Here is a 288,358-nt window from a genome sequence, read left to right as displayed (position 1 = left end):
CAGCCGCGCGCGCTGGCTTAGGAGACCCTGTTTCCAAATTTTAAAAAAATGTAAAAATAGGTCTGGGAGTGTAGCCCAGAGGTAGAAGGGCTTCTAGGAACCCCAGTACCACCAAAAAAAAAAAAAAAAAAAAAAAAAAAAAAAAAGATAAAGAGAAATGAGCTGGACATGGTGACACATGCTTGTAATCCCAGCATTCGGGAGGCTGAGACCGGAGGATTGCAGTTCAAGGACAGCTCAGCTACTTAATGAGGCCCTCTGCAACTCAGTGAGACCCTGTTTCAAAATTAAGAATAAAAAATAGGGCAGGGGGTATAGTTCGGAGGTCAAATGTCCCTGGGTTCCATCCCCAGACCTGCAAAAAAATAAAAAATTAAAAATTAAAAAATAAAGACAAACGAAGCAACTCATATTATTTAGTGAGAAATTTCTTAAATTCCCAGGATATTTAATCATATGTTTTCATTTCTACTCAAAGAGTATTATACCTAACAGGAATTTAATACTTTTTTCCCCCTAGCCAATATGTCAAAGATGGCTGCTCAGCCAGGCATGATGGTATATGCCTGTGATCTCAGTACTTGGGAGGCTGAGACAGGAGAATCGTAAGTTTGAATCCACCAACAACAACAACCTAGTGAGGACTTCAGAAGTTTAGCAACACCCTGTTTTGAAGCAAAAAACTATAAGGGCTGGTGGTGGAGGTCAGAGATAGAATGTCTCTGAGTTCAATCTCCAGTACTAAAAAAAAAGAAAAAAAAGGGCTGCTGCTCTTGACATTCCTTTTAAACACTCTGAATTGTATATGCCATCCACATTCAAGCAAAAAGGCCCCAGTGACTTCCTAAACTTTTTTTTTTTTTTTTTTTTTTTTTTTGGTGGTACTGGGGGTGGAACCCAGAGGCTTTCCACTTCCGGGCTATACTCCCAGACCTATTTTATATTTTATTTGGAAACAGGGTCTCACTAAGTTGCCGAGAGCCTCACTCAGTAGCTGAGGCTGGCTTCGAACCTGTGCGATCCTCCTGTCTCAGCCTCCCAAGCACGGTGATTACAAGTGTGCACCACCACGCCCAACTCTTCCTATACTATTTTATGAAGGGTTTTTGTTTTATAACCATAGTGTTAATAGTCATCCTGCAGTCTGACTTTATAAGCTTATTTTTTTCCAACCTACTCTTACCTCCAACTTGAATTACCATAAAAGACAAGTGAAGTCACTTTCTCAGCAGCATCAGAAGGTTAGAGAGATGACTGCATAGCTGTCAAAGTTATTAAGCATCCACAACCGCACCGAGACAGGACAAATGTACCTGAATCTATTTTGGGCTGGCGAGACCTACCATTTTTGGTGGTATGAACAGTTCACACACGTGCAATCTCCACTCGGTGCAAACATAGGCGGTAGCTTGGATCTGTTTCTATGGTTTCAAAGCACAGGCAAATGACTGCAGTGTTGTGGCTTACTGTAACACCTCCTGCTAGAGCCCGTTACAACACCCTCCTCTAGTTTCCTTTAAGAAACACTATCGCAAAAATCATTCTGCTCTCTGAATTTGTTTTTTAATCACTGCTTAAGGAGATAACTCCCTTCACTGTTAGATATACACTTGATTATGGTAGAGGGAGTTAAATGTTTGAGTTGGGTTGCCAAAATCTGTAAGTGGTATAGAGCAGAAATGAGAGTTCTAAGATTTAGGTCTGCTCTTATATGGCTGATTCTTGCCTCCGCCCTACAGGTATTATATCTCCCCCAAAGAGTAACTCCATCTTGACCCAAGTCTTCCTCAGTCCACCACCCCCCACTTCCTCCAAAATGTCCTTATTACCTTACCTAAGACTTGCCTAACAAACCCCTTGCTTATCAGACCCCTCTGCTTACTAGAAAGTACAATTATCCTCCTTAATCATGATGTACCAACCTCCCTCTTGGCAACAGGTAACCATCACTCCTCTCACCCTGCAGAATCTCCACTTAACAACCCTCCTTGGTAATAGTTAACTACCACTCCCCCTCCCTGTAGAATCTCTCTTTATACAACCTATATAAACTTCTAGTCTACATGGTACTGGCACAAAAAAGATACATAGACCAGTGGGACAGAATAGAAGACACAGAAACAAATCCACACTTATAGCCAATTGATTTTTTACAAAGGTACCAGACACATATGTTCAAGAAAAAACAGCCTCTTCAACAAGTGGAGTTGGGAAAACTTGTTACCCGATTGTAGAAAAAATGGAACTAAATTCTTAACCTCTCGTCGTGCACAGAAGTCAATTTGAGATGAATCAAAGACCTAGAAGTTAGACCAGAGACTGTGAAGCTTCTAGAGGAGGGCATGGGTCCAACACTCCAACATACAGGCACAGGTGGAAACTTCCTTAACAAGACTCTCAAAGCTCTGAAAATTAAAATGGCACACACTTGTAATCCCAGCATTTGGGAGGCTGAAACAGGAAGATCGAGGTTCGCGGACAGTCTCAGCTACTTAGTGAGGCCCTTTGTAACTCAGCAAGACCCTGTTTCAAAATAAAGAATAAAAGAAAAAATAGGACTGAGGGAGAATGTCCCTGGATTTCATCCCCAGTAACACACACACACACACACACACACACACACACACACACACAAAAAAAAAATCAAGAAAGAAGAGAAAAGAAAAGAAATGGGCCACTGAACTGAATAGACACTTCACAAAAGATGAGATAGATATAAATGCCCAATAGATTAATGAAAAATGTTCAACATCATTAGCCATCAGGGAGATGCAAATCAAAACTATACTGAGATTCCATCCAACCCCAATCAGAATGGCAAGCTTAAAGAAGTAAAATAACAATAAATGTTGGCAAGGATGTAGGGACATAGAAACTCTTCTACACTGTTGGTGGGATTGCAAACTAGCTCAGCCACTATGGAGATCAGGGTAATCAGTGTGGAGATTCCTCAGAAAACTTGGAATGGATCCACCATATGATCAGGCTATACCACTCCTGGGTATCTTTCCAAAGGGCCTGAGAAATCAGAGAACTGCAGGAATACATGCATACCCATGTTCATAACAGCACAATTCACAATAGCCAAATTATGGAACCACCTTAGGTGTCTATCAACAGATGAATAAATTACAAAACTATGGGAAATACACACAGTGGAATTCTACTCAGCAATAAAGAACAAAATTATGTCATTTGCAAGAAAATAGAAGGACCTGGAGAGCATTCTGTTAAGTGAGGTGAGCCAGTCTCAGAAAGCAAAGGGTCATATGTTTTTTCTAATAAGTGCAAGCTAGGAGTGTTTGGGATACCAGAGAGACTCCAGATATTGGAGGAGAAACCTTAGTGGAGCCAGGGAGGTGTTCTAAGAGAAGGGGAGGAAGAAGACTACTACCATCAACTATGTGTGCCTAGTGAATGTGACATCAATCTCAGTACTGTGTATTGGGAAGGGGAAAATGAGGAGGTGAAGAAGAGGGCACACATGTGTGCATGTATGTCACTGTCAACATAATTTACATTATGATGTGAGACTAGAGTGCACCGATACAAGCACATTACATATACGTATATTTATATGTGCATATTTTTAAAGGTTATATATTTTTAAACCGGGCGTGGTGGTGCACGCTTGTTATCCCAGCATTTGGGAGGCTGAGACTGGAGGATTGCGCTTTGAGGATAGCCTCAACTACTACTTAGGCCCTCCATAACTTAGTGAGACCCTGTTTCAAAATAAAGAATAAAATATAGGGCATGGGGTGTAGCTCAGAGGTCAAATGATCCTGAGCTCCATCCCCAGATCCGCCAAAAAAAAAAAAAAAAAAAAAAAAAAGGTGTATACATTTTTAACTTGCGATCCTCTTGATTCAGCCTCCCAAGAACTGGGGTTGTAGGCATGTCCCAACACACCTGCCTCTAGTGAGCTCTTAGTGAATCCCCTCCATGTTTCATCAGGTTGGTATTCTAAAGCTAATCATCTCTTTGTTTATCTTGACATTTAAAGAGCCACAATCAAGGTTAGCTGTGTAGATTATGATGCGAGTAGCCAGGAAAAAAGGACTTCTGTCTTCTAGACCCACCACTTCTTGCCACAATGAACTTAGGAGAAACATTTGTACGTGTGATGCTCTGCAAAAGTAGACATTTTGTCCTACAAGGGTTTGGTTAGAACTCTCTTTGCCACACTATAGGTTGTGTAATGTCTCCTTGCAGTTCACAGCTATGCAGAATCTCACTCAGGATGTGAATATATATGGAAATAAGGTATTTGCAGATGTAATTAGTCACCCAGTGCAACGAATTACATCTGCAAAGACCTTATTTTCATATAAATAAGACTTTATTTCCCAATAAATTGGGGGGAAGATCTCATTTTCAAATAAATACAGGAAAGTGTTAAGACCTTAAATCCTATGATGGAGTTCATATAAGGAAGAGTCCGAGACAAGCCCACCAACCCAAATAACGAAGGACACTTTAGAGACGCAAGAGACAAGCGAGGTTTATTGTGCTGCAGCCGTTTCCCCGCAAGCCAGGGCTCAAAACCCAGACGTCACTCACCAGTCACCTCACAGGGGTTTATAGGCTACCAGAGAGTGGCCCTGGCCAAGCCGCAGCCCCTTTAGTAGGTGAGGAGTTGGGTCGAGGGTTGACCTGAGCTCCCTGAGGGCTCTGAATTTATAGCCAGCCCAGCGTAGGAGGTGGTTGCATCAGAATGGGGGGTGGCTACATAAGTCAGAGCCCGCCAAGAATAGGCTACATCCAATTAGAAAACTTTGTAAACAGGTACAGCCAATCATTTTAAAAACAAGCACACACACACTAGAATCACAGCAAATGGTTTTACAGGACAGCCTTTCTACATCACTGCCCACCAAGGCATGTCTGTCTGTCTGTCTGTCTGTCTGTCTCTCTCTCTCTCTCTCTCTCTCTCTCTCACACACACACACACACACACAGGCTCGGTTACTATGGTAACCTTTAGCTTGACTCCGGAACGCCAGGTGTTTTCTTATAGATAAGACTCTAGCGGGTTTAGAACTCACTTCCAAGAAGAGTAGCTTTACTCTCTAAACCACTTTATAATATTTTAAAAGTATTTCAAACTTTAAAGAAATGTCAAAACAAGAATCTCAAAAGACAAATCTAACCTCACGATAATTTCTAACAGCAAACCAGGTTTTTAGATTAAAACAACTTTTAGCATTAAAGCAAATGGGGCATAAGCAGGATTACAGAAGCCAAAAGCAAGCAGATCACCAGTAAAACAGGAACTTGTCAGTCAACTAAAATTCTACCGGTCTCTGCCTTTTATATGTAATTACCATCACTCTTAGCCTTATTCTATCTTAAGTATAACTCTATATGCTATCACCTTATTTTATGTCCTTAGTTCTATATCCTAATCTCTAAGTCTTGATTCTATGTCCTATTAGATCCTATGTTCTATTTTCTTATTCCTAATAGGGGAAAGGGCTTCCTTAGCTAAAACCTCATGCTGAGGGGGAAACTCTATTCATCGCCCCCCAACAATAAGAGGACCAATGTACAGAGAGACAAAAGGGAACTAGGCTCTGTAACAAGGGGCAGATATTGGAGTGGTGCAGATACGAGCCAAGGCACACCAATAACGGCCAGCAGCCACCAGAAGCAAGAAGAGGGGCATAGAACAGATTCGCCTTCAGAGCCTCCAGAAGGAAGCAACCCCGCTAACATCTGAACTTCAGCCTTCTGGCCCCCAGGCCTGGGGGAGAACAACTTCCTATTGTTTTAAACCACTGAGTTATGGTGCTTTGTTATAGTAGCCCAGAAAGTTACCGTACCTTGTAGGGGACAAGCCATGGACCTGCTGAAAGGACTCCCGTGCCCATTTTCCTACAGCCTAGGCTAATAGTTGACCCTGTTCTCTCCCCACTCCTTTAAGAATATGCTCAAATTCCTCTGTTAGGCACAGCTGTTAAGCTTGGCTTTTGTCTTTAAGAAAATACTTGTTTCTTTGGGTTGGTCTTTTCCTTATGAGAGAGGAGGTCCTGATGACTAATGATAGCATGTAGACGTTGGAGCCCCTGGTTCTCAGGTCTTTGGACTCTAGGACATACTCCAGTGGCCCCTCAAGTTCTCAGATCTCCAACGTCAGACTGGGAGTTGCACCATTGACTCTCCTGGTTCTCATGTCTTTGAACCTGGCCTGAATAATACCACCAGATTTCCTTCAGTTTGCAGAAGGCATATCCTGGGTCTTCTTGGATTCCATCATTGTGTGATCCAATTTGCACGACACATCTCTTCTATCTCTATGTCTATGTATCCAATGGATTCTAATTCTCTGGATAATCCAGACAAATGCAAAAGAGTTGAAAAATAACCTTTAAAAATCTTCCGGCACTATGGAAAAAGCAGAAATAAACATCGAACAGGTCAGCCTGCAGTATATGACGCGCTTTGACACTGGAGGGTTTCTGCAACATCCGTTTTGAGATGGCTAGCAAGCAGCTGTTTATACAGCCCCAGACTCTATGAGATACTCCTGAGACCAAGATGAGGAAGCGAGGAACCTCTAGATGACAATCAACCTCTCGGGCGAGGATGAGCTGGATCAGCCATGAAGTCTGAGCATGGTGTACTCCAGGAGAGAAGACCCCTAGGGACATAGACACACGCGGACAAAAGAAAAGATTGACTGTGAAAGACACCAAGAAAACAAGAGGGAGAGGTAAGAGAAATGAGGAAAGAACAACACCAAAAAAGGAAGTAAACAAGCACGGATCTGCGCAGAATTACATGTAGAAAGAGAAGTGGTTCAGTATTGCTGGACAGTAATAGCACAAGTTGACAGGTGGCTCTGTGCTGCTGCTGAGGGAGACAGGGCAATCCAGGCTTTTAAAAGACTTCTTGGTATGAGGATCCACTGAAGGTTTGAAAGCGTGTGTGGGGGGTGTGTGACATGAATAACGTGGACTTTGCTGTGTATGGTTTTAAGGATGTTTCTCAATGTCTTTGATAAAAAGATTGAGATAGGATAGAAGAAATAAAATATTAGGTAGTGTTGCCGACTAATCTCAGTTGGGTCGTTATTGTCAGCTCCCGGTCAAATCCTCAGAAAGATGGGGCAAAAGGCAGGTGGAGTTCTGCAGAAGGCTATCTGCAGCAATTCTTTCCCCTCTATGAATTCCCTAAGTTTTTAGGTACGGCGCTTGGGAAAGAATTTGAGGTGGACAAAGGCTTCTTGAGCCAATGACAATTTATTACAGGAACCCAGAGAAATTTATACCCTTCACCAGTGAGATTAATAATAGGAGAAAAAGGAAAGGGAAGGGGGGCAATCACAGCAAAACAATAGTAAATTACATATAAACAAAGTAAATGACTAGTCCAGCATTTAGGAGATTAACTCCTCCGATATCGCAGCAGGGCAGGTCCAAAGGTAAATTCCAAAGGCAATACAGGCACGCCCAAGGCCCAGGGCTTGGAGAATACGCCTTCTCATGGAATCTTCTTTTGCTTTCTTTTTTGAAGTTTCCATCTATATCCAAATGACAAGCATGGGGAGATGTGGCGTCCAGGGAGATGCGATGGGCGTCTCTCAGATCTCATCCGCCTTGCCTTCTGAAGTCTGAAAGCTTACAAAAACTCACAACACAGCTTGGCAAATAAGACACCACAAATAACACTGTGAAGTTCTTGGATTTAGTTGTCAGATGTATTTCCTTGACTGCTGAACACTCTTTTTTAGACAAAAAGCCTATTAAAGGCCTATTGGTCTCTAATAATCCATTTCCTTATCACAAACCCTCTGCAACCTGCTTCTAACTTTCTAATTCCTTTCTTTCCCAGTCGGGACGTTCTTATGATAAGCTCTTCTTCATGAAAAAGTGCTTTCTTACTCTTACGGTATTTCCTTTCCTTCATACATATATATTTAGAATATCTGTCCTTTATTTTGTCATTTTCATTTCTAGCCATGCGGCATTCTCCCTGTTTTGGGGAACGCTCACACTGGGCGTGAAGGTCAACAATCTTTCTCCTTGGCTCTATTGTATTTTGGCAATTAAGCTGTCCTTCAGTCAAATTGCTTTGAAGTCACACCCAAAGTTTCTAGGCAGGGTCTCAAGGGTAAACAGGGTTACCTTGAACTGAGCTAGTTAATGGCTTAATCCTGAGTTAGTGATAAAGTGAGGGTCTGAGCTGGAATGCTTATTACAGCATCTGAGTTCTGGCCAGTTTTTTCATTACTATTGAGCAAAGCCAAGGACGTTTATTTCCACGGACTCAATTTCTGATCTCACATCATCAGAGCAATTCGTGTAGAGAGTTAAAAGAATACCAAGAGAATAATAGTTATGAAGGATATCTAAAGTGGGGGATATTTTTTTGCCAGAGACGATACCTCTTTCTCGGGGCATTCTGCCGATAACTATGTGGAGTGGGGTCTTCAACACATAGATGCCGAGGCAGCAGGATGTCTTGGCAGGTAGAAAGGAGACAAATTAGAAAGGAAATGAAAATATAGTATCAAAATCTGGAAGGGTAAGTGGGCGTGGTGGCTCACACTTGTAATCCCAGCATTTAGGAGGCTGAGACCAGAGGATCGCAGTTCGCAGACAGCCTCAGCTACTTTGAGGCCCTTGCAACCCTGTTTCAAAACAAAGAATAAAAAAAAAATTAGGGTCGGGCATGGAGAATATTATGTTCAGTGAGATTAGCCAAGCACTGAAAGAAAAGGGACATATGTTTTCTCTAATATCCTCAAGCGAAGGAGTATTAGGGATACCAGAGGGACTCCAGATAATGGAGGGGAAACCTCAGCAAACCCAAGAAGAAGGGGTAGGGGAGAAAGAAGGCTGAGGTTTGTTCATGGAAAAGCTACATTCGAATATGTGTATACATGTGAATACAATATAGTTAACATGGACACTCGGTATTGGGAGGAAGGGGAAAGGGAAAAGGGGAAAGAAAAAAGGGGAAAGGGGAAGGGGGAAAGGGCACCAAGTACTGTGTGAATATATACCATTGTTAACATGATCCACATTATGATCTACATTAGGAGACTCTAGTGCATCAATAAAAAGTAAAAATAAATAAAAGAAATTAAAAATAAAACTCTGCCTTTATTTCTGACTGGTACTTGTTGAACTTCTTTTCAGCACAAAAGCCAAAAACTTAACAGAAGTTATAGTGTCGCCCATGACAAGACTGGGCTACATGATTTCTGGAGTTTCTTTTGGGGTCTATAACTCTGTTACCCCAAAATTAAATTCTGGTATATTCTAAACCAAGCTTTATTTTTGTTACTAGGACTATGAGTTCGAAATTTTAGAAGAAATAATTTTTTTGTGTGTGGTCCTGGGAATGGAACCCAGGGGTCTCTACCTCCAGGCTACACCCCCGACCTATTTTATATTTTATTTGAAAACAGGGTCTCACTAAGTTGCTGAGGCTGGCTTAGAACCTGTGCGACCCTCCAATCTCAGCCTCCCAAGTACTGGGATTATAAGCATGCACCATCACGCCTGGCAGAAATAAAATTTTTAATTAAAAGAAGAAGAAAAAGAAAAAGATCCAGGCTGTATGGCATATGCCTGTAATGCAAGTTCTTGAGAAATGGAGACAGGAGGTTTACAGGTTCAAAGCCAGCCTCGGCAATTCAGCAAGACCCTTAGCAAGTTAGCAAAATCCTGTTTTGAAATTTAAAAAAGGGCTGGGGGTATATATAGCTCAGAGGTAGAACCCCCTGGGTCAAGCCCCCAGTGTCAAAAAAGAAAAAGAAGAGGAATATGAAAAAGAAGAGAAGAATACAGAGAATATTGCAACATATAAAGAAAATGTCAACATACTATGTTCAAGATTTTCCAAATATAAATGCCATAATCAATTCTCCTCTTTGAAGTATTTCAAGTCACCTCATAGTAGAGGAGACACCGCATCATTAAGTGGGTGGCTGAAAAGCTCTCCTGAGATTTGTAAAAATGATTTAAAGTGCTTTCTAATTACTTATAGTTAATTGGATTCATTCCCTTTAACTCAGTTTAACAAAAGTTCTTGGTACATCTCAAAGCCAAAACGCTGTGCCCAACCTGAGCAGCCACAAAGATGGATAAGATAATGACTGTATCCTCATGTTTTTATCAGGCAGAAAAATGTGATTTTAAATGAAATGGCCTTTTTTTTTTTTTTTTTTTTTTTTTTTACATATTTGACAGAGAAAGAAAATGAAGACCAGAAAGATAAAATGACCAGCCAAGGGTATGGGGTAGTGGTAGGGTTGAGATCTGAAACCAGTTTTTTTTTTTTTTCTAAATTCAGTCACCACTGCACCACAGTAAGAAAAAACAGAGAAACTGAGTCAGACCAAAAAGAAGTAAAAGTATAGATTAGGCCTGGAGAGTAAACTGTTAATTGGTATTTCCATTTGGCAAAGTTTCTGTGGAAAAGGAACAGAAGGAGCAGAGCTTTAAAAAATAGCTCAAGAGCGGGGCATGGTGGCGCATACCTGTAATCCCAGTACTTGGAAGGCTGAGACAGGAGGATCGCAGGTTTGAGGCCAGCCTCAGCAAGAAGACTCTCATCAACCTAGCAAGTCCCAGTTTCAAAATAAAAATAAAACAGGAGTTGGGTGCATTGGTGCACACTTGCAATCCCAGCATTTGGGAGTCTGAGACAAGAGGATCACGGTTGCAAAGGGCCTGGGGGTGTAGCTCAGAGGTAGAATGCCACTGGGTTCCATCCCTATTACTGCAAAAGTAAAATAAAATAAAATAAAATAAAATAAAATAAAATAAAATAAACAAAATAGGGCCAGGGGTATAACTCAGAGGTAGAATTCACCTGGGTTCAATCTCCAGTACCATAAAAATAAAACAAAAAGATAAACAGCTCAGTCTGGCCATGGTGGCATACCCTATAACCCCAGTATTTGGGAGGCTGAAATGGAAAACTGGAAGGTTCGAGGACAACATCAGCAATTTAGCAAGGCTAACCTCAGCCACTTAGCGAGACCCAGTTTCAAAATAAAAAATACAAAACAGGCTGGGCATGTAGATCGGAAGTAAAATGTTCACCTTGGTTCAATTCTTCATATCAAAAAACAAACAAACAAACAAACCCTCCAGCCAGGGTTCCAGGTAGGGAAGGTGGGAACTGGAATACACACCAATCTCAAGAATTCAATCCGGGACCTTAAGACTGAGAACTGGGGGGGGGGGGGGCAGAGAGAAGGCATTCCAGGTGAAACAGTACTTACAGAAATCCTAAAGAGCAGGATAATTTTAGAAGGTAAAAGGAAAGAAAAGGCTGGGTGTGGAGGCACGCGCTTGTAATCCCACTATTTGGGAGGCTGAGACAGGAGGATTGAGGTTCAAGAACAGCCTCAGCCACTTAGTGAAGCCCTCTACAACTTAGTGAGACCCTGTTTCAAATATAAAGAATAAAAAATTAGGGGGCATGGCTCAGAGGTATTCCCAGTACTGAAAAAAAAAAAAAAAAAAAAGTAAGGAAAAAGAACTGGTGAGCCGGGCATGGTGGCGCACACTTGTAATCCCAGCATTCGGGAGGCTGAGACCGGAGGATCGCGGTTCGCGGACAGCCTCAGCTACTTGGTGAGGCCCTCTGCAACTTAGTGAGACCCTGTTTCAAAATAAAGAATAAAAAATAGGGCAGGGGGTGTAGCTCAGAGGTCGAATGCCCCTGGGTTCCATCCGCAGACCCACAAAAACAAAACAAACAAAAAAAACTGGTTGGAGGTTCCAGTCCCAGGAATCAGTATTTTAAACACTTTGCCCAGTACTTCTAGTGTCCGCTAAACTATGAGAACCATTCAACACTATAATAAATTACTAACTCTAATTTGAAGGGAAAAATCATCAAAAGGGAAAGAACTCATTTTTGCCCTAGAGGCAAATATTAAATAATTCCTGTTTTCTTCCTCTCTACAAATAATGGCACGTTTGGGGCTGGCCTGGGATTTTCAGATAAGTACTCTCAGCTGGGGGTGATTTCTCCAGATGGCAGAATAGGAGTCTCCAGTTTTTCTGCCCGCACAGGAATATCAGTTTGAGCAACGTTCTGTGCACAAAAATCCCTTCACAAAGCGGAGGAATTGAGGTGAGCGGTTGCAGCGCTTGGGTTGAAGGTGGGAAGTGAGGATGTTTCTCGCCATCCTTGTGTCTCCTCCCTGGAGCAAGGGAAGAGAGGCCGCACCTGGCCGGGCCCCTCTCTAAATACACAACCTCACATTACTCTTGAAGGAACTCGGAGTTCCTTGAGGCCTTTGGGTGGTAGCAGAAAAAAATAAAGAACAGAGCAAAAATAAATAAGATAGAGGCTAAAGAAGCAATAGAAAAAATAATGAAACTAGGAAGCTCGGAGAACACAACTATTTAAAGAATAGAATCAGCCGGGCGTGGTGGCGCACCGTCGTAATCCCAGCACTCGGGAGACTGAGACAGAAGGATCGCACGGGTTCGAAGCCAGCCTCAGCTACTTAGTGAGGCTCTCGGCAACTTAGTGAGACCCTGTTTTCACATAAAAAATAAAATAAATTATTGGTCTGGGAGTATAGCCTGGAGATTAAAAAAAAAAAAAAGCCCCTGAGTTATACCCCAGCACCACAAAAATAAAAAGACTAAAATATAGGGCTGGGGATGTAGCCCCAAGGTGCCCCTGGATTCCATCCCCAGCGAAGAAGGAGAAGGAGAAGGACAGAGACAGTTGCTAAGACGGGGTAGTCTCAGAGACTGGAGAAGAGCAAAGAGAAAGTTGATGTTTCAGAACAGAATGTTTCCAGGGAAGGAATTAATCGACAAATCCACTGGCAGAATGAAGTGAGAAAAGAAGTGACAAATAATTAAGGAGATGGCAATTATAAAGTCAATCAAGGTAATAAGAATAGTTTTTGTTTCTCCCAAAGCCCTAATAGAGAAGTCAGCTTATTTCTCAGGAATTATTGACAGAATTTCTAGGTCATAAAAACTTTATTGCACGAGTCATTTTACATTGACTATAAATAGCTGTTAATAGCAATTCTCAATTTGGAAAACCCAGCCCTTAATTATTTGAGCAGAAAACAAAGAAAGTGCTAGCAGCATAGCAGTTTAATCACACGTGATAGAGACCGCCGATTTCCTTTCACTGCCACGTTCCACTTCTTTCTTTATAAAAGCACTTCAGTTCTTTAGGGTTTAAGAAATAAATTATTTTGTAAGTTAATAAGATAGAACAGAATTGTATCGTTACTGAAAGAATTTGCACTTTTGTGTGTGTGTGTGTGTGTGTGTGTGTGTGTGTGTGTGGTGCTGGGAATTGAAACCAGGGGCACTCTACCTCTGAGCTATACCCCCAGGCCTATTTTTTATTCTTTATTTTGAAACAGGGTCTCACTAAGTTGCAGAGGGCCTCACTAAGTAGCTGAGACTGTCCGTGAACCTGCAGTCCTCCTTTCTCAGCCTCCTAAGTACTGGGATTACAAACATGCTCCACCACGCCCGGCTCTGGAAGAATTTTTTTAAATAGTTGGTTTTCCCTGAGTCATGGTTAAAACCTGGAACAAATGTGCTTTTTCAAGTGCTGAGGTCAGGAATGCAGAATAACCACCACCTGGCCACCTACACAGACCAGGTATAAATCTCTGCATTCATAATTGTTTATTATTTTCAGATCCCACTTGGAGGTTCTCATTTTTAAGTATTCTTGAAGGGCTTTGAATGCTTTTGTTACTTAAACAAAGGAAAAGGCCAGCCAGGTATGGTGGTGCACGCCTGTAATCCCAAGTACTTGGGAGGCAGAGACAAGAGGATCGAAGGTTCACGACCAGCCTCAGCAATTTAGCAAGGCCCTCCACAGCTTAGCAAGACCCTGTTCCAAAGTGAGGCCCTCTAAAACTCAGTGAGACCCGGTTTCAAAATAAAGAATAAAAAATAGGGCAGGGGGTGTAGCTCAGAGGTCATTTGCCCCTGGGTTCCATCCCCAGACCCGCCAAAAAAAAAAAAATTAAAAATAAAAAGAGGACTGGAGGTGTAGCTCACAGGTAGAATGCCCTTGAATTCAATTCACAAATTCCAAATAGCAAACAAGCAAGAAAGGAAAAGCCAACCAAGCGTGGTGGGGCATATTTGTAATTCCAGTACTTGGGAGGCTGAGACAGGAGGATCACAGGTTTGCAGCCAGCCTCAGCAACTTAGTGAAGCCCTCTGCAACTTGGTGAGACCGTGTCTCAAAATTAAAAAATAAAATAGGCTGGGCATGGTGGCACACACTTGTAATCCCAGCACTTGGGAGGCTGAGACAGGAGGATCGCACAGGTTAGAAGCCAGCCTCAGCTACTGAATGAGGCTCTCAGCAACTTAGTGAGACCCTATTTCCAAATAAAGTATAAAAAAGGTCTGGGATGCTGGCGTGGTGGTGCACCTTGTAATCCCCGCGCTTGGGAGGTGGAGACAGGAGGATCGAGCAGGTTCAAAGCCAGACTCACTGGTTTAAGAGACTTCTGTTTCCAAGTAAAAAAAATATATAAAATAGGTCTGGGAGTGTAGCCCGGAGGTAGAAGGGTTTCCAGGAACCCCAGTACCACACACACACACACACACAAAAAAAGCTGGGCGTGGTGGCGCACACTTGTAATCCCCGTGCTTGGGAGGCTGAGACAGGAGGATCGCATGGGTTCAAACCCAGCCTCAGCTACTTAGTGAGGCTTTCAAGCAACTTAGTGAAACCCTTTTTCCAAATAAAATATAAAAAAAAAAAGGTCTGGGAGTATAGCCTGGAGGTAGAAAGCCTCTGGGTTCCACCCCCAGTACCACCAAAAAAAAAAAAAAAAGAGCCCCTGGGTTCCACCTCCTGTACCACAACAAAAGGCTCACACTTGTAATCCCAGCATTTGGGAGGCTGAGATGGGAAGATTGAGGTTCGCAGAAAGCCTCAGGTACTTAGGCCCTCCACAACTTAGTAAGATCCTGTCTCAAAATAAAGAATAAAGTCGGGCATTGTGGCATATGCTTATAATCCCAGTACTTGGGAGGCTGAGACAAGAGAATCAGGCAAGTTTGAAGCCAGCCTCAAGCTACTTAGTGAGGCTCTCAGCAACTTAGTGAGGATCTGTTTCCAAATAAAACATAAAATAGGTCTGGGAGCATAGCCCGGAGGTAGAAAGCCTCTGGGTTCCATCACCAGTACCACAAAATAATAATAATAAATAAATAAATAATAGGGCTGAGGGTATAGCTTAGAAGTAGAATGTCCCTGAGTTCCATCCCCAGTACTTCAAATAAATAAATAAATAAATAAATAAATAAATAAATAGATAGATAGATAGATAGATAGATAGATAGATAAATAGTAGGGCTGCGGGTGTAGCTGAGAGATAGAATGCTCCTTGTCAATCTCCAGTAGTGCAAAAAAAAAAAAAAGGCCTTGGGATTATCTTCTGTGTGTTCTCTACCTGGCTTGAATAATTAAGGCAAAGCAATGAAATTATTAATGGTAACACAGTGCATACTAATCTTTGCAGTGAAATCATAAATTACCACATAATTATTAACTTTTGAAACAAAAAGTCATGGCCATGAGTGAGGGCATGAACTTCACAGCCACCCACTAAACTGTGTTCTTGAGTCTACTTTCATTTGAATTATTCTTTCCTTATTCTTTCATTCATTCAACAAATGTTTGTGGAAGGCATACAATAAAAAGTGACGTGGGATGTGGGCAAGAGCACAGTTCATAGTTCATAGTTCAAATCCTGGGCCTTTCTCCAATTGGCTGTTTAATCTTTGGTGACTTATCCTTTAAAACCCTCTGTTTTCTTATTTGTAAATTAGTATAAGAATAGTAGTATACCTTCAAGGACTACTATGAGCACCAAAAGAGTTAATATGAGGACTAAAAGTGTACATAATAAGTATATGTTACATGTTTATGCAAAAGCATCTTGTGTACATTTATTCATACAATATGCTAGATGTTCTTTAGAGAGTTGAAGATACAGCAATGACCTAAACTGACATATTTTGTACCCATGTAACTTATATTCTTGTTAGAGAGATAGGCAGACAAATAATAGTTTCATATATATTTGTCATATTCTCTATTGATTTTAAATATATTTTTTTAAACATGAACCTGTCTTTTCTTCCCTAGTACTAGGGATTGAACCCAGGGGCATTGTACCACTGAGCTACACTCCCAGGCCTTTTTTTTTTTTATTTTGAAATAGAGGATTGCTAAATTACTGAGGCTGGCTTTGAAACCTGTGATCCTCATGTCTTAGCATTCCAAGTACTAGGATTATAGACATGTACCACCATGCCTGGCTTAAAACATAATCAGTTCTCTATAAGCTCTCTTGACTTAAAAAAAAAAAAAAAAGAAATGAAGCCAGGCGTGGTGGCGCATTCTTGTTATCCCAGCATTTGGGAGGCTGAGACTGGAGGATCGCGGTTCGCGGACAGCCTCAGCTACTTAAGTGAGGCCCTCCACAACTCAGTGAGACCCTGTTTCAAAATTAAGAATAAAAAACTGGGCAGGGGGTGTAGCTCGGAGGTCAAATGCCTCTGGGTTCCATCCCTAGACCCACAAAAAAAGAAAAAAAAAAATGAAATGAAGCTGGGTGTAGTGGCACACACTTGTAATTCCAGCATTCCGGAGGCTGAGACAGGAGGATACAGATTCGCGACCATCCTCAGCTGCTTATTGAGGGTCTTTGCAACTCAGTGAGACCCTGTTTCAAAATAAAGAATAAAAAATAGGTCTGGGGTGTAGTTCAGTGGTAGACTGCCCCTGAGTTCCATCCCCAGTACCTCAAAAAATAAATGAAATGAAAAGATAGCAAATACTGGGCTCCTTCACAATCACCCAAGGTCCTGGTTCTCAGCCTCCACACCTGACCCACTGAATCGGAATGTACGACACAGCGATTATCATAATAGCTACCTTCCATTGAGCGCTTACTATTTTGAGTACTGTGCTGATTACTTCACATGGTGTAGACTTCATTTCATCCCTATAACAACCACCTGGTGAGTCAGGTGCTGCTGCTGTGCCCATTTCAGATAAGAACACTGACTCCTCTTGACTCAAGGTTAAGTCATTGACCCAAGGTTGCACAGTGTGTTAAAAAAAAAAAACTATTTTAACTCTTTTGCCTCTTCTTTCCTCACATAATTAATAAAAAATCCTTAGAATGATAGAAGACGGTAGGTAGGGCTAGGAAATGACTTCCAAATATTTGAGAAGAGAAACCCAACGATTGCAAGCAAAGAACACCAACTATGAAATAGAATGGAAAACAAACTATAATATCCCCTCTCAATCTTTTTTTTCCAAAATAAGCTAAAAAAAAAAAAATGAGACCAGAAAGATATAACTGACTTTGGGTTCATGGGCCAAAGTGGACACGGCTGTGTCCCACGGGTGAGATCAGCCATAAACAGGTTTCCCCTTGCTATTTCTATCCTCAGGGCAGACAGTACCAGGACCCTCTGTCCTCACTGATAGAGATTCCAAAGAAGGATGCTTGAAAAAAAGGAAGGGAGGTAAAGATGAAGATGGAGATGAAGAAAAATGAAGATGCTTCAGGCACCATCTGCTCAAACCTGCTCTGCTGTCCAGAGACTCTTGGGCACTGATAAAGCGCCTACTGCAGCCTCCAGCACTAGGGAAGCCATGTTGCCCATGGTACCAAAACATCCCCTTTCCGTTCCCTGAGGAGCTGACCTTTAACCCCAAACTCAATCTTGCTCGTCAAACCCACTTACTCTGATCATGTGAGAAAGAAAAAATATTTATTGCAGGAGGAGAGAAGAACCACAACAGACTTTGCTTAGCATGGTTCCATATTTATAGGTCATGTCACTAAGATTTATCTGAAAACTTAAAAAAATCATATAAATTTATGTAGTGTAACCAAGACATCCCAGCTGTTATTCATAAAAATAACAATTTGCACCCGAAGACTACAAACGCGACAAATGACTTGAGTTGTTCAGATGAAAGTAATTAAAACAAAAGGGCCTCATCTTAATCACAGTGAATGCCTAGCTTTAGTCACAGGATCCCTCGTAAGCTTCTGTTAAACCCCAGTTTTCTAATTTTAGAAATTAGTCCAGTTAATCTCTTAAAAGTTCTTTAATCCTTAAATTTATGGAAAAAACTAAAATATTAATAGTGGCCTTTAAGATCTGTGCAAAAATAACATTAGCCTAATGGGAAAATGTTATTTCTTTTTACACAGGGGAAGCCACAGAAGTGATTACATGGCCAGAAAAATTCTCCCCCATTCCAAGGAAGCACCTTGACCTCAATGATTATTTTCTATCAGAAAACAGATACAAAAGCTATGTTGGCCTGAACCTAGATGCCACAGGCAAAAACTAACAAATTCATGAAATCATTTGAAATTTGGAACATTTGTGTTACACAAAAGTATTAAAGTATTCTATCCTTGAGCCTACTTAAAATGAATATAGAGTTGGGCATGATGGCGCACACTTGTAATCCCAGTACTTGGGAGGCTGAGACAGGAGGATTGTGCAGATTCGAAGCCAGCCTCGGCTACTTAGTGAGGCTCTCAGCAACTTAGTGAGACCCTGTTTCCATATAAAAATATAGGATAGTTCTGGGAGTGTTGCCCAGAGGTAGAGGGCCCCTGGGTTCCATCCCCAGTACCACAAAAAATAATTAAATTAAATAAAATGAATATAGAAAAAAATGCTAATTCACAGCCTAAGAGGACTAAAATGCATAGCTTCATAGACTCCTTCATGGAACAATGGTTCTTAACTAATGTCTATTCATATCCTACTATACATTTTTTTGTGGTACTGAGGATTGAACCCAGGGCATTCTACCACTGAGCTACACCCCCAGATCTATTTTTATTTATTTTGAAACAGGGCTCTGCTTGGTTGATGAGAGTATCACTAAGCTGTCCTCAGACCTGTGATCCTCCTGTCTTAGCCTCACAAGTGCTGGGATTACAGACATGTGTCACCACACCTGGCCTACTATACGTTTTGATAGAAAATTTTGATGATTTTTTTTTTAAGAATCATTGGTGGCAATAGCAGTAACAGGGATCCTGAATATAACTTACATTTTCTGGTAGTTGCCAAAAATCATTCAGGTCTTTGAAGCATAAAGAATGAGAACTACTTGAGTCTACAATTCTGGGTAACATCTGGTCAACTGGCAAATTTGTACTGATAAAACAGGGATGAGCTAGAAGTAGAAAGCACAAGCATGTGACTAATTGAGTCTTATGAAATCTTTTTTTGATTGGATCTCTTCAGAATAAAGATTTTAATGGATGGAAAAAAATTCTGCTAAGTTGGGAGAGCCAGTGCTTACTGTTTTATTATGTGTAGGAGAAGGATGAGTTATTTGCTCCACTGAGAACTTCTAAAGTCCCCAAAAATCAGAAATTATAGAATGGACTGTACTTAACACTTACCTCCACAATCGTGGGAAATTGATATAAATTAACCTTTTTTCTGTTATCTCTACTCTTAAAGTATATTTAATATCAACTATTATTCTATTGTATAAATTAAACAGATATATATATATTTTGGGGGGGGGTGGTACTGGGGTTCCTGGAAGCCCTTCTATCTCCGGGCTACACTCCCAGACCTATTTTTACATTTTATATTTGGAAACAGGGTCTCCTAAGCCAGCGCGCGCGGCTGGCTTCGAACCTGCGCGATCCTCCTGTCTCTGCCTCCCAAGTGCGGGGATTACAAGCGTGCGCCACCACGCCCAGCGACTTAAAATATTTTAAATGTGAAAACGATATAATTTTGGAAAACGACTGAATTCCTCAAAGACGGGCATAAGACACGTATAGGTGGAGATGTTACAGTGTACATAATTACCAAGAGTCCTGGGCTTATAGCCGCTGGCGGGCTGCAGAAACATTGCCACTCTCCAGAAGATCCATGTTTTCCTTTCCAGCAGGAAAGGAAATAAACTTTAGGAAGATTGATTATATAGAGAGAGGCTAAGGTCTGTTCTTTATGAAAATAGGATTGCATCTAATAAAGTACTGTATACATCTCTTAGCACAGAAAAGTAAAATGAGTTAGAAATCTGACCTATGCCTCTGAAATGAAGCCATATATAAACGCTAATGCAAGCCGGGCGTGGTGGCGCACGCTTGTAATCCCCACGCTTGGGAGGCAGAGACAGGAGGATCGCGCAGGTTCGAAGCCAGCCGTGCGCTGGCTTAGGAGACCCTGTTTCCAAATAAAATATAAAAAATAGGTCTGGGAGTGTAGCCCGGAGGTAGAAGGGCTTCCAGGAACCCCAGTACCACCAAAAAAGAAAAAAACAAAAACAAAAAACAAAACAAAACAAAAACTCTAATGCAATGTAAAAATGGACCAACAAGAGAGATCTAAAGTACGACATGAGGTGTCAGAGAGCTTAAGCTCCTTCGGTTCAACTTGTTTGCTTCTTTTTGAGATGAAAGATGGGATTAATAAAGAAGATGATATTTGAAATGGATCCTGAAAATTAACTAGAATTTTATAAGAAATATTGATGAAAAGTAGAAAAGGGATTTTACTCAGAGGGAATTCAACAGAAGCAAAGCTTACAGAAAGAATAACAAGGGGTTCCTTTGGGAACTCATAAGCCCAACTTGATTGGAATGTGAAGCACAAGGGACAGCAGGAGCAAAGGCTCAAAAAATGGGCTGTGTCCAAACTGCTCAGATGCTGTTGGTATGCAAATAGTCCAAAGGCTGATAGGTTAGAGAGCATTTCAAATGTCTGGGAAGAAAAGAGTTATGATGGAGTCGATTAATTTACAGACAAGAATAAGGCAAATCAAAAGAAAGAGACATGGTAATAGAATCAAAATTTTAAAAAATTTATACTTTTATTGGTGCATTAGTCTCACATCCTAATGGAGCTCCTAGTGATAGTGACATCCGTGCACCCGGCACTTGATGGGCTCCCTCCCCATTCTCCCTTCCCCACACAGGGCATTGGTATTCTCACATATGTGCAAAATGTCGGGGGAAGTGATTCCTTCATTGAACCTCCCTCTCCCAACCCTCACCCTTCCTTAGACCACCTCCCTCACTCCCCTGGAGCTCCTCCTCCATCACCTAAAGTCTCATTTGTATCCCAATTCCTCCCTAGCTTCCACATAGGAAAGAAAGCATAAGATCCTTCACTGCTTTCTTTCTCCTCCTCCTCCTCCTCCTCCTCCTCCCCTCCTCCTCCCCTCCTCTCCTCCTCCTCCTCCCCTCCTCCTCCTCTCCTCCTCCTCCTCCTCCTTCACCCCTCCTCCTCTCCTCCTCCTCCTCCTCCTCCCCTCCTCCTCCTCTCCTCCTCCTCCTCCTCCTCCTCCCCTCCTCCTCCTCCTCTCCTCCTCCTCCTCCTCCTCCTCTCCTCCTCCTCCTCCTCCTCCACCCCTCCTCCTCTCCTCCTCCTCCTCCCCTCCTCCTCCTCCACCCCTCCTCCTCCTCCTCCTCCTCCCCTCCTCCTCCTCCTCCTCTCCTCCTCCTCCTCTCCTCCTCCTCCTCTCCTCCTCCTCCTCCCCTCCTCCTCTCCTCCTCCTCCTCCTCCTCCTCCTCTTCTTCTCCTCCTCCTTCTTCTTCTTCCTTTGTGGTTCTGATGATTGAACCCAAGTGCATTCTGCCTCCAAGTTACACCCCCAGCCTTCTTTCTTTTTATAATTTTTATTTTGAAACAGGGCTCCTAGGTTGCTGAGAGTCTTATTACTTGCTGCGGCTGTCCTTGAGCCTGTGATCCTCCTGTCTCAGTTTCCCAAGAACTGGGATTAGAGGCACCACCATACTCAGTAAACCTACACTTTCTGTGATTGGAAAACCTCACTTAACCTAATGTTCCCTAGGTCCATTCATTTTTCTGCAAATGACATGATTTTGTTCTTCTATACTGAGGAAAATTCTATTCTGTGTATATCCCATAATTTTGTAATCCATTCATCTGATGATGGACACCTAGGTGGGTTCCATCGTTTGGCTATTGCTAATTGTGCCGCTATAAACATGAATATGTATGTATTACTATAATATTCTGATTTCAGTCCCTTTGGAAATACACCCAGGAGTGGTATAGCTCTCATCTGGTGGATCCATTTCAAGTTTTCTGAAAATTTTCTATATTGATCTCTGTAGTGGCTACACGAATTTTCAATCCCACCAACAGAATAGAAGAGTCCCTATTTTTTCCATATTTTTGCCAGCATCAAACTATTTTTAACTACAGTTTGGATAAGGCAAGAGCACACTATCTGGGGGCTGGGCATGGTGGCACATGCTTGTAATCCCAGCATTTGGGAGGCTGAAACAGAAAGAAGTTGTTCTGTTCGCAGACAACTTCAGCTACTTAGTGAGGCCGTTTGCAACTCAGTGAGACCCTGTTTCAAAATAAAGACTATAAATAAAATAGGGCTCGGGTGTAGCTCAGAGGTAGAATGCCCCTGGGTTCCATCCCTAGTTCCCCAAGAAAAGAAAAAGAAGAGTACACTATTTTTATTAACAACTAATTTAGACAGTGAAGCTGATGTAAAATGCGAACAAAAGAGGTCACTTGCAGTAAATCAATACAGTATAGTTTCCAACCTTAACAGTGTACAGGGGAGGAGGGCACCTTAAGGTTTGAATATGGCCCTGTCAGTATCAGGGTGGTGGCCATGAAAATGCAAAGGAGGCGAGAAGATGAGTCAGGACAAGGGTGAGCTAGTCCCACTGACGGCCTGAGTGTAGGAGGAGGAGGCAAAGCACAACTCCAAGATGACTCCATTTAATTTTTGATCATTAGCTACCAGTACGGGAATGGTAGGCACGTCCGGAGGAAAGATGTGAGTGCATTTTGGGTCGTGAGAGATTTGAGATTACAGACTATCTAGATGAAGACATTTAATAAGTGGTTGGACAGGAACTTAGGAAAGAAACCAGGCCTTGGGAGTCATCTCAATAAATGTGTGAGAAGGGAGCAGTCTAAGAAGAAAACAAAACATCCTTAGAAAAGAAGCAATGTTATTTTCCTTAAAAGAATTTTTTACCCCATCTCATCCTAACAGAATTAAAGCCTTGCTACCTGGTTATTATGTGCAGAGGAGAGAATGAATTGTACCTGATTACTCAGTGGGGATGTGTGAATGGGAAGACAGTACAAGTGGAACGGAACATCTCAACCTCCATTTTCCTGATGGCTTGCCTAGGCTCCTGGGTTCTTCCTGGAGACAAGATGGGCAGCCTGCCACTGATAGGATGCTTGCTTCCAGGCTTCATGGGAAATAGGCTAACCTGATTCTGACGATGCGTTGCACTGTGTGTAGGCAGAATGTAAGAGGGTGACAAAGTGGTCCTGAGGACATCGTGGGAAGAACAGGTGAGCTCAAAGCCATGAGTCAGACGACAGCCCAGTCATCCCTCATCTGTGGTAGACAGACGTCACCAAAAGACACAGGTGGAGACATAGTGGACAGAGTCACCTCCAGGTGGGGAAGAACCAGGAGGGGAGGGAGAAAATGGGGGAAAGCATATGGAAATATACAAATAGCCATGCTACCTGTTTCACCTGTTGTGTGATTTGATATGAAAATATTTAAAAAAATAGTTTGGAGAGGCCATACTAGGGGCTTTTGGTCTGTTGACCAATGACTGACTCTCTGTTTCTCTTTAAATATTTAGGAGATACAGAATAAACGAAGTGTGCTCTGCAAAACTAAGATGCAAGCTCATCTCGGAATCTCAAAGGGCTTAATTCAGAACTCAAGTCTGATGGATCAGGCTAAAACTATTCCAGCCTTAACTCCGGGTATACTTCATTACCTCCTGAAACAGATATAATCTACAAGAGGGACATTTATATTCTTCCACTCTTTGTCTATGCTTTTTATTTTGAAACAGAATCTCACTAGGTTAATGAGAGTCTTACTACTTGCTGAGGCTATCCTTGAACCTGAGATCCAGTCCTCCTGGCTCAGCCTCCCAAGTACTGGGATTACAGGCATGCACCACCATGCCCTGATCTTTGTCTGTGATTCTGATACCCAGGTTCAGCATCAGCAGAAATGGCTGAAGCCCTTCAGTATCATTCCAGGATAGGTCAAGATCCCATGAAGTCAACCACTGATCTCCTCACCACCCATCTCCCTCTACTTCTTCACTCACTCACAGATCAGCTGTGTTTTATCTTCCCATCTTTTTACAACCAGGCAATACAGAAAATTAATCCAGAAATTAACTTAGTGGGAAGTCATGGGAAACAATATTTTGGACAGAGTACCTTCTAAAAGGTGGAGCCCCACAAGACTGATGTCACTGTGAACGTAGAAGATGTATCCTAGTAGCAGCACATCTTAAAAATTACACCCTTTCTATCGCATGATATCTCAAAACTTCAGGCACAAGAGTAGAAGAATACTAAAAAATGGTTGAAAAGGAATTTGTACCTGGTAAAATCCTGCTAGAACCTAATTTTCAGACTTCAGCCTCATCACCCCAGATTGAAGATGCAATTACTATACCAGTGGACAGAAATTAGAAATGTGAGAAACTCACTCCCATTTTTAAGAATAAAAGAAAGAAACAACACAGAATGGGCATCCCAGACAATGATTTCTTGGTTGTAAATTATTTCTTAATTCTACTCAAATTATTTTAATTGTAAAGGTCTTGCTACAGATTGGATGTTAAATATCCTCCAGAGTCCTGTGTGTTAAAGTCTTGGTCCCAGCTGAGCACAATGTTGCAGGCCTGTAGTCCCAGTACTTGGGAGGCTGAGACCGTGATCATAGCAAACCAGTCTCAGCAGTTTAACAAGGCACTCAGCAACTGAGTGAGAATCTGTTTCAAAATAAAAAAAAAATTAAAAAGGTTTGTGGTGTATCTTGGAGGTAAAATGTCCCTTGGTTCAATCCCCAGTATCCAAAACAAACAAACAAACAAACAACAACAACAACAACAAAAAACATGGTCCTCAGAGTCATGCTCTTGGTAGGTGGTAGAACTCTTGGAAATGGGGCTTACAGGGGAGGTCTTTAGAGCATTGGGGTCATATTTTTTTTCTCTTTTATATTCTTTATTTTGAAAGAGTCTCACTTGGTTGCTGAGGGTTTCACTAAGTAGCTGAGGCTGGCCATGAACCTGTGATCCTGCTGTCTCAGCCTCCCAAGTACTGGGATTACAAGTATGCGCCATCACACCCAGCTTGGGGTCCTACTCCTAAAGGGAACAATGAGACCCTAGCACCTTCCTCTTCTTCTTCCTCTTGTCTCCCTCACTCATAGATGAGTAGTTTCACTCCATCATACATTCCTGCCGTGATGTGCTACATTGCTACAGGTTCAAAAGCAACAGACCCAACCAATCATTCACCGAAACCTCAAGTTTTTCTTTTTATAAGTTTATTATTTAAATTATTGGTTATATAGTGATAATACCAGAGGGACTCCAGATGATGAAGGGGAAGTCTCAGCAAAGCTTGAATGGAAGGATAGGAGAGGAAGAAAGCTGAGGTTGTTCAATGGAGGAGCTACATACGAATATGTGTAATAGCATAGATACAACATGATTAACCTGGACACTCTCTATTGGGGGGGAGGGAAAGGGAGGGGGAAGGGCATCAAGTACAATGTACACCACAAAGTACACCACTCTCAATATGTTCCACTTATATAAAATAAAAATTAAAAAATAATAAATAAATTATTGGTTAAAGTAATAGGAAGCTGAATAATGTGAGGTTAATAATTAGCCATATATTGGACTATTTTATGAATATATAGTTACAGAACTCATTCAGCAACTTTGTGGTGCTGGGAATTGAACACAGGGGCATTTTACCTCTGAGCTATACCCCCAGCCCGATTTTTTAAATTTTCAATTTGGAACCAAGGTCTCACTAAGTTGCAGGAGGCCTCACTAAGTAGCTGAGGCTGGCTTCAAACCGTGATCTTCCTGTCTCAGCCTCTCAAATACAGGGATTACAAATGTGCACCACCACGGCCAGCTTCAGCAAATTTAATTAAAAAAAAAACTAAAACATAATAAGGATTCTATTTTCTCATGCCGTAAGGAGTCCAGAGGCAGGCCAACCAGCCCCCTCTAACTTTCTGCTCAGGCATTCTTAGCACGCGACCACCACCTTGTGACCACACAATCAGCCTCCAGCATTACACATCAACATTCCAGGTATATTGCAAAGAAAATTTCAATACATTCAAAAAATTAAATTGCATAAGAATCACGTTTCCTGATGACAGTGATTTAAACCTGTAAATTAAGAAAATTATAAGCCAGGCGTAGTGGCACACACTTGTAATTCCAGAATTGGGAGGCCGAGACAGGAGAATCACAGTTTGCAGACAGCCTTAGCTACTTAGGCCCTTTGCAACTCAGTGAGACCCTGTTTCAGTATAAAGAATAAAAAGTAGAGCTGGGGGTGTAGCTCAGAGATAGAATGCCCCTGGATTCCATCCCCAGTAACACAAAAAAAGAAAAAAAGAAAAAAATTATAGTTAACAAATATCTTGCCAGTTAAGAATTTTAAAAACAAATGTTTAGAGCCAGCTGTGGTGTCACACACTTCTAATCCCAGTACTTGGGAGACTGAGACAGGAGGATGGCACAGGTTCGAAGTCAGACTCAGCTACTTAGTGAGGCTCTCAGCAACTTAGTGAGACACTGTTTTTAAATAAAATATAAAACAGTTCTTGAAGTGTAGCCAGGAGGTAGAAAGCCCCTGGGTTTTCTCCCCAGTACCACAAAAAAGAAAAAAAAAGTTTAAATAATTTTTGGTCAGAAAAGGGATCAAAACTCATAAAGCTAAAAGTGATGATCAGCCGGGCATGGTGGCGCACGCTTGTAATCCCTGCGCTTGGGAGGAGGAGACAGGAGGATCACGCAGGTTCGAAGCCAGCCACTGCGCTCGCTGGCTTATGAGACCCTGTTTCCAAATAAAAATATAAAATAGGTCTGGGAGTGTAGCCCGGAGGTAGAAGGGCTTCCAGGAACCCCAGTGCCACCAAAAAAAAAGTGATGATCATACTACATATAAAATATCTAAGCCTCGTGTGGTGGCGCACACTTTTAATCCCAGCACTCGGGAGGCTGAGACAGGAGGATTGCACAGGTTTGAAACTAGCCTCAGCTATTAGTGGGGCTCTCAACAACTTAGTGAGACCCTATTTCCAAATAAAGTATAAAATAGGTCTGGAAGTATAGCCCGGAGGTAGAAAAGCCCCTGGGTTCCACCTGCAGTACCACCAAAAAATAAAAAAATAAAAATAAAATATCTATAAGACACAGTCAAAGCCATAATACTCAAGAGAAAATCTAAAATCTATCCGGGAGTAGTGGTGCATGCTTGTAATCCCCACTCTTGAGAGGATGAGACAGGAGGATCGCATAGGTTCAATGTCAGCCTCAGCTACTTAGTGATTGATGCTCTCAGCAACTTAGTGAGACCCTGTTTCCAAATAAAATAGAAAATAGGTCTGGGAGTATAGCCCCGAGGTAGAATGTCCCTGGGTTCCACCGCCCCCCCCAAAAAAAAAGAGAGAAAAAAAGAAAATCTAAAATCTAAAAAATATACATTAGTAAATAAAAATAAAAATGAAAGAAGCAATCAGATGAAGAGATTTAGAAGGAAAACCTATAAGAAAAACTTTAGGAAAGAAAGAAAATAAAAATTGAAAACAGCTGGGCAATCCTAGTATTTGGGAGGCTGAGATGGGAGGATCTCAGTTGGAGGACAGCCTCAGCTATTTAGTGAGGCCCTTCACAACTCAGTGAGACCCTGTTTCAAAATAAAGAATAAAAAATAGAGCTGGGGGTGTAGCTCGAAGGTAGAATACGCCTGGTTTCCATGTCCAATACTGCAAAATAAAAAATGAAAACAAAAACAAAGATCAATAAATTAGAAGGTACAGAAACAAAAATTGATAAAATTAATATTAGGTTATTGAGGTGAAGTAAATAAAATAGCTAAATAACTAAAAATGAAGTAAAAGATTAAAAGGGGAAAGAAAAGGAAACAGTGCAAATAATACTATGTATGTATATAATATTAACAATTTCAATCTCAATTACATGTGCAAGGAGGGAAAGAAAACAGACTGGGATCTGATGTTGTCTGAGAAAAGAGGGATGGCGACCAAAATAAAGCAGAGAAAGTGGCAATAGGAAGAGGGTCAGTCCATCCATAGTAATGAAGTCAGAGGGAGGTACTAATGCTGTGTGTGTGTGTGTGTGTGAGAGAGAGAGAGAGAGAGAGAGAGAGAGAGAGAGAGAGAGAGAGAGAGAGAAGAGAGAAGAGAGAGAGGAGCAGACATACCGGGGATGGAACCCAGTGGCATCCTACCTCTAAGCTACACCCCCAACCCTTTTCACTTTTGAGACAGGCTCTCCCTTAACTGCTGAGGGTCTTGACTTGAAAAACTGCTGAGACTGGCCTTGAACCTGAGCTCCTCCTGTCTCCGCCTCCCACGTACTGCCATTACAGACCTTCACCACCACACTTCGCATACTGATGCTTTAATTACTACATGTACTGGTGGGAATCTGAAACATTTTCTTCTGATGGTTTCCATTCTCTCAGAAAAGGTGGAAACATGGTCATCCCCCGGAGCAAAGGAGAGATGTTGCAGCACGAGTAAAATGGAGAGAATCTGAAATAATTATCTGAAAGAACAAGAGAGAGAGAATGGTCTTGCGTTGGAAAAGAATGCTTGCCAGACAAGCAGTCAGGGCCCAGGTGAGCATGAATTTCAAGTGAGGCCGGGCAACTTGGTTGTTTTTCTCCAGCCTCCAATTCAGCTAACCCATTTCATGATCTCACAGAATTCTTCAATTTCTTAAGTGTGTAACAGCTTCAACCTCATCTAGTTTACCAGATGGTCAAGCCCATGAAGACAAAAATCATCTCTATTGTTTTCACCACGCTATGCCCAGAAATTCACCAAGCACCCAACACTTAATATAATACAGGGACAAAAATCTTAAAATATAAGCAGAGTCTGCAGAGTCTGCCGGGCGTGGTGGCACACACTTGTAATCCCAGCGCTTGGGAGGCTGAGACAGGAGGATCGCACAGGTTCGAAGCCAGCCTCAGCTACTTAGTGAGGCTCTCAGCAACTTAATGAGAAAAATGAGTTTGTTATCAGCACATGGCAGCGAGAGAGAACTGTAAGCTATAGCTGCCCGGACCGGAGGCACCGCCCCAGGCCACACTTCTGGGGACCCCTTCTCAGCAAAGGCCTGCCCTCAACATGGCTGCATCTAGAGCATGAGGCCTGCGGGACATGCAAAATCCTAACACTATGGCAGGACCAACCTTGGTGTGTCTAAGCGACCCAAAGGTAGAATTAACGTTGGAACTAAATGTTGAGATCAGAAGGAGCCGAGAATTAACAGGTGAGACCTTCCTCTGGTTGTACCTCACCAGAGCTGAGCTTCTGGGTTGCCCGTTCCTTTCTTAAGAACTCTTGCTTGCTCTACGTTCATTCATAAAATATTAATATATTCAATTATGCTATAGCAGGAATTACAAAGTAGAGACCTTGGGGACAAATTCCATCCACTAATTGTTTAGTTTGGACTTAGGCGTTCTAAGGAAATTAAGCAAACATTTAAAAATTTGAGAAATTTCAATAAATCTAGATTTTTGGCATTTGACAATGCCTGCCTGTCTTCCTTCCTTCCTTGCTTCCTTCCTTCCTTCCTCTCTCTCTTTCTTTCTTTTGTGGTATTTGGTGGTACTGGGGGTGGAACCCAGAGGCTTTCTACCTCCGGGCTATACTCTGTTTTTTTTGGAAACAGAGTCTCGCTAAGTTGCTGAAAGCCTCACTAAGTAGCTGAGGCTGGCTTCGAACCTGTGCGATCCTCCTGCCTCAGCCTCCCAAGCGCGGGGATTACAAGCATGCGCCACCACGCCCGGCCTTTCTTTTGTGGTATTTGAACCCAGGGGCATTCTATCTCCACGCTACACCTCCAAGCCCTATTTTATATTTTTACTTTGAAACAGGATCTCACTAAGTTGCTGACAGCCTTACTAAATTGCTGACACTGGCTTCAGAACTGCGATCCTCCTGTCTCAGGATACCAAGTACTGGAATTACAGTTGTGAGCTACCATGCTTGTCTCTCTTTTTACATGAGAATCATCTGCAACAGCTGAGTGACTGCCGCTTCAGATAGAGTGTGTTCTGTTTGCCATAGTCTCTGCCACTTTATCCAAGTGTGTGTCTGCATCTGTGTGTCTGTGTCTGTGTTATTTGTTTGGGCCCCCAATAGTAAACTTGAGAAAAAAAAAATATTTTCTTGTTTTATCTCTTAGACAAAGAAAACAAAAAAATTAGACAAAGAAGTACCCAGCTTTCAAGAAAAATGGAGGGAAATGCATACATTTGTGAAAGAGAAGACTATCACTTGATGCTCAGCTTGCCACGACCTGGGCAACTGTACTCCTTTACTGAATCTGTCTAGCCCTGTGGCATTAATTTTTTGACCTCTGGGTTGTAGTCACATCCAAATTCCCTGGGAGTTGTTTCTTTCCAGTGACTTTCTATATTTATGTGCTATATTTATGTAGTGACCTTAACAATTTATCTTTCAGGATGTGGTCTTATTTTCTTAATTGCCAAGTTTCTGGGAAGCACTTGACTAGCCCCAAATGCAATGCAACTTAAAAGTTGCAATTGTTATTCAATGTCTATCTTAAACCTAAACAGAAATTCTGAATCCTGATCTCTTTTCTCTCTTTGTCCTCCTCCCCCTTCCCCAAGTGAGCTGTTACTGAACCTGGCAAATGATAAAAGCTGAAAAAAATGTTTGTGCTTTGATCACGAAATATAGTAACAAACTGGTGTCTCTAGTGGAAGTTGATTCTCATAAACATTTGTTTAAACTACATAAACATCATTACTGCACTTAGGGATAAATTAGTCCTACTTTATTCTATTTTGACTAAGGCACTGGTAAGTTACTTATCATAATTTTGTCCTTCTATTCAGGGAAGTTATCCACCAGTGAGCATTATAACCCCACAAGGTCAAAACCCAGTCCAAGCCTGCAGGAAGCATGATACAGACCAGTACATGTCTCCTCGTTCATGTATTCCTAACATAAAACTGACCGGACTCAAAGTAGATAATAACTTCTGATTGAATGAATTAGCTAATGAACAACAAGATATCTTCAATCCTGTTTCATCTAACAATGGGATTCATGATAGGACTTCTGTCCTGACACTTAATGACCCTAAAATATCTAATTCAAAAATTTTAAAGTGGTAATTCTATTACTATGCCCCAGAATTGTCTGTGTTTAATTAAAGATATATCCAGGAAGGAGTAGATTTTCCTTTTCGTGAATACTTTTGGAAAGCTTTAAAGATTGAGCACACAAGCCAGGCATGCTAATACATACCTTTAATTGTAGTACTTGGGAGGCTTAGGGGTAGAGCTCAGAGGCAGAATGCTCCTGAGTTCAACCCCCAGAACCAAAAAAAAAAAAAAGTTTGTACACACAGATGACTGGATGCCAACTGGAGACGTTCTGTCAGAGTGCAGATTGCTTACAGAGTATATACTCTTTAGATCACTTTACATGTTAAAATCAGCAAAAAGAACTGCTTCAAGTCAATAATTATAAGTTCATGAAGTCGTTAATGGAGAGAAAATAGATTCTCAAGGTACAGGAATAATAGCTTAGAAAATGTGACCAAATTTTATAAACTTCAAATGTATGTGTGTATGTTTAAAGTTTTACAAATCTCATTTCTTATATTTAGGCCCAACCATGAGAGAATACGACAGGCCCAGAAGCACAAGCAGGTGTGTGTGTGTGTGTGTGTGTGTGTGTGTGTGTGTAATGCAACGAAGCTTTACTACAACAATGTTTGCTTTAAAGTTTAGTAATAAAATAGATGTGAAAACCATGTTTGCGCTATAGGTATTACTTGAAATTTATGACGGAGGACAAAGTACATTTTAGCAGATAACAAGACATATGCCATGATCAAACAATAGTCAATGGCATAACCTGGGACTAAAACCCCAGGTGTCCTAAGTCCAAGTCCAGTGGTCTGTTCTCCACCATACGGCAATACAGGATTATGATTTGGGAACAAAGCCGTAGCCACAGAGTGTAGTGTCTTCTGGGCACAGTGGCACAGGCCTGTACATGGGAGGCTGAGACAGGAGGATCACCGTTTCAAGTAAAGTAGCGAGACAATAGAGTGAATGGAAAATAAAATAGGGCTGGGGGTATGGATCAGTGGTAGACTGTCCCTGGCTTCTCTCTCCAGTACCATCAATAAGAAAAAGAAAATAGCCGGTGTGGTGGCACACCCTTGTAATACCAGTTTGGGAGGCTGAGACAGGATCACAGGTTCGCGAATAGCCTCAGCTGCTTAGCGAGGCCTTTTGCAACTTAGTTAGACCCTGTTTCAAAATAAAGAATAAAAAGTAGAGCTGGGGACGTAGTTCGGAGGTAGAAGGCCCCTGAGTTCAATCCCCAGTACAGAAAAAAAAAAAAGTTCAGTGTTTTAACTCTGAAGTTGTGTTTATCAACTTCAATAAAGTTCACCAGAAAGTATAGTTCACAGAACAATGGTACAATGACTGAGTTACTTCCAAAAGATGAAAGGAGAATACTTAAGCCTTATTTAAGATATATATATATATATATATATATATATATATATATATATAAAATCTCCTAACATATCCTAATATATATCCTAACATATCTATGTCCTAACATATCCTAACATATCCATAACAATATATCCTAACATATATGTCTTAACATATCCTATCACTATTTTTTTAGAATTCAGATGTTAATTCAAGTACATTTCTGCCTGGAATCTGCATCACTCAAGACGTTCACTATATTAGCAGTGCTACTCAACAGCAACCCTAGGGGCTCCAGGACAAAAATTTCCATTGTAATAATAACTTTTAAATTAGCTATCAACCATTTCATATCCAAGATATTAAGAAAGGGCACATTGACATTAGAATAGAAATTCTACTTTCTTATAACATAGATGTTACACAAGTTGCAGGAAATAGTACTCTGATCTGGAGACAGTTTTAAAATTAGATTATGTAGCCCCTCCAGATATCACTAAATTAAAATTTTTGTTATTAAAATAACAAAAATAAATTTAAATTACGACACATCTGAAAACATGACTCTTTTTTTTGCAGTACTAGAGATTGAACTCAGGGGCATTCTACCTCCGAGCTACAACCCTAACCCTATTTTTTATTCTTTATTTTGAAACAGGGTCTCAATAACTTGCAGAGGGCCTCACTATGTAGCTGAGGTTGGCCGTGAACCTGCAATCCTCCTGTCTCAGCCTCCCAAGTACTGGGATTACATGGTGCGGCCACCACGCCCAGCTGAAAAACGTGTCTTGATATGAAGAAAGGAAGCAAGAAAATGTCGGCCAAAAAAGTAACAATTTTGAAGTTTCAATTTTTGTCATTCTGTCTCTGGAAATGTGTAGAAGCATGCAGTAACATTTTGAAAAGGAAGTGTGTAACAGAACAGGCAGATTTGGTTGGTGTCTAGCATGGCAAAACATGTCACAGGCTATCACAGCCAGTAGCTCTGAAAACCCAATAATTTCTTTTGCATAAGTTCTAGTTAACAAACCTCATGATCTTTGGTTTCCGTGGTATGTTTATCTACCAGGGAGAGAATGTATTGATCGGCTGATAGGAATGTCTGGTCTACTGGCAGTTATAATCAAAAAGTAAATTAATAAGTTGTAGTTCCAGGTCTCTTATTAGTCTCTTACAAGCTTTATTAAGTTAAGCTTTATTAACTATCCAAAGTCCTTGGCCCCTTTAATGAATATACTCAAATAATAAGCTGAAAGGGCAGTTCTTGGACATTGGTAACCTCACTAGGAGACACTATCTGGGAGGTCCAACTTGGATCTAATGAATAGCCTCTAATTAAGATCATAATTACCAGCCCTGAGGGAGCCACTGGCCCCCAGAGCTCATGGTTACCACTTAACTCTCTCTTAATAACTCAGTAAAGGTTATCAGTGTCTTCTACAGAGCTTCTAATAAATCCAAGAACGCTGGGTGTGGTGGTGCACACTTATGATCCCAGCATTTGGGAGGCTGAAACCGGAGAATTGCGGTTCATGGACAGCTTTAGCTACTTAGTGAGGCTCTCCGCAACTTAGTGAGACCCTGTTTCAAAAATAAAAAATAAAAAATAGGGCTAGGGGTGTAGCCCCAGTACCACAAATAAATAAATGGATGAAAAAATAAATCCAAGAGACAGTTTTTTTCCCATGAGCACCTCCACTGTACAATTTTGTGTGTAATGTAATTTTTACATCTAAAAACCTTTCTAGTGGGAAGAATGGTTGAAGTATGTAAAGGGGATATACAGATGAGTATCACAGGATATTATCTAAAAGGAGAAAGGAAGGAGGAAGGAAAGATGGGAAGAGAGAAGGCAAGAAAGAGGGAGGAGGCAAGGAAGAAGGAAAGAAGAAAAGGCATCCATTTATTTCAGTTTGCGTTTTCTTGATCACTAGTGGGATTTACCTTTTGATTTACTAGTCATTTTAACTTCTCCTGTGAATTGCCTGTTCATACCACTTGCCAATTTTTCTCAGATACTCTCTCCTCCCTGCCCCTTTACTATGGAACTAGGGATTGAACTCAGGGAGGGATTGACAACTAAGCTAGAGTTCTAGCCCTTTGTTTTTATTTTGAAAGAGTCTCATTCAGTTGCTGAGGCTGGTCTCAAACCTGCCATCCTCTTGTATCAGTCTTCCAAGTACTGAGATTACAGGTAAGTGCCACCACACTCAGCTTTGCCCTTTTATTTATTTATTTATTATTTTTGCAGGTCTGGGGATGGAACCCAGAGGCACCTGACCTCTGAGCTATACTCCCTGCACAATTTTTTATTTTTCTTTTTCTTTATTTTGGTGGTACTGGGGTTTCTGGAAACTCCGGGCTACACTCCCAGACCTATTTTATACTTTTTTTTCTTTGGAAACAGGGTCTCTTAAGCCAGAGAGGCTGGCTTCAAACCTGCGTGATCCTCCTGCCTCTGCCTCCCAAGCGCAGGGATTACAAGCATGCGCCACCACGCCTAGCCGGCTTTATTTTTTGAAACGGTCTCAGTGAGTTGCAGAGGGCCTCACTAAGTAGCTGAGGCTGTCTGCGAACCTCGATCCTCCGGTCTCGGCCTCTTGAATGCTGGGATTACAAGTGTGTGCCGCCATGCCCGGCTAGCTTCCCCCCACCCCCTTTTTAAATTGTTCTCCATATGTTATACTTTATATAAATGATGTTTCATTATCTTTGACAGTAACAGCATCTATTGCTGTACAGAATTTTTTATAGTCAAGTATTTCTCTTCTGGTTTGTTAACTGTTTTTATTGCTTAGGGAGCTTTTATTTCTACTACCAAATGACAACATACTCAGACATACTGTTTCTAGTAATTTCTTTTTCTTTTTTTCAGTACTGGGATGAAGCCCAGAGGCATTCTCCCTCAGAGCTACACCCTCAGCCCTATTTTTTATTCTTTATTTTGAAACAGTATCTAAATTACAGAGGGCCTAATTAAGTAGCTGACACTGGCCATGAACCTGGATCCTCCTGTCCCAGCTTCCCAAGTACTGAGGATTACAAGTGTGCATTCAACATACTTTTCATGTTGACAGCCGCCACAGATCTACTTTCATAAACCGTTTACTATGAAGATTTATTGCATATTAGTATCCTGAATTGCCATAGGTTGGTTTTGCCCGTATGCAATCCATTTTCATAGTACTGATTCAATATGTGAGAATTCTCTTCCTTTAGGTCTCTATTAAAAAATCATTTCCTTAAAGGGACTAGCCATGACCATCCTATCAAAGCTCAGTCTCCTGATCATCTGCCCTGCTCTATTTTTTTTGTTTTTATTGCTGCTTGAAAATTTTCACACACTTACCTGTTTTATCATGAGAACAGGGACTTTATCCTGTTCATCACTGTATCTCACTAGATTGAACTATGTTGAAGAAATTAACGAATAGTTAAAAATATAATTGCCAGGTGTGGTGGCACATGCCTTTATAATCCCAGTACTTGGGAGGCTGAGGTGTGCAAAACATACTAACATACTAACATGAGTGAAAATGGGAAAATGGTTCGCTACATCCTCTAAAATGTTCATGTGGTCATCCCATCCCCTCAAATTTTGGGGTAATACCTTAAAAGCTGCGCGCGCGCGCGCGCGCACACACACACACACACACACACACACACACACACACACAGAGAAACAAATTCTACAGAAAAAAAATTCTAAAGGCATCATGAAATCTTACAGGCAACAGGGGGACTACAGGTAGCGATATACGTGTACATGACACACAGAGGTCTATACCGTGGTCTTAAATAGAGGAGCAACTCCCCTCAGTCACTACTCCAGAACAAGTATTTGTCTTCTAGTAGCACAGTCAAGCTGACCGCTCTCTAATAGAGAAAGGGCAGTTATCTTGGGAACTAAACATAAGAGGTGAGACTATCCAGTGCTGCCAGCTTTGGCAAGTTTCTTTGTTTATAAACCAGAAATACATTGCTGGGAACGGGGTATGTTCAAAATTGGAAGGCAGGATGGACATGCCTTTACCAACCCAATCATCAAATGAGATTTGAGAAAAGACAAAAGTAAAGTGAACAAGATATTTTCGTTAAAATATTCCCTGTAAGCACCAAGACAAGTCATACTTCTTTATTCACAAGGAGAAATAACCATGGATATTCCCTTTAAAATACTTAATATGTATCTGTATCCTGGATTGCTCTTTATTCCTTTATTTTCTCTATCCATTAGCGTCATGACCTAGCTTCAAAACAGCACCAAGACAAGGGCAAGTCATACTTCTTTATTCACAAGCAGAAATAACCATGAAGTGTCACAATGCATTTGCAATCATCAAAGCAGATAAACCATTCCTATGGAAATTCCTATCAAGGAACTTTATCAGAATTAGATTAATAAAAAAATCTTACACCTAATTAACCTAGTTTTATAATGCTATTTTAAAAATGTCATTTGACACAAGTTATTCCTGTTAACGTGTCTAATTTCAATGAGTTTTTTATTTTGATGAACTCTAATTCTGGATCTTCTATAATTATTGCTTTCTGTGACCTAAGACACTTTAGGTACTCCCAAGTCACAAAGATACACGCCTACATTTTCTGCAGAGAAGCGTTATATTGTTAGCTATGGTACTGAGGCCTGTGATCAACTCAATTCATTCCTGTGAGGTAGGGGTCCTGATTCCTTTTCTTTCTACATGGATATTCTGCGCCTCTTCCCTGGCTCCGTCTGGGGAAGACTCTCCCCTGTTGGGCTGCTTTTCCACCTCTGTCAATAACCAACTGACCGGATAAATACAAATCTGTTTTCAGGTCCTCTCTCTTAATCAATTAGCTTGATTACTAGATACTACTTTCTATAATAATCCTGGTATTGCTTGGTAAAATTTAAGCCTCAATAAAAGTATACAAATTAAGTTGAAATAATAAATGAATGAGGTCAAGATGAACCTAAAATAATCCTTAGGAAACCATTATTTTAAATTTTATCACAGCTTTGAAACACTCCATAATCACTACTGTGTCAAGAGCAAAATATATTTACCCACAAATAACTGAAAAACTACATATTCTTCTTTAGTACTTTCAACTTAAATTATGTATGAAAAATATTTCATTAAATTTTCTACTCAACTTCACCCAGGTTTCCCCCCCCCAAAAAAAATCTCAGTTTAATGCCACAATTATGAAGTTTTAAAATAATCCTAAAAAATTTAAATTCATGTGTTGAAGCTCAATGAAGTACACATTCTACATAACAAAATAAATTATGTTAAATTTATTTCACAATAAATAATGAAATGTTAAAAATCATGTATCAACTTCAAAAATGTGCTTGGTAAAGAAAAAAGTGAATTATTTCATTTATAAAAAGTTTTATAAAATTTCCTTAAGAATTGAACTTCAAAAAAGAAAAGATTACAAGCAAGAATACAGTTCAGTAGTATTTTATAATAAAAAAAAAAAAGCAAATCCCAAAAGCAATGAATTTTTTTTTAATCATGAGCAAATTGTATATAGCTCCTGGAAATTATGAGCCATATTAATTTTGTTCAGAGTGACAGAGGGAACATCTACCACCACTCCCATATTTTTTAAAGTAGATACCTAGATACATGAATATCAAACCTCAAATTTTCCATAAAGACACAGCTTAGCATTTTAAAAAAAGGTTGCTAAATTAACAGTAACACCAAAACTATCTTTAAGATTCATAATTTGCTCTTAATTCAGACCTTCTAGTACAATTCTACAATACATTAAAAAAAGACTTGAAGAAAGTTTGCTAAAATAAAATTGGGAGGTTTATCATTTCTACTGAAAGCAGTAAAAATCACTAGAAACTGCACTTTTGTTCTTTTCAAATGACCTGCATTAAAATCAAATGGTATGAGAAAAAATTCAGTTTTAAGGTCTTTAAAACATATCAGACAGAAATATTGATTTTTCCATTAATAATAAGGAAAAAAAGAATATTCAGTTTATGACATTTATAAATTGAAAGTATCTATGGTTAAAAAAAAAACAAAAGATGAGAGAATATCATCTGTGCATTTTTAGGCTCATTATTATAGTTATATATCCAGAACCAACAAGAGTTCTCAGATCCAATGTCAAAAAATGGGATTTGGGCAAGCACTCTTAGTATCACTTTATTGAATATGCACTACATGCATGATGCAGGGAGAAAGTTTATGATTCCATGCATTAGATACAAGACAGACGTGTACTACTGCCAAACGTGCACTGAGTCAGGATGTTGCTCAAAGTTCCTTATACTTAATGGTTTCCATGAAAATTAGTGTAGAAGCAGAAATGTGTACACATCTCAAAGCATCCTCTTCATTTGGTTTCCTGAGCTTTCTTTGCATTCTGTTTTTCTTTTGCCTGGAAAATTAAAGATAGTATATTACGAAATCTCCAAAGGTCTGTTTTAGACCACACAAAACATGTCTAAGAGGGCATTCTCAAGCTGTAAAGATTAAAATGTATCGTTTACAGGATTTCTAGAGCCAGGTGTGGTGGGGTAAGCCTACAGTCTCAGCTACTTAGAAGGCAGAAAGAGGAAGATGGACTGAGGTCAGGAGTTAAAGACCAACGCAGACAACATGAGACTTCTCAAGAAGAAAATAAGCATTATTGTTTATAACCTGAGATCTGCAAAAAGCTACTTCTGGACAATTACAAAGTTACTTCTTTTTGCCCTAAATAAGAAAGGATCATGTATGGCTTACAGTTCTCTCTTATTTTTATTTTTTATGTGTGGTACTGGGATGGAACCCAGGGGCTTTCTACCTCTGGGCTATATTCCCAGACCTATTTTATATTTTATTTGGAAACAGGGTCTCACTAAGCTGCTGAGAGCCTCACCAAGTAGCTGAGGCTGGCTTCGAACCTGTGTGATCCTCCTGTCTCAGCCTCCCAAGCACCGGGATTACAAGTGTGTGCCACCACGCCCAGCTAGTTCTCTCTTATTTGAAGTTTATTATAATTGTAATAATTAAACATGTAATTACCTAGTCCATAAGGTCAAACTCATTCCTGAGTATTCCAAACCACATTTTTTTTTAAAACTTAGTAAAGTTGAACAGTTTAATAAAATGTCACTTCAGGATTATATATCTGTGGTATCAGTAAACCATAACAAAGGAATACTAGGTATGTATATATATATATATATGGGTTAATAAGCCTTACTTATATAACATAAAAATGTATTCACATGTTATTTCATTTGGTCCTCCTAGCAATTATGCAGCTTTGTTTCCTTGTGGTACTGGGGACCAAACCCCAGGGCATTCTATCTGAGCTAACTCCCCCATCCCTTTATAATTATTATTTGAAAGAAGATTTCACTAAGTTGCCAAAGGTGTCACTACATTGCAGAGGCTAGTCTCAAACTTTTGATCTTCCTGTTTCAGTCTCCCAAGTACTGGGATTACAGGAGTGTGTCACCATTCCCGGCTCTTTTAATGCTCAAAAATATGCAGTAAATATGATTCCTAATTTACAGATGAGAAATAAGGCTCAAGAAAACAACTAACCTCCCTAAAAGCACCAGCTAAAAAGTATGATATCCAAGAATAAACTCGAAGTCTTTTATTTTGCCCTTTCTAATAAATAAAAAAATACCCTATTCCTAAATAACACAGAAAAACTTACACAAAGTTAAAAATATTTTCCTTCTATAGTGTGTCAATGAGATTAAATATTACTGACCTGACTCAGATAATTCTACAATCATAGATATTAATGAGATGTTGGTGATTATTCTTCTACCTTATTTCTATTAAGGGATAGAAAAAGGAAGTTTTGAAGGTCAGTTACTTATTACCTATTATATTATCTTGTATTTTGTGGGCAAAATTCAATATTGTGCAGTTGCTTTGGATCTCCATAGTAACTCTACCATGATTTTAAGTTATGGTAGGTTATTAGCAATTGCTAAAAATTTGGGATAGACAAAAATTCAGAATTTATAAACAAAGGTTAAGACTATACAAACAAGCAAAAGTTTCACAAATAGAATCTCAACATAGCTAATTTTATATTGCTTTTGTGTGTGTAGTGCTAGGGATTGAACTGAGGGGCATTCTACTTTCAAGCTACACTCACAGCCCTACCTTATGTTCTATTTGGAAACAGGGTCTCGCTGAGTTGATGTGAGCCTCACTGAGTTCCTGAGGCAGCCTTCGAACCTGTCATCCTTTTATAAGTACTTTGAGGTTCCCTCCTGAACAGCTTCTGTGTAATGTATATAACCCTCATTTGACAAAAACAGTAGAGATCTTCACTTAGGTCATGAGATCCATATGACAAAAGGAGAATCAGTCTTTATGTTTTGTGTGCCACTCTGTAAAATAAAAGCTTTTAGCAAAAACACTTCGACACCATCACAGGCTGAAGGCATCCGCCTCAGCTCCTCCACCTCTCGCCTGAGGCAGTCGTGGCACTCAGCACCCTGATTAAAGCAGCCACAGCGCTCCTGTGTGGTCTCCTACTCTTGCCACACTCTGTTTCATTATCCTACTTTCCCTTAAAACAAGCACTCCAATAATAATCTGTTTCTAAAATCTACAGGTAATTTTTCTTTAAGGCATAACTAATAAGTAATTACTAGCACCATAAGAGATTTTATTGTGTGAAGTTTTTAAATATTACCTTAACCTATTTTATTTTTTAACCTGCTTTGTTTTAACATTTGCATTATCAGCTGAAAGGCATACTTCAATGTTGTTGTTTTTTTCAAAATAAGATGAGCAGAAACACTTGTGCTAAGGAATTGGTACAAATTAGACAGTTAATTCCAATTACAGATTTAAAATTTTGTTCATGAGAAATTTCAAGTGGCAATAAAGTTATTTAGAAGCTACACCGTGCTCACCCTTCAGCATGACTTTATTCTGACACTAACCATATTAATACTATTTAGTACAATACTATAAAATGTTATTTATCCCTTTCCCTAACCATATCATAAGTTGTTTGAGAAAAAATGTTTATTAATTTGTGTATATCCCTATATCTTAACAAACTGCCTGGAATATGTTGCAGCTTGATAAATGTTTGATATATAATTAAAAATATTTTAAGAATTACAACCAAGCCGGGCGTGGTGGCACACTTTTGTAATCCCAGCATTCGGGAGGCTGAGACCGGAGAATCACGGTTCATGGACAGTCTCAGCTACTTATTGAGGTCCTCCGTAACTTAGTGAGACCCTGTCTCAAAGAATAAAAATACAGCCGGGCGTGGTGGCGCACGCTCGTAATCCCCGCGCTTGGGAGGCGGAGACAGGAGGATCACACAGATTCAAATCCAACCTTGCTGGCTTAAGAGACCCTGTTTCCAAATAAAAAAATATAAAATAGGTCTGGGAGTGTAGCCCGGAGGTAGAAGGGTTTCCAGGAACCCCAGTATGACCAAAAAATAAAAAAAAATTTAAAAAAAATTAAAAATAGGGCAGGGGGTATAGCTTGGAGGTCAAATGCCCCTGGGTTCCATCCCCAGAGCCGAGGGAACAAAAAAAATTACAACCAAATCTTAAGTCTGAATTTCCCTCAAAACTAGAATAATAGTCACTGCAAGTACATAAGGAATAACTGTTTCTCAATATTGCTTATACAGTATTATTAAAAAAACACTTTCCAGAAATAGGCAAACTAAGAAGTAAATAACTACCTTACTGAAAAAAAAAAACCCACAAATGCAAACACGTGAATAAAATGAGATGCTGTTTTACACTAACATTAGGTATTCATATACTGCCACCTTGTGTCCAACATAATATGGATGAAGGAAATAATGGTACTAATGCAAAGCTAAAAATCTGTTTTTGTGCTCTGAAGACAAATAACTTGTCTAATTTGCACAAAAACATTACACTAAAAGGTCAAGTTTAAGGTAAAATCTATACATTTAAAATTTGTCGATAGTTTCCAAATACAATTTCTATAAAATTAATTCTGATATATAGTCACATGATTTAGCATATTATGTGTTATTACTTCATTTTGTTTTGTTCTGTGGTACTGGCGATTGAACCCAGGAGTGTTCTACCTCTGAGCTTATACCCCAGCCTTATTTTATTTTTAATCTTGAAACAGGGTCTCACTAAGTTGCTGAAGGCTTGGCTAAATTGCTAAGCTGACCTTAAACCTGCAATCCTCCAGTCTCAGCCTCCCAAGTACTGGGATTACAAGGCATGTGTCACTGTGCCCAGCTTTAATATTCTTAGCAGAAAAGTATTTCATAGTGTTTCATAAAAAGAACACTATGTCTAGGTAATCAAGCAATTTTGAGAACCATAGGACCTTAATCATAAACTTTAAAAAAAATCAGTTTCCCATTTTGAAATACCCTGAGATACATGAATAGAGCTTGAAGTACCCTGAAATGCATACACAGAAACAACTTAAGTGAAAAAAAATTTAGCCTCTTCTGCAATAATTTTTACATTTAATTCTAAAAGTTGGGTTACATGTTTCAGGTAATAAACACTAAAATCTTACTAACAAAATCCTTGTATTATTTTAGGCTTATAATATGAAACAGTGACAAAATGTATTTTGCTCTGTAAATGTTAAATAGGAAAAATATACCTACTATGTTTTCTGGTCTTTAAAATAATGGGCCAGGGCTGGGCGTGGTGGAGCGTACTTATAATCCCAGTACTTGGGAGGCTGAAACCGGAGGATCGCAGTTCGCGGACAGCCTCAGCTACTTAGTGAAGCCCTCCGCAACTTAGTGAGACCCGGTTTCAAAATAAAGAATAAAAATAGGGCAGGGGGTGTGGCTCGGAGGTCAAATGTCCCTGGGTTCCATCCCCAGACCCGCAAAAAAATAAAAATAAAAATAAAAATAAAAAATAAAATAGGGCTGGAATGGCCCTGGGTTCAGTTCCTGGTGGCAAAAAAAAAAAAAAAAAAAAAAAAAAAGGGAATAAAAAATTGGGCTGGGGTGTAGCTCAGAGGTAGGATGCCCCTGGGTTCAATCCCCAGTACCACACACACACAAAGGTACAAATTTTTATTGCCTAGTAACTTAAAGTGTTTCTCAAAATATTGTAGACAGATCCATTGCATTAGAATCACCTGGGAAAGTTAACGACTCTTATCCTTATATCAGATTATCTGGGGAGGGGCTAAGTAATACCCCCCCCCGCCCCGTACTGGTACTGGGGATGAAATCCAGGGGCATTCTACCTTCGAGCTACACTCCTAGCCCTATATTTTTTATTCTTTATTTTGAAACAGGGTCTCACTGAGTTGCAAAGGGCCTCACTAAGTAGCTGAGGCTATTCACAATTCACAAACCGCAATTCTCCTTCTTCAGCCTTCCAAATGCTGGGATTACAAGTGTAATCCAGCTTGAAGTAATAAGTATTTTAATGAGTATCCAGCTATGGTCTCCCTCTCCCTCTCTCTCTCTCTTTTTTTTTTGCAGGTTAGGGATGGAACCCAGGGGCATTCTACCTCTGAGCTACACCCCCCCTGCCCTATTTTTTATTCTTTATTTTGAAACAGGGCCTCACTAAGTTGCGGAGGACCTCACTGAGTAGCTAAGGCTGTCCATGAACTGAGATCCTCCTGTCTCAGCCTCCTGAATGCTGGGATTACAAGCGTGCGCCACCACACTCAGCTCACGGTCTCTTTCAGAAACACTGATTTATAGTATAAACTCAAAAACAATGCAAGTATATTTCATTTATCCCACAAATATTTTATATGTGCCTTATATTAAAAGAAAAAGATTTTAGAAATCAGAATTTTTCATTAATTTACATTAATTACCCCTCAGTGGAAAAGAAGGTGGATTAGGAGTAAGAAAGCCTATTTCTCAATTCAGACTATTCATTTTCCCATCAATCCTTACTCTACTCCTCAAATTCCAAAATACCAATTCAAGATTTTCCTAAATTAAAAAAAATCTATTTTGATTATTAAAACTAAGAATGTGTTTTTGCTCAAAGAAAGGTCAATGTTTTAAATTTAAGTATAGTACAGCACAACCTGAGTTTGAGACACTAGGAATTCGGGAAGGCAGCAGTTCTTTATTAGATCGAACTAATTCTCAAAGAATATAAAATACTAGGCAAAAATAAATAAAAAAGGATAAAAATTTTTCGTTCCATTCATGCAAAAAAATTTGTTTTTGAAGAATTTAAACCTAATTTAAGTACTCACCAATAAATCACTTACCTTTTCTACAAGTGGTATCAACTGCTGATGTTCTGCTAAAGTCTTTAACAATTCCATAATGAAAGGTAGATAATTATGCTTCCTTCTGATATTCTCAATCTGAAAATAAAAAATCAAATCACATTAACCACATTTCCACTAATTTTGATATTTTATTTTCAACATCCAATTTAAAACAAAATGGAATAAAATCCTCCATTAAAAAAGTATTAGAAATAATAATGAGCCGGGCATGGTGGCGCACGCTTGTAATCCCCGTGCCTGGGAAGCAGAAACAGGAGGATTGCGCAGGTTCGAAGCCAAATGCGTTGGCTTAGGAGACCTGTTTCCAAATAAAGAAATATAAAATAGGTCTGGGAGTGTAGTCCAGAGGCAGAAGGGCTTCCAGGAACCCCAGTACCACCAAAAACAAAACAAAACAAAAACAACAAAAAAAGGTTTTTCAAAGTTTATTTTGTGACCAAATACAATCTTTCTTTGAGATTTTTTTAAAAATCAAACTAGGGGAAAACTTATGCTTCAGGAGAAAACTATGCATTGTCAAGAGAATTCCTTGTAAGTCTTGTGATTCTAACCTTTCACTGACATTGAACTCCATTACAGATTCTGCCTAGTAGAGATAATGACTGTTTTTCCATAAAAAACTTCTTTTACAAATTTATTTCAACTTTACTTCATATAAATTTGAGCTTCTTTGACAACTCTTTTTATTATTTTGGGGTAGTGGTGGTACTGGGAATGAACCTGGGGGGAGATATCAGCCCTATTTTATATTTTATTTTGTGGCAGGATCTCACTAATTTGCTGAGGTGAACCTGTAATCCTCCTCTCTCAGTTTCCCAAGTATTGGGATTACAGAAATGCACCACTGCACTCAAACATTTTACCTTTTTTAAAACAAATCATTCTACCAGGTGTTGGAGGCACACACTTGTAATCCCAGCATTTGGGAGACTGACACATGAGGATCGTGGTTCGTGACAGCCTTAGCTACTTAAAGAGGCCCTTTGCAAATCAGTGAGACCCTGTTTCAAAATAAAGAATAAAAAATAGGGCTGGGAGTATAGCTCAGAGATAGAATGCCCCTGGATTTCATCCCTAGTACCACACACACACAGAGAAAAAGCATTCTAAACAAAGCAGCAAGCAAAGATTCTGAAAACTTGGTTTTATTTTTGGTAGAAACAAGTATAAAAATAAAAGTGTAGTTTGTTTCTTTTTTAATACTATATGAAATGAAAAATAAGGGCTAAAACTATCACCCTTCTTACTTCCTGTTCTCATGAAAGTTGGCCTTTCCTTTTTTTCTGCCTAGACTACACTATAGCTTGCGAGCCCCTACCACTTCTACAAAGAAATCCTATTGGTTCAAGGGCCATTTATTTAATAGTTATTTGCTGGCTGTTAAGTAGGATATAAAGCACTATGCTAACACTAGTAAAAAGCAAAAAAAAAAAAAAAAAAAAAGCAATCCTTGCCGTCAAGTGAGTTTCAAATGAAAAACGATGCTTTTATGACTACAACACAAATGACAAGCAACATAAGTTGCATATCCAAGGTCCTGCACATTCAAAGTCCTTCCTCTTTTTACTCTGACAACAGCTTATTGAACATACGAGGATCTGGCTTTTATAGACTGATATAGCTAAACAAAATTAAATCAGAACTTTAAATAAAACAAAAAATAAAGCAGCAAAATCAAGATAAAAAATTAATTAAATTTAAAACACTGTAGCCACGCACCGTGGTGCATGCCGGTCATCCTAATACTTGGGAGGCTGAAACAAGAAGATCCCAATTTCTAGGCCTGTCTTGGCAACCTAGGGGTGCTCTGTTTAAAAAATAAAAAGGGTGGGGGATGTGGCTCAGTGGTAGACCATCCATGGGTAAACTTCCCACTGCCATAAAATAAAGTACCAAAAACATAAATAAATAAGTGAATAAACAAAGAACATAATGATTTGATTGTATATCTAAAATAGGATATAGCCTAAAGAATAAAACATGTATAAAAATTTCAATTGTTATTAATACTATTGCTACTGTTATTCTGAATCTTTTTAAACACACACATACATTAAACATATATATTATACATAAATATCGTAAAGCAAATATTTTTAAGAACAATTTTCAGCTTAAGTGCAAATTCTTAATTTCTTCAAGTAGAAAGCCCTTTAATCCTAAATTTGGATATGAATGTGAACTCACATAATATTTTCTTTTCAAAAATAAAACAAGACACAAAAATGTATTTCCTAGCTCTGGAAAGACCTAAAGATCAATCAGTAGCACTGAGCACTTCAGCAACCAGATAGCTGTTTTTATTTTAAATTTTTTGGTACTGGAGATTGAGCCAAGGGGCGTTCAACCTCCAAGATACAACCGCAGCCCTTTTTTATTTTTCTGTTTAGAAGCAGGGTCTCACTAGGCTGCGGAAAGTACCGCTATGTTGCTAGGGCTGTTCTTGAAACTGATCCTCCTGTCTTAGCCTCTCAAAGTACAGGGATTACAAAATGTGCCACCACGCCCAGCAAGGTAATTGTTTTCTTGTTGTTGTTTCATAGTTTGTTTTATGTCACTGGGGACTGAACCTAGAAACTTTCTATTTCCAAGCTATACTTCTGGCTCCATTTTTTTTCCATGAGGGACTTGCTAGGTTAATGCAAGTCTCACTTCTTGCTGTGGCTGTCCTCCATCCTGTACTCCTCCTGTCTCAGATTACAGGTATGTGCCACACCTGGCAGACAGCTGTTTTTTTGTTTTTGTTTTAATTACAGTACTAGGAATGGAACCCAGGGGCATTCTACCTTCAAGCTACACCTCCAGCCCTATTTTTTATTCTTTATTTGAAACAGGGTCTCACTGAGTTGCAACGGGCCTCACTAAGTAGCTGAGGCTGTCCAAGAACTGTGATCCTCCTGTCTCAGCCTCCCAAATGCAGGGATTACAAGCGTGCGCCACCACGCCGGGCTTCTGACAGTTTTTTTTTTTTTTTTTTGTGGTCTGGGGATGGAAACCAGGGGCATTCGACCTCCAAGCTACACCCCCTGCCCTATTTTTTATTCTTTTTAGTTTGAAACAGGTTGCTGAGACTGTCCACGATCCATGATCCTCCGGTCTCAACCTCCCGAATGCTGGGATTACAAACTTGCACCATCATGCCCGGCAGTTGTTTTTAAATACTATTTCCTATGAAGAGAACTTGGGACTTTTTTTTTTTTTTTTTTTTTTTTGTGGCACTGGGGATGGAACCCAGGGGCCTTCTATCTTGGGCTATACTCTCAGACCTATTTTAGTTTGTTTGGAAACAGGGTCTCACTAAGTTGCTGAGAGCCTCACTAAGTAGCTGAGGCTGGCTGCAAACCTGCATGATCCTCCTCTCTCAGCCTCCAAGTACTGGGATTACAAGCGTGCGCCACCCTACCTGGCTAGGACTTCCTGGAAAAGAAAAAAAAAAAGGCTGATTCCAAGTCTGAATCAAGAAATGTATAAGATTCATATGAAACATCTCAATAAAAGAAAATAAAGAAGCTATCAGAGTAACAGTGTTGTATCAAAAAGCCTGAGGAATAGGCCCAATGCTACATACCTATAATCCCTGTAATTGGGAAGCTGAGACAGGAGAATTACAGGTTACAGGCCAGCCTTGGCAACTTATCAAGATTAGTGAGACCCTGCTTAAAAATAAAAAGAATTAAATGAGCCAGGTGTGGTGTACATGCTTGTAATCCCAGTAACTTGGGAGGCTAAAATAGGAGGATCACGGTCTGAGGCCATTCTCAGCTATTTAGGCCTTCTGCAACTTAGTGAGACCCTGTTTCAAAATACAGAATGAAAAAGAGGGCTGGGGGTATAGCTTGGAGGTAGAATGCCCCTGGGTTCCATCCCCAGTAAAACCATAATAAATAAATAAATAAATAAATAAAAATTTTAAAAGATTAAATGGGTCTGGCTGTATAGCTCAGATGTAGAATGCCCTTGGATTCAATCTCTAGTAGCAGAAAAAAAAAAGAACTGAGGAGACTGCCCAAACACAGGATAATTTAGTATGAATAACTACATTTAACTAAGGCATCAAATAGGTTAAATATCTATTCATAAACTGGGTACAGTGGTGGCACATGCCTGTAACCTGAGTACTTGGGAGGCTGAGAAAAGAGTAAAGCCCTTAACAAGTGAGACACTATTTCAAAATGAAAAATAAAATAGGACTGGGGGTTTAGCTTGGAGGTAGGATGTCACAGGTTCAACCCCAGTTCCCCCCACCCCAATAATCTTGTTTAAAAAAGAAATCATACTATTTATCTTTGTAGGTTGCCAAAAAACCAACACATTATTCTGAAAACTAGGAAATAATGGGAGGGAAAGCGGTCCAATCTTCAACATACCTTCATCCAAATTATACTGCTTTTTATTAAACACTAAAGAAATATATTTTAAACATACCTTATATCTTTTTAATTTCTGTACTTCTTCTTCAATAAGCATCTGATTTTTGGCAACTTCCGACTGAATAGCACTTAGCATTGTACTACCCTGATCTGTATCCATTGGTTCCTCCTTAGTGGAAAGAAAAAGAAACAGCACACCCTAATGATTGAGGCTTAAGTCTAGAATATTTTTAAATGATTAACAGATTACAACTATTTTCAAATTTCAACCCTAAATATTGGTGACAAGAATACCCACCTAAATCAGCAAAATTGAAAGAGCCCTAAGTAGTATTTTCATATTCCTATCTTCTATAATACATATGAATTTCCACCTAATGACTACCTATTTTGCTATAAACTTTTATTAAGATAAAAAATAAACTTGCTTAAATATACTTTTTTTTCTCTTTTTGTGGTACTAGGAGTTGAACCCAAGGGCATTTTACTTCTGAACTACTCCCCCAGCCCTAATTTTTACTCTTTATTTTGAAACAGGGTCTAAGCTTCAGAGGGCCTCACTAAATAGCTGAGGGTGGTTGGGAACCTGCGATCCTCCTGTCTCAGCCTCCCAAGTACTAGGAGTACAAACGTGAGCCACCATGCCCAGCTTATATATACTTTTAAGAAAACACGATCAAAGGATTATAAGTCTTTTCCCACTCATATTTTACTACAGAAAAATAATCACAAAAACTAAAAATTACATGTGAATCTAAATGTACCCTCTTAACTCTTTGAGAAATATATTCTAACTTGCTTATTATATAATAATATAATAGTAAGTGGCTAATAGTTCATGATCAACATTCATCTAACATTTGCCATTTGTCAGTCATTGTTTTAGTTGGTAAATATTTTGTTAATATATTGTCTCATTAAATACATATGAATATATCTCATTAAATATATATGTAAATATATTGTCTCATTTAATCCTCATGACAACTCTGTAAGGTAAATACTATTAACTTTATGCTACGAGTGGCAAAGCCAAGAACTAAATCTAGGCAGTCTGAATCCAGAATGTATTCTCTTAACTTCCACTCAGGGCACTTGGTTAAATGTATATTTTTAAAAAGAAAAGAAAAGCTGGGCATGGGGACACACTTGTAATTCCAGCATTCAGAAGGCTGAGACCCAAGGATCCCAGTTCGCGGACAGCCTCGGCTACTTAGCCAGACCTCTGCCAGTACTTTGGGAGGCTGAGGTAGGAGGATCGCAGGTTCAAAGCCAGCCTGGGCAATTTAGCAAGGTTCTCAGCAGCCTTGTGAGACCCTCTTTCCAAACAGGATATAAAATCAGACTGGGGTATACCTTGGAGACAGAATGCCCCTGGGTTCAATCCCCAGTATCAAAAAAGAAAGTACTTTCACTGAGAGAATAACAAGGCTAGAAATTTGTACTTAAAAATATGACCATGCAAGTGAACTAAATTGACACTTCACAAAAGAAATATGAATAGCCAATAATTATATGAAAAATGTTCAACATCATTAGCAATCAGAGAGATGCAAATCAAAACTATACCGAGATTTCACCTAACCTCAATTAGAATGGCAATCATCAAAAAATACAAATAATAATAAATGCTGTAGAGGATGTGGGGAAATAGGAACTCTAATTCTGGTAGGACTACAAATTAGTGTAGCCACAGTGTGGAAGGTCTTCGGAAGAATGGGAATGGAACTACCATATGATCCAGCTATACTGCTCCTGGGTATCTTCCAAAACAAACTGAAAGCAGACTATTATGGTAATATACGCATATGTAGCAGCACAATTCATAATAGCCAAATTATAGAACCAGCTGAAGTGTTCATTAACAGAAGAATGGATTACAAAATTATGGGATATGCATACAATGGAATTCTACTCAGCTATAAAGAATTATGCCATGTGCATGAAAATGAGTAATGAAAGCCGGGTGTGGTGGCTCACAATTGTAATCCCCGTGCTTGGGAGGCTGAGATGGGAGGATCGCACTGGTTCAAAGCCAGCCTCAGCTACTTAGTGAGGCTCTCAGCAACTTAGTGAGACCCTGTTTCCAAATAAAGAAGTAAAAATAAAAAATAAAGGTTTGCGAGTATAGCCTGGAGATAGAAAGCCTCTGGGTTCTACCCCCAGTACCAAGAAAGAAAGAAAGAAAGAAAGAAAGAAAGAAAGAAAGAAAGAAAGAAAGAAAGAAAGAAAGAAAGAAAGAAAGAAAGAAGAAAAGAAGGAAGGAAAAGAAAATGAGTAATGGAATAAGAGAATATTATGCTAAGTGAGATTAGGCAGTCACAAAAAATGAAGTATCAGATGTTTCCCCTAATATGGGAAACTAAAGAAACTGGGATATAAAAGGGACTCCAGACAAAAGAGGTTCAAGAACCCCTAGCAGAGTGATGAGGACTAAAGAAGGGAGATGGCGGGAGGAGGGAAATCTGATGAAGGAAACTACACTGGAAACAACGCATACGCAAAATGATCAAGCACAGGAGGGGGTGCAGGACGAAGCTCACCAAGAGCCGAGTGCATGAGTCTCCATCACTCAGAACCTCACCGTGATGTACAGTTACAATGCACCCACAGTAAAATAAAGTACACGGCCACAAACCTCTGCGAGTTGTCTTTGTAATTCTGCTATCTTCTGTTCATATATCATTTTTCTATCAGATACAATGGCCATTAAGTTAAATCGAATTTCACCTTCACTGTACCTAGAAAAAAGTTTTAACATTTCTAGGTTAATAATTATAAAAAACATCATTATTAAGATAATCCATAGTGATTAACCCATGATTTTGGGGGGTATCAAATCTATCAACTGTCTAACAATAAAAACTGACATTTTAAAAAGTTTGGAAGATAGAATAAAACTATAGAAAAGAAAATGAGCTAAATTTCATCAGTCACATACTCACATGTTTTTAAATGATATGTTAGTGCCACTTAAAACAGTTGAAACAATAAATTTGAAAAAAAATATTCTAATAATTTTCTCTGTATTTATAAGAAATATAGAAGTTCATTTACTTAAGATTTCAAAACAGACTACACTCAGACCCCAATTTGTTGGCTTAAATGTATTGGCATGTTGATGGTAACTAGCTACTTTTTATACGGTTTTCTGAAGTCATGATATAGTTTTCTTTTTTTCTTTTTTTTTTTTTTTTGGTACCAGGGATGGAACCCAGGGCCATTTTACCTCCAAGATATACCTCCATCCCTATATTTTAGTCTTTTTACTTTTGAAACAGGTTCTGGGTTGCAAAAGGCCTTGCTAAGTAGCTGAGGCTGTCCGTGAACTGTGATCCTCCAGTTTCCACCTCCTGAAAGCTGGGATTACAAGCATGCACCACCACGCCCTGCACTTAGTTTTCATTTTTAATTAACATATTTTGTTTCACGTCTATCTCATATGTAATACATTTATATAATGCTTTATTAATATAATGTATAATTATATCCTATTGTGTGTTTCTGATACTGTCTGACTTCACCACTGATACCAACAAAACCCTTCACAGAGCCAGGCATGGTGGCACACACTTGTAATCCCAGCACTTGAGAGGCTAAGACAAGAGGATTGCAAAGTTTCGAAGCCAACTTCAGCTACTTAGTGAGGCTCTCAGCAACTTAGTGAGACCCTGTTAAAAAATATAAAAAAAATATTGGTCTGGGAGTATACCCCGGAGGTAGAAAAGCCCCTGGGTTCCACCCCCAGTGCCAACAACAATGACAACAAAAACCCTTCACAGAACAAATGGGTTTACAGCAGAAAATGACATTTAACAAATTATCCATATAGCTGGGCATAGTGGCGCATGTTTGTAGTCCCAGCATTTGGGAGGCTAAGACAGGAGGATTGTGGTTCACAGATAGCTCCAGCCACTTAGTGAGGTACTCTACAACTTAGTGAGATCGTTTCAAAAATAAAGAATAAATGCCAGGCGTGGTGGCGCACGCTTGTAATCCCAGTATTCGGGAGGCTGAGACCGGAGGATCGCAGTTCGCAGACAGCCTCAGCTATTTAGTGAGGCCCTCTGCAACTCAGTGAGACCTGGTTTCAAAATAAAGAATAAAATATAGGGCAGGGGGTGTAGCTCGGAGGTCGAATGCCCCTGAGTTCCATCTCCAGACCCCCCCCAAAAAAAAAGATAAAGCCAGGCGTGGGGGCACGCGCTTGTAATCCCTGCATTTGGGAGACTGAGACAGGATTTGCAGACAGCCTCAGCTACTTAGTGAGGCCCTTTGCAACTCAGTGAGACCCAGTTTCAAAATAAAGAATAAAAAATAGGGCTGGGGTATAGCTCAGAGGTAGAGTGCCCCTGAGTTCCATCCCCAGTACTGAAAAAAAATAAAAAAGAAAGAAACAGAAATGAAAAAATTACATCCTTAATTCATTTTTGTAATTTTATGTATGATGCGTTGTCAAGGTAAAATATAAGCCTATTTTTTCATTAGCTGACTTCCAAGAGTTCCCCATAGTTCTGTTCACCAGAAAGAACATGGCCCATTATAACTACAGTGCTTTGAACTATATAAATGTTTTTTAAAATTCTACTTTTGGAGCTGGGCATGGTGGCGCACACTTTTAATCCCAGCATTTGGGAGGCTGAAACAGGAGGATCACAGGTTCAAGGATAGACTCGGCTACTTAATAAGGCCCTTTGCAACTCAGTGAGACCCTGTTTCAAATTAAAAAATAAAAAATAGGGCTGAGGGTGTTATTTAGAGGTAGAATGCCCCTGGGTTCCATCCCTGGCACCTTAAAAACAAACAAACAAACAAACAAACACAATTCTACTTTTGGGATTTCCATGTCCTATTCCTATTAAGTATACCCAAAAGCCCTAGACATAATATATTAAGGCGAGAAAAAAATTTCAAAGGTAGAGAAAAGGCAAAAAAGCCAAGGAACTCAAGACCCATGAGTGACACAATAATGAATGAATTCCCTGAGTTCTCTTTCTGTCTCTTCTATTACAGTCAAGCTGAATAAATCAGCAACGGACAAAAAAATCCTCCAAAAGTCTGCTCTTTCTAACTAAACAGGAAAGGGCAGCTTGGCAAGACAGAAATTTTTCAAATAATCCAGAAAAACCAGTGACCCAACTCTAACCCAAAATAAAGAATAAAAAATAGGGCTGAGGTGTAGCTTGGAGTTAGAATGCCCCTGGGTTCCATCCCTAGTACCCCCCACCGCGCGCGCGCGCGTGTGCGCGCGCACACACACACACACACACACACACACACACACACACAAAAAGAAGTAAAAGAAAATAAAAAATAAAATAGGGCTGGGGGTATAACTCAGAATGCCCCTGGTTTGATCCCCAGAACCACAAAAAAAGAAGAAAAAAAAACTAAACGTGCATTTACCATACAATCTAATAATGATATTCCTGGACATTTATCACAGAAAATGAAGACTTATATTTTCACAAAATTCTGTACAAAAAACATACTGCAGCTTTATTCATAATAGCCAGAAGTGGATATAGTCCAGATGTCTTTCAAAGGAAAAAATAGGCAAAACTGGTATGTATATCTGTACCACAGTATACAATATCCATTAATAAAATATGAACTACCCAAATACTTAAATAGCCTGGATGACTCTCCAGAGAGTTAAACTGATTGAAATAGTTAATGTAAAAAAAGACACATGTACGATCCCATTTATTTAATGTTATTTAAATGAGAAAAGCTATAGACCTAGAGATTAAGAGAGTGAGGGTGGGCAGGGAAATGTCAGGAGGAAAGTGACGGTGGATATAGAAAGGCAACATGAGGGGTCCTCTGATGACGACAATCTGCTGTATTCTGTATAACAACATCAATATCCTAAGACATTACTACTACAAAATAGGGAAAATTATCTTTATTATTATTTCATACAACTGAATGTTAATATATAATTATCTCAAAGTAAAAGCTTAACATTTTAAAAAATCCCTCAAACAAAAATTCAAAATACTAAAAAATGGGCCAGGCATGGTGATTCATGCTTGTAATCCCAGTACTTGTGAGGCTGAGCGGGAAAGATCGCGGGTTTGAGGACAGTCTTAGCAAGTAGTGAGACCCTCATCAATCTAGCGAGAACCTGTTTCTAAATAAAAATAAATAGGGCTGGGTGTTTAGCTCAGAGTTAGAATGCTCCTGGGTTCAATCCCCAGTGCCACACAAAAAAGAAATGGAATACTTAAAAATAAGTTTTTAAAATATATGTACAAATATCTGACAGTAGGAAACATCTCACTTATTGGAGATATTTAACTTTTTTAAAGATGTCAGATTACTATATAAAATTTAGATTTCTCCAGACTTCCTGAATGTGTTAATTTAATCAAATATAGATATTCAACATGCACTGCTAAAAAGCAAATGAAAAGAAAAATCCAGACTGTTCCCCCAGTGAGATTAACTGACCACTTACTTTTGTATCCTTTTTTCTATGACTGGCCGTACTGCACTGATCCAGTCATCTTGATTGCATGCACCTAGAGAGAAGTTTAGGAAGTTAAAAAAAAATAAGAACAACCAACTTAACAGTACCTCAGAGTTTGATTTAAAATGTTTCTTCTTACAAATACTTTAGCCAATTTAAGATGGTACAAATTTAAGATCCAATAATTACTTTCTTGCTTAAAGGTTAGAAGAGAGCTGGGCATGGTGGCCCATGCTTGTAATACCAGCCCTTGGGAGGCTGAGACAGGAGGATACAGGAGGATAGCGCCGGTTCAAAGCCAGCCTTGGCTACTTAGTGAGGCTCTCAGCAACTTAGTGAGACCGTGTTTCCAAATAAAGTATAAAATAAGTCTGGGAGTATAGCCCAGAGGCAGAAAGCCCTGGGTTCCATCCCCAGCACCACAAAAAAAAGTTAGAAGAGTATTTTCATAATTTGCATAGCACCATCATATTTTGGCATCAGCAGATACTAAAAACTAATCCACGAACTAGTGGCAAAATAAGGATTTAGTCCTTATTTGTCTCACTTCTCAGTCATGACAATAAAAATAAAAAAACTGAAGTCCACCAATTTTCCCAAAGTTTTAACTGGAAGTTACAGCATATCCTGAATAAGAATGTTAATCAAGTAAGTGCCAAACTAGAGAAAACCAGCTTTTATATGACTGAAAGAACAATCGACTATCTATAAAAAAAAAGCATAAATATTTTAATATAAAAGTAGCATGTAAATCTGTATTACAGAGACTATTGGTTTTATATGTGGGATATGATTTTTTAAAAGTGCAAACAAAATGAACCTACATTAACTTGTTTTCTTTTAATTAATTACTTTTATTTATTTTTTTTTTTGGCAGTACTGGAGATTGAACCAAGGAACATTCTACCTCCAAGCTACACCTGCAGACCTATTTTTTATTCTTTATTTTGAAACAGGATTTCACTAAGCTTTGGAGGGGCTCACTAAGTAGCTGAGGATGGCAGCAGTGAATCTGTGATCCTCCTGTCTCAGCTTCCCAAGTACTGGGAATATAAGCGTGCACTACCATATTGCTATTTGTTTGTTTGTTTGTTTTTAATGGTGCAGGGATCTGGGTATGGTGAGGCCTTAGATTTGATTCTTAACACCATAAAAAAACCCTCTTGTGTGTCTAGTTACTAATATTTCAGCCACAGACGGTATCCTCCATCTTGATAACCATTTATCATTTTTCCTCAAGGTTAAATTCTATTTACCAATAGAATTGGTAAATCTACCCTTGGTACAAAGGATAGCACAAAAATGTAATATCTAAGTAGAAGCTTTGAAGAAAAATATTTAGGAGACTGCTAAACAATGATTTAAAATGATCCTGCACAATGCAATTAGAAATGTGCACGTTGTGCCTGGCGTGGTGGCGCACGCTCATAATCCCAGCATTCGGGAGGCTGAGACTGGAGGATCGCGGTTCGCGGCCAGCCTCAGCTACTTAGTGAGGCCCTCTGCAACTCAGTGAGACCCTGTTTCAAAATAAAGAATAAAAAATAGGGCAGGGGGTATAGCTCGGAGGTCAAATGCCCCTGGGTTCCATCCTCAGACCTGCAAAAAAAAAAAAAAAAAAAAAAAAGTGCACATTGTGTGTGTGTGTGTGTGTGTGTGTGTGTGTGTGTGTATGGGGGGTCTGAGGGTTGAATTCTAAGACATTTTTACCCACTGAGCTACATCCCCAGCGCGCGCGCGCGCGCGCGCTCTCTCTCTCTCTCTCTCTCTCTCTCTCTCTCTCTCTCTCTCTCTCTCTCTTTTGGTGGTACTGGGGTTCCTGGAAACCCTTCTACTTCTGGGCTACACTCCCAGACCTATTTTTTATAATTTTATTTGGAAACAGGGTCTCTTAAGCCAGTGTGGCTGGCTTCGAACCCGCACGATCCTCCTGTCTCCACCTCCCAGGCGCGGGGATTACAAGCGTGCGCCACCACACCCAGCTCTATTTTATTTTTACTGAGGATTGAATCTAGGAGCAGTCTACCTCTGAGATACTCTCCCAGCCCTATTTTTTTTTTTAATTCTTTATTTTGAAAAAGGGTCTTGCTAAATTGCGGAAGGCCTCACCAAATAGGTAAGGCTGTCCAAGAACCTTTAATCCTCCTGTCTCAGCCTCCCAAGTACTCCACCACACCCAGCTTTCTCGGCTCTTTTCAAGACAGTTTTTCACTAAATTAAATCAGGCTGGACTCCAGTTTGCAGTCCTCCTGTTTCTTTCTCCAAAAAAGCTGGGGTTAAAGGCATAAATCAACATGTCCAGTCCATATAAAAACGTCTTAATATAAAATGATAAGAAATGTTTGCTATTCTTTATGAATATGTTAAAAATGGCAATTTTGAGAGGCGCCATATTGCCACCGGCGGCGGCAGCAGCAGTGAATTCACCGAGTCCAGTACAGCTACATCTACGTACTCAAGAACAGTGAGTCAAATTGCGGGCCACAGAGGAGAAATCCCAGTATTGTGCCTCCTGGGACTTGACCCAGTGAGGGAGTGGTGGTGGCAGAGATATCACACCATAGGAGAGCGTGCAACCTGGCACCCCCCGTAGTTTAAAGCAGCCTCTATCGACTCCCTGGGTCGGAGACTCTGTGATACAACCCAGTAAAGGAGTAGTAGGGTCTGAGATAATACAGACTCGAGATCCAGAGCACCTTAAGTGAAGCCATAGTGACCCAAGGGAAGAACCCAGAGAAGGCACAAACCTCCGAAATCATGGGAAAGAGGAATAACACTGGAGTAATGAATGTGCACAACCCCACAACATCAGAACCTGATAAAACAGAAAATCAGAGATTTCTAGAAGATCAAATCAGGAAAATAACTGTAGAAATAATAGAGGTGCTTCGAAAAGAACTCAGAGAGAGCCAAAAAGAGATAAAGGATGCAATTAATGAAGTAAAGGCCTCAATTCAAAGCACAAACAACCGATTAGACCACATGGAGAACAGAATCTCGCTCTTAGAAGATGAGCAATCCAAAAATGAATGCATAGTTTCTAATCTAGAAAAAGATATCCAACAGCAGGAATCTGACATTGAAGAAATATGGGCCCATCTTAAGAGAGCTAACCTAAGAATAATTGGAATAGAGGAGGGAAAAGAAAGTGATACCAAAGGGATCAACAATCTCTTCAAGGAAGTAATAGCAGAAAATTTTCCAAATATAGAGCAAGAGGTTGATACACAGATCCAGGAAACTTATAGAACTCCCTTTAGACAGGATCCGAGAAGAGGATCCCCACGCCACATAATTGTCAAAATGACCAATGTGGAAGCCAAGCAGAGAATCTTAAAGGCAACAAAAACAAAGGGCCAACTGACATTCAGAGGCAAACCAATTAGAATCACCCCAGACTTCCCAAACCAAGTCATGAGAGCCAGAAGGGCTTGGAGTAACATATTCCAAACTCTGAAAGAAAACAACTTCCAGCCAAAAATTTCCTATCCAGCAAAACTTTCTATCAAATTAGATGGAGAAATAAGAAGCTTCCATGACAAACAGAAACTGAAGGAATTTATGTCTTCAAAACCAGCGCTAGAGAAAATACTCAAAGAGATTAACTACAAAGAAGAAATAGGTAACACTCACCAGAACCAGAGAAACAAGAGTTTCCATCCAACAGACAACTAAGATTGGTTATCTGTGGAGATTCATTATTTATGTTAGTCTTTTACCTATCTCTAAATTGTATTGTTTGCCTTTATTGTTGTTAATTTTTAGGATTTCTAGTTGGAATATTAATATACCTTCAGATATAGCATTTGGAAATATTTTATCCAATTCTATTAGTAACTTTTAACTCTGTTTACATTGTCTTTGGATATACAATATTTTCTTTTATTTTTTAGGGAGTTTGTATATTCTTCTGTTGCCTGTGCCATTGAAATCATAACCAAGAAATCACTGCCAATTTCAATGTTGTGAGGTTTTATGACCCAGATTTTCTCCTAAAAGTTTATAGTCTTAAGATTTATATTTAGGTCTTTTATCTATTTTGAATTAATACTTGTATATGGGATTAGGTAAGGGTCCAATTTTATTCTTTTCCATGTAATTATTATTTTTCAACAATATTTAGTTAAAAGAGTATTATTTCCACCACCAAATGTTCGTGGAAACCTTGTCAAAAATAACTTGACAATATAGGGAAGAATTTAGCTCTAGGCTTGTATTTAACTCCAATGGTCTATATATCTGCCTTTAGAACAGTACTACACTGTTTCAATTATTGTAGCTTTATATGGTTTGAAATCAGAAAATATACATCTTCTAGCTTTGTTTTTGCTTCGAGATTGTTTTGGGTATCTAGAGTCCATATTCCATATCAGGATAGATTTTTTTCTGAAAAATAAATATATGATAGTTTCACCTAAAAAAAAGAAAAAAATATTCTCTGGTAAGAAAGAAAGCAAAAAGAAATATTGAAATGTTATCTTTAAGTCATCAAAAGCTTGGTATCAGACAAATGAAACTGTTATGTGAGATTATCATTTTTAATTTTGGATAAATTGCTATAATACTAGATGTCAACCACTAAGCCAAGCATGGGAGGGAGGGATGGGGAGAGAATGGGGTGGGGATCGGGTGGGGGCTGACTGGGCGATGTGTGCATGTATGTCTACAAAAGTTTGTATCCCACTATGATGTATGAATACAGTGCACCAATAAAATAAAATTAAAAAAAAAAAAAAAAAAAAAAAAATGGCAATTTTTCTAAGTTAAATAACAGGGTTTAAAAGTTAATTAGAAAATGAAATATAATTTATGTACTTTATGTGTTTAAAAAAAAATCACAGTTGGGTATGATGGCACATGCTTGTAATCCTAGTACTTGAGAGCCTAAGACAGAAAGATTACAGGTTCAAGGCCATCTCCAGTAACTTGTGAGACCCTGTTTCAAAATAAATAAATAAATAAATAAATAAAATACTAATAATAAGCTGGGTGTGATGGAGTAAACTTGTAATTCCAGTATTTGAGAGGTGGAAACAGGAGGACAGCAGGTTTGAGAACAGCCTTGACAATGTAGGGACTGTCAGCAACCTAGTGAGACTCTGTTTCAAACTAAAAAAATAAAATAAGGCTGAGGGTGTGGCAGAGAGGTAGAATTCCCCTGGGTTCAATCCTCAGTACCTAATAATAATAATAGCAATAGTAATAATAATAATATGGGTTGGGGGTATAGCTCGGAGGCAGAACCATGGGCTCAATCCCCAGTACCAAATTTAATGTTTTACTCTTAAAAAAGAATTAAAAGCTTTAACTAAACTGTAGTAGTCAACATTTTCCTGTTATTAAATTCATAAAGAACATAAGATTATATTATAGTACCACACAGTAACCTCTGCTTTTAAATTTTAAGCAACACTATGCTTAAAATGAAGGTAACTAGTACCTTTTTCTCTTGCCAAAAGTGAAATACTAGGAATAGGAAACAGATTACCTAAATCGATTGGTCCTTCTCTTAATCCATCTAATTCATACAGTCTTCCGTTAACAGGAACATAACTGACAAAATGAAAAGCATCTTCTTCTTTGGCTGCCGACTTTGCATCAAATTCAAACATCTGCTGTCTATAGTGGAGAAAAATAGTGAGAGATAAGCAAAAAAAAAAAAAAAAAAAAAAAGGAAAAGAAATTATATATACTTATTTGACATAGCTCCTTACCTGGCAAAACTGTTGTGTACTTGTCGAATCACATCTGAATTGCTCAGTGCCAAACCCTTCATCTGAAATAAATTTTATGAGGGAGAAAACAGATCAAATAATTTTATGTACACGTATAGACAGATCACTATGAATCTCAAAGTCATAAACAATTATAATGCACCAATAAAATGTTAAAAATAAATATCAAGTAACAAATACATGATAAAATAAATATAAAAACACTATAAAAATAATTTTATAGTAGACTACTAAAATGAGAACTATCAAGCCGGGCGTGGTGGCGCACACTTGTAATCCCCGCGCTTGGGAGGCAGAGACAGGAGGATCGCGCAGGTTCGAAGCCAGCCGCGCACTGGCTTAGGAGACCCTGTTTCCAAATAAAAATGTAAAAATAGGTCTGGGAGTGTAGCCCGGAGGTAGAAGGGCTTCCAGGAACCCCAGTACCACCAAAAAAAATAAAAAATAAAAAATAAAAAATAAAAAATAAAAAATAAAAATAAAATGAGAACTATCACAAATCAAACAGGTCATAGTAGGATTAGGAAAAGTATTATACTCACAGCTGCATCAAAACTTTGTGAAAATTCTTTAAACTCTGATAACGTCTCCCCTAAATGAACATCTTGATGAGTACAGTTCAGTAAGACGCTCACAATGGCTTGAGTAGCACAGGCATTATTAATTACCTAGAAAATATATAAGCAAAGATATTAACAATTTGTTAAAAGGCATTTTTAACTGGAGCAAAGACCCCTCAAATTTAAATTTAATAGTTTCAAATTTCATACAGTCTTAGCATAAAAATAATAAACATGTTTAATTTCTATTCTAGTCTGTTTTAAGAATTTTGGAGCTCAATATTCTAGAAAACCTAAAAACTAACTAAACTTATAACATTAGCGATATCCAAGTCAGTTAGACCAATTGTCCTAACCAAACCATAAATGATTAAGCCAACAGACTTTGTCTTCTCTTTCTTCCTTATTCTTAAACTTAATCCTACCCATCCAGATTCAACTGATTTTTAGCATCTAGCACAAGCTCTAACTCACACGTGGCTTTTAGAGAAATTTTGCAAAAGCTCCTATTAGTTTTTATTCTCATTTAAATCATAAATAGGTGAAATTTGTCCACGTTTTTTTTTTACTCAATTACATAGTCTTTACAGTGTTGTCATTTAGCCATTAAATGTTCATTTAAAAGATCATGTGGACATTACATTCCAGCTACAGGTTAGATAGCAGGTACTTTTACTTTTAACTTTTTCATATACTTTTATTGGTGCATTATAGTCTCATATCATAATGCAGTGCGCAGTGATAGTGGCATACACGCAACAGCACTTGGGGAGCTTCCCCCGCCCTCCACTCCCTCCCTGCTCCCTGTTCCCCGTACATGCTATTGAGATCGGCACTGGTATTCTCACTTATGTACAGAAGGTCATTACTTCTCGCTCTCCCCCACCCCACTCCTAGACCACCTTCCTGCTTTTACTTTTTGTGCCAGATACTTTCCTAGGCACTTCACATATATTAGATCTTGTAATCCTCTCAACAGCCAATACAAAAGGTCTAATATCTCTTCTAATATTAGATATCTAATATCCTAACATTAGAAGAGATATTAGACCAAGGTGCTGAGGATCCAACCCAGGACTTGACTCAGGTTAGGCATGTACTGTACCAATGAGCTACAAACCCCACCGCCTCAAGCCTTTTTTTTTTTTTTTCCCGCAGTGCTGGGAATAGAATCTAGGACCTCGTGTATTCTAAAGGAGCACTCGAATACTGAGCTACCTCCACAGTGCAAAGAAGTAACATCCTTTGCTCATGTTACACTCCAGGAAGCTGAGGCATAAGGAAGTTGAATAATCTGCACATGGCACACAGCATAAGACAAACAGGTTCCAGGATGTGTGTACTCTGCCATCATGCTAGCTCTGTACATGCATGTGGACTCTCTAGAAAGATTATAAACTACTTACGGACATTGTTTTGTTCCACACTTACGTGGCACCTACATTGCTAACATTACAGAGTTGGAACGCACCTTAGATAATCAATGTAAACCAGAGAGGTCAAATGCTGAGTTGATTGACTATGTTTTCTGGTAATGGGGATTGAACTCAGGGGCAGCCTACCTCTGAGCTAAACCCACAACCCTTTTTATTGCTTATTTAATTATTTAATTATTTATTTAATTATTTATTTATTTATTTATTTATTTTGGTGGTACTGAGGGTGGAACCCAGAAGCTTTCTACCTCTGAGCTATACTCCCAACCTATTTTATATTTTACTTGGAAACAGAGTCTCACTAAATTGCCGAGAGCCTCACTAAGTAGCTGAGGCTGGCCTTGAACCTGTGCAATCCTCCTGTCTCAGCCTCCCAAGGTGGGGATTACAAGCATGCACCACCACGCCTTTTAAAACAGAGTATCTAAGTTGCTGAGGTTGACCTTGAACCTGTGATTCCCGTATCTCAGCCTCCCATATATAAGGATTATAGGTGTGTACCACCATACCTGGCTGCTAACATTATCTTTTGTTACTATATTGTAATTAAATGCCATTTTCTAGCTAGTTTTTCCAACCATTTAATTACCATATTTCTGTCCTGCCTAATTTCAGAAGAAAAAAACTGTCATTTCCCCTCTTTAATTTTTATAGTCCTCTCTGCTTTTTGGGTTGCCAAGGGCTTCTGAATTTTTATGAATATTCACTAATATATCTTAGAAATTCCTTGATAAGGCCTGTTCTCCATTAAGAGGATACTTTTCCTCTCAATTCTTAACAAGTAAATTAATGCAACCACCCTTCTGCAATTCCTCTAAGCACTATATACTCAAAAGAATCTCACAATCAGGGAAAGTAGCAAGAGATCTAGAATTCAATTAACATTTCTGCTGAATTCTGTTACTATTAAATTTCATCTGAATCACAGTTCTTTAGTAAATTTGGATGAAAAGTTTTAATGACTAAAGGAGATCACAAACTTTATAATATTTAGTGTTCCCTTACCTTGGGCCAAAATGACCTTGGATGAAACTGTCTAAGGATAAGGGTGGCAGAAGTGAAGTTAAAATTTACACTTATTCACACATTCTCTCAAAATCATGTTATCTTAAAGACATATCCTATATCTAATACTTGACTAAGTGGTGAAGTTATATAGGGTTATCCTTTCAAAGACTTTTATGATCTAAGATAAGAGCTTCAAATCTGTAACACGTAATTTTAACAATTTTTTACAGAAGTAGGAGGGAAATCTTCTTTAGTTTCTTATATTTCTCTTTTGATATAAAAATAATTTATATTATCTACAAAATAGTTCATTTAGGTAATTATAATGTACATGAGTTACATTACAGCATAACCCACTCCAATTTACTTTTCATTTTTTATTTTTATTTTTTTGTGGTACTAGAGCCCAGGGGCATTCTACCTCCGAGCTACACCCCAGCCCTATATTTTATTCTTTATTTTGATATAGGGTCTCACTGAGTTGCAAAGGGCCTCATTAAGTAGCTGAGGCTGTCCTTGAACTGCAATCCTCCTGTCTCAGCCTCCCAAATGCTGGGATTACAAGCATGTGCCACCACGCCCTGCTCCAATATACTTTTTAAAAGTATCTCAAGTTTTAAAAAGTTCATTGCTACCAAATGGTTATATGCTTCCTAACAGCTACTATGTGCTAGACTTTGTGATAAATGAACAGAAGTGAATAAGAAATGTGGTCCTTGCACTCACAAAACCCATATATCACTTTATATAAATAGAACTTTCTCCCTGAGAGAACCTTAGCTCGTGTCACAAAAAATGCACTGCGATATAAATTACTTCTAGAGTCTCCAACTTTAAAATCTTTATTGTAAGTACTCTACTATATGCTCTGGCTTTTAACAAGTGGAGTTTAACAATAGAAAACAGGCTGGATCGGGGTAACAAGTAGGGTTTGCCCAGAACCTTAAAATTTGGTCAGAATACTTTTGACAGGGTATATTTTTAGTACATCAGGGCTCTTCCATTCCTTATGTCTAATATACAAACCCAATTCCCACACCAATCTGATATTGTAGGCTTTGACTATGTAATTTCTGGACTAAAGAATAACTTCTGCCAGGCATGGTGGCACACACTTGCAATCCCAGTGCTTGGGAGGCTGAGACAGGAGGATCTCAGTCCGTGGTCAGCCTCACTGAGCTACTTAGTGAGGCCCTCCACAACTTAGTGAAACCCTGTTTCAAAATAAAGAATAAAAAATTGTACAGAGGGTGTAGCTCAGAGGTAGAATGCCCCTGGTTTCAATCCTCAGTACCACAAAAGACAAAATAATGTCTTAGCTGGTTGTAGTGGCACACGTCTGCAATCCTAGTACTTGGGAGACTGAGACAGGAGGACGCAGGTTTGAGACCAGCCGCAGCAACCTAGAGAGACCCTGTTTCAAAGCAAAACTCAAGAAAGGGCGGGCGTATAGCTCAGAAGGCAGAATAACCGGGAATAACCGGGATTTAAAGGTAGAATGACCTGGGTTTAATCCTGAGAACCACAAACAAAACAAAACAAAACACCCTTCTTTTTATAATGTATACCAAAAACATGGAAGATGCTCTGGGAAATAATATTATAATAAAGTGCTACACATATCAATTATAATCAATCTTTACTGAGTCATAGCTATAACAATACATTATCTGAAAAGTTTTAACATTTATTAACAGTCAAGGAAAAACAGTGGAGAATATAAACTATAGTTTTATAAATGGAACATCACACACACACACACACACACACACACACACACACACACAATTAAATCATTTGAGCACAATTTGAGCAACACAGCAAGGTCATCTTAAAATAACAAAATCCTGGTATTACAAGCATGTAATGTACCACCACACTCAGCTTGAATGTGAAATTTTATTTTATCATTATTATTATTATTATTTGTGTGTGTGTGTGTGTGTGTGTGTGTGTGTGTGTGTGTGTGGTACTGGGGATGGAACCCAGGGGCTTTCTACATCCAGGCTACACTCCCAGACCTATTTTTTATTTTATTTGGAAACAGGGTCTCACTAAGTTGCAGAGAGCCTCACTAAGTAGCTGAGGCTGGCTTCAAATCTGTGTGATCCTCCTGCCTCTGCCCCCCAAGTACTGGGATTACAAGCATGTGCTACCATGCCTGGCTTTGAATGTGTATTTTAATAGGGCTTGGAAAACTTTGTATCATCTAAGAACAGAGGAATAATCTCCTTTCATTCATTAAGAAAATTCATTCAATAAATACAATGTACCAATAAAAAATTAATTAAAAAAATTCATTCTAAAAAGTAAGGAAAGACTAGGCACAGTGGTGCATGCCTCTAATCCTAGTAATGGGAGCCCGAGAAAGAGGATCATATGTTTGAGGTCAGTCTCAGCAACTTATCAAGACCCTAAGCAACTCAGAGAGACCCTGTTTGGAAAAAAAAATCATATAAAAATCTAGGTGTGTAGCTAGGAAACAGAATGCTCCTAATTCAATGCCCAGTAGCAAAAAAAGAAAGTAAAGTGAGGTTTTTTTTTTTTTTTGTGGTTTTTTTTTTTTTTTTGGTGCTACTGGGGGTGGAACCCAGAGGCTTTATACCTCTGGGCTATACTCCCAGACCTATTTTATATTTTATTTGGAAACAGGGTCTCACTAAGTTGCTGAGAGCCTCACTAAGTAGCTGAGGCTGGCTTTGAACCTACGCGATCCTCCTGTCTCAGCCTCCCAAGCGCGGGGATTACAAGCGTGCGCCACCACGCCCGGCAGTAAAGAGAGTTTGAACAAAGGAACAAGATGAGATGATATATTTCAGAGATAAAAAGCATACTGGTAGCTGGGTGGAAGCCAAGACAGGAGGATCGCAGGTTCACAGCTAGCCTCAGTTACTTAGTGAGGCCCTCTGAAACTTAGTGAGACACTATTTCAAAATAAAGAATAAAAAAAAAAAAGGTTGGGGTATAGCCTAAAGATAGAATGCTCCTGGGTTCAACACCCAGTGTCAGTATTGGTATGGTTGTAGTCATAACATGAGGTCATTTGTTATCTTGTAAATCATTAACCTTAAGGAACCATAAGAGTAAAAATTTTTAATAGAGAAATAACATACTAATAAGTGTTGCAGAAATGTTCAGCTTAAGTTATTTACAAGAAGGATTGAAGGAGGTTAAAAATATATCATCTGAATAGATAATGAAAGCATTTGATTAATAAACTACTATCATACATAAGAAATATGTTAAGAATATAATTAATGCGATGGTGCACACCTATAATCCCGGTACGGGAAGGCTGAGACAGGTGGATCACAAGTTCAAGGCCAGCCTCAACAATTTACCAAGGCCCTCACCAACTTAATGAAATAGTGATCACTTCTAAATAAAAATCTGATGATACCCTCCTTCTGAAAGGACTTCAATAATCTCAACTACTCACTGAATCCACAAAGAAGTCTCAATCATGCCGGGCGTGGTGGTGCACGCTTGAAATCCCTGTGCTTGGAAGGCGAAGACAGGAGGATCGCGCAGGTTAGAAGCCAGCCGTGCTGGCTTAAGAGAACCTGTTTCCAAATACAAATATAAAAAATAGGTCTGGGAGTGTAGCCTGGAAGTAGAAGGGCTTCCAGGAACCCCAGTACCACAAAAAAAAAAAAAAAAAAAAAAGAAGTCTGAATCATCCTAAAATACTCGGCATGATCTGGCCTGTCTGTATGTACAGGCTGTTCATGCGTGTTCTCTGCTATCTTCTTCTTACATAAGATAGGGCAACCACATTTTACCTGGCCCATGGCCACCTCAAATAAAAACAAATTTACTTGTCTTCTTTGCAGCTAACTCAAGTTATTGAATTTGGTCAAAAAGGTAAAAAAAAGAGTGTGCTATTCCCTTCCTACAACCTAAAATGTGGAAATGATGCCAAAGGACTGAAGCTTTAACAATCATTTAGACCATGAAGTGACCTTTAGAATAGAAAACATGCACAAAAGAACAAAATAAACAAGCTGGAAGCTTGACAGTTTGGGGACATGAAAGGAAAAAAAAAACCAAACTTTTCTGGATAAACTACTGTTTCTCTAAATCGAACTCTACCTGTCTTGACAAATATATCGCCTATGCAGCCTCATTTCTCATGCCATCCCCCACCGCATCTCAACTCCAGCTACACTGGCCACCATCTACTATTTTTTTATGGTCTTAATTCCTTTCCTATAAAGCTGTTATTAATCAGGAATGATCCTCAACCTCTCTCCTCTAGTTAATACCTACTTAACCTTAAGATTTCGGCACATCTGGTACTTAGAGAAGCATTCTCAGCCTTTCCTGACAAGGTCAAATCCCATGTGCAACAAAGAACTCATCTCACTGAAGAAAAGTCTGGTTCTTCAGTCCTTGAAAAGTCATGCCTGAGAAAAGTGTGTCTCTTTACCTAGGGGCCTTGTGCCATAGTAGTAATCTAACAATGTGACTCTGACAGAGGGCTCTGGGTCAGCATTATAAGCTCAGTATTCTGCAGGGCTGAAGACTGAACTTAGCCATGTGGGTAAGCAACCAGCCTGTGTAACTCAGACCTAATAAAGAATTTGTTGCTGGGTGCAGTGGTGCACACACTTGTAACCCCAGTACTTGGGAGGCTGAGACAGGAGGATTGCAGGCCAGTCTCAGCTATTCAGTGAGACCCTGTTCCCAAATAGAGAATAAAACAGGGCTGGAGGTGTAACTCAAAAGTAGTATGCCCCTAGGTTCAATCCTCAGTATATATATATATATATATATATATATAAATAAAATAATTTGGCAATGAAGAATCATTTGTGGTTCCTTGGACAGCACTATTCTGCATATCATTACACAACACTGCTGAGACACAGCGCCAGCAGCATCTGCAACCCCACTAAAAGACAATGGAGCCTCACAAAGGGAACGTTCCTAGACTCTGCCCCATGTGTCTCTTCCCTTCACTGACTTTAATCTATATTCTTTTTCTATAATAAACCATAACCACCGAGTGTGCCAGTTTTTGGTGAGGTCTGTAAGCCTTTCTAGTGAATTATGCAACCTAAGGGCAGTTTTTTGAACCTTACAAACATTTGTAAGGTTCATAAGGAGTGAGGTTGGTCTTGGGGACCCCAAACTCAGTAGCTGGTGATCAAAGTGAGGGTGCTTTTATAAACTGTTCCCAAATCTTGGAATATAGCTTTCATTTCACTCCATGCAGCAATTATAATCACAGTAATTTTGCATTTAATTAATACCAATCTCCTCCACTAAACCCTAAGCACCTTGAAGGGCAAAGATGGTCACAATTTTTCATTCTCCAAGGACCTAGCACAGTACCTGGCATTTCCCAATATTGAAGAAGTCTTTCCCCAAAACTGAACAGATACAGTTAGACTAGGTACCAATGCAGCAGCATCCTAAGCAAGTAAAGCATACCTTAGCTTCTCATCAGTGAAATGGTATTAAGGCAGCACTGTTTTACAGAGGATTACTACCAAAATATTCCTGGCTTTATATATACATATATATACACACACACATATATATACACATCTACAGACATATGTAAGTGTATGTGTGTAAATTCTTTTTTTTTTTTTTTGGCAACACTGTAGTTTGAACCCAGTGCCTCACACATGCTAAGTATGCACTCTATCGCTGAGCTACAGCCCCAGCCACTGCGGTTTCATTCATCATTCCAATTATAGTATATGATTAGCATAAGGTGGCCAGTGCTACGTTTCTAAAGTGCTACGTTTCTAAATTAATGCAACTCCACATATAAATACCAAAACTATATATTGAATCTGCATAACTTTATCACAAGTATAATTTTCATTCTTTATTTCAACTTTATTTGGAAACAGGGTCTCACTAAATAGCTGAAGCTGGCTTTGAACCTGTGAGATCCTCCTGTCTCAGCCTCCCTAGCACTGGAATTACAAATGAGCGCCACCACACCGGGCTCATTCTTTATTTCTAAAACCACTAAGAGTACAGACATTCTAAGTTACTCTAAGAACTTGAAGTCTAAAATAAAAAATTATATATTATGAAATTATGAGTTATATATTAAGAACTGATAGATATTGAGAAATCAGTGACCTGTCAGTTTAATAGGAACTGGTATCATAATACAGTATGAAAATATTAGGGAATCCCTAGTTTGACATTTTAAAAAAGACTGCTAGAATAATATAGTGCAAATGAAATATTACAGTAATATAGAAATATAACACAGAACTTTCCTAAATCTTAAAAGTAGCTAAGCCTCTATAAATCAGACATCTTTAGTGCCTCAGTGTTTTTGACTTCCAGAGTTCTTTATAATAGTCTCAGAGACGAATATTCAGTCTGTGTTTATCAGATTCCTACTCTGCAACAGTGACTGTATTTTAAAACAAAATCCCTAAGCCCTATGCTTACAGTCTAATATGGAAGAAATACTATTAAAGATACAGATACAAACTACACACGCAGAAAAAACTATGTAAACATTTAACAGTAATCTCTAAAGTGGAGATTTTAAACACTTCTATTTTATACATCATACATTCTAAAAATGTTTAAATTCTGTATGGATATATATTCTATTTGTTCATTAAATTAATGAGTTAAACTATTAAAGTGGCTCTCAGAGCTGGATAGGGAATTAAAAGAATATATACTTTCATCACTTTATATTTCTCTAATGTAAGTACTGCTATCAGGCAAAACCAAATAATACATTTTCTTTTTTTTTTTTTTTGCGGGTCTGGGAGTGGAACCAGGGGCATTTGACCTCCGAGCTACACCCTCTTACCGTATTTTTTTTATTCTTTATTTTGAAATAGGGTCTCACTAAGTTGCAAAGGGCCTCACTAAGTAGCTAAGGCTGTCCACAAACTGCGATCATCCTGTCTCAGCCTTCTGAATGCTGGGATTACAAGCGTGCACCACCACACCCAGCCAAATAATACATTTTCCACACAATAATAAAATAAGAAAGTTCTAATTTCTCTAAAAATACTCAATTCAGAAAAACCAGGAAAATGAAAAGAAGGAATAAGAGAAAAAGAAAAACAAGTTACTAAGTAGAACAGCAAAGGCTAGGTTTGATTCCCAGTACCACTAAAAAAAGTAATTTTTTTTTGGTGGGTCTGGGTATGGAACCCAGGGGCATTCGACCTCTGAGCTACACCTCCTGCCCTATTTTGTATTTTTATTTTGAAACAGGGTCTCACTAAGTTGCAGAGGGCCTCACTAAGTAGCTGAGGCTGTCTGTGAACATCGATCCTCTGGTCTCAGCCTCCCAAATGCTGGGATTACAAACATGCACCACCATGCCCAGCTAAAAAAAAGTAATTTAAATGAACATGTAATGACTTTATTGGTGTTATTTTAAGATCAAATGATCGTTATTTTTTAAATGTTAAAGTTTAGTTAGCCTAATGTGGTAGACATTAATAGACCAAAACTCTCTGGGGCAAATTTCAGAGCCTGAAAGGGCCCTGGGACAAATGCTTAAGGACTGAGTTACCAGAAGCCACAGGAAGACTGCAGGCGTGTGGCTCTTGAGACTGCAGGGCATCGAAGGGCCATACCTGCTTAGCAAAAAATATCGTGTCAAGCCTGGAGTCCTGGACCACAGAGCCTGCCGGTTCTTCTCCTGGCTGCCACTTGAAAAGGAAAATTAACCCATGAACCGGCCTACAAAATAAAAAAAAAACAAATTAGTGATACCAAATCCCGATTCTTTTATAACATTGCTAATATATTATAGTCAGCTACTTAACAAATGCAACACAGACTAAGTAAATTAATATGAGAACATTTGAAGACTGCCACTGCCATTCAGTCAATAGCATTAGAGGCTAACAATTAAAAATTACAACAGGTAAAATCAAATTGTAATAAAAGGATTTATTCTCAAATCTATGTACTATTAATTTCTACCATATACCAACTTACTTAAAAGTAGAAAATTAAGAACATAGAAAAACTAAAAGCTATTAACCTGGGCCGGGCGTGGTGGCGCATGCTTCTATACCCAGCACTTGGGAGGCAGAGACAGGAGGATCGCACAGGTTTGAAGCCAGCCTCAGCTACTTAGTGAGACCCTGTTTCCAAATAAAATATAAAATATGTCTGGGAGTATAGCCTGGAGGTAGAAAAGGCCCTGGGTTCCACCCCCAGTACCACCAAATTCCATGATCTATGAATAAAGTTTCTATAGGATGCTTACAGATCAAGGCCTGACAACATATGTATTAGTAAATATCGGAAGTCACCTTCATATTATCGTTGGATTTATATATAACCCTCAAACTACAGTACAAATCGCTGTTGTCATTTCATATTTAAAAAATTATCTACATTCCTAATGGAACTGTTGATGAGCATGAAACAATAAATCACCACTTTAGGATTTCCTCCGAGCTATGTTTCACAGCTGTCTTATCCTCAAAAAAAAATTATTCCTCTTTTTAAAGGCAGTTCAAATGATGCTTCTTAAATTAACTTTCCTGATTTCAGCCACAACTGATCTCTTATTTCATCTAAAATGACTGCTCTTTTGTGGGAAAGAGGAAGGTGAGAGGGGAAGAAGTAAACCATCACCTTACAATTAAAAACAGTAGCCATAAGTCCCCATTTCCCCTCTAAAAAGCCTATTCTTTGTTCAAAAACTCAAGAACTCTCCCCCAACAATGAAAACTACTCTAGTCCACCATTAGCAGATACAGGGTCAATGCTTGAGGGTATGGATATCATACCCACAGCTAAGGTGAGACTGAGAGGTGACTCTGATCACAAAAACATGGAAGAAGGGGAAGATTCTGCCTGGCATATATATTTGGAACTTGAACTTTTCTAAAAAGTAATATGACAATTATAGAAAAGTTCTGAATTACTATTAAATATAGTTTTAGACTGGCTCTGTATTTTTTTATGATAAAATGGATTCCATGTTTTTTGTTTGTTTGTTTTTTGTTTTGGGTACTAGGGCTTGAGCCCAAGGGCACTCTACCTCTAAGCTATACCTCAAACTCTTTATTTTGAAAAATGGTCTAAGCTGCTGAGGATCTTGGTGAGTTATTGGGGCTGACCTCAAACCTTCAATCCTCTGATTCAGTGTCACAAATATCAATATTATAAGTATATACCATTGTACTCTCCAGCTTGTATTCTGACACTATCTATAAATGAATTTTGTGAAAAATTCACCAATCAGAACTTTATGGATATGGAATTACAGAAATTTAGGTTTGCTTCTCTTGCAAGTTACCTATGAATGTGCTCCAGGTATTTGGTTATAAAACTGGAATATTACTTATCTCATAGGATTGAAAAAAGTTTTAAAGAAATAATGTATTCGGCCTACGATAATTCAAATAAAATAGACAAATCTGAGTATCCTTTAAATTCTGACTATGTAAAATATATTATTTTAACACAACTAAAATTTTACTTACTTCAATTTTTCAAAACTTTCAGGTTCTAAACTCCATATTTCTTCTACTTGGGCTCCTCGGCAACCTGAAAACAGAAATTTAAAAAAACAACAAAATAATTTATTTTATCCACGTGTGGTGGTGCATGCTTGTAATCCCAGAATTTGGGAGGCTGAGACAGTGGACCGCAGGCTCAAGGATAGCCTATGCTACTTAGTGAGGCCCTAAGCAATTTAGTGAGACCTTGTTTCAAAATAAATAGTAAAAAAAATAGGGCTGGGGATGCAGCTCAGAAGTAGAATGCCCCTGGTAGGTCTGAGGGCAATAAGACATGACAAATTAAAATTGTAAAACTGATAAAGCTTACACCGGGCGTGGTGGCGCACGCTTGTAATCCCAGCACTTGAGAGGCTGAGACAGGAGGATTACACGGGTTCGAAGCCAGCCTCAGCTACTTAGCAAGGCTCTCAGCTACTTAGTGAGACCCTGTTTTCAAATAAAGTATAAAATAGGTCTGGGAGTATAGCCTGGAGGTAGAAGTATATATAAGTACCACACACAAAAAAAACTGATAAAGCTCATAGCTAAATTTTATTTCCTTTAGTATTTTCCAATTATTTATAATGAATCTATTATAATTTAAGAATTTTAACAGTTTATTTTCATGAAACCAGCACCCTACAGCTATTCTACTTCTCTCAATCTTTGGTTCCTTTTCACCTTTTAAGCTTCCCCTACTCTGCCTTTAGCCTTCTTACTGTACACTGTTTTTCTTCTGGGAAAGTAAATACTACTTACTTAAGTGACTTTCAAAACACATCTTCAGTTCTGATCTTTCTCTTAAATTTCAACTGCATATTTTTGGCTACTTCATAGTCACCCTCCAACACCTGCACAAACATATTCTTCTAGCACGGTGATTTTCAACCAGGGGGATTTGGCCCCGGGGGAACATATAGAAATGTCCAGACATTTTTTGTTACTAATGTTAATGATTGGGGAGGGGAGTATTTATGTCATCTAATAGGTAGATATGAGAAAAGCTGATAAATAGCCTACATTAGAACCAGGCGTGGTAGTGCACGCTTGTAATCCCAGCATTTGGGAGGCTGAGACAGGAGGATTGTGGTTCACCGACAGCCTCGGCTGCTTATAAGGTCCTTTGCAACTCAGTGAGACCTAGTTTCAAAATAAAGATTAAAAAATATGGCTAGGGGTGTACTTTGGAGGTAGAATCCCCCTAGGTTCCATCCCCAGTACCTCAAAAAAAAAAAAAAAAAAAGCAAAAAAAAACCCTCTTATATTACACAGACCAGCCCTGATAAAAATTACTGGCTGGGTGCAGTGGCATGTCCCAGCTACCTGGGAAGCTGGAGAGCAAGATGGCTTGAGCCAGCCTGGACAACATTGCAAGACCCATCTTGTTTAAAAAAAAAATAAAAAGATATACTTGGCCCAAAATGTCAACAGTGCCAGCCTAAGTTGAGAAACACAGTAGTAGTAGTTCAAGAGGTGGGGAACACTTATCCTCCAAATTGCCAGAGTTGTATCGTGGTATCTTCAGTTACTGAGTGTGTGACCACCTAACCTCTCTATTCCCCATACTGAGTCGTTGTGAGGAATAAATGACAGAATGCATGAGTTGAATTTAACACAGTGCCTAGCACACTCTAAGGATCTACTAAATAAGTGTCACCTAGTGTTATCACAGTACTTTAAAAAATCATATTTACCAGTGTCTCCTATGTGTAAAGTGCTTTAAGTACATTTTCTCTTATTCCTACAAGGCAAGAATTTAAAGGAAGAGGCTTTGGGATGTTAAGTGCTTTACCTAAATTCACCACAGCTACTATGTGCCAGCAAATTAATGAAAGCCCAAGTCAGGTTCTAAAGTCTGAGCACTTTCTAATACTTCAGACTGTTTTCAAAGGAGAGCCAGTGAAGTCCTTAGATCACCATTTTAAAAACAAATAGTTAAAAAAATACTGTCAACCAACAATGTGACTGTAGGCATGCGTATCATTCCGTGCCTCAATTTTTTGTTTAGTACGTACCTACATGTACAAAAAGAGTTACTATACAGATTGTAGTGGAGAAAAACTGGAAACCTAAATGTCTAGCAACAGATCTAGATTGATAAATATTCATATATATCAACTTGAATAAAAATCTCATATATGTTAATAAGGGCACAAAAAGCACTATTAACACTGGTTAGCAGTACTTGAAATCAATTTTTTTTTTAAAAAAAGACTAAACATTATACATATCATACTACAACAAAAGAGAAAAACATGCACTGGATAAGAGTGTCCAAAATCTTCCATACAGGTAGAATTTCAAGTGGTGGTAATGCTTAAATAATCTCATGTTAAACACATATACAGTTGTTTACATAAGAAAAACATGATATTCAACTGTTACCATCTCAAGTACATTCATGGAAAGAACATAATACAGCATAGGAAGAAATAAACAATGATTCCAGAGACATGGATCCTAATCCCAGCACTCCCTTTAAAGTTCTTAATGTTAAGCGAGAACACTATTTCCTTGTATACAGAAAACAAGTGAGCCAGGCATGGTGGCACATGCTTGTAATACTAGTACTTTGGGAGCTGAGACAGGAGGTTTGCATATTTGAGACCAGCAGTAGCAATTTAATGAGCAACTCCACAATGCAGCAAGACCCTGTATCAAAATTAAAAAAAAAAAAAAAAATCAAATTGGGCTGGGCTGTAGCTTAGAGATAGAATGTCCCTGGGTTCAATCTGCAGTACCAGAACAAAAAAAGAAAGAAAAAGAAAATAAGTGTATTTCAAATTCCTGCTTCATTCAATGAACAAAATTCTTGTGAGAAACATAGGCTATCAAACACTAAACAAAGAACTTAGCCGGGCGTGGCTATAAAAGCATGCTTGTAATCCCTGTACTTGGGAGGCTATGACAGGAGGATGGCAGGTTTGTGGCCAGCATCAGCAACTTGTGAGGCCCACCGCAACTTAATGAGACCCTGTTTCAAAATAATAAGAAATCAGGCTGGAGGTGGAGCTCAGATATAGAATGCCACGGGTTCAATCTCCAGTACCACCAAAAAATACATACATACATACATATAACTCCCTAATAATATAATAAATAAAAAGTCGGGGAGGAAAGGAAGATTTTAAAAAGCTAATGAAATTCTGGGCATGGTGATACACACTTATAATCCCAGTACTTGGGAGGCTGAGACAGGAGGATCACATATTCACGACCAGCTTCAACTTAATGAAACCCTGTTTCAAAATAAAGAATAAAATAGGGCTGGGAGTGTAGCTCGGAGGTAGATGCCCTGGGCTCCATCCCCAGTGCTCCCCTCAAAAGGAGCTGATGAAATCCCACTGTTCACCAATAACCATCTGTGGACCAAGCACAGGACTAGGCCCTGCTGTTGTCACAATAAGGAAAAACCTTACAATCAAATAAACAAGTCCACACACCTCAGAGGTAGCACAGTGCTAGGAGTAGCTCAGTGGCAAAGCACTTGCCTAGCACGTGCAAAGCCCTACTTAGTACCAAAATTTTACAAAACCAAGGACAAAAAGCTGGGTGTGGTGGCACACACCTGTAATCCCAGCACTTGGGAGGTGGAGACAGAAATGATCGAGGTTCACAGGAGAGTCTCAACTACTTAGTGAAGCCCTTTGCAACTCAGTGAAACCCTGTTTTCAAAATAAAGAATAAAAAATAGGGCTGGGGTTGTTGCTCGGAGGTAGAATGCCTCTGGGTTCCATTCCCAGTACTGCAAAAATAAATAAATAAATAAATAAATAAATAAATAAATAAAATCAAGGACAGTGCAGCATGCATTAGTTATATACAGAGGGTACACTAGACCTTCTGAGGTAGGAAAAATCATCACTATCTATGCTGATAAGCAGAACTTTCATAGATAACTGAGTCTTAAATAGGATGCCCAAATGATGTGTCATCCAAACTAGAACACTTCCAAAGTAAAAAGGGTTACTAAAACTGACAAAAGTTTTGAAATATTTATGTATTGACTAGTACACTTATAATTCTGGTGTGGTGGTCTATAAAATAGTTCTGTTCTAAAACTAGTTTCAAAAATAATTTTCCTAAATTTGAAACCTCCAAGAAGAGCCCTCTGGTGGAGAGCTTTCAAACTGCCACCAGGGCCTTAAATTTAATCAAATGCTAGACAAGCTATCTTCTAACTTAGACAATAATTTGATTGTCATTCCCTTAATTTACCTGTAAGTCTACCAAAAGCAGTAGGAATAGTCCCAGCCTCTATGCCCCACAAAGAATCTCCCCAGACACTTTGCCCAACCCCATTCTGTTATCCTATGGTACAGATAAAAACCATTTAGCTTGTGATATAACCAAATGAAAACAGGATTGACAGCCCTCAAGTAACCTCTCCAAAAATTGAGAATTAGACAATTATTTGAACTGAAATCTAAGTTGAAAGAAGATACTGTTAACTTGTACCCCTCAACAGAGTTGGTTCCACTGGGGCCTCCAAAAATTATAAGGCAATACCTGTGAACCTCCAGATATTTAAACTTACCTCTTTCCTCAAAACATGTTGAAATACAATTTAGAATTGGTTCTAATGGGCTTTTACATTAAGGAAACATCAGCTTTGTGCCAGTATTGGGAAATGGCTTCAAAATGTATTTGAAAATAGCTTTGGTATTAATGTGCTGGTAATGGGAAATGGCTTCAAAATGCCAGAGCTTGGGTGCAGGCAGGCACTCAGACAGGGAAGGGACCTTGCAGAGTTCCAGGCACTAAGGGTGATTAGCAAGAAAATACGGGGAGCCCAGGATCTTTTACATTTTAAAGACAAGCAACATTCCCCAAGGATGTGGGGGACTCCATAAGCCTTCAAGAAGTCCCAGACTCAGAAGATTATTGGTAGAGCAAGATGAAGGACCATGTATCTATAAAACTGTTCTGTATCCAAAAAATTCAGTGACTTTTTTTTTTGGTGGTATTAAGGGTGGAACCTGGGGGTGGGGGCTTTTTTTTTTTTTTTTACCTCCTGGCTATACTCCCAGACCTATTTTATACTTTTATTTGGAAACAGGGTCTCACTAAATTGCTGAGAGTCTAAGTAGCTGAGGCTGGCTTTGAACCAGTGTGATCCTCCAGTCTCAGCCTCCCAAGTACAGGGATTACAAGCGTGTGCCACCACACCCGGCTCAGTGACTTATTTTCAAGTCACTCCACTATGTCACTCTTTATGACGTAGTGTTAAATTCTGTTTCTATCCTTCCATCTTTGTAATAATAAAATCGCTTAAGCTTACAGCCAAAAAAGAGGAGTTCTGGCTACTGTTTTCTACACATAGCTAAGAACAAGCACTCGCGGCTACATCTCACTGTTACAATCCTGAACCCCAAAGTCATTCAGACTGGCCTTAACACATAGGACAGCTGTTATAAATGATGGAATTACTCCAAACTTAGTCTGTCAAGCCAAAGAGGAGTCTACAAAATCACTAATACACCCTGCTGCATCTAGATTAATGTCTTAATCCAAGTGAAAAGTTAATACAAAACTCAAGAGGAACAGGACTTGGTGGTTTCCCTAGAGGCAAAAGAGCATATATGGTGGCAGTCCCTTTATACGATTAGGAGTTCCCCAAGCATCTACCTGGGTCTACCTCCATTGCCTTGGAGTTAGAGAAAAAGAGCACCAATTTAAACATGAATGTCCTGCTACCTACTAAGTACTGTTGTTGCAGCACCAAAAACTGTTACAACTTTACAAAGGCACCTAAGCCAAAACCATTACAGCGAAACTGTTACAGTGCCCCTGTTGGGCTCCTAAACTGTAATAGTGAGATGCAGCTGCAGGTTCTTGTTCTTAGCTGTGTAGAAAACAATAGCCAGAACTCCTCTTTTATGCTATGACCTTAATCGATTTTATTATTACAAAGATGGAAAGATAGAAACAGATATTAAAGCCCTATACCCCAAAGGAAGGGGGGCATGTAGGAGAGTAACTTGAAAATAAGTCACTGAAGTTTTGGATACAGAACAGTTTTATACCAATAATCTTCTGACCCAACTAGATCTACCCCTTCTGGGGCAGGTTTTTTGATGTGGGCATTCCTGTCTCTAGTACAGACGCCAAGCCTTTTGTTACACCCCAAAATGTATTAACTGATTATTGTAGTCTGAGATCTCTTGAAGGCTTATGGCATGCCCCCACATCTTTGGGGAATTTTGCTTGTCTTTAAAATGTAAAAGACCCTGTATTTTCTTGCTAATCACCCTTAGTGCCTGAAACTCTGCAAGGTCTCTTCCCTGTCTGAATGCCTGCCTGCACCCAAGCTCTGGCATTTTGAAGCCATTTCCCATTGGAGGTACACTAGTAAGAAATATCCTTTATCTCTAAACAATCAGTTTTCTGACAGAATCCATGAAACTGGCAAGCTAGCTTGTTAGCTGTCAAACAGGATAAACTCTAAAACTATAATTCCTAACAGATGAGCTCTGCCAGAATGTTTTTTGTACCTCCTATCAAATCACTGGGTCCTTCTTTTATAGTCTATTAAAATGGTGACTTTCATTTAACATTCAAATGTTAAACCATCCCTGAATTCCTGTGATAAACCTCATTTAATCATCATATATGGTCTTTTTATTGCATCTTTTTATTGCATTACTAGATTCAATTGGCTAAAATTTGGTTAAAAACTTTTACACATGCTCTTTATGTAGTTTTCATATAGTTTCTGGTTTTGGTGTCAGGGTAACACTTGTCCTTATAGAACAAATTAGAAAATATTCCTAATTTTTTGTGGAAAAATTTGTATAGAATTGATACTATTTGTTTCTTTTAGGTATTTGATAATTTTCCCAGTGAAGTCACATTGACTAGAATTTTCTTATATGAAGATTTTTGGCTACAATTTCAATTTCTATAATATATGGCTATACTGTTTTTTTCTTGAATGAGCTTTGGTAATTTGTGCCTCCAAGGAAATCTGTACATTTTCATTTAAGGTGGTAAGTTTATTGGCATAAAGTTGTTTATTTTACATTATTATTATTTTTTATATCTGTAGAATTTGTAGTATCACCTTTCTCATTCTCATATTGGTCATTTATATCTTTCATTTTCTGATCAGTCTAGGCAGAGCTTTATCAAATTTTACTGATCTCAAAGAAACAGTTTTTGGTTTCATTAATTTTCTCCATTGCTTTTTTCTCTTCTGTTTCACCAAAGCAGTTCTGTGTATTGAAACCAGGGATGTTCTACCTCAGAGCTACACTCCCTGTCGTACACTCCCTTTTTTTTTTTTTATTTTGAAACAGAGTCTCACTTGGTTGTTAAGAGTCTCACTAAGTTGCTGAGGCTGGTCTCAAACCTGTGATCTTCCTGTCTCAGCATTCCAAGCACTCAGATTTACAAGCATACATCACCACATCTGGTTGTGTCACCAATTTCAACTCTGGTTTTTATTTCCTTTCAATTGCTTAATCTAGGCTTACTGTGCTCTTCAATTTCTAACTCCCTAAAATGAAATTTAGGTTACTGGACTACTGTAAATCTAGCCCCCATTACTTCCTCTTGGCTAGAAGCAGAAGTTTACGGCGTCTATTTTTATTAGTAAACTATGATAGTTTGTTTTCTACATTTAGTATTTACCATGTCAATTATAGTTCTGCTCCATCGGTTTCTTAGTTTAAAACAATTCTGTTTTATTATATTTCACCAAAACCTGAGTTTAAAGACTCAATACAATCACATATAATTTTCTTTCCAATGATGGACCATTTAAAGCAACGTTCACAATACAAACAGATGTTTCACTTTTTTTTTTTTTTTTTTTTTTGGAAACAGGGTCTCTTAAGCCAGTGAGGATGGCTTCAAACCTGCGTGATCCTCCTGTCTCTGCCTCCCAAGCGCTGGGGTTACAAGCATGCGCCACCACGCCAAGCGATGTTTCACTTTTGAAAGAATTAAACTTCAAAACAAATTTTTTAAACCAGAAACTGAATGGAAAAAATAAATGGAAAATTGCAAGTTTTTTGCACATATAACATTAAAACAATAGCTGATAATGGACTGAATTTTAAAATAAGCTTACCTAGTAGAATATTTCAGAAAGTCAGCTTTAATATGTTGTAACAATTATGGTTCGGAGGGTCAATTTATGGCTAAACCTGCAGACCTCTCAAACTCGGTATGACCCAAACTGAACCAATTCTCCTGTCCTTCCGTAGTAATGGTACTTTACCAGCGATCCTCACTAGCAACCATTGAGTCATTTTCACCCTTTCCCCCACAGTCAGTCAGCAAGTCCTGTTGATTTCTTTTTTCCTTTTATGTAGGAGAAATATACTACTACTCAACCTCTACTGTAAGGTTGGCAGCCCTGAGAACTCCTTTTCTTAATGTAGCATGTTATGGATGTATTCCTGCTCCAAAACAAATGAGGAGAAGGTATTTCCACATGCAACTGGAGACTTAAATTCAGCAAAATTATTGAACCTGTGGTTCCTCATCCTACTACTTTTTGTCACAGCAATCACCTCAAACTCCAACCATGTTAAGAGGCTCTGAACTTCTTTCATTCTATTCTAATTCACCCTGCACACACAAACATAGTAAACCTGAGTTATAAAAGTAACTCATTTCAGTATATTTAAATTTCTTTCACACATCTCTGACAGTAAGCTCCCAGTGACTACAAGGCAATCCAAACTATACAAAGTGGCATACAATCTAGGCTCAGTTTACTAGTTCAGCTTCAGATCCAAATAGTCTTCCCTTCCATTACACAATATTTTAGTCACTTTAGTAGCTGTTCCCTAAGATATACACACACAACAGCACTGCAATTTATGCTTTTCCTTCTGCCTGTGCTCCTCCATTACCTGTGTTCCTAAACATTTTGTGCATACTCTGAACACAGGAATTAACACACTATGTTAGTCTGATTGTTACTTCAGAATAGCAGTGGCGGCCCAGGCCTATAATCTCAGTACTTGGGGGACTGAAACAGGAGGATCTCAGGTTTGAGGCCAGCCTCAGTCAAAATAAAAGAGGGCGTGTGTGTGTTTGGGGGGGGGGGTCGGAGGTATAGTGTCCCTGAGTTTAATCTTCAGTACCAAAAATAAAATATTTCCAATTCTTATCATCAGTGTGCCTGAAATACAGAACATGAACAGTATATGTTAGATAAGTGGTATTTCAAATAATCAGCTAATGTAAATGGACAACATCCACATTAATATTTGTTATCCTTGAGCCGGGCATGGTGGCACACGTTTGTAATTCCCAGCATGTGGGAGGCTGAGGCCGGAGGATGACAGTTCTCGGACAGCCTCAGCTACTTAGTGAGGCCCTCTGCAACTCAGTGAGACCCGGTTTCAAAATAAAGAATCAAAAATAGGGCAGGGGCTGTAGCTCAGAGGTCGAATGCCCCTGGGTTCCATCCCCAGACCCACAAAAATAAAAAAAATAAATAAAAATAAATGTTCGTTATCCTGAGTATCCATCTTGGCACGGGGCTAGAAATAATATTTGAGGAAATATAACTGATTTTAAAAAAAAACTGCCCAAAGAGAATGAGAACAAGAGGAAGGGAAGGATAAAAAGTCACATGTGCTGACTCGTATTAAAATATATACAAAACCAAAAACATTATGAGAAAAGCATGTAGCCTCTGGTCTAGTGTACTAACTCAAGAAAACTCACTTCACCGGAAGCCAGATAAGCTCAGGAGCAAATGAGTGAAGCAGTGTCAGGCCCACACAGACCATCTGGACGTCCAGAAGAGATATGGTGTGTTCTTTTTCCTTTTTTTTTTTTTTTTTTTTTTTTTACGGTACTGGGGATGAAACTCAGGGACATTCTACCTCCTAGCTATACACCAGTAATTTTATATTCTTTAATTTTGAAAAAGGGTCTCACTGAGTTGCCTCACTAATTAGATGAGGCTGTCGGCGAACCGCAATCCCCCTGGTTCAGCCTCCCGAATGCTGGGTGGCGTTCTGTTTTGAGCAACTAGAATCTGGAATTCCTGAGCGGCCGGGCTCAGACACCACCCTCGAGAAGACACACCCTAGGCGGCCTCTCCGGGCAGGACTGGTGGCTTGAGCCACGCACCTGATCCCGCCAGCCCGGACTGGGAGGCTTGGCAGAGAAGGGGCAGTGGGGAGGAAAAGATGGGAGCAGAAGGAATTGAGGGGGGCTGAGATCAATTAAAGTGCTTCATTGCCAAGTCCTGTGTGAATATAGCTGTGCACAAGACGAGACAGGTCCTTGCCCTCGTGGTGCGGCTCTCCAAATTACTGTGGAAGCGCGCCGGCCCCGGACCGAGGAGGAAGCAGAAGCTCTCCACTCCTCCCAATCCCGGCTCCAAGTTCCCCAAGTCGGTTCCCACCAGGAGCCGGGCGGCGGCGCCCACAGGTGCCCACCCTATGCCTAAGCCTGGGCCTCCCCGTGACCCCGGCCCAGGACGGTCCCCTCGGTTCTCACCGAATCCTTTAATGAGCTCGGTGAAGACCCCGGGGTCGCTTTCCATGAGGCACCACTCCCCGGCATTGCCCGTCATGGCCCCGGCCACACACCGCCCGCTTCCACCTGGCGATCTCGGCCGCCCCCCGCACTAGTTGCCGCCGGCCCCAGATCTCAGCAAACCCGCCGCCGCGCGCGTCAACCCCACGTCACCCCGCCTACTTCCCGACAGCCTCCGGGCGCCGTCACCTGCAGCGCGCCGGAGCGCAGGAGGACGCTCTAGCCGCCCAGGAGACGTCGACACTCGGGGCCTGGCGGGATCCGTAGCACGCTCGGAAGGGGCCGGCGCCTGCAAAGAAGGGGCGGGGCTTTCCGGTGCCTGGCGAATAAGGGGCGGGGTTTCCGGTATCTGGCAAAAGGGGCGAGGCTTCCGGGGTCTGGCAGAGACGGGGCGGGATTTCCGGCACCTGGCACGAAAGGGGCGGGACTTCAGAACGCCGGGGGCGGGAACATCCGGGATCCGCGCCTCCCAGGGCCCGGCCGGCGCCAGGGCGGAGGGGCGGGGCTCTCCCGGGAATCGAATCTAGAAGCGCCTGCGGCGGTGGATCCTGAGCTGTCGCCACTCTTCTCTCCGCAGTTGCCTTTTTTCTTCTCCCGGCGCGGGGCTTCTTGCGGCGCTGGGAGTCCGCAGGGTCAGCGGCCACAGGCGCAGGTAAGGAGAGGCCGGGGGCCCTTTGTGCGGTCGGAGCGACCCCCGGGACGCGGGAGAGCTGGCGGTCCTCCATCCCGGCGGGGATGCTGGCGGTCCTCCATCCCGGCGGGGATGCTGGCGGTCCTCCATCCCGGCGGCGGAGGCCCGCCGGCTGCCCTCCCGCGGGGCGCCCGGCCCGGCCCGGCCCTCCCGGCTCGCTCTTGTCCCCACTTGCCCGCTCCACTCCTCCTCCCGGGGCTGCTGTGCGCAGAGGCGGTGTCTCGGATCCGGGGTTTTGGAAGGAGCTTTGTGGGAGAGGGAAGGCCAGTTTATCTTAGAGGAGATAAACGGTGAGGAGAAAGATCTGTCCTCAAGTCCATGGGAATGATACACTTGTGCCAGGGGAAGCGATGCCTTAAAGGGAAATGAGATTCTTTTTAATTGCATGTTATCCTAAAAGCACTTGGGATGGTTCTAAAACTGGATGAAGAATTAAGCCCCCAAAATGGCTATTTTTCACTGCGTCGCTCACACTTATCCGGCTCTCACAGACTATTGCTGTGTTAAGATTATAGTCTCTTAAGAGAATTTATGCAACATTCTTTAAAAGCAGGTTCCCAGAAGGGCCTTTGGCTGCCAGAAAAAGAGAAAATGCTGCCTAGATTCCCAAATGTCCCCTTTTCAAGAAAAAAAAAATTACTCGGTGTCCCACTTTAAGTCTAACTTATTTAAACAAATAGATGTAGTTAAAAATTTGCGTTCTTTTATGTATCTCTGTATTTTAGTTTCAGCGCCTCCACCCCTGGTTGGGGGGCGGTATCTCCTTCGAATCTAGACTAGTGGGTAGAACTCTGATTCCACGCTTCTCAAACAGGTGACAGACATGTGCCCAGGAGTTAGGGAGCACAGATTTTTATGAAGTCACAAAACAGACATGGTAAATTTTAGAAAGAAATAACAGAAGAGCCTTCGTATTACAATGAGTATATTGTAAAGTAGAAGCCAATAGTTTTATGAAGTGTTCATTGAAAAGAAAAATAATTTTTTGAAGCTTCTATATTCTCTCTTGACACTGCTCACAAGTGGGAGTGCTCAAAAACTGTTTGAGAAACTTAATTGGAAAACTTGGAGAGGCACCGGAGCCTAATCTTATTTCTTTAATGATCTATACCTGGAGTGATTAGCATAAAATCCTAACACTTTGTGGTATTTTTAAATCTAATATTGCTAGGAACTTGAGAATATTTTCTGTGCTAATAAGTACATTAAAATTTGATACACAACCGAGCATGGTGGCGCACGCCTGTAATCCCAGCATTTGGGAGGCTGAGACAAGAGGATCACTGTTTGCCGACAGCCTCAGCTACTTAGTGAGGCACTTTGCAACTCAGTGAGACCCTGTTTCAAAATAAAGAATAAAAAAAGGGCTGAGGATGTAGCTCGAAGGTAGAATGCTCCTGGGTTCTATCCCCAGTACCACACACAAAAACTTTTTTTTGATGAGTGATGTAACGTGTACCTATTGTAGAAAGACTAAACTGAAAATTAACTTTCCAAGTACACTTCACCTAGCCAGTTCTAAAGGTTTTCATTTTTTTTTCTTTCTTTTTCTTCTTTTTTTTTTTTTTCTGTACTGGGGATTGAACACAGGGCCATTCTACCTCCTAACTACATCCCCAGACATTTTTTATTTTTTGTGGTATCAGGATTGAATCCAGAGGCATTCTTCCTCTGAGCTACACTCCTGGCCCTTTATTATTATTTTGTTTTGTTTTGTTTCTAAACAGGCTCTTGCTCAGTTGTTGAGGCTGGTATTGAACCTGTAATCCTCCTGTCTCGGCCTCCCAAGTACTAGAATTATAGATGTGTGCCACCATACCCAGCTTCTTTCTTTACTTCTTCCTTTCTTTTCTTTCTTTTTTTTTTTGGCAGTACTGGGGATGGAACTTGGGGGCATCCTACCTCCAAGCTTACCCCCAGCCCTATTTTTTATTCCTTATTTTGAAACAAGGCCTTACTAAGTTGCAGAAGGCCTTACTAAGTAGCTGAGGCAGTCTAAGAACTGTGATCCTCCTGTCTCAGCCTCCCAAGTACTGGGATTACAAGGCATGTGTCACCGCACCCAACATATATATATATATTTTTTTTTTTTTTTTTTTGGCGGGTTTGGGGATGGAACCCGGGGCATTCAACCTCCAAGCTACACCCCCTGCCCTATTTTTTATTCTTAATTTGAAACAGGGTCTCACTAAGTTGCGGAGGCCTGACTAAGTAGCTGAGGCTGTCCGCGACCTGCGATCCTCTGGTCTCAGCCTCCCAAATGCTGGGATTTAGAAAAAAATTTAGGGTATAATCCCCATGTTGTGACATTCACTATTTTAATGTATTCAGCACAGTGGCTTTAGTGTATTCACAGAGTTGTGCAGCCATCATCACTGTCTAATTTCAGAACATTTTCATCACCTAAAAATAAATCCCATTAGTGGTCACTTCCAATTTTCCCTCCCCCTGTTTCTGTCAACCACCAATGTACTTTTTTCTTTTTCTTTTTTGGCAGTACCAGGTATTGAACCCAGGGGCATTTTACCTTTGAGCTCTATCACCCAGGCCTTTTTTATTATTTACTTTGAAACAGGGTCTCACTAAGTTGCTAAAACTGGCCTTGAACCTACAATCCTCTTGTCTCAAGTTCCCAGATACTGGGATTACAGGTGTGTGCCCCCCACACCTGGCTTGTACTTTTATGCCTATTCTAAAAATCATAAATAAATGGAACCATACAGTACATGTCCTTTTGTGACCGGCTTGGTTTCTAGGTTTATATTCTTGAATGTATCAATATGTCATCCCTTTTTATTGCCACATAACAGTCTACATTTATTAGTCTATTTCTCAGTTGATGAAGATTTCAGTTCTCACTTTTGAGTGTTATACAGTGTTGATAACATTTATGTACAGGTTTTTGTAGGGAACACACATTTTCATTTTTCTTGAACGTATGCAATTCCTGAGTGATATGGGAATTATGTATAACCTTTAAAGGAACTGCCAAATTATTTTCTAAGGTGGCTGCTTCATTTTATATTCCCACAAGCAGTATATGAAGGTTCCAGTTTCTCTAAGTCCTCACCAATACCTAATATTATTGCCATTTTGATATGTAGGATATGCCACTGTGGTTTTGTTTTGCAGTGCTGCCATCAATCCAAGAATTAATGCTAGACAAGCTCTACCACTGAGCTAGACTCCTAGCTCCTCACTGTGGTTTTGTTTGGGATTTCCCTGAAGACTAAATTGATGTTCAGCATATGTGTTTATTAGTCATTTGATAATTCTTTATAGAAATACCATTCAGATCTCTTTTTACTTATATATCGTCTTTGGAGAAATACCTGTTCAATGCTTTGCCTATTTTTTCAAGTTGTGATATTTGTATATTATAGATGCAAAATCCCTTGAAAGTAAAATTTGCACATATTTTCTTGATCCCATTTGTTATGGTATTTTTTTCTTTTGTCACTTTTGCCTTTGCTGACACCTGGGTGTCCTACCATTCAATTCAATTCTGACACTGAAACCACCTAGAACCCCTCAAGTTAAAAGGTATATTCATGCCGGGCGTGGTGGCACACACTTGTAATCCCCGAGCTTGGGAGGCAGAGACAGGAGGATCATGCAGGTTTGAAGCCAGAAGCCAGCTGCCGCACTGGCTTAAAAGACCCTGTTTCCAAAAATAAAAAATAGGTCTGGGAGTATAGCCTGGAGGTAGAAGGGCTTCCAGGAACCCCAGTACCACCAAAAAAAAAAAAAAAAAAAGTATATTTACTTAATTGAGATTCCAGCTGCAAGTGGAGGCCCCAGGTGATCTACACTTTTACCCTACCAACTACAAAGGTTTCCAACTATCCTGAGGTTAATTCATTAAAATGACTCATGTATTTTATTAAAATTTACCAAAAGCACTACACTTACTGTGGTTTTATTATAAAGGATAAACTTTAAGGTTCCACCCTGAATTGCTTAATTAGCATTAGCATAACAAAGACACCCCTATCACAGAAATTGTCAAGGTTTCTTTTTAGTTGGGCTTGGTAGCACATGCTTCTAATCCCAGCATTTGGGAGGCAGAGACTAGAGGATCCTGATTCATAGACAGCCTCAGCTAGTGAGGCCCTCAGCAACTTAGTGAGACCCTGTTTCAAAATAAAGAATGAAAAATAGGGCAGGGGGTGTAGCTCAGAGGTTGAATGACTCTGAGTTTCATCCCCAGACCCACAAAAAAAAAAAAAAGTTTCTTTTTAAGCCATGTAAAAATACCACAGTATCGTATCTAACCTACCCATTTTTTTTAAGTACAGGGGATTGAACCCAGGGGCATTCTACCTCCAAGCTAGACCCCCTAGCCCTGTTTTTTATTCTTTACTTTTGAAACAGGGGTCTCACTAAGATGCAGAAGACCTCACTAAGCACCGAAGCTAGCCACGAACCTGCTATCCTCCTGACTCAGCCTCCCAAGTACCAGGATTGCAAGTGTGCTCCACCACACCCAGCTAACATATGCAGTTTTAAAGTTAAGTTGTGGGTCTGTACTCAGTAGCAAGGAGAATAGCTTCAAACATACTGTCATGCTATTTTCCATCTTCCACTTTAAAAAAATTGACCCTGATAAATTTATGTAAGCAAGTAGATAGATGCCCTAGCTTTTAATAATGTGATCTGTTCCGGTGTTTTCTGTCGTACCCTAGAAAGTATGGTCACAGAAACATATGGAAAACTAAGCAGTTTCTGCTGAAGACTATTGCATTGTTTTGTGGTTGGCAATGATAGCATAATATGCAAGAGGACAATCCACTGATAAAACTATGAATACGTATTTAATTTCATTTCTTATGTCAAAGCAAAATTAAATTTTAGGATCTTAAATGCCTTTTATTTGTGATTCTAGAATTGGGCAATACCTTATTCTACAAATAGAATGAGTGGTCCCACTAGACAGTAGTAGAATGGTGAGTTTTTAAGATGGGAAAAAGGAAACAGAATAATAGCAACAACAACAAAAAAACCTAGCCGGGCGTGGTGGCGCATGCTTGTAATCCTCACGCTTGAGAGGCGGAGACAGGAGGATCGCACAGGTTCGAAGCCAGCCGCGCACTGGCTTAAGAGATCCTGTTTCCAAATAAAAATATAAAAAATAGGTCTGGGAGTATAGCCCAGAGGTAGAAGGGCTTCCAGGAACCCCAGTACCACCAAAAAAAAAAAAAAAAAAAAAAAAAAAACCTAAACTAAAAACCGGATTGATTAACTTAAGGTTACCTTTATGTCAAGGTTAAAGGAGAGACTCCCTTGCTGACTCAGATGAACTAGACTCTCTTGTTACCAGGGGGGAAAACTTGGTCTGTTTTGGGATCTGTCTGTTCCCTTAAAGTTTGCTTGATTATGTGGTATTTAGCATGAGTGATTCCAATTTTGGCTTGATCTGTTTTATTAAGGCCTAGTTCAAGAGCTCAGGACAAGACAGTGGCTCCAGAAATTTTTATTTGAATTTATAGTAGTAATTGTAAGGATTATATTTACAGCTTACCTCTCTCAGACATCCTTCCTAGACTTAAAAGTTTATTTTGCTGCTTATTCTACAAAAGATACTTCAATAGCTAATATTAAATATATTAGAGAACTTAAAGAGAAATATTTTTCTCTGTAGACATTTTTTTATTTTTTTTATTTTTGTGGGTATGGGGATGGAACCCAGAGGCATCTGACCTACAAGCTACACTCCCTGCCCAGTTTTTTATTCTTAATTTTGAAACAGGGTCTCACTGAGTTGTGGAGGGCCTCACTAAGTAGCTGAGGCTGTCCAGGAACCGCGATCCTCCAGTCTCAGCCTCCCGAATGCTGGGATTACAAGCGTGCGCCTCCATACCTGGCTCTGTTGACATTTTTACTCAGTTCTCATAACTTTCTCTTTGAAAATTTTTTCTTGATTGTATTTCCATTGCTTGTATATATTACATTGATTGATCTGAAAGCCTTATCAAATTTTTCATCACACATGTTGAGACTTATTTTCAAAATAAATGAGTTGTAGCCAGGCGTGGTGGTGCACGCTTGTAATCCCAGCATTCGGGAGGCTGAGACCTGGAGGATTGCGGTTCGAGGACAGCCTCAGATACTTAGTGAGGCCCTCTGCAACTCAATGAGACCCGGTTTCAAAATAAAGAATAAAAAATTGGGCAGGGGGTGTAGCTCAGGGGTCAAATGCCCCTGGGTTCACCCCCAGACCCACAAAAAAATTCAGTAAAAATAAATAAATAAATAAATAAATAAATAAATAAATAAATGAGTTGTAGGGGGGTGGGGGGAACAATCATGCATAATTCCCAAGCAACTAATCCAGAAAATCAACTTGAATTCTCTTTCATTGCCCTTAAGTATATACATCCTATTACTCAAAAGTAATGTTCTAACTACAGAAATTAAACAGTAAGACCTACATTCTGCTTCAGGGAACCATAATATAGCTAACCATGCTCACAAAGAATAATACACAGGAAAAAAATTGGAGAATGAAATATTTTGAGATTTATGTGGAATATTTAATCCTACCACTTACACTTTTGGAATAATAATCTGATGTAAAATAAAAAGAAAGCCGGACGTGGTGGTGTACGCTTGTAATCTCAGCATTCGGGAGGCTGAGACCTTAGGATTGCGGTTTGTTGGATAGCCTCAGGTACTTAGTGAGGCCCTCCGCAACTCAGGGAGACCCTGTTTCAAAATAAAGAATAAAAAATAGGGTGAGAGATGTCGCTTGGAGGTAGAATGACCCTGGGTTCTATCCCCACACCGCAAAAATAAAATGAATAATCTGATATTAAATGTCATTTCAATGTCATTCATCTAACAAATATAATGAATACGCTGGAATAGACAGGTTTAAGTGCCAGCAAAGAATTTTATTTTTTGTAAAAGCTCAGGGAGAGGCCAACAATGTCAAATACATTGTAAAAATCAAAATAAGCCAGGCATGGTAATGAAGGCCTATAACCCAATACTTGGGAGGCTGAGACCGGAGGAACACAGGTTCAAGGATAGCCTCGGCAAGTAGCGCAACTCTCAGCAACCTAGTGAGACCTTGTTTCTAAACAAAAAAAGGGCTAGGGGTACAGCTTGTAGGTAGGATGCCCCTGAGATCAATCCCCAGTACCACACACAAAAAAAGAAAAAATAACAACAAGAAGGAGTTTCTACTGGAATTGTCAATCTTTCAGAAGGTTGTTAGCCTTATTTATGTTTTTTATTGTTAGACAAATTGAAATGCGGCAAAAATAAGAGGCATCTACTGTACCAGGGTTTTCAGCCTATACTTGGTAACTATAATGAGTCCCTAATGACTCCTATGATCATCTAATATTAGCTGAGGCCGACCACTGCACTAATATAATCAAATGTGTTCCACTTTTGTTTGAAATACTTTCAACACAGTTTGATAAAGCTGTCTTCTTCAGTGACATTCAAAATGCTAGGCTCTTCATTCTCAGAACATCCCACAGCATTACATGTCTCCATCTCTGAGATGAGAAGTCTTCATTGCTCCGCTGCTGTCACACTATTATATACCATTTGGTAAGCTACTCCTATCAGATGGGAACTTCCTTGATTTCCTTATCCCTCAGTCTCTCTCAAATCTATCTTTACCCATACCCTTCACACTCAGGGTGAAGGAGATATATTTTTTTTTTTTGCCATCAGTTTCAAACTGGATGTTCTAAACTTATTCTGTCCTGCTATAGGAATCTCACTCCCTTTCTCTACTGTGTCTTCAAATCTTCAGTTTGACTCAGCCTTAACTGGTGTCCTCCCATTGGAAAAGTAAAAAAGAGTTTTCCTCTAGGTCCCAACCTCTCTCTTACCTTCCTTCATAACTTATAACTTTACTTCTATAAAAGAATAGGCAATTGGCCAGGCGTAAGTGACACACACCTGTAATCCCAGTACTTAAGAGGCTGAGACAGGAGGATCTGGGTTTGCGGCCAGCCTCAGCTACTTAGTGAGGCCTTCTGCAACTTAGTAAGACCCTGTTTCAAAATAAAGAATAAAAAATAGGTCTTCAGGTGTGGCTCAAAGGTAGAATGCCCCTTAGTTCAATCCCCAGCACCACACACACAACAAAATAGTAGGCTATCTGTGGAGTCTCTTCCTCGCTGCACACCCTCCTGATCATTCTGCAGTGAACCTACTTTGTGTGTGTGTGTGTGTGTGTGTGTGTGTGCGCGCGCGCGCGTGTGTGTGTGTGTGTGTGTGTGTGTGTGTTACTAGTGATAGAACCCAGGGGCTTTCTACCTCCAGGCTATACTCCCAGACCTATTTTATATCTATTTGGAAACAGGGTCTCATTAAGTTGCTGAGAGCCTCACTGAGTAGCTGGTGTTGGCTTCAAACCTACGCAATTCTCCTGTCTCAGTCTCCCAATTATTGGGATTACAAGCGTGTGCTACCACACCCAGCTCTGAACCTACTTTTTACACTACTTTACTGCAGTTGATTTTGTTGTTACTCTCATTTGCTAAAAACACAATGGTCATTTTCCCTCCCTTAATTTATTATTTTGTTCTTTGAGCATTTGACATTAGCATCCTTGAAATTCTCTTCCTTGTGGTCCATAATACCATTCTCTCCCAGTTTTCTTATATCTGTATGCTCCCCTTTTCTCTTTCTTTCAAAGGACTCTCCTATCCTTACCATGCTCGTGTGTGCTGGCTCCCTCCCCTCCTCCGCCCCTCTCTCTTTTGTACTAAGGATTGAATCTAGAGGCATTCTACCTTTGAGCTATACCCCAAGCCTTTTTTACTTTTGAAATAAAGTCTTGCAAGGTTGATGAGAGTCTCATTCCTTGCTGAGCCTGTCCTTGAACCTGTGATCCTCCTGTCTGAGTCTCCGAAGTACTAAGATTGGAGGCATGCCACCACCACACTCGACAGCTTTCAATTTTTAATAATCACCAGGATTCTATTCCTTTGCCATCACCAAAATATATAAACATATATCCTCTTAAAAACCAAACTTCTTTTAGCACACGTTCCTCTTTAAGCTACTACCTTCTCTGTCTGTATTCTTATAACTATGCCAGCACGTTCTAGATAGTTCCCTGTCTAGAATGTGCAGGCTCTGAGCAGGAATTCAGAAACCTCTGAGTGGAATGCCTCAGTTCTCTGTTTACCTTTTCTGCATAAGTCTAGATTATTTAGACAGCATTATTTTATCACCACTCACTCATAGTACTTTTCCACTGTAGCACTTCATTATATTTTGCTTTGTGTTTCTACCTCCACAAAGAAAGCGCTTTCTCTGAGAGCAGGAATTCACGGGTGTGGGTAGGTGTATAGAGTCTTGTTTTGTGTTGGTTGTTTTAATGGAACCAAAACCCCCTTTTCCCATCCTGTAGAATGCAGTTTTTTTTTTTTTTTTTTTTTTTTGGTTTTCTTGTTTTGGCTTGGTTGCCATGGGCAGAAGCCCAGTGGTAGGATAGATTTAGAAATCTGCATAAGCAGCTGTTCTGAAGTAAGAATAGTGGTGGACTGATGAGGTAGTAGGATTGCGCTTGCTCCCTTAGGAGAATAAGGAAGGGATATGGTTGCAGAAAAGCTAGTTCTAGCAGCTTTGGAGATGATGGTAGTAGAAAAATGAAGGCTATTAGCAAGTAACACATACAAGAGAGAAAACATTAGGTCAAGGTGTAGCTTATGAGGTGGAAAAAGATGACATGAACTGTAAGTAAGCACAGTGCACAGGATGATGGCCACTTAGGGTGCTTTCAGTTTCAGGTAATAGAAAATGTAAAAATGGCTTAAACAATAAAGATACACTTATAATAGGAATTTGAAAGGTAGCTCAGTGATATCAAGGACCCAGATTCCTTCTATTTTTTTCTGCTGTATCATCTTCATATATTGTCATATCCTCAAAACTGACTTCACCCGTGGTCTCAAGATAGCTGTTACCATGCCAGGTATCACTTGTAAATGGAAATGTCTCAAGGCAAAAAAAAGAAATATTTCTTTTGAGAACCTGTGCCCCCTTTTAACAATGAAGTAAACCTCAAAAGTATTCCCAGAAAACTTCCCTTGTATTGAGCCAGAATTGTGGCTTGCTCCTGGTGCCTGTATCCCTCATACGGAGAAGAATGAGAGCATCCCTGACTGGGACTGGCTCTAGCAGATGCAGCATCGCCTCAGAGGGTGTGATGGTACGTGCTGAAGCCTCACCCAGACTGACTGAATTTTGGAAGAAACAGCCTTGGAGAACCCACCAATCTGTGCTTTGATAAGCACTTCACGTAATTCTAGTGCATAGGGAAGGACCCAGCAACCTTCACAGGACTGGAAGCTAGGAAAAGGAAGAGAGGAGGAGGAATGATGTCAAGGCAACTGGCAATGTGTACAGAACACTCTGGGAGTTAGAGCTCCCTTTTTAGTGTCAGTTTATGTTGGTCTCCTTCCTCTCTTTTCTTCTCTCTCTGGGCCTCAAGACCTACCTGCTTAATCTCCCAAGCAATACACCATATTTCAGAAATGTGATTCCTTAGTCATTGCTGACTATTAACTAAATTAATAAAGATACAATCTAGTTTGTTTTTTGAAGTATGAATACAAAACAAAAACACCTTTTTTGCGGTACTGGGGATAGAACCCAGGGGCATTCTACCTCTGAGCTATACCTCCAGCCCTACTTTTTTATTCTTTATTTTGAAAGAGGGTCTCACTGAGTTGCAAAGGACCTCACTAAGTAGCTGAGGATAGTTGCGAACCGCGATCCTCCTATCTCAGCCTCCCTCTGGTAGGATTACAAGCGTGCGCTACCATGCCTAGCTATAAAAACACTTTAAACTGGGCATTTTGATACATGCCTGTAATTCTAGGACTTGGGAGGCTGAGATAGGAGGATTGTAAATTTGTGGAGAGCCTCAACAATTTAGTGAGACTCTCAGCAACCTAGTGAGACTTTGTTGCAAAACAAAAATTTAAAAAGGCAGGGGTGTAGTGTAGAGATAGAACATTCCTGGATTGAATCCCCAGTACCAAATTAACAATAAAAAAAAAAAAACCCACAGTTTAAAAACTGACTCAAGGAGCCAAGCACAGGGATGCCTGCCTATAATCCTAGCATTTGGGAAGCAGGAGGACCACAGGTTGGAGGCCAATGTGCAGTAACTGCATGAGACCCTCTCAAAATCAAAAGGGCTGGGGTGTAGCTCAAAGGTAGAATGGCCCTGGCTTCAATCCCCAGTACAAAAAAAATGTAAGCAAGGTATTAACTAGTCGTCCTGTCTAGGTGGTCACATGTATGTTTTCCTTTCATTTTCTGTGCTTCTAATTCTTCCTTTAGACAGTTATATTGATTTTTGTACTGAGAGAAAAATGCTAAGCTTAAAACCTTTTTTTTTTCCTTTTTCCTTTTTTTCCCTTTTTTTCTTTTTTCTTTTTTTCTTTTTTTGCGGTACTGTGGATAGAACCCAGGGGCATTCTAACTCCAACCTATACTCCCAGCCTGACTTTTTATTCTTTATTTTGAAATAGGGTCACACTAAGTTGGGAAGGGCCTTACTAAGTAGCTGAGATTGTCCATAAACTGGGATCTTCCTGTCTCAGCCTCCCAAATGCTGGGATTACAAGCGTGCGCCACCACGCCCAACTCTTAGACATTTTTAGATTTAAAAGATTTATGCCAGGAGTGGTGGCATATGTCTGTAATCACAGTACTGGAAAGGCTGAGACAGAAGGATCATGAGGCCAGCCTCAGATACTTAGGCCCTCAGCAACTTAGTAAGACCCTGTATCAAAATCAAATATAAATAAGTGGGTGTGGTGGCACACGCTTTTAATCCCAGTACTTGGAAGAGTGAGACAAGAGGTTCACAGTCAGCCTCAGCTACTTAGGCCCTCCCACAACTTGTAGTGAGACTTTGTTTCAAAATAAAGAATTAAAAATAGGGATGAGGGTGTATCTCCAAGTTAGAATACCCCTGGGTTAAATCCCCAGTGCAAATAATAAATAAATAGGGCTAGGGATTCCAGAAGTAACTGCATGAGACCCTCTCAAAATCAAAAGGGCTGGGGTGTAGCTCAAAGGTAGAATGGCCCTGGCTTCAATTCCCAGTACAAAAAAAAAAAAAAAATGTAAGCAAGGTATTAACTAGTAGTCCTGTCTAGGACTACTAGTACTAATGCCCCTGGGTCAATCCCCATTCCTGGGGGAGGGAGAGATTTCATAATGGAGTTCAGTAAGTACATTTTTTGTGTTTGTATGTGGTGCTAGGGATTGAACCCAGGAACATACTATTCCCAAGCTATGCAACCAGCTTTATTTTATTTTATGATTTACTTATATATTTACTTATTTTTTGTTCATCTAATTGTAATGTTCTGCTTTTTTGATAGGTTTCCTAAAAGACAGGGAAAATGGAGGAAGCTGTAAACCAAATGCAACCTCTGAACGAGAAGCAGATCGCCAACTCAGAAGGTGGATTTGTGTGGCAGGTCACAGACTTGAATCGACTCCACCGGTTCTTATGTTTTGGTTCTGAAGGCGGGACTTACTATATCAAAGAGCAGAAGTTGGGCCTGGAAAATGCCGAAGCCTTAGTTAGACTGATCGAGGACGGCAGAGGGTGTGAAGTGATCCAGGAGATCAAGTCGTTCAGTCAGGAAGGCAGGGCGGCCAAGCAGGAGCCCCTGCTCTTCGCACTCGCCATCTGTTCCCAGTGTTCTGACGTCAGCACCAAGCAGGCGGCGTTCAAGGCGGTCCCTGAAGTGTGTCGCATCCCTACACATCTCTTTACCTTCATCCAGTTCAAGAAAGACCTGAAGGAGAGCATGCAGTGTGGCATGTGGGGCCGCGCCCTCCGGAAGGCCATCGCAGACTGGTACAACGACAAAGGCGGCATGGCCCTGGCTCTGGCGGTCACGAAGTACAAACAGAGGAACGGCTGGTCTCACAAAGACCTGCTGAGACTGTCGCATCTGAAGCCTTCTAGTGAAGGTAAGCGTAAAGCCCGCATGGGGGTGGAGGGCGGAGACACCCGACAGGTAGCTCATTTTCACCTGGCGTGATGTACTTATTTCCTAGAATCAGCCTTTCATTCTTAAGAGACAGTGATGGACTAATTCAGACATGTTTAGTGCCTACCTGAAACTAAACACCTACCACAGGCAGTCCAGATGATAATAGTCAAGAATCATGTAATGGGTTAAAGTTCTGAATATTAAAATGTCATTGTGCCAGATAGAGTGCTCACCAAGTGATTATAGGCTGTGTCCATGGATCAGTGACAGAATAAAGTTGTAGGAAGCAAGAGAGCAGGTTGCCATGGGTGGTAAGGAGGGAGGCTGCGCTGCCCTGCGCATCCTAGAGTGGACCACCATAGAACCTGACGCTGCTTGAGGCAGTGTAGAGCTTGCGGTCTAGGAGGTTAATTGCAAGCTTTCTCATGGGGATTTGGCCACTTTTTCTAAACTATGAGCGGAAACGTTTGAGAAGTTAGTTGTAGCTACAATAATTACTAATCTTTCTTAGGAGGGAAATAAAAACCCTTGGGCAGGAGTAATTTAAACCGAACTTCTATAAAAACCAGCATATCCAAAATTTGACTTTTTTTTTTTCACTAGAAATAAAACTTGAAAGTATAGCCACTCAAATGGATTCAAATTTTAGCTCTGCCTATTACTGTGTCTCCTTAAGCCAAGTCACATAACCTTTTGGAGTACTTGTACCTTCCTCCATTAAAAAATGGGGGAAGGGAAGTAGACTTTAAGCAGTTACTGGGATTAAGTACAATAATATATATTAAAATACTTAGAGCCGGCCGTGGTGGCACGCGCTTGTAATCCCAGTACTTGGGAGGCTGAGACAGGAGGATCACAGATTCAAGTACAGCCTCAGCAACTTAGCGAGGCCATCCACAACTTACTGAGAACCTGTTTCCAAATAAGAAATAAAATCGAGCTGGGGTATAACTTGGATGTAGAAAGCCTCTGTGTTCAAACCGCAGTACCAAAACAAAATACTTAGCACCCAGTTCCTGTCATATTAGGGAAGTACACTGCTGTTTCCCTTCCCTTCTACATATGTTGTATAATAATAGCTTTATAGCCAGGCATGGTGGTGCACACCTGTAATCCTATACTTGGGAGGCTGAGACAGGAGATTGCAGGTTCAAGGTCAGCCTCAGCAAGTAGTGAGAATCTCATCAGCCTAGTGAGATCCTGTTTCAAAATAAAAACAAAATAGGGCTAGAGGTGTAACTCAGAGGTAGACTGCCCTGGTACTGGGGCTCAATCCCCAGTACTACATACACTTGCAAAAAAATAATAGCTTTATGCATAGCATCTCTTCAGTTATTCCTAAATTACCGTTTTTAACTGAAAATAGACTTTCATATGAAATATAAGCAACCAATTATTGCAGATATTCATTTATTTATTGGTACTGGGGATTAAACCCAGAGGCTTTCTACCTCTAAGCTATATCCCCAGCCTTTTTTCCAGAGACAAAGGCAGTGGTTTTTTTAGGAAAGTGGCAAATATGTGTTCAAGGAAGACCACAGGCCATTTCAAGAGGGAGAGAGCACCTTTGGGGTCTCACAGTTCTTTTTTTAAAGGCGATTCCCATGAGGGAGTGAGTAGGGGTACACATCAGGGGTGGAGGTCTGTAATTCTTCAGAATACTGAGGTTCCCGGACATCAACCCCCAGCTTTTTTTATTTTTTATTTGAAACAGAATCTCACTAAATTGCTGAGTGTCTCACTAAGTTACTGAGGCTGGCCTCAAACCTATAATATTCCTGTCTCAGCCTCTCAAATATTAGGATTACAAGTATGCATTACCACACTGGATGCAGATCTTTACATACACATTTTATTTTGATTTTTTATTAAAGATTACATATTTTAAAATAATTGAATAATGCTGGGCATGGTGGTGCACGCTTGTAATCCCCGCGCTTGGGAGGTGGAGACAGGAGGATCGCACAGGCTCGAAGCCAGCCGCGCTGGCTTAAGAGACCCTGTTTCCAAATAAAAAAGTATAAAATAGGTCTGGGAGTGTAGCCTGGAGGTAGAATGGTTTCCAGGAACCCCAGTATCACAAAAATAATAATAATAATTGAATAGTACAGATAAAAAAGATACAGAAAGAATGAGTTCTACCCACAAAAAGAAAAGTGGCAGCCAGTACTTAGGAAGCTGAGACAGAAGGATTCCAGGTTGTTAGCCAGACTCAACTACTTAATGAGGCCTTCCACAATTTAATGAGATCCTGTTTCAGAATAAAAAATAAAATAGGGCTAGGAGTGTGGCTCATAGGTAGAATTTTCTAGGTTCAATCCCCAGCACCAAAAGAAAAGTAGCCAGTTTTCCCATCTTCAGGTAGACTGTTGATTTCTTTTGCTACATATGTTTTATTGTATACTAGATTCTTTCTAAACATAAAATGCTGAGCATGGTGGCACACACCTCTAATCCCAGTATTTAGGAGGCAGAGAAGGAGACTCATGGGTTCGAAACCAGCTTTAGCAACTTGGGGAGACCATGTTTCAAAAAAATAAAATAGCTGGGGGAGCTGGGCTTGGTGACACACACTTGTAATTCCAGTACTTGGTAGGCTGAGACAGGAGAATTGTAGATATGAGGCCATCCTCAGTAGTTTAGCAAGGCTGTCAGCAACTTAGTAAGACCCTCTTTCAAAATAAAAAATAAAAAGGGCTGGGATTACAGCTCAGAAGTAAAATGCCCTAATTTTAATGCCCAGCACCACAAGCATACACATGTACACACACACACACACACACACACACACACACACACACACACAAAGGCACGCACGCACTTGTATACTGGGGATTGAACTCAGGGGCATTCTACCTCTGAGTTCTACTCCAGAACTTTTTATGTTTTCTTTTGAAACAGGGTCTCACAAAGTTGCTAAGGCTGTTCTCAAAGTTGCAGTCCTCCAGACTTAGCTTCCCAAGTATTGGGATTACAGGTATGTGCCACCCACCCAGCAAATATAATTTATTTTGTTAGTCTCTTAGTGATGACTGTTAAAGTAGCTTCCACTTTTTATATTATTATTAAAATACTGCAAGCCAGGCGTGGTGGCACGTGCTTGTAATCCCAGCATTTGGGAGGCTAAGACAGAAGGATTGCAGTTCACAGACAGCCTCAGCTACTTAGTGAGGCCCTTTGCAACTCAGTGAGACCCTGCTTCAAAATAAAGAATAAATAATTGGGCTTGGGGTATAGCTCAGAGATAGAATGACCCTGGGTTCCATCCCTAGAACTGCAAAATATTATTATTATTATTATTATTATTATTATTATTACAGTGAAGAAGCTTGCATAGGGTAAATCATTTTATAATTGTTAAATTCACAAATAGTAGAGGAAAGTAGCTAGTTTCCCCACATTTGAACAGATGTGTTAGTGTTTTACAGATTTTGACAAGAGGATAGATGGAAAATCCTATCTTGTTTTGGGGGGGGCCATGGCCTGTGTGTTTACTCTTTATATCCTTGTGTGTGTTGTGCATGTGTGGATTATTTTCTTATATTACTACCCTTTTAGCTATTAGGCTTTATTTTTTCCAATACTGAGGATGGAACCCAGGGGCATTCTACCTCTGAGCTACACTCCCAGCCCTATTTTTTATTCTTTATTTTGAAACAGGGTCTGACTAAGTTGTGTAGGGCCTCACTAGGTAGCTAAGGCTGTCCTTGGATTGCTATCCTCCTGTCTTAGCCTCCCAAGTACTGGGATTACAAGCATGCACCCAGCAGCTATTACGCTCTTTATAAATTATAGTCAGCATTCATTCATTCATCAAATATTTAGTAAGTACCTAGTATTGATGTTCTAAGACTTGGGATACATCTTATAGGTATTAGTATGTTTGGGGACAGCATACTTGGTAAACAAAACAAAACAAAACAAAACACGTCAGTACTTGCTCTCTTTGACTCCACATAGTCCTAATGACTTTAATGTCACTGTGTGGCCTGTTTTATTTCTATATTTTACCTGCCTTTCCCTCATTGATATTTGAGTTGGACAGATCAATCCTTACGTTGAATGTGGAAACTAAGACCTAGAAAGATCAATATTTATTAATGTTGATCAAATTTCCTAGCCCACAAAACTTTATCTACTATTAAAAGAAATTGTAGAGAGAATGAAAAAATAATTTATTAGTTATTAAGCAATTTTAAAAGGACCTACCTCCCTGTTCACTTTCAGTTCCTCTTTTCCTCTTCATAAATGTGTACTTATTTAGAAGTATAGCGAGACATGGATATGATGCTGAGATAGATCTGTACTCTTGTGAGATGTTCTGACTTTGTAGACCTGAAATAGGCACTGTATACTGGAATCTCTGAGAAAGCACAGGCTGCTCCTCTGTAATAAAATTATTTAGGGTGTAAAGTCCTCCTCTCCCACCAGGTCTCTTATTTAAACAATAATGATGGAATAAACAAAATTAAAATTAATTTTCTCTTTGCTTAAATGTGTTTGTTACATCACAGAAGCAGCATCCCACTTTAAGGGAGTTAACTCCTGTGGATGAGTTAAGCCTATTATACGATGCATTCTTAGGAAACATGTTCTATTTTTTACTTGGTAATCCTGACTGCCTTTTCGATTCTTTATCTTGTTAAAGGACTTGCCATTGTGACCAAATATATTACAAAGGGCTGGAAAGAAGTCCATGAATTGTATAAAGAAAAAGCACTTACTGTGGAGACGGAAAAATTATTAAAGTATCTGGAGGCTGTAGAAAAAGTGAAGCGCACAAAAGATGAACTGGAAGTCATTCATCTAATAGAAGAACATAGATTAGTTAGGGAGCATCTTCTGACGAATCACTTAAAATCTAAGGAGGTGAGTACATCGATCATTTTAAAAAGAGAAATTACATGTACAAGACCCTAATTTAATCCCCAGCACTGCAAAGGGGAGAAAGGAGAGTGACAGAGAAATTAATATTTATCTCTCCCCTGTGTCTGTCTGTCTGTCCCCCCCACCTCTCTCTCTCTATATATATATATATGTATATATATATATATTTTTTTTTTTCAGTACTAGGGATAGAACTCATTACACCTCAGCCCTGAGTTGCAAAGGGCCTCACTAAGTAGCTGAGGCTGTTCTCAAACCTGATCCTCCTATATCAGCCCCCCTAATGCCAGGATTACAAGTGTGCTCCACCACACCCAGCTCAAAATATATTTTGAAATTAGTATTTCTTTAAAACGCCTAACATTTTGATACACAAATATAGTTGGCCTTTTATGTTAGTTCCATTCCAGCAAATATGCTGCCTTGCTAGTTTAAAAAAAGGTCTGTGTTATTTCCTTCATAAAATAGACTTCTTCCTTATTCCACTAAAGAATAAGTTAGCTTAGTTGACAAGCTTTTGATCAATTGACAAATTTTTATTCTGAAAGCACTTGGAATTCCAAATGAACGTCTTAGAGAATATATTATTAGTATTGATTGATTTTAACATTTTCTACTGATTCATTTCCCTTTCGTTCCTCATATTTCTCTCTATAGATATGGAAGGCTTTGTTACAAGAAATGCCTCTTACTGCATTACTAAGGAACCTAGGAAAGATGACTGCTAATTCAGTGCTTGAGCCAGGAAATTCAGAAGTATCTTTAGTATGTGAAAAACTGTGTAATGAGAAACTGTTAAAAAAGGTAAGCGTTATCTACTACTGAAAATGTTGGCTCTTAAATTTTAGAAATACAATCTGAATATTTTTAGGTTCTCTTGGATTTTTTTTAACATTTTTTGACTCTTAAATCTAAGGTTAATACATCATCATTTTCTTTTTCTTGTAAGATGTATTACATTAACATAAAAACCTAAGGGAGACACGTGATTACTATTTTTTACTTGAATTTTGTGTTTCCTTTCTTTCTTTGTCTTGTTTCTAGGCTCGTATACATCCGTTTCACGTTTTAATTGCACTGGAAACTTACAAAACAGGCCATGGACTCAGAGGGAAACTGAAGTGGCGCCCTGATGAAGAAATCTTAAAAGCATTGGATGCTGCTTTTTATAAGACGTTTAAGGTTTGGTGTTTAGATTAATGACTTTTGTAAAAGTGCTTTTTTGTTTTGTTTTGTTTTCCTTTTTGGCGGTACTGGGGATGTAATCCAGGGGCATCTTCCTCCAAGTTACACCCCCAGCCCTACTTTTTACTCTTTATTTTGAAGCAGGGTTTCACCAACTTGCAAAGGGCCTCACCAAAGTAGCTGAGGCTGTCGGCGAACCGTGATCCTCCCGTCTCAGCCTCCCGAATGCTGGGATTACAAGTGTGCACCACCATGCCTGGCTGTAAAAGCCCATTTTTAAGGTAGATTTAATGGTTTTCCCATTTTTTTTTTAGTACATATTCATTTGTTTTTCCTTGAATTTATGTGAAAGTGGATATATATATAATTAACATGATAAGTTTTGTGAGTATTTTCTCTTGCCTTTGGGCAGTGGCTGCTTATCTGGGATCTTTTTTATGATTTTGATAAATGGGGTTTTTGTTTGTTTGTTTTGTCGTACTGAGGATTGAACCCAGGGACATTGTACCTCCAAACTATACGCCAAGCTCTATTTTATTTTTTATTTTGAAACAGGGTCTCGCAAATTTGGAGTTGATGCTGGCTATGAACCCGCATCCTCCTCTATTTTAGCCTCCCTAGTATTGGAATTAAAAACATGAGCCACACGCCTGGTTATGATTAATGTTCTGTTTTGTTTTGTGGTACTGGAGATTGAACCCAGGGGCATTCTATCTCTGAGCTATACCTCCAGCCCTATTTTATTTTTTAATTTAAAGCAGGGTCTCCCTAAACTGGAGGGTCTCACTAAGTCGCTGAGATTGCCTGTGAACCTGTGATACTCCTTCTCAGCCTTCAAAGTACATGGCATGTGCCTCCATGCCCAGCTCGATAAATGTTTGTTATAAATGAGTAAATTTAAGAATTGGCATACCTGTGAGATTTTTTAAGTTGGTCCTCTGTCCTGTTTTTCCTGTTAATTGGTAGATGCATCTTATCAGTCTTGATAGTTTTCCAGAATGGAAATCTCACATCAGCATTATTAAAATTGGGATTTTAGAATTTTCATTATAAGCAACAAAATAACATCCAAATTCAGCAGCAAATTAAAAGTCATACACCATCACCAAGTGATATTTATCTCTGATGTGAAAGAATTTTTCTTTTACTTTTTTTTGTGTGTGTGGTACTAGAAATTAAACCCAGAGGCATTCCACCTCTAGTCTACATACCCAGACCAATTTTATTTCTTATTTAGAAAGAGTTTCATTAGGTTGCTGAGAGCCTCACTAAATTGCTGATGCTGTCCTTGAATCTGCGATCCTACTGTCTCAGCTTCCCAAGTACTAGAATTACAAGCATGTACCACCAAGCCTGGCTTAGGATTTTTTAACATATAAGAACCATTCAACAGCCAGGCATCGTGGCATGCACTCGTAATCCCAGGACTTGGGAGGCTGAAACAGGAGGATCACAGGTTCAAGACCAGCTTCAGCAACCTAGTGAGACCCTGTTTCCAAATGAAAAATATAATTGGGTTTAGGGGTATTCCAGAGGTAAAAGACCTCTGGGTTTTATCCCTAGTAGTGCAACATTACAGCAGTACACATTAATAGAATGAAGGAACAGGCGATATTATAATCTAAATTGGGGCAGAAAAAGAATTTAGCAAAACTCAGTTCCATTTCATGATGTGTGTGTATGTATGTGCGTGTGTGTGTGTGTGTGTGTGTGTGTGTGTGTGTGTGTGTGTGTTACTGGGGATGATGGAACCCAGGGTCCTTCTACCTTCTAGCTACACTCACAGCCCTATATTTTATTTTTTATTTTGAAACAGGATCTCACCGAGTTGCAAAAGGCCTCACTAAGTAGCTGAGGCTGTCTGCAAACTGGGATCCTCCTGTCTCAGCCTCCTGAATTCTGGGATTACAAGCTTGCACCACCATGCCCAGCCCCTTTCATGATTTTTAAAAGACAAAACACGAAGCTGGCCTGGAACCTGCAATCCTCCTGTGTTAGCCCCCCAAGTGCTGGGATTACAGGCATGTGCCAAAGCAATCCTGAGTAATGAGAACCATGCTGGAGGATCATAATATCTGGTTGAAAATTACACCAGTTGTCAATTGTGATGGCATACACCGTAATCCCAGTAATTGGCAGGTTCCAGGCCAGACATAATTGGACAAGTATTACATGATTGTATATTATGTGAGGTATCTAGGCAAATTTGTAGAGACAGAAGATGACAGAAGTTGCAGAGACTAAGGGTAGAGAAAGATGGGGCTGAGTAGTTATTACTTAATTGATAGTACTTCTATTAGGATAATAAAAAAGTTCTGGAAATAGAGAGTGGTTATACAACATTACAAATGCATTTAATGCCACTGAATTATTTAATTAAAAATGGTGTAAGAAGGTAATTTCTGTGTTTCTTATATTTTATAACAGTGAAAAAAATTACTTCCTAGAAGTTTTCATTTTGTGCAATGAGGACAGATTTTTTTCAAAATAGCACACTATGACCCCACTAAGACAAGAGGATTGCTGGTTCAAGGCTAGCCTTGGCAACTTGGCCAGGTATTCTGCAGCTTAGTGAGACCCTGTTTCCAAATAAAGAATAAAAAATAGGGCTAGAGGTGTAGTTCGGAGGTAAAATACCCCTGAGTCAGCCTCAATAAATACTACAAAAATAAATAGGCTAGTAACTTGTTTCCTTTGCTTTACCTGAACTAAAAGCTGTGCAGTTTTAAATAGTTGTCAGTTCATTGACATCAAAACCCAAAAGCCTTTTGAAGATAAATATATTTTGCTATTTGCAATTTCTATGACTTTAATTGGTTGTTTTCTTTTCTCTTTAGACAGTTGAGCCAACTGGAAAGCGTTTCTTGCTAGCCGTTGACGTCAGCGCTTCCATGAACCAAAGAGTCTTGGGTAGCATACTCAATGCCAGCACAGTTGCTGCAGCCATGTCCATGGTGAGGGCGCCTCACACAGCCTGGGATTTCTGCCCCTCTAGAAGAGTGTTTATTGTGGGGTAAAGCTGTCAAGTTAGTTTGTCATTTTAGCTTAGGAGAAATTTTTATCATTTTATATTTAAAGATAATTTTGTAAATCAAAGTTTTAAGTATATTGAGAAGCTAAAAATACTTCTTTTCCTTTTTCTTTTTCTTTTTCTTTTTTTTTTTTCTTTTTTCTTTTTTTTTTTTTTTTTTTTTTTTTTTTTTTTTTTTTTTTTTTTGGTGGTACTGGGGTTCCTGGAAGCCCTTCTACGTCCGGGCTACACTCCCAGACCTATTTTATATTTTTGAAACAGGGTCTCTTACACCAGCATGGCTGGCTTCGAACCTGCGCGATCCTCCTGTCTCCATCTCCCAAGCGCGGGGATTACAAGCGTGCGCCACCACGCCTGGCTGAAGCTGAAAATATTTCTAAGGAATAGTCAGAATTGAAATTTAAATTGTATAAGACATTAAATACTAATGGTATTTTCTTGTTCAGAAAAATTTAACAACAAAGTTTCAAGATTAGAAATCTAAAAGTAAGAGTGAAGAGACTCTGGACAGCAGAGTTTGTGAAAAGTGCCTTGAAGCTGGGCATGTTGGTGCGCTCCTGTGATCTCAGTGCTTGAGAGGCTGAGACAGGAGGATCACAGATTTACAGCCAGCCTCAGCAACTTAGCGAGGCTCTCAGCAACTCAGTGAGACGCTGTTTCAAAATAAAAATTAGGTCTGGGGTATAGCTCAGAGGTAGAAAGTCCCAGAGTTCAGTCCCCAGTACCACACACAAAAAAGTACCTTAAAAATGATATTACGGTATAATTACACATAAGTGTGAGTGTAGAGATAACATAGGCATCATCGTGTTGCTTTGAAAGATGAGGTTGTGAAGGAAGAGGGAGGAAGCGGGGAGGGAGTTGGGGAAGGGCTAAATGAATGATGTGTGCATGATGCCTCTACCATCTTAGACTGCATTAAGATGTATGACTATAATGCACCAGTAAATAAAATAAAAAATAAAAATGAAGCTGTGTAAACTTAAAGATACTGTTTCCCCTAATCTACTGAAAATTACTACCTTTGAATTTTTCAGGTTGTCACACGAACAGAAAAAGATTCTTACATAGTTGCTTTTTCAGATGAAATGGTACCGTGTCCTGTGGCTACAGATATGACTTTACAACAGGTTTTAATGGCTATGAGCCAGGTAAGAAACTTCTGAGTACCTAATATGTAATAATTTTATGTTGATATCATGCACGGCATTGATCTGTAAGAAAAACGGTTTTATCTTTTCTCATGAGAAGTGCACAAAATATATATACAGTCTTACTAGGGAGGGCCTTTAAATGGCCCTAAACAAAATCATATTGTAAGCAAATGTATTTTTTAGGTATTTAATTATTTGACACCTCATTTATAGACACTAGGGCAACTTTATTCTTATGTTTTTATTTTGGATTAGATCCCAGCAGGTGGAACTGATTGCTCTCTCCCTATGATCTGGGCTCAGAAGACAAACACAGCTGCTGATGTCTTCATTGTGTTCACCGATAATGAGACCTTTGCTGGAAGTGTCCACCCTGCTGTTGCTCTGAGGGAGTATCGAAAGGTAAAACAAATTCTTTTATTGTTTCTCACCCAAGTAACACTTCATTCTCTAACTTTATTTATTTGTTTGTTTGTTTATTTATTTATTTATTTATTTATTTATTTATTTTTGCGGGTCTGGGGATGAAGCCCAGGGGCATTTGACCTCCGAGCTACAGTCCCTACACTATTTTTTATTCTTTATTTTGAAACCGCATCTCACTGAGTTGCAGAAGGCCTCACTAAGTAGCTGAGGCTGTCCGCGAACCACGATCCTCCAGGTCTCAGCCTCCCGAATGCTGGGATTACAAGCCTGCGCCACCATGCCCGGCATCACTTTATTTTTTTTTTTAAATGTTACGAACGGTAGGTGTGAATCTTTGTATAGGAATCCAGTGTCAGTTGTGGACTCAGCGATGCCAGAATTAAGAAAAAATAGTGGCTGTACCTATACAATTCATCTAATTTCAGTATTGAACTCACTAAGAATATTCTCTGTAAACAGTATTTTAGGTAATTATCAAAAGTATTTCTCTTAGCTATAAAATTTTTAATGATTCATTTGTTCTTTGCAAAATTAAAGTATTATATGTGAATTTTGGTAACACATGCCTGTAATCCCAGTACTTGGAAGGCTGTGACAGGAGGATTGCAGATTTGCAGCCAGCTTCAGCAACTTAATGAAGCTTTCAGCAATGTAGATTCAGTTTCCAAATAAAAAATAAAATAGGGCTGGGGTGAAACCTGGTGGTAGAAGGCCCCTGAGTTTCATCCCCAGTACAACAAAAAATAAAAAATGTGGGTTTAACTAAAGGATTACATAAAATCAAAGCTATAATGGATGCCCTAAGTTTGATGGACATATCTATATTTTTATCAGTGCCCCACAATTGAACTTTTTGAAATTATCACAGATGTTCTCTGGAACTGTTGAACACTTGAAATCTGGCTAGTGTGACTAGAAATACAAATAGAATTGTTGATGAAGAACAGTGGTTCTAAAAGGGGTTTCCCTACCAGCAGCCGTATCCTCACCTGGGACCTCAGAAGTGCACATTCCTAGGCCCCCATTTGACTGCTGTTGAATCAGAAATTCTCTGAGTAGAACTGTGTTTTAACAAGCCTTCCAGAGGATTCTGGTACATACATAATTTTGAAAACCACACATGAGGGAATCTAATTTGTGCTAAAGATAGCTTGAAATCTTAAGTCCTGAGACTTTCTCTTTTATTAATTATGGACCTCAGCAAATTAACTGATCATAGTAGATAATAGTACTTACGTTTTAGGATTGGTACAACAATTACATTAGATACATTATTTACAGAGTTCACTATAGCTGAGCATGGCGGTGCATACCTATAATTCTAGTGTTTGGGAGGCTGAGACAGTAGCAGGTTTGAGGACATCCTCAGTGAATAGTGACATTCCTAGCAACCTAGTGAGACCATGTTTCAAAACAAATCAAAAGGTCTGGAAGTGTATTTCAGAGGTATCCTGGGTTCAATCCCGAGTACCAAATAAAAAGTTTGCTGTAGTGTGCTACTTGTAATCTCAGTACTTGGAGGTTCACAGCCAGCCTCAGCAACTTTGTAAAGCTCTCCATAACTAAGTGAGACCATTTCAAAAGAAAAAATAAAATAGGAGCTGGCGTGTTGGCACATGGTGTAATTGCAGTACATGGGAGGCTGAGACAGGAGGATCACAGCTGTAAGGCCAGCCTCAGCAACTTAATGAGACCATCTGCAACTTAGACCCCATTTCAAAATAAAAAATAAAATAGAGCTGGGAATGCAGCTCAGAGAAAGAATACTCCTAGGTTCAATCCCTAGTACCACGCACACACAAAAAAAGTAAAGTAGCTCAGGAAATGTAGCTCAGAAATAGAATGCTCTGGATTCAGTCCCTAGTACCACCAAAGAAAGGGGGGGGGGGCTCAATTATTTTAACTTCAAATTTATCTCTTAAAAAAAAACATTTTTATATTGGGCATATATATTGAATATATCAAAAATGTAAACCAAATGTTGATAATTTCAGAGAAATACTTTCTTATATTTACTTATATTCACATACACTACTCAAGCATTTCGTATGTGGATAAAATGCCTGGTGCGCTAAAATATTCTAAGAGGTGTCATAATTAGAGAGTCCCTAGGCCGCTCAGAAACATACTGTGGAATGCATAAATCAAGTAAAAATACAAAACAAAGAAATTTTAGATAGGTTCTTTACAGCTTTATTCTGCATTCTTCTAAAGCTTACATAATCTGGCCCTAAAAGATTGAGCCAGCCGGGCATGGTGGCACACACTTGTAATCCCAGCATTCGGAAGGTTGAGACAGGAAGATCCAAGTTCAAGGACAGCCTCAGCTGCTTAGTGAGGCTCTTTGCAACTTAGTGAGACCCTGTTTCAAAATAAAGAATACAGAAGTAAGGCAGGGGGTGTAGCTCAGAGGTATAATGCCCCTAGGTTTCATCCCCAGTACTGCCAAAAAAAAAAAAGCCAAAAAGTATTTGAATTTGTAAATAAAAAGATATGGTAGAGCGAGGTGTGGTGGCACACACTTGCAATCCCCACGCTTGGGAGGCGGAGACAGGAGGATCGTGCAGGTTCAAAGCCAGCCGTGCTGGCTTAAGAGACCCTGTTTTCAAATAAAAAGTATAAAATAGGTCTGGGAGTGTAGCCCCGAGGTAGAAGGGTTTCCAGGAACCCCAGTACCACCAAAAAAAAAAAAAAGATATAGTAGAGAGATTTTTTTTTTTTTTTAATAGTACTAGGGGTGGAACCCAGCAGCTTTCAACTCCGGGCTACACTCCCAGACATATTTTATACTTTATTTGGAAACAGAGTCTCAATAAGTTGCTGAGAGCCTCACAAAGTAGCTGAGGCTGGCTTCGAACCTGTGTGATCCTCCTGTCTCAGCCTCCCAAGCGCGGGGATTACAAGCGTGCGCCACCATGCCCAGCTTAGTAGAGAGATTTTTAAAGTGTCATATTAGAGATTTAGCCGGGCATAGTGGTGCATACCTATAATTCCAGTACTTGGTAACCTGAGAGAGGAGGTTCACAGGTTTGAGGACAGCCTCAGTAATGTACAGAGACTCAGCAACCTCGCAAGACCCCATTTCAAAATAAAAAGGACTGGGTTTGTAGTTTAGAGGTAGAAGCCCCTGAGTTCAATCCCCAGTAATAATAATAATAATAATAATAATAATAATAATAATAATAATAATATTGGAGGCTTTTTGTTTTTCTTTAAAAATTTAATTTGTATTTACTGTTTTTTAATGTTTTTTCTCTCTACAGAGAATGGATATTCCAGCTAAATTAATTGTTTGTGGAATGACATCAAATGGCTTTACCATTGCGGACCCAGATGATAGAGGCATGTTGGATATGTGTGGCTTTGACACTGGAGCTCTGGATGTAATTCGAAACTTCACATTAGATGTGATTTAACCCTAAGTACCAGCATGATCTAAGAGGCCCATTGCCACCAGTGAGCTTACTAGAAACACACAGCTGCTTCCCAGTTAATTTCAGTCCAGTGAAAGATAATGGTACAGTGTGTACATAATGGAAAGTTACTTTACCAAAAACAAAACAAAGAAAGAAAGAAAAGCCAGAAGGAAGGAAAAATAAGATGAGCCCAAAGTTATGTCTACTAAACTAGTTCTTGGGAAATAGCTTCAGAATACTGTAGCTTCCTCTAATAGAAAACTTCTTGTTAATAGAAACTGTAATATAGTCACAGTTTTGTTCTGGTTAATAATACATTTTTACTTAAAATCCAAAACGTGAAGTCCAGAAATGAGCAGTTCCACATCGTGCTACTTGTTTAAGAAGTGCTTACTGTTATCTGAATATTTTCATTGGAAAAGGACAACTTTGATAAATGTCCAAATACTCTGAAATGCACTAGACCATGCAACTGTGATGGAATATGAAACTCATCTGTAAACTTTTATATATATAGGGTAAAAAAAAAGATTTGATTAAATTATGAATGAGTTTTGCAAATTGCTCTCAGAGTTTTTAGGAGTACATAATAGCCTTCTTATTCAATGAACAAGATATTTTATTTCTAATGTTTTATTTCTACTTACAAAACCTGTTACCATTAAACAGAAACATAATAGAAAACCCTAAGAATGTTACTGGGCCACGCAGAGACTCTTAAGCTCGAGTTCTGTTTGGTTTTCTTGGTTCTGTTTTGGCATGAGTGAGGATGTGACTTAGCAGTGATTTCCTCTAAATAACATAGCCTCCTGTAGTCATAGTCTTCCCTACTCACGAAAAGAATATGTTTCAAGCATTTAAGCCCTGCATTCATAATCTTGACTTTAAATTTAACGATTAGAATAAATTTAAATAAGTTTAACGATTAGAATCTCAACTATAGCCGGGCGTGGTGGCAGATGTTTGTAATCCCCGCGCTTGGGAGGCAGAGACAGGAGGATCGTGCAGGTTCGAAGCCAGCCGTGCACGCTGGCTTAGGAGACCCTGTTTCCAAATTTAAAAAATGTAAAAATAGGTCTGGGAGTGTAGCCCGGAGGTAGAAGGGCTTCCAGAAACCCCAGTAGCACCAAAAAAAAAAAAAAAAAAATCTCAACTATAACAGATTAGCCTTTTCCTTACCCTGAAAATAAGAATTGGTTTAATTACCTTTAACTATTTTTTAGTCAGTTATAAATGGGGTTTAGATATTTTCTAACATATCTGTGTCCTCCTTTGTCTTTGTTATTCATTTTGTGGCATATCCAGTATTCATTTTGTGGCAAAACGATCTTTTTTGATAGGGTAAAGATATAATAAAGTGATGTCCTTCAGGTTTGAAAGAAAATTCTTGAGCAGCATATTACCAACTAACCATCCTGTAGAAAATTATTTTTATATTTTGTATTTTGTGTATTAAATGTTCTTTTCATTATACTAATATGCATTATATTCTTGAGCAAGTGTCCCATACTCATTGGGAGATTTAACATTAAAGCAAGTTGTTGAAATGCTGCTATCTTTCCTCATAATTTTATGTTATCTAGGAGAGGTTTTCCACATAAAACTTCCATTTCCACGCATCATTCTTGAAATAGTAATTGAAGATTTACTTGGGGTTCATAAAGCCCTTCTTAGAGTTAAGTGGAAAGTTAAACATTAGTAAATATAAATTATAACCTTCATGTGTTTAGGGGGTGAGAGTTTTTATGTTTCGGGGGAAAGGGAAGCTCTCATAGTCTGAAGATTTGTGTATATATTTTTCCCCTGTGGGGTATTTATGCACTGGGAATGATAACAGAATGTTCTTTTCTAATGTATTTGGCATACTGATGCTGGCTTTGTTATTAGCTGTTCCTCAAGGCAAAGGAGAGCAGTTTTTAGATGTTGTTACTTACCTGAGATCATTTGGGCAGCAAAGCGAGCAGCGCTGCACTGCAGACACGCACTGCTTCTCGTGCTGCTCTACTTCTGACCTTCCAGTAAGCATGGAATTTAGCATCTTCGCTACTTTTGATACATTAAGTATTATTTGAAAGTTTAATAACTATAAGATCTCTCAAGTCTTTTAAACCCAAGAATTCCTTAAATTAAAATTTATAACATGAGCCGGGCATGGTGGCGCATGCTTGTAATCCCAGTGCTTGGGAGGCTGAGACAGGAGGATCGCACAGGTTGAAGCCAGACTCAGCTACTTAGTGAGGCTCTCAGCAACTTAGTGAGACCCTGTTTCCAAATAAAATAGAAAACAGGTCTGGGAGTGTAGCCTGAAGGTAGAAAGCCTCTGGGTTCCATCCCCAGTACCACAAAAAAATAAATAAATAAAAATTATAACATGATCTTTTTATTCCTAGTGGAAATGTTAAGCAGAATAAAAACTTGCTTCCTTTAGTTATATGCTATTTAGATAGTGCTTTCAGACAAATAAAGATTAGAATCAAATTTTAAATCCATCAAGAAAATAAGATTAGAGGTGACCTTTTTGAAGTATGTAAGTATAATTTAATGAATTGGGTAAGATTTAAGAAAGACAAAAAAACAGACTAAAAGAAGCTACCAAATAAAGTAATTTTATTTTTAAATCATGGAAATTTAGAGCTTGAAAGAAACCTTAGAAACTTAAAAACTAACTTCATAATTTGGGCTAGAGAATCAAGGTCTAAAACAAAATACGATTCTGGACCACTGTGAGGTAGAAATCTGGGTCTTTTCATTTCTATTCCAATTTTCATTTTTCCACACAAAGGGAACACTTTGACTCAGAAAAGTATAATTATTATGAGAAAATGGAATTAATACATTTATTTAGATATTAGAAAATAATGTATGTACACAGTTGCTATGAGAGTAGAAAAACAGATTGAACATGTATAATTTTGTAATTCAAGTAATCCTCAAGCACAATTAATGTTGTTTTAATAGCCTATATTGCTATATAACAGTTCTATTGGAAAAAGTTTTTTTAAAAAAACTTTACCTCATTATGAATAGAATGTACTCAAGTGATAAACAAGTTTTCTGAATTTCTTCTAGGATTACTTTTACATTATTTTTTGGGAAAATACTGCTTTTAAAAATAGTTCTAAGAAAAACAAACTTAATTTCCTAGATAATATGTAAGTATTTCCAAGATATAGTTGTAATTAGTAAAACAAAATATTATAACCTCACCTTTTATTATTTGAAATTTCTTGTTAATTCCATTAAGTTTGTTACATTACATAGGTAACTATTTTATGAGTATGTTAGCAAGGCAGTATGCTAGTGAATGGAATTTAGTATTACACCTTTGGAACTTTTATTTTCTAATGTACTGTGTGATTATATACAATAATGTAACCTATGTGATTCAATTTTGCTCTCCTCAAGAAGTAACATCTCTCATGCATGGATTTATTATTTAAAAATTAAAACTGGGAAGAGGGCTTCGAAATACTAGTTAAAGCTCTTTTTACTTAAAAACTTTGTTAATAGAATATGCTATGAAAGAAGAAATATTTTAGAAAGATAATACAATAGGTCCAGTAATTTTTCAAACATTCCCATTCAGAGTGGAAAAATATAGAAGATAAATTTTTACAGGTGAAATATTGACTAAGAAGTCACTATTCTCTGATAAAGAAGAAATATATTCCAAGTCTAAGAATCTTTTAAATCTAGGGAAAAAAATACTAAGTGTAAGTTAATCTTTTAAGTTACTATTGATTGTATGAATTTTTATTAGTGTTTACCTGATACCTGCTTCCCTATATCTTATTTCATGAAAGATTCTTTGTACCTCTTGTTTTTTTTTTTAATTCCTTTCTTCTGAAGTTTGTCCATTCTGTTACTGGGTAATTAAATGAATCTCAAGAAACTGACTCACATTCAGGCTTGGGATAGATCTTTTGCAGACTGTTTTTTAATACAGATTTAAGATCATTTGTTTTTTCAAAGTGATAATAGGTAGGCCTCTCAAACAGTAACTGGATTGATACAATTTCTCCCCAGTTCAAGTTATATCTTATTCTTTGTGTATTAGATGTTTAGGGAAATTTCGTGACCATTCAGTAAGATCAGTGATTCAGCCTGCCTTTGTGATTATAGGTATACCTACCTGAATTGAAGAGAAATGCTCTACTGTATAAACATTCTTAGAAAAATAATTAACTATTCTTTAAGAAAATAGCATGTCTCAGGCTTATTTTTCCATAATTATAAAAAGTACTGCCAAAATCTTTGCCTATTACGAATTTCACTGGGAACAAAGCGTGGTGGCTTATGCTTGTAATCCCAGCATTCGGGAGGCTGAGACCAGAGGATTGCGGTTTGCAGACAGCCTCAGCTACTTAGTGAGGCCCTCTGCAACTCAGTGAGACCTGGTTTCAAAATAAAGAATAAAAAATACGGCAGGAGGTATAGCTCGGAGTTTGAATGCCCCTAGGTTCCATCCCCAGACCCCCCCCCCCCAAAAAAAGGAATTTCACTGGGAGTATCCCCTCCCTATACATACACACAGAGTTTATAGCATAAAAAGCTTTATAAATAACTTGTATTGGCATTCTGTATTTTTTCATTAGTATTTTTTCATTTGCTTTTTAAAAAGTTGTGATATTAACTTTTTAAAGTTAATTTTAAGATGTTTTTCATGTAAAAACTAATAATGTAGCTAAGCATACTCTTTGAATAACATGGCACATTTGGAATAAATAGCACATTTTTCTAAATCCTGAAAATACCAAGGTATATTGGAAAGTGGTAGAAAGGAGAATATATTACAAAATTCTATTACTAAAATTAAGGTGATTATTTACAATGAAAATGAATTTGTAAATACACAAAAGCTATTAATGACCCTAAAGAGATTTTCCCCCTTGTTCTTATTTTATTAAGCCCTGACATGCTTATTATCTTTATGAACAGTTTTTTTTTAAATTGTTTAAACTTCTACACTTCTACAAGGTATCAGAATCTGTACTTTAAACAAAGAAAGCAGTAAATTAGCTACATTTCTGCTGGCTTCTTTTAAAGACCACTTGGACTGTTAAGGGTAGTGAGTGAAGTTTAAAACTTACTATTTTATAAGTATCATTACCACATATAACTGGTGGAATATTATATCGATGCAAATATATTAATACTTCTATTTAAACTGTTGACCAAATTAAATTTAAAATATTATACAAATACTAGATAGCAACAAAGAAAAAAGCTGTTACCCTGTCATCCTAAATATAAACTACACACACACACACACACACACACACACACACCTATACCTATTTGTATTTAGTATGGTGTGACTAGACTTAACTTTTATAATGTACTTGAGTTGTATATTCTTCTTAAAAATCGCCAACTTTTGATTATGAAGAAGTTCTTTGAAAGGATGAGATAAATGAAATTATCTCTTTTAAAGAAATAGGAGCCAGGCGTGGTGGTGCACACTTGTAATCCCAGTACTTAGGAGGCTGAGACAGGAGGATCACAGGTTCCCAGCTAGCCTCAGCTACTTAATGCTGCAACTTAGTGAGACTGTTTCAAAATAAAGAATAAAAAATAGGGCTGGGGTGTAGCTCAGAGGTAGAATGTCCCTGGGTTCAGTGCCTAGTACCACAAAAAAAGAAAAAAGAAATGGGAAGTAGGGAGTATTATGACCTCGTTCTAAACTATCCGTTTGCTTTACATAAAGGCTATGAGTTCCATAATTGATCATTTGATAAATATATAAATTATCCAGACTAATGTCTGCATAAATTGTGTAAGAGCCTTAAAGTACAGAAATTGCCCTTTTGGCTGCCTTAAAATATGACCAGCTCTCCTATACAGGCATACTAGTTACGTTCTTTGGGGTCTGTTTATTGAGTAATGCCTTAATAGTGTTCTAATGTTTCTGAGATAAAGAATTCAAAGGTCTCTTAGAGCTTTTAATGTTACATAATGAATGGAAACTAAACTGCTAGGTTTTAAAACCTGATTGTACATTCATAACTTAAACACTCATTAATAGGATAATCTGGGTACACTGCCATCCTATATACATGTGATTATTAACACCAGTTATATTTTATGGTAGTTAAAGGTTTTTATTGTTTTATATAACTAATTATCCAAGAAGCTGGACTTTATGACTATAAACATGACCTCCAAGGACCACATTGCATATTTAACAATATGAGTGAAAAATACAGTTGTACAGTTTCCAAAACGATTAATTTTTAGAGAGATTTTTTTAGGGGGAGAAAAGCAAATAATTTTGTTTCAAGCCTACAAGCAAATTCATTTGAAGAAGTGAGTATAGTATTACATATTGAAATACTGCAATAAAAGGCATCCAGGCCAGTCATTTGTTTAATTACATTCACATTTTTGCACTCACTTTGCCTTTCAAAGCAGGAATATTTTATAAAACCGAAAGAACACTTTAAACTGCCAAGCTGGTGCTTAAAGGTATATAAAGTTTGATGTAAAACAAGCTTGTTTCATTTCCAAGGAAAAGACCCTGAAGGGGGACAGGGAGCTACCGAGGAATGTTTAGAAACGGATGCTTTGCCGTCTTCCAAGTTCTCACTGTACATAATACATACACCTTACAATGGAATTGTGTTTTTTTCTGATTGGGAATGGATGAATGTACTACTTGTTAATTTTATTTCATGATAAAAATTTTCACCAATACTGTGAAATCTTAGCTTTTTCTTCTTTCCAACCTTATAAAATATCCTACTGAAGACAGGTTGAGTATCCCTTTTCTGGCATACTTAGGACCAGAAGTATTGGGGGTTTTTCAGATTTTGGAATATTTGTATATACATAATGAGATATTGTGGGGATATCCCACATATGGCGTGTACACCTAGCCTGCAGGTAATTTTATATATTCTTAGTGCCTGCATTTTGACTGTCACAAGACCAGGTAGGAATTTTCCATGGCAGTATCGTGTCAGCGCTCAGGAAGTTTGCAGCTCTGGAGCATTTCAGAGTTTGGGTTTTCAGATTAGGGATGCTCAACCTGTAATTCACCTTAGAAATGGAGGGTAGGTGGGCACGATGTGAACTGTTTCTGGTCGTTTATTACTGTGGAAATTGATAGGTGTACCTAATAAATTCTATGCACATCAAAGAGTTGTCTTAATTCTTTTAAGAAATGAATTTTTTATTTTTTATTTTTTTTAGTTTTAGTTTTTGGTGGTACCTGGGATTCCTGGAAACCCCTCTACTTCCGGGCTACACTTCCAGACCTATTTTTATACTTTTATATTTGGAAACAGGGTCTCCGCAACTGGCTTCGAACCTGCGCAATCCTCCTGTCTCCGCCTCCCAAGCATGGGGATTACAAGCGTGCGCCACCAAGCCCGGCTTAAGAAATGAATTTTAAGGCTATAATATGCCCTATACCTAAGACCCTTACATAATTAATGTGTTTTAATTCAACAAGGTACAACTAAATTTTGACAGTTTCTATTGTCCTTTTTTTTTTTTTTTTTTTTGGCAGTTGTGGAATTGAAACCCAGGGACATTCCACCTCTGAGCTACATCCCCAGCCCTTTTTGAAACAGGGTCTCACTGAATTGCAAAGGGCCTCACTAAGTAGCTGAGTCTGTTCGAGAACCGCCATCCTTCTGTCTCAGCTTCCCAAATGCTGGGATCATAAGTGTGCACCACCACACCCAGCTCCCAGTCCTACTTTTTATTCTTTATTTTGAAACAGGGTCTCACTGAGTTGCAGAAGGCCTCACTAAGTAGTTGAGACCGGCTGTGAACCTGTGATCCCCCTGTTTCAGTCTCCCAAGTACTGGAGTACAAGTGTGCGCCACCATTCCCAATGGTTGCCTCTCAGCATTGATAATTTCTCAGCATTGGTAATCTGCCCCCATGTGACTGCGAATCAACTAGAAAAATTTTGAGAGAGAAATCATATTTCAGTCTTTACCACTGAAAGCTATAAAAGGTAAGGCATTAACTCCTAAATACAGAGAATAAAGAATTCCAAATGCTTACGTCCTACTTCATAGATAAAATTCACATATGAATTCCTAATAAAACACATTTTTTAACTTTTATTACAAATCCATCCCTTCAGGTAAGGCCGGTGCCAGGGCCAGTGAGGCTCGAATCAGAAACTGCCGTGAGGCAAGGATGGAGCTGGGACTTGCGAGACCAGGATAGGAGCCTGCCGAGCAGTTAGGCTGGTGCAGGGTCAGCAAGGCCAGGATTGGAGCCTGTCCTGAGGCTAGGCCGGTGCTGGGGCCTCTGAGGCCAGGAGAGGAGCCAGCCGAGGGGTTAGTTCAGTGCAGGGGCCAGCGAGGCCAGGATCGGGGCCTCCCATGAGGCAAGGCTGGTGCTGAAGCCAGCGAGGTCAGGATAAGAGTTCTCCGGGTGGCCAGGCCACTACTGGGGCCGTCAAGAGTGGGATCGGAACTTGCAGTGCGGCATGCACAGAGAGAAAGCACAGAAAATAAAATCCAGATGCTCCCCCTAATTAGCAAGAACTAGGAGGAAAGGGGTAACAGGAGGAGGTGGAGTAGTAGAAAGGGCCCTATTGAGAAGCAATTAAGGTGACCAATCAGAGGGGAGGGAATGGGGGAGGATGGAATCTCTTTAAAACTCATGAGGTACGTCAACAGTTATATCAAAGATAATCACCAATTAAGCATGGGATCGAGGTGGGGGAGGGAATGGGATGGGGATTGGATAAGGGCTTATTGGATGATATGTGCTTGTATATCCTCTCAAGTCTTGTATTCCAAAGTGATGTATGATTACAAATAATATTTATTATATATATATATAATATATATATAATTTAAAAAAAGAAAAAACAAATCCATCCCTTCAGTTATAAATACCATCTCTCTGGTTCAAGAATTGTCAAGTAGAAAGATGAGGTTTCCACAGCAATTTATTGTTCATTATTTTTAGTTTAAAAGGTATTATTACTTAACATGTACTTGTCATGGTAAGGACCTACATCACTGAAATTCTTTCCTCTTACTTTTCTTTAAATAACACTGATGAACTAGCGGAAGCAGTTTCCCTTCTTTATGAAGCCTGTGAGTGTCAGTTGCGCCTCCAATAAAAGTTCCATTGACAAATATTCGTGGAACCTGTTAGATAAGCAAAAAACAAATTAGGCCTAATTTAGTATCAGAAGTATAAAATTGAAGTACTTGTAATCCCAGTACTACAGAGCCTGAGACAAGAGGATTGCAGGTTCGAAGCCAGCCTCAGCAAGTAATGAGACTCTCAGCAATCTAGTGAAATCCTGTTTCAAAATAAAAATAAAATAGAGTTAGGAGGTAGAATAAAATAGGTATATTGGAGGTAGAATGCCATGGGGTTCAGTTTCCAGTACCAATAATAAGTATAAAATCATTTCACATAAAAACATGTTTAAGCCGGGCGAGTTGGCACATGCTTGTAATCTCTGAGCTTGGGAGGCTGAGACAGGAGGAGGATCGCACAGGTTCGGAGCCAGCCTCAGCTACTCAGTGAGGCTCTCAGCAACTTGGTGAGAGCCTGTTCCCAAATAAAATAGAAAATAGGTCTGGGAGTATATCCCGGAGGTAGAAAGCCTCTGGGTTCTACCTCCAGTACCACCCAAAAATAAATAAATAAATAAATAAATAAATAAATAAATAAATAAATAAATAAATAAATAATAAAAACAGGTTTATACTCTAGGAACTTCTTTTAGTCTGATTTTACAGAAAAATGAGATGAAAGAAAGTGCTCACGACCACAATAATAGAAAGTGACAGAGATAAGATTCATATTTAAGACAATCTGACTATAAAACTACTTCTCATCACTATGGTATCTGAAAGATAAAGAAGTCTCTATTAACAGTGTTTAAGTGGACTTTTTTTTTTTGGTGGTGGTGCTGGGGGTGGAACCCAGAGGCTTTTTACCTTCGGGCTATACTCCCAGACCCATTTTTTAAATATTTTTTTTGGAAACAGGGTCTCACTAAGTTGCTGAGAGCCTCACTAAGCAGCTGAGGCTGGCTTCGAACCTGCACAATCCTCCTGTCTCAGCCTCCCAAGCGCGGGGATTACAAGCGTGCGCCACCACACCCGGCTAAGTGGACTTTCTTACCCAGGTATACTAAAAGAAAAGAGTCCACCATAAGCTTCTTCTTGCACATATATCTGATGAAAGTGGCAACACCATCTCTTTCCAATTTTGCACAGTATGGAAAAAGATTTACAAGTTCATTTATTTTATTTTTGGTACTAGGGATTAAACCCAGGGGCAGTCTACTTCTGAGCTACATTTCCAGCTCTATTTTGATTATTTTTATCTTGAAACAGGTTCTCACTAGGTTGATGAGAGTCTCACTACTTGCTGAGGCTGTCCTCGAACATGTCATCTTCCTGTCTCAACCTCCCAAGTACTGTGAGTACAGGCATGCACCACCACGCTCAGCTAAAAACCTAGAAATTTTTAAAGAGCCTAAAACACTAAAGCGCTCCTCGTAACTAAAGACTGATCCAAATAGAGGAAGAAAGCCGGGCATGGCGGCACACGCTTGTAATCCCAGTACTTGGGAGGCTGAGACAGGAGGATCTCGGCCAGCCTCAGGTCCTTGGTGAGGCCCTGTGCAACTTAGTGAAACCCTGTTTCCAAATAAATAAAAAGTAGGACTGAGGATGTAGCTCAAAGGTAGAAAGCCCCTGAATTCAATCCTCCAATACACACACACACACACACAAACACACACACACACACACACACAAATTTCATCTTGCAAACAGCTCCAAGAGGACCTTAAAGAACTATAGATAAGTGCTTGGGACAATAACAGTAGCCCACCCATTCCAGTGCACACGCGCATGTGGTAAAAATAAAAAAAAAGATAAATGAACACCGCTCATTCTAAAAATCGTGTCCAGGTGTGCCATCTGCTAATCCATATAAGGTCCTCTGGGAAGGTGTGGCTCGCTTTTCTTGACACAGTCTCGCCTGTGGGTGATGTGGATCCCCACTTCTCCTGCGGGACGGGGCCGTCGAGGGCATACTCACCGTTCTGTCGCCTGTCATTTTATGAAGAGCATCTTGAAACTGGCTCCCATACTCAAGCATGTCCAATTCCACCACTTTGTAATTCACATTCATGTCATGGAAAAGCTTTTTCGCCATTGTACAGTAAGAACAGGATGTTTTTGAGAAAATCACCACACAATTATCAGAAATTGTCTCCTGAAATAATAAAAGAATCGTTTTAGTTCTAGACATTTCCTTTTAGAAAGACATCACGAAACACTGGAGAGGGCATGGATTTTGGAGTCTCACAACTTGGGGATCAAACAAGGTTTCTATCATCTACTTTCATGTCTTTAGACTCGAGGATATTATTCATTTCAAAGGAATGTTAGAACAAAAATGTAATAAACAGGAAGTACCTGACATGGAATGGTAGCAATACTAATAACAGTAATGGTAACTAGTTCATATAAGGCAAACGCTTCTGTGTGCCAGACACAATTGTCAACACTTTACTAAGTCATTTAAACCTCACTATAATCAGGATATATTTCCTACTATTTTATTGATAAAGAAAATGAGGCACAGAAGAAGATAAATAACTCAGGCTCCTTAGGTAAAAAGCGGGAAAGCTAGATGCCAGCCCAGGCAAATCTGGCTCTATTCAGGAGGTGTTCAGAAACAACTCTTTACCTCTAAATAACTTACTTAATTTTGTGGAACTGGAGAACTGAACCCAGGGACCTTCTACCTATTTTATTTTTTATTTTGAAACAGGCTTACTAAGTTGCTGAGGCTGGCTTCCATCCTGCAATCCTGTCTCAGACTCTGAAATACTGGGATTAAAGGCGTACACCATCAAGCTCCAAATGACTTTAAGTGGTGAGAAGTAATGTGAGATTTTTCCTTAAAACATAAGGCTTTCACTAACCCACATACAGACAATATTGTACTCCTTTACTTCTGTTCATTCCTATGTATCTTTGTGTGTGGGGGGGTGCTGGAGATTGAAACAAGGGGTATTCTACCTCCAAGCTATACCACCAGCCATAATTTATTTTTTATTTTGCAACAAGATCTTGCTAAGTTGTTGACAGCCTCACTAGGTTGCTGAGGCTGGCTTCAAGCCTGGCTTCAATCCTATGATCCTCCTGTCTCAGCCTCCCAAGTACTGGGATATCAGGCATGCTCCATCATACCCAGCTTACTATATATCATTACAGTGCAAAAGCCATCAGGACTGTACTAATAAGGTATGCTTATATTCTTCGCCATGACTTCCAGAAATGCTATTTCAATAGGTTTGAAGCAGAGGTCAGTTTCTCTCTCTCTCTCTCTCTCTCTCTCTCTCTCTCTCTCTCTCTCTCTCTCTGTACTCGGGATGGAACCAAGGAACGTTTTACTTCTGAGCTATACCCCTAGCCCTATTTTTCATTCTGTTTTTCTTTTTTTGGGTTGTGGTGGTACTGGGGGTGGAACCCAGAGGCTTTCTACCTCTGGGCTATACTCCCAGACCTATTTTTATATTTAATTGGAAACAGGGTCTCACTAAGTTGCTGAGAGCCTTACTAAGTGGTTGAGGCTGGCTTCAAACCTGTACGATCCTCCTGTCTCAGCCTCCCGAGCTCTGGGATTACAACCGTGCGCCACCATGCCCGACTTATTATTTTGAAACAGGGTCTCACTGAGTTGCAAAGGGCCTCACTAAGTAGCTGAGGCTGGTCGTGAACCACAAACCTCCTGTCTCAGCCTCCCAGACACTGGGATTTACAAGCGTGCACCACCATACCCAACAACACTTTTTTTGTTTTTCCCCAAATCTTTCAAGATGATTCTTTCACCAGCCCGATTTGAAAACTATTCTCCAAGACTTTAACACAATGACCATGAGATGTGGCTGTGCATCTGCACAGGTTGTGAAGGTTGTCTTTGGTTCCTTGTTTCCTTCTTCATAAGCTTTTGAACAGATGGCTCTGGCACCCCGGCAGAATCCGAATGGACAGGACTAGCAGTGGCATCTGCCTACATTGTTCTTACGTGGTGGGTCATAAACAGCACCTTTAAGACAAAGACCCAAACCCCAAACCAGAAAGCATGATACCCAACATGCTTCAAAAGTCATACCCACCCTTAGGCGTCCGAAGAGTGCTGAGTTATATAGCCTGGCTGCCTGCAAGATGATCTTTTTTTTTTTTTTCATTTCTGCTTACTCAATATATATATATTACATATATATTACATATATATTACATATATATATGCACACACACATCTACATTATATATGTGTGTGTGTGTGTGTGTGTGTGATATATATATATATATATATATATATAGGGGTATTGGGGATAAAACCCAGGGGCATCTACCTCTGAGCTACACTTCCAGCCTTATTTATTTATTTATTTATTTTGTCCTTTATTTTGAAACAAGGTCTCACTAAGTTGCAGGGGGCCACACTAAGTAGCAGAGGCTGTCCAAGAACTGCGATCTTTTTGTCTCAGCCTCCAAAGTACTGGTATGACAAGTGTGCATCACCATGCCCGGCTTTACTCATAACATTTAGTATAAAATTCTATCTCAGATAAGCATGAATGTACACGCTTGTAATCCCAGCACTTGGGAGGCTGAGATAGGAGAATTGCAGGTTCACCGCCAGCCTCAGCTACTTAGTGAGGCCCTCCGCAATTTAATGAGGCTCTGTTTCAAAATGAAGAATAAAAAATAGGGCTGGGAGTGGTGTCGCATGCTTGTAATCCCAGCATTAGGGAGGTTGAGACCAGAGGATCGCAGTTTGCAGACAGCCTCAGCTACTTAGTGATGCCCTTTGCAACTCAGTGAAACTGTTTCAGAATAAAGAATAAAAAATAGGGCTGGGAGCCAGGCGTGGTGGCGCACGCTTGTAATCCCCGCACTTGGGAGGCAGAGACAAGAGGATCGCGCTGGTTTGAAGCCAGCCTCGCTGGCTTAAGAGACTCTGTTTCCAAATAAAAAACATAAAATAGGTCTGGGAGGGTAGCCTGGAGGTAGAAGGGTTTCCAGGAACCCCAGTACCACCAAAAAAAAGGGGGGGGGGCTGAGGGTGTAGCTCAGAGGTAGAATGCCCCGGGGTTCAATTCCCAGTCCTGGGGGAAAAAAAAAAAAAAACTATCTCAGGGAGGGCCAGCTACACGGGAAATGCATTAATGAATCCATTTTACAGCTGACACACGTGAGGTTGAGCAGTTTGCTACACATGGATTTGACCCAACCCCTCACGGTATCAAAGCTAGTGTGCTTCCTTCCATGAACTATGCTGCTGCAGGTTCGAGTCCACAAAGACAATCACTGGGACACAGATGCGTCTGCTGGGTGCTGACATGGAGTGGCTCCACTAGTGAAGAGATGCCAGTGTGAGCTGGGGCACGAGATGACAGTGCCACGGTTCACGGAAACCTCTTCTTCCATCTTCTCTGAAGTCCATCCTTGCTCAGTATTTCACTGTGTCGTATTTTATTTTAAGAGGTAATTCCCTGCTGGGTATAGTAGCACACGCCTATAATCCCAGTATTAGGAAATTGAAACAGGAGGATCACAGGTTTGAAGGCAGCCCCAGCAACATAGTGAGACTCTCAGTAATCTAGCAAGACCCTGTTTCAAAATAAAAGGGCTGGGATGTATCTTGGAAGTAAATCACCCTTGGATTCAACTCATAGTACCATACAAAAAAAATAATAAATGTCATAAGTTTTTACTACCAAAATGATATAGGATCAATAATTCACTTGAATTATTTGCAGGGCAGATTTTAAAAAAATTAATAACTCATTTGCTGGACTATGTCAGGTTGGACACTGAATAATCATATTAAATGAATAAGATAATTTTTTTTGAAGAGAAAAAGAATTTTTCATATATCTCCTATATTACTCACTTGAATCTGGTTCACAGGACTACTTGCTGACTTCCCCAAAGATGACGATGTGCTGTTCCCCATCCTAAAAGAAATTTAAAAGGGTAGTGCAAATTATTGAATGTCAATCTGTTATATGAGTTCCATTTGAAGAAAACCTTAAGTACAAATATATGAAATAGCAGGGTATGGCAGCACATGCCTGTAATCTCAGTACTTGAAAGGCTGAAACAGGAGGAGCATAGGTTCAAGACCAGCCTCAAAAACTTAGCAAGAGAGCCAGGTATGGTGTCGCATGCTTGTAATCTCAGCATTCGGGAGGCTGAGACTAGAGGATCACGGTTCACGGACAGCCTCAGCTACTTAGTGAGGCCCTCTGCAACTCAGTGAGACCCTGTTTCAAAATAAAAAATTAAAAATAGGGCAGGGGGTGTAGCTCAGATGTTGAATGTCCCTGGGTTCCATCTCCAGACCCAGAAAAAAAAAAAAAAAAAAAAAAAACTTAGCAAGACTCAGCAACCTAGTGAGACTCAGTTACAAAATAAAAATTAAAGGGGAAGTAGCTTGGAAGTAGACTGCCTCTAGAACTGAGAGTAAAAAAAAAAAAAAAAAAAAAAAACCTTTTTCTTTTCTGCAGTACTAAAAATCAAACCCAGAGGCAATCTACCACTGAGCTATACCCAGTTCTTTTTATTTTTTGTTTCGAAATCGGTTTTCACTAAGTTACTCAGCCTGGCCCTGGTACCACGCCTGGCTGTTCCTTAACTTGTAATACCTGTTTTAGCCTCGCAGGTTCTGGGATTATAGGTGCATACCACCACATCCAGCCTCAATTTAATGCTCTCCTTATGATTATTTGTGAAATTCATTTTTTTTAAATTTTGTGGTACTAGGGATTGGCACCAGGGGCATTCTACTTCTCAGCTACACCCCAGGCCCCCTATTTTAATTTTGAAACAGAGTTTTGCTAAGTTGCAGAGGTCCAGCTAAGTTGCTAAGGCTGGCAGTAAACCAGTGACCTACCATCTCAGCCTCCCTCCCAAGTACAGAGCACAGTAGTGCACCACCACACCTAGGGAACCTCAAATTTTGATTTTAAAAAATTCTCCCTCCAGATCAAAACTCCATTATTTTGAGTGCATTTTAAATGGAAATATTAAGTAAAAAGTAAGCTATTTTTATCATCTTTATTTTCACTTTTTAAAGGTCCCAAGCAAAACCTTTTTTAAAAAAAAAAAAAAAAAAGTTGCATTGTAGGAAAATTTAGTCCTATTTTATGTAAACCCACTTTAAATCGCTTGTCCTGGTACATGGTATGGTTGGTAGATGAGCCTCTGCTCTTCATATTAATACCTGCACACTCAGAAAAAAGGAAGCCATGACAAACATCACCCTCAGGAACTACTGCAGCTAACATAACTACTCGGTGTTTACCATCTACTATTCCTGGCTTCCCAATAGATTAGCAAGGAGACTACTAAAATCATTAAAGGTCTGGGAGCTTATTTCAGGAACAGAATAGGCCTGGGGAGCGAAAGAAGCTGCAAGTAACTTGGGAGAAGGAGGCAGCTTTGAGAAAGAAGCTAGCTGAGTCTGTGAAGCCTAAATTAGGTTGGTTAGATGGTGCTGGCCTGGACCTAAGAAGAGACTGGAGTGTTCTCCTTCCAAGCTACAGCCCCAACCCTTTTTATCTTTTATTTTGAAACAGGGGCTCACTAAGTTTCAGAAGGCCTTGCTAAGTTGGTGAAGCTGGCGACAAACCTGTGATCCTCCTGTCTCAGCCTCCCAAATACTGGATTAAAGGTATGTGCTGCCACACCCAGCTACATTTACTGTGGAAGCAGGAGATCCAGTAGGGTTTTCCTAAGAGAAATGTTTTCTTGGGCAGTGGGAGAACAAGGAGATGCACTCTGATATTATCTCCTTCCCTGCCAAATTAATTTCTGGAAGGCACTCTTCCCTTTCAATTTCGAGTTGAGCTTCATAAGAGTTTTTAGCTATTAAGAAAAGGGACCTCTATAGAGAAAGTAAAGTGCACAGAAAACATTTCCTCCAACTCTGATGAAGCATCATCCTGCCACATTACTGGAGTGAATGCTAAGTAGCAAAGTACTATATGCCTCAGAGATACCAGAGAGACAGCACCCGACCTCAAGAACCTGTCAAATAGTAAACACCACAGGACTAGGGCTTTTAGAAGGGCTTTGGCTGGAAAATGAATGGAAAATTTGGTCTGGAAAATTAATCTTGAGATCCTAGCGTCTTGCAAAAATGGTAAGAGTTCCTAGATCATTTAGCCAGGTAAAGACTCCGAGGCCCAGGGACACAGGCATGCACCCTGGCGGGGCCTAAGGTACTAAAGCCCCAAGGAGCGTGCCATTCTGGGTGCACAGGCGTGGGTGGACACAGCTCTAGCCAGAGGCGACCTGTGGTGAACGTCACTGCCCCTCTATTCAAAGCCTGGGCCATTTTGCAGGATCGTCACGCTGCAGTGGAGTTCCTAGGTTTAACAAAAATAGTCACGGATTAACTTTGAAAAACAACGAATACCCTTCTTTTTCAGGATGCCCAGTGCCACACATGGGACAGATCTGTACTAAAACTCACTGGTTGTTTATCTGAAATTGCAGTGTATGGGGACGTCTAGTGTTTTAGCCACAACCCACAGGAAGTTGGTCCAAAGGAATGCAGCTCAAATATTCGGATCTAAAGTCTCGGATCCTAAAGTCAATACCACCGCGGCGGGCACCAGTGTCCCCCCGCCCCTTCCTGGTGTCCCCCCCCCCCCCCCCCCCGGTTAGCTAGGACTCGGCCTCCGGAGAAGAGACACTGGGCCGCCCGCAGGATCCGAACCCCCGAGAGGCCCCCGCGCCCGCGTACCCCGAAGCCGCGGTCCCGGCAGCTCTGCCCGCGCCAGTCGCCCCGCCGGGCCGCCCCGCCGAGCCGCTCCCGCCTCGCAGCAGCCGCGACCCCGCCGAAGCCGCGCAGCGCCAGAACATGCTGAGACCTCCGAGCTGCCGCGGGCGCAGGGACCCGCGAGCGCGCCGCCCGAAAGCCCGCCCCCCGCGGCCGGCCACGCCCCCTTCATGGCTCCGCCCCGCTGTGGCCACGCCCCGCCGGGCTGCCCGCGCCGCCGCCGCTCCGGAGCGCTGTCCCCGCGATGGTCCCCGGCCCGCCAGCATCACCCGCGCCCGCCCGCGCCCGCTCACCTGCTGAGCTCAAGGATGCGTGCGCGCCCCACCCCGGTCGCTTTGAGGGGCTGGGAAGCTCATAAAGGACCGCAGGCACGCGGAAACAGCCCAGGAGGGGCGGCGGCCCACATTTTGACGAGCTAGAGAAGGAAGAGCTGTCCGAAATGGAATCAGGGTGACCGAGATGCTTCCATAAGGATGGAGGCACAGTCACAACTTCCTGTCCGACGGGTTTCCGGGTGGGTGAACGAAGAGCCCGATTGTGGCCTTTAAGATTAGGTCATCGATGGAGAATCCAGATGCACCATGGCGATAGTGGAGTTTTGCGCTTAGAATTGAAAAAGTAATCCAATTTTTGGACGTTCTTTCCAAAGGAAACAAAGACTGTGTGTTCAAGATAAAAATGACACTAGAAAACCAAAGAAATAGCCCATAGATGCGCCCTCCTGACTTTCAAAATGGGGAGGACTGCTGATGACACGGTTGTCTAAGCCACCCGGTGATGGTAATAATAAACCTTTGTGAGTCTCTATGTAAAGTCACATGGGTCCGCCTTTATTTTTATTTACTGAGGACATGAAACGCATTTGTTAAAGTCCAAGATCACGTACTGTGTCTAAAATTCTAAACAATCATTAGAATAATCCAGACCTTTTTGATCCTACTTTTTTAACTAAATTTAAGATTTATGTTACCTAGATACAAAATTAGGACTGTTAGACGATTCTTTCCCTACTTTCTTATTTTAATGTGTGTGTGTGTGTGTGTGTGTGTGTGTGTGTGTGTGTGTGTGTGTGTTAAGCTCGGGGACAGTCTACCTCCAAACTACACCCTAACCCTACTTTATTTTTGTCTTGAAAAAGGGTCTCACTAGGTTGGTGAAAGTATTTGCTGAGGCTGCCCTGGAACCTGCCACCCTCCTAGTGCCACCACACCCAGCTTCCTACTTTCAAATGGGCTGTACTTAATTACTTCATAAGAGGATTAAAGTTAGTTGCAAAAACAAATACCTCCAAAAGTGTGAAGTATTTTTTTTATAACACCTAGTTTAAAAATTAAGGTTTGGCCAGGTGTGGTGGCGCATGTTTGTAATCCCAGTGCTTGGGAGGCTGAGACAGAGGATCACAGGCTCACAGCTACTTAGTGAGGCCCTTCACAACCCAGCCCGCCAGCATCACCCGTGCCCGCCCAGCGCCTGCTCACCTGCTGAGCTCAAGGATGCGTGGGCGCCCCACCCTGGTCGCTTTGAGGGGCTGGGAAGCTCATAAAGGACGACAGGCACGCGGAGGCTACTTAGGCCCTTCACAGGGTCTAGCAAGACCCTGTTTCAAAATAAAGAATAAAGCTGGGTGTGGTGGTGCACGCTTGTAATCCCAGCGTTTGGGAGGCTGAGCCAGGAGGAACGTGGTTCGTGAACAGCCTCAACTATGTAGTGAGGCCTTTTGCAACTCAGTGAGACTCTGTTTCAAAATAAAGAATAAAAAATCGGGGATAGGGGTATAGCTCGAAGGTAGAATACCCCTGGGTTCCAGCCTCAGTACCAAGAAAGAGAGAGAAAGAAAGGAGAGAGAGAAAGAAAAGAAAGGAAGGAAAAAGAAAAAAGGAAAGAAAGAAATAGGGCTGAGATATAGCTTGAAGGCAGAATACCCCTGGGTTCAATTCCCAGTAACACACACACACACACACACACACACACACACACACACACACACACACGTGAGCAGACTGCCCACCCAGTGTGCTGGCTGTACAAATTTTATTGCACCCTTCTGCACAGAAGTAAATTGCCTTGTCAAGTAACTTTTGATTTCATGAGTTTTTGTTTGCACCTCTTCTAAAACCTATTTCTAAAGCCAAGCGTGGTGGCACATGCTTGTAATCCCAGCATTTGGGAGGCTGAGACAGGAGGATCTCGGTTAGCAGACAGCCTCAGCTACTTAGTGAGGCCCTCCACAACTTAGTGAGACCCTGTTTCAAAATAAAGAATAAATTAATAAGGCTGGAGGTATAATTCAGATTTAGAATGTCCCTGGGTTCCATCCCCAATACAAAAAAAAATTTTTTTTCTAACAAGTTTTGCAAGATAAATAAGTTCTAATGATCTAATGTACAACATTATGTTGAGACAATATGATATTGTACACTTGAAATTGGCTAAGGGTATATCATGTGTTCTCACCACAAAAAGAAAAAGGTAGGGAGCCAGGGCATGGTGGCACACGCTTGTAATCTCAGAATTTGGGAGGCTGAGACAGAAGGATTGTGCAGGTTCGAAGCCAGCCTCAGCTACGTAGTAAGGCTCTCAGCAACTTAGTGAGACCCTTTTTCCAAATAAAATATAAGATAGGTCTGGGAGTGTAGCTCGGGGGTAGAAAGTCCTGGGTTCCTTCCCTAGTACCACACAATTAAAGAGGTAACTGAAGCCGGGTGTGGGGGCGCAGGCTTGTAATCCCAGCATTCGGGAGGCTGATTGACATGAGGCTGAGACCAGAGGATCGCGGTTCACTACTTAGTGAGGCCCTCTGCAACTCAGTGAGACTCGGTTTCAAAATAAAGAATAAAAAATAGGGCAGGGGGTATAGCTCGAAGGTCGAATGCCCCTGGGTTCCATCCCCAGACCCGCAAAAAAATAAAAAAAAGGTATTTGAGAGTGATGAGAACGTTAATTCATTTGATTGTGGTGGTTACTATACAACGTTTATGTATACTAAAGTTGTCCTAGCCTAGTGGTACACACCTGTATTCCCAGCTACTCTTAGAATGTTATAAGCAGAGACTGGGATAGGAGGATTGCAAGTTGGAGGCCAGATAGACAACATAATGAGACCCTGACTTGAAATATAAAGGGGCTGGGGATATAGTTCAGTAGTAGAGTGTTTGCCTAAAATGTAGATTTAATTTCCAGTAATCCCCCCCCCCAAGGGAGGGACTAGGTGGGCTGCAACCAGCAAGGCCACAGGGGCAAGACTGCCCAAGTCCTTTGGGACCCAAATCTTGCCACCACCTGCCCTGCCTGCTGGACACGGAGCTTTAGGATTTGATATTTGCCCTGCTGGGTTGCAGCCTTGCTTAAGCCCCACTCCTTCTTTCTATGCCCCTGTCCCCCGCCCTTTGGTATGAGAATGGGAATGTTCTCATCTTGAAATCCTTAACTAGATTACATCTGCAAAAACTCAGTTTTCCAAAGAAGGTAACACAGGTTCCAGGGATTTGACCGGAATGTTTGGGGATTGGGAGGAAGCACTTGCTCAACGCAGTGAAGCCACAGAATACGAAACACCCCAGGGAAGGCCTTATGTTTCATGGAAGTCCTGGGTATTTTGTTAAAATCTGTGGATTCTGCATTATACTCATCTTCTCTGTTTGTTTTACAAACACTTACCATGTTAGTCACTGTTCCACATGCAAGAAACAGACATGGTTTCTGCCCATCACTTATCTCTGCAATTTTTTTGAATATGGTATTAAAAGTCACAGTTCATAAAGATGCATAAAACACCTTTTATTATACAGGCATAATTGATTAAGTCATTGCCCATTGGTGATTGAATTCAACTTCCAGTGCCCACGTTGGGGTGGTGAGTTGAAAGGTCCAACCCACTAAATATGGCCAGCTTCTACCTTAAAATTCACTACGTAGGGTCTACTTTTAATCACCTGATTAGCATAAACTCAGGTATAATGCAAAGGGGGGGGGTGTCATGACTAACATAAGATATTCTATCACTCAGGAAATTTCAAGGGTTTTAGGAGCTCTGTGCTTGGAACCAAACCTAAAGCAAAAACCAAATATATACTGCATTTTTATTATACCTCAGGACCTATTTGGTTTTTTATAGAAACCAGAGGATAAAAGCCATAAAAATGGACGTCTCAGAGGTTATTCCAAGTTCTCATAATCAAGAAGGTGCATGGTTCAGATTCCTAACTCAAAAATAAAATGAGTTGCTGTGCATGGTGGCACACACTTGTAATCCGAGCATTCGGGAGGCTGAGACCAGAGGATTGGGGTTCACAGACAGCCTCAGCTACTTAGTGAGGCCCTCTGAAACTCAGTGAGACCTGGTTTCAAAATAAAGAATTAAAAAAAAAAAGTGGGGCAGGGGGTATAGCTCAGAGGTCGAATTCCCCTGGGTTCCATCCCCAGACCCGCAAAAAAAAAAAAAAAAAAAAAAGATTGAATATGTTTCTTAGGCAGATTAGAATATCTGTGAGCATAGTAAGAAAGAAAGGGTTGTTTAAGAATTTATTCAGAATTTTTTTTTTACTATTTTTTTTGCAGGTCTGGGGATGAAACCCAGGGGCATTCAACCTCCGAGCTACACCCCCTGCCCTATTTTTTATTCTCTACTTTGAAACAGAGTCGCACTAAGTTGTGGACAGCCTCACTAAGTAGCTGAGGCTATCACGAACTGTGATCCTCTGGTCTCAGCCTCTTGAATGCTGGGAATACAAGCGTGCGCCGCCACTCCCGGCAACTATTCATAATTTTTAAAGCATCAAAACAAAGATATTTATTTTCATTTTTGCAGTACTGGGGATTGAACCTAGAATCATTCTTCCTCCAAGCTGTATCCCAGCCCTATTTTATTCTTTATTTCTTTACTTTAATTGTGTGTGTGTGTGTGTGTGTGTGTGTGTGTGTGTGTGTGTGTGTGACTAAAGATTGAACCCAGGGGCATTCTACCTCTGAACTACACCCACAGCCTTGTTTTTTATTCTTTATTTTAAAACAGGGGCTCACTAGGTCGATGAGAGGCTCACTATTTGCTGAGGCTGCCCTCAAACCTGCTATCCTTTTGTCTCAACCTCCCAAGTATGCCACCATGCTCAGCCTATTTTATTTTTTATTTTGAAACAGGGGTTCACTAGGTTGCACAGGGCTTCACAAGTTGCTGAGGCTGTCCTCCTATCTGTGGTCCTCCTGTCTCAGCTTCCCAACCACTGGGATTACCACCATGCACAACCACTAAATAAAGATATTTACATGTTCTGAGTCCTGAAAATAAGGAAAAGGGAGACAGAGAATGTTTTTTTTTTTTTAAATATCTTTAACATAGAATCGGGCATAGGAAATTCTTAAAGTATTCCCTGGTATGCCTTTTTTTTATGGTACTGGGAGTTCTGGGGATCAAACTCAGGGACATTCTACCTCTCAGCCACACCACAGCCCTTTTATTTTTTATTTTGACACAGGATCTTGATAAATTACCCTGTACTAGCTTTGAACCTGCAATCCTCCTGTCTCAGCCTCCAAAGTACTGGGATTACAAGTGTATGCCACCATAACTGACTTCTGGTGTACTTAAAAAAGAGATGAGAGATGTCATAGATAAGGAAAACCGCTGTTAAAGAAGGTAATGACTTAGCCGGGCGTGGTGCGCACGCTTGTAATCCCCGCGCTTGGCTGGCTGAGACAGGAGGATCGCACGGGTTCAAAGACAGCCTCAGCTACTTAGTGAGGCTTTCAGCAACTTAGTGAGACCCTGTTTCCAAATAAAATATAAAAAAGGTCTGGGAGTATAGCCCGGAGGTAGAAAGCCTCTGGGCTCCACCCCCAGTACCACCAAAAAAAAAAAAAAGAAGGTAATGACTTTTTTTTTTTTTTTTTTTTTTGGTGGTACTGGGGTTCCTGGAAGCCCTTCTACCTCCGGGCTACACTTCCACGGGCTACACTCCCAGACCTATTTTTTAACTTTATGTGGAAACAGGGTCTCTTAAGCCAGCGAGGCTGGCTCCGAACCAGCGCGATCCTCCTGTCTCAGCCTCCCAAGCGCGGGGATTACAAGCGTGCGACACCACGCCCGGCTGGTAATGACTTTACCATTTCAATTTTCTGAAGTAATAGTATGCTATCAATAACAGATTTACTTCTAAGGCTTTTATATTCCTCCAAGTACTACTTCTTTCTTTATATATCTTTTCTTTTTTTTTTTTTGGTCTGGGGATGGAACCCAGGGACACTGTGCCCCCAAGCTATACCCCAGCCCTAGTTTTTATTCTTTATTTTGAAACAGGGTCTCACTGAGTTGCTGAGGCTGTCCTCGAACAGCGATCCTCCTATCTCAGCCTCCCGAATAGTGGGATTACAAGCATACGCCACCATGCCCGGCTAGTCTTTTTTATTTATTTATTTATTTATTTATTTATTTATTTATTTTATTGTATTGTATCTTTTTTGCGGGTCAGGGGATGGAACCTAGGGGCATTCGACCTCCGAGCTACACCCCCTGCTCTGTTTTCTATTCTTTATTTTGAAACAGGGTCTCACTGAGTTGCAAAGGGCCTCACTAACTGGCTGAGGCTGTCGGAGAACCACGACCCTCAAGCGTGTGCCATCATGCCTGGCTCTTATATATCATTTTTATATTCACAAAATATATTTTCTTAAGTCTCTGGGTCAATAAACTTGGAATGACAAGACCAGAAAATATATTTTCTTTTGAAGTATGAGCAAATTATTATTTTAAAGATCTCAGGTGGTCTATAACCCTTGCACTAGACAAATTAATAGCTCAGAGTGTTATACTGATGTTGAACAAACAGTAGGCCACTGTAGATTTGTTTCCTAACTCATGAATTTTGATGTTTTTGTCTTTCCATCTCTACAGAGGTCAGTGATGCTTTCTTTGCCCTATCTTATTTTCTTTTGTTAAGAGTGCGAAGCTAAACCGAAGTTGCTGAGGCTGGCCTTGAACCCGAATCCTCCTGTCTCAGCCTCCCAAGCACTGGGATTACAAGCCTGAGCCATCACACCCAGCTTCCGTGAGGTTCCTTACAACTTAGTGAGGCTCGGTTTCCAAATATAAAAATAAAAATAGGGCTAGGAGTGTAGCTCAGAGGTAGAATGCTCCTGGGATCAATCCCCAGCACTACACACACACACACACACACACACACACACACACACACACTCACTCACTCACAAGGAGGCTGAGACAGGAGGATCACAGTTCACGGACAGCCTCAGCTACTTAATGAGACCCTCACCAACTGAGTGAGACCCGGTTTCAAAATAAAGAACAAAAAATAGGGCAGGAGGTGTAGCTCGGAGGTCGAATGCCCCTGAGTTCCATCCCAGACCCCCCCCCCAAAAAAAAGGAGTGTGAAGCTAGAGGCAAACACAGGAGGATCATAGGTTCAATGCCAGGCTCAGCAACTTAGCATGACCCTCAGCAACTTTGCAAGACCCTGACTCAAAGTAAAAAGGCCTGGGGATGTGGCTTGGAGTAAAACATCCCAGGTTTCCATTACCAAACCTCTATTTTTGTTTATTTTTGTTATAATTAAAAGGTAAGAATGAGGGTAATAACTATATTCTATACTTTACTAGTGAATATAATCACTAAAAAAATTTAGTGTGTGTGTGTGTGTGTGTGTGTGTGTGTGTGTGTGTGTGTGTTTTACTGGGGATAGAACCCAGGGGCATTCTACCTTAGAGCTATACCTTAAGCCCTATATTTTAATCTTTGTTTTGAAATATGATTTTATTAAGTTGCAGAGGGCCTTACTAAGTAGCTGAGGCTGTCTGTGAACCGTGATCCTCCTGTCTCAGACTCCCAAGTACTAGGATTACAAGCATGAGCCACCACGCCCGGCTCAATGCTTTTGAGGGCAATTTTTTTTTTTTCTTGGTGATGCTAGAGATTGAACTTGGGACATTCTATTCTGAACCTACACCCAGGTCCTATTTTATTTTTTATTTGGAAACAGGGTCTCACTAAGTTGCTAAGCATCTCATTAAGTTGCTAAGGCTGGCTTTGCCTTCTGTCCCAAAGTACTGGGATTACAGGTGTGTGCCACTATACCTGACTAAGTGTAATCTATCTACCTTCCTTCCTTCCTTCCTTCCTTCCTTCCTTCCTTCCTTCCTTCCTTCCTTCCTTTCACTAATACAAAAGTTTATTTAACAAAAAGTTTCATATGAAAATGTACACAACCCAATTTTTGTGTCAGTAAAAGAGGCCCTTTGGCCAGGCGTGGTGGCGCACCCTTGTAATCCCCGCGCTTGGGAGGCTGAGACAGGAGGATCACAGGGGTTCGAAGCCAGCCTCAGCTACTTAGTGAGGCTCTCAGCAACTTAGTGAGACCCTGTTTCCAGATAAAGTATAAAGTAGGTCTGGGAATATAGCCCGGAGGTAGAAAGCCCCTGGGTTCTACCCCCAGTACCACAAACAACAAACAAACAAACAAAAAAAGAGGCCCTTTAGAGAGAGGATGTGGATTTCTGTTCAACAGCCATTATTATACTCATTCCAAGGCTCCTAACATGTTGATACTATTTCCTCGTATTACCACCATTCCAGTATTGTTCTGTTGCCCACTGGTTGCCATCTCCACGCATTCATCCATCGCAAGATTCATCAGGGGATCCAAGCCCCGTAATATTCCTTGGACATGCCTGCCACCATTTAGTTTCAATGACAACTTCTTGTCCATAAAGTTTTTCAGCTCGGGAGGATGAGCTTTGCTCATCTTTGTAATCTTTCAACAGAATTCTTAAAAATGTTTTTTCTTTTCCTTAAAGTGTGTCTCTTGTTCTTTCTGGGAATCTTAAAAAAATATGAGTATAATGATGCAGGGAAAATGTCTGAAGAGAGAGGGCAGAACCAATAGTATCAAAGGGAGAAAATAACTCATTTATTAATGTCTCCGATATTGCATTTGAATGGTTCTCATATAAAAACATAACAACATACAAAATGTAGCAACAGTGTCTTCGTCCATTTTGCATTGCTACAAACAGTATTCTGTTATGGATTATGGGGTTCCTGGAAGCCCTTCTACCTCCAGACTACACTCCCACACCTATTTTATATTTTATTTGGAAACAGGGTCTTCTAAGCCAGTGAGGCTGGCTTCAAACCTGCGCGATCCTCTTGTCTCCGCCTCCCAAGCGCGGGGATTACAAGCGTGCTCCACCACGCCTGGCTCAGATAATTTATAAAGAAATTTATTTCTCACAGTTCTAGAGGTTTATTCTCTAAATGGCCTGAGTCATTCCTTGCTGCAGATCTACAAGTACACTCCCTTCTCTTCCACACACTTAAAACTAAAATTATCAAAGCTCTCAGAAAAGCCAGCTATTATGGGCTCTTACATTTATATTATCCTTAAAGGCAATAGGATCTACCCCTCCTGGGACCCATCGATAATTTGTTCATAAGTTAACAGCCTCCTCTCATCCATGTATTTGAAAATTTTACTTTAAATTCTAAGTCCTTCCCTTCTTTTTACTCCCTCCCTTTCTTTCTTCCACACTGAGTATTGAACTCGGTGCATTCTATCTCTGAGCCATACTCTCAGCTCTCTTTATTTTTTATTTTCAAATAGAGTCTTTCTAGGTTGCTGAGAGTCTCATTAAATTACTGAGACCGGTTTTAATTCTGCAATCCTCCTGTCTCTGTCTCCCAAGTACTGGGATGACAGGCATGTGCCACCCGCCCTGCTTCAAACCCTAAATTCTGTCCTAATTAAAGGCTAATGCCCACAAATACTTTTTTTTTTTTTTTGGTGGTACTAGGGGTGGAACCCAGAGGCTTTCTACCTCCGGGCTATACTCCCAGACCTATTTTATATTTTATTTGGAAACAGGGTCTCACTAAGCTGCCGAGGCTGGCTTCGAACCTGTGCCATCCTCCTGTCTCAGCCTCCCAAAGCGCAAGGATTACAAGCGTGCGCCACTACGCCCGGCTTGCCCACAAATACTTTAAGAAATGTTTATCTTTAGAATTTCCAGGCTCAAGCCGCATTTCCAAAATACCTATCTAAACATCTTTTTTTGAAACCTTGCATTTATTTATTTTTAAATTTTTTATTATTGCATCGTAGTCATACATCTTAATGGAGTACAAGATGGTAAAGGCATACAGGCACACATCACCCAATTATCCAATTCCCACCCCATTTCCTCCCCCCTCCTCCTTCTCATGTTTCCCTTACTGACTGACTTTTAAACATATCTTGTATGATCTAAAACCCAGGGATTTTGGCCATTTGGACAAGGTACCAGAATAAAACTACCCTTGGGCTGTGATAGAAAGGACATTATAAGGTACGTTCACAGTTGAGTTGGTTGTAAAACTCCAAGGTGATGATCCTGGATTCATGATTTTCATCTAAATCACATGGTAGTTTCTAATTGCTGGGCATCCATTCTGAGGAAAATAGATGGGATTCTCTGGGGGTTCATAACTAGAGGAGTGGACAGCTTTTGTGCAAGATAAAGAAATAAGATTATTTTTTCTAATTTCTTCTAATTAATTTTCTAAGTTTTCAGCTCCATTACTAATATTGTCTTAAACTGTACCTTTAGATTCTTCACCAAACCACCTTTAATGGGGTAATTTTAAGGAGACTGCTTGGAAATTTTTGTGCAAAATATAATTAAGAGCTGGGCCTGGTGGCGCACGCTTGTAATCCCAGCATTCGGGAGGCTGAGACCAGAGGATTGCAGTTCGCGGACAGCCTCAGCTATATAGTGAGGACTTGTAACTTAGTGAGACCCTGTTTCAAAATAAAGAATAAAAATAGGGCAGGAGGTTTAGCTTGGAGGTCGAATGCCTCTGGGTTCCATCCCCAGACCCGCAAAACAAAACAAAACAACAACAAAAAACCCAAATATAATTAAGTATCATTTGGGGTGACTATAGTTGAGTATTTTAATTCCTTATGAAACCTTGACTATTTTGAATTCACCCATTTACTTATTACTTTACCCCTTCCTAGGCGCCTCCATCCAAAGCACATCCTATTACGTGCTTGGCATTAGTATACCACAGGTCTACAGTTATTTATTTTTTTGTACTGGGGATGGACCCTAGGGGCATTGTACCTCAGAGCTACACTCCAACCCATATTTGTTTTCTTATTTTGGTACTGGGGATTGAATCCAGGGGCACTCTACCTCCTAGCTTACACCCCACCCTGTTTTATTTTGAAACAGGGGCTCCCTAGGTTGATGGGTCTCACTACTTGCTGAGACTGTCCTTAAACCTGTGATCCTGCTGTCTCAGCCTCCCAAATACTGAGATTACGGGCAGGCAGCACCACTCACAGGTCTTTATTTATTTATTTATTTAAAATTTTGAATCAGGACCTCACTAAGTTGTTGATGTTGGCCTTGATCCTGTCTCAGCCTCCCAAGTTCTAAGATTATAATCATGTGCTGCTGTGCTGAGCTAGTACTATGTTATATGATACTATGATCTAAAGGCTTAATGTGGTACTAGGGATTGAACTCAGGGGCACGCTGCTGAGCTACACCTCCAGCCCTATTTACCTCTTTATTTTGAAATAAAGTCTTGCCAAATGACTAAGTGCTGACCTCGAACATGCAATCCTGTCTCAACCTCTCCAGTAGTGTGACACCACATGCTATAGTTCTTTAGCATTGTGTAGGATGGCAAATAAACTGGTAAGAGAAGCCAAGAAATACTGGGTACTTAGATGCAGGTATGACTAGAGAGTGTGTGGGATGGACAAAAGAAGTCACTTTTTTATTATATATATATATATATATATATTTGGTGTGAGGTTCAGGAATATCACAGGAGTGAGATAATTCATGGAACACAAATTATCTCTAAAGCCACATATTGCAGAATTGGAACATGCGGTATAGGAAATGAACCACATTTTTTGTAGCAACTTTTTCTGCACGTAAAATATTGATTTTTTCCAAAGCAAATCAGATAATTTGGTTATGTAAATCACAGAGTCGTCGTTGTCGTCGTCGTCGTCGTCCTCCTCCTCCTCCTCCTCTTCTTTGCAGTACTGGGAACTGAACCCAGAACTGGGAATGGCCAGGGCATTCTACTTCTGAGCTACACCTCCAGCCCTATATTTTTATTCGTTATTATTATTATTTTTGGTGGTACTGGGGTTCCTGGAAACGGAAACCCTTCTACCTCCGGGCTACACTCCCAGACCTATTTTATGTTTTTTTATTTGAAAACAGGGTCTCTTAAGCCAGAGAGGCTGGCTTCGAACCTGCGTGATCCTCCTGTCTCTTCCTCCCAAGTGCGGGGATTACAAGCGTGCGCCACCACGCCAGGCTTTATTCTTCATTTTGAAACAGGTTCTCACTAAATTGCAGAGGGCCTTGAAAGACCCCCGCTGAGGGGAGACCCTCAATCAGCCTCGGGATAAGCGACGTCAAGAACACACGAGAGACTTTATATTCCTTGATGCAATGAGCAAAAGGTAAAGATTTATTAAGGAGCCAGTGCACTGGGGCCGACTCGTATCTCACTTAAGAGCAGAGGAGTTCGGCCCCAAAAAACTGAAAGTGAGGGTATATATAGGGAAAAGACCACCAGTTAGGGGGGTTTGGGCCAAGTTACATGCATTTACAAAATAGTACAGAATCATTTGAAAAAGTATATTCTGTAGTCAAGTGTTAGATAAGATACCAGGTGTAGTCAGCAGGTTCCCGGCACAGGGCGCGCTGACCCGGTCAGTATAGATAAGATGCTAGGTACGTTCCTGGAACAGGGTGGGCTTATTGCATATTTCTCATTCTTAAGCTATGCTTCTTAAGCTGCAAGCTGCAGTAAAACATACTTTTCTTTTTAACTATTAGCTGGCTGTTTTAACTATTAGCTGACTGTTAGGGGCTTATGATCTTTCTTCTAAATGGAGCCTTTCAGCCTCACTCAGTAGCTGAGGCTGGCAGCGAGCCTGTGACTCTGTCTCAACCTCCTAAGTACTGAGATTACAAATGTGTGCCACCACGCCCAGCTTTGAGAACCCTTCTAATGTGATTAAAGAAAATGTAAGACACACGGGACATATTTGGTTAAGGTACACAGGCAATGGTCTACTGATTTTATTTTAATGTTCCCAGCACCTCAAGGAAAACACTGAGTTTCTCAATGCCATTTTAAATATTGAGTAGATTGAGCGGAGTGTGGTGGCGCCTGTCTGTAATCCTAGTACGTGGGAGGCTGAAACAGGATGATCTCAGGTTCGAGGCCAACCTCAGCAATATAGCAAGGCTTTCACCAAATTTAGCGAGACCCCGTTTTCAAATAAAAAATAAAATAGGAGCCAGGCATGGTGGCACACGCTTGTAATCCCAGCATTTGGAAGGCTGAGACAGGAGGATCGCGGTTTGCGGATAGCCTCAGCTACTTAGTGAGGTTCTTTACAACTCAGTGAGACCCTATTTCAAAGTAAAAATAAAAAATAGGACTAGGGGTGTAGCTCGATGGTAGGATGCCCCAGGGTTCCATCCCCAGTACCGCAAAAGGAGGGAAAAAAAAAAAAAAAGGACTGGTGTGTAGCTCGGAGGTAAAATACCCTTGACTTTATCCTCAACCCCACCAGGAAATAAATACAAATTGAGTAGACCAGAAGTGTTCTCATTCGTTCAGTTTGGGGTTTCCATCAGAGGCGCTTTCCCATGAACAAGTCGGAGCCATTTTTACTGGTTTGCGATTGGCTGGGCGAAGGGGCTGGGATGGTAAACGTTAACCTCCAAGGAAAGGGGCGGGAAGATACAATATTTATGATATTTCGTCAACTTACTAGACGCATTCTCCTTATTCTCACGCTAGCCTCATTTTCCCCATTAAGCGAAGGATGCTAGGAGGTCAAGTCGCCGCTAAGGAGCAGCGGTGCCCCAACCGTTCTTTGCCAAACTCAATTTTTTCGGCTTTGAAATTCCACCCCTCTCCCCCCCATAAAAATCAAAGCCCAAGACCTAGACCCTCTCCCAGCCCCAAAGCCCCTTCCTTCTAAAGGGGCTCACCAGAGCACCAAGACCTAGAGCCTTTCCCTAGGAGTGGGTCGAACCGAGCTGGCAGGACAATTCTAGAGCGCCGCAAACCAGCCCGCCCCGCAGGTGCGCGCGCACCTGTTTCCGCCGAGCCCCGGGCGCGCGCGCGCGTCGGGCCGCGTCCCCCGGGTGCGCGCGCCGTGCGTGGGCGCCGCGTCCCTGCGCGCCCCGCGTTGCTGGGAGTCGGCCGGGGCCGCGGGGCACTCTGGGAGGGGGCCACTCTCCCGGGCGGCCGCGGCTCCCCCTGGCGGCGGCCTCTGGCGGCGCGGCGGCGGCGCGCAGTCAGGCGTTCTCCGCGGGCAGCCGGCGGCGGGGCCTCGCCTTGCAGCGCGGGGTCCTTGGCGGCCTCGGAGCCTCCTGCCGCGGCTGCTGTCGTGGGCGAGGACGGCTGTTGGTGCTGCCGCTGCGGGTGCGCGGCGGCGGCGGCGGCGGCGGCGGCGGCGGCGGAAGAGGGCGAGGGCGGCCGGGGAAGCGGGAGGCAGCGCGGCGGCGGCGCCCGGGGCCGGCGGCGGCGAGGGGGGCGAAGATGGCGGACGTGCTCAGCGTCCTGCGACAGTACAACATCCAGAAGAAGGAGATCGTGGTGAAGGGAGACGAAGTGATCTTCGGGGAGTTCTCCTGGCCCAAGAACGTGAAGACCAACTATGTAGTTTGGGGGTAGGTCCGGCCTGGCCTCGGCCTCGGGGTGGCTGGGCAGAGTTGGCGCCCCCAGGCGACCTCTTTCCGAACCCCTCCCCCGGTTTCCCCTGGGGATGGGGGGGGGGAGAAAAAAGAAAAAGAAAAACCCCGGGTGCTTCGGGAAAAAGTTTTCTCTCCCCTGCAGAAGTTGCACTTTTCGGGTGCGGAGGGAAGGGGTGGGACTGGGTCTGGAGCGGTCCATCCCTTTAAATCCGGGAGAAGCCGGAGGGAAAGGGACCGTGGGAGTTTCTGACTTTACCTGTTTGATTTTACCGGTGTGTACCGAGTGGCAGCTGGGCGGAGGGCCGGTGCACGAGTACACCTGGACGGAGGTGCGCGAGGCGCACGCCCGGGGACGGCTCTTTTTGTTCTTAAAATATTCGGAGAAGCTGCCATGTGCTGTAACTGTCTCCGCTGGCTCTTTGCAGTTCCCGATCAATTCCTTCTCCTCTAGTAATTGGGGAGGGTGTTATTTCTCCAGGAGAGAGAGGGGGGGGGGAGTGGGCGGGGGGGTATATTTTGTGAAGCAAGAGTGAGAGATTTGGTGACTTTGGAAGAATCATCAAAATCAGCGTTAAAGGTAAAAAATAAAAACAGTTTTCTCAGCGAGAAAGTTACTGGTGAAAAGGAAACGAGCTTTACAGATCTAAGAAATTAATGGTGTGTGATTTTCGGAAGTGTGTTTTAGAGAGAAATAGTTTTTGGAGTGTTGATCCATGTGTGTGGTTTAGTGAATTGAGGGCGTTCAGGAAAATATCTGGAGATAGGTGTAATAATCATTTGGGGTGTCGTTAATGATGTCACTGTCATGGATGCCTTATGTGGATGATTAGAACCTTGGGCCAGAACTCTCCTATTCATTTTGTTTGAGTGGAATGAACTTTGCGAAGAATCAGCGAAAAATTGGAATATTTTAGGATTTTTCTTTTGCCTTTAATTAGCTTTATGAAATGTTGATTAGATGATTCTGTTTCCTGTGTTTTATTTTATTTTAGTTTTTTGCGGTACTGCATATTGAGCCCAGGGGAATTCTACCTCTGAGATACACCCCTAGCCCTCTTTTTTATTCTTTATTTAGAAACAGGGTCTCATTGAGTTGTGAAGGGCCTCAGTAAGTAGCTGAGGCTGTCCACCAACCTCTGATCCTCCTGTCTCAACCTCCCAAGTACTCAAATTACAAGCATGCACCACCACGACCAGCTTTATTTTCAAACAGGGTCTCACTAAGTTGTAGAGTTCCTCACTAAGCAGCTGAGGCTGACCATGAATCTGTGGTCCTCCTGTCTCGACCTCCCAAGTACTTGGGTTATAAGCACCATGCCTGGCTTTTTCTTTTAAAAAGATTATGAGGACAGAATAATCCCAAGTACTGGGGTTATAAGCCATGACACCTGGCTTATTCTTTTAAAAAGATTGCAGGGACAGAATAATATTTGATTGGATTTTTGTGGTACTGAGGATTGAACCTAAACGTGTTCTACCCTTGAGCTACACACTAGCCCTATTTTATTTTTCATTTTTGAAGTAGGGTCTCACTAAGTTACCGAGGCTGGCCATGGACCTGGTGGTAGTCCTGCCTTAGCCTCCCAAGTACTGGGATGTGCCATCACACCTGGCTTTGACTGGTTCCCTAGTGGATATTTTTCTTTAAAAAGTGATTAAAGAATACTCAAAGTGTAGGGCAGTTTAATCAAAGAAACAAAAATAAAAAATTCCTCAGACCCTAGATCCTGCCTTAAAAGAGTTAATCTGAATGGAAGATGTGCCGCTTGTAATCCTCGCATTGGGGAGGCTGAGACCCGAGGATCTGGTGTGTGGTTCGCGGACAGCCTCAGCTACTTGGTGAGGCACTCTGCAACTTAGTGAGAGCCTGTTTCAAAATAAAGAATGAAAAAATAGGGCAGGGGGGTATAGTTCAGAGGTTGAATGCTCCTGGGTTTCATTCCCAGACCCGCAAAAAAAACCCAAAACATTTTGATGTAAAATGCTTCCTAGCATATAACAGAATAGTTCCATAGTTCCTTCTAGTTGGTATTTTAGGGAAGGTTGACTAGAAGTGTGCTTGACATGTTTGCATCTCCCAAAGTTTTCATGAATGAATGAATGAACAAATGAATACTTCTTATAGAATGGGCAAGAACCTGGGTATGGTGGCTAGCACCCACCTGTAGTCCTAGCTACTTGGGAGGCTGAGACAGGAGGATTGTAAATTCGAGGCCAGTTGGGACAAATTACCAAGACATTTTTCAAATAAAAGTAAAAAGGGCTGGGGATGTAGCTCAGTGGTAGAGTGCCCTTAGGTTCAATCTCGAGTATCCCTGCCCCCTTGCAAAATGTGTAAGAATTTTGTGTGAAATGGTGGACAAGGATTAGTCTTCCAGAATGATGGATCTGTATACCTAAAGGTATAAGAGCTGAAAAGGAAATGATATGACAGCAGGTCATTGAAGCCAGTGAAAAAGGAATGCTTAGAACAGATTTCAAACTTCTCAGTAGCGATCCACAAAAGGAAATTTTCACTTGCTGTATATATGTGTGTGCTTGAAAATATGTACATATGTATAAAACATTAAACAATACTAATTTTTAGCACCTGCAGTGCATTTTGTTATTTTTCTTTCCTGTATCAGAAGAAATAACCTGCTTGTAGTGAATTTCTTTGTACAGTAATTGATAAGTGATTTGTGGCATGAAGTATTTTAATTTAGAGAAAAGTTTTAATAGAGGCCAGAAAAGTAGGTATGAGGCTGATTATAGTGGTCAGTATTCGGATGAATTCAAATAATGCATTTGAATTATGATAGGTATATGTAGGAGGAAGGATGGGATTGTTCACCCATCTCTCTACCTTCAATTCGTCTTCCATATGTTTTGCCTTCTGATCCTACTTCCCTGCTGAAAATCTTTTCAGCTTGTATGACTTTCTAGTTAGACGCAGCCCCAGTGACTCAGGCACTGAAGAGAAGGCATGACCCGGATGAGGTTTGACCAGCTGTAGATAGGTGATCTTCCAGGGCAGCGAGCCCACAGGTGACAGCATTGAGAACTCACACCCTTAGACTCCATTCATTGTTTGATCACAGTTTGATTGCTTTAAGAATCCTCTCCAATCTGACTGGTTAGGTTTATTTCTTTATTGGCAAAGCCCAGAGCCCAATTTGTGTCTAATTTTAAAAGGCTTTTATAGAGCTGGGCATGGTGGCGCACACTTGTAATCCCTGCGCTTGGGAGGCTGAGATAGGAGGATCACACAGGTTTGAAGCCAGCCTCAGCTACTTAGTGAGGCTCTCGGCAACTTAGTGAGACTCTGTTTCCAAATAAAATATAAAATAGGTCTGGGAGTATAGCCCGGAGGTAGAAAGCCTCTGGGTTCCACTCCCAGTACCACCAAAAAAAAAAAAAAAGTGTATATAGTACTTTAAAGTGTAAGTTTGTGTGCTTTCCTTGCTTCTTGCATTTTGTTTTTTTCTTCATTTGTATTCTTTTGCCCTAATGAGATGCCACTTACTGGATTTTATAATTTATGTATACTTTTTTTGGCGGTGTTAAGTACATTGTTGGATAGCCAAGTACTATAAATATATGTAGCTAAGCCTAAAGAATTGAATTCAAAGTGTGAATAAAAATTTTGCCTTAATTATTTCAGGACTGGAAAAGAAGGCCAACCCAGAGAGTACTACACATTGGATTCCATATTATTTCTGCTTAATAATGTGCACCTTTCTCATCCTGTTTATGTTCGACGTGCAGCTGTAAGTAGGGCTTATTTTAAATTCTTTTTTTTTTTTTTTTTTTACTTTATTGAAGAGTAGGTATGTTTTGGCATTGGTAACTTCCTTTATAGGTTTCAAATGTATGAAAGTCTGGAAGGTCAAAACTAGGCATGATTTAAAATAAAAATTTTAATTAATGTGATTTTTTTAATGTAAAATATGAGTAATGTTGGTAAAAATTGAAGTTTTAGAGGTACTTATAGAGATATTTCAGAAAATTGAAATGCATAGCCGGGCGTGGTGGCGCATGCTTGTAATCCCCACGTTTGGGAGGCTGAGACAGGAGGATCGCACAGGTTTGAAGTCAGCCTCGGCTACTTAGTTAGGCTCTCAGCAACTTAGTGAGACCCTGTTTCCAAATATAATATAAAATAGGTCTGGGAGTATAGCCCGGAAGTAGAAAGCCCCTGGGTTCCACCCCCAGTACCACCAAAAAAAAAAAAAAAAAAAAAAAAAAAAGAAAATTGAAATGCTTAAGCCAGGCGAGGTGGTGCATGCTTTTAATCCTAGCATTTGGGAGGCTGAACAGGAGGATCGTGGTTTGTGGATAGCCCCAGCTACTTAGGCCCTTTACAACTCAGTGAGATCCTGTCTCAAAATAAAGAATAAAAAATAGTGCTGGGGTGTAGCTCAGAGGTTGAATGCCTTTGGGTTCCATCCTCAGTACTGCAAAAAAAAAAAAAAAACAAACATTGATATGCGTAGCTGGGGGTGGTAGTATACCCCTGTAATCTAGTACTTGTGAGGCTGAGACAGGATTACAGCAGGTAGTGAGACTCATCAAACTAACAGATCCTGTTTTAAAATAAAAATAAAAGCCAGGTGTAGTGGCTCACGGTTGTACTTCCAGCATTTAGGAGGCTGAGACAGGAGGATCCAGGTTCGCAGACTACTGAGTGAAGCCGTTTGCAACTCAGTGAGACCCTGTTTCAAAATAAAGGATAAAGCCGGGCATGGTGACGCACGCTTGTAATCCCTGTGCTTGGGAGGTGGAGACAGGAGGATCGCGCAGGTTCGAAGCCAGCCGTGCTGGCTTAAGAGACCCTGTTTCAAAATTATAAAATAGGTCTGGGAGTGTAGCCTGGAAGTAGAAGGGCTTCCAGGAACCCCCCAGTACCACCAAAAAAACCAAAAAAGATAAAAAATAGGGCTGGGGATATAGTTTGGAAGTAGATACCCCTGGATTCCACCTCCAGTACTGTAACAAGACAAAACAAAACAAAAATAGGGTTGGGGGTGTAACTTGGAGGTAGAATGCCTCTGGATTCAATCCCCAGTACCACAAGAGAAAATAAAAGAGCTGGGCGTGATGGCGCACGCTTTGTAATTCTAGCATTTGGGAGGCTGAGACCAGAGAATCATGATTCGGTTCAAGGACAGCCTTAGCTACTTAGTGAGGCTCTCAGCCACTTAGCGAGACCCTGTTTCCAAATAAAATATAAAATAGGTCTGGGAGTATAGCCCGGAGGTAGAAAGCCTCTGGGTTCCACCTCCAGTACTACAAAACAGACAAATACAAACAAACAAACAAACAAACAAATGGTCTCACTAGGTTGCTGAGAATCTTACTACTTGCTGAGACTGTCCTCAAACATGCAATCCTTTTGTCTCAGCCTTCTAAATGTTGGAATTTTAGAAGTTCGGCACCATGCCTAGCAAAATACCTGCTTTAGATAATTGTTTTAACTTACTATAAGCACATACTTTATTGAGATATATTAATTTGTAAATAGTGTTTTCATTTTCATTTTCTTTTTTTCTTTCTTTCTTTATTTTTATTGGTGCACTGTAATCATATATCACATTGGAATACAAGACTTGAGAGGATATACAAACACACATCATCCAATTAGCTCTCATCCAGCCCCCATCCCATTCCCTCACCCTCCCTAGATCCCATGCTTGTTTGGTGATTAACTTTGATACATTTGTTTATGTACCTCCTGCATTTTAAAGAGGCTCCATCCTCCCCTATTCCATACCCTCTGATTGGTCACCTTAGTTGCTTCACTATAGGGCCCTTTCTATAGCTCGATCTCTTCCTGTTGCCCCTCTCCTCCTAGTTTTTGCTGATTAGGGGAAGCATCTGATTTTTATTTTCTGCGATATTTCTCTGTGCATGCCGCGTTGCAAGTACCGATCCCACTTTTGATGGCCCCAGTAGTGGCCTGGCTACCCGGTGGACTGATCCAGACCTCGCTGGCTCAAGCAGTGGCCTTGTCTCATGGGAGGCCCCGATTCTGGTCTCACTGGCCCTGACACCGGCCTAACCCCTCAGCTGGCTCCGATCCCGGCCTTGCTGGCCCCAGCACTGGCCTAGCCTCAAGGCAGGCTCCGATACCAGCCTTGGAGGCCTCAGTAGTGGCCTTGCCTCACGGAAGGCTCCGAAGTCGGACGCTGGCCCCGGCATCGGCCTAACCTCTCGGCAGGCTCCGATCCCGGCCTCGGAGGCCCCAGCTCCAGCCTTGCCTCATGGCAGGCTCCGATCCCGGCCGCTGGCCCCGGCATCGGCCTAACCCCTCGGCAGGCTCCGCTCCCGGCCATTGGCCCCGGCACCGGCCTAACCCCTCGGCAGGCTCTTATCCCGGCCTCGGAGGCCCCAGCACCGGCCTTGCCTCACCGTAGGCTCCGATGCTGGCCTCGCTGGCCCCAGCACTGGCCTAACCCCTCGGTAGGCTCCGATCCTGGCCTTGGAGGCCCCAGCACTGGCCTTGCCTCACAGCAGGCTCTGATGCCAGCTGCTGGTCCTGGCATCGGCCTAACCCCTTAGCAGGCTCCAGTCCCTGCCTCGGAATCCCCAGTAACGGTCCTTTTTTTTTTTTATTTTTATTTTTTTGTGGTACTGGGGATTGAACCTAGGCACATTATACCTCTGAGCTACACCCCCAACCCGATTTTTATTTTGAAACAGGGTCTTACTAAGTTGTGGAGGCTTCACTAAATTGCCAAGGTTGGCCTCAAACCTGTGATTCTCCTGTCTCAGCCTCCCAAGTACTGAAATTACAGGCATGTGCCACCATACCAGTCTTCATGTCTTTACATTCTTAAGAGTTTTATTCAGACTTCACAAATATCTTTATGGCTTCACAAATATCTTTATGGCTGTCATCATTAGAGCTACTTTCTGAATTATCTAAAACTATTACTAAGCTGCATTATGTTGTGAAAAATTTACTTTTCAATATTTCCCTCCCTTCCAACTACTTATAGTCGAAGTTTCTGGCTTATGTGGTCTCCCTTAAACAATACTTTGTTACTTAAAGCATTTGACAAAGTATACTGTCATCTCATGGGCTTTGTATCTATTAAACTGTAGGCTCTTTTTCAGAGCAAGAAATACATATTTAAGCTGTGATTGGTGGTACACACTTGCAATCTCAGTACTTGTGAGGCTGAAACAGGAAGATTGCAGGTTCCAGGCCAGTTTAAGCAATTTACTGAGACCCTGTTTAACAATAAAAAATAAAAAGGGCTAAGGGTACAGCTTGGAGGTTGAATGCCCCTGCTTTCAGTCTTTGGGATTCCTACCTTCCCATACCTATTTAATGTTAAATACTTATTTTGAAAAATAAAATTAAGCCTGGTATTGTGGCATATGCTTGTAATCCCAATACTTGGGAAGCTGAGACAGGAGGACCACAGGTTCTCAGCCAGCATTAGGAACACAGTGAGGCCGAGTAGCAGTTCTAAAAGTTATTTTTCCTAATACTGAATCTTTAAAAGTGAATTCAGCAATAATTACAATGTTTTATTGGCCTTGTCCCTTCATTTTGGGGTAGTTAATGTGATTCAAATACTTGATTAGATTTACAGATTTTGTTTACAGAATGGTTATAGAACATATCCAATAGCTACAATAATTACCATGAACCCTAGGACCCTTGATCACTTACAATTTAACATTTATTTTTAAATATTTTCCATATTAAAGGTGCAGAATACCATAGGTCTAGGTTCTATGAATTTGAGGTTGTCTTCTTTTTTCATTTTTGAGGTACTAGGGATTCAGCCCAGGGTCATTCTACCTCCAAGCCACACATACTTCTAGCCCTATTTTGTATTTCTTTTTTTTTTTTTTTTTGGTGGTACTGGGGATGGAACCCAGGGGCCTTCTACCTCCGGGCTACACTCCCAGACCTATTTTATATTTTATTTGGAAACAGGGTCTCTTAAACCATTTGAGGCTGGCTTCGAACCTGCGCGATCCTCCTGTCTCAGCCTCCCAAGCGCAGGGATTACAAGCGTGCGCCACCACGCCTGGCTGTATTCCTTATATTTGAAACAAGGGCTCAGTAAGTTGTGGAGGGCCTCACTAAGTAATTTTTTTTTTTTTGGTCGTACTGGGAGTGGAACCTAGAGGCTTTCTACCTTCGGGCTATAAAAATAGGTCTTTCCCAGACCTATTTTATATTTTATTTGGAAACAGGGTCTCACTAATTTGCTGAGAGCCTCACTAAGTAGCTGAGGCTGGTCTTGAACTTGCCAGAATCTCCTATCTCAGACTCCCAATCGCAGGGATTACAAGCATGCGCCACTATGCCCGGCTAAGTAACTAATTTTTTTATTTTTTTATTTTTTTGTAGTACTGGGGATGGAACCTTGGGTCATTCTACTCCAAGCTATATCCCCAGCAACAGGGTCTCATAGAGGCAAAGGGTCTCACAAAGTAGCTGAGGCAGTCCTCAAACTGCGATCTTCCTGTCTCAGCCTCCCAAATGCTGAGATTACAAACGTGTACCACCATGCCTGGCTTAATTTAGATATTTTAATTATAGTATTCCTTGTAGATTGGTTGAAAAGAAATTGCAAGCACAAAAACCTTGTAGACTTTTAAACATTCATAAAGAGAAACTAAAATTTAGCTTGATCTTTTGGAAAAGGTTACTTTCTAAGTGATTAAATATAGTTCAGTTAAGTCATCAAAGAGCAAATAGAGAATGTTTGGTATAGTGAAGCGTAGTCAGTGCTCATTATGAGATAATTGGCCAATGATTCTGAGGGCTCTTATACTTCATTGTTGGTCTTACTTATTTTGGTACTGGGGATCGAATCCAGAGGCATTCTACCTCCAAGCTACACTCCCAGGCTGATTTTTTTTTTTTTTTTTTTGGTGGTACTGGGGTTCCTGGAAGCCCTTCTACCTCCGGGCTACTCTCCCAGACCTATTTTTACATTTTTATTTGGAAACAGGGTCTCCTTAGCCAGCGCGCGAGGCTGGCTTCGAACCTGCGCGATCCTCCTGTCTCTGCCTCCCAAGCGCGGGGATTACAAGCGTGCACCACCACGCCCGGCTTCCCAGGCTGATTTTTTAATTTGGAAACTTTGTCTCACTAGGTTGCTGAGACCCTTGCTAAGTTGCTGAAGCTGGCTTTGAACACGTAGACTTAATTTATAAGCTCTGCTCCAAGTACTGGGATTATAAGTGCGTGCTAACACTCCTGACATTGTTGCTATTACAAGGTGGCAAGGATTTAAACTATAATCCTTTGGCCACCAGTTTTTCTTGTACTATGTTGGTCTATATTAAAAAAGTAACATGGTAATTGTGGTCCTGACAGGATTCTTTAAAAATTTATGCTCCCAAAGATGACTTGGTGCCTACCTAAGTTTTCTTTCTGCTCACCTTTTTACAAATTGCTAATGTATTTGATTTAAAATTATTTTTCTAAAAATGGCTACATCTTCAGATCTAATTATTTAACCACCCTCCCCCCGCCGCTTACAGGTTAAAAAAAATTTAGTGGCTTAATTTATTTGGAAGAGTTCAAGCTTATTTTTCTTACTTATTTATTTATTTTTGGTGGTATTGGGGTTCCTGGAAGCCCTTCTTCCTTCGAGCTACACTCCCAGACCTATTTTATATATTTTTTGGAAACAGGATTTTTTTTTGTGTGTGTGTGTGTGTGTGTGCTGGTATTGAGGATTGAACTCAGGAGCATTCTACCTTCAAGCTATGTCCTTACTTATTTTTCTTTTTCTTTTGAAACAGGGTCTCACTAGATTGATGTGGTTCTCACCACTTGCTGAGGCTATCCTCAAGCCTGCAGTTCTCCTGTCTCAGCCTTCCAAGTACTGAAATTACTAGAATTCATCATCATGCTTGGCCAACTTGAATTTGTTTTTTCCCCACAGTACTAGGGATTGAGCCCAGGGGCATTCTACCTCCATCTCTACCCCCAGTCCATTTATTTATTTATTTATTTATTTATTTATTTATTTATTTATTTATGGTGGTATTGGGGTTCCTGGAAGCCCTTCTACCTCCGGGCTACACTCCCAGACCTATTTTATATTTTTTTAAATTTGGAAACAGTATCTCTTAAGCCAGCGAGGCTGGCTCCGAACCAGCGCCATCCTCCTCTCTCCGCCTCCCAAGTGCGGGGATTACAAGCGTGCGCCACCACGCCCGGCTCTTATTTTTTATTTTGAAACAGGATCTCACTAAGTTGCAGAGGGTCTCATGTAGCTGAGACTGGCTGCAAACTTGTGACCGTTCTGTCTCAGTCTCCCAGGTACTGGGATTACAAGTGTGTGCTGCCATGCCTGGCCGAAGTTGAATATTTTTGAGGGAGGAAAGCACTGTAGGAGCCAGATGTGGTGAGACAGGAGGATCTCAGGCTTGAGGACAGCCTTAGCAAATAGTGAGGCTCTCATCAACCTGGCGAGACCCTGCTTCAAAGAAAAAATGAAATAGGACTGGGGCATAACTTGGAGATAGAGTGCCCCTGGGTTCTGTACCCAGTACCACCAAGGTGGGGCGGGGGATAAGGACAGCACTATAGAGGTGCTGCTGCATAACGTAAGAAAAGAATGGGGCTAAAAAGATAATAGTCTGATATGTCCCAACCATCATGAGTGCAGTTAAACTAGATATTGCTGTGGGAGCAAAAAGACTGGAATTAACATTTGAAAAGAGAGTAACTACTTTCTATCTAATAACTACCATTAATATATCTTGCTGGAATTTAAAAAACAAAATTACTAAAACTTCATATGCTTAATATTTTTCAAGATTTTTAGTTTTTTTTAGCCTGGTGTTTTTTTAACGAACGATTTTAAATGTTACCAAGATATATGGGAACATACTCAGACGTATGCTTTGATCACGTTTCATGTAGTTGTTATCCATTTAACCTTTATTTTAAAATTTTGGCTTCAGACTGAAAATATTCCTGTGGTTAGAAGACCTGACCGAAAAGATCTACTTGGATACCTCAATGGTGAAGCATGTGAGTACTTTTTAATTTGTCCCAATCTTTTTTTTCATAATTGATGACTTGGAATTATATATCATAGTGAGGTTCAAAGTGATACAAAGAAGCGTGCACATAGCACTTGGTGTTTCCCTCTGGATCCTGCCCTCCTCCCCATACATGTCAGTGAGATTAGTAGTGCTCCCTTCATATACCAGTATACCAGCATGGCATTATTGAACTGTTTCTTTCATCAAGCCTCTTTTTTTGGGGGGGAGGGTACTGGGGATGGAACCCAGGGGCATTCTGCATTCTGCTACATCTCCAGCCCTATTCTTTATTCTTTATATTTTTTAAACAGGGTCTCACTGAGTTACAAAGGGCCTCATTAAGTAGCTGAGGCTGGCCGCAAACCCAGATCCTCCTGTCTTAGCCTCCAAAATGCTGGGATTACAAGCGTGCGCCACCACAACTGGCTCATCAAGCCTCTTTTTTTCCTCTCCCAAGCCTCTGTCTTTTTCTTCCTCCAATCTCTTTCCACTTATACTGTTGGTCTCTCTCCTTATTTATCTAACCTTATGTTTCCTATATTCTCTTGATCTTCCACATATGAGAGAAAACATATGACCCTTAATTTTCTGAGACTGGTTGATAACAGTGTAATATTCTCTAGTTCCATCCATTTTCCAGCAAATAATGTAATTTTGTTCTCTTTATGGCTGAATAGCACTTCCCCTGTGTGTATAGACCACATATTCATTTCTGTTTGTCAGTTGACAGACACCTAGATTGGCTCCATAATTTGGTTATTGTGAATTGTGCTGGTATACACATGGATATGCACTCATCACTATAGTATTCTCAGTTTAATTCTTTTTTTTTTTTTTTTCCAGTACTGGGGATGGAACCCAGGGACATTAAACCTCTGAGCTACACCCCCAGCTCTATTTTTTATTCTTTATTTTGAAACAAAGTTTCACTGAATTGCAAAAGGCCTCACTAAATAGTAGCTTGAGGCTGTCCTCGAACTGCAGTCCTCTTTTCTCAGGCACATGCTGGGATTAAAAGCATGTGCCACCACACCTGGCTTCTGAGTTTAATTCTTTTGCAGAGAGAGAGAGGAAGTGGTGTAGCTGGCCCATATGGTGGTTCCTTTCCTAGTTTTATGAGGAACCTTGATCTCCAAAGTGGTTGTACTAATTGCAATCCCACCATTAGCATATGAGTTTCTATTTCCCAACATCATAGCTAGTACTTATTATTGTTTGTATTCTCTTTTTCTCTTTTTTTTTGTGGTACTGGGGATTGAGCCCAGGGGCAGTCTACCTCTGAGCTACACCTTCAGAGTTACTTTATTCTTTATTTTGAAACAGGGTCTCACAGAGTTGGAAAGGGCTCACTAAGTAGCTGAGGCTGTCTGCGAACTGCCATTCTCCTGTCTCAGCCTCCCAAATGCTGGGATTACAACCGTGCGCCACAACGCCCAGCTCTGTTTGTGTTCCTTTTTTTTTTTTTTTTTTAATTTGGAAACAGGGTCTCTTAAGCCAGCGCGGCTGGCTTCGAACCTGCGTGATCTTCCTGTCTCTGCCTCCCAAGCGCGGGGATTACAAGCGTGCGCCACCACGCCCGGCTCTGTTTGTGTTCTTGATGATTGCAATTGTAAACAGAGGGAATCTCAGTGTAGTTTTATATTTCTCTGATTGCGAATGATGTTGAGCATTTTTTCATTTATTTATTGGCCACTTACATTTCTTCTTTTGTTGACTTAGTTGCTAAATTGCTAAGTCCTCCCAAGTACTGAGATTAGAGGCATGGACCACTATGCTTGGCTTGATTGGTTTTTTTGAATGTTTAGCTTTTTAATTTTTTGTATATTGTAGATATTAATCCTCTGTCAGAAGAATAGCTGGCAAAGGCTTTTCCTGTTCTCTTGAAGATCCCTTGAGAATCTTCATTGTTTATTTTGCTGTGCAGAAGGCTTTAAATTTAATGCCATTCTGTTTTTCTTTTTTCTCGGTACTGGGGAGGAACCCAGGGACATTCTTCCTCCTAGTTACACCTCTAGCCCTAATTTTTACTCTTTATTTTGAAACAGGGTCTCACTGAGTTTTGAAGGGCCTCACTAGGTAGTAGCTGAGGCTGTCCGTGAACTGCGATTCTCTAGTCTCAGCCTCCCAAGTGCTGGGATCACAAGCGTGCGCCACCACACCTGGCTCCCCATTCCATTTATTGATTCTCAGTTTTTTCCCCGAGCTTTGGGGTCTTATTTAGAAAGTCTCTACCAGTGTCTTTATTGCTCCCAGTCTTAAATAGACATTGTTTTTTTTAAATTTCCCCTGTGAAATAAGAAATAGTGGAATCTGGGTTTTGTGCTACATATTTGTAATCCCAATACTTGGAAGACTGAGATAGGAAGATTGCAGGTTCCAGGCCAGCACATAGTAACTTAGTGAGATCCTATTTCAAAATAAAAAATAAAAAGGAGTGGACGTGTAGCTCAGAGGGTAACCTTTAGGTTCAATTCCCAGGACCACACATATACAAAAAAAGGTTGTTGGAGGAGAATTTAGTGTGGATTCTTTTCATACACTCAAAGCTTTTTTTTTTTTTCTACGGTACTGGAGATGGAACCCAGGAGCATTCTGCCTCCGAGGTACACTCCCAGTCCTATTGTTTTAGTCTTTTTATTTTTGAAACAGGATATTACTGAGTTGTGACAGGCCTCGCTAAGTAGCTGAGGCTGTACTCAAACCATGATTCTCCAGTCTCCACCTCCTGAATTCTGGGATTTAAAGCCTTTTTTTTTTTTGGTAGTACTGAGGGTTGAACCTAGGGGCATTCTACCTCTAACCGATTTTGTTTATTTTTTAAATTTTGAAACAGGTTCTCACTAATAAGTTGCTAAGGCCTCCCAAGTACCCGAATTAAAAGTGTGTGCCACCATGCCCTATTGCTCTCATGTATATCTTCCACATTGACTTTTTAAGTTTCAGATTATAGCCTCACTGTCACCATCTTTCTTTGAATGTCTGGTGCGTTTGAGATGCAGTGTACCTGAATTAGGATGTCCAGTTTTCTCCTTCTCTTCCACAACACAAAACAAAAGCCCTAAGTCTGTTCTTCCATCTTAGTAATGAGCAGTGTCATCGTCTATCGATGCAGCTGCTTAGGCCAAAACGCTCGCATGATTTCTGATTCCTCACTTTCATCCCAATAGGAAGTTTTTGTTTCTGTCTTTAAAACTGTGACAACTTTTTACCTTTTGCTCCCATCCAATTCCATCTTCCTCTTTAGATTGTTGTGTAGATTCCTCTTTATTTCCTGTAGGTTAGTCTGTGCCAAACACTTACGAGTGACTGTTTTTGGGAAAACTTAGGAACTTGATTGTGTCGCTCACCTGCTCAAGGCCATCTGTGACCTCCCTTCACCCTTTGAATAAAGCTTACACTTCTTGTCCTGGCCTGCATGATCTTGCTTCTGCTCCCATCTGTAACCCGCCTCCTTTGCTTACAGCAGTCAGTCTCATTGGTCTATAAGCTGTTCTAATGTTAGAACGTTTTTAGTTACTGCTCTTTCTGTCTTTAATTATGTTTCTCTACATTATAACAAGGGCCCCTTTCTTACTGTCTTATAGAAATCTCTGCTCAGATGTTGTTCCAAATATTGTTCCTTCAGAGAAGAGTTCTCTATTCACTCTTACCAAAACAAATAGTATTGTGTTTCGTACCATTCTGATTTAGTTTTTTATCAATTCCAAAACATTAACCAAAGTGTAGTTAGGACATCTTAGTAATTTGTAAGCTACATTGTTAAAAGTAGTTTGTCCTCCTTGAGACTTTCTAATACAGACTAACCTTTTTAATAAGTACTTTTTTTTGGGGGGGGGTGGTACTGGGGTTCCTGGAAGCCCTTCTACCTCCGGGCTACACTCCCAGACCTATTTTTACATTTTTATTTGGAAACAGGGTCTCCTAAGCCAGCGCGCGGGGCTGGCTTTGAACCTGCGTGATCCTCCTGTCTCTGCCTCCCAAGCGTGGGGATTACAAGCGTGCGCCACCACGCCTGGCTTTAATAAGTACTTTTACAGAGCTGCTTTAAATAATACTTGTTTAGCTGAGCATGGTGGCACACCTGTAATCCCAGTACTTGGGAGGCTGACATAGGAGGATCTCAGGTTCGAGCCAGCCTCAACTACGTAGTGAGGTCCTCCACAACTTAGTGAGACCTTATTTCAAAATAAAAAATAAAATAGGGTGGGGGGGGTGTAGCTCGGAAATAGAATGCCCCTGGATTAAATTCCTAGTACCACAAAAAACAAAACAAAACTTATTTTTTTTAACTGGAATGTTAGCATATGGCTGTAATGCCAGTACTTGGGAGGCTGAAACAGAAGGATCTGAAGTTCAAGACCCATCTCAGCAACTTAGGGAAACTAAGCATCCTATTGAGACCCTGTTTCAAAATAAGTAAGTAAAAAACCAAGTGGGGATGGGGTTGTAACTTAAGAGATAGGCTGCCCCTGGGTTCAGTCCTCAGTACAGAACAAATACATAAACCAAAAACTTGTTTTTTACCTAGAGAAATCCCCTTAGAGAAATAAAAAATATAACACAGGTTGAGCATTTTGCTTTTAATAAAGTCTAGTATGTGTTCAAATATTGATCTCCTTATATGATCTTTTTGAATTTTCAGCAACATCGGCAAGTATAGACAGAAGCGCTCCCCTAGAAATAGGTCTCCAACGATCTACTCAAGGTATGCCTTGTCACAGCTTTCTTTTGAACTTTCAAAAACCATTTCAAAACTGAACATTTCTTTTCTACTCATTTTCTTATAGTCAAAAGAGCTGCAGATGAAGTTTTAGCAGAAGCAAAGAAACCACGAATAGAGGTAATAATTTTATTTTAAATATTCATATTGTTACTGAAATTGAGATTGTGTAGCAAAAAGAAATCTTTGTGGTAATTCTAGGAGGTTAATATCTTTCTTGGAAAAATTTTTGTGGTTTAAAGAAAAGTTGAAAGCTAAGTGGTGCACACCTGTAATCCCTGTACTTGGGAGGCTGAGACAGGAGGATCATAGGTTCGAGAATATCCTCAGCAAGCAGTGAGGCCTTGTTTCCAAATAAGAAATAAAATTGGGCTGGGAGTATATCTAGAAGGTAGAATGCCTAAGTTTAATCCTTAGTAACACACACACACACACACACACACACACACAAATAAATGTTTATTAATAAGTAGTTTGAGTTGTAGTGTTAGCCCTCATGATATATAAACTTTGTAATGGACAAATTATTTTCTTGACATATATATATTTTCTTGACATATATATATATATTTTTGCGGTCTGGGGTTGGAACTTAGGAGCATTTGACCTCTGAGCTATAGCCCCTGCCCTATTTTTTATTTTGAAACCGGGTTTCACTGAGTTGTAGAGGGTCTCACTCAGTAGCTGAGGCTGTCTGCGAACCGCGATCCTCCAGTCTCAGCCTCCCAAATGCTGGGATTACAAGCGTGCGCCACCACGTCCGGCCATTGACATATGTGTGTGTGTGTGTGTGTGTGTGTGTGTGTGTGTGTGTGTGTGTATGGAACCCAGGGGCATTCAACCTCCAACCTACACCCCCTGTCTATTTTTTATTCTTTATTTTGAAACCGGGTCTTACTGAGTTGCAGAGGGCCTCACTAAGTATTTGAGGCTGTCCATGAACTGCGATCCTCCAGGTCTCAGCCTCCTGAATGCTGGGATTACAAGCGTGCGCCACCACGCCCGGTGACATTTATATTCTTATCATTGAAAATATTGGGTTAGGTCAGAGATCAGAAGCTCTTTCTCAAAGGCCCATATAGTAAATATTTTAGGTTTCTGAAAGTGTTGGATAGTCTGTTTCAGTTGCCAAACTCTGGTGTTGTAGTGTGGAAGCAGTCAGATGTGGTTGTGTTCCAGTAAAACTTTACAAAACAGTGGTGGGTCAGAATTGGCCTTGAGGTTGTAGTTTGACTATTCCTAGAATAAGGGTGTGTGGGGATTTACTTTATTCTTCAGAGCTGTGAAGTGCCTATTATAGTTACTTCATTAAAATATTGAAATACTGGTTCCAGATTTCTTACAGAACTTTAGCCAGTTGAATAGTAATACTGGTTGATAGGATAGTTCATATGAAATAAAAGCCACATAAATACAGTTACATTTAAGGATTTATTGTATATGAAATGGTGACTCTTAGTAACAATGTATATACTTTGAAAATTGCTAAGAGTTTAAGTGTTCCCACCACAAAAAATAAGTATGTGAGGTACTATGTTAATTTGGTCAGTTGAGCCAGGCTACACGCTTATATATTTTGAAACAGTAGTATTCATATGTAGTATACTACATAAGTCAGTTAACCTTAGGATTTTAATCATATGATTACAATATTATTTATATAAACTTTCAACAAGCCCCGGAGCAGTTAAATACATATAAAACCCCTGAAAATAATAATATACTAGGGGCATACTTAAAATCTGGTAAATGATTAGACTGGCACATATCAATTGACAATAAAGAAATAACACTTGTTTTCATCAGTAGTTGTTTTTTTTGGTGGTACTGGGGATTGAACCCAGGCACATTCTACTTCCAAGCTACACCCCAAGTGCCTTTTGTGTGTGTGTGTGTGTGTGTGTGTGCGCGCGCACGCGGGATTGAACCCAGAGGCATTGTACCAGTACCTGAGCTACACCCTCAGCCCTGTTTTTTATTCTTTATTTGGAAACAGGTCTCACTGAGTTGCAGAAGGCCTCATTAAGTAGCTGAGACTGCCCGTGAACCTGGATCCTCCTGTCTCAGCTTCCCAAGTACTGGGATTACAAACATGCACCAAGTTTTTTCCTAGGGCTTAAAATTTTTGTTTTGGAACAAGCTCTCAATAGCTTGCCGAGAATCTTGCTAAGTTGCTGATGCTGGTGTTAAACTTGCATCCTCCTATCTCAGCCTCCCAAGTACTGGAATTACAGGCTGGGCACCACCATGCCAGGGCTGTCACTAGTTTTAATTAACATATCTGGCTACAATAAAGTTTTCCATTTTAATCTCATATCAGAATCAAATAATTATATATACTTTTAGTCTGCTATGTAAACAGTAAAGCCTCTGTAATTGAGGACAAAGGTAACTGTTGGTCAAATAGGGTTGATTAGTAAGTACCTATAGTGGAATCAGTGACAAAATTTGATGCTTAAAGTATTTTTTGCCAGGTGTGCTGGCAAATGCCTGCCTGTAATCCCACTACTTGGGAGGCTCAGACAGGAGGATCATAGGTTTGAGGACAGCTTCAGCAAATAGTGAGCCTCTCATTAACCTAGTGAGACCCTGTTTCAAAATAAAAATGAGGAGCTGGGCGTGGTGGTGCATGCTTGTCATCCCAGCATTTGGGATGCCGAGACAGGAGGATCTAGGTTCACTGACAGCCTCAGCTACATAGGCCCTTTGCAACTCAGTGAGACCCTGTTTCAAAATAAAAAATAAAAGAATAAAAAATAGGGCTGGGGGGTGTATCTCAGAGGTATAATGCCCCTGGGTTCCATCCCCATTACTGCAAAAAAAAAAAAAAAAAAAAAAAAAGCCAGGTGTGGTGGTGCACACTTGTAATTCCAGCATTTGGGAGTCTGAGACAGGAAGATCGCAGTTCGAGGACTTTGAGACCCTGTTTCAAAGTAAAGAATAAAAAATAGGGCTAGGAATGTAGCTCGTACTGTAAAAAAGACCAAAATAAAAATAAAATTGTAATTTTAATACGTATTTTTTGAGACATAGAATTGATATATTGTAGGTAATGACAGTGATAAGTGACTTGTTATTAGAGTTTGAGATTCTAAGTACTTTCTATGTATTAACTCTTGCAGTTCTCACCACAACTTCTTAATTGTTGGTAATACTAGGCTTGATATTGTAAACATTTCGACACAGAAGATGTGATTTGCTCAAGTTTTTATTCTAGCTTCTAGCCCTTTTACTGTATGTACAAAATTTGGGGCACCAAAGCTGATATTTCCCCAATTCTCCCTGTGTGAAATGAGATTCTGACCCTCTGTTGACAAAATTAGTGAATTTAGGGATGTTATTTGTTTGGAAAAGCCTGTACACCACAATTGAATTATTTGAAAAATTTCATCATGTTACAGATTCTAAATTGCTAGGATATTAGCAGCTTGAAAAATCAGAAAATAGCATAAAATTTTTCTACATTATTTGTAGAATTACAGTGTATTATATAAAAGTTACATTACGTAAGCAGATTATATTTCAGCATACACATACCAAGGACATGTAAGACATTGTACTGGGAAGAAAGAAATCTGAGGATAGGATTTTTTATTTGAGTAAAATCTGAGTTTAAGTAGTTTTTAAAATCAGCAGTTTCTGCTGGGCGTGGTGGCGCACGCTTGTAATCCCCGCACTTGGGAGGCAGAGACAGGAGGATCGTGCAGGTTCGAAACCAGCCGCGCGCACTGGCTTAGGAGACCCTGTTTCCAAATAAAAATGTAAAAATAGGTCTGGGAGTGTAGCCCGGAGGTAAAGGGGCTTCCAGGAACCCCAGTACCACAAGGGTTATATCTTTATTAAAATGGCAGAAATGTAATGCACATGAAAAAGTGTCCTTATGTTCATTTTAGCTGATGGTGCCTTTGTTAAGATTTTTGTGTATGTGATATCAGGAATTAAATTCAAAGCCAGTTTACTTCCGAGTTATACTCTCAACCCTTTTTATTTATTTTGTGTGGTACTCGTGGTGGAACCCATAGGCCTTCTACTTCCAAGCTATATCCCCAGACCTATTTAATTTTTATTTTGAAACAGAGCCTCACTAAGTTTCTAAGCCCCTCATTAAGTTGTGGAGGAAGACTTTGAACTTGTAATCCTTCTGGCTCAGCCTCCCAAGTACTGGGATTACTGGCATGAGCCCCCATATCTGGCTTTTAATTTTTTATTTTGAGACAGCATTGGTAGGTTGCTGAGGCTGTCCTATTTCAGCCTACCAAGTAGTGGGATTACAGGCATGTAGCACCATGCTCAGCTCTATTTTAAGATTTTTAAATGATAGATTACTGTTCACGAATGATCTGGAGCCCAGTATCCTTTTGGATTTCTTGAGTATGCTAATATCTTTTTTTTCTTTTTTTGTAATGGGGATTGAATGTGGAGGGGGAGAGAGATTGCCTCTGAACTACATCCCTAGCCTATTTTATTTTTTATTTTGAAAAGTTGCTGTGGTTCGTGCTAGATTGCTGAGGCCAGCCTTGAATCTGCATTCTTCCTTCCTCAGCCTACCAAATATCGGTGTGCACCATCATGGTTAGGTTGCTGATGCTTTTAATAGTTTTATATTCCGTTAGCCATTGATACTGATTGCTTCTCAATATTTTTATTTTTTTCACATGGGTATTGAATTAGAGTTTCTAAGCAGCCATACATTGTTTAAACTAAGTTTTTCCTGAAATCTTGATATAAATAAATAATCTAAATAAAAGTTGAGCTACTCACGTTGAATTTTGGACAAGATCTTGAAGTAGTTTATGAGCATTTTGTAGGGAACCTTTAATGTTCTGAGGAACATGCTTTGAAAGCCATTAAAGTTTGAATTATAGTGTTTTGATCTATATTCATAGATTTGGTACTTGTGACCTAAGATGGATAAAGTCTAGATCTAAAATGAAATTTTCAACCATGATGAAAGCTTTCCATACAACTTAACTTTAAGCTTTCTCAGTTAGAAGTTAGACTTGTTATATGGTATCTATGAAAATAAAGGAGCCGGGTATGGTGGCGCATGCTTGTTATCCCAGCATTTGGGAAGCTGAGATAGGATCATGTTTAGCGGACAGCCTCAGCTACTTAGCAAGGCCCTTCGCAACTCAGTGAGACCCTGTTTCAAAAATAAAAAGACTAGCCAGGTGTTGTGGTGCACACTTGTAATCCCAGCATTCAGGAGGCTGAGACCCGAGGATCGTGTTTCGCGGACAGCCTCAGGTACTTAGTGAGGCCCTCTGCAACTCAGTGAGACCTGGTTTCAAAACAAAGAATAATTAAAAAAAAAAAAATAGGGCAGGGGCTGTAGCTTGGAGTCAAATGTTCCTGGGTTCCATCTCCAGACCCGCAAAAATAAATAAATAAATGAATGAATAAATAAAAAATAACAAGACTAAAAAATAGGGCTGGGGATGTAGCTCGGAGGTAGAATGCCCCTGGGTTCCACCCCCAGTACTGCAAACAAACAAACAAAAAATAATAAAGGTAGTTATATTATGGGAAGAACCCTAAATCATAGAAATAAGTGACTAAGCAGGTTTTTGGTAAGCTTTCACAGATGACCCCACGTGAAGTTTCAAATTTTCAGCGCAACAAAAATGGTACATAACATTCCGTAGAGAGTGTTTCACTTTCAGAATGGTATTGAACAAATTATAAGAAATATCTGAAACGTGATAATAAAATGTGTTTTTTGTTCACTGATTTTGTCCAGTTGTAGGTTAGTGTGTATCTGAGCATGTTTAAGGTAAATTAGGTTAAGTTATATTGTATAGTATTGTGTTAAACGTATTCTTGATTTACAATATTTTCAGCTTATGTTGAGTTGATCAGAATGTAACCCCATTGCTATTCAAGGAGCATCTGCAGTTAGTCTTACATGATCCATCCATATACTTATCATTGTCTTTGTGTGACTAAAAGTTGTCTTAAAGTACAGTAATACCTAGAACTGCATAGGTGGGTATTTTGGTAAGGAAAAGTTTGGTATAGTACTATTTCTTCCTAAAAATTAAATAGAAATTCGCAAGATCTCACTAACCAGTGCTTATTTCCAGGATGAAGAGTGTGTGCGACTCGATAAAGAGAGGTTGGCTGCTCGGTTGGAAGGTCATAAAGAAGGCATTGTGCAGACAGAACAGATCAGGTAAGGGTTTCTTTAGTAGAAAGCATATAGTTTAGGTATTTGTTAATGTATAAGGAAAGTGGGATATTAAAATACTACTCACATTTACCTTTATATCTTTCATTCATTATATGCCTCTGCTCCCTAAGTTCAAAAGAACATACCTGTCTTTCAGTATCCTGTGGGGATTGGTTCCAGTAGCCCGCCCTCACTGTCCCCCATCCAGAATCCACAGATGTCCAAGTCTTTTATTTAAAATGGCACGACACTCTCACATAACGTGTGCACACCCTCCTTTTATTTAAAACGGCATATTTGCACATATGCGCACATCCTCCTGTATGCTTTTAAGTCATATCTAGGTTATTTACAATGCTTAGTACAATGTAAATGCTATGTTTTTGTTAATACTGCATTATTTAAGCTGGGCATGGTGGTGCATGCCTATGATCCCAGTACTTGGGAGGCTGAGACAGGAGGATTGCAGGTTTGACGCCAGCTTCAGCAATTTAGCAAGACCCTGTTTACAAATAAAAAAATTAAACAGGGTTTGGGGCATAGCTTGGAGGTAGGAGGCCCCTGGGTTACATCACCAGTACCATACATAGAGTACTGCATTGTTTGGGGACTTGGTGCGGAAAAAAATAATTGGTACATGTTCAGTAGTTTTTTTTAATATTTTCAATCTGATGTTGCCTGAATCTTCAGATGTAGAACCTACTAATTCTGAGGGCCTACTGTATGTGCAGGCATGTTTTAGAGTAGGGGAGGTTGGGAGCCATTGTGCTTATTTTGCTTTCTGGAAAGCTATCTTCATTCTGTTACCACATTTATCTTTTTAAAAATTAATTCATATTCCAAGCCACTCATTTTATAATGTAATCTCCTTTGATTTGTAACAGAGATCAGCAAACATTTTCTCAAAAGCACTACAAATATTTGGCTCTCTATATCCATGGGTCAAACATCTGTAGATTCAACCAACCTTTGGTGAGAAATATTTGAAAAAGCCAGACGTGGTGGTGCACACCATGCTTGGAATCCCAGCATTTGGGAGGCTGAAACAGGAGGATTGCTGTTTGCGGACAGCCTCAGCTATCTAGTGAGATCCTTGCAACTCACTGAAACCCTGTTTCAAAATAAAGAATAAAAATAGGGCTGGAGGTGTAGCCTGGAGGTAGAATGCCCCTGGGTTCCAATCCCAGTACTGCAAGAAAGAAAAAAAATTGAAAAAAAAATTGTACAGATTTTTTTCTTTTCGGTATTGGCCATTGAACCCACAGGCATTCTAACTTTGAACTACACCCCCAGCTCAATTTTATTTGTTGTTTGGAAACAGGATCTCACTATATTACTGGCTTTGAACCTGTGATCCTCCTGTCTCAGTCTCCTAAGTACTAGGATTACAAGTGTGTACCACCATACCTGGCTTCAGATGATTTTTTTTTCTTGTCTTTTGTGGTTATTGAACCTAGAGTCGATCATCTCTGAACTATACCCCCAACTCTATTTTTTATTTTGAAAGAAGTTCTATCTAAATTACAGCTCACTTGCTGGTCTTAAACCTGTAATTCTCCTGTCTCTTGTCTCCTATGTACTGGGATTACAGTTGTGTACCACTACATCCTGCATCCATTTTAATATTAATTTTTAATTTTTCATAGTACTAGGATTGAAATCAGGACCTCATATGTTAGGCAAGTTCTCTACCATTAAGCAACATCCCTAGCCTTCTTATCCTTATTTCTAAAGAATACTGTATAACAAATTATTTTTTGTGGTACCAGGAATTGAACCTAGGGGCATTCTACCTCTGAGCTATACCCCCAGCCCTATTTTTTATTTTTTATTTTGAAACAGAGTCTCACTAAGTTGTGGAGGCCTCATTAAGTAGCTGAGGGTGGTCACTGCAAACCTGCGATCCTCTTGTCTCAGCCTCCCAAGTACTGGATTACAAGCATGTACCACCATACCTGGCTTATAGCAGTTTTTTTCTTTTCTCTCTCTTTTTTTTTTTTTTTTTTTTTTGCGGTACCAGGGATGGAACCCAAGGGAATTCTACCTCCGAGCTCCACCCCCAGCCCTATTTTTCAGTCTTTTTATTTTTGAAACAGGGTCTCACTGAGTTGTGAAGGACCTTGCTAAATAGTTGAGGCTGTCTGTGTCCTCTGGTCTCAGCCTCTTGAATACTGGGATTACAAGTGTGCACCACCATGCCTGGCTTATAACGATTTTTAACAGTATATTTGTTGTATAAGTAGTCTACAGATTATTTTTTAATTTTTTAAAATTTTGGTGGTACAGGGGTGGAACCCAGGGGTTTTTCTACCTCTGGGCTTACTCCCAGGCCTATTTTATACTTTATTTGGAAACAGGGTCTCACTAAGTTGCTGAGCGCCTCACTAAGTAGCTGAGGCTGACTTTGAACCTGCGATCCTCCTGTCTCAGTCTCCTAAGTGCTGGGATTACAAGCGTGTGCCACCACGCCTGGCTAGAGATAATTTAAAATACATAGGATGATGTAAGAAAATTATGCAAAATGGCATCATTTTATATAAGAGACTTTATTTTTTTATTTTATTATTTATTTTTATGTAGATCATATTGAAAATGGCACACATTCAGACTGTGCTTGGTGCACTCTCCCACTCCCCACTTCCCCTTCACCCTCTCCCAACAATGTGTATCCAGGTTAACCATGCTACATTCATACTTTTACACATACTCAAATGTAGCTCCTCCATTAATTAACCTTAGCTTTCTTCATCTTCCACTCTTCCATTTCAGCTTTGCTGAGGTTTCCCTTCCATTATGTGGAGGCCCTCTGGTATCCCTAATGCTCCCTAGTTTGGGCATTTAAGAGAAAACATATGTCCTTTATCTTTTTGTGCTTGGCTGATCTCACTTAACATAATATTCTTCAGGTCTTTCCCTCTTCTTGAGAATGACATGATTTTGTTCTTCTTTATTGCTAAGTAGAATTCCATTGTGTGTATTCCATTGTATTTTCCATAATTTTGCAATCCATTCATCTGTTGATGGAGATCTAGTTTGGATCCATATTTTGGCTATTATAAATTGTTCTGCTATGAACATAGGTATGAATATGTTACTGTAGTTGTCTGATTTCAACCCCTTTGGAAAGATACCCAGGAGTAGTATAGCCAGATCATATGGTGGATCCATTTCCAGGTTTCTGAGGAATCTCCACACTGATCTCTATAGCATCTGAACTAGTTTGCACTCCCACCAACAGTGTAAAAGAGTTCCTCTTTCCCCACATTTTCACCAGCATTTGTTATTTGATTTCCTTATGCTTGCCACTCTGATTGGGATTAGATAGAATCTCAGCGTAGTTTTTATTTGCATCTCCCTAATGGCCAGTGATGTTGAACATCTTTTCATGTATTGATTGGCTATTTGTATCTCTTCTTTTGTGAAGTTTCTATTAAGTTCAGTTGCCCATTTCTTGAGTGGGTTATTCGTTTTGATAGCTTAGATTCTTTGAATATTCTGGATATTAGCCCTCTATAAGAGTGGTAGCTGGTAAAGATCTTCTCCCATTCTCTAGGTTTTCTCTTTAAATTCTGTTTTTTTTTTTTTTTTTTTTTTTTTTTTTTTTTGTGGTACCAGGGATGAAATCCCAGGGGCATTGTACCTCCAATCTATACCCCCAACCCTATTTTTTATTTTTGAAACAGGGTCTTACTGAGTTGTGAGGGGCCTCGCTAAATAGCTGAGGCTGTCCGCGAACCACGATCCTCCGGTTTCTGCCTCCCGAATATTGGGATTACAAGCGTGCGCCACCACTCCTGGCCTTCTCTTTAGGTTCTTGATGGTTTCCCTTGATGAAAGAAACTTTAGTTTGATGCCATCCCACTTATTAATTCTTGCTTTAATTTTCTGCACTTTGGAGGTCTTGTTGAAAAAATTACTGTCTATGCCTATATGTTGGAGTCTTGAGCCTATGCCCTTCTCTAATAACTTCAGAGTCTCTGGTCTAATTTCTAAATCTTTGATCCATCTCGAGTTGATTCCTGTGCATGGTGAGAGGTAAGAATTTAGTTCCATCTTTCTACAAATGGATAGCCAGTTCTCCCAGCACCAGTTGTTGAAAAGGCTATCTTTTCTCCAGCATATGAGTTTGGCCCATAAGGGACTTTAAAGCATCTGCAGATTTTAGTATCTTTGAGGAGTTCAGAGAACAGTTCCCTGCAGATAGTGAGGGGAGAAAACTATAATATTTTGTCTCTTTAGAGAAAATGGTTTCTTTTGAGTCTACTTAACTCTTTTGTGGTAGGGAAAGTAGCTGTAGATGACATGTAAATGTATGGGCATGGCTGGATTTGACCTGTCATCTTAATTTACAGAACCTTGATTTTTAATATAGTTAAAGTCATTTGGCAAACTGGGCATGGTGGTGCACGTTTGTAATCCCGGCATTTGGGAGGCTGAGACAGGAGAATCGCAATTTGAGGACACCCCCATCTACTACTTAGGCCCTGTGCAACTCAGTAGGACCTTTTTCGAGATAAAGAATAAAAAATAGAGCTGGGTGTGGTAGCACACGCTTTTAATCCCGGCGCTTGGGAGGCGCCCATAGGAGGATCGCACAGGTTCGAAGATAGCCTTGCTGCCTTACGAAACCCTGTTTCCAAATAAAAATATAAAATAGGTCTGGGAGTGTAGCCCAGAGGTAGAAGGGTTTCCAGGAACCTTAGTACCACATAAAAAAGAAAAAAAGGGCTGGGGCTATAGCTTGGAGGTAGACTGTCCCTGGACCCCCCCATCCCTAGGACACCCCCCCACACACACACATTATTTGGAAGTATTTTTCTTGGCACGGTATAAGTATGATCCTTACTAGAGTTGTATCTAAACTAAATGATTCAATGCAGTTTTTTTTTTTTTTGTGATGCTGGGGATCAAATTAGGGGCCTGTGCATGCTAAGCAAGTACTCAATAGCTATACACCCAGCCCCAGTGCAGATTTTTAATATTTATATTGAGGTATATTTAGACATTCAATAAATTTTATGTATTTGAAGATAAGTTTTTGCATATGTTTCCATCACTATAGTCGAGAAGCAAACATAACACTTTTATTTGGTGCATTGTAACTGTACATCTTACTGACGTTTAATGTGGTAGACACATACGTACACATAGCACTAGGTGCATTCCCTTTAGATCTTGCCTTGCTCCTCCTCCTCCCCATTCATAGTACTGAAATTGATATTGATAGCTTTACAGTGCACATGGAATTAATGAATCGTTTCTTTTATCACTTCTCCCCTTTCCCCTCTCCATCTCTCTGTGCAAATCTCCTTCCACTATTCTACTGCTCTTTCTCATCTTCTCTCTTCAAAAGAAACATCTTTAATCATTTTTCTTCAAAAGAAACAAAAACTTTCTTTTGTTTCCCAGTTTCCTTCCAGCTTCCATAAAAGAGAGACAACATACAGCACTTCACTAAGACCTGATAATCTCACTTGGCATAATATTCTGTAGTTCTATCTATTTCCACAAATGACATAATCTTCTTCTTTATGGCTGAGTAAAATTTTGTGGTGCATGTACCACAATTTTGTAACCCATTCATCTGCTGACAGACACGTAGGCTCGCTCTGTAGTTTGGCTGTTGTGAATGCTGCTATAACATGTATCACTATAATATTCTGACTTAATTCCTTTGGGAAGATACTGAGGAGTGGTAAAGCTGTTCGATGTCCAGTCTTCTGAGGAACCTACAAATTCACTATCACAGTGGCTCTGCTAGTTTGCAGTCTTACCAGGCACGTAGAAGGAGTCCTATTTTGCTGCTTCCTTGTCAGCATGTCATTGCTTGTATTCTTCTGTGTGTGTGTGTGTGTGTGTGTGTGTGTGTGTGTGTGTGTGTGTGTGTTACTGAGGATTGAACCCAGAGGCAGTCTACCTCCAGGTTATACCCCCAGCCTGGTTTTATTTCTTATTTGAAACCGGGTCTTGCTAAGTTGCCAAGGCTGGCTTCAAACCTGTATTCATCCTATCTCAGCCTCCCAAGTCCTGGGGTTACAAGTATATGCCTCCACGCCTGGCTATTGTGTTTTTTTTATTTTTGCAGAACTGGGGATTGAACTCGGGCATTCTTTCTTTGAGCTACACCCTAACCCTATTTTTTATTCTTTATTTTGAAACAGTCTCACTAAGTTGTGGAGGGCCCCACTAAGTGGCTGAGGCTGGCCACGAGCCTGAGATATTCTCCTGTCTCAGCCTCCCAAATACTGGGATTACAAGTGTGTACCACCACACCCAGTGGGATTTTTTTTTTTAGTGTTAAGTTTTTAAAGTTCTTTTACATAGGCTATATATTAATCTCCTATCAAAGTAGTAGTTGGCAAAGTTTTTTTCTATTCTGTAGTTTCTTTTATAAAGAGTTTCTCTGCTGTGCAGAAAACTTTTCAACTTAATGCCATCCCGTTTATTGATTCTCAGTTTTTTTCCTCAAGAAATGAACATAACATCACCTCATTCAGTTTCTTGTACTTTAGTAACTCCTTGCTTCCACCTATTTCTGCATCCTCTTCTGAGGCAACCAGTGATCTGCTACTATAGATGAGTTTTTATTTTTCTCTAAAATTGCAAGTAAGTGGAATTACTCAGTATGTTTTCTTCCTTTCTTGGTATGTTTTTTTTTTTTTTTTCTTTTTCTCTTTGGAACTGGGGATTGAACCCAGGGGCATTCTACCTCTGGGCTATATTCCATTCCTGTTTTTTAATCTTATTTGGAAATGGTTACAGTATGTTGTGGAGTGCTTCACTAAATAGCTGAGGCTGACTATGAACCTGTGATCCTCCCGTCTCAGCCTCCCAAGTACTGGGATTACAAGTGTGTGCCTCTATACTCAGTTGATATGGTTTCTTTCTCTTAGCATAATTTTAAGATTTTGTATGTTGTTGAGCATATCAGTAACTCATTTCTTTTTACTTGAGTGCTCTATCATATGCATGTACCACAGTTAGCTTACCCTGTCACCTGCTAATAGACATTTTGCTGTCAACATCTTTTTGCTATTCCAACTAAAGCTGCTATGAACATTTGCATACAAAATTTTACATGGATACATGTTTTCCTTTCCCTTGGGTTAATACCCAAAGTAGAAAAGGTGGGATCATCTGGTTTTATAAACATATTTTTTTAAGAAACTACCAAGCCAGGCATGGTAATGCATGCTTGTAATCTCAGGACTTGTGAGGCTGAGACAGGAGAGTTGCAGGTCGGCTTCAGCTACTTAGTGAGGCCCTCCGTAACTTAGTGAGACCTTGTTTCAAGATAAAAGAATAAAAATAGGACTTGAGATGTAGCTCAGAGGTAGGATGCCCCTGAGTTCAGTCTCCAGTACTGAAAGCAACAACAACAACAAAAACAACTTACCAAACTATTTTCCAAAGTTGTTAAACCATTTTACATTTTTTTGGGGGGGGTATTGGGGTTCTGGAAGCCCTTCTACCTCCAGGCTACACTCCCAGACCTATTTATTATATTTTTATTTGGAAACAGGGTCTCTTAAACCAGCGCAGTTGGCTTTGAACCTGTGCGATTCTCCTGTCTCCGCTTCCCAAGTGCGGGGATTACAAGCGTGCGCCACCACGCCCGGTGATCACCATTTTACATTTCTACTAATAGCATATAAGAGTTTTTCTATGTCCTTGCCAACTCTTGATGTGGTCAGGTCATATTGTTTTAGCAATCTAGTAGGTGTGATGGTATCTCATTTTTGTATTTTCTTTATGATTATTGATGATTTAATCTTTCACAGGCTTAATTTGCTTTCTTCGATTTTTTTGTTCATTTGTGTGATTTCTCATAGTTGAGGTTTGAAATTTTGTTATATTTGTATATATACACAAGTCTATTTTATTTTATTTTATTATTTTATTTTATTTTTGTGGGTCTGAGAATGGAACCAGGGGCATTTGACCTCTGAGCTAACCCCCCTGTCCTATTTTTGATTCTTTATTTTAAAACAGGGTCTCACTAAGTTGCGGAAGGCTTCATTAAGTAGCTGAGGCTGTCTGTGAACTGCGATCCTCTGGTCTCAGCCTCCAAATGCTGGGATTATAAGCATGCGCCACAACTCTTGGATCACTATTTTTTTATTTTTATTTATTTATTTATTTAGTCACTGGGGATTGAACCCAGGTGTATTCTACCTCTGAGGTATACTCCCAGCCCAATTTTTTATTCTTATTTTGAAACCGGGTTTCAGTAAGTTGCAAGTGGCCCTTCTAAGTATTTGTGGCTGGCCATGAACCCAGATCCTCCTATCTCAGCCTTTCAAGTACTGGGATTATAAGTGTGTGCCACCACACCTGGCTACTACCTGTTCTTTTTTAAAAAGACTTAGAGCCAGGCGTGGTGACACATGCTTGTAATCCTAGTACTTAGGAGGTTGAGACAGGAGACTTGGAGGTTCAAAGTCAGCCTTGGCAACCTAGCTCTAGTGAGATCCTGTTTCCAAGTTGGGTTGGGGGTGTAGTTTAAAGATGGAATGCCTCTTGGTTCAATCCCCAGTACCTCTCCCCTCAAAAAAGTAATGGAGAGGTACTCAGTTCCTTAATTCCTTATAGCAGTGTTTTGTACTTTCACAATACAGGTGTTACATACCTTTTGCCATATTTGTTCATAAGTAGTTCTCTCTTTTTTCTTTGCTAATTATTAGATTAAATTAAATCTAGAGGCATTCTACCTCTGAGCTACACTCCCAGTCCTATTTAATTTTTTTCTTGAAGCAGGTTCTCCCAAAGTTGTTGAGAGTCTTCCTGAGTTGCTGAGGCTGATCTTGAACCTGTGATCCTCCTGTCTCAGCTTCCCAATTACTGGGATTACAGGTGTGTACCACCACACTCAGCTTCATATTTTAAATGATGTTAGGGTTCTTTTATTTATTTATTTAGTTTTTGGTACTAGGAATTGAACACTTTACCACTGAGCTGTACCCCTGGCCTTTTTTACTTTTTGTTTAAAAAACAAAAAGGCTGGCCTCTAATTTATAATTTTCTTGTCTCAACTTCCCAATAGCTGGGATTATAGGCATATGCCACTGGACCCATCTATTTTATGTATTTTGATTGATCATTTCAAGGAAGGTTTAATTCAGTTCTTCTTAGTTTATCTTGGCTAGAAGTAAAAGTCCAGTGATTGAAGGTCTACTATAGGCTTGATTATAGTTTGAAAAGTGATTTGAATTTATCTAAATATACTCTGATATGCTTTAGATTTTAGGGAAATGTTGCACTGTATTACACAAAATGAATCAAATAACAGATGCATATTAATCACCTGCTATAAAGACCCTTGGTACCTACTTTAAATAAATTAGCATATTATATAATAATACTGTATTTAAACCTGCAGAAATTTCCATCCTTTTTCCAGATCTTATGTAAACATATTTCAAGAATTTCATCTTATGACTAAAGTAATATTTTTGTCTACAGCTAATAAGGTACTTAACTACTTTTTAATTTTTTTATTTTATATTACAAAAAGACACTATGCTTAATATTATCATCTCAGAAAGTATGTACCTTCATTATTAAAGTCTTTTCTTTATAACTCCAAAAGCATAGCCTCTCTTTGTTGTTTTGCCTATTTGAAAATCAAGTGTAGAGAAGATAAAATTGTTCAGAGCATTGTTTTATCTTTCAGAGATTAAAATGAATTTTTTTGGTATATATAAACCTTTTTGATGTATAATGTATGTTGTGCACTATGACATTTAGGTTTGAAACCTTGAAGCAACTTTTGAGGGAAACCCAAATTTTGAACTTTTTACAAGTTGATATTTTCACTCCCTTACAAGGTGGCCCGTGTGTGTGTGTGTGTGTGTGTGTGTGTGTGTGTGTGTGTGTCTGCCTGTCTGTCTTTGTGTGTGTGTTTGTGTATGTATGTAATTTCTAAAGCTAGAGGTAGGCTAATTGTAAAGTTTTATAAAATATAAAGAAAAGTACTCACATTAATGAGTCCTGCTCTTTTGAGGGGAAAAGAGAAAAAATTTGAAGAATTTTGTTTTATTGATGCTTTCTGAGAACTTACTAATTTGCTTGAGTATTGTCTCGATACAAATGCTTACCTATAAAAATTTTGTATGATTACAAATATCAAGTATGTCAGTTTTACAGACAAGAAAACATTAATTAGTGCTGATTAAAGTGTTTTACGCTGGGCGTGGTGGCGCATGCTTGTAACCCCAGTACTTGGGAGGCTGAGGCAGGATGAGTGCAGGTTCATGGCCAGCTCCAGCAACATGAGGCCTTGCTCAACTTAGTGAGGCCCTGTTTTAAAACAAGCAATAAAATAGGACTTGGGCATAACTCAGAGGTGGAATGCCATTGGGTTCAGTCCCCAGTAACACACACACACACACACACACACACACACACACACACAGAGAGAGAAAGAGAGAGAGAGAGAGAGAGAGAGAAATAAAGTGTTTTTAACAGAAACTTATAACTGTAATAAGACATGTGATGTGCTCAAGGAATTTTTGCTGTGAAAAATTAAAAAGTAAATTTCTTTTAGGTCTTTGTCTGAAGCTATGTCAGTGGAAAAAATTGCTGCAATCAAAGCCAAAATTATGGCTAAGAAAAGATCAACTATCAAGACTGATCTAGATGATGATATAACTGCCCTTAAACAGAGGAGTTTCGTGGATGCTGAGGTAGATGTGACGAGAGATATTGTCAGCAGAGAGAGAGTATGGAGGACACGAACAACTATCCTGCAGAGCACAGGAAAGGTGAAGTGTTTAATCTGTGTTTTGTAGAATTGGATAAAATTTTCTATTGGGAAGAGTTTATAAGTGTTATTTTTTTGAAAGGTCAGAAATAATATAGATTACCCATTTCATTTGAAAGTGTGGTTATTAGTCACCAAAGAAGCTGGTGAAAAAGTGTGAATCAGCATGTAAGCCCCTTCACGTATCATTTGTACAGAGTAGTCAGTTTTCTGTTGAGCCAGGTTTTTATTTGAATGTGGTGAATAGGGAGTACTGATGCCAAGCTCTCTTTGGTCATTAGAGAACTGATACCATCATTAACTTTTTTTCCCATAAAGTAGAGAACTTCCAGAGATCAGTCAGCAAACATTTACTGAGTGTATTTTATATGTAATATTCTATTGTATATATATATAGGCCTTTTTTTTAGTTCCTTATTAATGGAGATTTTTTTGTTGTTCTGTGTTTGCTCCAGTATTTGGGGTTTTCTTTCTTCCCTTGCTTTGCTCCTTTCTTTTTCTTCATTGCTTCCTTCCCTCTATTATTATCCTCCTCTTCTTCCTCCTTCTATTTTTCTTTCTACTTGTCTTTGTTTCATTGTTACAAATAACTCATTACAAACCATGTTTGTACATATACCTTTGTGTATTTATATTTATATATATAAACAGAATTCCTTCATGAAAATCAGTTACTGGTAAATGGAGACATATACTTTGAATTTTGGAAGATAAAAGTTTGAGTGAAGCTGGGAGTGGTGGTACACATTTGTAATCCTAGTACTTGGGATGCTGAGATAGGAGGATGGCAGGTTTGAGGACAGCCTCAGCAAATGGTGAGATTCTCATCAACCTAGTGCGACCCTGTTTTAGAATAAAAATAAAATTGGGCTGGAGGTGTATCTTGGCGGTAGAATACTCCTGGATTGAGTCCCCAATACCAGAAAAAAAAAAAAGTTTGAATGATATTGGATGGTCTAGTATCTTAAAAGATCTCTAAAAATCAGGATGCATCAATTCTGTTGATATACATATTTTTATCTGTGTTACCCAGTTCTTGTTTTCTGATGCTCTCCCCTAGCCTCCAGGTTTTCTCACTAATTCTTAGTCCTCTATGGATGCACAATTGCTGACAGCAGGGCTCTGGTACAAACATTTAAAGAAGTGTGTGAGATTGCTGTTGAAACTGATTTTAATGTTTGAGGCAGACTGAATTTTGGTTATAAAATTTTGGGATTTTAACTGTAAACTCATTGTGCCATTTCAGTAGGAATAAAGCTACCAGAGAATAGTATATACTGAAAATTATTTCTACTTCTTTTGTACTTTGACGTGTTTCACAAAGTGCTTGTAAGGATCATTCTCTAGAGCTTAAAATTGCAGAGAAGTTACGAAGATCTGAGGCTATGAGTAAACCTCTGTGTCCCATTTTTGTTACTTATAAGAAAATCATTTGCCGTTCTCTTCTTTGTTGTCTGTTATGGCTAATATTTTAAATAATAGTATGGCTTTGTGTTATAATGCTTATTATAATTATTAAAATCTTAATAGTAAAGAAATAAAACAGGTGATACACCCCCTTTACTTTTACGCTAACCAGTAAATTTTGAAGCAACTGAGATGAACAATTTTCCTTCATCTCTAGGTGGCAGGATTGTACCACAGTTTCAAGACTTAGCATTTTAATTTAATGTTGGTACCAATGTATCTTTTAAAAAGTAAGTTAATAATTTAAGATTATTTAGCTAGGTTTGATTCTATGAGTATTAGGATTTTTTAAGTTTTTTTGCCGGGTGTGGTGGCGCACGCTTGTAATCCCCGCGCTTGGGAGGCGGAGACAGGAGGATCGTGCAGGTTTGAAGCCAGCTGTGCAGGCTTAAGAGACCCTGTTTCCAAGTAAAAATATAAAATAGGTCTGGGAGTGTAGCCCGGAGGTAGAAGGGTTTCCAAGAACCCCAGCACCACCAAAAAAAAAAAAAAGTTTTTTCTTGGTGGTGGTACTGGGGATTAACCCAGGGAAATTCTACCTCCTAGTTACACCCCCATCCCTATTTTAATTTTGAAATAGGCTTTAACTAAGTTGTGAAGATAGAAAAACAGGGACTGAACTCATCTTTTTACCAGGATCTCAATCTTGCAGCAGCAACCCACTCAGTCCTTATTCTACTTAATCCTGTGTGTGTGTGTGTGTGTGTGTGTGTGTGTGTGTGTGTGTGTGTGTGTTAGTTACTGGGATTAAACCCAGGGGCATTTTGTGTCTGAACGACAGCCCCAACCTTATTTGATCTTATTTTTTATTTTGAAACAGGGTCTCAGCTGGGCATGGTGGTGCATGCTTGTAATCCCAGTACTTGGGAGGCTGAGAAAAGAGAATCACAGGTTCAAGGACAGATTCAGCAAGTGAGTAAGACTGATCAACCTAGGGAGACCATGTTTCAAAATAAGTTTGGTGTAGCTTGGAGGTAGAATGCCCCTGGGTTCAGCCCCCCACACACACACACACGATGAGAAGAAACAGGTGTCATTAATTAGCAGAGAGCCTTCTTGAAGTGCCGAGACTGCCTGCAAACCAGCCATCCTCCTATCTCAGCCTCCCAAGTACTAGAATTACCAGTGCACCACCACACCTGGTTTACTTCATCTGTTTTAAAGATAATCTCTTAAGGGTTCTATCTCTCTACACAGAGAATTAAGTTTCCAACACAAATTTTGTGGAGCATATTCAAACAACAGCAATGTGAGATGATAATCACTTGTAATTCTACCGCACAAAAATAGGTGATAACATTTGATTGGTTCTTCTCTAGTTTTCTTAGTACTCTATTAATTTTTAGAGTAGTAAGACGATTTTCATCTATTTTCATAATAGGACTAAGATTTTATTTGCATTTCTCACTGTGCTGACCCTGCAGTAATGGTGTAGAAGCAATAGCCGGTAAAACTGCTGGCACTGTGGGGGGCGGCGCCACACTTGATCAGGCGGCATTGTGTTCTTCATCCATAGTAATATCCTTGTGGAAGTTTTAAAATTGACTAAATCTTGTTTGAGTTTCTTTAGTGTTTTGTGTGATAAAATTAGACTGTCTAAAGCAGTCTGTATATAAAATATGGAGGCAGTCTCCTTGGGGAGTACTTGTGAGGTTGTTTGAATTGGTAGTTGAATCACCTGCTTTTTGACAGAAATCCATTTTTATTTAAATAACTATGTTATTCAGATGGGTATTATTTATTTATTTTTTATGGTACTAAGGGTGGAACCCAGGGGCATTCTACCTCTGAGCAACACCCCTAGTCCTATTTTTTATTCTTTATTTTGAAATAGGATTCACTGAGTTGCAAAGGGCCTCACTAAGTAGCTGAGGCTGGCTTCAAACCTGCACAATCCTCCTGTCTCAGCCTCCCAGATGCTGGGATTACAAGTGTACGCCACCACGCCTGGCTCAGACTTGAGTATTTAGCAAACATTTTTTTTCCAAAATGAAAGAAGTAAATCTTACTTCAAATAGGGCTGTTAGGGGTATAGTTCAGAGGTAGAATGCCCAAAAGAAAAACATTTTATATAAATATAAAGAACAAAATTATTTTCAGTGTATACAAAGTAGTGACAAAAATGACAATGTCTGGCTTAAAAGAAGAAAGATATATTTCCCTATCTGCTTCTACTGTCAGTATCTGGTGTACTTACTACCTTGTTTGGTCAAAGAATATAGAGAAAAGAGAGCTTCAGAGGAGTTAGAAAAATGAGGAGCATTGTAGCAGTTTTTTAGACAAATGTGGGTATTCTCTGATATCACACTAAAACAGATGCTTAGTTTTATGAATGTCATTGCATATGGAAACCACATTCATAAACTTTTTATATCATTACTTTAATGGACAATTCTCAAAATTCTAATTTTGCCATGAAAGCTTGTATTTTAATCATTGGCAACAAAAGCTCTCAATTGAGCCACTTGAGCAACTTAGTGAGACTCTATCTCATAATATAAAAGGACGAGGAGTGTAGCAGAGATACAGTGCTTCTAGATTCCATCTCCAGTATTAGGGGGAAAAAAAGCATTGTGTGGTAGCTCACACTTGTAATCTGGGTATTTGGGAAACTAAGACAAGAAGATTACAGGTTCTCGGCCAGCCCCAGAAATTAGTGAGCCCTCTGCAACTCAGTGGACCCTGTTTCACAGTAAAGAATAAAAAATAGGGCTGGGCTGGGCATGGTGGCGCGTGCTTGTAATCCCAGTGTTTGGGAGGCAGAGACAGGAGGATCACACAGGTTTGAAGCCAGCCTCGGCTACTTAGTGAGGCTCTCAGCAACTTGGTGAGACCGTTTCCAAATAAAATATAAAATAGGTCTGGGAGTGTAACTCAGAGGGAGAAAAGCCCCTGGGTTTCATGTTTTCACTCTCAGTTACACACACACACACACACACACACACACACACACACACACACACACACGGCTGGGGTATAGCATAACTCAGATTGTCCTTGGGTTCAATCCCCAGTACTGAAAAACAAAACAAAAACAAACAAACAATCTTGTTTCTGTTTCCAATTTTTTTTTTTTTGGTACCCTAGTCCCCCTCCCTTTTCTTTGGTAGTAGGGATTGAACACAGAGGCATTCTACCTCCAAGATACACTCCTAGACCAACTTTATTTCTTATTTGGAAACATGGTCTTACTAGATTGCTGAGAACCTCGATAAGTTGCTGAGGCTGGCTTTGAACCTGTGATCCTCCTGTCTCAGCCTCCCAAGTACTAGGATTACAAGGGTACACCACTATGCTTGACTCTTCCTGTTCTGTTTTTTAAGACAAAGGGTTTTTGTTAAAAAAAAAAAACACACCAAGTATAAATAAAATAAGATCTCTTTTATTCCTCTGTACAGTGTTTCACTCAGATAAAACCAGCAGGCTACATGCTGCTCAAAACACAGCCCCAGCGAGGGCCCGAAAGGCACAGCACCCAAATGTTTTTCATATATCTATCCTATATACAAGAGCCAGCAATGCCCGCCTTATCATTCAGAGCCCAAGGCAGGGAGCCTGGCAGAAGTCAGGGAGCTACAGCAGCTCTCAAGCTTCAGCCCCGTCACTCCACACACAGAGCATGTCCTCAAGTCGGCAGAGAGAAGAGAAAAAACAACAACAAAAGATAACAGCAACAACAAAAAACCCAGTGATGGAAGCTTAGTGCAAGAAAAGAAATAAATGAGTACTTATATACATACATACATAACATTGACCTCCAGGTTGGAGTGTACATTCACCCCCCAAAAAAACAGGTAAAATAACTTAAAGGCAAAAAAAAAAAAACATTTAAAAAATTAGATCAGCTACAATTCTTTTGTATACAACTGTGCGGACTGTATACACATTTATAGCGTTTCTGTTCAGTTGCATTGTCTGTGCATTCTGTGTGAGGTCTTGGCTTGGATACAGTTAAGTAAAAACCAAAAGGGAAAATAATTCTCTCAGGAGTTTTACTGAAAGAGGTGGAAGAAGGGCAGGTGGCTCAGCAGTTGACTTTGGCCTCTTCCATGGCACCTTTTGTAGTGAAGAGAGGTTCAGGGGAGGAGATTTTGGAGAAGCAGCAGTCTAAGCGGTGCATTCAAGTATTTCTCCCAGCATAGCTGGATTCCTCACAGAAGACACTCAGACTCTAAAGCGGTGACCTGACCCGTCACGGCATTCAGCTGAACCCATTCTGTGATGGGGCAGGGTCCTCCCACCCTACCTCAGGGTTGCAGAGCCCAGTGAGGCCAGGCACCTTTGAGAGGGTGCGTGTTTATGGTGTCAAGGTCTAGGACGCCTGGTGCAGAACCTCTTAACCCCGCCAAAAAGGCAGCCTTGTGTTGGGTCTGGAATGACTTCTCACTGTTGTTCCTGTACTAAGCACTGTTTTGGTTGGTGACAAGTATCACTGGGAATTGGGAAACTGGAGACAGAAGCTTCCTGAACTCTCTTAGCCGGGACGGGAGGGCTTACCAGAAAGGCTGTTATTTGCTAGGCTCTGGTACAGCCAGTAGGAATGGATTTCGGTGGCAGGAGGACATGTTACATTCACGGATGCTCTGGATTTTCTTGAAGGATGGCCGATTGGATGGTCTCAGGGCCCACTATCTTTTGAGATGCTGGCACTCTTGAGGAGGCTTTCTGCCTGAAGTAGACTTGGCCCCAATGATCAAATGGAATGTCTATGCACATCATGTCATACAACAGGATCCCCAGGGAAGAAAGCCGTCAGGGACCAGTGGTAGTGGGTCCACTCTGGAGGGCTGTACACCCGGGTCTCATTGAAGTCCATGTAGACCATGTCCTTGAGCAGCACCCCAACCTGAAGTCCATGAGCATGTTACATTCACGGATGCTCTGGATTTTCTTGAAGGATGGCCGATTGGATGGTCTCAGGGCCCACTATCTTTTGAGATGCTGGCACTCTTGAGGCGGCTTTCTGCCTGAAGTAGACTTGGCCCCAATGATCAAATGGAATGTCTATGCACATCATGTCATACAACAGGATCCCCAGGGAAGAAAGCCGTCAGGGACCAGTGGTAGTGGGTCCACTCTGGAGGGCTGTACACCCGGGTCTCATTGAAGTCCATGTAGACCATGTCCTTGAGCAGCACCCCAACCTGAAGTCCATGAGCTTGAGCTCGCTGCAGTTGAGGCCGATGAGGATGCTCTCGTCCTTGATGTCGCAATGCAGCACCCCGCAGCTGTGGCAGTGCTGCACGGCCTCCAACTCCTGGGTGAAGTAGCTGTGGGCCAGCTCCTTCGGCAGGGCCTCCCTTTCCGTAATGAAGTTGAAGAGGTCTTGTACCAGCTCGGGGCTCTCCAGGATCAGCATGAAACAGTCGGGCCGCTCAAACCAGTCCAGGAGCCAGATGATGCTGGGAAGCCTGAGCTCACCTTCAGTAGCACCACCTCCATGGGCAACCGGGTGCCATTGGGCAGCCCTCCCCAGTCAGAGAACTGGTCCTTCTCCACTTTCTTGATGGCCATCAGCAAGTCATGGCTATGTGGATGATAGAGTAGACCCAGCTGAGGCCACCGTGGGGACCCTGCCTCTTCTGAGGACCTCCAGCCGGGGCTTGGGCCGGGGTGGTGCCTGTGGTCTGGGCTGTACCTCGGCCTCAGATGTAGCCTGGTGTGGCAGGCCAAGGGCGGGTTGGAGGACAGCTGGGCGCTGCCAGGCCGGCTGTGAGAGTAGATAGAGTGGCCACGCAGTACTCGGGCCCGGGCTGTCGCCGCTGCTGCCACCACCTCCATATTTTATTTTTTATTTTATAACAGGGCCTCACCGAGTTGCTGAGGCTGGCCATGAACTGTGATCTGGCTGTCTCAGCCTCTCAAGTAGTGGGATTATAAGCATGTGCCATCACAATCGACTGATTCTATATTTGAATAACTGTAGAATATGAATAAATTTGTAGATAATTAAATGGCTTAAGTAATATTTTAAAAATCAAATGAATAACACTGAATCTATAATAGTCTAGATCATTATTCTTGTAGTAGTTGGCATAATTGTTTTAGTCTGTTGTCTGTTGCTATAATTAAATACCTGAGGCTAAGAGATTTATGGTCAGGAATGTGGCTCAGTGATGAGTGCTTGCTTAGCAAGTGCAAGACTCAGGGTTTGAGCCGCAGCATGGGAGTGGTGGGGAGAAAAGTCTATTTAGTTTACAGTTTGGAAGCTGAGTATAATCCTAGTTTGGGCAGTGGCATCTGTTCTGCCTCTGCTCAGGTCACCCTTGGCTTGGTCACAGCATGACAGAGAAGCTGAAAAGGAATTGTTCTTATGCAGATGGGGCAAGTGAATGGGGTAACTTTGCTTAGTAACAACTTACTCTCCAGAGAACTCTTTGAGACAAGTGTTACCCCATTCTAAGAGCAGTGCCTTTAAATGGCCTTAATATCTCCCAGTAGGCCCAAGCTTTGGAAAGACCCACAGCCCTCCACATCACCATGCCAAGGACTAAGCCTCTAGCACATGGCCCTTGGGGGATAAAGCACATCCACACCACAGCAGCAATAATGGCGTCTTAGTTAATGATATAGGAGGGAAGAAGTGATCGGAAGAAAACGTAGTCACAAAATTTTTATTAAATAAACTTACTGCCTTTGTATATATAATGTGAAGTGGGCTTAATTAAAATCTATTTGTGTTTTAGAATTTTTCCAAGAATATTTTTGCAATTCTTCAGTCTGTAAAAGCCAGAGAAGAAGGGCGTGCACCTGAGCAGCGACCAGCTCCAAATGCAGCACCTGTGGTAAGTGTTTTACAGCTTACGTAGTAATTTTAATGAATTTCTACTTATGTTTTGTAATTTTGAAGATATCTCAGTTTTGTATTAGTAGATTCTAAAGCTTTTGCTGCTTCATTGAACCTTAAGACCCTCCAGCATTAAAAGGTATTTTCACAATAATTCAAGGCCATTGTAATGACCCAGGAGATGTGTGTGGGTCATAGTGCAGAAGGGGTTGAGTAGGAAAAGCTTTCTGAATGATTATTTTAGGTAAGCTCTAACTGGTTGTCTTACTGTTTCTGAGAAGAATCACTATTGTTAAACATACAAACCTGTTACCTTCTAGTTTGGGGCTCATCTTGACATCCCTGCCATCTGAGGCATCATGGTGGATGTATTTTCCCTGATTGCCCATCATGTGGCCCCTCCCTGTGTGAGTTTGTTTCAGCCGCTCCGAGGGTTCACTGCCTTCCTATTTGAAGTACCACTTAGGACCCTCTCAGAGTAAATTTTGTATGTGACATAACCTATATTTAAACTTAAAATATGCCCTCTAGGTTTTTTTTATTTTTTTGCAGTACTATGGATGGAACCCAGGGGCATTCTGTCTCCGAGCTACAGCCCCAACCCTATTTTTTAGTCTTTTTATTTTCTTTGAAACGAAGTCTCACTGAGTTGCAAAGGGCCTTGCCAAGTGGCTGAGGATGTCCGCCAACCTCGATCCTCCAGTCTCAGCCTCCCAAATGCCAGGATTACAAGCATGCTCCACCACGCCCAGTTGCCCTCTAGATTTATTGGAATTCCTTCCAATCTGTTTACATAGTTCAGCAAAGAAAAATAGAAATAAAATTGATTCTATTTTATGTAGCATTTAAAAAATAAAAATTTGAGTAATACTTTTTTTTTTTTTTTTTTGGGTGGTACTGGGGTTCCTGGAAACCCTTCTGCCTATTTTTTTATACTTTTTATTTGGAAACAGGGTCTCTTAAGCCAGTGTGGCTGGCTTCAAACCTGCGGGATCCTCCTGTCTCCGCCTCCCAAGAGCGGTGGGGATTACAAGTGTGCGCCACCACACCCAGCAAGTAATACAGCCTTTTAAAGATGCAGTTTTATTTATTAATGGATTCATCAGCATTTAACTTTTTAGAGTTAGTGAGTTTTTGCTAATTTTAGACAAATACTTGTAATTAACTCCCCAGCAAGAATTTAAGTGCTTACAATTTATCAGGAAATGTACTGGGGATTTTGAGATACAATAATGAGGAAAGATCCATTGTCCCTGCTAATAAGCCAGACAAACTAGATGTAAATAAATAAATGAAGTAGTGGGGTATTAGTTATTATCTTAAAGCACAGGGTGCTTATAATTATGAATTGTTTGACATTTCTAAAAGCAGTTAGTGGCAAGCATGTCAAACCTTAAAATATTTTAACTCTTATCTTTGTGATTCAGTATTCTGTGTATTTACATAATCATTAGAATACTTTAAAATTTTAATGTTTGGTATTTGCCTATAGAAGTATATATACTTAGTAACAATCTTGATAAGTATCTTTGTTTTATTTGGAATAATTAGAGTGGAATCCTTTTTTTTTTTTTTTTTGGCAGTACTGGGGATGGAACCCTCTACCTCCAGGCTACACCCCCAAACCTGTTTTATATTTTTATTTGGAAACAGGGTCTCTTAAGCCAGAGAGGGCCATCGAACCTGCGTGATCCTCCTGTCTCTGCCTTCCAAGCACGGGAATTACAAGTGTGCGCCACTACTCCCAGCTGACTAGTGTACCCTTTATTACAGTAGGATTCCACTCAGCCGGGCATGGTGGCACACCTTGTAATGCCAGTGCTTAGGAGGCTGAGACAGGAGGATCTCACAGTTTTGAAGCCAGCCTCAGCTACTTAGGCTCTTACCAACTTGGTGAGACCCTGTTTCCAGATAAAATATAAAATAGTTCTGGGAGTATAGCCCAGAGGTAGAAAAGCCCTTGGGTTCTACCTTCAGTACCACCAAAAAATAAAAAGGGGGTACACTAGTCTTCATTAATAGGATAAATTTTCCAAGCAGCTTTGAGATATTCTTTAGATATCTGCTTTTAGTTTATTATAGGCTATGAGTTTTAGATAAAGTATTTATGAATCAAATTATATATCATTGGATTGGTAACTTTTTTAAATATTTAAAAATCACATCTATTACCTTGGTCGTCTTACACCATATGTATGTATGTATGTGTGTGTGTGTATATATATATATATTTTTTTTTTTTCTTGAGGTGCTGGGGATGGAACCCAGAGGCATTCTACCTTCAAACTACACCCCAGCCCTATTATTTAATTCTTTATTTTGAAACAGGGTCTCATTGAGTTGCAAAGGGCTTCACTAAGTAGTAGCTGAGGCTGTCCATGAACTGTGATCCTCCTGTCTCTGCCTCCCAGATGGGATTACAAGCATGTACCACCATAACTGGCTTACATTGTACATTTATAATGAATTTATTGTCAAGCCTGCCATGTTTACTTAAGGAGTAATAATTTGGTAGATGATTCCCTTAAAAGGCTCTAAAATGCCAGCTGAGCTGTGTGTGATAGCACACACTTGTAATCCCAGGATTTAGGAGGCTGAGACAGGAAGATTGCTGGTTTTGCAGCCAGACTTGGCAACTTAGTGAGACCCTGTTTTCAAATAAGAAATGAAATTGGGCTGGGGGTGTAGCTTAGAGGCAGACTGTCTCTGGGTTCAATCCCCAAAAGCACGCGCGCACATATACACAATCAGCTCAGTTAAGTTTGATTTGAGAGTTTTTTGTTGAAAATTATCATAATTGGAGGGAGACTGTTATTTCACAAAGATATGTAGCCATAAAGAAGTTGCTATTTTATTTCCACAGTATTTAAAAGAGTTTTGTTTTTTGCTGTGGTCTAAGTATGTTTGGGATTATTTGCCCTTGTTGAAAGTGATGGTAATTTTTTAGTTATAAATAATACCTCAGAAATAGCTAGTGGTCACCAAGTGATTAGTGATTTACTTGCTAATTTTGTCTTACTGGATAAAGTAAGAAAGAAAAGCTTGGAAAATAAATATCCTCATTGTGGTTAAAGTATTAACTTAAAAAAGTAACTTTTAAAGTTTTTAACTTTAATTCATAATTTATATTTCTACAGGATCCAACATTGCGAACTAAACAGCCTATCCCAGCTGCTTATAACAGATATGACCAAGAAAGGTTCAAAGGAAAAGAAGGTAGGTTACTTATTTTTATCTTTCCTTTACTGTAGTTTTGACCTCAAGAGGCAGTATAATCTAATGATTTACTGTCAATGTTCGCAGAGTAACTTCTGGAAGTCAAATCTGGTTGACTGTGTGTTTTTTTTTTTTGGTGGTACTAGGGTTCCTGGAAATACTTCTACCTCTGGGCTACACTCCTACGACCTATTTTATATATATATTTTAAATTTGGAAACAGGGTCTCTTAAGCCAGTGAGGCTGGCTTCGAACTAGCACGATCCTCCTGTCTCTGCCTCCCAAGCGTGGGGATTACCACCACGCCCTGCTGACTCTGTTTTTGTAAATAAAGTTTTTGTTTTTTTGGAACCAGCCACATTTAATTATTTCATGTATCATCTGTGGTTACTTTATCTCTGTGACAGCACTATTGAGTTGTTTGAATAGCAGTTATATAGCCTGCAAAACCAAAAAATAGGATCTGGCCCTTTGCAGAAAAAATTGGTGAACTCTTGATTTCTGGATACAGATAGGTCTTATAATAGTTAATTTCAGTGTTATTTTAAAAGATATTCTGTTGCTGGTTGTGGTAGCGTATGTTTGTAATCTCAGTACTTGGGAGGCTGAGACAGGAGGATTTTAAGTTCAAAGCCAGCCTCAGCAACTTAGTGAGATCCTGTTTTCAAATTTAAATAAATAAATAAATAAATAGATAGATAGATCTATCGATCTGGGGGTATATTCCTAAGGTAGAAGGCCCCTGGGTTCCTCTGTACCATACACATATGCATTCTTAGTTTTCTCCTGTCTATAATGGCACTTAATTCTTAGGGTTATCAAGGGAATTACACTAGTTAATGAAGTCCCCAGAAATAGTGTCCCTAGAAATGTTTGCTATTATTAATAATAATTCTGGTTCTACAGAACTATTTGATTTTTTTTTTTTTTTTTGTGGTACTGGGGATGGAACCCAGGGGCCTCATAACTCCGGGCTACACTCTCAGACCTATTTTATATTTTATTTGGAAACAGGGTCTCTTAAGCCAGCTGATGCTGGCTTCGAACCTGCACAATCCTCCTGTCTCAGCCTCCCAAGCGCGGAGATTACAAGCGTGCGCCACCACACCCCGCAACCCAGGGACATTCTAAATCCGAGTGACATCCCTAGCCCTATTTTTTATTCTTTGTTTTTGAAACAGGGTCTCACTAAGTAGCTGAGGCTGGCTGCGAACTGCGATTGTCCTGTCTCAGCCTCCCAAATGCTTGAATTACAAGCGTGCGCCACCACGCCTGGCTCTACAGAACTTATTTTAGAATGGAGATTCTGTAAATCAAATCATGTTTCCCAAATTAGAAATGTATATATTGAAAACTTGACAAGCGTAACCTTTTGTAGCAACAGTGTGAGGTTTCTTATTTTGTGATACCCAATGTGGTATTCTAGATAATATAATAGTGGACCATTTCTATATTAGTGAGGTGGAACTAACATCAGTACATCAGTTCCTTCTGGAAGCCCTTCTACTTCTGGGCTACACTCCCAGACCTAGTTTTTTATTTTTTAAATTTGGAAACAGGGTCTCTCGGCTGGCTTTGAAGCTGCGTGATCCTCCTGTCTCCGCCTCCCAAGCACGGGGATTACAAGCGTGTGCCACCGCGCCCAGCATTTCATCTTGTTTTGATATATGAAATTATGATAAAGAAACAACTGGAAGATTAACATTACCGTTCTTTTCTGTATAAATGGCAATGTCTATTAAGCCTTTAAAGGATATGTTACCTTTATGTGGTGAATTTTGTGTGCTGACTTCATTTATTGGATAAGGATTCATGCTGAATACATGCAGTAGAAAGACAGTGGTTTCTTCTTTTATTCACTGCAGTTTTTTTAGGGAATGAATTTTATAAAGCAGACCACAGGTCAAATCTGACCCTCTGTGGGCCAAATCCAGCTGCTGTGTTTGTACATATATTGTTTATTTTGATTTTACCTGCAATTGCAGAATTCAGTAGTTGTGATAGAGACCTATCGCCTCCAATGTGTAAAATATTTACTATATAACTATTTATTGAAAGGCATATTGGGATTATCCTGGAACTCCCATCATTATTTCCAATATTGCTTTCTATAAAATATGTAACATATACCTTAGATTAAAATTTTGTGATATAGCTTTTTATAACTTAGGACTTTTGATAATACTACATGTTTTTATTCATAGTGTTGTTGAGTATTAGTAAATAACTTAGAGGTTAATAAAATATTCAGTCTAATTTTTTAATGTAATTGCAGACATAGTCTTTACCAGTTTTTGTGCACTAGGCCTGTTGGTGTTATCATTTATTTTTTAAACTTTCAGTAAGTCTTTATTTTCACAAGTATGTGTTGTAACTTCACAGCAAACTTGAGGCTTTCAGATCTAACATAATTATTACATTAGACTTTTTGTCTGTGATGAGACCCCTGAAGTCTAACAGTAAAAATCTTCCTTGTAGAAACGGAAGGCTTTAAGATCGATACAATGGGCACCTACCACGGCATGACCTTGAAATCTGTAACGGTAGGTTGATTTGACTGCAGGGTGGTTTGTTCCAAGGCGTCTTTTGTGAGTAGATGTTGAAGAAATCTTTGGTTTTCATTTAATATTTCACATTTGAGCCATTTATCTTTGATGACCAAATATGTGATAGGTCTGTATGATTTATTATTTGATTCATAGGTATTGTTTCTTTTTATCAAACTGGATTTGAGTATGTATAAAGGTCATTTTGGGATAGTTCTTTGCTATAATATATTATATTCTTTGAAATGTAATACTTTATGCTTTTTAAAAATGAAGATTTAGTGATATGCTTACAAAATACATACTACATATTTGCATGTCCATGAATGTAAGCCTTTGGTTCACTTTTAGCAAACCCTCTTCTCTCCTCTCCTCTCCTCTCCTCTCCCTACCCCTCCCCTCCCCTCCCCTCCCTCCCCCGCCCTCTTTTTTTTGGTGAGACAATCTTCCTGTGTTGCTCACCCAGGCTTGTGTCAAACTCCTAGGCTAAAACGATCTTCTGTCTCAGCCTTCTAAATGTCAGGGACTGTGCCTGGCTCTTTTTTTTTTTTTTTAACTCCTTGAAAGTGATTTGTCGATGTTCTGACAAAGTCAAATTTAGCACTCTCAAGTTTTATTTAATTTAGACAATGATAGGGTTTGGTGATATAGAACAGGCATTTGTTACTTTATTTTGTATACTTATATTATGGAGTATTATACTCTTATATGTTAAAATATTATGTATATGTAGTAGTGTATATACTTAAAACACTATTATCAAAGTTACTTTTATCTTTGCTTGTTTCATCAGATCTTTACATTGACTCCTAACATACCTGCTGTGGTTTCTCAGAATTAAGATACATCAACCCGGCATGGTGATACTTGCCTATAATCACAGTACTTTGGAGGCTGGGACAGGAAGATTGCAGGTTTGAGGCCAGTGCACAGTGACTTAGGTAGACTCTGTTTCAAAACCCTGTTGGTGGTATAGCTCAGAGGTATACCATCCCTAGTTTCAATCCCCAGTACCACGTGTGTGTGTGTGTGTGTGTGTGTGTGTGTGTGTGTGTGTGTGTGTATCTCCTTTGGGGTCTACTTGGAATTGGCTATATATAGAAGCAGGCAGCAAATAAGAATGTAAAGAATTTGATTGAAAAGTTAGGAGCCGGGCGTGGTGGCGCACGCTTGTAATCCCTGTGCTTGCGAGGCGGAGACAGGAGGATCCCACAGGTTTGAAGCCAGCCGTGCTGGCTTAAGAGACCCTGTTTCCAAATAAAAAAAAGTATAGAAATAGGTCTGGGAGTGTAGCCCGGAGGTAGAAGGGTTTCCAGGAACCCCAGTACCACCCCCCAAAAAAAAAAATTTAGAATTTTTGTTTCTTTTTCTAGACTTCAGTTGTGATTGGGTATCAGCTTGTTGATATACTTATTTTTAAATTGTCATCAGATCTGTTTTTATATTACTGAAATTGTACATTAACTCGTTGCTTTATTCGGTAAGTACTCGTGTCAGACCCTGGTCTAGTGGCTGGGCATATGACTGTGAATAAGACACACGAGGCGTCTTTACAGAGTAGTCAGAGAGGCCTCTCTAAGGAAGGGACTGTGGAGGAGAGACCCAGCCGAAGAGCGTTTCTACCAGGCAGGGCAGGGGTTGAGACTGAGGGAACAGTAAGAGATTAGACATAACCATCTTGGGAGAGTTGCCTCATTCTTCTTGATTTCAGAATATAATTCATGGCCGTGAAATTTAACTCTAATTCCTGTGTGATTCAGTTGTAGGCATGTTCTTGGAAACAGAACTTCACTACTCATTACTCTCCAGTTGAATTGTTAGGGAACTGAAGTTGCTATCCTTAGGTAGCTTTTAAACTAAAAAGATTTTTGTTGTTATCTTTGTTTTAACTCTCCTTTGTCCTGCAGCTCTGAAATTTTATGAAATTTGCTTCATCATGTATCTGAGCATATAAATAAAAAGTAAAATCATTGATATTTTTATATTGAAGCTTTGAATAGAACCATTTTCCTAATATCCAAGAATACCTTCATAATTGAACAGTATGAGAATGATATTGTCTGCTTCCTCATTAGAGACTGTGTTTCTACATATGCTTGAATGAGGTGAATATAAACAAATTTATACTGTATGTATTTTAAAGAAGAACTATAAGAAGGTATTATGTATCAGGAAGATGAAAAATGGTCACATTGCTAGTAATTTTATTATTTTGATATTCGTTTTGAATCTGGGTTGCTTATGTTTTGATTTATTTGGCAGTTGTTAAAAAGAGATTATATAGAGAAGTTTGAACTTGAAAGCTTTGAAGTTTTCAGATAGTGGTTTCTATTTTAGTTGCTCCTCAAACTTAGGCTTCCAATATAATGTTTTTTCTCCTCTCTTTTGTTTTGAAGTTATTACTTGTGAGTTTGTGAATTGTGCCAGCTTTCTACCTTGTTCTCAGGTTAAGAAGTTTCTGTCTTCTTATCCAGACAGACATACGAAGTTGATAATGTATGATCAAAGTCTTTGGTGCTCACATGTGACTTCCTTTCTTAGTCGTGTATAGTTCATTTTTGCTGCCATTGTTTTTTAGTTTTGATATTCTTAGTTGATACACTTAGTTGTTGAAATTAGGGTCAGTCTACATTAGGATAATCTGCATATCTTTTAAATTCAGCATCAGAGTTCTTTTAGATATAAGACTAAATCAGAATTCATATTTTTCTACATACGGGATTGTTTTTTCTATATGTGTTAGAAGAGTATGTGTTTTGGTAACCTACTGAAATTTGTTACAGAAATAAAAGCCCAAGCAGGGTGTTTTGGTAATAGAAAAATAATAATTTATTGAAATTTTAAAAATAATTTATTGGCCCATTGCAATTATAAATCATAGTGAGATTTGATGTGTTAATAAACATATATACTCTGTGTATTTCCTTTCACATCCCCATGCTACCTACTCCACTTTCCCCATAGAAGTCAATCATACATTCACATATTACCTGTAGGCGGAACTATGGCCACATGTTACTGTGCCTAGCTTCTGGTTAATTTCCCCCACTAACTAACTTGCTGAGGGTCTCAGTTGCCAAGGCTGGCCCGAACCTGTATTTCTCTTCTCAATCTCCCAAGCAGGCCACCATGCATGTCCTTGGTTGAGAGAGAGAGAGAGAGAGAGAGAGAGAGAGAGAGAGAGAGAGAGAGAGAGAGAGAGAAGAGAAGAGAGAGAGAGAGAGAGAGAGTGTGTGTGTGTGTGTGTGTGTGTGTGTGTGTGTGTGTGTTTGGAAACAGAGTCTCACTAAGTTGTTGAGAGCCTCCCTAAGTAGCTGAGGCTGGCTTCAAACCTGTGCTATCCTCTTGTCTCAGCCTCCCATGCACGGGGATTACAAGCGTGCCCCACCACGACTAGCTGGTTAACTTTTAACTTGGACCATGAAGTGTGTTTTATAGTAACGGTTTCAGAGACACAAACGTTTAGAGATAATGGAGTTCCCAAGAGCTTTTCTGAGTTGGGAGCTTTCACCAAAAATGTGTTCTTGGGTTCCTTAAAGTTTAAACAAATTTTGTGTTGCAGGAATCTCATTTCTTTTTAACACATTAATATCAAAATTAGAAGAGAAGAGTATGCACTTTTCCCCAAGCTTAGTTTTGAAAAGAATTGATATTAACATAGAATCAAGTTAAGTATAATTATCCTAGACTTATGGGTTGGAAGTAGAAAGCTTTCTTTGGGGAAAATACTTAGATACTTTTCATGAATTCCTTTTGTAAAAGAGCCATCTACACTAAGGACTTGACATTGCTTTTCAGTATTAAGTAAGAAGAGAGGACAAAAACCTGCCTTTGTTTGCTGGGTGGCAGTAACAGAACCATCCATCGTTCTAGTGGAGATGGAATAAGATGTAATCACAGCTCATTCTCGTTGACAGCCTGTTGGACTTCATTTGGAGAGGTTATAAATTTTGACCTCTATTTGTTCTTTTTCAGTAGTAATTTATTTTATTTTTTGGTACTGGGGATTGAACCCAGGGGCAGACTATCTCCGAGCTACACCCCCAGCCCTATTTTATTTTTACTTCGAAACAAGGTCTCCCTAGGTTGCTGAAGAGTCTCCCTACTTACTGAGTTGTCCTTGAACCTGTGATCCTCTGGTTTCAGCCTCCCAAGGACTGGGATTACGGGCCTGTTCCACACAGGGTTTTATTGATTCTTAATTACCTGTCTTCATTTTAGAGGAAGCTTTTTTTGGTGGTACTGGGGATGGAACCTAGGGGCTTTCTACCTCTGGGCTACACCCCCAGCCCTATTATAATTTATTTGGAAACAGGATTTCACTAAGTTTTTGAGAGTCTCATTAAATAGTTGAGGCTGGCTTTGAACCTTTGCAATTCTCCTGCCTCAGCCTTCCAAGTGCTGGGATTACAAGCGTGCCCCACCACGCCTGGTTGGAGGAAGCATTGGAAGCATTTTATACCTGAAATTGTACAGATTGGAAACCTTTTTTTTAAAGATCTTTACTTAATTCAACAAACAGTAGTAGTTCTTATAGTAAATGTTTTACGGAGAACTCTGCTTCTCACAGGGAGTAAACCAGAATCTGTGTTACAGGTAGAGTAGTACCATCATCAGCTTTTGCTTTCAGGAGGATCTAGCATCTCAGGCTTCCAACCAGGCTGTATTCTTTTTCCTTTCCTTCTTCCCTCCCTTTCTAGCCTAGTACTATCACTGAGCTACATCCTTAGCCCATTTTATTTTTATTTTGAAACAGGATCTCACTGAGTTGCCAAGGCTTTCTTTAAACAGGTGAGCCTTCTGCCTCAGTCTTCCAGGTAGCTGGATTAACAGGCGTGTGCTGCCTTTCCTAACCAGGTTATATTCTTAAAAGCAAGAACACAATAATTTCCTCACTACCACTGTTTTATAAAGCTTCCTTCATTCTCACTTGGTTGTTGGCTATTACTCATTTCTGCTTGCAGTTTCAGGAAGGTATTACAGTAGTAGTAATGTTCTGTAGTTGAATCTAGAGCTCAGACCAGCAAAGAGAGAGATAATTGTGGATGAATTTCTTCCATTTCTTTCCTTGCCTTCCTTTCTGTCTTCCTTTACCAAGTATTTGTTGAGTAACCCCTCTGTGTCATGCATGGTGCTAGTTTTGGGGCATCAGAGATGAATAAAACCCTATGTGTTCTCATGGGCTTGACCTATGGTCTAGTATGAGAGAAACACCTTAGCAATGATTGGAATATGAAATTGTGACTGTGCCAAGTATTGAGATACATTGTGCTGTGAGAACCTAAAATTGGGGGGATATGTTGCAGGACTTAATTGAGGAGCTAATACTTTGAAGAAAGACCTGAAGTGTGAGATAGGAGTTAAACTGATGAAGAAGGCAGGAAATCACATTTTAGAAACAGGAAATAAAAATAAGATTAAAAGCCCTGCAATGAGAAGAACATGGGGAATAGAAGTATTTGAAAGACGACTTCTGGGCTGTTGTGTAGATTTTGAGCATGCCTATAGGAAAGTTTGTTCCTAGAGCTGGATGCAGCCTCCCTGTTCAAAAGCCAGCCATTTTTCATATGTTGTATTGAGCATATTTCAGAAGTCATTCATTGTGTCAATATAAATATGGCCCCAGATAGGTTTTATTGTGTTTTTATACTTAAAAATTACTTATCTACAATTAAATGTTTAAGTCAGAGTTTGTCATATAATCTAGATTTGCAACTTATTTTACGAAGCTATCTGGCATGATTGGGTGTGGGTCTCTACTCTTTTGCACATGGCAACAGCCTTATCCACATGGCTACTGTATGCGTGCGTGCATGCGTGCATGTGCGTGTGTGTGTGTGTGTGTGTGTGTGTGTTTGTGTGCGCATGCGCGTGTGCTTCTGGAAGTTGAACCCAGGTTTATTGAACTACTGAGTTGTACTCCAATCCTTTTTTATTTATTTTCAATTAGGGTCTCCCCAAAGGTGCCTTGTACTGGCCTCAAACCTGTATGTGCACACCAGCTAGTGTGACTCTTTTTTTCTTTTTTCTGGTACTGGGGATTGACTCAGGGGCATTCTAACACTGAGCTACAATCCCCAGTCCTATTTTATTTTTTTTATTTCGAAACAGGGTCTCGCTAAGTCGCAGAGGGCCTCACTAAGTTGCCGAGGCTAGCTGCGAACCTGTGGTCTTCTTGTTGTAGCCTCCCATATACTGGGATTACAAGTGTGTGGAGCTACCCCCGATTGTGGCTACTTTCTTGATAAAAGTTTTCTCTAGATTGTCAGAGGCCTCATCAATATTTTATCTAGATTAATTTAAATTTAAATTAAAATTTAATTTTTATTTGTGTCCCCTTCATATACCCTGTTGGTTTTTCAGTTTGAAATCCTTGCTCTAAGTACAGGCAGTGCTAGGTTGGTAAAGAGAAGTTAATTAATCAGTTGGAAGCACTACAAATGTAAGGCTTTGAAGTCAGTCCTAGTTTTTAATCCAAGTTTTGCCATTCATTCTGTTATTTTATAAGAAAGATAATAGAATTTACATCATAGTGTTAAAGATTAAAGGAGAAACTCTATGTAAAATGCATAGTACAAAGAAGACTCAACAAATGATGGCTTTTATTATGAATTTATGATTCCCTGTTTAACCTCAATTTAGTTTTTGTAAATGTTGGCTACATTGATGTATTTAATACTACTTTTTAATAATATGCTTTTCAATCAAGATATAAAGAGTGTATAAATATTAAGACACTCCTTTTCCTCTCAAGTAATTTGAGTATTTTTGCTATGGCTTTTTATATATGTTTGTAGAAGAGATCTTTCACCTTTGAGAAAAAGATAGCTGCAAACAAGTTTTTATGAAAAGTGATAGCTAGCTGGGTTAGACTTTTCCATCCACTTGTATATAGAAAGAAATAGAATATTTAGATTTCGGTTGTTTGTTTTGACATAAATATTATATATTTAGGATTTTAATATGTAGGATATGACTTTTGTTTCTATTAACTTATTTTTCTTTATTTTTTTATGTTTCTGGGAATTGATCCCAGAGCCATTCTTTTTCTGAACTATACCTCCAGACTGATTTTACTTCTTATTTGGAAACAGGGTCTTACTAGGTTGCTGAGAGACCTACTAAACTGAGGCTGTCCTTGATCCTACAGTCCTCCAGGCTCAGCCTGCCAAGTACTAGATTACAAGTGTGCACCACCATTCCCGGCTAGGACATTACTTTTTTTTTTTTTTTTTTTTTGCAGTACCTGGGATAGAGCCCAGAGGCATCCTACCTCCAAGCTACACCCCCAGCCCTATTTTTTAGTCTTTATTTTGAAACGGGTCTCACTAAATTGCAGAGGGTCTCACTAAATAGCTGAGGTTGGCTGTGAACCTGCAATCTTCGGTCTCTGTCTCTCAAGTACTGGGATTACAAGCATGTACCACCACGCCCGGCTAGGACATTACTTTTATAACGCAGGATTTCCTATATGTTTTATATTAGAGTGGTGTATCACCCTGCTTTAGAGTGTTACACTTGAAATAATTTTTAAAATGATTATTTTGATATCTTGGGGAACAGAGTGGTTTTATCCTAATTTAGTCCTAGCAGTATAATGTTTACCTCCTAAACAAGATATAAGACATTTAGTTGCATATGAATGTATTAGTGTGTGTGTGTGTGGTGTACAAAATATAAAAATTAAATATTATACATAGCCAAAATATATCTCCTAAGCTTTCGAATGTTGTCTTTAAATTATTTCCTTTTACATTAAGTCATATTTCAATATTTTGTGTACCATATAAAATTAGACCTGCATTTTCATAGTGTTTTTCTATGAAACCATAACTAAATTGAATAGATAACATTTTTTCTCTGTGCTTACGAGACATCCCTTGCATAGTAATTGTCCCAGCAGTAGTTTCTCAAGTTTAATAAGACTGGTTATAGACGTGGGCCATGTCTTTAATTATTTCCTTATTTTTTGGATGATTTGAACCCATGGACATTCTACTTTCAAGCTACACCCTCAACCCTATTCATTTGTTTTTTTTAATTTTGAAACCGGTTGTCCCTTAAATTGCTGAGGGTCTTGCTAAGTGGGTGAGGCTGACCTCTGACATGCTGTCCTCCTGATTGAGTGCTCCTAATACTGAGATCACAGGTGTACACCACAGTGCTCAGATAGCCATACCTTAATATAAAGGAGATAAAAGGGAGAACGGTGTTATGATATGTTGGCCTATTTGTCACATCAAATTAGACATTAGTTTATTTGAAAAGTGATATAATTTCCATAGGTATATTTTTGAGGTTTAAGTGTGTACGGGTATTGTCCTTCTTGATACTCTTTGATTATAGCATGACATTGTTTGTCATTATTGTGTAAGTTTTTAAAGTATATAACAATATTTTGTAATCTTTTATACTGAGTAATACAGAAAGCACTTTTTAGTTGGCTAGTAGTAAAACATGTATTTAGATGATGGGTATTAATCTTATTGCACTGATACCTTCTTTGTGATAAGAGATTGTTAGAATCTGATTTAACCAATATTTATCAGGATAGTCAGCATTTCAGTGTTAATACACTGCAAAGGGAATCAATTATATGAAGAAAACACTTGAATAGGTACCAGGAAATTTTAGTACATGTAAACTGAAGGTATTTTTATAATGTATTCAGTTTATATATTTTACTAACATTTATTGCAAACCCATTGCATACTGGATGATATTTTTGGTATAAACCCATATAATCAAATTTCAGTAAATTAGTTTTTCATCTTAAGTGTAATTATTGTTTGGCATCTGTAGCATAACCTTTAAATCTTCCAATGATGAATCTTAGCCACAAAATTCTTGAGAGAATGTTATTTTTTTGACACATATGTCAGGAGTAATCTGAAAAATTATTGTAGATTTTTTTTTTTTTGGTGGTACTGGGGTTCCTGGAAACTCTTCTACCTCCAGGCTACACTCCCAGATTTATTTTATATTTTTATTTGGAAACAGGGTCTCTAAAGCCAGAGACCTGGCTTCAAACCTACGCAATCCTCCTGTCTCCGCCTCTCAAGCGCGGGGATTACAAGCATGCGCCACCACACCCGGCCTGTTGTAGAATTCTTTAATAATAAATTTCACATTGCGTTGTCTCAGGGTGTTTTAATATTGATCATCATAAAATAGAAGACGCTAGAAACTATTTGGAAATAGGATGGAATTTTGTTAATAACATGATAAAATTTATACTCTGAAATTTTAGTCTGATTTTCTGTCTTTTTTTGTGTATATGTGGGTCTGGGGATCCTGGAATCCCAGGGGTATTCAACCTCCGAGCTACACCTCCTGCCCCCCCCCCTTTTTTTTTGTGGTACTGGGGTTCTTGGAAACCCTTCTACCTCCAGGCTACATTTTCAGACCTATTTTTTTATTTTTATTTGGAAACAGGGTCTCTTAAGCCAGCAAGGCTGGCTTCAAAGATCCTCCTGTCTCTGCCTCCCAAGTGCGGGGGGGGGGGGGGGGGAGGATTATAAGCGTGCTCCACTACCACTATGCCTGGTTTAATTCTTTATTTTGAAACAGTGTCTTACTGAGTTGCAAAGGGCCTCAGTAAATAGCTGACACTTTGCAAACTGCAATCCTCTTATCTCAGTCTCCCAAATGTTATATATTAATTATTTTGTGCACTAATGTTATTATTATATATGACTTTAAGAATTGCAAAAAGCAAATTTTAGTTATTTTTTGGACATACCTCTATAGAAGTTTTAATTCCATTTTCTATTTTTCATCAGTACAACTTTAATCCATTCAATTTTAACAAAACTAATATTGGTATTAAACATATTTTATCACTTAAATTCTGACTCCTTGCTGTATGTTTAGACTAACCACGACTATTCTTTCACATAGACATATTTTTCTCTTCTGTATTTACCTTTATTATTTGAATAATAGAGATTAATTTTTAGTATTTCCTTTAATTTTCTGATAGATAATTTGAAACATTCATATGAAAAAACATTATATGACATGCTTTATGTGATTAGATAAATCTTTGATACTTTGTTCATTGAGCTTTGTTTGCTCTATCATTTTATAGGCCTTCATAAATTAATTTAAATATTCAGTTAGTTTTGTTTCTATATTATTCCTGCATTTTAATTATTATTTTCCTATTTGTCTTATTATTCATTGGATTGTCTAGTTAGCTCATTACCTCCCTTTCCCCTACCCCAGCCTGCCAAGCCTGACTTGATCTTTAATTCTGAGTTTTGGTTTCTTTTCCAGGTCTTTTTCTTGATGGATGTTTCTTTTAGTGTTGTTCTTCTTGTCTATCCTGCTTCTCATGTTCCTCTGTGAGTGACTGTTGCCAAGTTTATTTTAAATACTTGTTTTTAAGCAATTTATTTGCTTCTAGTCTGAACAGATCTTACTTTTTAGAAACTTAAGTTCTTATTTGAAATTTTAGAAGTGTTTTGTTGTAAATAAGTTGAAGACATACTCATTTAAATGCTCAAAAATGGCCACTGTTAAAGATCTCATTTTCTAAATAACAAGTCATGCCATGAAACTTAATAATTCTTACTGTTGAACTTATATTTTGTTGTTTTTGAAAAATCTTATTTAAATGAAAATTTTTGCAATAGTATAAGCTCAAATATAGATATATTTTGAAATCCAGTCAGTTTAATATTTTAAAATTAGAATTGATTCAGTCTTATTATCATCTATAAACAGTTAATTCCAGGCACTATTGATCTTGTAATTGTTTACCTCCTCAAATTTGGTGTTGAGAGAGATGCTTTAGTTTTCCTGAAGTGTCTTTTTTTTATGTTTATCATACATTTTTTGTCATAGATTTCTAGAATTCAATTTGTAATATATTTTAAATATGCCCAATTTAAAAACTGAAATTAAGCTTCTCTTTGTTCAGAAGTTACTAAATTTTAACTTCTACTATGTAAATGTCTTCTAATTTTTATATAACAAGTCCCCTAGTTTTAGCTTCTGATCATATTTCAGCAATTTATCTTAAAATGTCATACAAGATATATTGTCCTTCCAAATTGCTGAATTTAAAATAGGTAGAGTAACAATCATTCTGATAGTAAAATTGTAGGAATAACTCATCAAGAATTTTGGGGTAAGCCATGTACACTTGTAATCCCAGCATTTGGGAGGCTGAGACAGGAGGATAATGGTTTGCAGATAGCCTCAACTCCTTAGTGAGGCCCTTTGCAACTCAGTGAGACCCTTTTTCAAAATAAAGAACAAGAAATAGGGCTAGTGATATAGCTTGGAGGTAGAATGCCCCTGGGTTTCCATCCCCAGAACATTAAAAAAAAAAAAAAAAAAAAGAGCTTTGGTGTATGTTATGCTTTTTTTTTCCCCCTTAAACAAGTAACAAGGAAAGTCTTAACTGTTTAAATAAATTGATATTGGGAAACATTTTGTTTCTTTTTTGTGTATAAATAATAGCTATAATCTAATACCTTCTAATAAACTGGTAGATGTTAATTTTCAGGAAAACCTGTGATATAAATTTGAATTATTTCTTACTAGTGGTATCTTTTGAAAATTTTCTATAATTTTTGAAGTTTTAAGCAACAGCAGAAAGATCACTTTCAGATTTTACAAAAATATGATTCAGCATATCATACTGCTAGTAGTATTACATTTTCATTTTATATTGGAACACTTTTGTAGATCACTGAAAACTTACCAGTCCATGGTCGATATCTAGTTCTGAGTATCTGAATGATTCCATTAGCATCTTTGTTTTGTAACCAAATCAAAGGATAAATGACTGCTGGGGATACACAGCAGCCTAGAAGGTTATGCCACCTCGGGAAGATAAGCTGCCCAGATCCCAAGTCCCTCATCGGGGGTGTGACTTTAGTAATCTGTCATGGCCCAGAGAAAGGCTGAGAAACTGGGTGATGTTGATCTATTGTGATAAATGATTTAATCAAGCTTACAAGAATAGAATGTGAAGTAAAAAGCTGATTTATTAATTTACAGTAAGAAATGTAATTGCCAAGGACATAGGATCATCAAATCCTCTGTCTAGCACATGCAAGTTCTCTTTGTAAAAAAGTTAACACTGAAAATCAAGCAGTGTGAGGATATAATAAGTTTTTTTTTTTTTAATTTTGGTGGTACTGGGGGTGGAACCCAGGGGCTTTTCTACCTCCAGGCTATACTCCCAGACTTATTTTATATATTTTTTTGGAAACAGGGTCTCACTAAGTTGCTGAGAGCCTCACTAAGTAGCTGAGGCTGGCTTTGAACCTGTGCCATCCTCTTGTCTCAGCCTCTCCAGCGCGGGGATTACAAGCATGTGCCACCACGCCTGGCTAGGATATAATAAATTAAATCCTTCAATTGTCTACTGGTATTGGACAGTCTCATCTTTGCACTCTCCTTTAAGAAAGACTTGTGACAAGTGCATGGTGCCTTTTCCTTGGGCACTACTTGGATAGGCTCCTTTTCATTGTTTGCCACTGTGACGCATGTTTCTTTTTGTCATGTCTGACTAATCCCTCTCCACATATATATGATGTATTTCTTTAGATATGGAGATGGCTGATTCAGTTTTAGAACTAACATTTCATTCTATTTGGTTTGTTAAAACACATTTCTGAGGGAACTAGGTCTTTTGAATTTAAAATTTGTTATGTAGATATCCAAAGGATCTGATTTGTCACTAGAGAGGGTAGGAATGGTAGAATGTCTTTTGCTTCAGTTCTGAGCTGTAGGGCTAGGATAAGTCCCATTTAATTTTGTTGATTTGGAAGATGAGAGAAAAGATTTCTTACTGTATTCTGGAAATGGCTTATTTGTACCCTTCACGTATTACAGGTTAATAATTAAGTTGATGCAGGCAGTTAAGTCCTGGCCTCCCAGTTGTTTCAGTAATTTCAATGCTACAAAAACAACACAATTGGTTGCATTTATAAAAATACCTAAAATTTGAAAATCTGAGTGAGTATAAAACCAAATATAAATTATAAGTATAGTTAATAATATTACTACTATTATACTTATGACTAAGCAGTATGTAATCATTCTCCGCTGGCTTGAACATTTTACATAGCTTCAGGATGGCAGCATGAACAGACTCTCTTGGAGTTGGATGTGGTGGTGCATGATTGCAATCCCAGTACTTGGGAGGCTGTCATAGGAGGATTACAGGTTCTAAGACAGCCTCAGCAGATAGTGAGACTCTCAACAAGCTAGCAAGACTGTTACAAAAGAAAAATTAAAAAAGGCTGAGGGTATAGCTTGGAGGTAGAATGCCCTTGGACTCGATTCCCAGTATCACATATACACAAAAATTAAAAATAAAAAACAAATTATAGCCGGGCGTGGTGGCTCACGCTTGTAATCCCCGTGCTTGGGAGGCAGAGACAGGAGGATCGCGCGGGTTTGTAGCCAGGCTCGCTAGCTTAGGAGACCCTGTTTCCAAATAAAAATATAAAAAAATAGGTCTGGGAGTGTAGCTCGGAGGTAGAAGGGTTTCCAGAAACCCCAGTACCACCAAAATAAATAAATAAATAAATAAATAAATAATAAATAAATAAATAAATAACATTTGGACATTTATTTGGAAAATGTGAAGAGGTACATAGTATAATTGCAAAATATTATGGGTTTCTTTATAAGAATAATTGGTAAGTATGGAAAGTACTTGTTCATGTTTTATTAAATTGGTTGTATTTTATGTCTGAAATTCAGTGAAATTACCAGAACTGTTTTCAGTTGATAGAAAAGAATTGCCGGATGTAGTGGCGCACGCTTGTAATCCCATTACTTGAAAGGCTGAGACAGGTGGATCGCAGGTTTGCAGCCAGCCTCAGCTACTTAGTGAGGCCCTCTGCAACTTAGTAAGACCCTATTTATTTCAAGATAAAGAATAAAAAAAGACTGGGCATGGTGAAGCATGCTTGTAATCCCAGTGCTTGGGAGGCTGAGACAGGAGGATTGCACAGGTTTCGAAGCCAGTCTCAGCTACTTAGTGAGGCTCTCAGCAACTTAGTGAGACCCTGTTTTCCAAATAAAGTATAAAATAGATCTGGGAGTGTAGCCCAGAGGTAGAAAAGCCCCTGGGTTCTATCCCCAGTACCACACACACACAAAAAAAATAATAATAAAATAAAATAAAATAAATAAATATAAAAATAAAAATAGGGCTGGATTTGAAGGTTGAGGTTGAGGGTAGAATGCCCCTGGTTTCCATCCTCTCAATACTAAAAAAAATCTCTTCTTTCTCTCTCTTTGTCCTTCTCTTATTACATATACTTCTCTCCTCCTTCATATGCCTAAAGGATTTTATTAAAAATGTGGTCGAGGTCTCCTTATATTTAAACATAATAACATTTGTAGTTGGACCACCATGAAAAATGTACAGTGTTTATTTGGGCTCTTATTTATTTATATAGTATTGATTTTTGGTGTGTGCCTATAAAAATAAGAAAGTCATCTTTTACCACAGTACGTATAAAGTATATCTTTTACTACATGCAAACTCTGTTTTGCCTTGTAATTTTAGGTTGATTTAATTAAGAAACACTTGTCAAGTCTATAACAGAAGCCGATTTTCAAAAACCAATGTTTATCTAAGCTGAGCTCTCAGAAACTTTAGCATGACATTGTTTTTAATGAAAATACAGATTTGAGGAGTCAGGCAAAAGCAAAATACTGAGGATTTTTATATTTTAAGTGTGATTTCACTATTGTTTGACTTTTTAGTGTGCAATGTATGTATGTATGTATGTATGTATGTATGTATGTATGTGTCTAGGGATGGAACCTAGGGGTGTTTGACCTCCAAGCCACACCCCCCTGCCCTATTTTTATGCTTTATTTTGAAACAAGGTTTCACTGAGTTGCAGAGGGCCTCACTAAGTAGCTGAGGCTATTCAGGATATCCTCCCCTCTCAGCCTCCTGAATGCTGGGATTACAAGTGTGCACCACCACACCCGGCTGCACTTAATTTAAAAAGGTGCTTTTTCTTTGTGATTTGTAGTATGCCAACCAGCAGTGTTGACCTGAGAGTACCATATGAGGTTTTTGTGGCAAATACTTCTCTCTGCACAGTATAGACAAGAGATAAATGACTTAATGTGACTGCATTGAAATAAAACTTTATGGATATTGAAATTTGAATTTTATATAGTTTTTGCATGTCATAGAATTATATTTTATTCTTTTGACCCCACCCCTCCAGCCATTTAAAAGTATAAATACATTCTTGCCCATGGGTTATACAAAAACAAGTAGTGTCCAGGATTTCAGCTTTTGTTTGCCAACTCTTAATTTTTATCAGCTGATTCTTTTTTTTTTTTTAATACATGAGCTCTTCATGGGACATCCTACATTTATTTTATATTTTATTTGTATATATATATATATATATATATTTATTTTATTTATTTTTTTTGCGGGTTTGGGGATGGAACCCAGGGGCATTCGACTTCCGAGCTACACCCCCTGCCCTATTTTTTATTCTTTATTTTGAAACCAGGTCTCACTGAGTTGCAGAAAGCCTCACTAAGTAGCTGAGGCTGTCCGTGAACCATGATCCTCCAGGTCTCAGCCTCCCGAATGCTGGGATTACAAGCATGCGCCACCACGCCCGGCTTATATATATATTTTTTTATTGTTGCATTGTAGTCATACATCACAATGGAATACAAGACTTGTGAGAATATCCAAGCACACAGCATCCAGTTAGCCTTTATCCAATCCTCATCCCATCCCCTCCCCCTCCCTCAGTCCCATGCTTGATTGGTGATTAACTTTGATACATTTGTTTACTTACATCATGAGTTTTAAAGAGATTCCATCCTCCCCCATCCCATCCCCTCTGATTGGTCACCTTAATTGCTCCTCTACAGGGCCCTTTCTTCAACTAGATCTCCTCCTATTGCCTATTTCTTCCTACTTTGCATATTAGGGAAAGCATCTGGTTTTTTATTTTTTGTGATATTTCTCTGTGTATGTCGCATTACAAGTTCCGACCCTACTTTTGATGGCCCCGGCATCAGCTGATTCTAAAGGGCAGTTGCATAAATGACTTTTCTTCTTTTTCTTCTTCGTCTTCTGCTCTCTTCTTCATTCTTTTTTTTTCTTTCATCTTCTTCGAGGTACTGGGAACTGAACCCTCCCTCCGAGCTCCACCTCCATTCCTATTTTTTATTTTGAAACAGGGTCTATGTTGTAGAGGGCCTCACTAAGTAGCTGAGGTTGTCTGAGAACCCAGGTCCTCTTGTCTTAACTCCCAAGTACTGGGATTACAAGTGTGCTTCACCACACCCGGCTCTTTTGCCTGTCTTCTGTAGTTAAAAGTTATTGTTGTATTCATTTTAGGAGATGATAAGAATATTGAGTCAAAATTGATAATGCTAGATTTGGATTTTATACTAAAAGTAGGAAATTATAAGATTTATCTTAGTGTGGAAGAAATATAAACTTTATGAAGAAATCTCTTGTAATCAAGTTTTTATTGCTTAATGCCAAATAGAATTGATTTATTATTTAACAAATTTAATTAATGAAAGATTGGATAGCTTTTTGCTGAGAGACTCTCCTGATTAGTGTCAACAGATGATATTTGGGGAACAAAGTAAATGAGTTTCTTTTTTTTCCCTTTGGTCAGCCAGGCAGAGAAAAGACTGAAATGCAAAGAACAAAAAGAAAAAAACGGCGAGAGAGGCTGTGTTGAATTAGATCACAAATTAGGAGAGCAGGCTAGTGTAAACAGGCATGGGGAAGAGGAGGTAATGAGGAAATCTGCCTTCCTACAGGTTATAGAGCCTGTTAGTGTTTGTACCTTAAGTATCCTAGGACTGGGGAGATCTGCAGCTCATTCTAATTACACAAATGGAATGGACTTCTTTTCAGTTACAGTTATTTTTTGACGACCTGAAAACTGTCTTGTTTGGTCTGGTTGCCTAAGTACAGCATTCCCTTGCTTCCCACCCCAGTGTTCAGTTTTCTATAAGCTGTGAAAACTACAGTGACCTACCACTGCATTCTTTATGTATATTGGCAATTACCTAACTTCCCTTGTCTCCTACCCCATGTTCTACATGATCTGAATTGTCAGATTCTTCTGAATATAAAACCTAAACTTGATAGTTTGAGTATAAGATTATTTTCCCTTAACCATTGCTATTTCTCATGCAGAGATACTAATCAAAGACTCATTTTCTAGGCCCAGGCAGCTGGTATAATGGAAAGTAGATTGTCTTTGCACCGAATGCTTGAGGTCCTTTAGACAGAGTTCATGATCACTAGGTATGAATAATTCCATACCAGGTTTTAGTGATTCCTATTGCCCTTACTTAACATAGGAGGAAAGAGGCAAATCCCTAGTTATTTGGCACCGTCATCAAGTCAGATGACCTAGTCATCTAGACATCAGCCTAGAGAAAGGGTTGTTATTTCCTAAAGCTCTTCAGTAGGTAGTACCTCTGTTTCTTTATTTTTTTAATATGCTTTAATAGCACCTCTGTAATTCATTTTTTCCCTGAGCAGCCACTTTTTTGGTAAAGCAACTACCAAAAGTAGTTTAAAAGTAGGTACCTTTTGCTTTGTTTTCTTTTTTTTTTTTATTATTGGTGCACTGTATTCATACATCATAGTGGGATACAAACTTTTGTAGACATACATACACACATCGCCCAGTCAGCCACCACCCCATTCTCTCCCCATCCCTCCTTCCCATGCTTGGCTTAGTGGTTGACTTCTAGTATTTTAGCAATTTATCCAAAATTAAAAATGATAATCTCACATAACAGTTTCATTTGTCTGATACCAAGCTTTTGATGACTTAAAGATAACATTTCAATATTTCTTTTTGCTTTCTTTCTTACCAGAGAATATTTTTTTTCTATTTTTTTAGGTGAAACTATCATATATTTATATATTTATTTTTCAGAAAAAAAATCTATCCTAATATGGAATATGGACTCTAGATACCCAAAACGATCTTGAAAAAGAACAAAGCTAGAAGATATATATTTTCTGATTTCAAACCATATAAAGCTACAATAATTGAAACAGTGTAGTACTGTTCTAGAGGCAGACATATAAACCATTGGAGTTAAATAAAAGCCTAGAGCTAACTTCTTCCCTATATTGTCAAGTTATTTTTGACAAGGTTTCCACGAACATTTGGTGGTGGAAATAATAATCTTTTAACTAAATATTGTTGAAAAATAATAATTACATGGAAAAGAATAAAATTGGACCCTTACCTAATCCCATATACAAATATTAACTCAAAATAGATAAAAGACCTAAATATAAATCTTAAGACTATAAACTTTTAGAAGAAAATCTGGGTCATAAAACCTCACAACATTGAAATTGGCAGTGATTTCTTGGATATGATTTCAATGGCACAGGCAACAGAAGAGTATACAAACTCCCTAAAAAATAAGAAAAAAATTGTATATCTAAAGACAATGTAAACAGTTAAAAGTTACTAATAGAATTGGATAAAATATTTCCAAATGCTATATCTGAAGGTTTATTAATATTCCAACTAGACATCCTAAAAATTAACAACAATAAAGGCAAACAATACAATTTAGAATAGGTAAAAGACTAACATAAATAATGACTCTCCACAGATAACCAATCTTAGTTTTCTGTTGGATGGGAAATCTTGTTTCTCTGGTCTGGTGTGTGTTACCTATTTCTTCTTTGTAGTTAATCTCTTTGAGTATTTTCTCTAGCACTGGTTTTGAAGACATAAATTCCTTCAGTTTCTGTTTGTCAAGAAAATTTCTTATTTTTCCATCTAGTTTGATAGAAAGTTTTGCTGGGTAGGAAATTTTTGGCTGGAAGTTGTTTTCTTTCAGAGTTTGGAATATGTTACTCCAAGCCCTTCTGGCTCTCATGACTTGGTTTGGGAAGTCTGGAGTGATTCTAATTGGTTTGCCTCTGAATGTCACTTGGCCCTTTGTTTTTGTTGCCTTTAAGATTCTCTGCTTGGCTTCCACATTGGTCATTTTGACAATTATGTGGCGTGGGGATCCTCTTCTCCAATCCTGTCTAAAGGGAGTTCTATAAGTTTCCTGGACCTGTGTATCAACCTCTTGCTCTGTTTGGAAAATTTTCTGCTATTACTTCCTTGAAGAGATTGTTGATCCCTTTGGTTTCACTTTCTTTTCCCTCCTCTATTCCAGTTATTCTTAGGTTAGCTTTCTTAAGATGGGCCCATATTTCTTCTATGTCAGCTTCCTGCTGTCGGATATTTTTTTTCTAGATTAGAAACTATGCGTTCATTTTTGGAATGATCATCTTCTAAGAGCAAGATTCTGTTCTCCATGTGGTCTAATTGGTTGTTCGTGCTTTGAATTGAGGCCTTTACTTTATTAATTGCATCCTTTATCTCTTTTTGGCTCTCTCTGAGTTTTTTTCGAAGCACCTCTATTATTTCTACAGTTATTTTCCTGATTTGATCTTCTAGAAATCTCTGGTTTTCTGTTTTATCGGGTTCTGATGTTGTGGGGTTGTGGGCATTCATTGCTCCAGTGTTATTCCTCTTTCCCATGATTTTGGAAGTTTGTGCCTTCTCTGGGTTCTTCCCTTGGGTCACTATGACTTCACTTAAGGTGCTCTGGATCTCGAGTCTGTATTATCTCAGAACCCACTACTCCTTTACTGGGTTGTATCACAGAGTCTCCGACCCAGGGAGTCCATAGAGTCTGCTTTAAACTATGGGGGGGTGCCAGGTTGCACGTTCTCCTATGGTGTGATATCTCTGCCATCGCCACTCCCCCACTGGGTCAAGTCCCAGGGAGTACAGTACTGGGATTTCTCCTCTGTGGCCCGCAATTTGACTCACTGTTCTTGAGTACGCAGATGTAGCTGTCCTGGACTTGGTGAATTCGCTGCTGCCGCCGCCGCCGGTGGCAATATGACGCCGCTGCTACGCCCTCGGCTGTGAGGCTGGTGTATTTCTTCTTGGTTTTGAGTTCTACTCTGAGTCCCTGCAGTGTGTGCTGAGCTCAGCCACTGGGAGCTTTAGATTTTACCTGCAGCGAGAAATCCCGCCTGGCTGTTCCGCAGCGGCTCACCTCGGCTTGCTGTAGCCGTCCGGTGAATTCGCCGCTGCTGCCGGCAGTATGGCGCTGCTGCCGCGTCCTCGGGCGTGAGGCCGGTGTATCTCCTCTGTGGCTCTGAGCTCTGTTCTCAGTCCGCTTTCTCTCTGGAGCCTGGTGATTTTTTTTGTTTCTCTGGTGATGGTGTTTTCTGGCTATGAAAGGCGCTGATTTTGTGGTAATGGAGATTGGTTGTTAGCGGGGCTCTTAAGCCCCACTTTCTCGGTCACCATCTTCCCGGAAGTCTGTTGCTTTTTTTTCTTATGAAAAATTTTAAATATAATTAAAGTAGCACATAATCTTCCATCCTCCCTTCATATAGAGACTAAAATTGTTAATTACTATTTTATGTGTGGTACTGGGAATTGAATGTAGGGGAGTTTTACCTGTGAACTGCACCCTAGCCCCCCTTTTATTCCCCTTAATTTTTTTTTTTTTTTGTGGTACTGGGGTTCCTGGAAGCCCTTCTACCTCTGGGCTACACACCCATACCTTTTTAAAAATATATTTTTATTTGGAAACAGGGTCTCTTAAGCCAGCGCGACTGACTTTGAACCTGCGCGATCCTCCTGTCTCCACCTCCCAAGCGCGGGGATTACAAGTGTGCGCCACCATGCCCAGTCATACTAAGTTTCTGAGCTTGATTTTCAACATATGATCCTTCTGTCTCAGCCTCTTAAGTATTGGGATTACAGGCATGCACTACCATGCCCAGCAACTATAATTATTTTTTAAACCATATTTCTTCATCTGTTGCACCTCATCCCCCTCTTTTTTGAAGAATTTTAAAGCAAAATACAGAGTCATTTTTATTACATATACTTAAAAATTTCTTTTAAAATTGGGGAATTGCATTCATACATCATAATGTGGTAAACTTGTGTAGACATACATGCACACATCACCCAGTTATCCCCTACCCGATCCCCACCCCATTCCCTCCCCATCCCTTTTTCCCATGCTTGGCGTAGTGGTTGACTTAGATATGTTTAATTACATCATGTGCTTTAGAGAGTTTCCTTTTTCCCCCTCCCACTTCCTCTGTTAGGTTGTCTTATTTGCTCCTCTATAGGATCTCCTTTTTCATCTAGAGTTCCTCCTATGACCCATATCTCCTTAGCTTTCGCATATTAAGGAAAGCATCTGCTTTCTTATTTTTTGTGACTGACTAATCTCGCTTAGCATAATGTCCTCCAGTTCCATCCATTTCCCTGTAAATGATGTAATTGTGTTTTTTTTTTATGGCTGAGTAAAATTCCACTGTGTACATAGCTCACAGTTTTGTAATCCATTCCTCTGTTGATGGACATCTTGGCTGGTTCCATAGTTTAGCTATGAACATAGATATATATGCATTGGTTTGGTAGATTGGTTTCCTTTCTTTTGGGTAGATACCCAGAAGTGGTATTGCTGGATCAAATGGTAGATTTGTTCCCATTTCTTCTGAGGATTCTCCATACTGTTTTCCAAAGTGGTTGCACTAATTTGCAATCCCACTAACAATGTTTTGGATTTCCCACTTCTCCACATCCTCGCCAACATCTGTTGTTGTTTGTGTTTTGGATGACTGCCATTCTAATAGGAGTTAGGTGAAATCTCAGGGTAGTAGAGGACTAATATCTAGAATATACAGAGAACTCAAAGTCAACACTAAAAACCAAATAACCCGATCAAAAAATGGGCAAGCGAACTAAATAGACACTTCACAAAAGAAGACATTCAGATAGCCAATAAATGCATGAAGAAATGCTCAACATCATTGGCAATCAGAGTGATTATATATACTTTTTGTTTCTAAGATATATGGACTTTATTTATTTATTAACTAACTTATTTATTGTTTCTGGGGATTGAACCCAGGGGTATTCCACCTCTGAGCTATACCTCTGGCTCTGTTTGTTTCTTTTATTTTGAAACTGTCTCACTAAGTTAGTTACAGAGCGCTTGCATATAATTGCTGAGACTGATCTCCAACCTGAAATCCTCCTGTCCCAGCCTCCCAAGTACTGAGATTACAAGCATGTGTCACCATCCTCAGCTTAAACATATGAACTTGAAAGAACACAGTCGCAATGCCATTCCAGCATAGTCCAAAATCAGTAATGTTATTATTTGATATACCTAGTTTATTTTTCAGTACCTGCCCGCCTGCTCATCTTCCCTCTCTCCTTTCTTCCCTTTTTTTTGTTTTGAAGATTGAACCCATGGGTATTCTGCCTCCAAGCTACATACCCAGCCCTTTTCATTTATTTTTTATTTTGAATCAGGATCTCCCTAAAGTTGTTGAGACTGACCTTGAACCTGTAATCCTCCTGTCTCAACCTCCAAAGTTCTGGGATTACAGGCCAGTACTCCTATACCCAGCTCCTTCCTTTCTTTCTCCCTCTGTCCTTTCCATCCATCCATCCATCCATCCATCCATCCATCCATCCATTGTAATTATACATCATAGTGAGATTCAAAGTGATTCATTCATACATGTACACCTTACATAGTTTATTTCCCTCTGTATCTCATCCCACTTCCTCCTCTTTCCTTCCCCAAAATGCTAGCGAAATTGGTATTTGTTCTATTCCCTTTCTCAAGCCATAGTATTCCTCTTCCTACTTCACTTCCTTGTCTCCAAATCACTCCCATTATTTTACAGGGCTCTCTCCTCATTCAACTGAAATCCCTTTTGTTTTCCTATTTTTTCTCTTTAGTTTCCACATAGGAGAGAAAACGTATGACCCCTTTAGCTGCATTATGTTTTTATGCTACATTTTTATTATCCATTCATCTATTGATGGACTCCTAGATTGTTTTTGTAATTTGGCTACTGTAAATTGTATTGCTATAAACATGGCTATGCATATATTACTACAGTATAGTATTAGAACTTTAATTCTTTTGAATAGACAGGAGTGGCAGAGCTGAGTCATATGGTGGCTTCGTGTGTGTGTGTGTGTGTGTGTGTGTGTGTGTGTGTGTGTGTGTGTGTTTATTTTACTGGGGATTGAACCCAGGGACATTCTACCTTCAAGCTACAGCCCTTTTTATTTTTTGTTTTGAAATAGAGCCTTGCTTGGTAACCAAGAATCTTTCTGAGGCTATCCTTAAACCTGTTCTCCTCCTGACTCAGCCTCCCAAGTGCTGGGATTATAGGTGTGTACAACCATGCCAGGCCATTCCTAGTCCTTTGATAAATCTTCACACTGATCTCCATAGTGGTTGTATTAATTTTCAATTCTACCAATACATTTTAAGAGTTCTTATTTTTTCCTCATCCTCACCAGCATTCATTATTGTTTGTATTTTTACTATTTCCATTCTAACTGGAGTTAGATGGCATTTCATTGTAGCTTTGATTTGTAGTTCCCTGATTGCTAATGATGCTGAACAGTTTTTCATATACTAATATTTCTCTTTCTTCTCCAAAGTGTCTATTCCGTTCAGTTGCCCATTTTTCAAAATGGTACGTGTGTGTGTTGTTTTTTGAGTCTTTTATATATTCTAGATACTAGTTGTCTACCAAAGTAGTTCAAACTTTTAATTGATTGGCACCAGTGGTGTGGTTTGGGAAAGCAGTGATATGTCACAAATAGCTTTGTAATTTTTTTTATTTTTGGTGGTACTGGGGTTCCTGGAAACCCTTCTACCTCCGGGTTACACGCCCAGACCTATTTTTATATATTTTTTTTTATTTGGAAACAGGGTCTCTTAAGCCAGCAAGACTGGCTTTGAACCAGCATGATCTGCGATCCTCCTGTCTCTGCCTCCCAAGCTTGGGGATTACAAGCCTGCACCACCACACCTGGCAAAGGGGTCTTGCTAAGTTGCGTAAGGTCTCCGCTGGCCTCCATCCTCCTGTCTCAGCCTCCCAAGCGCTAGGATGACAGGCGTGTGCCACCACGCCAGGCCAGCTTTGTATTTTGAAAGTACCATTCTGACTGTACTATAGGGGACAGACTAACATGGATTTCAGGAAACTAGTTATAAGAGTATTTAGTAGTTCAAAACTGTAAGATGAAGAAAAGTAGATGGAGTCTACTTGGGATAAGTGGATATGGGAAATAGCAAGAGAGCAAAGTAACAAAGATGATTCCTTGTATTACCCTGTGGTTAGTAGACTGGAGTTGGTGTTAGCTATTCACTGAGATATAGGGAACATTGGGGATAAAAGAAAAAAAGTTTGGTTTAAATATCTGTTAAATGTCCATTTATCTATTAACATCCAGTATAGACATCTAAGGACTTTAAATTTAAATTTTTGTCTCTGAACTTTGGTTAGGAATTTTATTTCTATTTTTTTTTTAAAAAGGGTTTTTTTTGCTGAGTCATCAGCTTTTCCCCTCTAATTTTATAAAAAAAAATCTTTCTCTTTCACAGAAATCTATTGGGAAGAAGGTTGTAGTTTTTCCCCTGGACTCCTTATCTTGTCAGAAAATAAACAGATCTCTGATAAAGGAATACAATTTTAAACAAAAATTTTATGCAAATTTTAAAGCAAATGTGGATGAAACAGTGGGCCAGTCTCTCTGTTCATTAAGTTCTAGGCTCATATAGTCACTTTATATTGTATCATGGCCAGGCAGAAAGCTTCTGGGTTTCTTTGGGGATTTGTTAGTTTCAAGAAACACAGGCCCTAAACCCAAATAGCATAGGCTCAGCTCCATTATGCTGCACACACAAAAACTGCTTTGTTGCTCTCTTGAAGATTGGCTATGATTGAGAATTACAAACAAATAGGACACTTTGAGTTTGTCATCTTTAATAAAGGTGTTGTCCTCAGATTCCTCTTCACTCCTGATTTGTTCATGTGGTCGAGCACACAGAGGGCAGTCTTACAGAGCATTATGAAGGTATCTTAGGAACAATTTTATCACCGCAAAAATTGCTAGTAGTAGGTTTTCTGTCAGTTAGTGTTCTTTGGTTGCAAACAAAAATTGACTAAGTGAAAGAAATAAAGATTATAGAGGAGCTCATAAAATTAAAGAAGCAGATGGTTGAAGGGTCAGAAACCATAGCAGCTCGTGGGACCCGGGGTAGCAGGAATTAATGAGTGATTTCTTCACGATCCTGAAGTTCAAGTGAGTTGACTTCCTCCATTTTCTCTGTGTGTGTGCCTGTGTGCCTATGTGTGCCTGTGTGCGTGAGTGTGCACGCGTGTGTGTTTCCCCCAGGCTCAAATTCTTAGAAGAGAAGATTCCAATTATCTTAGCTTGCCAGAGCAAGTCAGAATACTTGATTTAGAACTTTATAAATCCAGTGTCGAGTAGCTCCCCAAAGGAAATCTGTCACTGCTAGGAATTTTCTAGAATTTAAAGAAGATTGTTGTTCATTTGTCAGAAGTATTCTATCTCCATCTGATGATCTACAGTTTTCGATGGGAGTGGAATTTGAGGATCACTATGTACAGTAATATCTCAAAAGTATTTTTTATGGTACTGGGGATGGAACATAGGCGCCTTCTACTTCTGGCTTATACCTCCAGACTTATTTTATATTTTAGTTGGAAACAGGGTCTCACTAAGTTGCTGAGGCTGGCTTCGAACCTGTGATCCTCTTGTCTTAGCCTCCCAAGTACTGGAATTACAGGTGTGTGTCACTATGCCCGGCGAAGATCTAAAATTTGACACATTTAATATTAGTCCTTCTTAGAAATGACCTAATAAGTGGCTGTCTTAGCAAGTTTGTGCTCTGGTTTTATAGCCATCCACATCTTGAGGTGTATGTAAGGTTTGCTACTTATTGAAGAAAATGGTTCTTAGGTTTATTCCAATCAAGGCATAATGCAGATCCAGACTTAATTCTCTTGAGTTTTCCTTTTTCATTTTCAGCCTTCTCCAAAGTTCTCTTCCCCTTCCTAACTCCATTGAAAGTATGTGCAAGTACAACCAGTCCACCTATACTTACAATGTACACCCCCATCTGTGGTTATATAGTGGGAAACAACCAGCATTTGCTCTTTTCGATACCTTTGCTCTTAAACAAATATTCTGATGAATAAACACATATGAGCCAGCTTTATATGGGCAGTTAATAGAAGGTATTTTCTTAAATGAAGTCATTTTATATTAGAAAATGGGGCTGGGAGGAGTCTTTAAAGTTTCTTTTTTAAAAAGCTTTTTTTTTTTAACTTATTCTTATATACATATATGTTTGTATAAACATACACACATTGTGATTGCATATAAAACATTTTATACACACACAATAAATATAATATATATAGTACGCATATAGTGGCATTCTACCTTAAGCACACATACTATATATACACATATTATATATGGTATGTATATATGTGTACATGTATTCTATGTATATGCTATATGTATAGTGTTTAATTTAAAATAAAAGATATCTCCATTAGTTTTGAACATTTTCTTTCTGCGTCCACTATACATTTAGACTATTTCCCCTCTTATTTTCCTTTGTCACTTTTCTGAGGAAGGAGTTAATTCCTTTGTATTTTGAGGACAAAATTCCTTTTCATTATCATTATGAACTCAGATTTGGACATATTTGTTTTTTAGTTCAGTTTAGCCACAAATGTGCTCTAATGGCCACCTCTTTTGAATTTCTATTTATTTTTGGTACTGAAGGTTGAACCCAGAGGTTACACCCTAGCACTATTTTTTTATTTTGAAACAGAGCCTCACTAGTTTGTTGAGGTTGGCCTCAAATCTGTGATTCTCCTGTCTCAGCCTCCCAAGTACTGGGATTATAGGCATGTATTACCATGCCCTGCTATATTTAATTTTTAAAATAAGTTTTATTGTGTATATTTAGCATGATATATATGTACATATACATAGAATAAAATGGCTTCTATATTGAGGTAAGTTAACGAATCATCTCACATAGTTACCAAATTATCTCATTTAGGCCAGTGAAAATTTCTTAAAATTAGTTCCTAGGATATTGTGACATTATTGCATTATTTTCTGCTTCTTGATTTCTGGCATGCTTATCCTAGTACGTTATCTACTCCTTTTTTTCTATGGAGTACTGGGGATTGAACCAAGAGCCATTTTCCATTCGAGCAACATCCCCATTCCTTTTTTATTTTTGTTTGAAACAGGTTCTTAGGTTACAACTAGAATTAACTATTTTTACAAAGATGTATGTATATTTTAAGCAGTGGTATTTAGAAACTACAGCCTAAATTAAAAGTATTTATTGCCATTGCTTCCCCAGCATATAGTTCTCTTACTATTTTAGTAGGCAGCGAGATAAATTTTTTTAAATATGAAATAGTAACTAGTTTATATTGATATTTCTGCCGCAAGCTTGAAAGCATCATTTTTCCTTAAATTCCTTGACTTTATCTCTTATTCCTTTACTTTGTATCTTTTTCCTTTGATGCTAAAAGTGGGGTGGACATTTATATTGATATTACTCCCATTACTATTCACATAACTTCATCTGCTTGTAATTACAGCTCAAAGGCTAACTTCCAAATATCATCACACAGGGGTTGGAGCTTGAATACAGGGATTTTGTGGAGACATAATTCACTCCATAGCATTTCCTAACCATATTAATGTAACTTGTTTATGTGATAATATTTCAACAGCAATACGAATGTTATTCTATACTACATGTTAGTTGAATGCAGTAATTTTTTTTTTTTTAGCGTATATACCACAAGGGATATGCTATCTAAATATCTTGTGGTGTACTTTGATTTACTTAAACAATACCATGTAGGTTTAAACAGCACACACATTAAGGTTGTTTTCGTCTTCTGATATTTTAAACCTTGCCTTGTTTACTAGTTTTATGTCTACTTTGTTTCATATTGTTATCACTGTTGTTTGGGGGAGAAATTCCTAAATGCACAAAGGCTCTGTTAAAGGATAAACGGTTATGTAAGTTTGGTAGCTGTTACAAACATTTCCTCCAAGAACAGTTGGATCATTTGCATTCCCACTGGCATACAAGAGTATCCCTGCTTCTTCCCAGGTCCATTAGATGAGTATGAGCCAAGCCAAGCTCAAGGTTTTGCTTATTTGTTAGGTAAACAACAGTGCCTTTGTGAAGTTCATTTTTCTTTTAGCCAAGGTTGACCTTAATTTACAGGTCATATTTCTCTAGTAATATTTTTGGCCCATATTTTAGCAGAGTGGGTATGATGGTCATTGTTTTCTCTTTCTTTGTCTATATCTCTTTTTAATACATTGGGGTGTTACATCTTTATAGATTGCAAGTATCTTTTCCTATTTTTTTCTTTTTACTTCTGAGTTTGTTGATGAGCTTTTATTGCCATGCATATAAATCTTTTACCAAATTTTGTGTAATATTTTAAAATTCCATTGTTTACAGTTTTACAAAAGTAGGAAAGTTTGTTCTTTTTTTCCAAGTTTTGAAGGAATTTACTTTTCCTTCCTCAAGAACTGGTTTGTTTTGTTATTTACATTTAGATCTTTGATTCATTTGGAAATTATTTTCATATGTGGGCAAGGAACAGATCTAATTCTGCCCTTCTTTTCTGTGGTTGAATAGCTGTACAAACATCACTTAGATCGTATCTTATATGGTTATCATCGTAGTGTCTATAAATAGTAGGCTTTCAGAAATGTTTGATGAATTAGTGAAAAAGTATCTTTCAAAGACTTTCTAGTCTAGCTTTCTTATTAAGAGTTTGACTGTCATCCTTTAGCTCTAAAAGGTTTTGTATTTTTTAAATTTTTTTAAAATGGTACTGGGGATGGAACCTAGGGGCATTGTACCTCTAAGCTACATATCCAGCCCAATTTTCTTTTTCTTTATTTTGAAACAGGGTCTCACAAAGTTGTGGAGTGCCTCACTAAGTAGCTTAGGCTGGCTGCAAACCTGTGATCCTTCTGCCTTAGCCTCCCAAGTACTGGGATTACAAGCGTGCACCAAAACACCCGGCAAGAAGTTTCTTAAAATATTTGAAATTAGATTTAGAGTGAGCTTTGTGAATATAACAAGTATATCCTGTACATAGAGTATGCTATACAAGCACATCACTATACATGGTTTATACAAGTACATCACTATATGTAGATTATACAAGTACATCAGTATACAAGCAGTAAAGTTTATAGTTATATCATACTATATAACTGGAAGAGGTCACATGGATGTATTGGTCTATGTAGAGTGAACAGTTACTTCCTGAAACTTAGAATGTCCTATTTGAGTATGCGATGTACATAGCTATATTACCAGTCTTTTGCAAGTAATATCTAAGTGGTGCGTTTATATTCTTTGAAGTGTTTTACAATTGTATGTAATTGATTTTTTTTTTTTTGCAGTACTAGGGATGGAAACCAGGGGCATTCTACTTCCGAGCTCTACCCCTAGGGCCCCCCTCCCGCTTATTATTTATTTTGAAGCAGGGTTTCACTGAGTTGCAAAGGGCCTCACTAAGTAGCTGTGGCTGTCTGCGAACCTTGATCCTCCGGTCTCCACCTCCCAAATGTTGGGATTACAAGCATGCACCACCACACCTGGCTTGTAATTGAATTTTTTGGGGTGTGGTACTGGAGAATGAACCCAGGGGCATTCTACCTCTGACTGTAATTATAGCCCTATTGTATTTTATTAGTTTTGAACAGGGTTTCACTAGGTTGCTGAGGGCCTCGCTAAGTAGTTGAGGCTAGCTGCAAACCTGTGATCCTCCTGTCTCAGCCTCCCCAGTACTGGGATTACAGGTGTGCGGCAACATTCTGGCACATTTTTTTCTTTTTACTTCTATGTTAATTTAATGATCATGTGTTCTTTGTAAGCAGTAAAAATGGGGAAAGGGGAAAATCACCTGGATAAACTGGCTTTACCACCTCACCACAAAACAGTAGGTGACTAATCAGTATAGTGGGTAAATGCAGTGCTATTTTTGTCTATTAAAAATCAATAAGGTCATGTGGCGCACGCTTGTAATCCCAGCGTTTGGGAGGCGGAGGCAAGAGGATCAGGGTTCGGGACCGCCTCAGGTACTTAATGAGGCCCTTTGCAACTAATGAGACCCCGCTTCAAAATAAAGAATAAAAAATAGGACTGGAAGTGTAGCTCAGAGGTAGAATGCCCCTGGGTTCCATCCCCAGTTCTGGGGGAAAAAAAATTATCAGTTGCCTGTCACCTGCCTGCTGTTTACATATGTAGCCCAGTGCCCAAGTGAACAAGAGGTAAGCATTGTGGCTAGTGCTTTTCAAAGATTCTGGTTACCATTCACTTGAGAAGAGAGGTGAGTGGGAGATAGATAACCTTGCCTTTCTCTTCTCTTATTTGCACTATCAGTTGTCCCTCCATGTCCTGCCATGTGTAAACATGGCTGGTGCATGAAAATGGTGTGACCCCTTGGAGGTCTTGCAAAGAATGAAGAATAGTAGAAAATGGGAGAAGAGAGGATCAGGCTAGTATTGCTTAGCTTTGTAGACCTTTTCATATGGGAAATACATAGTAGAAGAGAATTATGATTAAGAGCATGACCTTTGAAATGGAAGCCTTTAGTAGTTATGAGATCTTATTTACCATCTTTTCCTATATCTTTTAGTGTTTATGAAGATTATATGAGATCATGTCTGTAAAGTGCTTTTAACAAGCACTTTTACAAGGTACATTTCTTGCACAATCAGTAAATAGTTCTACTGCTGCTACTGATATTATTTTTGTAGAATTTCCTAGAAATAGATATTAACAAGATTCCATTTGAGATCATTTGTGATTATGCTATGTACAAAAAAAGGAATGAGGAGAAATCTGAATTATTTAGTGAACTCAGAGTTTTATTACCTCTAATCTTAATAAAACATAAAGTAGTGTTATTAAGTACTATAAGTGTTGGTACTTTCAGTTTTTGTAATATCCATTAAAAACTTGTGCATAAAGATTATATAGTTGAAGCTAGGTGTGGTGGTGCATATCTCTAATCTCAGTACCTGGGAGTGTGAGACAGGAGGACCACAGGTTTTAGACCAGCTTGTCCTAAATTGCTGAGACGCTCAGCAATTTAAAATAAAGTGGAATGTGGTGGCGCACACTTGTAATCCCACCACTAAGGAGGCTGAGACTGGAGGATCGCAATTCATGGACAGCCTCAGCTACTTAGTGAGCCCTCTGCAACTTAGTGAGACTGTTTCAAAGTAAGGAATAAAAAAATAGGACAGGGGGTGTAGCCCAGAGGTCGAATGCCCCTGGGTTTTATCCCTAGACCCGCCCAAAGGGGGGGAAAAAAAAAAGGTTGGAAGTGTAGTAGCTTGGAGTTTAGTCCCCAGTACTCCTGGCTCTCTCATTAGTTAATAGTTGATCTTATAATCTTTTCCTTGACCAAATCCAATGCTGTCATTTAAAATTATATTTACATGTACACAAAAATTATTATAGTGCTAGGATAAAGAAGACACAATTAGCATTTGGTCAGATATTTAAATAGCAGCTTTCTTTGCTTAAGAAATTTAAATATTGCTGAAAGTGAAAAGTCAAAAACAAATTGACAGTAGAATATTTATTTTAAAATAAGAATTCCCCACATTACTGTGAAACTTCACTGTTTGGCCCCATCCCATTTCTTGACTAGAATATCATTAGATTATCATCATTTTTTCAAGATAGAATTATTAAGAATATAGAAATGATTTTAAATTAATACCTGAGATAGGAAGAATTTAAGTCTGTTAACAATTCTGTTTTTCCTAAGTCATTTTTTTTAAAACTTGATTTTTTTCCAGAAGAAAAATACTATCTTAAAGACCCTGCACTAAAATAAAAATTTGGGAAATAGCACTTGTGTTATTTCAGTTTACATGCCTGGACATGCACACACACGTTTCTTCTTGTACTTCGGAGGTATAAATCAGAGGAATGATTTTACATTGATAAAAAAGGATCTTTTTGTCTGTTATCAAACACTAACTTGATATTATCCTTTTACGTGTGACTTTTGTTAAGTATTTTTGGTTATTCTGCAGTCATACAGAATAAGGTAAATGAAAAATGGGCTTGAACCAAGAATTGGGGTGCTTCCTAGCCATTTTTCAGAATCTACTTGTTACAGAGTAGAATGATTAGGCTGTTGATTTGAAAAAGAGATAAATTGAATGTAAATAGAACTTACCATGCTAAAATAAAAGTATGAAACTTTTTTGTGTGATTCTAAACCGTAAAATATGTTACAGGTCTGTTCTGGTGATTTATCTCTTCATAGTAGATTCAGGGATAAAAATGATTATTAGAATTGAGATAAATATTCTGGCTTAATTAAGATAGAAAATTTCATATGCCTATCTGGAGTAAAGATTTAAAGTGGGTATTTCTTGATTTTAAAATTCATGATGGAGCCAAATGTAATTACTATGAAAATATTTGATTCGTAACACCCAATGAAGCTTTTTGTTTACTTTTTTATTAAAAACGGATAAAAGCGCATCATATACATTGTTCATCCTAGAACCAAGTGTTCATTAAACATTTGTAATTCTCTCACCCCTCCCCCAAAGTTTTTTAATTGGCGATGCAGAGTAGTTGTCATCTACCAATTTAAAAACTGCAGGTTTGTAAACTTGGCACTCAGTGAAAGAAATAGGTGCCGTAAAATGATTGTGTGTTGGCATGTGTCACCTGCTGTGAGGAAGTAAACTTCCCTTCTGTTGCAGTTTGGCAGACATGCATCATAAAAATATATTGAATGAAACACCTAATGTATTCTTTATCCTTCATCTTTTTGCAGTGATACATCCTCTTTGTGCCACTAAGTGATTACTTTTGCTTCAGTTAGAGGAACAAGATTTATTTTCACAGATATGTTTGAAATCAGATATACTTGAAGGTGGTACTCTTCAAGAGTGTACTGTTTGTTCTAATCAGATAACTCATTGAAGTGCTAGCTTGGCCCTTAACACCAGCGAGGAAACAAAATTTATCTATTTTGAAACCTTTAATAACTTTTTATAAAAACTTGAGCCTGAGACACATTAATTTTTCACATTTTATCACATGTTAAAATAATTTCCCCCAGTATATATGAGCATTAATAAAAGAAATTAAAAGGAATGTCTCAATTATTTTTATAAAGTAAATTCTGAGATGAGAACTGCATTGATGAAACATCTGAACTTTATGAATGAGTTTATGGAGTAACTCAACTAAATCTTATTGCATGGAATATAAGTCTTTAGAACCCTAGAATAGTCAAGTCAGAAATTTGTCCTTTGCACAGTTACAAAGTTTTCTTAAAATTGATATATTGTTTTATTTACATTTAGTTATGAATTGAAGTGAAAAGCTAAATCTTAAAGGATCTTTTGACTCTTCATTTCTTAAATTAAAATTTATGAGGAAAATATATGCAAATACCTTTAATTGGCCCCTGACATAAGGCTTAAACCATTGATGTATGCATGCTAGTTATTGCATGTTAGTACACAGAATCCTCTTATACAGTTTTGTATAGATTCTTTTGGGACACCTTTTTGTCATATAATGTTTTAAAAATTACCTTCTTCAGAAATTAAAATAATATTTGAATTTTCTTATGTGATGTTTCAACTAAAACTTGTACTATGGATGTATTCAGTTTTAACTATACATGCTTTTAGCTCTATTTACAGATTGTAGACTTGAAAAAATTTGTCTTTTTTAGTGAAGTTTACGGTGACGATACCTGCCTGCCTTTTCCTTTGCTGCGTTGGCACAGGCATTGTGCTTATTTTGTTGTAAGTGGTTCCAGTATTTTATCAGTTCACTAGGCTGGAACTGATGAGAGGTAATTAGGTGGCTGTATTTACAGCTTGAATAAGAAACTCGCCAGTGATTGAACACAAACTCGTTGGGAGGGGGCACAGGATCAATTCTCAACTTGGCAAGACAGATCCCTACGTACACATCTTCCAAGTGCAAACGACGGATACCTAAAGAAACTTTAAAAATCTTTTCTGCCAGATCTCCAGAAAAAACATAACCAGTTCCAGAACAGAAGACAGGGTACCGCTCACTTGGGTAGAGGTCTGGTGGCATATACCACTTGCTGTCTTTGTTTCGATTGGGTGCATATCCTCTCATTAGGTAACCAGTAAAATAGTTATGTCTAGGAGGCAGGTCTGGTTTCAGTAACTTATGTATTAAATATTCAGTGTTGACGAACATGTCACTGTCGGTTTTCATGACATATGGAATATGTGGACAGTAAGTTGCAACCCAGTTCATACCCATTAGTGTTTTAATAGTCAAATTATAGTATGTATCTAAGTATTCCTGTTGAATTATATCATGATATTGTCTGCTTTCTTCCAGTATTGCACGTTGAAGGTAGCCATTTAGCTTAATACTTACGCCCAACAAAAAAATTCGTGTTATTTGGATACCAGGTGCTAGACTTTCATTGCCCCACGTTTGCCGAATAGCTCTTCTAGCTTCAATTTGTCCAGGTTCTGCAGCTATTAGTAGTATTAAAAACGGGCTTTTCTCTTGGCATTTTTCTGGTTCATTGATAATATACTTGAAATGGTAAGCATTTGGATGTCCAATGCCTTTTTCATTGTAAATACTTCCATTGGCACTAAGTGTATTCTCCAGCCCTGTAACTCCTTGTGGTGACAGGTCTGTGTTACTGGAGTTCATTGATGTTTGAGGTCTCAGAGTTTGAGGGACTGTGTCTTTCCAAATGTTCCTAAGGGAGCTGTGGTTTGTCTCACTTTTTGTAGAACGGAATCCTCGGAAAGTGTATGTGACAGGGTTTTCTTTGAATCCAGTTCTACCTGGTAGCCAGTCATGATGATTGAAGAACAGAAACATAGCAAAAAGAAACACTAGAGAAAGTACTCCAATGAGGTGGGTACGAAACAGAGACCTCTTGGCATTCCAGGTCATCTTTGCAAAGCAGCAGTGTCTTCTCCTCCACTGAAGCATGTTGTAAATATCCAGAAATGGTGTATGAGATAGTGGTAGACAAAAGTACTGTTTTCTTGTCCTGAATCAATACTATTCTTTGGTAGTCATTTTCTAATTCAGTCACGTTGTGTCCCTCGAAGTCATTCTATAAAGACAATGCATAAAGGTTTATAAAACACTGAATCCTACAAAACTGCCTGAAAGGAACTCTTAATGAAAATAATTTCTTAACTCTTAATGCAAATAATTTCTTAAAGCTGTGAAAACAAATCTCATAATTTATCTCCTTTTGGCATTATAGCAGTATCACAAGAAACATTGATTTCTATAAAAACATATTAGTAGTACAATGAGTACTTTTAAAGACAGGAGGTGAATTACTTTTCTCCTACTTATTTCATTGTCTCAGTAGCTCTGATCATACCTTTGCCCAAGTTTAAAATGTAAAAGTCTTACGCATGTAGAAGCAAAAAAACCCCACTAGATTTCTGACAAAGGCTGTGTAAGAAGGTTTTGAGAGCAGATGGAAAATTTATTGGCATTAATTAAAATTGATATGACATATCATTGGTGGTATGGTGCACAGTCAGTGGCCTTTTTTGTAAAATGGTCATGTATCAGTTGTGGGACAGACGGTGCCAGGTTGATTGTGGCAGAGTTCTGTTAGTCACAGTACACTGCTTGGCATGTTTCCATTGGCCCCTACTGTGTTGAGAAAGTCAATGAGAAGATGCACCTGTCAAAATTAATTTTCAGGGTCCAGTAACTTCAGTGTAAGATTTTTAGACAGTAATAAATGATTAACATTTCAAGACTCTTATCTAATTTTAACCTTCCATTTTAAATATGAAGTATTCAGGAGATCATTTTCCAATATAGCAAGTAATTATCTTCATCAGTTGTGTTGGCATAGGAATATCACATATACTTTGGACAGTTTTTCCAGGCTTCCTACAAAATACGTACAGTAGCTACTATCAGTTCCAACTATTTAAATTTTTATTTTTTATATAATATACTTTAAAGTATTCACGAGTTATACTGTGGTATAAATTTGTATGCAGAAAGTTTGTTAAAGTTTGAGAACTGATACTATAACACTTGAAGCCCTTGATTTTAAAAATAGTTTTGATGTGTTAGTATAGAAGGTTCATAATGCCACATACTCAAAACTAGTAATGCTATCTGAAAATAATTTTTTCAGTGCATATCACAAAACTCTTAGTTTTCCAGATGAGGGATTGAGGACCGTAGAGGTAGGCAAAGAGCTGTAGTTTGAATTTGTGTGTGTGTGTGTGTGTGTGTGTGTGTGTGTGTGTGTGTGTGTGTGACAGACAGACAGACAGACAGACAGACAGACTGACTGACTTCGTCAGGAAGGAGATTAATATGTGATTTTTATCACCAAATTTTTTTAAGCAAATGAAAGCCTTATGTAGGAATTTTTATTTGTAACTATATGTAAATACATGTATTAGCCTGTGATACTGAGTGACTCATTTGTAACATGTTTAACCTTAAAATTTTTAGCAAATAATGCTGTTTACATGTAAATCCTAATGTAGTTGAATAAAGGTAGATTAAACTTTAAATATATAACGTTAGGTACCCTGAAAGTATTAGACATATGTGAATGAGCTATTCTAGTAGCAGCCACTAGGAGGAGCAAGTAGGTGGGAATTGGAACAAACTTCAAAAGTGTAAAGGTGCCTAAGGCATGAGTGTTCGATAATTTTCTACTTCTTGAAATTATAGTGTGTTTAGCAACTTTAATTTCCTCAGATGTTAAAATTATGTAATCATGTTCATAGATGTGAACAGTGTTTTTTTAAAGTTTAAGATTTTTAAAACAATGTAGTTTGCTAATGATTGGAATGTATCCACATGAATTTAAACCTCACATTATTATAATGAAGACCAAGATTATTCACTGTATCAACACAGCAGAGTTCTGCAACGATCTAAGCCAAAATAATAAGGAGCTGAGCATTCTCATTTAGAAACTCATTTTTTTCCTTGTTGGTACTTGTAAATAGCCTTTCTCTTAGAATAGAAAATTATTTTTAAGCTTTTATACAAAATGATATATTTGATATATAGTAATGACTCCCCTTCCTATCTCATAAAGAGACCAGTAGATAGAAGGATTTTGTATATAATTTTAAAAGAAACAAAAGTTAGCTTTTAAGTTTTAAGTATTCCAAAAATGAATAAATGTTTTTTATTGACATATGCTTAGAATCTGGTTGAAGTTCAATTATGTAGATCTTTTAAGCGTATAAAATTATGGTTTAAGAAATAGTAAATACAGTGTGAGATATTTGAATGAGTGCTGAGAATCAGTGAATGAAGGTGAATATTGCAGTAGTAAATTACATTATTTTCATGAAAACAATTTACTTGAAGTGGTTTTTCCAAAGTGTTTCAGTGTTACAGAAACAGTAAATTATTTGTAAGCTTACATGATCACACAGCTTTCATCCTAACATTTTATTACAGAATTATTAGTAGCAATGTATCTTACTTTAAATTTCATGATAGCTATATGTTTGTAAATATTGATCCATAAAGGTTTGAGATCTGTATTTATCTACTTGCTAATCTTCCATTGATAAAGTTTATGTGTCTAGTCTAAACATATTTTTCTTAAAAAGTTTCTCAGGTATTTATAATTTTCTGTTAAAAAGAAAGTAAAATTAAAATAACTATTCCTCCTTTTAGTAAATGATAATGTTCTCCAGTTAATGCTCATTGTATTTTAATTCTTTAAAACTTAAAACAACACTAGAAAGTTAAATATTTTGGCATGCAAAATACTTTTGTACTTTTATATTTATAAACAGAAATAGCTTTGACTTATCTCTTACCATTCTTTTTTCATGATATTTTCAATGTAAATTTATATTTTAGGAAATTTATGGGAATAATGTTCCTATAAAATTCAGTTTACTTTATACACACAGAGAGACTTAAATAGATTTCTTATTTGACTTTCAAAAGTGTTGATATATTTAGTTTATTGAAACAGTCCTAGATTGAAGTGCTGCTTAAATAGAAAAACTTCTACATCTTCATTTTAAGATGTATAGTTTATAAAACTGCTAGTGACTTTACCATTGAGAAAGGTATCAAGAGGGACTTGATTTTTGTGATTATTTTTTGTTTAATACTTTAATATTTACTAGAATAAAAATTCACGTTTTGATGTTGAGATATACTAGGACTTAAAAACAAACTTAATATTTATTTTAGAATGCAGTACTTACATACGTCTTAAAATGTTTCCCTTCTGTCATTGTTAAATATATAGGCTAGTGAATTAAATGAAAGTGAGGGACAGTCAAGATCTTGATAGGTTTGTAAAATTCTGGAAATATCCTTGAGCTCTGAGTTGCTATTCTAACAATGTTGCTAAAATAGTTTGATTTATCTCTGTCCCATACTTGCATGTAGTGACAGTGGTTCATTACTGCATATTAATATAGCCTAGAAGCACATTAGAGATACTTATATTTTATTTATTTAGCTTATTTTGTAGTTTGTGGATTTTTTTTTTTAATCAAAGTTTTTATACTATGTTTTTAAGGTTCACTTTGAAATTACCACCAGGAACAATCTTAGATTTTTTTTTCATTTAGACTCAATCTGCTACCTAAAACAACAGCCCATTATTTCAGGAAGGGTAATTTTTAGCAACTATTGGTTCCTCTTTGTTTAAAGTTGCATTCATGGACACTGTAATAACATGTGACTCTCTGTGGTGTTATGCTGTGCATACTCTCACACTACCTTATGTGATCCTATGCTAATGTTTTTCATTTAGTGTCTTGTAGTTCAGTAATAGTTAAAATTTGTATATGCACTCTTAGATTGTGTTCATTATCTTTGGGAAGCTAGATATTGGAGAGATGATTTTGTTACTATTAAGCTATTAGAATTTTGCTTCTAAAGGACTTTGCAAAAAAGCTCATAATATTAAGATCATACTTGATACTACTTAATGCAATTTCACTGCATTGTCTCTTGATAGCCATTTTAAAGAGTGCATGTTAATTTACTAGATAAGGATTCAGTTTGACCTAATTTAATGGAAGATGGCTATGTTTTCTGTAAAGGGCTACAGATTTTTTTTTTTAAGTTTAATTTCTCAGAGAATCCTTTAAGTACATCTTGTTACTATTTGTCTTTTCCCTCATATGTGTCTATAGCCCAGGATTACTCCAAGCTGCATATTTAGCTGAATAAAGCAGTGACTGCTTATCTTTAAACAATCACAAATTTTAAAATCACATATTTAGAAACGCTTTCTTAGTTTCAAGGGCAGTGAACTGTATGAACTTGTTTATCAAGTATTAGTGCTTCCAGGGCTATAGAAAGGCAACACATTTAAATAAATATCATACACAAGATATCGACATACCTTCCTTGGTCAGGCCATTTATGTGGAGAGGATTATGCCCACTGAAAATACTTTTGGCACGCCATCACTTCAGCAAAAAAGATGCTATCGAACATGCGCACATCCCCCAGCAGTCTGCCTCCTGCGATTGCTTTTCACAGTATCCAAAGTGTCCATCTGTCTGCTTGTCTTCAAGTTACCTCCTTGTTCATAGGGGTCCTCGTCTTCTGAGATTTTCTCTTTCTTTCATTCCCTCTCTCGTTAAACAAAAGAGCTGTAGTTGTCCGTTCTATTTGGAGCACTGTTGACTCTTTCCGACAGTTGATGCATTGAAGCTTTTTACATCTGCTGTTTTCCTGGCTGGACAATGCAGTGCTGTGTTCTCTGCTCAGTATCCATATTTCTAGTAATAACACTGAGCTGCAATGTAAAGCAGCAGAGCTAGAAGCTAGTGCTTTGGTTGCATTGAAAAAGAATAGGATTTACCTCTCTCCTTTCGTCGTTGCTTGGCAGCTGCAGGAAATATTTTTTTGGAGCAGTTTACTGAGGTTTTAGTCTATAATATGAAATCCACGGTTTCTCAGCTGCTGCACAGGCAGGCAGCAGTTTAAATGTGGGCTTGACAGATGCTCTCTCTGACAGAGCAGAATTTAACGTCACTGCTTGGCTGAATCCCACGTGATTGTTTGCATTCATTTTGACTAAAAACCTAAGGTAGGGAGAAGCTTAGAGATTTTGCTTCTGTGTTATAAATTATGTGTTTTTAGTACAGGTGTACCGATGAATGAATAATATTGAAAGTAGGATGATTGTGAACTGAATGGTTTTATGGTTTTTTTTTTTTTACTGCTTATTTCCTTTTGTTAACTTCAGCATAGGATTTCTAAATATTTTCTGTGTTAGACAGTAGCTTTCATGTTTCTTACATGCTTTTGTAGGGCATAAGTAATATAAGCCTTTGAATGTAAATTGATGCCATTTAACCCTTTCAGTGCTTTCCTTCTTTTGAAAATTTTCTCCTAAAATTACTCTGATTTTGCTAATATCTTCTTATGACTCATACACTATTTATCTTTTATCTGTAACTTAGACTTTTCTTCCCTGCTTGCTGCAGTTCGTATAAATCATCTCCCATGGATTGCTTTACTATTGGCAGATGTGGTACAGCCTACTTCTTTTTTGCTCTGTGTGGTTTCTAGTGTTCTTGAAAGCAGGAAACTATTTTTGACTTCTTTTAAATGTCAACATTTTTATTTTTTCCTTTTCTTTAAAATCGCATGTATCAAATCCAACAAAGTGATTTAGTAAATATAATATACTTCTATAGGATCTTCTTGGTGAGTGAATTTTCCTAATTAATTTTACTTATCCTAATATTTCAAGATAGTCTGGTAACTTGTTTCCAAGCAGATTTTGTAAGCATCAGATTCTCTGAAATAGCCTTAGTATGATTTGTTTCTTGGGCACTTTGGTGTCTTGCTGCCTTCTTCTGCAAGGACACTTGGGCAATTTTTTTAAATACCTTTACTTATCATTTTCTCCTCTGATACTCTAGGGATAGTAACTCCCAGAAATTTTTAGTTTTAAAGCTTAAGCTTACTTATTTTTCTAACTCTTTTTTCTTTCAGATGAATAAAGGCTTATATTTTCTCTAATATTTTAAAAATGGTTTCCTCATAACATTTTGGGATTTTTCTGATGAAATGTGTTTTGTAGTTTTAGGAACTCCACAATTTTGTGTCTTAAGGGAGCATATGTGACTTTCCTAGAAATTTTAGAATATTAAAAATGGAAAAAATTATATAAATGGGAAATGTATGGCCTAGAGCTTTAACTTTTCCTGGTCAAGTTTGAAGGAGAGGACTAATACCCGGGTTTCTTAGCATTTAGCCCTTGTATACACCCATAGTACAATACTTATTATTTTTGTTGTTGTTAGATAATCTAGAATAACAGTGTTTTTGAATCTACTTAAAAGAACTTGTTTTCCAAAAGTATATGTGAATTTTTGTAGATCAGTGTTTAGCAATGATTTCTTAATTAAGGCTTGATCATGAAGTTAGAGGCAGTAGCCATTATTTGTTTACCCAAAATCAGATTGTGTGAGCTATGTTATGTAATTGACTTTTATGCTTCATGATAGTTTTATTATTGTTAATACCCATTTTAAAGATGAGAGACCAGTGCCTAGAGTTATTAAATATTTAGCCCAGATATCAAGGAAGGATAAAATGAGTCATGAGAACAGACCCTAAACTAGGAAATTTACATCTTGATTACCTACATGGTATGCTCTGTTTTTAAACATTGGATGCTACATGACTGATGGCGAAATTTTGAGATTTTTTCCCCCCCCGACACTGGCACCACATATTCAGGAATCATTAATATAATTATAAATGGATGTTTATATTTTACCTTTCAATAACACATATTAGTCAACTACTGAAGACCAACATTTGCATTTAGGTACAGCTTATTAAATATTGAGAATATGAAAATAACTTAGATATATTCCCTACCTGCTCTCCAGGGAAGGATAAAATAATTAGTGGTGTGTGTGTGTGTGTGTGTGTGTGTGTGTGTGTGTGTGTGTGTCTGTGTTTTACTAGGGAATGAACCCTACCTGCTCTCCAGGGAAGGATAAAATAATTTGTGTGTGTGTGTGTGTGTGTGTGTGTGTGTCTGTCTGTCTGTCTGTCTGTCTGTGTTTTACTAGGGAATGAACCCAGGGTTATTCTACCTCTGAGCTACATCCCCAGCCTTAATTTTATTTTTATTTTGAAATGGTCTCGCTAGGTTGATGAGAGTCTCACTACTTGCTGAGGCTGTCCATAAACCTGAAATCCTTCTGTCCATAAACCTGAAATCCTTCTGTCTGCCTCCTGAGTACTAGGATCACAGGAGTGTGCCACCACATCTGGCTTAACTCATTTTTTTTGAGGGGTGGTGGTACTGGAGGGTGGAACCTGAGATCATTCTGCCTCAGAGCTACACCCCCACCCCTATTTTTTATTCTTTATTTTGAAACAGGGTCTCACTGAGTTGCAAAGGGCCTCATTAAGTAGCTGAGGCTGTCCTCAAACTGCAATCTTTCTGTTTCAGCCTCTCAAATGCTGGCATTACAAGCATGTGTGTGACACCATGCCCAGCTTGAACTCATTTTTTAATGGATCTTTGTGTGTGTGTGGGGATACTGGGTGTAAACCCAGAGGAGTTCTACCTTTCAGCTATACTGCCAGCCCTATTTTATTTTATTTTATTTTATTTTATTTTATTTTATTTTGGTACTAGGAATTGAACCCAGGGACATTCTACCTCAGGGTTACATCCCCAGCCATATTTTTTATTCTTTGTTTTGAAACAGGGTCTCACTAAGTGGCAAAAGGCCTCACTAAGTAGCTGAGGCAGGCTGCGAACCTTCAATCTTCCTGTCTTAGCCTCCCAAGTACTGAGATTACAAATGTGGGCTTAGTTTTTATTTTGAAACAGGGCCTCAGTAAGTTGCTGAGGCTGTCCATCAACCTGCAATCCTCTTGTCTTGGCCTCCCAAGTACCGGGATTATAGGTGAGCACCACTACGTCTGTTTTTTTTTTTTAATTTTTTTTTTATGGATCCTAATTGTTAGGCGGGCTTCATGGGTAACCTGCTCTGTAATGGCTCCCTCTAGTATTGGGGGGAGCCCTGAATCACCAATGAGCTGTTTCTTCAGTTCTGCTTGCTGTGGAGCAGCAGTGTGTTTATTGTTAGAGCCTCCTAAAAATTACAAAAGGTGCCTGTGCAGTTAGCCAGAATTTATTTCAAACTTTAAGGTACAACTGCAACCTATTTCTTAAATTTAAGTTATACTGATTAAGAATTTTATGAAAAGGAGAGCAGATGTGAGATAAAAGTTCTTTAAGTTGCTTTTTCTAGCAACCTACTTGTTCCTAGTCAAGAAAAATGGTAAAAATCTTCTGATAAGCAAGCTTGTACAAGTTCTTCCTTTAGTCTGATTTCTCAACATCTGAATTCTATGGTTAAGCTAACCCAGTAAATGTGACAAGTTTCTTTGTCAGACTCAGTAAACTGGTAGCTACTTTGTTAAGTTTTATATTTATGATGGCTTGTAATTGTTAATTGCATGGGTCTACTTTTTTAATGTTATAACACATTTTTCAGGATTTTCCTGGGTATGTCTAGAAGAGTTCTCCAGGAGCTAGAGCTTAAAGACAGAATTTGTAATACTTTCTAATTTCTAGTTTCTCTTGGATTTAGAAATTATTCTTTATTATAGGTAATATTTTTGAGTGATTATTACCCACTTCATCAGATATAAATCTGCTGCTCAAGATATAATAGTAACTTGTGGAGTTAGGTTATCTGTTTTATCCAATGCTTTATATGAGTTCAATTTTATGTCTTTGGTTAAAAAGTTGAATGAGATAAGAGTGGAGGAAGAACACTTTAAACAGTGAGCAAGTATCTTTGAGTAATATGAGAAGGGAGTCATAAGTCCCATCTTAAATATTGGTCTCCATTTCTTTTTGTGCTTCGAGTGGTTGGCTGCTAAATTTAAGGTACTTATTTTAGCTGGTGCCATTGGAAGAACTAGCTCTCTTTGTCAGTGCTGGAGAAGACTCTTAACACTTAGGATAAGGTATAATTTTTACCATACCAGTCTGTAAACTGCCGTTTGATATAAAGGCCAGTTTTAGTTTTATTGGGGTCCTTCAACAATTCTTTGTAGTAATAGTTACTTGGAATTCATACCTCCTGACTGTTTTAAGATTGTTTGCAGTCTCATTCATTATTAATTGGATGAATGGCTTATTTTTGGTTATTTAATATTAATATTGGTTTTCTTTCTTTTCTTTCTTTCTTTCTATTGGGGATTGAACCCAGGGTTATTCTAGCTCTGAGCTATATCCCCAGCTCTATTTTATATTTTATCTTGAAACAGGTGTTACTAATTTGCGGAGGGCCTCACTAAGTTCCTCAGGCTGGCTGTGGACCTGTGATCCTCCAGTCTCAGCCTCCCATGTACCATGCCTGATGTTTTCCCTGTTTGAAAAAAAAAATAGAATTTAGAATTTCTCTCTGAAGTCCATAGATGATATATAATTCAGCTGTACTTTTTTTTTTTAACTCAGAAAGCAAGAATTAGACTGATTGCAAATTAGCAATCTCAAAATGACCACAAGTGTCAGTGTTTGCCTGCTTTATTTTTCTCCTGTTTTTTCCAAGTTGTGCAGCAAATACTCATACTGCTTAAGATTTCCTTTTGAAAGTAAAGCTAAGTTTATGTGTCTCTTTCAGAATCAGTTATAGACACCTTTATTTTAATTGATACAAACTATTAGTGATTCTAGGGGAGATAGAAACATTTAAAATTGGCAGTGATTTGGCACTTTTTTTGTGCTTTATTGGTGCATTATGGTTTCACATCATAATGCAAATCATGTTGACAGTGACATACATGGGACATACTTTTTTATTTTTTTGTGCTTTTTGGTTTCTCAGTAATCTAGCTATTTTAGGCAGGTATACTCAGATATGGCTCTTACTGGGAGCAATTGTTAGCATAGTAATGTTTGCTCTTTAGGAGATGTTGGGCATTTAGTGAGCAGGTTCTGGTAGGTAATAGTTATGTAGTGTTGGGACATTCTTTGTAAATAATGAAGACTAGTTTCTTTTTCTATAGAATGTCTTTCCAAGAAGGACCTTCCTTATAAATAAATGTATCTAAAACCTATAAAGTATGGAATTTTGCAGTAGTACATTATTTCTAAAATCCATGTTTCCTACGGCATTGATGTTTATAAATCACCAAGACAGTATGCCAATCTCTGTATGTTTGTAATTTTTGCATTCACTGTAATTTTATGTGTAGGTACTAGCATCTAAGTAATCACATTTGGTGTATTGTCTGAGATTTATGTACTGCATTAGTTTTTTTTTTTTTTAAACCATGAATTTCATCCTCCTCTTCCTTCTCTTCTTGCTCTTCTTGATTCTGAGGATTAAAGTTTCTGAGCTTCATTCCCCCATCTCTTTTATTTTTTATTTTGAAATAGCATCTTGTTAAGTTGCTGAAGCTATCCTTGAACCTGTAATCCTCCTGTCTCAGCTGCCCAAGTACTGAGATTTATAGGTGTGTACTACTTACTATACCTGACTTAGTTTCAGTCTTCTATATGTGAATATCTAAGTTTACCCAGCACCATTTGCTGAAGAGGCTATCCTTTCTCTAATTTCTTAGAGAAATTGGCACCTTTGTCAAGAATCAGTTGGGCTATAGATGAATGGATTTATCTCTATGTCCTCTGTTCTGTTTATTGGTCTGTGTACCTGTTTTTATGTCAATCCTATGTTATTTCTGTTACTAATATTGTAATATTTTTTTCTTTGTGCAGAGGGTTGAGCCCAGGGGCGTTCTACTTCTGAGCCACAACCTCAGCCTTATTTTATTTTTTATTTTCGAATGGGGTCTCACAGAGTTGCCAAGGCTGACTTGTGAACATGCCATCCTCCTGTCTCAGCTTGCCAGGTAATAGGATTACAAGTGTGTGCCACCACACCCAGCTTGTTAGTATTTTTGAAATCAGGTAATGTGATGCTTCTAGCGTTGCCCTTTTTACTCAGAATTACTTTGGCTATTTGGACTCTGTTCTTTCATAGGAATTTTAGAATTTTTTTTTAATTTTTGAAAAAAGTAATTGGTATTATGACAAAGAGTACATTGAATACATAGATTGCTTTGAGCCCTAAGGCCATTCTTGACAATCTATTATTGATTCCAAACCATGAATGTGAGAGGGCTTCTCATCTACTACTGTCTTACGCTTTTTCTTCAGTGTCTTTAATTTTTATTTTAAGGGTCTTTCACATCCACATAAATTTTTTAAACTTAACTTTTAAAGGCTTTTGTGAATGGGATTATTTCTTGATGAGTTTATTAATCTTTGTGTAGAAAAGCTACTGAATTTTGTATGTTGGTTTTGTATCTTATTTTTACCAATTTTATCAGTTCTAAGAGTCTTGGGAAAGTCTTAGGGTTTTTAAGTATAGAATCATGTCATCATCAAACAGCGATCATTTTAACTTCTCATTTTCTATTTGTGGCCCTTTATTTCTTTCTCTTGCCTAAAAGCTTTGGCTAAAATTTTGAGTACTATATAGAATAAGTGGACACCTTTGTCTTATTCCTGATCCCAGAGGAAATGCTTCTAGATCTCACCATTCAATATGATGTTGACTCTGGGTTTGTCATATGTGACTATTATACTGAAATATGATCAAAAGCTTTTTCTGTAGCTATTGAGATGATCATGTGAGTTTTATTCTTAATATTTATGTACTATATTATGTTTATTTGTGTAAGTTGAATCATTTTTGAATCCTTGAAATGAAACCAACTTGATCATAATGTACAATAATTGTAATGTGCTGTTGGATTTGATTTGCACGTATCCTACCGAGGAGGTTTGCATCCTCTGTTCACCAGGGATACTGGCCTGTTGCTTTCCTATTTTATGTTTGTGTCTTCATCAGGTGTTGGTAGCAGGGTAATAATGGCTTCATGGAATGAGTTGGCAATGGGTCATTGGCTAGAGGCTCTTCCCCTTATGCTTCTTTTTTTTTTTTTTTTTGGTGGTACTGGGGTTCCTGGAAGCCCTTCTACCTCCGGGCTACACTCCCAGAACTATTTTTACATTTTTATTTGGAAACAGGGTCTCCTAAGCCAGCACGCGAGGCTGGCTTCGAACCTGCGCGATCCTCCTGTCTCTGCCTCCCAAGCGCGGGGATTACAAGCGTGCGCCACCACGCCCGGCCCCCTTATGCTTCTTTAAGTTGAAGTTATGCTTCTTTTAAGTTGAATCCTATCCTGCTAGGGTTTGAGTAGGAGTAAGTCCTGTTTGGAGCAATTTGGAGCCTAATTCTTTTCAGCTGGGCTGGGAGCATAATTCAGTGGCAGAGCACCAACCGTTGTGCATGAAGTCCTGGGCTCAGTCACTAGTATTGTGAAGAAAAGTAAAACAGAGAAAATAAAAACAATAGCAATAACAACATTCAACAAGCAGCTGTATGTTACTGGTGTGTGTGTGTGTGTGTGTGTGTGTGTGTGTGTGTGTGTGTGTTTGGGGGTGGTACAGAGGTTTGAACTCAGAGGTTCAATCTATTTCCATACTGTATCCTCAGCCCTATCTTATTTTCTAACTTTGAAAGGGGGGGGGTCTCACTAAGTTGTGGAGGGCCTAATTAAGTTGCTGAGGCTGGCCACAAACCTTTGATCCTCCTGTCTCAGCCTCCCAAGTACTGGGATCACAGGTGTGTTCCATCATGCCCAGCTATATTCCTCTTTTTTTGTATTCCAACCTGTGGAGAAGAATTCAAGTGCTGGGTTAATCTCAACCTTTTTCCATAGTTTAGTTTGTCTTTGGTCTTCATGTCCTCTAAGTTTTCACATAATTTTATTTATATTTTGATAATTGTCCTTTCTGCCTACATTTTGAGTAATGAATTTATATCACTTTTCCAGTATTCTATCTTCTTGGAAGAAACCCATATAAGATTGTATACTTAGACCTAATCTATTGATACACAGATTGTTCAATATTGTTCAAGATGTTGGCTGTGTTTATACCCTTAAAAAGGAAAGTGGTTGATAATAACATTGTTTAGTAAGGAATTATGGTGGATGCTGTCAAAAGTAAAGCTGTTTGAAAGAAAGAGATTGGTTATAGACTTAGTCTCTTGGTAATTTGGAGGACAGGACCTATTCAAATGGTCACAGAGATGAACAGTGTTTCAGAGGTCAGTTTTATCTGAGGATGAACAGATCTGTATTTCAGTTCAAAGACTCTGCTGTACATAGGTTTGAGATCTAATTTAGCAATGGCTTTCCGACTTCATTTTAAGTGCCTGGAACCAGTGTCTCCCCCCCCTATATATACATATATGTGTGTGTGTGTGTGTGTGTGTGTGTGTGTGTGTGTGTGTATGTATTTTCGGCATTGAGGACAAAACCCAGGGGCATTCTACCTCTGAGCTACACCCTCATCCCTACTTTTTATTCTTTATTTTGAAACTGTCTCACTAACTTGTAGAGGACCTCACTAAGTAGCTGAGACTGACTTTGAACCAGTGATCCTCCTTTCTCAGCCTCCCAAGTACAAACCTGTGCTACTATACCCGACACTCTACTCCCTTTTGATAGTTTTTTTCCCTTGATAATTTACACACACACACACACACACACACACACACACACACTCATCATAATAGACCAGAAGTGTTTCACACTTTGGATTTTGGAATATTTAAATATACATAAGAATGTCCTGGGGTTGGGACCCAAGCCTAAACACAAAACTCATTTATGTTTCATATACCTTCTATACTCTTGGTCTGGAGGTAACTTTATACATTATTTTTACTGTGCCTGCATTTTGACTATGACCCCACCACATGAGATGAGGTGTGAAAAATTTCTGGTTTTGGAATATTTTGGATTATGGCTTCTTACCTGGTAATATAAAAATATTTATCTGAGACTTATTATTAGAAATTAGCTCTCCTAGTTTGGAACTTGAGAAACCTCAGGATCTGCAGTCTGCAAGCTGAACAGGCAGGGGAGCCATGATATGGTTTCATTCTCAGTCCAAAGGCCTGAAAGGAAGAACTGATACTGGATATCCCAGTAGAATCAAGGCAGGAGAAGGATTTTTCAGTGTGAATTCAGTCAGGTGGAGAGTGAACTCTCTTTTCCTAGTAACTGTCTTTTTGTTCTACTCAAACCTTCACCGGATTGGGTAAGGCCCAGCTACTTTGTTAGTAAAAGGGCAATCGCTTTTACTTTCTGTGGATTCAAATGTTAATCTCATCCAGAAACACCCTCACAAATACACTGGCCAGTCCAGCTGATACATACAATTAGCCATCATAATTGTTAGAGGAATGTATACCTGACCCAGTGACACATGTAAAAACTGTCCCAGCATTCCAAACATTTTAGAATGTGTTTAGTGAGTCTATGAAGAAAAGATTTTTGTGTTTCTTCCCTGTATTCTTTAAACAGTACTTATCTAAGTTTATTTATACTTTTTTATATGATCTATTCATTGATGAACTAGTTTAATTTTCAGCAGGAAATCATTCTGAATGGTGAATTGAAAACTGGTATTAGTTTAGGTTTTTAATATTTAGCTTCTTTGTAAAGTTACTCATTAGCTCTGTGTATTCCAATTTTGTTGAGACTATAAGGAAAATGAATATTATATTCCCAGGTCAAAGTTTTAATTACTTTGAGTAGATTTGGATATTAATAGAATTCTTTTCTTTCATGGAGATTAAAATATTTAGCCTTTTTGTGTGTCAGGTAGCAGAAACACACTCAAGTCATCTTAAATAAGAAAAATAAATACATTACAATGCTACTGGAATATTCTATAGAGCTCAAGACTAAAAAGTGTAACCTGGCCTTTAAAAGAACACAGTGAGAAATTGGAAAACTGTCAGGAATTGAGGAAGCTTTTCTTTGTTCTGTCTGCTGTTACACGATTACTCGTCACATTTTCTGTAGATGTATACCAGCTTTTTGTGCATATAGTCACCACCCAAACCATTAAGTCTCCATATAACTGTAGTTTATGCTGCTCAGCACATTCCAGCATGGATTTCAAACTTTCATGGAGAGAAAATATGATTAGAAAAGCTTAGTTCATATGTTTGTCTTTTGTGGGTAGGGTCCAGTACTTCTGAGATAAAACTGTGCTCTGAAGAGACATTTCTAAAAATCCACTGCATCATTGGACTCTTTATTCTTTTAAGCATACTTTGTACTTATGTGTTTAGCTTTTAAATTTTAAGATACAACATTTGCCATTTTAAGCATTTTTTATAATTTCAGTGGCATCAACTACACTTAGTTTGAGTAGCTATCACTAACACCCATCTCCTACACCATCATTATACACTGAAACTCTATTCATTAACCCGTAGCTCCCCCTTCCCTCCTGTCCCTAGCCCCATCACCACTATTCCTCTGCCAGCCTCTGCATTTGACTGACTGTTCTTTGTACCTCATATTAGTGAAATCTTAAAATATTTTTCTATGTCTAGCTTATTTCATGTAGATTTTAAGGTTTATTGATGTCATTTGTTTTGACTTTATTTCTTCTCAAGGAAGAATTACATTCTATTGTATGTATGTACCATCTCTTTCATCCATTCTTCTATTGATACTGACATTGGGGTTCTTTCCATTCTTTGGCTATTGTTAATAGTGCTGAGACAAACATTAGTGTACACACACCTGTTCATGCCCTCGTTTCATAAACAAAATTGCTGAGCCATGATAATTCTATGTTTTAAGTTTTTGAGGTATTGCCATTCTTTTTCACAGTATCTGTTCCATTTTACATTTTAACAGCCATGCATAAGAGTTCTATTTTCCATATTCTCACCTATACTTATTTTCTGGTGTCACCTTTTTGCCCTTGTTTTGAATATTCTGTTTTGGCAGTAACTGTCTTATGGGGTTGAGGTGGCATCCACCAGTTTTTTGGAGTGGAAAGGGCAGTGCTTGGGACTGAGTGCAGAGTTTTTGTGCATGCTAGGCCAGTGCTGGAATACTGAGTTGTACCTCTACCCCATTCTGGTTTTTAATTTGCATTTCCCTAAGAATTAGTGATGTTGAACATGATTTTGTGTATTTGTTTGTCCTCTGTATATCTTCTTTGGAGAAATGTGTATTCAAGTCCTTAGCCCATTTTGCTTTTGGTTTGGAGGCCGTTGTCACTAAGTTGTAGGACATTATGTATTCTGCACATTACTCTTTCTTATAAAATCCGTGGTTTGCAAATACTTCTCCCATTCTGTGGGTTGCCGTTTCACTGTATTGATAATGTCCTTTCATGTTTTTAATTTTGATGAACCCCAGTTTACTTGCTTTCTCCTTTGTTGCCTGTGTTTTTAGTTTTGTATCCAAGAAATCAGTGCCAAATCCAATGTCCTAAAGCTTTTCCTGTGTTTTCTTCAAGTTTTGTACTTTATGTTTTTAAATGTAAGTCTTTGGTCCAGTTTGAATTAAGTTTATATACCATGTAAGGTAATGGTCCAGTTTCATTATTTTGCATATTAATATTCAGCTTCTCTGGCATTATTTGTTGAAAAGACAACATTAAGTGGTCTTGGCACCCTTGTAAAAAATCATATATGCAAGTTTATTTCTGGCTTTTATTCCTTTCCACTGATCTGAATATCTATCTTTATGCTAGTACCATACTGTTTTAATTACTGTAGTTTTATATTAAGTTTAGAAATCTGAAAGATGGAATCATTTAACTTGAATCTTCTTTTTCTTGATTAGTTTACTTGGAGCCCCTTAAGATTTTATGTTAATTTCAAGGAGAAATTCTAAACAAATTTCTAAAAACTTTCTAAAAAAAACATGGAGAATTTGACAGAAAGTACACTAATCTGTAGGTCACGTCAGGAAGTGTAGAAATCTTAATGTTAATTTTCATAGTGGAAAAAGACAGGCATATTTCCATATATGCCTGTCTTTTAGCTGTATTGTAGATTTTAGTACCAGAAGTTTTCTGTTTCCTTGATTTTTTTCCCTAAGTATTTCATTCTTTTAAATGATACTGATAATGAATTATTTTCTTAACTCATGCTGTTTTTATTAATGTTAGAAAAGGGTGGATTTGAATATTGCTGTTTTGTATCTTTGAACAGTGTAATTTTTTTTTATTTTTCTGTGACATCTTTTTCTGTGTATGTAGAATTTCTAAGGTTTTCTACATATAAAGTTTGTGGTCTATGAACAGACGTAATTTCACTTCATCCTTACTAATTTGGATGCCTTCTGATTCTTTTTCTTGCCTAAATTGTTCTGGCTAGAACTTCCAATAGTCTTTCAAACAGACGTGGCAGAAATGGGTGCCTTGTCTTGCTCTTGATCATGGAAGGAAAAGCTTTTAGTTTTTCATGGTTGAATATGATGTTAACTGTGGGATTTTCATATATAACCTTTTATTATATAAAGGACATTTTCTTCCATTTCTAGTTCTTGAGGGTCCTCCCCACCTTAATCAAATAAAAGAGTTTTGAATTTTGTCAAATGCTTTTTCTGTATCAATTAATATGATTATGAGGGTTTTCCTTTTATTTTGTTAATATATTGTATTAAGCTGATTGGTTTTTATATTTTGTAACATCCTTGTATGCCAAGAATAAATCCAGTTGATATATATAATTTTTAAACATGTTGATGAATTTTTTGCTAATATTTTGCTTATTCCTATACAGAAAATTTTTTAATATAGAAAAGTGGCTTAACAGTTACTAATCCCACTTTGTTTTAGGTGCTAAGTTGAAAATACACACACAGAGAAATATATGCATAGCTATACATAATAAATAATTCTCTTTACACACACGTGTATACACACATATGTGTATACATACATACACACACACACACACACACACACACACACACACACACACACTTTAAGCACATTTTCATTTATTAGGTTCCAGCTTCAGGAGGGCAAGAACAACCTTGCTCTTGTTTATAATACTGCATTTCTAGTTTCTTATTTGACACTGGTGTGTGTGTGTGTGTGTGTGTGTGTGTGTGTGTGTGTGTGTATGTGTGTGTGTGTGTGTATTTTTTGGGGGGTGATAGATACTGGGGATGGACCCCAGGGGCATTCTACCTCTGAGCTATGCTCTCAGCCCTATTTTTTTTATTCTCTTTATTTTGAAATGGCCTCACTAAGTAGTAGCTGCCTGTGAACTGCCATCCTCCTGTCTTAGCCTCCCAAATACTGGAATTACAAGTGTGCACCTCCACATCTGGGTCTGATACTAGCATATTATTTTTTTCTTTTCTTTCTTTCTTTTTTTTTTTTTTTTTGTGGGTCTGGGGATGGAACCCAGGGGCATTTGACCTCCGAGCTACACCCCCTGCCCTATTCTTTATTCTTTATTTTGAAACCGGGTCTCACTAAGTTGTGGAGGGCCTCACTAAGTAGCTGAGGCTCTCCGCGAACCCTGATCTTCTGGTCTCAGCCTCCCGAAAGCTGGGATTACAAGTGTGCGCCACCATGCCAGGCTCTGGTGTATTCTTAATGATTCAATCATTGTTTAATTCTTTTGATGATAGTGTATGGTTTTTTTTTTCTTACCATCTTTATTTAACAGATAAAAGTAGTTTATTCATTGTAATGGTGGTGAATCATTAGTGATTCCAAGATTTCAAAATGTGCCTTTTGAGAAATGGTTAAGGCATGAATGAAGACTGTACCTTTATGAATGAATTGGTACTTTATAAAGTCTGGAGGGAAGTGGCTCAGGCCTTTTATTTTTTATTTTTTTGCCTATCTGCCTTCTACTTGAGGGAACACACTCTCCATTTCTTCTGGAAGATATAACAATGAAGTACCATCTTTAGATTAGAGAGAGAAGTGCATACAAGACACCAGAACTGCTGATGCCTTTATCTGAACTTTGTAGCCTTCAGAACTATGAGAAATAAGTTTCTCTCATTTATGTATTACCCTGTCAGTAGAATTGTTAAGGCAGTACAAAAGGATTAAGACATAAGAGATTTGCAGAGGTATACATAGAGTGCTAAAAGTTTACAAAGTAGGAACATTGGCTTATGAGAAGAGAAAATGAAAATAAAAATTGCAAAAGTCTTGAAAAGGAGAAGTAATGAGGGATGGTAGTTAAGAATAAATAGGCTCAGATTTGTTTTGCTACTTACTAGTGTGTGGCTTGGGGAAAATTGTTTGGTCTTTTAATTTAATTTTGTTTTACTTTTTGTGCTACTGGGGATGGAACCCAGGAGCCTTCTACCTCTGGGCTACACTCTTAGAACTATATTATATTATATTTTATTTGGAAACAGGGTCTCACTAAGTTGCTGAGGCTGGCTTCAAACCTGTGTGATCCTCCTGTCTCAGCCTCCCACGTACTGGGATTAAAAGCGTGCATCATCACACCCGGCTAGTTTAATATTTTTCACTTATAAAACAGATAAAACATCTACTTTCATCATTTTGATCTGAATTTGGGCTATGAGTGAAAACATGAACAGGCTATTTTTAAGTAGTTAACTTTTTTGGAGAGAGCTGCTGGAGTTAGGAAATGGAAGAGAAATGTATTTGTTTATTTTTAAATTTCAGAGCTCTTTATTTGCATGTTTATAGGGAGAGGAATACTATGCCTTCTAAGTATGTTAACTGTTTTCCATGTTGCAGACATTGGGCACCCATGCCTCTGGGTTATGACAAGTGTTAGAGATTATGCTTACTTTTTTTTTTTTTTTTTTTTGGTACTAGGGATAGAACCCAGGGCCATTTTACCTCTGAGCTACACCCTCAGCCCTATTTTTTTTTTTTTTTTAAATCCTTTATTTTGAAACAGAGTCTCACTAAGTTCTGGAGGGCCTCACTAAGTAGCTGAGACTGGCTTCGAACCTGGGTCCTCTTATCTTAGCCTCCCAAATGCCAGGATTACAAGCATGCACCACCACGCCTGGCTATGCTTATTATTTGTGTTGAAGTATTTTGCTTCTGAAATCATTTTGTGTTTTAGCCTCATTGTAGTTTGTCTCCAGTGTTTTACTTTCCCTTTTCTATGGTATTTTTTCCCCCAAGAAACTCATTTAATATACTCAGATATTCATATGTCTACTTAAACATTCTAATATTTGAGAATTTTAATTATCAAATCCAAACTTGGTAGGAAGAGTACAATGTGTACTTATTTAATTTTTAAAACAATAGGTAAAATATAGAGTCTGAATTAACAGCTTTTAGTATTTAACTGGTTTTTGTGAATGGAACTTTTCAAAATTAACTAAATATAGTATATTATTTTTATACTGGCACTTGCTATATTTATTTAGTTTTCTTAAAGTATTACATGTTATTTTTTCTAAACAGCAGCATATACTTATACTGTATCTCCAGCAGCACCAGAAGATATTAAGAGTATCTAATTTTCTAAAATACAGTCAGCAAGAATTACTTGTAAACAGCCTTCCTTGTTTTGTTTTGTTATGCTTTACAGATATGACTTTATCACTCTTCTCCCCTTCCATTTTAATTCAGTTATTGCCTTTCCACAATGCCTCGAGTCTTGGTGAAATTGTAATTGCTTCTGACTTTCCAAGAGAAAGCAAGTTTTCCCCTTCAGTTAGCACAACTTGTCAGCTCGTTTGGTGGTTTTTTGTGCTGAAACTTTTCTTTTCCCAACTGGGTAGTATTTTTTCCTCACAATCCCAGTATCTTTAAAAACAGGTGTTCCCTGGGCATGGTGGCACACTCCTGTAATCCCAGTACTGGGAGGCTGAGACAGAAGGATCATAGGTTTGAGGACAGCCTTAGCAATTTAGTGAAACTCTCAGCAACCTAGAGGGGGGAGGTGTAGCTAGGAGGTAGACTACCCCAGTGTTCAATCCCCAGAAAACCCTTTCCCCCTCCTCTCCTGTGTGTGTATACACGTGTGTGTAAATTGTCCATTCATTTTATATTACTGTCAATTATTGTTTCTTAATGTGTGCCAGATATACTGCTGTGTAGCCAACTACGTCACCTTTGTTCTTCATCTTTAGATTTTTATGGTCTCTGATATCCCTTATGCAATGATTTACACAACTTTATTATACAAAAATGGAGATCAGAGTACACTTAAGTTTTAGTGTTGGCTAGGGAAACCTAGAAATGGGTATAAACTAATTTCATGATTACTAAGGATTTCTCCAATTTTCTCTCAAGATTTATAGCCTACCATTGTGTCATAGCTGTATAACTTTGTATGTGGTAGCTCAGAAATTAAGCAAAATTAGACTACAGCAATTTTGACAACTCAAAAAAATTTAAAAATCCTGTTGCAATTGTTGAGAAATTTGAGTCCTCGATGTAAGGCAAAAGAGTGTATGTGGGGAGTGTAGAGTGGTGAGATGGGGGATACTAAATAAGTAGCAAGGGTTGTAAGGGGGATCGTATTCTTACCCCCTCCCCACCCATTTAGTCTTTATTCTTTTCTTAAATGGTGAGTTTTCTCTGTGAGTCAAGGGACATCATCATTGGTGGTTCTAGTTATATTGACTACTCTTGCTTTGTTACTAAAGATCCCACCAGCTCTAATCCTAAAGAAGGGCACTTGATTGACCTAGTCTGATATGCATTTCCCTATGGCATGGGATAGTCTAATTGCCCAAAAGGGATGATTGGATCATCAAGCAAACATTGGTTAATAGGCAAACTGAAAAACCCTTTATTGGTATTCAAAGGCATCAAGTTTGAGCTTATTTAAAAATAGACATAAAATCCTATGGGTCATACTTTAATAAAATTGAGAATTTTTTTGGGGGGGGGTACTGGGGATGGAACCCTGGGGCATTCTACCTCTGAGATACACCCCCAGTCCTATGTTTTAGTCTTTTATTTTTTGAAACAGGGTCTCACTAAGTTGTAAAGGGCCTCACTACATAGCTGAGGCTGTCTGCAAACCATGATCCTCCGGTCTCCACCTCCCGAATGCTGAGATTACAAGTGTGTGCCACTATGCCCGACCAAGAAGTGTTGTGTGTGCGCCCCCCACTCCCCCGCCCCCCAATTATATTATGCTCATGCCTTCTACCTGGCTCATGTTGTAAAACCCATTCTCTTCTTTCATTTAGGTCCATGTCAATACACAGTTGAATCAGTTTTGATTTGGATAATTTTATTTATATGCTCATAGTGTTATGTTGTGGCTATTTTGAGCTTAGTCTACTCTGTTCCAAAAGGGCTTTGATTTGAATCCATTCAGCATTATAGTCAGTAGAGATATCTGCTTATGTATATGCTTGTTATTCTTTCTGTCTCATTTCTTTTAATTTTCCTCTCTGTTTATACTTATTACTTGAGTCAGTATTTACATATTAAAGTGGATAAGTAATGTTAAGATTTATTCTTTCATGTTGCTATACAGTGTCTAATTGAAATCTGTTTATACAGGAACTTGGGATAAGAAGCCAACATTTAAAAAAATTTGATATGTATATAATCATTATCCCTTGGTTTCTGGTGTTTTTAGATTTATTTCAGTTTAGCCTACATTTGTTGAGGCTTGCTGTGATCTGGGCACTGGCATTACAAAGAATAAAAATATTTAGGTCCCCCACCATGAACTTAAGGAAAATTTAATTAGATAATTTCCCACCTTTATAAGTATGTCAAATGTCTAATATATTTTCTACCTTTATGACTCACCTTGTTTTACATTTAAAGTTTTATTTGAATATAATTTACTTTGGGAGAGGTGAACATATATCATCAATGTGCTTGATAAGCTTTAAAAAATGAATACATCCTTAAAGCCAATTCCCAGAATTACTCAATATTAAACAACAGTTGGTAACTAAGTACGTAATAGTGAGACTATTAAAAAAGGATATGGTGTCTGCTCTCAAATGACCCTTTTATCCCACCTTTCAAGGAAAGTTTGCTAATTGCTGTTGCAGCTATTGCCAATAATGAATGGTTTCTTTGATATAATATTGGAATACTAGAAGTACTACTGTATTGAAAGTGAATGCATTTTTCTCTGTTGGTACCAATTTTTATTGTCTTCTTTGGAAGTATTTCTTATGCTGATAGTAATTTTGATTATGGACTCGTAACTTGTACTAATATTTTTAAAATTTTCTTTTGTTGAGTACAACTATAATAAAATCTCCATGAATTAGTAATTGTTAAGAAATTACATTTGCAACCTTCTGTAAAAAAGTTATGAAAAATTAGTGTGAATATAATTCAAAGTATTCTATTAAAGATATACATCTTAAGTATCACACATTTCAAAACATCTATTTCTGAGTATATAGTTGATAATTACCATATATCTTTGTATACATCACATGCTCAGAAATTAAGTGTTTAAGTAATTTTAAAGGTATTTTTATTCATTCATGATCCAAATACAACATATCTTTATCAATGCAATTTTTCTCAATATTTTAAAACATTTAATTATTTGAAACATTCATGTTTTTAATGCACTCCAACGTAACACTTTTCATCTTTTAAACACGAGATTATGTATTATTTATTCATCTTGAGGTTATTAACAGGAAAAATGATTTTATTTTAAACAGGCAGTGACATTTCTGATAATGTTAAAATTGTCTGCATTTTAAGAAAATTATTTTTAAAAATTACATGTTAATAATAACTATTCTGTAATAACAATTTAAATTTATTTTTTTACTTAAGATATTTTTTACTATACCTCATGGCTAATGTCATGAAAATTATATTTTATTAAAAAATTAAACAGTGAGATATGACATTTCTTTATAGTGATTAAAGTGTTTGTTACCTAAAGGATTTTTATGTCATTTATAAATTTTTATTCTTTTAAAGGAAGGTGCATCTGCCCGTAAGACTCAGACTCCTGCAGCACAGCCAGTGCCAAGACCAGGTAAAAATGCAAAAAAAATTTTTTTTTGGGGGGGTCATTTTCCAGAGACTGACAATTTACTTAAAATACATTGAAAAGTTGTTTTTCTTTAAAATGACTAACAGTATTGCTGTAGTAGACCTCAGAACTGTGAGGACTTATATGAGATGTGTGCTCAATTTGATCCTCATCATTAATACATATTCCTAGCTTAAAAACAAAAAGTTAAAATGAAAAGTATGCTAAAATTATATACTATAATGTATTTAAGTAGCTCAACTGGATTTTGTAATATTTTTTGAAGTATTTTCTCCAATCTGATTCAAAGATCATTGATAAAATAGATCGTATAACACTGTATAGCACTTAAAAAATAAGTTTTGTAGCGCTATGCTTTTTAATAATAGCATTTAAAGTTAAACCATAAAAACATCTGGTTGATTAGAGTTAAAAGAGGTAAAGAAAAAATTTTTAAAATTTTTTAAATTAATGCATTGTAGTTATACATCACCCAATTAGCCCTTATCCAATTCCCGTCTCATTTGCTTTCCCTTCCTCCTCCTCACGTTTGACTTGGTGACTGACATTGTTTATATTGTTGAGAGATTTGATTTCTGTCAGTAAGGCAAAAGCATGTATGTGGGGAGTGTAGAGTGGTAAGATGGGGGACACTAAATAAGTAGCAGGATTGTATTTCACCTTTTTTTGGGGGGGGGCTTAGTCTTTATTCTTTCCTTAAATGGTGAGTTTTCTCTGTGAGTCAAGGAACATCATCATTGGTTATTGACATCAATTGGCTTATTGACTACTCTAGCTTTGTTACTAGAGATCCCACCAGCTCTAATCTTAGAGAAGAATACTTAAGATTGACTTTATGTGCTCGGTAACAGAGATATTTGAAATTCCAAATGTCAAAATTGCATGTCAGCCGGGCGTGGTGGCACATGCTTGTAATCCCAGCATTTTGGGAGGCTTAGACAGAAGGATCGTGGCCAGAGGACAGCCTCAGCTACTACTTAGCGAGGCCCTGTGCAACTCAGCGAGACCCTGTTTCAAAATAAAGAATAAAAAATAGGGCTGAGGGTGTATCTTGAAAGTAGAACACCCTGGGTTTCATCTTCAGTACCGCAAAAAAAAAAAAAAAAAAAAAAAAAAAGGACATCAGCCTATTAAAATTATGATGTTATGTTTCAGTAGTAAAAAAAAAATTTCACATGTACGCTTACCATCAGGAATCTCCAATAGAAAATTGTTGAGAAAAGGAATACTCATTAATAGCCTTTTAAAAGATTTTAAAATGAATTTTAGTAGTTAACCAAAATAAGAACATCTTAAAAATTTTCTTCTGCAAATAGTGAATGTTTGAGTTCTTCTTTTTCTATTTATACTCCTTTGATTTCTGTTTCTTGCCTTATTGCTATATTGAAAAGAAGTGGTGATAATGGACATCCTTGTCTTGTTTCTGTTTTTAGGGGAAATTCTCCAAGTTTTTCCCCATTTAATATAATGTTGGCTGTGAGCCTATTGTAGATTGTCTTTATGAAGTTGAGGTATGTTTCTTCTATTCTGATTCTCTGCAGTACTTTTAGCATAAATGTATGTTGGATTTTGTCAAATGCTTTTTCAGCGTCTATTGAAATGATTATTTGATTTTTAAAAAAATTTATGATCATGTGATTTTTGTGTTTGGTTCTGTTTATATGATGAATTACATGGATTTTTGTATGTTGAACCAGCCTTGCATCCCTGGAATGAACCCTACTTGGTCATGGTGTATGATTTTCTTGATGTGGTTTTGAATGCATGTTGCTAGAATTTTGTTAAGCAGTCTTGCATCCAAGTTCATCAAAGATACAGGCCTATAGTTTTCCTTCCTTGAGCTATCTTTATTTGGTTTTGGTATTAATGTGATGTTGGCGTCATAGAATGTATTTGGGAGAGTCCTGTTTTTTTCTATTTCACGAAATAAATTGAGAAGTATTGGGATTAACTCTTCTATAAAGGTTTTATAGAATTCACTTGGGAAACCATCTGGTCCTGGGCTTTTACTGGATGGTAGACTCTATTGCTGTTTTAATTTTTTTGATTGCTTGAAGTGTTTGTCATTCTGCTTGAGGAGAAGAGTGCTTGATCAGCCATGATCTGGTTGAAATTGGATGTAATCTATAAGATGAATATTCACTTTTGATCCTCATCTTTAATAAATATATCCTTTAAGAAAAACAAAAGTTAAAATGAAAAATATGCAGGATAGTTTTTAGATAGAGACAATCATATAAAAAGTCATTGTGAGAATGTCAGGAAGAACAGTTAAATTCAACAGATACTTTAAAAATGCCTTTAATGGGCTGTTGTAATTAAAAGTGTGACCTATCTGGCCTGTTCCTTCTTAGGCAATAGCACTCAGTAGGCCCATACTTTTGAAATCATAATGGCCTATCTCCCCACCTGAAATTCCTGTGATTTGTGGTAAACAAAGGATCCCTCCCAGGAGTCGTACATCACCCAGCATCCCCTGACCTCGAACCCCATGTGACTAAGTAGCATGGTCTTGCAGGTGACCAAAACAGCACGACCCTGCATATTGGGTAAGCTAACCACAAGTTTCTGCTTCTGTAAACCTGCTTGCTTATTTTAGCATAATAGATGGATCACCCCCTCGTGATTTTCTCCCATATAAACTCCTATCCCTGGAAGACGGTGTGCCCCTCTAGTCAGCTTTCTAGTCTAAGGGTACTGCCGCTGGCCAGCTAATAAAGGCTTCAGTTGGCACGTTAAAAAAAATGCCTTTCATGCACTAGGCTCTTGGCTAGAAACCGTCTGGAGAAGCTAAAGGAACACTTTTCAGGAAGGAAGAACTAGGGATGAGCAGATGGGATTGTGTCCCAACAATAGTATACCTGTGAAGTGTAGGAACATTGTGGAAGTAGTTGAGTCACAAATACAGATATTTTTTTTAAGGCAAGGTAGCAGGTTATAATTTGTCAGTCTAAAGAAGATCACACGAAAAGCTTAGAAATGACATAAAAGGTAAAAGAATCACCAGTTTTATGTTCTGTGATTTCACATTGTTTCCATTTCATTTTTTTCCTCCCGAAAGCCAGCACCCAAGAAGAGGAGTAGGGAAGGCACATATATCTAAACCATTGTGCTCAAGTGCAGTGTGTGAGAAAATGAAGCGAAGGTGCTGGGTTCTGCTATGACTTAAGGAAAGTCATACATCACGTAAGGGGATTCTGGGGCTTTGCAGCTCTCAATATTCTGTCAGAGTTTTTCACTTTCTCTACCAAAAGTTCACTGTAGATTAAATTGATAGAAATTAATCTGGACTAATATCTTATAATACCTGAAATATAAGTATGCCCATCCTTATGAACTCTCCTTTTCCTTCTTCCACTTTTTGGCACCCATATGTGGATGCCATATGTGGACACTTCTTAAGTACCATTCTAGAAAGAAATTAAGTTTTTAGCACTAATTTGTCAGACCTGGTTTGAATGGATGTTAACAGTTGAAGTCTTTAGTGGTCTGATTAATTTTATATTTTTATTTTGCCACAGAAATGTTAAATGTATTTGCTTATGCAGTGCTGCCTCATTTTGACATGTTCACATATCATTTTTTAATCTAAAAAAAAAAAAGCGTCGTGGCACATGCCTGTATTCCTAATACTTGGAGGGCTGAAACAGGAGGATCACAGGTTCGAGGACAGCCTCAGCATATTGAGGTTCTTAGCAACCTCCTAGAAAGAGCTGTTCAAAATAAAACAAAAACACAAAGATTGCTAGAGGTGTATCTTAGAGGTAGAAAGCCCCTCAGTTCAATCTCCAGTCCCACAAAAAATAAACCCCAGGAGTACCCAAAACACATCTCAAAGTATATGTTATAGATATTAATGAATTATTTTGTGTTAGGTAGATTTTTGGATCTTTTAGAGATGGGGGACTAATTCACCTATTCTTTCCTTAAATGAGGTACCTCAAGGGTAGAGTTTCATTTTTGAGCAGTTAAATTTTTTTATTTAAGCCAGGCTTGGTGGTGCACGATTGTAATCCCAGCATTCAGAAGGCTGAGACCTGAGGATCGCGGTTTCTGGACAGCCTCAGCTACTTAGTGAGGCCTTTTGCAACTCAGTGAGACCCTGTTTCAAAATAAAGAATAAAAAATAGGTCAGGTGGTGTAGCTCGGAGGTCAAATGCCTCTGGGTTTCATCCCAGACCTCCCCCCCCCAAATTTTTTTGTTTATTTTTCTGTCAAATATTTATTCAGTTCTGTTGTGTTGGACAAGTCCATGGGTAAATTTAACATTTTTTTAAAGTCATTTATTTATTTATTATTTTTTATGGACATGTTTTATTTTATTTTTTTTATTTTTATTTTATTAAAAAAATAAATTTAACATTTTAAAGTGCTTACAACTAGAGCCGGGCGTTGTGACCCCTGCTTGTAATCCCCACACTTGGGAGGCTGAGACAGGAGGATCGCACAGGTTTGAAGCCAGCTGCAACTACTTAGTGAGGCTCTCAGCAATTTATTGAGACCTTGTTAAGCCATGGTTCTTTATAGTATTCCTACTTATGGCTTAAGTTTGTTGGAATACCCCTTTTGTCCCCTGCTTTCTAATGCACACAGTCTATAGTTTACTTTGCCAGCTTTAATTCTTCCTTTTTAAAATATTTTTTATTTATTTTGGCTGGTTTAGCTTGAATAATAATTCTTCTTCTTCTTCTTCTTCTTCTCCTTCTCCTTCTCCTTCTTCTTCTTTTTTTTTGCGGGTTTGGGGTGGAACCCCTGCCCTATTTTATTTTTGCTGGCACTGGGGTTCCTGGAAACCCTTCTCTGGGCTACACTCCCAGACCTATTATATATTTTTTAAATTTGGAAACAGGGTCTCTTAAGCCAGAGGGGCTGGCTTCAAACCTGCGACTTCCTCCCGTCTCCGCCTCCCAAACTTAGGGATTACAAGTGTGAGTTACCACGCCCCACCTTTATTCTTTATTTTGAAACAGGGTTTCACTAAGTTGCAGAGGGCCTCACTAAGTAGCTGAGGCTGTCTGCAAACCACAATCCTCCTTCAGTGAGACCTCCGGAATGCTGGGATTACAAGTGTGTGCCACCACGCCCGGCTCTAATTCTTCTAATTCATAATCTTTTAAGGTGAGTTGATGGCCTATAGCTCTAGGTTGTATGCTTAATACTGCTTATGTGAGAAAGTTAGTCACCAGGCAGTTTGTGTAAATTTCTTATGCTGTTTGTTGGTCTAGTTTTTAACATAGATGCTTACTGGAGCACATATATATTCCTTCTATAAATTAATTAATTAATTAATTAATTTGCAGTACTGGGTATGGACCTCAGAGGCATTCTACCTCCGGGCTACATCTCCAGCCCTATTTTTTTTATAATTTATTTGGAAAGAGGGTCTCACTAAGTTGCTGAGAGCCTCACTGAGTAGCTGAGGCTGGCTTCAAACCTGTGCGATCCTCCTGTCTCAGCCTCCCAAATGCTTTGATTACAAGTGTGCACCACCACTCCTGGCTTATGTTTATTATTTTAACCTCATATCTTTCCATTCTTTCTCTCCTATTGTCTACACATTTGCATTGTTTCCGTTTCATAAGCGGGGCAGTTTCTCCCTTCTGGCATTTGCACACATTCCTATGGATGGTTCGCCCACTTGTTCCTGGCAAGTTGGTTCCTTTTCTTCCTTCAGATCTCAGCTTAAATGTCACTTTCTTTGAGAGGCTTTTTTCTAAATATTCTATCCAAAAGACACTTTTCCTTCAATTCGCTTGCCTTTGTTTCTTAATATGTTCCTTTTGTGTTTGTATTTGTTTCTTTGTGTTCATGTTTAGGATCTAGATTCTCTACCGAAGAGCTCTTTGAGGCAAGGTTCACTTCCCTTATATTTGGCATTTAATAATAACTTATTAGATTGCCTTGTATGTAGGTCCTGAATGAATATTTTTAAGTGAAGACTATAATTATTTGAAATCAAAACAATGATAATTTTTTTTGTGATTTTTTTTTTTCTTGGCTTGCATATTAGCTTAAGTGGGGACATACAGGCAGCAGCAGTTAGCATCAGCCATAGCAAAGGGCTCCATAAATGATAAATATATACTAAGACCTGACTAAGGACTAAGCATATATTACTGCTTTTTAAATTCTGAATAATATCAGATGTAGACACTATTATCTCTCTTACAGATGAGACTGAGGCTAAGCAAAGTTATCAGGATGATTTGCCTAGGCAATGGCAAATCTGCTTTTGGTCACTCTGCCATAGGACTTACTCTGCTTCCCCATCCCTTCATTTTTAGATTACGCTTATCAGCCTGAGTATTGTAATGTCTCTGCCTTGTTTCCTACATACTTGGAACCTGTTAATATTTCATAGTTCTTTCTTATGAAACCTTTAAACTTTGTTTTTAGTATGTGTGAACTTTTACATTTTGCCTTTTTTAATGTTCATTCTTTTTAGACTTTATTTTAGTAAATGTTTTCCTAAATTCCTGAATCCATTTGTGGGCTTCTTGAATCCATTTGTGGGTTCTTTTACTAAGAAAGAAAGAAATCTGTGACTAAAATGACATTGATAGGCCATCCTTCCATCCATCCTTGTCACTCCCTTTAGCCAGACTTTAAGCAACTTCTTTTTATCTATTCAGCTAAATCCTCTCATTCCTTTATCCTCCAAGATATCATATACTTATGTACTAGATGACACATCTTGCTAATCAGATTTGTGAGCTTTAAAATCATCTGAAAAGTATTTAAGAAAGTTCTTTCAGAGTTTATTAAATGTTTTCTTTTTTGTGGTGTGCACGCGCGCGAGAGAGAGGGGGGGGGGAGGATTTTTGGGAAAAGAAAGATCATACTACTAATTTTTTTTTGTCAAAAGTTTCCTGGTCATTTTCACATATAAATCACACCTTATTGCAGAGTGCTTTGAGTTGAAGCCAAGGATCCTTCTCTACAAGTGAACACAGGCTAGTGAACTAAGATTCATCAATAAAATGTGTGATTTCAGTTGGGAAATCTCTGTCCTGTGTCCTAGGATCTAAGAGAGGGAGAGGGAGAGGGAGAAGGGAAGGGAAATGTTTGCTATATTTTATATTGTTGGATACTGATTGATGTGTGTTTAGGGCATTGTTTTTAATTTATATGGAAACTATACTCACAAGCAGCTTTTCATACTATTTTTGCTTAACTTTTTTTTTTTTTTAATTTTGGTACTGGGGTTCCTGAAAGCCCTTCTACCTCCGGGCTACACTCCCAGACCTATTTTACACTTTTTTTATTTTTGGAAACAGGGTCTCTTAAGCCAGCGCAGCTGGCTTCGAACCTGCGCGATCCTCCTGTCTCCGCCTCCCAAGCACAGCGATTACAAGCGTGCGCCACCACGCCCGGCTTTGCTTAACATTTTTAACAGTATGATTCATTTATTAAACATATCACCGAACTTTAATATTTTTTACAATAAGATACTTATGCTTTTATATAAAAACATGATAAATTAGTTTAAATGTAGTTTTTCTGACTTGAAAAGGGGTCATGTTCCAAAAAATCTTTGTGTTATGTAATTTCCTTTAAAGGTGGTATCTATTTGTAAGAACTAAAATTGAATTAGATTTTTTTCCCTTTAACATCCACCAATCACTTCTTGAATTCCAATGTGCAGACAATATAGATATGTAGTTGCTTCAGAATTGTTAAACTGTATTCCTATGTGTAACAACTGTCAGATAAATTATAGATATTAGGCACAGTTCCTTTTGTTTCTAGTCTTACATAGAGTCCACTCATTTATAATTTTACTTATGCTAGGACCTGATTTCTCCTGGTCTTTTCAGTGAGCTTGGTTGCTTGTTTCTTTTTCTGTTCTCTGGCACTGAGGTAGACAGTGGCTGTAGCTCCACTACTGATCTACTTTCCCAACCCTTTTTATGTTGAGACAGGGTCACACTAAATTGCCAAGCCTGGCCTCAAACTTGTCCTCCTGTCTCAGTCTCTTTGGTTGTTGGAATTACAGGCATGTGTCACACATCTGGCTCTGTGAGTTTGTTTTATATAGCCACAGTACATTTTCTGAGATCTCCTTAAAGTCCTCAGTGTTTTAAAATGTGCATACATTAGTGTTAATCTTGTGCGACAGAGTTCCACCATTGGTTTTTTTTTGCTTAGAATTGTTTTAACTATTCTGGGTTTTTAATTTTTCGTATAAATTTTAGTTTTTTTTTCTTATTCTCTGAAGAATGTCATTGGTATTTGATAGGGTTTTCACTGAATCTTTAGACCACATTTGGTAATATGGCCAATTTAACAATATTAATTTTGCCTATCTATGAACATGGGAGATCTTTTTTTTAAATCTTTTTTTAATTTATGTCCAAAAGAGCACTTTTTGGACAAGACACTTCAAACAATAATTTGAGCATGCAACATTTTCTCATAGCCACAAGCAAAAAAAAAAAAAAAATAATAATAATAATAAAAACTTGTTTCCCTCCACAGACCATTTTTAAAAAATAGATTTTATGGAAGATCTTTATCTTCTAATGTCATCTTCAGTTTCTTCAGTGTTCTCTTAGCTTTCATTGTCTAGGCCTTTCACCTTTTTGGTTAGATGTATTCCTAGGTATTTACTTTTTTTTTTAAGGCTTTTATAAATGAAGATTGCTTTCCTGGTTTCTTTTTAAGAAGATTCATGATTGTTGTATAGGAAAGCTAATGAATTTGTGTGCTGATTTTTGTATCCTGCTACTTTGCTGAATGTATTAGCTCTACAAGTCTTTGGAGCTTTTTGGATATTTCTGGAGCTTTTTGGATCTTCTAAGTATGGAATCATATCTGCAAAGCGTCATAGTTTACTTATTTCCTTTCTGTTTGTATTTCTTTTACTTCCTTCTCTTGCCTAATTGCTCTGATAAAAGTTTCAAGTACTATATTAAACAAGGCTGGTTAGAATATACTAACTATATTTCAAGTACTATATTAAACAAGGCTGGTTCATGTTTTTCTAGTACCTCTAAATTAATGCATTATTAGGTTATTTGTGATCTTTTTGATTCCATAGGTAGGTGGTCAGAACTATAAACTTTCCTCTTAGACTTTCTTCACGGTATTCCAGATATTCTGATATGCTGTATGTATTCTCATTCTATTCTAAGAAAGTTTCTGTTTATTTTATTTTGTTTGTGGAACTGGGGATTTGAACCCAGGATCATTTTTTAACCTCTGAGCTATATACTTTCAACCCTATTTTATTTTTAATTTTGAAACTGGTCACACTAAGTTACAGAGGTCCTTGCTAGGCTGGCTGCAAACCTCTGATCCTCCTGTCTCAGCTTCCCACATACTGGGATTACAGTTGTGCACCACCATGCCTGGCAGATGTATTCATTGTTCAAAAGTATATTATCTCCTTATGTTCACATAGTTTCTGTAGTTTTTCTTGGTGTTAGTTTTTAATTTCATTATGATCTTATAAGATATAAAATGGCCTAAAATATGGTCTATTTTGTAGAAGGTTCCGTGAGTAGCTAAGAATAAAGTAAAATGTAGTGTTGCTGGATGAACTATTGTATAGATATCTATTAGGTCCATTTGATTAACACTGTTTTGTAGGTCTGAAGAATCTTTACTGTGTTTTTGTCTGGATGACCAACCACTTGCAAAGGAGACATGTCAAGATCACCTAATACAATTGTCTCTCGAATATTTGAGTTTTATAGTATTTGTCTTATGAAATCTAATGTGCTGATGTTTGAGGCATAAATATTTATTATTTCTATATCTTGTTGGATTGGTTTCTTTATCAGTCAGTATGAAGTAACCTTCTTTGTCTCTTCTGGTTAGTTTTGGCAAGGAGTCTGCTTTGTCAGATATGAAGGTAGCTACTCTTGCTGATTTGAGAGCTCCATTTGCATGGAATATCATATACATCTTTTCATTTTCAACTTTTGGGCTGTCTTTCAACTTATGGGCTATCTTTGCCCGAAAGATGAGTGTCTTAAAAACAGCATATAGTTGGGTCTTATTTTTTAATTTATTTTGCCAGTTTATTTTTTTCTTTTAATTGGAGAGTTGAGACCATTCACATTCAGTTTTATTATATATTGTAGCATTTGTTAATAACTACCAATGTGATTAGTATCTAGTGTTTGATTTAGTCTTATTTCTCTTTTCTTAAGTTAGTTTTCTAATGAGATTTGTTCACTCACAAGCTGTAGAGGTTTTTTATAATTTATTTCTTTTGTGTGTAATATTTTTTACATATGTTCTATAGTACCTGCTTAATAGTCATGAATTCTGAAGGGTAGCTTTGATGGATATGGTGGTTTTCAAGTTTTGGGTTTTTTTTTTTTTTTTTTTTTGTTTTTTTTTTTTTTTTGAGGAGGATCTTAAGCAAATTTTTCCAAGCCCTCTTGGATTTTAGCATTTATGCTAAGAAATCTGAAGTGATTTTGATTGGCTTGTTTTTAAATGTGACCTGAGGGTATGTAGAGGGAGGGTTGTGGGTTTTTATATGTTAAGGTGTTTTAGTTATATGTCTTGGGTTCTGAATGCCTCCTATATTTGGATATCCATCTCATATCCAGGGTTATTTAAAATGTTATTATTTTTCTGAAAACGTATTCATGCCTTTAGCATCTTATTCAGATCCTTTGTTGATTGTAGTGATTTTCAAATTTCTTCTCTTGACGTACCTCCACGACTCTTGTATAATCCAGTCAAGGTTACTTGTTTTCCTTTTTTGCATACTGTCTGAATATTTAAGTGTGCCCACTTTGTCTTCCAGCTCTGAGATTCTGTCTTCTGCATAGTGTACTTACTCTATTGAAGAGACTTCCAGCTGAACTTTTTATTTGACTTGCTTTCTGCCTAATAAAAAACAAAAAGCAACTTTAAAAATAGAAGAAAGTATAATATTTTAGATCTTGGCTCCCAGTAACTCCTTTTTTTCTTCCTCCAAAACAGTTAAGTATATTATCACCTCATGCCCCTTTCCACAGTGTTATATCTGATAGTGCTCTGATTAGAGGTAATTGATAAGTTATACAATTATTTTCTTCCTTTGCCAGACCTGAACATCCCCGAACACCGTAGTACATGGCAGTGTGTGCTCCCTCCCCGTGTCTTCTCTGAAGATGAAGGCAAATAACATGTAGGCCTTCTTTGTAAAGTTGAAAATAAAATAATAAATAATATGTTTTTTATAATACTCCTTTGTGATTTTTTTCTTTACAGTCTCTCAAGCAAGACCTCCCCCAAATCAGAAAAAAGGTGAGGAGATATATATATTTTAACTTACTGTAAAAAGTACATAGGGATGAAGTAGGTTGCAAAACCAGAGCAATATATTTGTGTGGCTATATCAAGTATATGTGCCTGGTAACCCCTTTTCGTTAGTCAGTGCTTAAGTCATAGTGATAGTTAAATATGTTTAATATTATTACTGGCTTAAATAACTTATTTAGCTTAAAAGAATTAATATTAAGTCAGGTGTGGTGGTACACGCCTATTAATCCCAGAACTCGGGAGACTGAAAGGAGCATCCCGGGTTCAAGAACAGCTTCAGCAAGTAGTGGGACATATCAATCTAGTGAGACCCTGTTTCAAAATAAAAATAAAATACAGGGCTGGGGGTATATTTCAAAGGTAGAATGCTTCTTGGTTCAATCCCAGAATAACATCTCCCACCCCCCGCCACACACACAACCTACTAATTTTTAGTAGAGAAAGTTAAGTAGAATTCCTTATAATAATAACATTTGTTACTTAAAAAAATTTTTTTTACAGGATCTCGAACACCCATTATCATAATTCCTGCAGCTACCACCTCATTAATAACCATGCTCAATGCAAAAGACCTTCTGCAGGATCTGAAGTAAGTAATTTTTAAACTCCATTTTGTAGAACTTTTAAGAAGTTGTAGTTACTAATTCAGTACTATTTAGAAAAAAGTTTTCTTAATAGCTGAAATAAAACTTTTCAAAACAATATATACATTTATATCTGGATTCTTCAGAGAAATTTGTAGTAACTTTTGACTAAAGTCATAATGAAAAGGCTGATGTTGTATTAACATTTTAAAGGAATTACGGTGTTTTGATTTTCCCCTGAAGACCTTGAGATGTTTTTAAAACAAATGCAGATTCTTTCTGTGTATGAGATGTATGTATATCCTAGGAGAAGAGGTAGGCAAGTAAGGAGCATAGTTACCTAACCTAGACTGAGATAAAAGTCAAAGATGTGAAAATGTTGGAGAAATAGTAATATAGCAGCAGAAAGAAACATATCCTATATTAAAATTTATAAAATGCTTTTGAATTTTTGAAAAACTTTTTTTTTTTGTTACTGGGGATCGAACCTAGGAGCATTCTATCTTTGAGCTACAGCCCAGCCCTTCTTATTTTGAAACAGGGTTTTGCTAAGTTGCTGAATGAGATTGGCCTCAAACCTGCAGTCCTCCTGTCTCAACTCTCCCAAGTATGGGGATTACAGGCATGTGCCACCACACCCAGGTTTAATATTTGAAACTTTTAATGTCTCTACCACCCTCGTTTCCTTTTTTAAATAAATGTACTCAGTTGGTTCTGATAAATTTGCATCATGGTAATGACTACAAAATAAATCCCCTCCCAACCAGCTTCAGACTTAAAATCTAAGTAGTTTACATATATTTTTCAGTATCCTTTTTATATTAATGGGTAGAATTAAGTGTGCTAATTTTAATGATTATGACCTTTTTTGGTTCTGGGGATTCCACCTAGGTCATTCTCTCTCTGAGCTACACCCCCAACCCCCCCAACCCCCCCCCCCCCCTTTTTGGAAGAGTCTCACTAAGTTGCTGCATTTCTCTTTGAATCTATAATTCTTCTGTTTCAGCCTCCCAAGTACTAGGATTACAGGCATGTACCCATTGTGGTCAGTTATGAACATTGGTAATGTTAAAAAAGTTTTAAATAATTTTCACTGATATGTATATTAGTAAGGCTTCAAATGCACAGTGATTAGGTGATTTTTAGAATGCTATTAAGTTTATTAGATACATCTTGGCAAATATAATTTTTCAGTGGTTTTTTCTTCTGTCAAATTTTATGGTGACATAACACATATTTTACATATACTGTTAAACTGATGACTGATACAGAGTTTTATAATAGTTCCTTTTGTCAGAATGCTTTTCATTATGTGATTAAAGATAATGTATGAACTTAATATCTAATGTTTAGAGGAATAAGAAAGGCGTGGTCATTACTAGTTGGAGAGAGAGGTTAACCTGTAATTTCTTATAGTACTAATTAAAGTGAAGTTGTCAAATTATCTAATTGTGTTACATATCTGGTGGTTTAATCTTGATGTTTGTTGTGAATCTGGGCTATTGCTCTCTAATCTTAACGTGGCTTTATTGAAAGAAATCCTGGATTGAAGGTCTATCCCTTCTGAGTGATTTTTGTGTTTGCTTTTGCCAGAATACCCAGCACCTTAAGTTGATTTTTGTGTTAAATTCTCAACTTGAGAGTTTCTGGCCAATCAGAGTAGTCTAAATTCAAATTCAACTCAGACCTGAGTGACATTGGTGTTGACTTGGCCAGCATGATCTAGGAGGTCTTTTTCTTTCCCTACTCTAGGGCCAGATCAAGGTGGGTATGCGTCCTTGACGTTTCATTGGCAACTTTTTTTAGATTATCCTTTCCTTAATCGTGTGGCTCTTGTAAGGTTTCAGCTTCAGCTCCTTTGTCTCCTTTCCTTGTGAGAGTAGTAAAAAGCAAACCCAGCAATGCCTATACTTTTTTTTTTCCTGTGAAACCTGTGCACTTGATTGGTTGTCAGGTTTTTCTTCATTTGTAGAATGTCTACTTTTTTTTTCTATATCAGCTGTGCATTTTAGATATTTTTTATATCATATCTAGCAGTTGTAGGTGTTTATAGTGGAAGGGTTTTATACTTTAAGCTATAATGTCTTGGAATTACAAGTTTATAAGATATATTTATTAGAAGTAGAAGCTTATGATATATTCACTCCATTATTATTAAACTACCAGGCAGCCGGGCGTGGTGGCGCACGCTTGTAATCCCCGCGCTTGGGAGGCAGAAACAGGAGGATCGCGCAGGTTCGAAGCCAGCCCCGCGCGCTGGCTTAGGAGACCCTGTTTCCAAATAAAAATGTAAAAATAGGTCTGGGAGTGTAGCCCGGAAGTAGAAGGGCTTCCAGGAACCCCAGTACCACCAAAAAAAAAAAAAAAAAAAAAAAAAAAAAAAAAAAAAAACTACCAGGCATATATTAATCTATTAGAGCAACAGCAAATTTCTTAATTGATGCTTCTTAATTAAGTTTGAGTTGTACCTGAGGAGATTTGAAAATGATGTTTCATGAAATATTTATGTGCGTAGATGTATAAATAGATTCTTTGGGTTTGAGATATATTAAACATTAGAAATAAGTTATTTTCTTTATCTAATGTAATCAGACATCCAGATGCCTCAGCCATGAGATTCAGATTACTCTAGTGATCCTCACTTGAGGTTGTGTATATAGAGTTTGTTCATCCCATAAACAGTGTAATAAAAATAAAAAAGACTGCTGGGTATGGTGGCACACCCTTGTAATCCCAGCATTGGGGAGGTGGAGACCAGGGGATCATGGTTCACAGACAGCCTCAGCTACTCAGTGAGGCCCTTCGCAACTCAGTGAGGGCCTGTTTCAAAAAATAAAAAGACTACAAAATAGGGCTGGGGTTGTAGCTCAGAGGTAGAATGCCCCTGGGTTCCATCCAGAGTACCACAAACAAAACAAACAAAAAACACCCCGCTATGTAGATAAATGCAGCACAAACCTCACCTTTTAGGAGCTCCAGTGATAGTGGTGCTCATCTGTTAGGTATTAACTGCAGGTGATAAAAACTTTCTTGTGTTCAATATAAAAACCAGTTTCAGTGGCTTTATTGTTCATGGTACAGTAAAAACTGCAGTGACCGTTGAAACTTTACAGACTTAAACCACACCTTGAATATAGGTTCAGCGTCAAATTAGACTTCAACAATTATCAGCCACTAAAAACTACCTAGCACTTCCCACAAATTATATGGTTTTAGTGAGAACATATATAATAATACCTTTTCTTACTCTAAAGAGGTAGTTGAAAATTACTATTTTCTACAATTTGAGACCTAAAAAGGTTATAGAATAAATAATCTGGCTTGTTTCACTCTTATCCTTAATAAAAATATTTAGAGATAAAAAGCTTTAAAGGCTATTTGGTTGTTTATTTTAATTGTGTTAACTTAATTATAGTGCCAGAAATAAAACCAGCTTAATATTCTTACTCTTTCAAACAGTGGAGACACCTAGCAGACATTCCGATTAAGAAATTAAGTTTTATTATGACCCTGATAATTATCTCAGAACCATCAAAAACCAATCTTCCACAAAATTTAAAACCTAAATTCAGTGTTATATTTTGTAATCTGAAAGGTCTAATGTAGATAGTTTCTTACTAAATATTTTTAATGGTAAGTAGAAAAATAAAATTCAGCAGCATAATATCTAAAAGAATATTGGGAATTCTCTGACCTTCTCATAGTAAAAATGAATGTTCTGTAAGAAAGAAAATAAAAGCAGCTTTCCTTCCAAAAGGAAAATAATATTGCTTTGAAATAACTTAAAACTGCTTATAAACTTGAAGCAAAATAAGTTGCAATACTTGCTCATTTGAGGTTTTATTACATGTAGAGTCTTAAAAAGTGCCTTCAAATTTACATAGCCAGGTAGCCTGGCACATACCACTATATCAGTACATTGTTTTATATACTTGTCTTTTTAAAAATTATAACTGGGTGTGGTGGCACACGCTTATAATCCCTGTGGTTGAGAGGCTGAGATAGAATTGCAGTTCGAGGATAGCCTCAGCTACTTAGTGAGGCCCTTTGCCTCACTAAGAATAAAAAATAGGGTTGGGGATGTAGCTCGGAGATAAAATGCATCTGGGTTCAACCCCTAGTACCAAATAATTTAAAAAATATTTAAAATTGAATGATTTTATAGGTACATTGTAATTACACAACATAAGATCTTTTTGTATTGTTTGTTTTTTATTTTGCGGTTTTGGGGATTGCACCCATCAGGAATAGTACATGCTAAATGAGCATTCTACCACTAAACATCTAGTCCTCTTTTTTTAAAGTACTTTTTTTTTGTTACTGGGATTGAACCAGGGGCAGTCTACCTCCCAGCTATGCCCCTAGCCTCATTTTTTATTTTTTATTTTGAAACAGGGTCTCACTAAGTTGCAAAGGACCTCACTAAGTAGCTGAGGCTGGCTGCAAACCTGTGATCTTTCTGTCTCAGTCTCCCAAGTACTGGGATTTTAAGTACTTTTGAATGGTAATTTTCAGTAAACTTTTCCCCATTAACAGTATGGAAAGAAGGAATTTTTATTTTAGGTTTTAATGATAAAATTTTTAGTAGATGTGGGTCTTTTGATTGAATGTGCCAACTAAAGAGTGTCTTTAAATAACTTAAAACTGGATAAATAAATAAATTTCAGAGCCAGTCATGATGGTACACACCTCTAATCCCCATGGTTTGTGGATAGTCTTAGTAACTTTGTGAGACCCTGTTTCCAAATAAATAAAAATAAAAGGGAATGGAGGTGTAGCTCAAAGTTAGAATGCCCCTAGATTTAATCCCCAATACTCATGTACATCACACACACACACACACACACACACACACACACACACACACTTTTTTGGGGGGGCAGCTCTTGAAATAGATTTGATAGTATAATTCAAACCTTCAAACCTATGCAAATATAGGTTATATTAACTTCAAAAAATTAGCCAGGCATGGTGGTGAACGCTTGCAATCCCAGCATTTGGGAGGCTGAGACAGGAGGATCGTGATTAGCGGACAGCCTCAGCTACTTAGTGAGACCCTGTTTTAAAAAAAATAAAAGAATAAAAATTTGGGCTGGGTTTAGCTCAGCGGTAGAATGCCTCTGGGTTCATCCCCAGTACTACCTCCCCACACAGTTTATACGAGCAAAAATCTCTTTTCCACCCACTAATTAATACACAAAAGTAGTTTTTGGTCATCATTTATAATTGTGAAATAAGATAATCTGTCTCTTGATTTTGTTTTGCTGTTTTTTTGTGATTTCTGTGTCTTATAATCTACTTGGAGTTTTTCAGCTAAACTGTAAATGCTTCAGAGATGAGAGCTTGTAATTTTGTTGGTTCTTACAGTTACATTGTTTAAAACAAGTGTTTGCCTGATAATGGGAATCAAATGTTTGAGGAAAGAAAGATAAAAAAACAAAAAGGGAGGAATATAATGATAAAATTGGATCGGGGGACCTATGTTTCTTGAATTCAGTGTTTATGTGTTTTCTACCTGTCATTAATGCATTTATTGATATATAATTATGTCTGTACCTGGAATTTAAGTTTCTATGAAGTTATTGCACTTGGTATTGAGTTTTTTTTGCACATTACCTGCTTTTGGATAAGTGATCTAACAACTTTTTATATTCTTTATAGATATGTTGAGCTGTTTGCAGTAACTTTGTGAAATGTTTAAAAAAAGAAATTCTAGCCGGGTATTGTGGCGCACAATTGTAATCCCAGCACTTGGGAAGCCAAGACAGGTTTGCAGGTTTGCAGCCAGCCTCAGCAACTTAGGCCCTCCGCAACTTCGGGAGATCCCGTTTCAAAGTAAAATGATAAACAACAGGACTGGAATGTAGCTTAGAGGTAGAATGCCCCTGGCTCCATCCTCAGTACCACAAAATAAATAAATAAATAAATAAATAAATAAATAAATAAATAAATAAATAAATAAATTCTGTTTTCAATTTTTTATTCTTTAGAATGTTTGCAGTGTTCATCTTAATATGTTACAGTTGTAATATTTATAGTGCAAAGAATGCACAAACTAAATTTTAGTGTCTTTTAGTTTAGCCTTACTACAGAGAAGCCAAGCAATTAAACGGATGACATTCATTTTTAGGATAGATCATGCCCAATTTTTCTTCCAAGTTTAAAACACTCCCTTCATTGTTTAACACCTCATTGCAAGTGACATCTCCCCTACTGTTTGAGTCAGCTGGAGGATTTGCTGTGTAATTAATGCATAATTGAAACCTCCTCCACACAATTACAGTACTGGCTGTAACCCATAGTTCAGGTTGGTATAAATTTTGTTTGGTTTTATGGAAAATAAGGATTTCTCAGTTTTCCAACTCTTTAATAAGTAAATCAATCAAACAAAAAACTAAATTTAACCTTAATTAAAATTAAGGTTATATTATGGAAATACTAAAAATATATCTTCTATAAACATTGAGAGGAGTTTAATGAAACTATAAGGTTATTTAAAACAAAACGATTAAATGAATTGTATGATTATGGCCGTGATGGCAGTCTCACAGGGCAGAGTTCCAAATAGGAGAGATTATACACAGTGAGTGTTCAAAGCATTTGCAGTTTCCTGTACTCACCAGATACTGTTCCGCACATGGCTGTGAAGAAACTACTTGAGGCTTAGGAAACACCCACTGGGAGAGAAAGCAGGTGGAGCAGCCCTGTAGGGCGGCACTGGCCTCTTTGGAAAACAGTCCGGGATTTTTTTTGTGTGTGTGTGTGGGTCTGGGGATGGAACCCAGGGGCATTCGACCTCCAAGCTACACCCTCTGCCCTATTTTTTATTCTTTATTTTTGAAACAGGGTCTCACTAAGTTGCAGAGGGCCTCACTAAGTAGCTGAGGCTGTTGGTGAACCGCGATCCTCTGGTCTCAAGCCTCCCAAATGCTGGGATTAAAAGAGTGCACCGCCATATCTGGCTCAGGATTTTTTTTTTCCTTCTTCTCATCACATTTAACATATTAATGCAAGGATGAGACAGGAGGATTGCACAAGTTCGAAGCCAGCCTCAGCTACTTAGTGAGGCTCTCAGCAACTTAGGGAGACCCTGTTTCCAAATAAATTATAAACTAGGGCCAAGGGTTTAGCTCGGAGGTTAGAAACCTCCTGGGTTCCATCCCCCCCAGTACCACCAAAGATTAATGCCCTCTTTTCTAGCTTCCTTTGTTGGTGGAGATAAGTTAGCTGTTGGTGAGATACTTAGTCCTTTGAAGGAAATCTGATCTGTATTGTTACTTTAAAGATCGTTTTAAATTTATCTGTTGTACTTAGATGTAGACTTGGATATATGTTATATCCATGCACACATGCACACACACATAGATTATGCTTGGAATTGATTAGAATAAATGTACAACTGTTGGTTTTCGTCAGTTCTGAAAGGCTTACCTTGTCTCTTTAGATATTCTGTGGAATATTTCCTGTGGAAATTCTTTGAGCTTCACGTGAATGTGGGAGTGGTCCAGAGAAGAGTTACTAAATAAGAACCTGCAAGCCTGACCAGTCTAGCATCACTTTTAAGTTTTCAGTTTGGGGTTTTTAACATCCAGGTATAGATTCTTAAAGCAGGATTTGGGCTCTGTTTTCTGTTCTAGAAACGACAAAGAGAAAGCTCAGGTTTAATTGTTTTTTCAGTGCCTTCTATGGTTACCACACTGCAGTGTCAGGCTTGCTTCTTTGAGTTCCTGTCTTCACTTGGTCTTCATTCACATATTCTTTATTTCTTGTAGCTAGCTCAGAGATACCTTTAAGAATTTTTATACTTTATTCATAATTTTCATTTTTTAGAAATATTATTATAATTGCAAGGAGTCTCATTATACCTGAAACAGAATAAAATATAAAGGTTTTAAAGGTAAACATTTGTTAATGTTGACCCGTGCCATTTTTCCTTAAGCTATTTTCAAAATGTATATAGAAATATAGTTCCCAAATGGAAGTCAGAGCATTTAGAAATCTTAAACAGTTTTATCTAACTTCTTTGAGACTGCTTTTTCAGTTCACCTAGTATTGAGCATATGCTAACTACCACATGTTAGTTGGTGTGAATGTCATATCTGAGTGATTGGCTATGCCTTCAAGAAATGTGTTGTCTTGCAGGAAAGTGACAAATTATATGTTACCGTAATTAAAAAACAGACTAGTGTTAAAATGGTAGAAAATTGATTGCTGCTTTGGATTAAGATAAATTCATAATGAAATAAATATGGCTCAAGTTTAGAATTAGATGCTTAAAATCCCTAGAAATATACTTAAAGTTTGGTAGCCTAGAAAACCAAAATTATTTTTATTTAAATGATGGACGTATGGTCCCTCTGGATGCCACCTTACAAATTAGACAACTATGGTATTTTATATGGATAGATCATAATTGATTTGTTCAAACTTACTATGCAAGGAGAAGCATAAATAAAATACTGACACATGCCTACTCAATACTTAAGTCTGGTTAGGACTCAATAGGCTTAATTATTGCCCTATTTTCTTTAGCACCCTAAATTTTTTTTTTTTTCATCTGAACATTGTTTTGTCATTAACTGAAGCTTCTAAGCTGAAAATGGAGTTGTAACAGAACAGGATACATTGATAATTGGCACTTGACCTAGCCAAACTATGTTGTGCTACATAGTACTTTGGTCATATCCTTTGTTCAGCTGGTTAGGGCACATTATGTACTTTATTGATGCTAAGATAAACATTTATTTTTCATGAACTAATTTCTTTGGAATTAGACTCTCATATCATTGATGGCATCTTGGAGTTGCTGGAGCTGGGTCGTGACATGGTTTTCATAATTTTAGAAGTATCACATTATGTATTGCTAGCAATAGATTTATATCTAGAATATATAAGGAACTCTAATAGATCCGTATTAAAAAGATGATCTAATGATAAATGTTCAGAAACTTTCTTCATAAAAGAAGGTATACAAAAGACCAGTAACATATGACGAGATACTACTTTACACTAATCAGAAAAGTGAAAATTAAACAGACTAGAATTCTGATGCATTTTTTCATAAAAGCATAAAATAGTACAATTACTTTGGGAAACTTTGTGGCAGTTCTTTATAAAGTTAAATGTACCCATGATCCAGCAGTTCTACTCAAAGGTAAGAGAAATGAAAGCATATGTCCCCCAAAGTGCTTAGAATAAAAACATTTATATTAGCTATATTTTCAGTAACCCACATTTTGGAACCACCCTGGTACAGACTGCATGTTTAGGTGTCTGTCTTCCCCCAGTGCCATATATTGAAGCCCAGTCACCAGTTTGATGACATTGTAAGGTGGGGACTTTGGGAGGCTATTGGAGCGATGTGAACTCCCTTATTATAGAATTGGTGCCCTTACAAAAGAGACCTCAGAGAGCTTCATTGCCCCTTGTCACTATGATAAGGATACACAGAAAATAGTGACTGGCCTAACTGCTTAAGTAGGCCCCCGCCATATTACAGATGCGACAGCATTTTGGTCTTGGCTTAGTAGCCTCTAGAACCATAAGAAATGCATTTCTCTTGTTTATAAGCCACTTCGTCCATATTATTTTTGTTATAGCATCCTGAATGGACTAAGAAACCTAAATATCAACTAGCAGAAGAATGCATAAACAAATTATGCTATATTTTTACAATAGAATTCTTGTCAGCAGAATAAACTACTGAAAAAGCCTCACAGCATGAATGAATAGTACAAACATTAATTGAAAAAAGCAAGATACAAAGGAATACATCTTACATTATTCTATACATATAAGTTCTCAGGACAGGCAAAACTAGTATATGGTGCCGAGAGCAAAACAGTGCTTGCCTGTTGAGGGAAGGGTGGTGACTGACATTGGCTGAATGAAAGGTGTCAGTGGAAACCCAGTGGATTAATGCATGTATTTATCTGGATTGGAATGGTGCAAATACTGGGTACACGTTTATTGAAACTAATGTGTATATTTCATTATACATGTATTTTGTGCCAATAAAAATGTTGAATTTGCAGAATTACACATGGTACATGAATTTTATATTTGTGAATTTCTTTTTTTATTTTTGTGGTACTGGGGATTGAACTCTGGGGCATTCTACTCTTGATCTGCACCTCTAGCTGTATTTTATTTTTTTAATTTTGAAATAGGGTTTCACTAACTTGAGGGCCTCATAAGGTTACTGAGGCAGGTCTTGAACCTGCAATCCTCTTGTCTCAGCCTCCTAAGTACTGGATTAGGAGCATGCACCACCATGCCTAGCTTGAATTTCTGCTTGTTGGAAGAATGACCTCAAACTCATATTTTCTTGCAAAGCAATAATGAAGTGCTTTAAGAAACTTCCTTCCTTTGAGAAGGAAAGATACCAGTAGATAAAGTTCCTGAGTTACATGTGAAAAAAAGTCCTATCATATCACCAAGCAGTACAAAGTCTACCTATGGAAAACAGCTGATTCTCAGAGGATAATAGCACTGACTTATCTAGAGTATCATTAAGGTATTATTATGATTTAACTGGATAGTTTTTTTTTAATAGAGGTAAAATGTAAATGGTATATCTTAGAGTTAGTGAACTCTGTGAACAGATAAAACTCATTGACCATTTATGGAATACTAGCTGTTTTAGTGGACTTTAGGAGAAAAGACAGCCTTTTCAACAAATGATGTTGGGAAAACTGGTTATCCATTTGTGGAAGAATGGAATAAAAGCCCGACCTCTCACCCTAAAAAGTGTCAACTCAAGATGAATCAAAGACCCAAAAATTATATCAGAGACTTTGAGAGCATAGGACTAATGCTCCAATATATAGGTAACAACAGAAACTTCTTCAATAAGACCCCCAAAGCTCAGGAAATTAAAGCAGTAACTAATACATGGGATGACATTAAATGAAAAAGCTTCTGTACAGCAAAGGATACCATCAAGAGTCTCGAGAGAGTCTCTGGAATAGGAGATTTTTTGCCAACTACTCTTTTGATAGAGGAATAATATCTAGAATATACAAAGAGCTTGAAAAAAATTTAATACTTAAAAAAGGAAAGAAATAACCTAATAAAAAATGGACCATTTCAAGGGACTCTACCACATGCAAGCAAGTCTCATGTATCTTTTTGTCCTTTCACTGTTTCATAACTGGCAAATTTTAGAAGCAAATGATACTCCATGCAGTGATATTGTATCTCCCAAATCTAATTGGAGGGGCTAGACCATAGCTAATAATATGCTAGTAGACTGGATGATATATTTTTTAAAATAAGACTATTAAAATGCTTGTGTACACTAGCAAGCTCTAGAGTTGGCAGCAGCTCCAGAATGCTACATTATATTTTAAACTGTTGGGGGCACAGTGGACACATAGTATTAGTGATAGTTACTAGACAGTTGGCTTACACACTCATTTCTTTAAAATATTCAAAATAGCTCTGGAGTTTGATAAAGCATAAAATGTAGTCAAAGGTGTTTTTTGAAGCTCCAGTGCAGGCTAAGTTATTCACTGGAGAAACCTGTCCAGCCACAGCAGACTATCTTTCAGGGGATCTTTTTGATTTTTGATAAAGTTTTCTTTACTATAAAGTTTCTTCTAATAGCATTTGAGAAATCAAGGATCAGTGTGGAAAATGGCAAGGCTAGTTAGGTGAGTAAAAGTTGGTCTAAGTGAGGTTGGTCTCTATTTGGCATGCAGAAGAAAGACCTACACTCTGCAAGCATTATGATCTGTACATACAGAGCTGGTTTATTTAAAAATACATTTTAAGCCGGGCGTGGTGACGCACACTTGTAATCCCAGCACTTGGGAGGCTGAGACAGAAGTACAGAGCAGGTTCACAGCCAGCCTCCGCTACTTAGTGAGGCTCTCAGCAACTTAGACCTTGTTTTCAAATAAAATATAAAATAGGTCTGGGAGTATAGCCCGGAGGTAAAAAGCCCCTGGGTTCCACCCCCAGTACCACAAAATAAATAAATAAATAAATACAATTTAGATTAAAACATTAATATTTTAATAATTACTTCAAGATATATTTTTCTAATATTATCACATTAAATACATTTGACTTTTTCTCATCTCTCACTCTCTCTTTTTTCTTCTTTGAAGATTTGTCCCATCAGATGAAAAGAAGAAACAAGGCTGTCAACGAGAAAATGAGACTCTAATACAGAGAAGAAAAGATCAGGTGCAACCAGGGGGCACTGCAATTAGTGTCACAGTACCGTACAGAGTAGTAGACCAGCCCCTTAAACTTATGCCCCAAGACTGGTAAGATCATCTGTATTTTAAAATATTCATTAACTTCTTTGTATGTTGTTATTTTTTAGGTTGTGTGAACAAGTATCAGATTTTGTCATGAATTCTAAATAGAAACTGTCCATGAAAACTGTACTAGTATGTATAGATCATCAGTAGCATTAACATTATGGTAATACCTAAATCACCGTACCTTTTGGGTAGCTAAACTATATTTTATTTATAAGAAGAAAAACTTTAACTTCTGGAAAATCTGTAGTGTAGAAAATTTACTTCTGTATTTTTTCTGGATCAGCTTTTAGAATAGGACACATAGATTAGTGTTGTTTTAAGGTTCTCTATTTTAGATTCTTCATTAGAATTCAGGTTTTCTGGTAAGAAATTAGTGATAGTATAGTTACTTTTATTGCAGGATAATAATTTACAGAAAAGAATGTGACCAACTTTTTTATTATTACTTTTTTGTTGCATTAAAATGTCCTTTAATAATATGTTAAGCTGTTTGTACCATAAAGTATCTACAAATCCTGACATGTGAATTATCATAAATTTTCATTAATTCAAGTGAGATAAAAATGTGAAATTGGAGAATTTCTTTGTGATATAGAGAATGCAGGACAGAGCACATTAGTTGAAATTTACCATTGAAGTAACCAGACATTAGGCAGTCAAGCCATTGAGAAGTGAGTGTATTAAAAATTTACAAAAGAATAAAGGTTTTTTTTTTATTGTAATTCTCTCCAGTACCTAACATATTTTGTCTAACATAAAATGTGAGGAAGACAATTACAAAGCTTAAAAACAAGTAGGAAAGTTGCACCTTTTGTATTATATGTTTGCAAGATGTCATTATTTATAGAAAATGATAATACAAGGAATGCATGCAAGTGCCATTGCTGCACTGTGAAATGGTGCTGATGTGTGTTAACTAGTCTCTAGCCATTGGTGCTGTGGCCTAGTGACTAATGTTTTCCTTACCTCTTTTTCTCTTAATTATCTTTTCAAGAATTCATGAGTATAGGGCAGCATTTATATTATCATGGCTCCCCTGCTAATTCTTTGAGATCTAGTACTATGTGACCTTTGTCCATCAATTCTCTTAGTTTGGCAGATGCCTTGGTCTTTTAACTATTATGTAGTACAAGTTACATTGTTAAATTTAGGAATTATTTACTGTGCCTCATAAAAGGAGGAATTTTTTTAACTTAAAATTTAGTTTGTCTCAGATATGTTGTGAGGGTAAGAATTTGAAGGTTGTGGTTTTCCACAGCAATCTTTTTTTTTTTGCAGTACTAGGGATTGAGTCCAGGGGCATTCTACCTCTGAGCCACACCCCCAGCTCAATTTTTTATTCTTTATTTTGAAACAGGATCTCACTGAGTTACAAAGAGCCTCACTAAGTAGCTGAGGCTGTCTGCGAATGGCGATCCTCCTGTCTCAGTCTCCCAAATGCTGTGCTTGCAAGCATGCACCAACATGCCCTGCTTACAGCAATCTTGATTAATAGTTTCAGTAGGTGTTTTACTTGAATAAAAGGTGGCCCTGGTTTTAGTGTTTGGTTGGATATATAGAATCTTCATCAGAGGCAGTTATTATCAAAGTTTAGTCTGTAGAGCTCTACACATTCCCAAGACTCTTTCAAGGAGTTGTAAGGTCAAAACTATTTCTATAATAATACTGAGCGACTGACTATTCATAAATTCTTATGATTTAGCAGTTTTCTTATGGGAACAGTATGGTACCCAATGCCCAGGATTAATAACTTATTCTCCTCTTTCCGTTTTTCCTTCCTTTCTTCCTTCACCTTTGCATCTAGTGGACCATTCTTTTATATACCTATGCATTTTTGTTTTTTTTCTGTAAAATCAGGGTGTGTTATCCTTCACCAGATTGTTGTGAAGATTGAGTTAACAAAAGTAATGTGTAAAGTGCTTAAAACAGCACCTGCATATGGTAAATGCTCCCTCTGAATGTTACTACTGGTTAACTATTATTGTTGATGTTCTGTTGCCATTCAGTTGTGGGTTTAAATTGCTTGTGGCCATACTTATTATAATTTCTCAGTTTAATTAAATAGTATACAAATAATGAAATATTAGGACCTAGAAAGAGATTTGTTCTTTCCTGGAATACTAATTTGAATGGCTGGAAAAATTGACTCGACAGCATTTATAGTGAATGAAACAGTTGTACAAAGAATTGGAAAACTTAACAAAAGTCAAGTGGTTTCTATACTCATATATCTCCCCAAGTAATGAGAATAACTCAAAATTAAGGCCTGGAGTATCATAAAATGGTTGACAAGGTACTATATTTAGTATTTTACTTATAGTAAAATATTTTAGATGTATCTAAATTTTAAATTATTTCCTTTTAAAGCCATCTTTTTGTGTTACTATAGATCAACTACTATTCCTATTGGATGGGAAAATAAGTTCTTATTTCAGTTAATAGGAAAAAAAAGTTAAAAAGATCGCATAAGACTGTTGTTTATGTAGTTATGTTTGAAAGACTTAGGTGCACGGGAATTAAGACAGTTATTAATGGGCTGTAATGATAACATTAGATTGAAAAGGTAATGTACTTAATATATTTGTCTTAACAGGAGGATTGATAAGAGGCTAAAACGTACATTATGAGACTTTTTCCTTAGGGATTTATAATAACCAAAGCTCAAATTTGAGTTATTCTTTCTCTTTCCATCCCCTTCACCTTTTCTGCTTGTAGGGACCGGGTTGTAGCAGTTTTTGTACAAGGTCCTGCTTGGCAGTTCAAAGGCTGGCCTTGGCTTTTGCCTGATGGATCACCAGTTGACATATTTGCTAAAAGTAAGGTTCTCTTTATATTTACTGCTTATCTAGTATACTAATGTTCTGTAAGAGAAAGAGCCCTTTTGGCATTTATGATGTATATATTAAAGAATTGCCATTAAGTAATGATGTTGAGGGTTTTTTTGTCATTATTTGGTTGGGTGTTTTGGTATTGAATAGTGAACTCAGGGGCATTCTACCTCTGAGCTATACCCTCAGCCTTTTTTTTTTTTTATTATTTTGAAACATAATATAGCAAAATTACTTGAGATTGGCCTTGAATCTTTTTCTCTGGCTAGCAACTGTGTTTATTTATTTATTTATAATTTTTTTATTAGTGTACTGTATTCACACATCATAATGGGATTAAAAAAAAAACTTTTGTAGACATACATGCACACATCGCCCAGTTAGCCCCTACCCGATCCCCACCCCATTCCCTCCCCATCCCTCCTTCCCATGCTTGGCTTAGTGGTTGACATCTAGTATTATAGCAATTTATCCAAAATTAACAATGATAATCTCACAGTTTCATTTGTCTGATACCAAGCTTTTGATGACTTAAAGATAACATTTCAATATTTCTTTTTGCTTTCTTTCTTACCAGAGAATATTTTTTTCTTTTTTTTAGATGAAACTATCATACATTTATTTATTTCTCAGAAAAAATCTATCCTAATATGGAATATGGACTCTAAATACCCAAAACATCTCGAAAAAGAACAAAGCTGGAAGATGTATAATTTCTAATTTCAAACCTTATAAAGCTACAATAATTGAAACAGTGTAGTACTGTTCTAAAGGCAAATATATAAACCATTGGAGTTAAATAAAAGCCTAGAGCTAACTTCTTCCCTATATTGTCAAGTTATTTTTGACAAGGTTTCCACGAACATTTGGTGGAGGAAATAATAATCTTTTAACTAAATATTGTTGAAAAATAATAATTACATGAAAAAGAATAAAATTGGACCCTTACCTAACACCATATACAAACATTAACTCAAAATAGATAAAAGACCTAAATGTAAATCTTAAGACTATAAACTTTTAGAAGAAAATCTGGGTCATAAAACCTCACAACATTGAAATTGGCAGTGATTTCTTGGATATGATTTCAATGGCACAGGCAAAAAAAGGGCAAACAAACTCCCTAAAAAATAAAAAAACAGTATTGTATATCCAAAGACAATGTAAACAGAGTTAAAAGTTACTGCTAGAATGGGATAAAATATTTCCAAATGCTATATCTGAAGGTATATTAATGTTCCAAGTAGAAATCCTAAAAATTAGCAACAATAAAAGCAAACAATACAATTTAGAAATAGGTAAAAGACTAACATAAATAATGAATCTCCACAGATAACCAATCTTAGTTGTCTGTTGGATGGAAAATCTTGTTTCTCTGGCTCTGGTGTGTGTTACCTATTTCTTCTTTGTAGTTAATCTCTTTGAGTATTTTCTCTAGCGCTCGCTGGTTTTGAAGACATAAATTCCTTCAGTTTCTGTTTGTCATGGAAGCTTCTTATTTCCCCATCTAATTTGATAGAAAGTTTTGCTGGGTAGTAAATTTTTGGCTGGAAGTTGTTTTCTTTCAGAGTTTGGAACATGTTACTCCAAGCCCTTCTGGCTCTCATGACTTGGTTTTGGAAGTCTGGAGTGATTCTAATTGGTTTGCCTCTGAATGTCACTTGGCCCTTTGTTTTTGTTGCCTTTAAGATTCTCTGCTTGGCTTCCACATTGGTCATTTTGACAATTATGTGGCGTGGGGATCCTCTTCTCCGATCCTGTCTAAAGGGAGTTCTATAAGTTTCCTGGACCTGTGTATCGACCTCTTGCTCTATGTTTGGAAAATTTTCTGCTATTACTTCCTTGAAGAGATTGTTGATCCCTTTGGTTTCCCTTTCTTTTCCCTCCTCTATTCCAATTATTCTTAGGTTAGCTCTCTTAAAATGGGCCCATATTTCTTCAGTGTCAGGTTCCTGCTGTCAGATTTTTTTTTTCTAGATTAGAAAACTGTGCGTTCATTTTTGGAGTGATCATCTTCTAGGAGTGAGATTCTATTCTCCATGTAGTCTAATCGGTTGTTTGTACTTTGAATTGAGGCTTTTACTTCATTAATTGCATCCTTTATCTCTTTTTGGCTCTCTCTGAATTCTTTTCGAAGCACCTCTATTATTTCTACAGTGATTTTCCTGATTTGATCTTCTAGAAATCTCTGAATTTCTGTTTTATCAGGTTCTGATGTTGTGGGGTTGTGGGCATTCATTGCTCCATTGTTATTCCTCTTTCCCATGATTTCAGAAATTTGTGCCTTCTCTGGGTCACTACGACTTCACTTAAGGTGCTATGGATCTCGAGTCTGTGGTATCTCAGACCCCACTACTCCTTTACTGGGTTGTATAGCAAAGTCTCAGACCCAGGGAGTCAATCGACACTGCTTTGGACCATGGGGGGTGCCAGGTTGGGTGTTCTCCTGCGGAGAGTTGTGACTATGGTGTGATATCTCTGCCACCGCCACTCCCCCACTGGGTCAATCCCTGGGAGTACAGTACTGGGATTTCTCCTCTAGGGGCCGCAGTTTGACTCACGGTTGTTGAGTGTGCTGATGGAGCTGTAGTGGACTCAGTGAATTCGCTGCTGCTGTCGCAGGTGGCAATATGGCACCACTGCCACACCCTCGGCCGTGAGGCTGGCGTATTTCTTCTCTGGTTTTGAGCTCCGCCCTGAGTCCCTGCAGGGTGTGCTCAGCCCAGCCCCTGGGAGCTTTAGACGCTCTCTGCGCCGAAAAATCTGCCAAATTCCACCCAGCTGATCCGCAGTGGCTCACCTTGGCTAGCTGTCTGCTGCTCCTTTCTGGAGCCTGGTGGGCTGTTAAGTACCTTGGTCTGGTGCCGTCTGGTGAACTCGCTGCTGCCGACGGCATTACGGTGCTGCTGCTGCGTCCTCGGGCGTGAGGTCGGCGTATCTCCTCTCTGGCTCTGAGCTCCATTCTGAGTCTCCCTCCTCTCTGGAGCCTGGTGCTGCAAGGGAAGATGGCGCCCGTGCCGCTCCGTGCTGCAGCTCCAGCTGCAGCACTGCGGTCTTGTTTCTTTCTGGTGTCTCGTTTTTCCAGCCCTCTTTTTCTCTGTCCCTTGTAGTTACAATTTTTGTTTCTCTGCTGATGGTATTTTCTGTCTATGAAAGGCGCTGATTTTGTGGTAGTAGAGATTGGTTGTTAGCAGGGCTCGTAAGCCCTGCTTTTCTCCGTCGCCATCTTCCCGGAAGTCGCAGCTGTGTTTATATTCCCAATTCTCTTCTGTAATTCTGAATACCCCCTTAAGGAGATGACAGCCTTTAGTTACTATCTGAATCTTATTCTAAAAGTTAGCCTCTTGCTTGATTTTCTGGGCCTACCTAATTGAATGGTGATGTTCATTTGCAGATCATACTCAACCTGTTCTGGAAGGATTTTATTGTCTTTCTTCTTCATTCCTAAACTACTACTTGTATTCAAATTCGTTTCTCAATAATTTACCTAAGGCAAAAACTTAGGAGTATATTATCTTTTAGTTGGTCTCATAAACTATTTTAGGTTAGAGAGGCTGTATGGATTTGTTTGTAAAGATTTTTTAAAATGATGCTTGTACTAGATTGAGGAAAATTAATCTTTCTCTCTTTTGTTAACCTTTGTCGTTTGTCTTGACATGAGTATCTTAATACTTTACAAAAAAGGCACCTTTTCCATTTCTTTAACTCCTTTGTAGTTCCCCACCAAAAATGTTGATAGGATTCATGCACTTTAAAAAACGAGCAGTTCTGAGGCAGGTGACATTTTGCTTTAATATTTGTTGTGTTGCTATATTAGTGGCTTTCTTTGTTTTTACTTGCAAAGGCTTAGAATCTTGTTTTTTCTGAATAAGAAAAATGTTCTATGATAATTTAAAGGTATAAATTTGCTTGATACAACTCTTGTAGTCTTCATACAGATAAAATATTTTGTTTGATAAGAAACTCTTTATTCTTCAATAGTGATTTCTTTATTAGTGAATTAAACTTTTTGGACTTATACCAGCTTTGATTTAAAAATCTATTCTAGTGGAAAAGTAGAAATAAAATTGTCTGTTGCTGTTACTAAAGGAAGAGTGCAGGCCTTTATGAATTGAAATAAATCATTTTTAACTGTAACTTTATTTTTTATACTGGGGGTAGATCCAGGGGCCTTCTATCTCTGGGCTACATCCCCAGACCTTTTTTTTTTTTTTTTTTTTTTTTTTTTTTAATTTGGAAACGGGGGCTTTCTAAGTTGCTGAGAGCCTCACTAACTTGCTGAGGCTGGCATTGAACCTGTGCGATCCTCTTGTCTCAGCCTCCCAAGTACTGGGATTAGAAGCGTGCACCAACATGCCTGGTGTAAATTTAACTATATTTTAAATATCTACTTTATGGGATGGTTTAAAACAAATTGGAAAGGAAAACTTGTGGCAAGTGGAATAGCAAGTATTAGAATTGTGACTGGTATATAAACATTTTTCAAATTGATATATTTTTTACATGTATAAATAATAAATGTTGCCAGGCGTGGTGGCGCACGCTTGTAATCCCTGTTCTTGGGAGGCAGAGACAGGAGGATCGCGCAGGTTCGAAGCCAACCAGCTTAGGAGACACTGTTTCCAAATAAAAATGTAAAAATAGTTCTGGGAGTGCAGCCCAGAAGTAGAAGGGCTTCCATGAACCCCAGTACCACCCCCCCAAAAAAAAATAATAAATGTTTTGAAATGGGTTTTCTGAACTTTATAACATGTTGCCCCTTTAATGAATTGGCTTAATTAAATTTAAAATAAATAATTTGTGTCCAATGAAGATTTATTTCTAAAAGCAAATAATTTAGAAATAGCATGGTTTTTTATTTTCTGGGTAAACTGATTTTAAATTTCTATCAAGAATTGAGGCTTGATTGGTTGATAACATCAAGAGCCAATATGCCAGTAAACAATATGAAATAAGCAACTCATAAAGTAGCTATCAAAGAAAAATTACAAAATCAGCTGTTTTCTCTTTAGAAATCCCTAATATCAGGCGACCATAGTGATAGTAAAATTATGTGCTAGTTAAAAGTGAAAATATGGGGAGTAAAACTAAACATTTTATGTATGCACGTGCCATAAAAAGCTCAATTGAGGATAAACTGTTACAAATATAATAAGCTAGCTGGGATGATCCATTTGGATCATGTTAAGGATAAAGATTTTAAGTCTGTTTCTTATCTGTTAGCACATGTGCATATGTGTGTTTAACTGGGGATGGAGCCCAGTGGTGTTCTATTTTGGGTCATACTTCTAGCCTTATTTTGCTTTTTTGAAACTGGGTCTCACTAAGTTACTGAGGGTCTTGCTGAGTTGCTGAGGATGGCCTCAAACCTATGATTCTCTTGTCTCAGTCTCCCAAGTACTGTCATTGCAGATGTGAGCCACTGTGCCTGGCCAGAGTTTATCTTTTAAAAATGAAAATCATCAGCTGGGCGTGGTGGCGCATACTTGTAATCCCAACATCTGAGAGGGCGAGACAGGAGTTTTATGGTTTGCGGACAGCCTCAGTTGCTGAGTGAGGCCCTTTACAACTCAGTGAGACCCTGTTTCAAAACAAAGAATTTTTTTAAAAAATGGGGCTGGGGTGTAACTGGGAGGTAGAATGCCCCTGGATTCCATTCTCTGTACTGCCAAAAAGAAAGAAAAAAAAGAAAGAAAAAGAAAAGAAAATTATATTTGCTCTAAATTTCCCAATGGTTTACTATCACATTTGGAATGAGCTTCAGATTTCTTACATAAATGTCATTGCCTATAAATCAAAGTTCCAGTTAATCATAGACCATCCTGAGCTTGCTCTGTCTCAGGACCTTTGTGGCCGTTGTTCCTTCGGCTTGGAACTCTCTGTAAGGTTCACTTCCACTCACTACCTCTAGGTCACTCCTCAAGATGCCTTTTCTAAACCTCTTCCTAACGTAGCTCCTCACACTTCTGTTATCTTTTTGTCTTGCTTTATTTTCCTGTGGTGGCATTTATACTCTCTGAATACTACATTTTTATCTCTTGCTCCTGAGGGTGAAGACTTTGTTTTGGTCACTGATATATTCTTAGTGCCTGGGATATATTTTTGTTTTCCTCTTTGTATCATTTTTTTTTTTGTTTTTTTTTACCAAGTCCTATTAACTCTCTCTCTCTCTCCATTTATTTCTTGAGTCTTTCTTCCCAATTGAAAAAAATCCATCCCTTCATTCACTTGATTGCTAAGTTGTAGTGGGCTCTGCTAAACACTTTGCCAGTGACACCCCTTGTCAAACAAAATTCCACATTTTTTAATGTGTCCAACAAACCCAACAGTACTCTGAACCTCTCCAGTCTTATCACTCATCCCTTCCCTGTTTTTCTTTGCATGTTCTATTACACCACTTCCTTTTGTAGACTGGACCATTTCTTCTCACTCTTGGTGTGCTCTTGCTGACTATATCATTTTTGTTCTTGCTTGCTTATTTCTTCCTTGACTGATGAGTTTTGGGTTTGACATTACTTTCTATGCAATCTTTTTGGATCTGTGGTCTGGGTAAGGTACTCTTTGTGTCTTTCTGCAGTACTCTACTATCCTTATTATACTCTGTTTAAATAGTCTTTTTCTTATTCTTTTTCACTGAATTGTACACATTTTATCTTACCACATTCTTCTTTTCATTCTCCAGTCGCTGGTATGTTTAATTTGTTGAATTGAAGGCTTTTGATGATATCACAGTGCTTAGCATGTATTTAAAAGGTCACTTTGTTTCTAATGTAGCTTCAGTTAGTAGAATAAAGATTGAATTTTTATTTATGTATTTTTCTGTTTTAGTTTTCTATTAAGATATTTGTATTGGATATTTTTTTTGTTCTGTAAAATATTTTCACAATTTTGATTATAGTTTGAGTAAAAAATACATATTTTTTTCCTCCCTTTTCCCCTTGTAGTTAAAGCTTTCCATCTCAAGTATGATGAAGTTCGTCTAGATCCAAATGTTCAAAAATGGGATGTAACAGTATTAGAACTCAGTTATCACAAACGTCATTTGGATAGACCAGTTTTCTTGCGGTTCTGGGAAACATTGGATAGGTAATTTTGATCTTAAAATATACTTAACTATATATTTTATTGTAGTAATTAAAAAATATCCTTGATATATTGGCTTTAGAAACAGGTGGAGAAAAGGTTTGTAGCCTATTAAAAGGAGCACTAAACTCTACGTCAGGAGAGTTGAATTTGTGCTCTGTCTGTAATGAACTATGTGGTTTTTCCTGAACCTTATTTTCTATCTATCCAAGGAGTTTGGTTTAAGCGATTCCTGTGTTTTACAAGCACTAAAAGGTCTCTGGCTCTGCATTTATTTGGGTTATGGAAAGCTCATGAAAGGAAATTAATTTTTAAATTTATTTAAGTACTAGTATAAATTGAGTTCTTAAAGTTCTTTACTATAGTAACAGTTTTGTAGTTGGCAAATTTAAGAGCATACAATCTCAATAAGACCAAATCTTTTCTTTGTAGCACTCATTAAACCTATAATTTTTTTGGTGTAAGTCTCATTGGATTTGATCAATTTCCTCAAAGTCAGAGGTGATGGAGACGACACATCATGACTATAACTGGTATTATGTTAAATGTCTATTTTTCTAGCGAGGAGCTATTAGGTTTTAGAATTTAATAAAAAGAATGTTTTTTCTTGCTTACTTCAGATGTTCTTATATTTTCAAAGGTTACAGTATAAAATTGCCTTTTTTTTGTGTGTGTGGTACTGGGGATGGAACCCAGGGGCATTTTTACCTCCGAGCCACACCCCCAGCCATTTTTTATTCTGTATTTTGAAGCAGGGTCTAACTAAGTAGCTGAAGCTCTCCATGAACTGCAATCCTCCTGTCTCAGCCTCCCAAATGCTGGGATTATAGGCGTGCGCCACCATGCCTGGCTAAGTTGCCAGTTTTTTCAGAAACAAACAGCTTTTTCTACTGCTGATTTTAAAAATTTTTTTTGTGCTGTAATTGGTGCATTATAGTCTCACATTACTGCTGATTTTAAGTTTTAAGAAATGTCAACTTACTTTTACATGTAATAATTCTAAAATATTTAAAATTCACCTAATCACTCTAACCTGTTTTAATACTGTTTTTCAGGTACATGGTAAAGCATAAATCCCACTTGCGATTCTGAATGGTTTGGTTCCTCCTTTTCTGAAAATATGGATTAAGAAGCATGGATATACCTTGATACAAAGACTGAAACTCAAGCTTTATGAATTTATCAAGACTTAAAAATGAAGAAGGTCACAGATCCATCTTTTATAAGACCTTATTTGATGCTTTGTGCTTCAGAGGGATGATGCCTGTCATCCCTATGAGCAAATTTTTTGGCTTAAAACTATTTTTTTAATATTAGCCTTCTAGTCTGTAATGGAAATTGTATATTTTGATAGAAGTTTTTTCTCTATTGGTTAAATTAGCATTACTTAAAATTTGTTTCTTTAGAAATAAATACAGGTTATAAATGTGTGTATATTTAGAGGTTATAAGGCTCTCTAAGCCATCTTGCTTCTGATCTTTCATTGCTCTATAATTCCTTTTACTGAAAATACTATGTTATGAGTGGTATTAAATTTTAGACTGTGGAATTTCAGAAACCAAGCAAAGGGATGTGACTTTTTGGAATGAATCAAAATCTCAACTTGTATGTATACTATGTCTACATTTACTCTTTATTTTAAAAGGAATAATGAAAAATCAACAGTTTTTCAGCTTTGGGTGAACTGTTCAGTCTTTTCAAGACTTCTTATAAATGAATACATTTAATGAATGTACATTTTTCTCACTGACTTTGATGATTTTAAAACGTAGAATGATATATTTCTATCTGGGATATCTTTCCACTTGAAAAATATCAAAACATCTATTAAAAACACAGTAGGCTATAGCAACTTTTATTTGGGGAGCTAACTTATGATTTGGGGGAAGAATGTATTTCAGACCTGTTGCAGTGTAATCTTATTTTTTCTTTTAAGTCCACCTTTGACTCTGATTTTATATGGTATGAGATTTTGAATCTTCTCTTTCTAGGTTTGTCAGTATGGGAATTCTTATCTTCCATTACCCCTTAAAATTGATAAACTCCCAGACACCAAAGAACACATTTGCTTAAGTGTCTGAATAGAAACAAGATAAAAACACTGGTATTTTTATGTGTGTATTCAATACGGTAAAAATGTAAAACTTATATTTTAACTTAGTAAAATATTTTACTATTTCTCTACTTTAGACAGAGTGTTACATCAAGGTACAATGAATACCATTTTCCTTGAGTCTTGATTCTACCTTTTACTTCTTAAAAATTACTGGGAACCTTTATTCCCTTAGTTTTTGCCATTAGAATTGTTTCTGACCACTCAGTCTTATGTCATTTTTCACAGTGATTCTCTCTTATATTAAGTTTATTTCTTTTTATAAACATTTAACTCTTTTTTTTAAATCTACTATGCTGACATTACATAGCCTCTTTTCTGGAATTTATGCTATTTAAAAAAATGAGAAACAATTATTATTTATTTTTTAAATAAGTACAAAAGTCCTTACCAATAATAAAAAAGATATTTATTCAAATGGAATTTCCAAGGCTCTCCAGAGCTTTGGAAACAGTCAGCATTTTAAATTGTTAGATTTTAGTATATTTATAATGTTGGATCGGATACTGCCCTTATTTTCTTCCCCCTTTCTCTGCAAAACTCACTTTGTTCATATTAGAATTCCTCAGCATATGACTCTGTCCTAAAAATAATGTATTGTGTAAACTTTCTCCATGATGAAATAGTCAAGGACTAGAATCTATAATATTTTAATGTAAGATTACTGGTTAAGACTACTACAAATGGACATGAACTACCTTTCCATAAAGATTTTTGGTACTTATATATGAAATTTACTTGATACAGAGTATGAGTAACATTAACATCTACGTTGAACAAGGTTTATTTTTCTATTTTGAACTTTTCTTATGTATATTCCAAGCCTTCTTAAAAATACTGTATAGTATTTTTCAAATAGGAAAAATGTTCAAATAGGAAAAGTACTAATATGCTCTGCCATGTATCTTAAAATTAGACCCCAGGTATATACTTGGGTTTCTTTTTTTCTTTTCCAATTTGGTCTCTTAGGTCCACATAATAAATTTCATGAAGATTAATTCTTTTTAAAGAAAGCCCACACAAAAAAAGAAACCCAACGAGTCACTCTTTATTCTCCGGTGACCCAGTTCTACAGTAGCACCTAACACAGTGCCTTGCACATAATAGGCATTCAGTAAATATGTGTGTGTAGGAATGAGTGAGGTGTTTTCAGAGTAACTGGTTTACTACAAAAAAAAGCAATTTGACTAGGTCATGGAATTTGAGAATATAGATTTACAGGGAAGGAAAGGCATAAGTAGATAATTTAATGGAAATGAAATGCACATAAATAAACAACTTACTCATAAGTTAATTTTAACTAGAGACACCTTAATCTGTTCTACTTGTAAAGGAAGGCTCTGTTTCTTTATTCCCTGGATTTTTCTTGGTTAAGTAACAGTAAGAAAGAAGCATGTAGGTTTCAATTAATAGCTCTCAATATTAGAATCATTGGGGAGTTGTGAAAAATGTCTGTGACTGACTCCTGATTCTCATTTAATTTGTTGGGTCTGAGACCTGGTCATCAGTATTTTTCAAAAGTTCTCCAGGTAATTTTAATGTGCAGGAAGATAAGAGAATCATTGGGTTAATTTGTTATTCAAAAACAATACCAGTATTAAATGCTGTTTCCTCCTCCTCCTCCTCCTCCTCCTCCTCCTCCTCCTCCTCCTCCTCCTCTTCTGTGTGTGTGTTTTGTGTGTGTGGGTATGTTTTGTGTGAGGCCATCCTTTGCACTAGACCATACCCACCACTGGTGGTATTGTCTTGTATTCCCAAATGACAAATTAAAATCTTATTTATTTAATATAGAAGGACTGTTTTGATGTTTAATATTTAAACAATGTTTAATATATTTCATTATTAACTAGTACTATAGCATATGGTTTGTTTCCTATGTATCCATATCCTTTACTAACTCTGTTTTTAGCTGCTGCGAGCCAGCAATTTATATGGGAATAACTAATTCATAATGAGGA

The 288,358-nt window shown here is 38.6% G+C and overlaps 6 protein-coding genes and 1 pseudogene across 8 annotated transcripts; 2 read left to right on the top strand and 5 right to left on the bottom strand.

The window, feature by feature from the left end:
• Nucleotides 1-38,960: 38,960 nt before the first annotated feature.
• Nucleotides 38,961-84,634, bottom strand: UCHL5 (ubiquitin C-terminal hydrolase L5; the record flags this gene model as incomplete). Of its 2 annotated transcripts, none has more annotated exons than XM_080698248.1 (11): nt 38,961-39,005; nt 44,819-44,917; nt 49,268-49,381; nt 51,851-51,953; nt 55,676-55,739; nt 61,176-61,306; nt 61,402-61,463; nt 61,965-62,090; nt 72,010-72,115; nt 73,879-73,942; nt 84,367-84,634. In XM_080698248.1, 11 exons carry the CDS (start codon nt 84,440-84,442, stop codon nt 38,961-38,963), a joined length of 990 nt encoding a protein of 329 aa, XP_080554374.1. The 2 variants fall into 2 exon arrangements, with proteins under 2 accessions (XP_080554374.1, XP_080554373.1); XM_080698247.1 differs by having other exon boundaries at nt 49,268-49,378; nt 84,367-84,442.
• Nucleotides 84,635-97,478: 12,844 nt separating this feature from the next.
• RO60 (Ro60, Y RNA binding protein) lies at nt 97,479-112,346 on the top strand. The gene is made up of 8 exons (XM_080699425.1): nt 97,479-98,071; nt 102,743-102,963; nt 103,639-103,785; nt 104,026-104,163; nt 107,004-107,120; nt 108,235-108,348; nt 108,607-108,753; nt 112,041-112,346. Exons 1-8 carry the CDS (start codon nt 97,492-97,494, stop codon nt 112,191-112,193), a joined length of 1,617 nt encoding a protein of 538 aa, XP_080555551.1. The 5' UTR covers nt 97,479-97,491; the 3' UTR covers nt 112,194-112,346.
• An 8,834-nt stretch (nt 112,347-121,180) lies between these two features.
• Nucleotides 121,181-130,084, bottom strand: GLRX2 (glutaredoxin 2; the record flags this gene model as incomplete). The annotated part of the gene is made up of 4 exons (XM_080699426.1): nt 121,181-121,315; nt 123,234-123,410; nt 127,107-127,170; nt 129,966-130,084. 4 exons carry the CDS (start codon nt 130,082-130,084, stop codon nt 121,181-121,183), a joined length of 495 nt encoding a protein of 164 aa, XP_080555552.1.
• Nucleotides 130,085-138,526: 8,442 nt separating this feature from the next.
• LOC308265451 (small nuclear ribonucleoprotein G-like) lies at nt 138,527-138,751 on the bottom strand (the record flags this gene model as incomplete). The annotated part of the gene is made up of 1 exon (XM_080699171.1): nt 138,527-138,751. One exon carries the CDS (start codon nt 138,749-138,751, stop codon nt 138,527-138,529), a length of 225 nt encoding a protein of 74 aa, XP_080555297.1.
• Nucleotides 138,752-144,365: 5,614 nt separating this feature from the next.
• CDC73 (cell division cycle 73) lies at nt 144,366-285,379 on the top strand (the record flags this gene model as incomplete). Its single annotated transcript, XM_080698369.1, has 17 exons — nt 144,366-144,713; nt 148,381-148,486; nt 155,667-155,736; nt 160,393-160,455; nt 160,538-160,590; nt 166,554-166,642; nt 177,186-177,402; nt 185,555-185,653; nt 188,793-188,871; nt 191,350-191,414; nt 250,177-250,234; nt 261,467-261,502; nt 262,019-262,106; nt 274,215-274,376; nt 277,092-277,192; nt 284,149-284,290; nt 285,343-285,379. The coding sequence occupies exons 1-17, from the start codon at nt 144,583-144,585 to the stop codon at nt 285,377-285,379; spliced, it is 1,596 nt and encodes a 531-aa protein (XP_080554495.1). The 5' UTR covers nt 144,366-144,582.
• LOC308265556 (serine/threonine-protein kinase pim-1-like) lies at nt 183,621-184,649 on the bottom strand (annotated as a pseudogene). The gene has a single exon. The product of its transcript is annotated as a serine/threonine-protein kinase pim-1-like (transcript).
• On the bottom strand, nt 225,114-226,382 carry B3GALT2 (beta-1,3-galactosyltransferase 2; the record flags this gene model as incomplete). The annotated part of the gene is made up of 1 exon (XM_080699170.1): nt 225,114-226,382. The coding sequence occupies one exon, from the start codon at nt 226,380-226,382 to the stop codon at nt 225,114-225,116; it is 1,269 nt and encodes a 422-aa protein (XP_080555296.1).
• Nucleotides 285,380-288,358: the final 2,979 nt, after the last annotated feature.

This window comes from Muscardinus avellanarius (assembly GCF_963383645.1).
Source record: "Muscardinus avellanarius genome assembly, chromosome: 7".
NCBI classification, from domain to species: domain Eukaryota; kingdom Metazoa; phylum Chordata; class Mammalia; order Rodentia; family Gliridae; genus Muscardinus; species Muscardinus avellanarius.
The sequence above is the reverse complement of the archived record's forward strand: the minus strand, read 5'-3'. Positions and strand labels throughout refer to the sequence as shown.

What these genes read in the sequence shown, in the direction of transcription:
- RO60 (XM_080699425.1), top strand. Translation starts at nt 97,492, where the DNA reads ATGGAGGAAGCTGTAAACCAAATGCAACCTCTGAACGAGAAGCAGATC. An exon ending in ATGAGAAACTGTTAAAAAAG is followed by an intron (nt 103,786 to 104,025) that starts GTAAGCGTTATC and finishes TCTTGTTTCTAG; the next exon opens with GCTCGTATACATCCGTTTCA. An exon ending in CTCTGAGGGAGTATCGAAAG is followed by an intron (nt 108,754 to 112,040) that starts GTAAAACAAATT and finishes TTCTCTCTACAG; the next exon opens with AGAATGGATATTCCAGCTAA.